Source organism: Brassica rapa, chromosome A04 (genome assembly GCF_000309985.2).
Source record: "Brassica rapa cultivar Chiifu-401-42 chromosome A04, CAAS_Brap_v3.01, whole genome shotgun sequence".
In the NCBI taxonomy this organism is placed as follows: Eukaryota; Viridiplantae; Streptophyta; class Magnoliopsida; order Brassicales; family Brassicaceae; genus Brassica; species Brassica rapa.
This window is the reverse complement of record NC_024798.2, coordinates 16,206,912-16,424,823: the sequence shown is the minus strand read 5'-3', so window position 1 is coordinate 16,424,823 and position 217,912 is coordinate 16,206,912. Positions and strand designations below refer to the sequence as shown.

The 217,912-nt window shown below is 34.5% G+C and overlaps 37 protein-coding genes, 6 long non-coding RNA genes and 1 other non-coding gene across 74 annotated transcripts; 24 read left to right on the top strand and 20 right to left on the bottom strand.

The window, feature by feature from the left end:
- Positions 1 to 2,957: 2,957 nt before the first annotated feature.
- Positions 2,958 to 5,754, top strand: LOC103865078 (probable 2-oxoacid dependent dioxygenase). The gene is made up of 3 exons (XM_009142859.3): positions 2,958 to 3,819; positions 3,916 to 4,237; positions 4,318 to 5,754. The coding sequence occupies exons 1-3, from the start codon at positions 3,317 to 3,319 to the stop codon at positions 4,567 to 4,569; spliced, it is 1,077 nt and encodes a 358-aa protein (XP_009141107.1). The 5' UTR covers positions 2,958 to 3,316; the 3' UTR covers positions 4,570 to 5,754.
- A 1,379-nt stretch (positions 5,755 to 7,133) lies between these two features.
- LOC103865077 (probable 2-oxoacid dependent dioxygenase) lies at positions 7,134 to 14,169 on the top strand. Its single transcript, XM_009142858.3, has 3 exons — positions 7,134 to 11,194; positions 11,291 to 11,612; positions 11,691 to 14,169. The coding sequence occupies exons 1-3, from the start codon at positions 10,692 to 10,694 to the stop codon at positions 11,940 to 11,942; spliced, it is 1,077 nt and encodes a 358-aa protein (XP_009141106.2). The 5' UTR covers positions 7,134 to 10,691; the 3' UTR covers positions 11,943 to 14,169.
- Positions 14,170 to 27,516: 13,347 nt separating this feature from the next.
- On the top strand, positions 27,517 to 29,634 carry LOC103865076 (probable 2-oxoacid dependent dioxygenase). The gene is made up of 3 exons (XM_009142857.2): positions 27,517 to 28,681; positions 28,780 to 29,101; positions 29,185 to 29,634. The coding sequence occupies exons 1-3, from the start codon at positions 28,179 to 28,181 to the stop codon at positions 29,434 to 29,436; spliced, it is 1,077 nt and encodes a 358-aa protein (XP_009141105.2). The 5' UTR covers positions 27,517 to 28,178; the 3' UTR covers positions 29,437 to 29,634.
- Positions 29,635 to 33,248: 3,614 nt separating this feature from the next.
- On the top strand, positions 33,249 to 46,248 carry LOC103865075 (probable 2-oxoacid dependent dioxygenase). Its single transcript, XM_009142856.3, has 3 exons — positions 33,249 to 34,128; positions 45,171 to 45,492; positions 45,588 to 46,248. Exons 1-3 carry the CDS (start codon positions 33,620 to 33,622, stop codon positions 45,837 to 45,839), a joined length of 1,083 nt encoding a protein of 360 aa, XP_009141104.1. The 5' UTR covers positions 33,249 to 33,619; the 3' UTR covers positions 45,840 to 46,248.
- Positions 46,249 to 46,930: 682 nt separating this feature from the next.
- Positions 46,931 to 49,729, bottom strand: LOC103865074 (protein JASON). Of its 2 annotated transcripts, XM_018658229.2 has the most exons (8): positions 49,401 to 49,729; positions 49,205 to 49,253; positions 49,037 to 49,113; positions 48,369 to 48,556; positions 47,996 to 48,225; positions 47,529 to 47,926; positions 47,361 to 47,452; positions 46,931 to 47,288 (listed from the first exon to the last, which is right to left on the bottom strand). In XM_018658229.2, the coding sequence occupies exons 1-8, from the start codon at positions 49,494 to 49,496 to the stop codon at positions 47,198 to 47,200; spliced, it is 1,221 nt and encodes a 406-aa protein (XP_018513745.1). In that variant the 5' UTR covers positions 49,497 to 49,729; the 3' UTR covers positions 46,931 to 47,197. The 2 variants fall into 2 exon arrangements, with proteins under 2 accessions (XP_018513745.1, XP_009141103.1); XM_009142855.3 differs by having other exon boundaries at positions 47,529 to 48,225.
- A 441-nt stretch (positions 49,730 to 50,170) lies between these two features.
- On the top strand, positions 50,171 to 51,396 carry LOC103865073 (peptidyl-prolyl cis-trans isomerase). 4 transcript variants are annotated; one of them, XM_018658207.2, is made up of 2 exons: positions 50,171 to 50,462; positions 50,553 to 51,396. In XM_018658207.2, exons 1-2 carry the CDS (start codon positions 50,410 to 50,412, stop codon positions 51,154 to 51,156), a joined length of 657 nt encoding a protein of 218 aa, XP_018513723.1. In that variant the 5' UTR covers positions 50,171 to 50,409; the 3' UTR covers positions 51,157 to 51,396. The 4 variants fall into 4 exon arrangements, with proteins under 4 accessions (XP_018513723.1, XP_009141102.1, XP_009141101.1 ...); XM_009142854.3 differs by having other exon boundaries at positions 50,171 to 50,584; positions 50,684 to 51,396; XM_009142853.3 differs by having other exon boundaries at positions 50,171 to 50,593; positions 50,684 to 51,396.
- A 1,772-nt stretch (positions 51,397 to 53,168) lies between these two features.
- LOC103865072 (DExH-box ATP-dependent RNA helicase DExH6) lies at positions 53,169 to 59,264 on the top strand. Its single transcript, XM_009142851.3, has 14 exons — positions 53,169 to 53,582; positions 53,653 to 53,743; positions 53,868 to 54,198; positions 54,281 to 54,355; positions 54,450 to 54,494; positions 54,754 to 54,847; positions 54,964 to 55,022; positions 55,128 to 55,253; positions 55,479 to 55,531; positions 55,747 to 55,780; positions 55,883 to 55,972; positions 56,053 to 57,060; positions 57,150 to 58,250; positions 58,351 to 59,264. The coding sequence occupies exons 1-14, from the start codon at positions 53,468 to 53,470 to the stop codon at positions 59,044 to 59,046; spliced, it is 3,918 nt and encodes a 1,305-aa protein (XP_009141099.2). The 5' UTR covers positions 53,169 to 53,467; the 3' UTR covers positions 59,047 to 59,264.
- A 281-nt stretch (positions 59,265 to 59,545) lies between these two features.
- LOC103865071 (pentatricopeptide repeat-containing protein At2g30780) lies at positions 59,546 to 64,945 on the bottom strand. 2 transcript variants are annotated; one of them, XM_009142850.3, is made up of 4 exons: positions 64,708 to 64,945; positions 61,779 to 62,109; positions 60,283 to 61,508; positions 59,546 to 60,197 (listed from the first exon to the last, which is right to left on the bottom strand). In XM_009142850.3, the coding sequence occupies exons 1-3, from the start codon at positions 64,746 to 64,748 to the stop codon at positions 60,354 to 60,356; spliced, it is 1,527 nt and encodes a 508-aa protein (XP_009141098.2). In that variant the 5' UTR covers positions 64,749 to 64,945; the 3' UTR covers positions 59,546 to 60,197; positions 60,283 to 60,353. The 2 variants fall into 2 exon arrangements, with proteins under 2 accessions (XP_009141098.2, XP_033145614.1); XM_033289723.1 differs by having other exon boundaries at positions 62,641 to 64,767.
- A 151-nt stretch (positions 64,946 to 65,096) lies between these two features.
- Positions 65,097 to 65,838, bottom strand: LOC103865070. The gene has a single exon (XM_009142849.3). It carries the CDS (start codon positions 65,529 to 65,531, stop codon positions 65,388 to 65,390), a length of 144 nt encoding a protein of 47 aa, XP_009141097.1. The 5' UTR covers positions 65,532 to 65,838; the 3' UTR covers positions 65,097 to 65,387.
- A 2,340-nt stretch (positions 65,839 to 68,178) lies between these two features.
- On the bottom strand, positions 68,179 to 71,109 carry LOC103865069 (PTI1-like tyrosine-protein kinase 2). 4 transcript variants are annotated; one of them, XM_009142848.3, is made up of 7 exons: positions 70,699 to 71,109; positions 69,933 to 70,057; positions 69,559 to 69,809; positions 69,078 to 69,478; positions 68,873 to 69,005; positions 68,712 to 68,798; positions 68,179 to 68,632 (listed from the first exon to the last, which is right to left on the bottom strand). In XM_009142848.3, the coding sequence occupies exons 2-7, from the start codon at positions 70,033 to 70,035 to the stop codon at positions 68,504 to 68,506; spliced, it is 1,104 nt and encodes a 367-aa protein (XP_009141096.2). In that variant the 5' UTR covers positions 70,036 to 70,057; positions 70,699 to 71,109; the 3' UTR covers positions 68,179 to 68,503. The 4 variants fall into 4 exon arrangements, with proteins under 4 accessions (XP_009141096.2, XP_009141095.2, XP_033145617.1 ...); XM_009142847.3 differs by having other exon boundaries at positions 69,559 to 69,812; positions 70,699 to 71,087; XM_033289726.1 differs by lacking the exon at positions 70,699 to 71,109 and having other exon boundaries at positions 69,559 to 69,812; positions 69,933 to 70,076.
- Positions 71,110 to 74,754: 3,645 nt separating this feature from the next.
- On the top strand, positions 74,755 to 76,778 carry LOC103865383 (B3 domain-containing protein At2g31720-like). The gene has a single exon (XM_033289731.1). The coding sequence runs from the start codon at positions 74,816 to 74,818 to the stop codon at positions 75,368 to 75,370; it is 555 nt and encodes a 184-aa protein (XP_033145622.1). The 5' UTR covers positions 74,755 to 74,815; the 3' UTR covers positions 75,371 to 76,778.
- Positions 76,779 to 77,246: 468 nt separating this feature from the next.
- Positions 77,247 to 81,197, top strand: LOC103865068 (acyl-coenzyme A thioesterase 9, mitochondrial). Of its 2 annotated transcripts, none has more exons than XM_009142846.3 (6): positions 77,247 to 77,755; positions 77,881 to 78,055; positions 78,923 to 79,395; positions 79,489 to 79,617; positions 79,701 to 79,974; positions 81,107 to 81,197. In XM_009142846.3, exons 1-5 carry the CDS (start codon positions 77,303 to 77,305, stop codon positions 79,842 to 79,844), a joined length of 1,374 nt encoding a protein of 457 aa, XP_009141094.2. In that variant the 5' UTR covers positions 77,247 to 77,302; the 3' UTR covers positions 79,845 to 79,974; positions 81,107 to 81,197. The 2 variants fall into 2 exon arrangements, with proteins under 2 accessions (XP_009141094.2, XP_033145616.1); XM_033289725.1 differs by having other exon boundaries at positions 79,701 to 79,978; positions 81,111 to 81,197.
- A 25-nt stretch (positions 81,198 to 81,222) lies between these two features.
- Positions 81,223 to 84,482, top strand: LOC103865067 (GTPase-activating protein GYP1). The gene is made up of 10 exons (XM_009142845.3): positions 81,223 to 81,473; positions 81,581 to 81,725; positions 81,797 to 81,980; positions 82,154 to 82,224; positions 82,486 to 82,623; positions 82,696 to 82,787; positions 82,997 to 83,268; positions 83,706 to 83,791; positions 83,898 to 83,999; positions 84,103 to 84,482. The coding sequence occupies exons 1-10, from the start codon at positions 81,400 to 81,402 to the stop codon at positions 84,262 to 84,264; spliced, it is 1,326 nt and encodes a 441-aa protein (XP_009141093.1). The 5' UTR covers positions 81,223 to 81,399; the 3' UTR covers positions 84,265 to 84,482.
- A 383-nt stretch (positions 84,483 to 84,865) lies between these two features.
- Positions 84,866 to 88,213, top strand: LOC103865065 (uncharacterized GPI-anchored protein At1g61900). 3 transcript variants are annotated; one of them, XM_033289724.1, is made up of 8 exons: positions 84,866 to 85,307; positions 85,746 to 85,888; positions 86,133 to 86,993; positions 87,081 to 87,326; positions 87,445 to 87,462; positions 87,554 to 87,694; positions 87,786 to 87,833; positions 87,941 to 88,213. In XM_033289724.1, the coding sequence occupies exons 2-8, from the start codon at positions 85,855 to 85,857 to the stop codon at positions 88,021 to 88,023; spliced, it is 1,431 nt and encodes a 476-aa protein (XP_033145615.1). In that variant the 5' UTR covers positions 84,866 to 85,307; positions 85,746 to 85,854; the 3' UTR covers positions 88,024 to 88,213. The 3 variants fall into 3 exon arrangements, with proteins under 3 accessions (XP_033145615.1, XP_018514118.1, XP_009141092.1); XM_018658602.2 differs by having other exon boundaries at positions 84,867 to 85,307; positions 85,843 to 85,888; XM_009142844.3 differs by lacking the exon at positions 85,746 to 85,888 and having other exon boundaries at positions 84,903 to 85,307.
- A 68-nt stretch (positions 88,214 to 88,281) lies between these two features.
- Positions 88,282 to 90,832, top strand: LOC103865064 (trigger factor). The gene is made up of 9 exons (XM_009142842.3): positions 88,282 to 88,440; positions 88,604 to 88,698; positions 88,770 to 88,855; positions 89,098 to 89,141; positions 89,227 to 89,300; positions 89,426 to 89,534; positions 89,900 to 89,913; positions 90,038 to 90,139; positions 90,560 to 90,832. Exons 2-9 carry the CDS (start codon positions 88,645 to 88,647, stop codon positions 90,680 to 90,682), a joined length of 606 nt encoding a protein of 201 aa, XP_009141090.1. The 5' UTR covers positions 88,282 to 88,440; positions 88,604 to 88,644; the 3' UTR covers positions 90,683 to 90,832.
- A 238-nt stretch (positions 90,833 to 91,070) lies between these two features.
- Positions 91,071 to 93,687, bottom strand: LOC103865063 (probable myosin-binding protein 4). The gene is made up of 2 exons (XM_009142841.3): positions 92,536 to 93,687; positions 91,071 to 92,464 (listed from the first exon to the last, which is right to left on the bottom strand). The coding sequence occupies exons 1-2, from the start codon at positions 93,524 to 93,526 to the stop codon at positions 91,227 to 91,229; spliced, it is 2,229 nt and encodes a 742-aa protein (XP_009141089.1). The 5' UTR covers positions 93,527 to 93,687; the 3' UTR covers positions 91,071 to 91,226.
- Positions 93,688 to 94,493: 806 nt separating this feature from the next.
- On the bottom strand, positions 94,494 to 95,508 carry LOC103865062. The gene is made up of 4 exons (XM_033289732.1): positions 95,368 to 95,508; positions 95,171 to 95,281; positions 94,838 to 95,005; positions 94,494 to 94,730 (listed from the first exon to the last, which is right to left on the bottom strand). Exons 1-4 carry the CDS (start codon positions 95,431 to 95,433, stop codon positions 94,647 to 94,649), a joined length of 429 nt encoding a protein of 142 aa, XP_033145623.1. The 5' UTR covers positions 95,434 to 95,508; the 3' UTR covers positions 94,494 to 94,646.
- Positions 95,509 to 96,695: 1,187 nt separating this feature from the next.
- LOC103865061 lies at positions 96,696 to 98,197 on the bottom strand. Of its 2 annotated transcripts, XR_004457293.1 has the most exons (3): positions 98,050 to 98,197; positions 97,900 to 97,969; positions 96,696 to 97,343 (listed from the first exon to the last, which is right to left on the bottom strand). It is a non-coding gene; the product is annotated as an uncharacterized LOC103865061 (long non-coding RNA). The 2 variants fall into 2 exon arrangements; XR_632351.3 differs by having other exon boundaries at positions 97,900 to 98,137.
- Positions 98,198 to 98,474: 277 nt separating this feature from the next.
- Positions 98,475 to 102,793, top strand: LOC103865060. 2 transcript variants are annotated; one of them, XM_009142840.3, is made up of 8 exons: positions 98,475 to 99,936; positions 100,051 to 100,274; positions 100,487 to 100,548; positions 100,634 to 100,855; positions 100,942 to 101,062; positions 101,315 to 101,637; positions 101,708 to 101,852; positions 101,932 to 102,793. In XM_009142840.3, the coding sequence occupies exons 1-8, from the start codon at positions 99,522 to 99,524 to the stop codon at positions 102,223 to 102,225; spliced, it is 1,806 nt and encodes a 601-aa protein (XP_009141088.2). In that variant the 5' UTR covers positions 98,475 to 99,521; the 3' UTR covers positions 102,226 to 102,793. The 2 variants fall into 2 exon arrangements, with proteins under 2 accessions (XP_009141088.2, XP_033145612.1); XM_033289721.1 differs by having other exon boundaries at positions 98,475 to 100,274.
- Positions 102,706 to 103,889, bottom strand: LOC103865059 (histone H1.2). The gene is made up of 2 exons (XM_009142839.3): positions 103,620 to 103,889; positions 102,706 to 103,529 (listed from the first exon to the last, which is right to left on the bottom strand). The coding sequence occupies exons 1-2, from the start codon at positions 103,815 to 103,817 to the stop codon at positions 102,915 to 102,917; spliced, it is 813 nt and encodes a 270-aa protein (XP_009141087.1). The 5' UTR covers positions 103,818 to 103,889; the 3' UTR covers positions 102,706 to 102,914.
- A 4,406-nt stretch (positions 103,890 to 108,295) lies between these two features.
- LOC103865058 (BTB/POZ domain-containing protein At2g30600) lies at positions 108,296 to 112,984 on the bottom strand. Of its 6 annotated transcripts, none has more exons than XM_033289720.1 (13): positions 112,752 to 112,984; positions 111,455 to 112,244; positions 110,999 to 111,328; positions 110,699 to 110,929; positions 110,206 to 110,367; positions 109,866 to 110,078; positions 109,715 to 109,762; positions 109,578 to 109,636; positions 109,359 to 109,491; positions 109,179 to 109,253; positions 108,998 to 109,078; positions 108,775 to 108,843; positions 108,296 to 108,677 (listed from the first exon to the last, which is right to left on the bottom strand). In XM_033289720.1, exons 2-13 carry the CDS (start codon positions 112,238 to 112,240, stop codon positions 108,459 to 108,461), a joined length of 2,406 nt encoding a protein of 801 aa, XP_033145611.1. In that variant the 5' UTR covers positions 112,241 to 112,244; positions 112,752 to 112,984; the 3' UTR covers positions 108,296 to 108,458. The 6 variants fall into 6 exon arrangements, with proteins under 6 accessions (XP_033145611.1, XP_009141084.1, XP_009141083.1 ...); XM_009142836.2 differs by having other exon boundaries at positions 111,455 to 112,247; positions 112,752 to 112,955; XM_009142835.2 differs by having other exon boundaries at positions 111,455 to 112,247; positions 112,578 to 112,869.
- Positions 112,985 to 113,882: 898 nt separating this feature from the next.
- On the bottom strand, positions 113,883 to 116,158 carry LOC103865057 (probable WRKY transcription factor 21). 4 transcript variants are annotated; one of them, XM_033289728.1, is made up of 5 exons: positions 115,509 to 116,149; positions 115,363 to 115,423; positions 114,554 to 115,256; positions 114,363 to 114,488; positions 113,883 to 114,265 (listed from the first exon to the last, which is right to left on the bottom strand). In XM_033289728.1, exons 2-5 carry the CDS (start codon positions 115,364 to 115,366, stop codon positions 114,121 to 114,123), a joined length of 978 nt encoding a protein of 325 aa, XP_033145619.1. In that variant the 5' UTR covers positions 115,367 to 115,423; positions 115,509 to 116,149; the 3' UTR covers positions 113,883 to 114,120. The 4 variants fall into 4 exon arrangements, with proteins under 4 accessions (XP_033145619.1, XP_033145620.1, XP_033145621.1 ...); XM_033289729.1 differs by having other exon boundaries at positions 115,363 to 116,158; XM_033289730.1 differs by lacking the exon at positions 115,363 to 115,423 and having other exon boundaries at positions 115,509 to 116,140.
- Positions 116,159 to 116,720: 562 nt separating this feature from the next.
- Positions 116,721 to 121,961, bottom strand: LOC103865055 (E3 ubiquitin protein ligase DRIP2). Its single transcript, XM_009142833.3, has 7 exons — positions 120,524 to 121,961; positions 119,197 to 119,296; positions 118,500 to 118,812; positions 117,974 to 118,398; positions 117,811 to 117,861; positions 117,592 to 117,664; positions 116,721 to 117,246 (listed from the first exon to the last, which is right to left on the bottom strand). The coding sequence occupies exons 1-7, from the start codon at positions 120,639 to 120,641 to the stop codon at positions 117,064 to 117,066; spliced, it is 1,263 nt and encodes a 420-aa protein (XP_009141081.1). The 5' UTR covers positions 120,642 to 121,961; the 3' UTR covers positions 116,721 to 117,063.
- Positions 121,962 to 122,629: 668 nt separating this feature from the next.
- Positions 122,630 to 126,891, top strand: LOC103865054 (probable galacturonosyltransferase 5). Of its 2 annotated transcripts, XM_009142831.3 has the most exons (9): positions 122,631 to 123,588; positions 123,886 to 123,920; positions 124,017 to 124,061; positions 124,144 to 124,291; positions 124,371 to 124,438; positions 124,621 to 124,892; positions 125,017 to 125,371; positions 125,810 to 126,331; positions 126,439 to 126,891. In XM_009142831.3, the coding sequence occupies exons 1-9, from the start codon at positions 123,477 to 123,479 to the stop codon at positions 126,712 to 126,714; spliced, it is 1,833 nt and encodes a 610-aa protein (XP_009141079.1). In that variant the 5' UTR covers positions 122,631 to 123,476; the 3' UTR covers positions 126,715 to 126,891. The 2 variants fall into 2 exon arrangements, with proteins under 2 accessions (XP_033145604.1, XP_009141079.1); XM_033289713.1 differs by lacking the exon at positions 124,017 to 124,061 and having other exon boundaries at positions 122,630 to 123,588.
- Positions 126,892 to 127,062: 171 nt separating this feature from the next.
- LOC103865053 (photosystem II reaction center W protein, chloroplastic) lies at positions 127,063 to 128,127 on the top strand. Its single transcript, XM_009142830.3, has 2 exons — positions 127,063 to 127,322; positions 127,654 to 128,127. Exons 1-2 carry the CDS (start codon positions 127,229 to 127,231, stop codon positions 127,959 to 127,961), a joined length of 402 nt encoding a protein of 133 aa, XP_009141078.1. The 5' UTR covers positions 127,063 to 127,228; the 3' UTR covers positions 127,962 to 128,127.
- LOC117133462 lies at positions 127,878 to 132,603 on the bottom strand. Its single transcript, XR_004457291.1, has 2 exons — positions 129,179 to 132,603; positions 127,878 to 128,910 (listed from the first exon to the last, which is right to left on the bottom strand). It is a non-coding gene; the product is annotated as an uncharacterized LOC117133462 (long non-coding RNA).
- Positions 132,604 to 132,760: 157 nt separating this feature from the next.
- Positions 132,761 to 141,072, top strand: LOC103848431 (nucleolin 1). The gene is made up of 7 exons (XM_033289716.1): positions 132,761 to 132,779; positions 134,818 to 134,940; positions 139,696 to 139,745; positions 139,833 to 139,967; positions 140,051 to 140,233; positions 140,317 to 140,609; positions 140,691 to 141,072. Exons 2-7 carry the CDS (start codon positions 134,905 to 134,907, stop codon positions 140,909 to 140,911), a joined length of 918 nt encoding a protein of 305 aa, XP_033145607.1. The 5' UTR covers positions 132,761 to 132,779; positions 134,818 to 134,904; the 3' UTR covers positions 140,912 to 141,072.
- A 3,119-nt stretch (positions 141,073 to 144,191) lies between these two features.
- Positions 144,192 to 161,650, top strand: LOC117133461 (nucleolin 1). Of its 2 annotated transcripts, none has more exons than XM_033289715.1 (6): positions 144,192 to 144,242; positions 160,273 to 160,322; positions 160,410 to 160,544; positions 160,628 to 160,810; positions 160,895 to 161,187; positions 161,269 to 161,650. In XM_033289715.1, exons 1-6 carry the CDS (start codon positions 144,207 to 144,209, stop codon positions 161,487 to 161,489), a joined length of 918 nt encoding a protein of 305 aa, XP_033145606.1. In that variant the 5' UTR covers positions 144,192 to 144,206; the 3' UTR covers positions 161,490 to 161,650. The 2 variants fall into 2 exon arrangements, with proteins under 2 accessions (XP_033145606.1, XP_033145605.1); XM_033289714.1 differs by lacking the exon at positions 144,192 to 144,242 and adding an exon at positions 160,047 to 160,187 and having other exon boundaries at positions 161,269 to 161,638.
- Positions 150,149 to 150,876, bottom strand: LOC103865051 (glycine-rich RNA-binding protein GRP1A). Its single transcript, XM_033289718.1, has one exon. It carries the CDS (start codon positions 150,874 to 150,876, stop codon positions 150,610 to 150,612), a length of 267 nt encoding a protein of 88 aa, XP_033145609.1. The 3' UTR covers positions 150,149 to 150,609.
- On the bottom strand, positions 161,481 to 164,719 carry LOC117133463. Its single transcript, XR_004457292.1, has 2 exons — positions 164,660 to 164,719; positions 161,481 to 162,940 (listed from the first exon to the last, which is right to left on the bottom strand). It is a non-coding gene; the product is annotated as an uncharacterized LOC117133463 (long non-coding RNA).
- Positions 163,688 to 166,301, top strand: LOC103865050 (nucleolin 1). The gene is made up of 6 exons (XM_033289717.1): positions 163,688 to 164,807; positions 164,903 to 164,958; positions 165,043 to 165,174; positions 165,255 to 165,437; positions 165,524 to 165,816; positions 165,902 to 166,301. The coding sequence occupies exons 1-5, from the start codon at positions 164,772 to 164,774 to the stop codon at positions 165,663 to 165,665; spliced, it is 549 nt and encodes a 182-aa protein (XP_033145608.1). The 5' UTR covers positions 163,688 to 164,771; the 3' UTR covers positions 165,666 to 165,816; positions 165,902 to 166,301.
- A 3,852-nt stretch (positions 166,302 to 170,153) lies between these two features.
- LOC103865047 (phospholipase A1-Igamma2, chloroplastic) lies at positions 170,154 to 173,033 on the bottom strand. The gene is made up of 2 exons (XM_009142824.3): positions 171,650 to 173,033; positions 170,154 to 170,521 (listed from the first exon to the last, which is right to left on the bottom strand). The coding sequence occupies exons 1-2, from the start codon at positions 172,975 to 172,977 to the stop codon at positions 170,278 to 170,280; spliced, it is 1,572 nt and encodes a 523-aa protein (XP_009141072.1). The 5' UTR covers positions 172,978 to 173,033; the 3' UTR covers positions 170,154 to 170,277.
- A 557-nt stretch (positions 173,034 to 173,590) lies between these two features.
- LOC117133635 lies at positions 173,591 to 175,474 on the bottom strand. Its single transcript, XR_004457575.1, has 3 exons — positions 174,630 to 175,474; positions 174,371 to 174,501; positions 173,591 to 174,281 (listed from the first exon to the last, which is right to left on the bottom strand). It is a non-coding gene; the product is annotated as an uncharacterized LOC117133635 (long non-coding RNA).
- Positions 175,475 to 175,545: 71 nt separating this feature from the next.
- LOC103865046 (monothiol glutaredoxin-S9) lies at positions 175,546 to 179,367 on the top strand. Its single transcript, XM_033290327.1, has one exon. It carries the CDS (start codon positions 178,832 to 178,834, stop codon positions 179,138 to 179,140), a length of 309 nt encoding a protein of 102 aa, XP_033146218.1. The 5' UTR covers positions 175,546 to 178,831; the 3' UTR covers positions 179,141 to 179,367.
- Positions 179,368 to 180,194: 827 nt separating this feature from the next.
- Positions 180,195 to 183,718, bottom strand: LOC103865382. Its single transcript, XM_009143180.3, is given in 7 exon segments — positions 180,195 to 182,827; positions 182,925 to 182,996; positions 182,998 to 183,093; positions 183,164 to 183,298; positions 183,376 to 183,477; positions 183,547 to 183,602; positions 183,676 to 183,718. Coding segments are annotated over 7 exon segments (741 nt in total). The 3' UTR covers positions 180,195 to 182,590.
- LOC103865045 lies at positions 183,275 to 185,701 on the top strand. Its single transcript, XM_009142822.3, has one exon. The coding sequence runs from the start codon at positions 184,691 to 184,693 to the stop codon at positions 185,654 to 185,656; it is 966 nt and encodes a 321-aa protein (XP_009141070.2). The 5' UTR covers positions 183,275 to 184,690; the 3' UTR covers positions 185,657 to 185,701.
- A 2,062-nt stretch (positions 185,702 to 187,763) lies between these two features.
- Positions 187,764 to 190,275, top strand: LOC103865044 (protein NETWORKED 4B). Of its 6 annotated transcripts, none has more exons than XM_033290194.1 (5): positions 187,828 to 187,948; positions 188,050 to 188,117; positions 188,439 to 188,485; positions 188,576 to 188,687; positions 188,775 to 190,275. In XM_033290194.1, the coding sequence occupies exons 3-5, from the start codon at positions 188,471 to 188,473 to the stop codon at positions 190,091 to 190,093; spliced, it is 1,446 nt and encodes a 481-aa protein (XP_033146085.1). In that variant the 5' UTR covers positions 187,828 to 187,948; positions 188,050 to 188,117; positions 188,439 to 188,470; the 3' UTR covers positions 190,094 to 190,275. The 6 variants fall into 6 exon arrangements, with proteins under 6 accessions (XP_033146087.1, XP_033146085.1, XP_009141069.1 ...); XM_009142821.3 differs by having other exon boundaries at positions 187,846 to 187,948; positions 188,030 to 188,117; XM_033290196.1 differs by lacking the exon at positions 188,050 to 188,117 and having other exon boundaries at positions 187,764 to 187,948.
- A 3,589-nt stretch (positions 190,276 to 193,864) lies between these two features.
- On the top strand, positions 193,865 to 196,260 carry LOC103865043 (trans-cinnamate 4-monooxygenase). Its single transcript, XM_009142820.3, has 3 exons — positions 193,865 to 194,873; positions 194,946 to 195,079; positions 195,409 to 196,260. The coding sequence occupies exons 1-3, from the start codon at positions 194,089 to 194,091 to the stop codon at positions 196,005 to 196,007; spliced, it is 1,518 nt and encodes a 505-aa protein (XP_009141068.2). The 5' UTR covers positions 193,865 to 194,088; the 3' UTR covers positions 196,008 to 196,260.
- A 604-nt stretch (positions 196,261 to 196,864) lies between these two features.
- Positions 196,865 to 203,582, top strand: LOC103865042 (trans-cinnamate 4-monooxygenase). Its single transcript, XM_009142819.3, has 3 exons — positions 196,865 to 198,034; positions 198,115 to 198,248; positions 202,803 to 203,582. The coding sequence occupies exons 1-3, from the start codon at positions 197,250 to 197,252 to the stop codon at positions 203,399 to 203,401; spliced, it is 1,518 nt and encodes a 505-aa protein (XP_009141067.1). The 5' UTR covers positions 196,865 to 197,249; the 3' UTR covers positions 203,402 to 203,582.
- On the bottom strand, positions 198,477 to 202,796 carry LOC103865041. 2 transcript variants are annotated; one of them, XR_004457756.1, is made up of 2 exons: positions 200,998 to 202,796; positions 198,477 to 200,918 (listed from the first exon to the last, which is right to left on the bottom strand). It is a non-coding gene; the product is annotated as an uncharacterized LOC103865041 (long non-coding RNA). The 2 variants fall into 2 exon arrangements; XR_004457755.1 differs by having other exon boundaries at positions 201,157 to 202,796.
- Positions 203,583 to 204,124: 542 nt separating the features above from the next.
- On the bottom strand, positions 204,125 to 207,872 carry LOC103865040. The gene is made up of 3 exons (XR_632345.3): positions 206,747 to 207,872; positions 206,007 to 206,647; positions 204,125 to 204,599 (listed from the first exon to the last, which is right to left on the bottom strand). It is a non-coding gene; the product is annotated as an uncharacterized LOC103865040 (long non-coding RNA).
- Positions 207,873 to 208,643: 771 nt separating this feature from the next.
- LOC103865039 (B3 domain-containing transcription repressor VAL1) lies at positions 208,644 to 212,547 on the top strand. The gene is made up of 12 exons (XM_009142817.3): positions 208,644 to 208,771; positions 208,989 to 209,070; positions 209,166 to 209,267; positions 209,353 to 209,897; positions 209,971 to 210,067; positions 210,146 to 210,320; positions 210,399 to 210,475; positions 210,560 to 210,922; positions 211,004 to 211,053; positions 211,133 to 211,246; positions 211,333 to 211,397; positions 211,636 to 212,547. The coding sequence occupies exons 1-12, from the start codon at positions 208,644 to 208,646 to the stop codon at positions 212,187 to 212,189; spliced, it is 2,352 nt and encodes a 783-aa protein (XP_009141065.1). The 3' UTR covers positions 212,190 to 212,547.
- A 515-nt stretch (positions 212,548 to 213,062) lies between these two features.
- Positions 213,063 to 213,133, top strand: TRNAG-GCC. Its single transcript has one exon. It is a non-coding gene; the product is annotated as a tRNA-Gly (tRNA).
- A 1,081-nt stretch (positions 213,134 to 214,214) lies between these two features.
- On the bottom strand, positions 214,215 to 216,736 carry LOC103865037 (thylakoidal processing peptidase 1, chloroplastic). 2 transcript variants are annotated; one of them, XM_033290691.1, is made up of 7 exons: positions 216,536 to 216,736; positions 215,844 to 216,474; positions 215,301 to 215,369; positions 215,156 to 215,224; positions 214,894 to 214,980; positions 214,744 to 214,811; positions 214,215 to 214,670 (listed from the first exon to the last, which is right to left on the bottom strand). In XM_033290691.1, exons 2-7 carry the CDS (start codon positions 216,372 to 216,374, stop codon positions 214,547 to 214,549), a joined length of 948 nt encoding a protein of 315 aa, XP_033146582.1. In that variant the 5' UTR covers positions 216,375 to 216,474; positions 216,536 to 216,736; the 3' UTR covers positions 214,215 to 214,546. The 2 variants fall into 2 exon arrangements, with proteins under 2 accessions (XP_033146582.1, XP_033146581.1); XM_033290690.1 differs by having other exon boundaries at positions 215,844 to 216,472; positions 216,531 to 216,720.
- Between the last annotated feature and the right edge of the window lie 1,176 nt (positions 216,737 to 217,912).

Here is a 217,912-nt window from a genome sequence, read left to right as displayed (position 1 = left end):
AATTTTAACTTTTTTATAACTGGAAAATATACCATTAAGTTCATATAGGTATTTTAACAAATGTTACTATTTTTCCAAATTTTTTTTGTTTGTAAAACTATTTATTAAAATTATTTTCATAAATATTAAAGGATATTATAGGAAAATATGACACAAAATATAGATTAGTCTAAAGGGACATAGTTACTATTTTTTTGCTCTAAAAAAACAGTTTTCCCAAAAAACAATACTATTTTTTTTTTGAATTTTACCATTATCTTTACAAAGAAAACTAACTGTTTTCTATGCCATATGCAGAAATAATAATTGTTTATTTTTTAAATTTTAATTTTATTTCATTTAGTTGTAAGTTTATTAATTATAAAGTAATATGTTATCAGTTATTGTTTTGATTTAATTTATTTTTCAAATCCGATTGTATTAATTTATTTTAATTTACTAAAACTAACTTTTATTTTTGAAGTAATAATTTTATACCATTTTCTTTCTTCTTAAAATAAAATTTAATACTTTTGTGGGTTTTAGTTCAAAATACTTAACTTATAAAGTTTTTTATTAAACCTAATGAGTCGAATGCCAACTACTAAATTAAATTTTTTTTTTTTTTTTTTTTTTTTTTTTTTTTTTGACAGCAAAGAATTTACAGACTCATGTTGACTCTGTAAACCAAATCGGTAACTCCGCATCCATGTGAACGACAAAGGACGATTGTTTCCTAGCACTGCGTGCTAGACTATCCGCCCGAAGATTCGCTGTCCGAGGTACATGAACGATATCTGAGTTGAGGAAACTTCCTTTGAGAAACTGTATGTCTTCCAAATAGCTTTCGAATGCTGGCCATTCTTCTGGTTCCGAAACCATCTTCACCAATTGAGAACAATCCGTTGCAAACGTTACCTGAAACTGTCTTAAATTCTTCATACATTCCATTGCCCAAATCAACGCCTCTATCTCCGAATGAAGGGGTGAAAGACATGCCCTTACATTCCTTGCCCCTAGCAGCCCATCAAACCCTGGTAAAGTACTATACCAGCCTTGTCCTGAGAATGTATCCTCATCCTTCCATGAACCATCTAGGAAACACCATCGACCTTGTGTCACTAGGGGAACATTGGTCTGTACCGAGAGCCCTCTCGTTGGGTCATTTCCCACCTGTGCTTCTGCCCAAAGTGATGATTCTATTTCAGCTAATTGAAGAGTATCCCTCGGATCAATATCCAAATTACTGAAAACTTTGTTATTTCGAGCTTTCCAAATATACCATAAAATCCATGCAAACTGATGATCATCCATCTTTGGCCGGACTCTCCAAAATAGATGATCCATATTAGCAAACAATGAAGAAATAGGAAAAAAATTCGGAGCTGACGGAATCTTGGATAATGCCCACACTTGGCGTGCCGGTGGACATTCAAAAAATACATGGTTAATTGATTCTTCAGGTTCTCCGCATCGAGCACAATATGTATCTCCATTTATCCCTCTTGCCTTGAGATTTTTCATGACCGATATACATCCTGAGAGAAGTTGCCATAAAAAATGCCTTATTTTTGGGGGACACCGAACTTTCCAACAGAAAGCTTTAAGTATATCCACTGTAGGGCCATAAAAAACTGGCGGTTTTTCCTTATCCGGATAGACCCGTTCCACTTGATAGCCTGATTGGACTGAATATTTTCCAGTTTTAGTAAAATGCCATCCATTCCTATCCTCAAACTGATTCCTACTTAAAGGAATACTTTCAATTATTTTCGCATCCGTAGGATCCACAAGAGTCCTAATTACCTGTAAATTCCATGAGCGAGATTCCGAATTTATGAGGGAATCCACTGTAAGATCCGGATAAAAGTTGGGAAAATTTTTGGTTGCTGGTCTCGGGCGAGTGGCTGGGATCCAAGGATCATTCCATACAGAGATAGACGAACCTGTTCCCACCCGTTTAATTAGTCCTTTACAAACCAGAGATCTAGCAGAAATAATACTCCTCCAGCCATATGACGGAGAAGAAGAACGAATCGGTTCCAGGGGTGAAGCATTCCTGTAATACCGTCCTTTGAAGACTCTTGAGAAGAGAGTATTTGGCTTTTCTATCAGTCTCCATAGTTGCTTTCCAAGCATTGCCGTATTAAAATCCATAAGATCCTTGAAACCTAACCCACCATTATCTTTGGTTTCACATAATTTATCCCATGATTTCCAATGCATACCTTTAGAACTAAATTAAATTATTTTATTGTAACTAAATTTTAAACACATTAAATAATTTAGAAATTTGATTAGGTTTATCTCTTAAATAAATAATTTATTTATTTAACTATCTACAAAAGGTATAAATATTTATATATAATTTTTATCTTTGATATGCCATAAAAATTATTAAAATGTATATCTTTTATGTTAAAATGTAAATATCAATAATAAATCGATCATGTTACAATAGTTTTAACATCGTGTAATAACCTTTGAATATACTATTATATTATTTATAAATAATATGATAATGAAACAATTTACTTAAATCAGTATCATATTGTTTGAAATATATTTTTCTAAAATAGATAAATTTTACAAATAAAAAGCACATATTATTTTTCAGAAAAGTTTATTTGCATATTTTAAAATACAATAAATGCTATAATATAAAACACTTTTTATTTACATATGATAATTTATATTATGGTATTTTATGTCTTAATTATAGTATCATGTATATACAATATTTTGAAAATAAAATTAAAAATATAAACTGTATACAAAATAATTTAATTGAGAAAATATCTATACTATAATGAAATATATTCTTAGAATTTTACCATATATATATGGATGATTTTACCAAAAAAAAAAATATATATATATATATATATGATTTCTCATTAGAAACATTAAAAATATATAAAATACAAATAAAACTAATGAATATATTTCATCCAATTTTTATTTTACATATATGGTATTTTTATTTTATTTTAACCGATTTTTTTGTCTGTAAGTTTATAATATTATTAATAATAATTACGATACTATTTAATAGTTTTCTGGAGAATGTTATTTAATAGTTATACGCTTGACGGTACCATTTTAAGATTCCTCCATTAATATTTAAGAAATTGCAAAATGAACCATTTAACTTCTAAAAGTTTCTATTTAAATTGATTAATTACACGGCAGTCCTTCTCTTTGGCCTGTATTTCATGCTTTCACCCGTATTCCTCCTTATATATAGTGACAGAGTTAGGTGACTCAAGACACAACACAAGTTTCTCTCTTTCCTCTAATTCATTAACACTCAAGAAAATAAAGAAGGAAGCATACAATGTCGGGAACATTTGACCGTGCCAATGAAGTAAAAGCATTCGACGAGATGAAAATCGGCGTGAAGGGTCTCGTCGACGCTGGAATAAAAAAAATCCCACTCATATTCCATAACCCGCAAGCCACGGTAACTAACCCTAAACCTCCTTCTACGTTGACTATCCCAACAATAGATATGGGAGGTGGCGTGTTCGAGTCCACGGTCGCAAGAAAGGAAGTGACTGAGAAGGTTAAAGACGCAATGGAGAAGTTCGGTTTTTTCCAAGCGATTAACCATGGGATTCCACTCGAGGTCATGGAGAAGATAAAAGAAGGGATCCGTGCGTTTCACGCGCAAGATCCAGAAGCGAGGAAAAGGTTCTATAGCCGTGAAAAAACCAAAGCGATTAAGTATAACTCTAACTCTGATCTCTATGACTCTCCTGCTGCGAGCTGGAGAGATACCTTAAGTTGTTTTATGTTCCCTGATGTTCCCAAAACCGATGACTTACCAGATATTTGTAGGTACGAACACGGCTTCTCTTAATTTTAATTAATACTAACTTCATTAGTTTTTGTTTGATGGGTTTTGAGAGTTTATTTTATGTTTGAGTGTTTTAGGGAGATCATGTTGGACTACTCAAAGAGAGTGATGATGTTTGGGGAGTTAATATTTGAGCTCATATCAGAATCCTTAGGGCTGAAGCCTAACCACCTCAAAAAAATGGATTGTGCAAAAGGTTTGTTGATGCTCTGTCATTGTTACCCGCCGTGTCCTGAGCCAGACCGAACGCTCGGCGCCACTCAGCATACAGACAGATCTTTCATCACTATACTTCTTCAAGACCACATTGGAGGACTTCAAGTTCTCCATGATGGATACTGGATCGATGTTCCTCCTAATCCTAATGCTCTTATCCTTAACGTTGGTGATCTACTACAGGCAAGTTGTTGTTTACACTTATAATCAAATGGTCTATATGGAAGAAAATATGGTCATCATTTTTTATCTTTTTTTTGCAGCTTATAACGAACGACAAGTTTGTGAGTGTGGAGCATAGAGTTTTGGCAAATGGAGGTGAAGAGCCGCGCACTTCGATTGCATCTTTCTTTGTGCATCCTCCTTCAACAAGTCCTAGAGTATATGGACCCATTAAAGAGCTTTTGTCAGAAGAAAACCCTCCCAAGTACAGGGAAACAACTCCGGAAGCCTCTAACCACTATGTGGCTAGAAAACGTGATGGGAACAATTCGTTGAGCCATTTAAGGATCTGAACAAAATGGGTGAACCTAAGCTGAATCTCTGTTGTTGTTTCCTTTGTGTTTCCAATAAAACATTAGTGCACACACATGCACAATATGGTTTCCGAAGTTACTGTATGTTTTGTTTTTACGTATGAAAAAAAGAATAAACTACATGTTGTACTTCCAATAAAGTGTTTATTTCACGTTTGATCTAATAAGATATGACCATCTATTATTTAATCCCCTCTATTACCATGTGAGAAGTTTTCAAAAAGAATATTGATATATCACTCTCTTGTTGTTCCTTCTTACGATGTATGCATAACATTTATTTTTGTTAGATATTACAAAGATTTTATTACTAAATTGATTAACATGTAATCATCTATATATTAATTGATGATCATTTAAAAAGTTGCAATCTTAAGTTTGTACTAATTAAAAAGAGATCATGCTCAGATGTCACTTAATTATGATATGCCAATTTAGCTAACGTGACAACTTAAGAATCAATTGAAAAAAATGTTTGTCAAAACTAATTACTAGGGAACATTTATATTAACCCAAAATATAAGAAGCGTGTATTTTTCCTTAAATAAAAGCTACGAAATTACCTAATATGATTAATATATATATGACAATTAATAATTATGAATAATACAGATTTGATAACAATTTTTGCATCATTTTTCCTTTTTTTTTTAAATTTTATATTATTAAAAATAGATTTTCTTATATGGTATATTTTGATTTTTTTAAAATGACAAAAAATGAGGAAACATTATATGTTATATTTAAAAGTTTTTAAAACGACTTTAAATTACAAAAATGAGGTAACCTTATATGTTATATTTTTCTTATATGTTATATTTTTTCTTATATGTTATATTTTGAATTTTTTAAAATAACTTTAAATTAAAAAAATGTAAGTTTTTCTTAAGCATACGACTAAAAGCATTAAAATGACATGTACCAGTTCGATGGTTGATCTGAAACCTTTCAAAACCATATGAAAGATAATTGTCAAAATAATTCAACTGTGGAAACAACATTGTTCACTTTTTTCAAGAATGACTTTGGTGAAAAAAATAAGGTTTTTGTGTCATAATTTGTTTAATGTCCAATCTGATCAACCTACGATATATTAATTATAGTTTAGTTCTACAATTTTTAATAAAAATTGACACGGTCCATCAGAAAGAAATTAGATAATAATGACAAAACATATACATATATGTATAAATAAAATAATTAAATATATAAGAAAAGTTTGTCGATAATATATACAAATTAACTCACTTTGCGCAAGGTCTTAACAGTTATTCTAGTTCAATAGAAAACTTAGAGCAACAACATTGGTACGTAGAATTTTCCCAACACAGTAATAATATACATTTATTGTTCTATTAATTTTAAAAAGAAAGAAAGCTAAGCAAGTTGATTTAGAGCTTTACTGGTTTCCCCGATACCACCGCAAACGCAGCTTTTGCGGTTGGTAGCGGTTGATAGCGTTTCGAAACAATCATACAAACCACTACAAATCGTTTCAAACTGCTCCAAACCTCTTAAAATCAAAAGCTCGTTCCATCTAGCGTTTGCGGTTGCGGGCGGTTGCGAGAGGATAATTTATTTTATTTTTTTAAAACTATATAAATACAAAAATAAAAATATTCAATAATTTTCTTAAAATGGAATTATAAAAATACGAAAATATATCTATTATATTTTAATTAATATTATAAAATTTAAAAATAAAAATATTTTTTATAATTTTAAAATTTTGAAACTATAACTTTCTAAATATAATTTTCATATTTATTATAATATTTTAATTTTTGATATTTTTATAATTATATAAAATGTAAATATTGTTAATTTATTATTTAACTGCTGCTGTATTTGGTAGTTAACCAGTCATAAGTATCCCGCAAAAGCAACAATTTATAACCGCATAACCAGTCATACAAATCTCTTAAAACTGCAATCACCGCATCCGTAAACGCCTGCAGCCGCAATCACAACCGCTGCGTTTGAACCAGTCAGACTCTTAAGATCTAGCAACATAGTTTTGTCTTCGATTTTGGTGAATTTCTTCTCGAGAGACGTCTTTTACCATATCTCTCACTTACTTACATTACTATACGCTAAGAGCATGTTTATAGGGGTTGCTTACCCTTGGTTTTATAACCAAAAAATTAATTAAAAATTTGTGGGCCCCACAGAAGACACAAAAGACGTTGCTTGTGTATGCAAAAGAAGGGACGTTTTCGTTCCGTTGCTTAGACTGTTTTGCGGGCCCCACAACACGTGGCGGCCCGCGATTGATCCTTTTTTTCTTTTTCTTTTTTTAATTTTTTTTTATCAGCAAAAAGAAATAAAAATAATTTTAAGAAACCTAAGCTAAGAGACAAACTGATAAACATGCTCTAAGATACTACATCAGATACCATTAATGCTAATGCTCTTAGAGCATCCACAACAATTAGAACTCCATTAAATATCAAAAAACACAAATCATTAATATTTTAGAGCAAATTAGCTCAATATATTAAAAAAAGTGGGATACTATAGAATAGGGAGAAAATGATGGAGAGAAAAAAATTGAGAGAAATAAAGTATAAAGTGCAAATAGGGTAGATTTTGTGTGTAGGGAGTAAAAATTCTCAATATTTTATTACAATTAATTTAAGTAATTATTTTTGTTTACCATTTTAAAATTAAACTAGGATAAAAGTGGCACATGGATGTGTGAAGTTTTATAAAGTTCTAAAAATATAGGAGTTTAGAACTCATTTGACACTTCTCTTACTTCTTTACATTTTTAATTATTTATAATTTTAAAAACTTGTCTTAAAAACCTTTATTGGAGGTTTTTATAGACCATCAGAATTGGTTAAAATGTTTTTTGTACATTAAATAATAAAAGAATATGAAAAAAAGAAAGAAAAATAGTAGAGAGGCACACGGATCGTCTCTTCGTGAAGAAACTGCTAGAATTGTAGCAAACTATGTGCCATTTCTCAGTTTAGTATTATACTATTAGTTACTGTTTTTTGCTTATAGTTAGTTTTGTGTGAGAGATTTTAGTGGGTCTTTGCTGGGCGCCCTTAGAGCATCATTTGTAGTCGATTTTTCAAAATTAATGAGATGATTGGTTGGACTATACATATAGATTGTAGATGTGTAATTTATGATGTAGTTTTTATGGTTGTAGCTTTATTTTTTCTGATGTAGATAAATATTACAATTTCTAAAACACTGTAATAGTTGTTTTAAGAAATAAAAATTAAAAGATAGAAAAAGGATGTAGACGTTATAGCAAGACATTAACTTTAAAAATAATGTTACATCATAACTGGTTATGATTAGTATTTTAAAAGTAAATAAAGCTAAAATCCTAAGTTAAAACCCAACCAATCATTATCTAAGCCTCTCATATTATTATATTAATAATTTGACTTATTAATTAATTTTAAAGTGTAAAATAAAGTTAGATAAATTAAAAGAAGACACATTGATACTATAGTTTCTTAAGAATTGTGTAGTCTTTTCCTGCACAGATTCTTTACCTTTTGATGTTTCTCTCTCCTACTCTTTAGTTGTTTGTTAATTTTTATAGCAACATACTCTTCAAAAAAACACTGATGCGAGTGCTTTTAGAATCTGATATTAAAAGGAAAATTTGGACTCATGTACATAATAGAAAAAAAAATTAACGCAATGCACACAACAATGAAGAGGGTACGATATGCTATATAATATCATGTAAAGTGCCAAAATTACCCTTACCTGCTGCGAGTGGAAATGAAAGACGTGTCTTAACTCATCTTTACCCTAGAAACTGAAGTTTTTTGCTGTTGCTTCTCCCTAAGAACACGATTTGGAGGGATCAAGTGTGCATCGAAGATGGAGAAGCACAAAACTTTTACTCTGTGACAACGTGTGCGTCATACCGACAGAAGTGGACTACGAAAAGTTAGGTTAATTTCACGGTAGCGCGAGTTTCTAACAAAAAACATCGAATCAAGGTACGCCCAGTTTGATTGATCTCGAAGCCATCCCGCCATGTATTAAACAAACTTAGGAACCTCTGTTAATTTTTCAGATCTGGTTGGAAGGGGTTCCCATCGGGCAACGAAAAAGGTAAAGTGACATGATTTTTTTTCTTTTCCAAACTCAGTTATGATTTTCCTATTTGGGTCCTTGGAGCTCTCCATGTCTATGTCTGTGTTGTCTTCGTCTGTTGTCCAACATGAGTTTCTGGGTTTGGGTGTGGGAGAAAGTGATGTATGAAGTAATATGACTAGAATATTCTAGAGATTATAATAGTTTAGTTACAAGGTTAAGATGAAATAGTTCAATCTACAAATATAGACCGCCCTATACAAATCCGCATGTATCCCTATGATTAACGTTAATTCTTCGCTTACAACATATGTAAACTGTTCGTATTATATTTTACACCATATGGTTGTGTCTTGTTTTGAAAGTATGTTGTATAGTAAATAGTCTTACTATATTCCATATGTGTTAATGGTATATTATATATTATATCACTCACCTGTCCTGCTTCAGTGTTTTTGTATAATATAGTGGTAAACAAATGTCTAGCGTTTTTACTTGTATATGCCTTTGTACTGACTTGAAATATTTTCTTTCCATGTCTATGATGGAGGAGTTAGGATTGCCAGAGTGTTTGTATACAGTGGAAGCGTTCTCAACCTTCAACTTTGCACAACTTGCACCGTTGGCATCTCAACCGCAATGGCTTCGAGAAATGTTGTAACCGTATTCTTTATGTTGTATTTTCTACTATGTCGCTTGACATTAACTGGTCTACTAAACTTTGTATGCCTCCCATATTTTTTTGCTTCACTTGCTTACACATTATTTTCTTTGTTCATCTTCACTTTAACCAACATTTACAAGTATGGAATCTTTATTTCATTGAGTCTTAAATTTTCCTTTCTTGCCCACTTTCTTTTACTCGCATTAGTAGGTAACGATTTAGATGGCGCTTTGGCATTAATATTTATTGTGTCTTTCTCAAAGACAACAAGTTCATCTCCTAAAACGCTTATATCCTTCATGCAGTCAAATTAAGCGACCATCACAACATATCACCACATTACTATATTAAAAACGATTATAGAATAAACTAATTAAGAGATTGACGATACATCTATATAGATGCACACATGGGCAGAGTTCATTGCCGCGTTTTATTAACACAAAACACACTCTAAAAAACAAAACGGTCTCATTTGTATGTAAATTGTCCTATCCACCAAAGCTACAGTTATATTCTTCATTTTAACTCTTCTTATGAATATCTAGCAAATTCACCCATGTTAAAATCTCATTGCTAAATATAAAAATGACATAAAATATATTACATATTTAAAGTCTGTTAATATCATAAAAATATTACAGTTATTATGTCTATTTGATTATTGTTCTGAAAATAAGTGTTAAAAATGAAAAAAACATAAAAATAAGTTAATAAGTTAATTGTTTTTATCTTTTAAGTTAACTAGTTTTGAATAGTTACATAACTGAAAATTATCATGTATGATTTTATCAAAAATCGAAATATTTATAAATTTAATAATATTTTATAGTTAATTATAAGTAAATACATATATACAGCACTGTACCACACTAACAAGTAATAGTGTGTGAAAGTTGCGTTATTCGGATGAAATAAACAGACAAAAATATTTTGTGACTGCATTACTTTGTAAAAAACATTCTTGAGATTGCATTTTTACTTGTTACTGCTGACATTTATAGTTTTAAAATCACATCAATTCCAAATATGCACCGCACTATGGTTGCTGACATTTATAACTTCAAAACGATATCAATTCCAAATATGCACCGCACTATGGTTTCCGTTCATAACCTAAAAGATACACATCTCGATGACATGATAATAATTTTAATAATATGATATAAAATTGATAATATTTTATGACATTAATAAATAATAATACTGACGGTATCTCAATATATCTCCTTCTCTTTGCCCTCTATTTCATGCCTTCACCAGTTTTCCCTCCTTATATATAGAGACAGAGCTACGTGACTCAAACACAATAGTTTCTCTGTTTCATTAAACACTCAAAAAAAAAAAAGTTGAAAAGTGTACAATGGTGGGAACATTCAACCGTGCGGGTGACGTAAGAGCATTCGACGAGATGAAAATCGGCGTGAAGGGTCTCGTCGACGCTGGAATAAAAAAAATCCCACTCATATTCCATAACCCGCAAGCCACGGTAACTAATCCTAAACCTCCTTCTACGTTGACTATCCCAACAATAGATATGGGAGGTGGCGTGTTCGAGTCCACGGTCGCAAGAAAGGAAGTGACTGAGAAGGTTAAAGACGCCATGGAGAAGTTTGGTTTTTTCCAAGCGATTAACCATGGGATTCCTCTCGAGGTCATGGAGAAGATAAAAGAAGGGATCCGTGCGTTTCACGCGCAAGATCCAGAAGCGAGGAAAAGGTTCTATAGCCGTGAAAAAACCAAAGCCATTAAGTATAACTCTAACTCTGATCTCTATGACTCTCCTGCTGCGAGCTGGAGAGATACCTTAAGTTGTTTTATGTTCCCTGATGTTCCCAAAACCGATGACTTACCAGATATTTGTAGGTACGAACACGGCTTCTCTTAATTTTAATTAATACTAACTTCATTAGTTTTTGTTTGATGGGTTTTGAGAGTTTATTTTATGTTTGAGTGTTTTAGGGAGATCATGTTGGACTACTCAAAGAGAGTGATGATGTTTGGGGAGTTAATATTTGAGCTCATATCAGAATCCTTAGGGCTGAAGCCTAACCACCTCAAAAAAATGGATTGTGCAAAAGGTTTGTTGATGCTCTGTCATTGTTACCCGCCGTGTCCTGAGCCAGACCGAACGCTCGGCGCCACTCAGCATACAGACAGATCTTTCATCACTATACTTCTTCAAGACCATATTGGAGGACTTCAAGTTCTCCATGATGGATACTGGATCGATGTTCCTCCTAATCCTAATGCTCTTATCCTTAACGTTGGTGATCTACTACAGGCAAGTTGTTGTTTACACTTATAATCAAATGGTCTATATGGAAGAAAATATGGTCATCATTTTTCTTTTTTTTTGCAGCTTATAACGAACGACAAGTTTGTGAGTGTGGAGCATAGAGTTTTGGCAAATGGAGGTGAAGAGCCGCGCACTTCGATTGCATCTTTCTTTGTGCATCCTCCTTCAACAAGTCCGAGAGTATATGGACCCATCAAAGAGCTTTTGTCAGAAGAAAACCCTCCCAAGTACAGGGAAACAACTTCAGAAGCCTCCAACCACTATGTGGCTAGAAAACGTGATGGGAACAATTCGTTGAGCCATTTAAGGATTTGAACAAAACGGGTGAACCTGATCAGAATCTCTGTTGTTGTTTCCAATAATATTTTAGTACACACATGCACAATATGGTTTCTGAAATTACTATGGTTTTTTTTACGTTTGAGAAAAATAATAAACTAGATGTTGTAGTTCCAATAAAATGTTTATCACGTTTGATCTAATAAAGATATTACCGTCTATTATTTAAGAATACTCTGAATTAAAGGAATTGAAGAAAATGGAATGTCAACAAATGGAATGACAGAAGTTATAAAATGGAATGAGAGAAGTTACAAAATGTCCATTATTGCAATGCTACCAGAAGACAAAGTAAACCATTATAGCAAGTGTCTGTTAAGTTGATGACAAAAAAAACCATTATAGCAAGTTCTAAACAATCTAAACACAAAAAAAAACAGTATTTTCATAATACGGTTAAGGTCATTGTTCAAAACTGATTATATATATTAGCAAACAATATAGATGGTGCAAATAAATCAGAAATGCCTCTAAGACGAGGTGGAACAAAATTGAATACATATATCAAAATAGATTTACTAATTCTCTTGAAAGTTATAAATTTAATGGTTTTAAACCCAAAATAAACTTTAGATAACCAAGATAAATTATTATCCAAATCATAACAAAGACTCAATTATTTTTATTCATTTTGCTTATCATGTTATAGTATTTTTAGATAACAAAGAAAAAGATCACACATTTGGTCTTGCTTTGATTTCATTCAGAAAAGAAGAAAATTTAGGAACTGAAAATTAAACAATTAATATGAATTATAGTTTTATAACAGATGTCAATATATAATATATCGAATATATACTTACAAAATTATAATTGAAATTATAAAAATTTAGGAAACAAAACCAAAATAATATGCATGTACACTGTAGGCATAGAGTTCTAGCCAGTATAAATCTCTCTTTCTAAAATGTAGAAGCACTATATCTAAGTATTACAAGTATACATATCTCTCTTTTTGAAAAATGTAGGAACATTATATTTAATTATTACAAATTATTTCAAAAAAAAATAATACAAAATGTTACAAAGTACTCGGATAAATTTTTTTAATATATTCTTATCCATATATTTGAATTTTATTTTATTTTAAATGTTGATCTTAATAAAAATATCACACATGAATAAATGTGAGTTTGTTAACCAATCCGGGTTTTTAGGAGTCGATGTTATATTATGAATGATATATTATTAATCTATATTATTAGTAATAAATGAATGATTACTGATTTTTAGTGAGGGTCCATTTTTAAAAAAATCACACATGAATCAAAATTGTGACTTCTGTTTTAATATATAAGATATATTGTTGATTATGAATCTTATATATCATCAACGTTAGACCATGAGTTTTTTATGTAACAGCCTAGCTAAATAATCAGAACAGAATAAGCTCAAATTAGTTTGATAATTTCATGTTATAGTTTGTTTTACGTTAGGTTTAGAGTTCAATAATAACTGCAGGGACTGCAATTTTATGAAGAAAGGTTAATAGCTATGCTATGCTGGTAGGGGGCTGATTAATTGTCCAAGAACGTCGGAGCACTCGATCCCTCACGCAAAGAATCTAAACACTAACTGATAAATCAAAATAATTGTTTTATTTAATTTTGCTAGAAAAGGGGAATTAAATATATTGTTAGGATTAGGTTATGCAAATAAAAAATAATGTAAATAATATTCTAGGAGAAGGTTCATTTTAAAATATCACATATGAAAAAAGTCATGACTTCTATTTTAATATATAAGATATTAACAACTCTACTATTTAACTACAGTACTGCACTAAATAAGTTAGATAATATCAAAATTTAATTAAAGTAATTTTTTTTTGCAACTTTAATTAAAGTAATTTTTAACGTAACTGTATTCCATTCCACATCATTCACGATGATTTTTTTATTCTGAATACCATACTACATTCCATTTGTTTCCACTTATTCCACAAGATTTAATGGAATGAATTCTTGTGGAATATGCCATATATATGTCAACAAGAATTATATATTGTTTCCACTTATGGTAAGCCATATATATGCGTGGACCTACATCAGTCGCGCAAACGAAGCGGTTGTGACAACCGTCGGAAAAGAGAAGAAAATGACGATTAACCTAACGAAAGAGGAGAAGGAAAAAAAAATTGAGGCACACGGTAGTTGTGTTCAACAACTCTCTAAGGAACGTTTTTATAAATTGTTATTCTTTTTGTGAATAAACTGAATATGCTTTCTTGTTTCTCTTTAACGTCACATACAAAGTATATATACATCATCGTATGATCTAATAACCGTCATACCTAACAGGCCTAATATACATCATATAGTTAGCCCAATACTCATAGCTCTAGCCCAATACTCTCCCTCAAGTTGGAGCATAGAGATTGAGAATGCTCAACTTGGACACTAAATATTCGAACTGTTGACGACCAAGGGCCTTGGTAAGCAAATCGGCCAGTTGATCGTGTGTGCTTACATGAGAAGTAGAGATAGTACCCTTCAAAACTGCATCTCGAACAGCATGACAATCCGATTCCACGTGTTTAGTTCGTTCATGAAAAACTGGATTTGCTGCAATATAAATAGCTGCCTGACTGTCACAGAATAAACGTACAGGCCCTTGTTGCGGGAAACCGATCTCCGTTAGTAACTCGAGGAACCAGAGAATCTCGTCCAAAGCATTTCTCATGGAATGATATTCTGCTTCAGCCGAAGACCGAGCAACCGTATCTTGTTTCTTTGTTTTCCAAGAAACCGGAGAGCCGCTGAGAAGCATGAAATAAGCACTTAAAGAACGCCTTGACACCGGACAGGAGTTCCAATCTGAATCACAGTAAGCTCTGATACCATGTTAGATTCGGGTTTTATAATGAGCTTCCAACTTAAAACCAATTGGTAATTAGTGGATTGGCCCTAACCCTTTATATATTACTTAATGTCCCATTGATTTTCCAATGTGGGATACATATCCCTTAATACCCCTCCTCGAGATGATGGCTCTTATCGGCCAGAAATCTCGGAAACTTTTTAAGACAGTTATACTCGGTCGAGCGAGTCAATTACGACCTATATACCCGGTAGGGTTAATATTAATTAGGGGTTTAACTTATTAGAATCTGGGCTCTGATACCATGTTAATAAACTGAATATGCTTTCTTGTTTCTCTTTAACGTCACATACAAAGTATATATACATCATCGTATGACCTAATAATCGTCATACCTAACAGGCCTAATATACATATATAGTTAGCCCAATACTCATAGCTCTAGCCCAATACTTTTGAAAAGGAAATATAATTCCACAACCAAATCAAAGACCTAATAGGTTATGAAATTGTATGATATTATTGATTGAACAGAGCTCTAAATATATACAAAGTATAATAATTACAAGAAAAAAAGTTAGTATATACAACATTGTGGGGAGAAAACGAACGTTAGGAAGACACGGAAGTGAAGAGAGGGTTTTATAGCAGAGACATCACCAAGAATGTTAAGTCTACACTAATTTGGATCTGTATATATAGCTCTCAAGCTGCGAACTGGAGAGATACTTTAACCACGGTTGTCGCTCCTGATGTTTCTAAAGCTTAGGAGTTAGGACTCACCAAAGATTTGTGGGTACGTAATAGGATCAAAGTCTGAAACGTTCTTACTGGCGAAAAAACATTTCCATATGCGCTCTTTTTGTCTATTTCTCATCATTTTTAATTAAACTGAAAAAATATATTAAAAAACCAAGAAACCAAAACAAACCTAACTAATTACAATTTTACCAACAGGAGTTATCCAATCCAACTGGAAAACAACTTATGCGTAGGTCCACGCATATATATGGCTTACAATTGGAAACTAGGCGTTTCTGCATTATGCGCGGAAATACAAGTTTTTAAATTTAAATTATATTTATTAATTTATTAATTTTATTATTTCAAAATATTTAATTTTAAATTTTAAATTTTAATTTAATTATATGTAAAATTAAGATAAAATAAAGACTTTTGTAATTTAAATTTAATAGTAGATATGTATATATGTAAAATTATAATATTGGAAAGATTTTTATCTATTTCTTTTAGTTAAAATATAAGAGATCAAATTCTACAAAATTAAGAGAATTTTTTGTTTAAGAGAATTTTTTGTAAGTTATATATAAATTAATAATGATGAAGTGTAGTGGTGGTTAATATTTCAGAGAGATCATGTTGGAGTACACAAAATGATAATCTTTGAAATTTATCACAAGTTCTTGGCTTAGAACCTAGCCACCTCAAAGAACTCGACACCGCAAAGCTTATCATTGCTCTCTTACTTCCCGCCTTGTCCTAAGCATGACCTAACATTTGGCATCAGTTCACACACATATATATCTTTTATCACTAGTCAATTCTTCAAGACTACATTGGATGTCTTCAAGTTCTCCATGATGGATGCTGGATCGATGTTCCTCCTAATCGAAAGATCTTACCGTTAACCTCGGAGATCTCTTACAGGCAAATATATTCTTGATTGTTTTTCTAAACATAACTTCTGAAAAATCCCAATATATGCTTGGATGATAGTTTTTTTGCAGCTTATAAGCAACTATAAGTTTGCTAGTGTGGAGCATCGGATTTCGGCGAACAGAGGCGAAGAACCGCACATTTCGATCACATCTCTCCTTAATTTGCGGACTTAAGGATCTGAATAGTAAAAGATGGACCATAATATAGAGGTTCACTAAGATTTATTGTGTAGAATAAATTCCCAAGATACATGTGGAATACTATGTCTACTAGGATAAGACCCGCGCCTTGCGCGGGATTAAGTTATTATTTTTATTATATTTTGGAGAATGAAACAATAGTTTGGCTTCATTTGGATTACGGGTGTTCAACCCGGATATCGGGTTGGTTTCGGTTCGGTTCGGTTTTTTTCGGTATTTGGTTAGTAAAATATAACTACTATTCTAAATCCATATTTGTTTTGACTTTAGTCTTTCACATACTTTTGAAAGATTTCAACTGGACGACTAAATTGATCAGTCAATCTTGTTGCTTTAAATCATTAGTGTTTATATATATATATATATATATATTATTTAGTTTGAATATTTATTAAATAAAAATTCATATGCGTTATATTTTATGATCATTTGTAACTTATTATAACAAAAAAATAATCTATTGATCACAAAATTTTCAGAGTGGGAATATTCAAATTTCTAATAATATATAGACGTTTTGAAAAATTCAAATATAACATATAAGAAAAAATATAAATGTTTTTATTATATATTTAATGTGTTTTTTTAATATCTTTCAATAATATAAAAAAAAAAAAAAGAACTAAGATACCAAAATTGTTATCAAATATTTATTATTCATAATAATTAATTTTCATATATACGTTAATCATATTAGGTAATTTCGTAGCTTCTAATTAAGGAAAGTGCAAAAACAATTTTGGTAGATTATTTATCAATTCGATAGTTAGTTTAATAAAAAATATAATGTAAGTCAAGATGGACCAACCTATTTTTCTAAGAATAGTATATTTTATATAGTCATTTATTAAATGAGAATTTATAATCATACAGTTCTATGATCATTCATATCATTTTATAACTGAATATTTAAATCATCGATAACAAAATTTTCAATGTGAAATCTTTAATAAGTTTCTAATTTATAAATGTTTTTGAAAATTCATTGAAAGTTTTAATATTAAAATATTTATGTAATCTTATGGTATATAGTATAATCTATATATATATATAAATATATATGTTTTATTATTAAATGATATTTTTTACTCATATGGTTTTAAAATCATGTGTATCTTCTTATAATAAAAATGTTAAACCATTGATCATTAATTTTTAACATAATAATTTTAATAGTTTTAGTCATTTATTGTCGTTTTTAAAAATTCAAAATATAACATATACGAAAAAATCTAAATTTTTTTTTATAGCTAATTTGATTGTTTAATTTATTTTAATAATATAAAATTAAACAAAAAATGATGGAGGAGATATACATTGTTATCAAATCTTTATTATTAAACTCATTAATTGTCATATATATATTAGTCATTTATGGTAATTCCGTAGGTTTTATTTAAGGAAAGAAAATATCATATCATATCATTATATCATATAGTTTGACCAACTTATGTATCTAACAACATATAAAAATCGAATGTGGACCTACTTATTTTTCAATTGAATGTAATTGACTACCTAATTGAGTGCCACCTATGCATTGGGGCCTCTTTTAATTAATACAAAATTGAGGTTACATCTTTTCAAATGTTCCTCAATTAATATATAAGGGATTTTTCACATTTGGTCATATATTAATGTTATCGTGTATCAAATAATCTTAGACTTAAAATGATCAGTATCTTCGGTTGAGATATATGACTAGGCATGGACGTTTTCCCAGAACTAAAACAACTAAACTTGTATCTAAATAATCTTAAAACAGTTCATGTATTTCTATATTCAAATACTCCGAACTAAACTATAATCTCACCAAAACTCAACGGAAAAACAAAAAGGCAATCAAATACATGAAATACTCCTTACATACCTAAAGTATTAGTTTTATTTGTTTTTACAACAATTAATATCTAAAAGACAATTTCGTAGCATTGTTTACAAAATTTAATCATTTTTATAGGTTTCTGTTGAATTTTGTTTTTTTTTCTACCATGAATTGTGCATTTTAATTTTACCATGTTTTATTAAATATGTCATGTTTTTAATAAAATAAAAAATAGAATATGTCACCCAAAAATACATGTAGAAACATATAACAAAATTTAATATAATGATGATATAAAATAAATCTTCAACCCTTGTATATTCAACGACTAACATATATACCTTTTTGGTGTATAATTAGAATACCACAAATTGAGACGCATCTGGCTGTGCTCAGATACTGGTGAGTATACTACAAAAACAGGTTACTACGCAGCTTTAAAGAGCAGAAAATTGCTACCGGATGATATCCAAATCGACAATGCCTTCGAGTGGAAGAAAGAAGTATGGAATATTGCAACAGCCCCAAAGATAAAACTGTTTCTCTGGAAAACTTTTAAGGGAGCAATCTCAGTAGGCACTAACCTGGCGGCTCGCAACATACCAGTTGACCCTCGGTGTAAAAGGTGTGGAGAACCCGAATCTAGCTATCATCTTCTCTTTCAATGCTCTTATGCCCAACAGGTCTGGAGTTTAGCTCCTTATATGAGAAGCGTTGAGGCAAGTGGATTGTTAGATTTGGAACAAGAGTGGCGTCATACCTGCACTATAATCACCTTACCGCCGGTGGGAATCCCTTCACCCCAACTCACCCCTTGGATCTTCTGGCACCTATGGATAGCAAGAAACAACTTGGTCTTTAACAACAAACCTGCAACCCCACAGGAAACACTAACCAAAGCAATGGTTGCAGCCCGTGAATGGGCCACCAATCAAGTTAAGGAGTCAACAACAAAGCGAAGCTTACCAAGACCTGAAGAAAATGCTGAACGGATCGCACTACTCCAAACGGATGCGGCTTGGAACTCAGACACACTAAATGCAGGGCTAGGATGGGTGATTAAGATGGAGGGCAGGACGTCAACAGCAGCCTCCTTTTCCACTTTTGTTGGATCCTCGCTAGTTGCAGAAGGCATGACGGTTCGTGCAGCTCTCCAACGATGCAAAGATGCAGGGATATCAAGGCTGAGATGTGAATCAGACTCCGCCAAACTTATCAAAGCGCTGACATCGATGTCGATGTACATGGAGATATATGGTGTGGTTGCTGATATCAGGAACTTAGCTCTGTCTTTTGATGTTATTTCTTTTCACTGGATTCCTAGGGAGAAGAATAGAGAGGCTGATTTGGTAGCCAAACAGATGTTATCTGATTCTCAAGCTTTGGCCTTAAACTCTGTTACCTAACTTTTTATGAGTAATGAATGTTGGTGTTCCAAAAAAAAAAATTATCATAAATAATTATTAGTTTTATTTTAGATGATACTGTTAAAAATAAAATTTCTTTTTGACATGATTTTCCAGGAACTCTCAAAGAAACAAACAACGAAGCATAAAGTGAGAATTGGAGCGGCGCTTGAAACCAAGCAGGTCGAGCCCCCTGGGATTCATCACCGTTGAAAACGGGAAAAAATGTTTATGCCTCGTGCCTATTCTTTACCCAACTTTGTACTAGTATGTTTTCTATATTGAACTAAATAAAAATTTAAAAATACTACATAAACTGTATTGACATGTCTTTTTATTCTCAAACTTTATATTAGTTTATATGAACTCTCATAATCATGTATATATATATATATATATATATATATATATATTAACCGTCAAAGATATTAGTCATCTGTTAATTTATTAAAATGACGTTATTTTGGATAAATTATGTAAAATTAAAAGTTTAAAAATACTAAATGAACTCTTAAAATTGTGCATATATATTAACTTTTAAAAATAAAAGTCATCCGTTAATTTATCAAAACAACGTCAATTTGGATAATCCTGTAAAGTTAAAAATTAATTTATGAGAGGTTCGAACTCTCGCACTGTGAACAAGTAAGAGCATATTAATTGATAGACCAAAATAATTCTCTTGTATTATTTTTTTAAACATTAACTTATTTATAAGTTTTAGCTTAATCAAATAAATCTTATCAAATTTTTATTGTTTTAGTTTTATCAAATAAATCTATAATTATTTACTTTTTAAAATTTAACTTTAAAATTCATTATTATATAAGTTTCAATTATTTATTATTAATTCAAATATTTATTTTATACTTGTCTACCAGTGTGAGAGTTCGAATCTCTCTAAAAGTAATTTTTCATTTTATAGAATTTATCTAAAATGACGTGTTTTGAAATTTAATGGATGACTAACAATTTTGGAGGATCATATATATATGCACGATTTTGAGAGTTCATGTAAAAATTTTAAATTTTAAATTTTACAGAATTTATTCAAAATGATGTCATGTTTATAAATTAACGGATGACAAACATCTTTGATGGTCAATATAAATAAGTACGATTTTGAGAGCTCGTATAGTATTTTTAAATTTTTGTTTAGTTTAGTATAAAATATGCACCATTACAAAGTTTGGAAATGAAAAGACTATGACATGTAAAGTTCATGTAGTATTTTTGGATTATTGTTTAGTTCATGCAATACTCATTACTACTACAAACTTCGGGAAAAAATAGACACGATAAGTAAAGTTCAGGTTGAAATATGCGCTTTTCGTTGGAGATGAGAGTAGATTCGAAGCAGAAACTAAAAGAACTGGACCAAAAGAATCGGCAAAGATGAAGAGAGCGAAAAGCGGGGACGAACAGCGACGCGTCGGCATACAACACCTCATGTTTTGTGTCATAGATAAACTCAAAGTTAGGATGAACTAACCTAATTAATGAATGATATACATTGTAATTATTCTAATAATTTTAACTTATTTTAAAAAAAAAGAAGATGCTCCCGTGAAGACATCTTCGTTCTCATCTTACTCTGGCCGTGATGGCGTGTGCGCCGGTTATGGCTCTGGTGGTCTTTGTTTCTTTGCCTCCTGCCAGCTCTCCTCTCCTTCGGTGATATGCTTGACGCCCTGGTGACCGAAGACGAAGGAGTCACTCAGATCTCGATTTGAGGCTTCTCTCTTTCGATTTGGGTTGTCTTGAAAAGAAGGCCGGTGGCTTGATCACCTTATAGGGTTGTTTGGAATGCCTCGCTAGTATCGAATTTGTTTTCTGGTGCGCGGTTGCAGGATTACACCGGCTTTGATGTGGGTTGTTACTTCTTCCATCGAATTTAGTGAGGCAGCTTCAGGCAGGTCTCCGGTGATTGTATGCTTTTGTCTTCTTATCCTTATCCTAGCATTTTCTTTGTCAAAAGTTCCCTAAGTTCTGGCAGGTCTTGGTGTAGCTTAGCTTGGCGTATTAATGGTTTGTGATTCAGAAATCTTTGATCTTTTGGAGCTTGTGTGGTCTCGAGGTTGTGGTGGTTTATTAGTGGTTTATTGGTGGTTGTGGTCTTTAGCCTTATATCTTGTCATCTTTGTGACAAATCGCTTATGGTGCTCTCTTCCGGTAAGGTCTAGTTGCTCGGCTTTCGCTTTCGGTGTTGAATCTCTCGGTACTAAGCTTCGGTAGGGGGAAGTTATGTTGTCTTTTGGTAAGAGACTGTGAAGTTATTGTTGGGATTGTACAGCCCATGTCCAACTCTGTATTATCCGATTAGTACGATATTGTCCACTTTGGGCCTAATTAGCAAGCCCGCATGGTTTTACTTTTGGTTTCCATCCCAAAAGGCCTCGTACTATTAGAGTTGGACATCTCTTTATATATTAGATATTCCTTGTCTAATTCTCCAATGTGAGACTTAGTTTGTCATCTCACATTCTCCCCCTCAAACTAAGGATCACATTCATCTCGTGTCCCACAACTGACTTACAAGATATTTTGACTTGATCTCTGCCACACACACCTCACATTCCTAACTCATAGGATACCATTCATCTCTCGAAGGGTATATTGGTCTTTTTGCAGATTTTTCGTCAACCGCTCTGATACCAATTGTTGGGATTGTACAGCCCATGTCCAACTCTGTATTATCCGATTAGTACGATATTGTCCACTTTGGGCCTAATTAGCAAGCCCGCATGGTTTTACTTTTGGTTTCCATCCCAAAAGGCCTCGTACTATTAGAGTTGGACATCTCTTTATATATTAGATATTCCTTGTCTAATTCTCCAATGTGAGACTTAGTTTGTCATCTCACAGTTATAGTTCAATTGCGATCGGTCTTTGAGTAATTGATTGTCAACGGTCTACTTCGTCGACTTCTCGAGGTGTTAGATACGTCTTCTCGTGGCTTCCTGTAGTTGAAGCTTGTTCTTGAGTGGTGTTGGCTTGTGGTTCCTGGTTTGGAACAGGTTTTAGAGATCTTATCTCATCTCAAATAAATTGAATCGTCATTGCTTTCTCGTTCATTTTGGCTTCTGTCATCGTTCAGCTTCGTATCAATGGTGATTATGAGTGTGCTCCAAAGAAGATTTCAGTGATCATATTTTCGTCTTGCTTATGTGAAATCATTTTTTTTTTTGTTTTTGTCTATTTAAATTTGGTTTCGAAAGGTTATGTTTATGGTTTACCTTGTCGGTTTATGGCTCTAGAAAAATCATGTTTCGAACGGTTAAAAGTTTATTAATCTAACAGATGACAAAAAAAAAACAAAATGATTCTAAAAATTATTATACTTCTATCATATCAACTTGATTAATATATTAAAATGCTTCTTGCTAAATATATAATTAGTTTTGTCCAAAGCCCTTTTATAGTAAGGAGCCAGCCCCGATAAGAAGTCACATGCTTTTTTATCTCCGACCAGATCTCATTTTGTTAGCATTACCTATTTAAACAATTTATGCATCATGGTTAACAAAATATAAATCAGTGAAATTTTATAATTGAAAATATATTATGTTTATATAATATTATTTAAATATGTTTATATATGTTGTTTTTACATTAGTTTTAGAATTGTTGATTATGATATATAACAAAAATATTACATGTTGACAAAAAATCTAAAATATTATATATATATATATATATATATATATATATATATATATAATGTTATTATAAAAATATTTTCATTTTACACAATAGATTTTCAATTAAAAATTTAGGTTTGGTTTCAATTTTTATTTTTCCCAAGTTAAATGTAATTAAAGTTGGAAATATTTATAGGAACATTCATGAATATTGCTGACATTTATAACTTTTAAATCACATCAATTCCAAAGATGCAGCTCTATCGTTTCCATTCAAAATATAAAAATGATTTTATTAATATGATATATTATTGATAATGATAAAATAATTCTAAATAGGCCTAAAAGATACGATCTCGATGATATGATAATAATTTTTTAATAGTATGATATAATATTGATGATCTCTTTTTGAATAATACTGACGATATCTCAATATATCTCCTTGATTCTCTGTCGTCCACGTTCAATCCTTATTAAAATAATTAGGTGTTCTGTCTGCACATGCGAACATAGTATTTTTATAAATATTTATCTGTTTATAAATATTAAATCAAAATCAACATAATAAATTATTAATTATATTTTTAAAAAGATAAATCAAACATTAAACTTTATAATAAAAATATTATTTCAGATAAAAACACAACATACTTAAAAATTATCTTATGTTTTAAAAATATATTTTATTTTTGAGAATTTTATAATATTTACTTATAGTCAATTATTAAATATAACATATAAATAAAATATTATTATTCATTAATTTTTATCAAAATATATATATGCTTATTTTTGTATTAAATTTTAAAAACATTCACATATATTTTAGAAAATATATTTATTTGTTTGATTAGTATTTAATTATAAATTATTTTATATCTAACTATAAATTTTATAATAAAATATTATTTTCAGATAATAACAGAATATATCTAAGAATTATCTTATGTTTCAAAACATGTTTTTATTTTTGAAAATTTTATTATATTTATTTATAGTCAATTATCTAATATAATATATAAATATAATAGTATTAATGGAAATTCGTTTTTAATTATTTATATTTTAGATAACTCTTATTATTATTAATTTTAATCACTTATTTAATCAGATATATTTAAAATTCCTTTTTATTTTTGATTTATTTTTGACTATTTATATAATTTATTAATTAAGGGTATAAACGATTTATTATTAATTTTAATCATTTTTTTAATCATATAGATTTGAAATTCATTTTTATATTTTTAATAATTTATATAATTATTCATTAAAAATATAAACGATATTAACCACTCTAACTTTTAACGTGAGAGCTCCATTGCAAAATTTACTTTTATTAAATTTATTTATAGTCAATTATCTAATATAATATATAAATATAATAGTATTTATAGAAATTCGTTTTTAATTATTTATATTTTAGATAATTTTTATTATTATTAATTTTAATCATTTATTTAGTCAGATATATTTTAGATTCGCTTTTATTTTTTATTTATTTTTGACTATTTATATAATTTATTCTTTAAGATTATAAACGATTTATTATTAATTTTAATTACTTTTTTAATCAGATAGATTTGAAATTCGTTTTTATATTTTAACTAATTTATATAACTATTCATTAAAAGTATAAACGATATCAACCGCTCTAACTTTTAACGTGAGAGCTCAATTGCAAAAATTTACTTATTATATTTATTTATAGTCAATTATCTAATATAATATATAAATATAATAGTATTAATGAAAATTCGTTTTTAATTATTTATATTAGATAATTTTTATTATTATTAATTTTAATCACTTATTTAATTAGATTTATTTTAAATTCGTTTTTATTTTTGATTCATTTTTGACTATTTATATAATTTATTCATTAAGGATATAAACGATTTATTATTAATTTTAGTTATTTTTTTAATCAGATAGATTTGTAATTCGTTTTTATATTTTGACTAATTTCTATAATTATTCATTAAAGATATAAACGATATTAACCGCTTTAACTTTTAACGTGAGAGTTTTGTTGCAAAAATTTATTTTTATTATATTTATTTATAGTCGATTATCTAATATAATATATAAATATAATAGTATTAATGAAAATATGTTTTTAATTATTTATATTTTAGATAATTTTTATTATTATTAATTTTAATCACTTATTTAATCAGATATATTTTAAATTCGTTTTTATTTTTGATTTATTTTTGACTATTTATATAATTTATTCACTAAGAGTATAAACGATTTATTATTAATTTTATTTATTTTTTAATCAGATAGATTTGAAATTCGTTTTTATATTTTAACTAATTTATATAATTATTTATTAAAGATATAAACGATATTAACCGCTTTAACTTTTAACGTGAGAGTTTGTTTTTAATTATTTATATTTTAAATAATTTTTATTATTATTAATTTTAATCACTTATTTAATCAGATATATTTTAAATTCGTTTTTGTTTTTTATTTATTTTTGATTATTTATATAATTTATTCATTATGTGTATAAACGATTTATTATTAATTTTAATTACTTTTTTAACCAGATAGATTTAAAATTCGTTTTTATATTTTAACTAATTTATATAATTATTCATTAAGGATATAAACAATATTAACCGCTCTAACTTTTAACGTGAGAACTCCATTGCAAAAATTTACTTCTCAAATAATAGTATAGATGTCAGCCTTTTTTTAATCCAATTAGTGGCTTCCGGTTAACTACTACGAAATGATGTCAGCAAATTACTATACTTGGAATATCAGAACATTTTTCAAGTTTCCAGTAGAAGAAGTTAAGTAAGGTTAATACACTAATAAATGAAAGAAAATATAAACATGTTGTAAATAAAAGGTGAGGTTGAAGATTTGTGTTTATTTCTTTTATACGTATATTCTGATCGATGGGAAAAAGGAAAAATGAGATGTTGACTTTAATATATATGTATTACGTGAGAGGAAGCTGAGGTGATCATAATATTTCTCTTGATTATTTATTCTTATACAAATGAACATGAGTGATCATTTATATAGGGAGAGAGGTCGGTGAAACCAACCGACGTAATAGGAAAATACAAAACAATAGAACTGACACGTGCAGTGATGATAATGCAAAACTATCAGGAGGATGAGACAAGTATTTGATGAATAATCATCTTCTTTAACAAAACACGATTTGATAAACAAAGATACAAATTTCATCCAGAAGAATTTACCTAGCTCTCCAAAGAAGAATAGCTATATGCTTGTGCCACCCAAATATAATAAAATAAAAGATAAATTGCTGAATTTGATGCAAAACAACGACAATACTTCGGAAAATCATGTTCGAGTAATTAGATAGTCGATTGTGCATTGTTATTAATTTGACTTAAGAAAAAAATTATCCTATTACAGCTTTGAGTGATAACAACGTTTGGAACTTAATACAATTGGTTAATACATTTTCAAGCTATACGTATATCCATTCTTTTAGCATAATATTTTTCTTGGGTAAGTATGCTTTATTTATAAGATATACAAATCGTCCTAGCGTTTACTCCAAATCTCACTTTTCTGAAGTTTAAATGACTGTTTTCTTAAGAGAAAAAGATCAAAATAGCACTAAATCAAATTTTTGTTCCCAAACTAGCATTCAAAGCCAAAAGTTACAAAAATAACATTCAAAGGATGAGGTTTAGTGTTTAGAATTTAGGGTTTAGGGTTTAGAGTTTAAGTTTTAGGGTTTAGAGTTGAGAAGTGAGGTTTTGGAGATAAGATTTTAAATTTTGAAAAATAAAAAATTTTAAACTTTTCAAAAGATAAAATGCTATTTTGGTCATTTTAGTTTTTGAGTGCTATTTTTGTGATATAAACTTAGAAATGTGCTATTTTGGAGATTTGCCATTTTCTTAATCTGAAAAAATATTCAAGACTCTTACTATTTTGAGAATTGAGAAATTTAATATTGATAGTAATATCGAATCATTGTCCTAAGAAAGTTACGTATTGATGTTTCTAAAATTGCATTGTGCGAATTTTTTTGATTGCCCCTAAGAACCAACGTCGCATTTCGGATGTTTATTCATCTTTTCACATCATTTTCTCAAATTTCAGATTGATGATGCGGCAAATGTATGCTAAAATTTATTTAAGCTTACCATGAAAACTGTATTGTCAGCCATGTTCGAATTGTTTGTTTCTTTTTAAGATGATATGTCAATTTCGATTTTTTATTGAAAAGGGGATTTATTAAGAACACATTGTGTTTCGCTTGGTTTTTATCAATGTTTAAAAAATCATTAGATGGTAATTAGATTTTTTATATGAAATTGGTGATTAGACGATCGCCAAAACCGATTTTTAAGACAATAGACTGTATTTTTTTTTAGTTGTTTAAAAATATTATTAGACAGACTTCTAAACCATTTTTTAGAGTATTATCTTTTTAGGTATTGGCACGCCGCTGAATGGATTAATTACACAACCCGTCCTTCTCTTTGGCATCTATTTCATGCCTTCGCCAGTTTTCCCTCCGTATATATAGAGACATAGCTAGGTCACTCGATCAAAACACAACACAAGTTTCTCCATTTCCTTTCATAAAACACTCAGAAAAAAAAAGGTTGGAGTCAAAGTGCACAATGGCGGGAACATTTGACCGTGCGGGTGAGGTAAAAGCATTCGACGAGATGAAAATCGGGGTGAAGGGTCTCGTCGACGCCGGAATCACAAAAATCCCACGCATATTCCATAACCCGCAAGCCACGGTAACTAACCCTAAACCTCCTTCTACGTTGACTATCCCAACAATAGATATGGGAGGTTGCGTGTTCGAGTCCACGGTCGCAAGAAAGGAAGTGACTGAGAAGGTTAAAGACGCCATGGAGAAGTTCGGTTTTTTCCAGGCGATAAACCATGGGATTCCTCTCGAGGTCATGGAGAAGATGAAAGATGGGATCCGTGCGTTTCACGCGCAAGATCCAGAAGCGAGGAAAAGGTTCTATAGCCGTGAAAAAACCAAAGCGATAAAGTATAACTCTAACTCTGATCTCTATGACTCTCCTGCTGCGAGCTGGAGAGATACCTTAAGTTGTTTTATGTTTCCTGATGTTCCAAAAACCGATGACTTACCGGACATTTGTAGGTACGAACACGGCTTCTCTTGATTTTAATTAATACTAACTTCATTAGTGTTTTTGTTTGATGGGTTTTGAGAGTTTATTTTATGTTTGAGTGTTTTAGGGAGATCATGTTGGACTACTCAAAGAGAGTGATGATGTTTGGGGAGTTAATATTTGAGCTCATATCAGAATCCTTAGGGCTGAAGCCTAACCACCTCAAAAAAATGGATTGTGCAAAAGGTTTGTTGATGCTCTGTCATTGTTACCCGCCGTGTCCTGAGCCAGACCTAACGCTGGGCGCCACTCAGCATACAGACAGATCTTTCATCACTATACTTCTTCAAGACCATATTGGAGGACTTCAAGTTCTCCATGATGGATACTGGATCGATGTTCCTCCTAATCCTAATGCTCTTATCCTTAACGTTGGTGATCTACTACAGGCAAGTTGTTGTTTACACTTATAATCAAACGGTCCATAATTAGTAAGAAAACAAGGTCTTAATAGTGTTTTTTTTTTTTGCAGCTTATAACGAATGACAAGTTTGTGAGTGTGGAGCATAGAGTTTTGGCAAATGGAGGTAAAGAGCCACGCACTTCGGTTGCATCTTTCTTTGTGCATCCTCCTTCAACAAGTCCGAGAGTATATGGACCCATTAAAGAGCTTTTGTCAGAAGAAAACCCTCCCAAGTACAGGGAAACCACTCCGGAAGCCTCCAACCACTATGTGGCTAGAAAACGTGATGTGAACAATTCGCTGAGCCATTTAAGGATCTGAACAAAATAAGTGAACCTGATCTGAATCTATATTGTTATTTCCTTTGTGTTTCCAATAAAATTTTAGTGCACACAGATGCACAATATGGTTTCTGAAGTTACTACACTTTTTTGTACGTTTGAGAAAAAGGATAACTACATGTTGTAGTCCCATTGAAATGTTTATTTCACGTTTGATCTAATAAGATATTGCCGTCTATTATTAAATTCCCTCTATTATCATGTGAGGAATTTTCAAAAAGAATATTGATAGATCACTTTCTTGTTGTTCCTGCTTACGCCTAAATAACATTTATTTTTGTTAGATATTACAAAGATTTTATTACTAAATTAATTATCATATAATTCAATAGAGAACTTAGAATCTGATGATAAAATCTCATTGCTAAATTTAAGAAATGACATAAATCTGAACCTCCATGACAATTTTTTTTCATGGAAATCTTCTATTCCATGGAGTAGATCTATGGAGGTTCATATTAACTAACCTGATATTTTGTATTTAACCAGAAAAATGACATAAATTTAGCGGTGAAGGGTGCACATGGACTGAAGAGATTTGAAATAACTATGCTATAGTAAAGACGAAAGAAATATGATGTAGATCATCATCCATCATTTGTCGCTTCTTGATATTGTTATATGGGAAGTTGTGATTAGACCTACGTGCTCCTTTTATATTTAGGGCATGTGCTAAGGTTAAACTAGTTGGCATTGGAAACGTCGATCAAGCTAGGGGTTCTAATTCCTCCCCTAAACTTATTATAATTGCTTTATTGATCATAACGTTTTTTGGTTTCGAATAGTTTTGATCCGTTACTTTTCTAAGTTAACACAAATCCGTATATATTGAACACGAAGCAATGTTAATAGAAAAATGTTTGACACCTACGTGTAGTATCGTCTGCCATATAATAGAAAAATGTTTGATACATACCATGTAGGTTCTACAACAATACATAACAAATTACTCAAATTGGTCAAAATAAGTTAAATCAAGATTTAAACTGAAACTAAAATCAAATTAAATGGAACCCAAATTACTTTAAATAAAATAATTTGGTCCAGTTATTTTCCGACTCAAAACAAATTACTCAAATTTTTTCTATAATTTAACTTTATTATAGTGTAATTTTTGCTCGAATGGTGTTATCCTATTATAAAGTAAAATATAGAATAACGTCATATTTTACTCTATAATAGATTAACTCTATTATAGGGTAACATCATTAGAGCAAAAGTTACACTATAATAGAGCTATTCTATTTTAGTGTAAATTATAGATGAAAAATAGAGTCTCACTGGAGATGCCCTAAACAGAGAATCTTCCAAACCTATATTGGGACTGACACAACAAGCCGAGCAGCTAACCACCAGCCTAGACAGAGATGGAACTTCCCATTTGCCGCAAAAGGAGCAACCTCAGTTAAACCGAAAGACATAACCCGGTAATATTCGCTTCCCCGATGATCCACTCTTTATGATCAGGTTAAGCCAAGAACAGCTCACGGGAAGCCTTCAAAGCTAAGACAGCACGATCAGGCAGCAAAAACCCTAGGCCAAGAGCACCGCAAGGCAAGGTCGAGCTTTATTCATGTAACAAAAACCTAGATGCTCGACCCCGTAGACTATTATACCAGACCGCGGACCCAAAGGCCACAGAACCAAAACGGCCGAGAAAGAGGCAAGCAACGACCGTAAACATCAGCATCAGCAGTAAGAAGAGAACAGACTACGCAGAGGTCCAAGTGAAACCACCACGCACTAGGATGACCGGTCTCAAGTAAGTCGCCACAACGACATTAGACCCTACTGACTCACCGGGATCTTGCACCGCACCCTTACTCCAAATACACAGAACATGTATCTAGTCTTTCATGCGCACCGTTTTGTAGCCACACGCAAGAGACGAAGACCAACAAACAATGCGATGCTAAAGGCTCAGACACTAGGACAGAGCAACACGAACCTGCAAATGACGCCGATAGAACAAGGAGAGAGCAATACCAGAGAAGAGGAAGAGCAGCCATAGACGACAGATCTTGAGACTCCTAACTTCGATTGCAAGCGCAAACCACAGAGACAGAATGACCACACAGCCGTGTTATCCACCGTGCACGCTTCGACAAGACCGAGTCGCCATCCCCCTTAGGCACAAGACGGACCTTTGACAGACAACGAGACACCAAGTCGCTATCTAGGGAGCGCTTGAAACCCCACTCCACAACGAAGTTAAACACTTCAGAGTACCACACTATAAGACCCGGAGCGAGACCGCCGCAAACACCACACGTCACGCCGCAATTTCCATTCAGAGCTGCAGATCTACGAAGGAAAAACTGAGATCTGGAAGTGAACACCAAAACGCCGACTTCGAGCCACCTCAAACTTCCACCGCCTCACTGATACTCCAATCAGAGCCCACAGACCTCGGATCTAATCCCCCTCCTCCCCGGAGCGGATCTAAATGAATCCTCGGTGGAGCCTCGACCACAACATCATGCATATCGACGGAAGGATAGGAAGAGGCAAAACGAAGCAAAAATTAAAGAGAGAGGAGGAGAGAGAGCTCCCGACGGCCACACACGTCAAAGGCGGCCGCCAGAGCCAGAAAACGCAGTCAAAGTGGTAGAGAGAAGTTGGAAGTTTTGAGGAGAGAGAGAAGATTTCTCCAATTTTGTGTGGGTTTATGTTCTTTCCTCCGCCTTTTCCCATAGTTTCTCAGTATAAAGTAAACAATATCAGTTTGCAAAATAAATAAACTTTAAATAAAAATATAAATTAACACTTACTATTACATCGCAAATGGTGGAAGAGAGTTTCTTATAATATTTGCAATCTCTCAACAAAGAAATGGTTTTCACCTCTCATGAGATACTGTGGAAGTGATCACTTTCTTTTGTTTTCTATTATTTCTCTTTTTAGAATGTTTAAATACTGTGTGAGAGACTTCCCCCAAATCACGCAACTATGATATTATACAACAAACATGATTAGGTTTGTCTTTAACTCCACTTCCGTAGGGAAATATATTTTGATTTAGACGTTTTGCGTAAAGTATTTTTTATTGTTGTTAAACTCTAGGTAAAGGAACTTGATGAAATCAATTATGTAACATCTGAACACGCTAAGAGTATATAGAGGAATACAATGTTGCGAGAGGACACATTCACACAGTAGAGTCGTTAACTACACTGTCAAGATGATAGAGTTGGCATCAAAGTTGGTATTGGACGGTGGAGGACGGCAACAAGAGAGTATAAGGAGAGAAATTTAGAGTTAAAATATCTGAGCTTGTGAACCAAAAAAAAAAGTGAGACCATGATTCTTGACAGTTCATACCAAAAAGACCTTGTAAAAAAAGTACGCATTATGAGAAAAATAAAAATCTTTGAAAACTACGACATTAAACACTTGCAATGGAATTTCAAGACTGGTCCTGAACAACAATGTTTTATGAATCGTTTTGCAGAAGGCCCTATATTAATTAAGGACCCATGTTAAATCAGATATACCTTTTTCGTTTCAAAATGATAAATGTTTTAATTTTTTCTATATATTAATCATATATTAAATTTTGGTATTAAATGCTTATTTTTGATTATCTAGTTTTCATAATTATAATCAAATAAGAATTTAGTAAATGTAATTTTTTTTGAAATTTACAATTAGTTATTATCAATACAAAAATGTATCTATTTAAAATATCATTTTGAAACATGTAAAACAAATAAAAAGATATACAATAAAATACGGTTTTCATTATGGTCTTTATTTATTTATAAAATTACTGTCATAAATAATTATACCCTACTAAAAAAAGAAAAAAAGGGAGAATTACGTAGTACAATAATTGTATCGACGACGAGAGGGGACCTCACCTCTACTCCTTTTTTTTTTTGGTACCAGGTACCTAATTTTTTTAGGACCGCACTAGCTGAGTTCAAGGAGTATATACCACATAATTCACATGGGCTATATATCACATAAACATCAACCAAAAAGTTGGACAAACAAGTGTAATTATTTCAACTTCTCTGTTCACACACCAAAACACATTTGTGTTGCTATATATACGGAGAGTGTCACCGAGCTCTGATACAACAAGAACACACAAGTCACAAGTCTGCCTCTTTCTTCAGTTCCTTGTTCTTGTATTAAAAGAAAATAGTAAGAAAGACACTATGGCGGGCTTATACGACCGTGACAGTGAGGTAAAAGCATTCGACGAGATGAAAATTGGAGTTAAGGGTCTCGTCGACGCCGGAATCACACATATCCCTCGCATTTTCCATCATTCACCACATGTCACCGTAGAAAACCCTATCAAACACTCCTCGACGGTGGTGATTCCAACGATCGATCTTGGAGGTGGCATGTTCGAGTCCACGGTAACACGAGAGAATGTGGTTGCGGAAGTGAGAGACGCGGTTGAGAAGTTCGGTTTTTTCCAGGTGATAAAACATGGGATTCCACTTGATGTAATGGAGAAGATGAAGGAGGGGACTCGTGGGTTTCATGAGCAAGACACGGAAGTGAAGAGAGGATTTTATAGCAGAGACATCACCAAGAAGGTTAAGTATAACACTAATTTTGATCTCTATAGCTCTCAAGCTGCTAACTGGAGAGATACTTTAACCACGGTTATGGCTCATGATGTTCCTAGAGCTGAGGACTTACCAAAGATTTGTGGGTACGTACTCATAACACCTATAGGTCCATGCATACATATGGCTTGTAATTGGAAAATGTCTATTTCAGTTTAACCAGTTGCTACTATAATTATGCTACAGTGCGGAACTGTTCAAGTTAAAAATATATATATCTTTACAAAAAAACAAATTTGGTTATTGTGGTGAATGGCCCACATATATACTTTGAATAAAACTAAAAAAAACTGGAGATAAATTTGATTGAGATTAAATACCAGTTTAGGGTTTTTATTAATAATATGAAAAATAATTTATAAATTCTTATATCTGTATTTATAATTTTTTAAAACATGACTTTTACGTGTTGAAACGCAGGATACTTTTTGTAGATTAAATTTAATAATTTTCTAATATAAAATCTAAATATAATAAAATTTATATGTTATTGACTTAAACATGTTAAATAAAAACTAATCGTCAGGTTTAATCATATCTTTATCGTATGACTTGTTATTATTTTTTAAAAAGTTTAAATAATGGAATCATAAATTGTGTATTGTATGACCCATAAACTTTGGTTTTATTAAACATATCGAGTTCGATTTTTTTTTTTTAAGTTCATAAACACTGGATTCTCTATATTATGTTAGAGTAAGCTCCGAAAAACTTGGAAGCATCAATGTAGTTTGCTTCTTAGGGCCTGACTGGTTCAAACGCAGCGGTTGCGGTTGCGGCTGCGGGCGTTTGCGGATGCGGGTGGTTGCGGTTTCTAGAGGTTTTAAGAGATTTGTACGACTGGTTCTGCGGTTAAAAATTGGTACGTTTGCGGGATACTTATGACTGGTTTAATACTAAATACAGCAGCGGTTAAATAATAAATTAACAATATTTACATTTTAGATAATTATAAAAATATCAAAAATCATAATATTATAATAAATATGTAAATTATATTTTCAAAGTTATAGTTTTAAATTTTAAAATTATAGAAAATATTTTTATTTTAAAATTTTATAATATTAATTAAAATATAATAGATATATTTTAGTATTTTTATAATTCCATTTTTAAAAATTTATTTTATTTTATTTTTGTATTTATATGGTTTTTAAAGAAAAAGAAAAAAAATTATCTTTCCGCAACCGCCCGCAACCGCAAACGCTAGCTGGAACCAGCTTTTGATTTTAAGAGGCTCGGAGCGGTTTGAAGCGATTTATAACGGTTTGTATGATTGTTTCGAAACGCTGTCAACCGCTACCAACCGCAAAAGCTGCGTTTGCGGGTGGTAGCGGGGAAACCAATCAAGCTCTTAATCAATTAAGAAGACTAACTGATGTATCACCTAGGTTAATTTCTTTTCTTTTTTTCATCCCATAGATGTGAAACCAGGATACTGCATGATAATCAATCAGATAATTTTGACACACACTGACACTCATAACATTCTCTATGAAACAAACCCTGAAAGGCAATCAAAACGACGCCAATTACGAAACTTTATTTTTCTCAATGTATACAAATTGGAATAAACAGAAGCAACACAAAACCAAAACTTTAAGCAGTCATACTTGCATATATAGAAGTATACAACGTCACTTATGCAAAGACTGGAAAAATTGTTGACCCAAATGTCACAATTTAAGTACTAATAAAGAAGAGGTTTAAACTATATAATCTTAGAACTCAAATGGAACATCAACGAAAACAAAAACAAAATAATTGATTTTGAGAGGAAGTTCGGGTATTATTCAGTTTTAGGGGTTGATAGATTATATAGAGTAGACATTAGGTCAGTAAAGGTCGAGATCCTTCGTTGGCGATGAAAAAATATCAAGTGATTAAGTTGTTAGACATTCTAAGTTCAAAGAATCTAATCGGATATATAGTTCTAAATGTATTTTCCATAAAACAAATATTGTTACTAAGGAAAAAAAATTGTCACAATATTAGTAAATAGTGGAAATCGGTGTGTTTAGTTGTTTTAACCATTACCTTAATATCTAAAAAATAAAATAAATATATTTTACCTTTAATAAAACATGATTTGAATATGGCTAATAGTTCTAGTGAGATGGAATAGGTCCAAAAATTAAATGAACATTTTTAAGTAGATAAAAATAGGACTTTAAATTAATAGAGTAAAGGGCAGAATTTATAAAATTATAATTTTGTACTTAATTTCTGTGTTTGTAAAATTTTGGATTTTATTGATATCACTTTAGCCTTAACAATTAATCCGAAATAAGGAATCAATGAAAAATGAGAAAAAGACTAGAATAGCACCAAACCAAGTTTTTGTTCACAAAGTAGCACTCAAGGCTCAAAGTCACAAAAATAGGTTTCATTAAAGAGATAATATACACTTATACCCCTTGGATTAATTAATCCAAACATTAGGGTTTAGAGTTAAGGGTGGGGTTTTGGAATTAGGGTTTCTAAAAAAATTAAAAAAAAAAGAAAAATTTTGAAAAAAAAAATTTTTGAAAGAAAAAAATTTCGAATCTGAAAACATATAATCTGAAACTATAAAAAAAAAATTTTTAAATTTATTTTTGTTTGTTTATTTAATTTTAAACCAAGGGTATTATAGATATTTTATCTTTTAATGAATGTCATTTTTGTGACTTTCTCCTTCTAGTGCTATTTTTGAGACATAAACTTCAAAAGGTGCTATTATTGACAATCACTACAAGAAAACATCGGGATACTGAGGGAAAAAATCGTCGGTATGTCGTCGGAATAACGTTATTCCGAGGACATACCGACGAAAAAAGTCCTCGGAAATAACTCCTCGGAAATTCATAATTCCTCGGAATTCCGTCGGAATTTTCCGACGGAATTCCGAGGAAACAAAATTCCGAGGAAACTCCGAGGACACAATGTTCGTCGGAAGGTTCCTCGGAAAATACCGAAGGAATTCCGATGGTCCAATCCTCGGAAGTTTCGACGAAATATTTCTCGGAATATTTATCGGAAAATTCCGAGGGAAGAAAGTTCCTCGGAAAATTCCGAGGAACATTTGTTCCTCGGAAAATTCCGAGGAACATTTGTTCCTCGGAAAATTCCGAGGAACATTTGTTCCTCGGAAATTTCCGAGGAACTTTCTTCCCTCGGAATTTTCCGAGGGAATTGAGTTTCTCGGAAAATTCCGAGGAATCCTTTCCCTCAGACAATTCCGAGGAACTTAATGTTCGTCGGAATTTACCGAGGGATAAAAGTTCCTCGGAATTATCCGAGGACCTCCATTCCCTCGGAATTTTGAAAAAAATTTATTTTTTTTTAAAATTATTTTTTTTTGGAAAAAAATTAAAATTTTTAAAATTTAAAATTAAAATTGAATAAAACATAAAATAAAACATAGTAGATAATATTCAAATTTAAATAAAACATTCAGAGTTTTTGGAAAAAAAAAAACTACGGGTCTTGAATGTTCGGGAACGTCTCGTTCGGGTACATCCTCTTCATCATGTCCATCATCTGCTCGTTCAGCCTCTTCTGGGTCTCATAGCCCGCCTGTTGAGCTGCCATCTGAGCCTCCAACGCAGATATCCGATCATCCTTGTCCTTCAGCTGAGCCGTAAGAACTTCTGGATCAACATACGCATGTGGTGCAGAAGAAGGAGCAGCCGACCGGGAGCGACGACCCAAACCGACCAAACGTCCCTTTTTCTTTGGAACCGACTGAAATATAAATAAAACGAAGTTAAGATAATTTAAATTGATGATAAAATAAAAATCAAGAAATAATTAAATTGAACTTTTAAAAAAAAAAACTTACCGATTCAACGATTTCGTTGATTCGAACCCGAGACAAGTTGGTCGAGGCCGTCGAATCGTCATCATCGGTTTGAAGCTGAGACACTTCGTCATACACCTGAGTCTGGACCAGGTCGACCACGTCCCTCACAAGACCATCATCAATCTGGCCGGTCTTCTTGTTGGTATACGCCCTTTTCATAAGGGCGAGATCATCAACTGGGTGGCCTTCATTTTCTTCCGCCTTGAAAAAAAATAAATTAGACAAACATTAGAGATTTGAAAATGCAAAAAAAATAAAATTCTGAAACTTAAATAATTGAAGAAAAAGCGGTTGAGCTTACCATGCGATCCGCCAGAGTGGCAATAGATTGAGCACCCAAGTTATGCTTGTAGATGCCCTTTCCTTTACGGTCGCTCCTGCGGTTGTTGGAGTTGGTGGAAGAAGTTTCTTTCGTCTCTTCTTTATCCCAATGCGCACACAACTCCTTCCAGACCGTGCCGTTCATCGACTTTGGGACCTTTTAATTTAAAAAAAAAAAGTTTAATAATTTTAAAAATAGTTTAATAAATTAAAAATTGTTAATAAATTAAAAACTACCTTGTTTACTTCCCACTTCTTCTTCCACTCGTACATCTGCTTCCCATAGTTGTCCATAACTTTATGGACAAAATGGTGATAGATAGAGAGCGTATCATCGGCATTCCAGTTGAATTCTTGCTGAAATAGTTTAAAAATAGTTTTTAAGCACAAAAATATAATAGTTTAAAAATTACAAAAATCGTCGTTTTAATAAATAAAAAATAGTTTAATAATTAAAAAAATAATTTAATAATTACAAAAATAAGTTTTAATAATATTTAAAATGTCTAATAAATATATAAATTAGTTTAATAATTACAAAAATAAGTTTTAATAATATTTAAAATGTCTAATAAATATAGAAAATAGTTTAATAATTACAAAAAATAGTTTTAATAATATAAAAAATATAATTTAAAAATTAGAATACTTACCGCAAACTGCTGAAACCACAGATGCTGCTTCTCGACAGGGAAGTGAGTGAAAGTCGGATGTCCGCTGTCGAGGGCCGAGTACATCATACGGTTGATCCATGCGCTGATCCCGTTCCCGGATCGGTTGAACCTAACAAAAAAAATAAATTATTAATAAAAAAATAGTTTAAAAATTAAAAATAGTTTAAAAAATAAAAGTTTAAATTACCATGTTTGACCATGTCCATGTGGATACTCAGTGAGATAGGGAAGATGGTCACGACCGGGCTGTCGAACCAACTCCGCAACCCTCATCACTCCCAGAGGACCAGGTGCAGCAGCGGGACCAGGAGCGGGTGCAAGGCCAACTCCACCTAAATCTTCTGCTGCACTTAAGTTGCCGGATGTGCTTGGTTGTAGTGGGTCTTCCAGCTCAGAACTTCCCTGAACTCGGCCTCTCGGGTTGAGTCTTGTAACAGTAACCCATGGATCATCTCTGTTCCTTACCCGGGGGTACTTGATATAACAAACCTGATCGGCCTGAGAAGCAAGAATGAAAGGATCATAATATTGCAGCTTCCGTCTTGAATTTACTGATGTAACACCAAATGCATCTGTTCTCACACCTCGATCTGGAGTGTTGTCGTGCCAGTCACAATAGAAAACAGTACAGCGCAATCCAACCATGCCCAAATACTTGATTTCCAAAATCTCATTTATGTGTCCGTAGTATACATCATCTCCTGATGCAGAACAAACACCAGCATCGTAAGTCGTACTCGAACGTCTCCTCTTCTGAGTTGTGAATGCATATCCTCGAGTACAAAATCTCGGATATGACTTCACAACAAAGTTTGGTCCAACGACCATCTCGCGTATCCAATCGTCAAATGTTTCACCTCTGGCCAAACCATCACTCACATAGGTAAACATCCATCCACCAAATTCTCTCTGCTTCATTTCTTCTAGTTCGTCCTCTGTGGCGTATCTATATTCTAACCGCTTTTCTGCCATGAAAATCCTTTCATATTGAAGAACATCTTCGCAGTTGGTGAGTAAATATGTTTGCAAATGACTGCGCTCCTGATCAGTAAGTCGACGGTCTTTTGGTTTTCCGCTAAGTCGTCCAACGTCTGTGAAAATGTCTGGAACCTTCCAATGATATGTTGCCCGTTCGCCTCTATCATCATGCCGAGCAGGTCTTCTGTTTTTGGTCTGAACTTCTGCTGGAAAGTAGTACTCGGCAAAGTTTGAAGTTTCTTCATTGATCATCTGTGCGACTATAGACCCTTCCACCCTACTTAAATTTTTCACCATCTTCTTCAAATGGAACATATACCGCTCATACAGATACATCCATCTATACTGCACAGGACCACCAAGCTCCAATTCTCTTACCAGGTGAATAACAAGATGCTCCATAACATCAAAAAATGAGGGAGGAAATATCTTCTCAAGGTTGCACTGAATCACAGCTATGTTAGTCTTCAAATTTTCAATACCTTCAAGAGTCACTGATCTTGTGCATAAATCGCGGAAGAAACCACTTATCCCTGCAATTGCTTCATGAACATTTCGTGGTAATAGTTCCTTGAAGGCAAACGGAAGGAGACGCTGCATCATTACATGGCAATCATGGCTTTTCAAGCCAGTAAACTTTCCTTCCTTTCTGTCGATACAGTTACGCAAATTAGATGCGTAACCGTCTGGAAATTCCACATCGTTTGAAATCCAATCAAAGAACGCATCCTTTCCCGCTGCATCAAGTCGGTATATGGGAAAAGGAGCCCTACCACTCTCATCAACATGAAGTTCTGAACGAGCACATATATCGACTAAATCCAGTCTTGACTTCAAATTATCCTTTGTTTTACCTTGAACATTAAGGATCGTGTTCATCAGGTTGTCAAAAAAGTTCTTCTCGATATGCATGACATCTAAATTATGCCTTAGTAGATGATCCTCCCAGTATGGCAGATCCCAAAAAATACTTTTTTTGTGCCAGTTATGTAGGTTTCCAACACCATCTACCGGAAAATGCTCATGTCCACCGACGTCTGGCGTTCTTTCTGCACCAAAATCTCTAAGTTGTGTCTTCAAATCTTTCCCACGAATTTCCGGAGGTGGACTGTCAAACACCCTCTTGTTCTTCGTAAACAAATTCCTACTTCTACGATATGGATGATCTGGTGGTAGAAATCTCCTGTGACAGTCAAACCAACACGTTTTCCTTCCGTGTTTTAGTTGGAAAGCATCAGTGTTATCTTGACAATATGGACATGATAGCCTTCCATGCGTTGTCCATCCAGATAACATACCATATGCTGGAAAATCACTTATTGTCCACATTAGTACTGCCCGCATTTGAAAGTTTTCTTTATACGAAACATCGTATGTTTCAGCACCTTGAGTCCATAGTTGTTGCAACTCATATATTAGTGGCTGAAGAAACACATCAAGTGATCTCTTAGGATGCTCTGGTCCGGGAACGAGAATCGAGAGGAACAAAAACTCTCGTCGCAAGCACAAGTTTGGGGGTAGGTTGTATGGTGTAAGAATGACTGGCCATAGAGAATACTGTCTTCCACTCTTGCCAAACGGGCTGAAACCATCAGTACATAATCCAAGGTAGACATTTCTTCTCTCATACGCAAAGTCGGGATACTTTGATTGGAAATGCTTCCACGCTTTTGCATCTGAAGGATGTCTGATCTCACCATCTGTTGAGTGCTCCGCATGCCATCTCATTGGTTGCGCTGTGCGTTCAGACAGATACAGCCTCTGCAACCTTTCCGTCAAAGGCAAATACCACATCCTTTTATATGGTACTGGAATTCTTCCACTCGTATCTTTATAACGAGGCTTCCCACAAAATTTGCATGAAACCCGCTGTTCATCCGCCCTCCAATAAATCATGCAGTTGTCTCTGCATACATCTATTACCTGATACGATAAACCAAGACCAGCTACGAGTTTCTGAACCTCGTAGTATGAGCCAGGAGCTACATTATCTTCAGGTAGAATACCTTTTACATAATCAGCAATCGCATCCACACAGTCTTCAGCCAAATTATAATCCGTCTTAATGCCCATCAATCTTGTAGCAGATGATAAAGCTGAATGACCATCTCTGCAACCTTCGTACAATGGTTGCTTTCCAGCATCCAACATATCATAAAATCTCCTAGCTTCGGCATTGGGTAAATCTTCCCCTCTAAAATGATCATTTACCATCTGCTCAGTACCTACACCGTAATCTACATCCGTTCTAATTGGATCTTCTAATCTAACCGGTGGCTGAGGTTCGCTAGTACTACCAAGTTCATAATCAGTTTCTCCATGATGATACCAAATTTTGTAACTTCGTGTAAACCCACTCAAATATAAATGAGTCCAAACATCCCATTCTTTAATAACTTTTTTATTTTTACAATTAGAGCAAGGACATCTTAACATACCTGTTTTTGCTTCCGGTTGTCGGTGAACTAACCCCATGAATTCGGTTATACCTTGTTGGTATTCTTCCGTAAGCAATCTCGTGTTCGGATCCAAATGAGGTCGATCGATCCAAGAACGAAAATAATTGGAAGAAGACATGTTTTTTATGAATCAAATTCGTGTGTAAAGAAAGTGAGAGGGAGGATGAAGATATGGTGTGAATGAAGAGGAAGAGGGGTGCTTGTATTTATAGGTGAAATCCTGCCGACGGTCCGAGGAAATTCCGACGGAATTCCGATGCAAACGGCTAGTTCGTCGGAATTTCCTCGGAATTTTTAAAATCCCCCAACGGCTCTCCAACGGCTCTCTAACGTCTATAATATTTCCTCGGAATTCATCGGTTTTTTCCGAGGAATACTAGTTTCCTCGGTATTCCGTCGGAATATTCCGACGAAATGTGTTTTCCTCGGAATTCCGTCGGAATATTCCGACGGAATTCCGAGGAAGCAAAATTTTGTATTTCCTCGGAATTGCCTCGGAAATGCCTCGGTATATTCCGAGGAATTCATTTTCCGTCGGATCGTCCGTCAGAATACCGCTGTTTTCTTGTAGTGAATTGCCCATGAAAAATCATTATTTTGTTAATATTTATTTGATTCAGTGGCCAATAATTCCACTTTAGACAATGGGTAACATTAGTGAACATTTTAATTTTTAAAATGTTAGATAAATATTACGAAATGTAAGATTAGTTCATCAGATTCCATCGTGATATTAGGATATTAATTAGCTCACGTAGTATTGTACAATATTTCTAATATTAGTTCCAAATAATAAATTTAGTAAAAAAACAAAAACAAAAATTTTAGGTTACATATGTTGCTATAAGTTAAGGAATGAAATCTACTAATAGTTAAAGCTATCGATTATGTTTTTAAGTGTGGCCCACCAAATCATGATTAGATAAAAAAAATCATTTGGTTAGATCAAATTAATAAGATTAATTTTTAAATTAAAAGGCAATAGCATTCCATGGTAAATATTTTAAAAAATTAGGATTAAGTAAAATTGTACTTCAGTTTTAATAAATTAGATATAAAATATTGTACAAACGAAAGTGACATTTTACCACTTGCACCAAAATTCAAATCATCTTTAATAGAAACTATATTTTGACCCGCACAACTGTGCGGGTATATATTTTCATGTTTATATATAGATATTTGTTTTACATAATCAATATACAATTTTAAAGTTACTAACATATTTAAATGTTTGTATAATTATTTTAAATACAATAATTTAATAGTTTTCATGGTGTAAATTTAAATCATCACATATATATATATGTTGCTTCTTATTATATATTTGTCATATTGAATTTGCATTTGATTATTAAACTAATTTTTATGCATGAAAAAATATATTTGAAAATTATTTTATATATAATATATTATGATCATAACCCGTAATTCAAATCGCTAGATTTTCTTTAGCAGTTTTTTTTATGTTTATTAATTTTATATAATAAATTACTATATATAAAAAGTTTAGATAAGGTAACTTTTTATACATGTATTATATATTTTACTAATTTTACTAATGGTAACCCGTTATGCCAACATATTTTATTTTTAGCATATATATTTTATATATATTTTAAAACTTAAAGTAGAAATAAATATTTATTTCTAACAAAATATTTTAAAATTATTAGTAGAATGTATTTTGAAATTAATCAATTTCATTTTTATTATGACTGAATATAATTAAAAATATTTTAATTTTTAGTTTTCGTTTATAAATCAAAACTAAATTCAATTTTAATTTCTAATTATATTTTTGATAATTTAAATTAAAACTAACTATTTTTTTTAAGTAAATTTAAAAAGATTGTAAAAAGATTTTTAAAAGATTTTGTTAGAACATTTTAAATATATTTATTTGTATTTCAAAAAAAAAGATAGGCCCCTAAAAATATAAATATATTAAAAGATATAATAATGAACTTATGTAAAATTTGATATTTTCTATGAATTGTCCAAATTCGTAGAAAATTGTATAGTTATCACCTTAGGTTTATAAAAATATCAAAATTGAATTTAAAAAAATATCAAAAATTAAAAATGTAAATAGGAAAAAAGGACAACTCGTATAATTCTTACTAACTAAACGTAGCTTCCTTATAAACCTTACTAACTAGATGTAGTTTCTTTTTCTATTAAGAAAATAACTAAAATAAGGAAATCGTTTAATGTATGAGGAAATATGTAAATTGTTTAAGGTCACCAGCATTATAATATGAGTAATTCTCTCATATAGATTTTTTTTTAAGTTTTTGTCACAAAAATAAGGTCTCTATAAAACTAAAATAACCACAATGGCATTTTTTTATTTTGAAAATTTTAAATTTTTTTTTTTAAGTTTGAAATCATATCCCCAAAATCCCACTACTCAACTCTAAACCCTAAACCTTAAACCCCAAAGCCCACTCCTTAACTCTAAACTCTAATGTCTAGATTAATTAACCCTATAGGTTTAAGTGTATATTTGATTCTTTTGATAAAACATTTAAGTCTATTTTAGTCATTTTTATTTTTAAAGTTTATATTTGTGACAAAAACGTTTTAAATCTATCCTAGGGAATTACTCTTATAATATAACTATGTTAATATGTAACTTACGTATGTTTTAATAATATTACCTTACTATATATAATTCTTTTTGATAACAATGTGGTTAAAAGAATTCATTAAGGATGTCATAGTAATCAAATCACTGTGAGGATTAACGTGAGAGCGTTATATAAGAAAGTTATTTTTTAAATAATATTATATTATATTATATATATATATAACTAATAATGAAATGTACGTGGTGGTTACTATTTCAGGAATATCATGTTGGAGTATTCAAAGCAAATGATGAAGTTAGGAGAACTAATCTTTGGACTTTTATCAGAAGCTCTTGGTTTAGAACCTAACCACCTCAAAGAACTGGACTGCGCAAAGAGCTTGTCATTGCTCTCTCATTACTACCCGCCTTGTCCAGAACCTGACCGAACCTTTGGGATAAGTTCACACACAGATATATCTTTCATCACTGTTCTTCTCCAAGACCACATTGGAGGACTTCAAGTTCTCCATGATGGATGCTGGATCGATGTCCCTCCTAATCCCAAAGCTCTTATCGTTAACCTCGGAGATCTCTTACATGCAAATATTTTAATTTCATTCTTGATTAGTTTTTGTAAACAGCAATCCATGTTCTGACAAATCCCAATATATGCATGTGTTATGGTTTCTTGCAGCTTATAAGCAACGATAAGTTTGTTAGTGTGGAGCATAGGGTTTGGGCGAACAGAAGTGAAGAACCGCGCATTTCGATAGCATCTTTCTTTATGCACACCATACCAAATGAGCAAGTATATGGCCCCATTAAAGAGCTTGTTTCTACACAAAACCCTCCCAAGTACAGAGACACCACCACGACCGAATTGGCGAGGCATTACTTGGCTAGAGGACTTGATGGAGCCTCTCCTTTGCTCCATTTCAGGATATGAATAGTAAGAGATCGACCCTAATGTCAGAGGTTTACCAAGATTTGTCGTGTACAATAAAATCACAAGAATACATGTGATATCGTATGCTTATTTTCACATTTGGTCTCATCATATTATCGTGTATCCAATAACCTATAGACTTAAAACGATCAGTATCTTAAAACGTTTTATTATGTTGTTGTTTTTTTTTTTTTTGCTAAAAAATGTTTATAATAATAAAACATGCGAAAATGCTTATCTCATCCTTCGAAATATATGTAGTTCTTCAGTTGAGAATTGAGATATATGACTAGGCAAGGACATACTGCCCAGAACTAAAAGAACTAAACTGAACTGAACTATGACTAGGCAACTGAACCGAACTAATAAGTATCCGAATAATCATAAATACTCGAACAGTTGATGTATTTATATATTCAAATTATCCGAATTAAACTGAAATCTCACCAAAACTGAACCGAAAAAAAAACAAAAAAATTATCAAATACATAAAATACTGTTTATATATCTAAAATATTAGTTATGTTTATATGTAAATGCATGCAGTTTATATATAAATCAGTTCAGAATCTTACTATATGAACCAATCCAAGCACCAAAATGACCAAACTAAAGCCGATCCAGATGTAATAAGTACGCAGATGGTTCTTATATATCTTTATATCCAAAATATCTAAAATCCAAAAATGAAAACGAATCAAATACTCAAGTGTCCATGCTTAAATAATGTGTTGCTGTCTTGCTATTCGGAGGCATAATTGGACTGCTATTTTCAGTCGTATCTATTTTCTCCGTCCATAAGGCCATCTTTAACCCTAACACCTCTAATGGGTTGCTTAATCAATTTTTTACTAATAAATGATTAAGCATTCCTCAAGCACCACTTCTTCAATAGCTTAATTAAGCACCTTTCAAGTAGCACTTCTTATTTTATTATGGTATTTTTCTTTTTTGTTAAATCCAAAAAATATTAAGCACCCACTTAAACACTCCGGTTAATGGTGCTCTAAACTTCTGGCTCCTAATAGAATTAGCTTAGAGTATATATAGTAGACAGAATCAATAGATAATGAAAACTTCTTTTTTTTTTTGGACAAATGATAATGAAAAATATAAGAACTTAAAACATCAAGCACTTGATAACCAATCATTCAGGACTTGCAATGAATGACACTGCATCTACTATCAGGTGATGTGATAGAAAGGATATACGAAATCATGAACCGTCGTGTAAAGTTTGCTATATAGATTCTTCTACGTATCATCACATATTGCTCATGAGTCATGAACTCATGATAACCATTCTGTACGAAAGCGCCCAATACTGTCTCAATACTCAATAATAGACTACACGATGTTCAAAAGGAAACGATTGATGTGGATTGCGCTGGATGATGCAGCTGTGATATAGCTGTGTCCCTTTCAGCCTCTTCCATTATTTCAAGCTTTCTGCACAGCAACAGGTTTATGAATCATCGGTTACTACTTGCTACTATCATTAAGAGAAGGAGAAGAATGTACCTTGATGGGGTGAAACCTTGACCGCCTTCTTCTGAAAGTGCTTTCTCCAATCTCTCCTCGAAAGATGTTACGTGCCAGCTCACTTTCTGATCCTGCATTAAGAAAAGTAACTCCCATGTGTATCATGAGTGAGAGGACTAGAGATTAAACAGGAGAGTAGGTACGTACCTCTTTGTACTTGTTTGTAGAGTTTGGTATCCCATTACCATCCCACCATTTGGGTGAGATTTGAGATTGTTCTTTCTCGTTCCAGTGAGCAGCAGCCGTTCCAATGATGGGTCTGTCCCCATAAGTAACAGTGGATATAGTAGCCGTCATTTTTTTATTACTCTTCTCTTCACTCTGCTTCACCCAAGGAGAAGGACTAGCTGAACTCTCTTCCAACTTTCCCTCACAAGTTACTGATAATGGAGATTCAGGTTCTTTTTTCTCTTTGCAAGCATGCTCTTTAGTCTCATCTGAGTCTTCAGGGAGCTTACATATGGAGGCGTTTTCAGTAAGACTGGAAGGTGAATGCAAACACTGCGACCTGATTCTTGGTCTCCCCCTTACTGCTGATTCCATAACTGCAGGAGTTTGAATCTCATCAGATAGCTTCAGTGAGGTAAGATTACGCGAGGTTGTTGAGAAATTACTTTTTCCAGCCTTCTCTGGTGTCTTTGAAGTGCTTTTCTTGGAAGAAGTAGAAGAGTAAGATTGATCAAAATCACATTCAAGCTTCACTGATTTCCTCTTTCCCGTAATGTTTCCAGCTGCGAACGACACCTTGCTGGATCTATACACCCCATCCCTGAACTCAGTACCAATGCTTTCTTGGCTTTCTTCACCAGCATCACTATATCCAGTGGAGATCCTCGTCACGCAACTGATGTTTGACAAAAGAAGAAAATTCTAGATCAAAAGAAACCTCTTGCGTGATGTAAAATAATGTTAGGATATATGCAGTCATGCCAGTTTTAGTTTTCAAAATGCTCTGCTTAAAGAGATATTTGCTAAGAAAAGTAGCACCTGCTAGGAGTTTGCTCTGAAACCTCTTCGCACGGTTCATCCAAGTGAAAGACTGCATCAGAGATCCATGAATGAAATTGGGAAGATGTAAGCTGTTGTCCACGTTGAGAAGTTTCAAGTTTTTCAGATGCTTTCCTAATTTCAACTGGTGTCGCTGTTGTTTTGTCGCAAGCTTTGAGAAGCTGAGCCTGTGGTTCCAGAGGTAAACAGGAGGATTACGTTATCATTTGAAGGAACCAAACAATCACATTCGATTTGATAGATGCAAAAACAAATAATTCTCGCCAGGTTCCATCAAGATTTTGTAACTTTAGGAGGGAAAGTTGCACAAAGTAACAGACAATTTCCTAAATAAAGATGAAGCCACTATTGCAAGTATGCATATATTCACACTGAAGCATGTATACATAAGCTACATTCATCTAAACAAGCATCGAATATTTTCTATACAAAAAATTGAGTCAACAGAATGTAGAGGACAAAGGGCCAAAGCTGTGAGAAGTACAACGCATTCCATTCCACAGGCCAGAGCTTGAGCTCCAATATCACAAAAGCAAACTAAGATCTCGAGCAACATAATCATATGATCTCCAAACTACAAAAGGCTTAATCCAGAATCCCAGGAAAGTGCTAACTGACAACACAATTCTATTGATAGGAAGAGATACCTCATCCTTGATGAGATCGTTGCGAATATGCAAACCAGATCCTTCTCTGTGATGACGTGGCGGAGAATCCGCTTTCTCTAGAGAAGGAAGGAAGAAACAAGTAAGACCTTCCTTCTTCTTCTTCTTCTTTCAAACCATACATTGAATAAGAAGAGATATAAATACTACCTTGAGAGAGAAACAGAGCTGATAAACGATTCTTCGAGTCATGGCCTCTCTGTAAAAGAAGATATGTTAACGCCGAGCTACCAAAAAAATCCAGCTCAAGTAGACTAACAAACCAACATTTACAATCGATTTCAACTTCTGAGAACTGTAATTCGAGACTGAAACCAAAGGAAGCGAGAGAGAGAGAGGGGATTACGATGGAGTTGACGCCGGGAGGTTGAGAGAGGGAATCGCCGACGGTAGATTGCTCCTTGGCTTTGGCGCGGAGGAAGCAACGGAAGAGACAACCCATGGCTCTCGCTCGATAGAATGAATCTGTGCGTTTCAGCTAGGAAGCGGCGGTATTCATATGATTTGAATTTCTCGGGAACCTTTTTTATTTTCCGAGAAAGTTTGAGAGAGAAAGAGTGGTGGGGCTGAGAGTCGTTTTGGTTTTTCGAATTTGAAATCTTACGAGGGAGTCCACATTACTCATAACTTCGTACGTTTTTCGTCACTCGACAGGCGCGTGTGATCGATCCAACGTGGTCCATCTTGTTCCTCCGTATAAATCGTTTGTTTTCTGTTATATGAATTCTCTAATGGAAATTTTGAACCAAGAAAATAAAACTTAGTATTTGGCAGAAAAAAAATTATTTCGATCGATTGATTTTTGGGCTTATTTAAAATACAGCCATATTTTAAACACAAATTGGGTAAATTGCAATGATTTTGATGTTAGACATTTGAATTCCAAATTAATCGGTTTTGTCCATGCACTTAACAAATTTTCAGTTGCAAATAAGAGAGTATATGACGTGGAAAAGAAATGAAAATTTGTTGATAGAGCCAACAAAAATGTGAGTGTTTTTAGTTAGCTTGATCCGAAAGGAAGGGAAAAGAAATGAAAATTTAAAATAAATTGCAATTAGATTTAAAGGTTATCGATAATACTCCCCCCCGGAGTATATTTTAATAATTAGAAAAGCATAAAAGTTTTTAAAAAAGGAGTGACATGGTTCTGTAAATATTTTCGAAATAGAAAAGCAGTCATATTAGATTTAACGCTAGTGAGATTCGATTTAACCACAGTTAACCTAAAATACAGTTTAAAAAATCTACATATACGGCCGACGATCTTCCTTCACTTTACTATTTATTTTCATTGGAACTATGTTCTCTCCTCCCAGGAAACCTATATAATTTCTTAGATCCAAACTCAGAGAATGGCCGGTGGATTTACCATCAACATAAACATTCCGGCTGGTGAAGGATTTACCATTAGCATTAACCCAAACTCTGCTCCAGCGGGATCCGCGGTAGGGGCTGCCTTTGGCCGAATTCAACCTCCGGCTGGTGAAGGATTAACCATTAGCATTAACCCAAACTCTGCTCCAGCTGGTAATCTATGTACGAATCCGTCCTCTCAAAAGCCCCTAGAATGCTCTCCAGGAAAGGCTAACCCTAAGGTTTTCTTTGATATGGCGGTGCGCGGCAAAGCTGTTGGTCGGATCGTGATGGAGCTCTTTGCCGACACGACCCCACGGACGGCAGAGAATTTCCGCGCCCTCTGTACAGGCGAGAAAGGCATGGGGAAGAAGGGTAAGCCACTCCATTACAAAGGATCAATCATCTACCATATGTGCCCCGATTATATCATTGGCGGAGGAGATTTCACTGACGAAAGGATAGGATGCGGAGGCGAATCAATCTACGCCGGAGGTTTTTTCGAGGATGAGAACTTCATCAAAAAGCACACCGGTCCGGGTATCCTCTCCATGAACAACAATGGTCCTGACACCAACTCATCTCAGTTTTTGATCTCCTTGACTGAGAACTGGGAATTCAACGATCTACACGTCGTCTTCGGCCAAGTTGTTGAAGGATTGGATGTGGTCAGGATCATATCAAACGAACCTCTTAAGGACAAGCTTTCCAAGCCCGTCGTGATCGACTGCGGTCAGATTAAATAGATATGACAGAGATATTTTCCAACTACAATGGTTGCTTGCTTGCTTTGTGTCCTTTTGATGTTTGGTGCGTTTTTAATTTTGTTACTCTTGTTTTTTTAATTTTTTTCTTGAATTTAGATTGGCTACCATTGAATAATGATAACAACCATTATCATGTTTGCTATTGCAGAAACATATTAAAAAAAAAAAGTCTGTGCAACCGTATTTTATAATGTATATTCTTATTAGAATTTGACATTAGTCATTGATTTCTAAGAGATTCTTGTTCTCATGTTCCGTTTGCCTAAAATAAAATAACTAGAGCCGGCTGCCATATGCAGATGATAGGATATTATAGTCCGTAATAGGTTTAGGAAAAAAAACAGAATCCGAGACCCAAACCCAAATGAATCTGAAATAGTCTAAAACGGGAACTCAACCAAAACCCTCAAATGAATGTATCTATACACTTCAAAACTCTATTAAAAGTATCCAAAAGTTTTTGATTTATTTTTTATTAAAAAGCATTTGAACCACCCGAATATTGAACAACATCTCCTCTTCCGAAGAAATTATCTTCAACAACCACAAAATGGATTGAAGAAATTTTATTTAGGCGATATTGTTTAGATAAATATCTCTAGTTCTTGTAATTGACGGGTTATTTATTCTTCTGGTTATTAATACGAAAAGCCACCGACCATTTAGACATTTTATACTCTCTTTGGTGACGACCGACTATGCAGTCCACAATTGGTGCTCACTATGGAGCTTGAGATTCTTCCCGCTACAATACAACTTGGCAATCACAAAACCTACAACACAACTAACGCTCATATAGCAGATTATGGATATTATAGTTCATAGATCTCTCTTATTTAAACATAAACATTCATTTGATCCTAACCTTTAGTCATATATTATACTATATTTAATATCATTTGTAATTAATAAAACTATTACAATTTCGTTAAGGAAAATTATGGAAAACAATATTATATTACTGAAAATGTATCTAAACAATACAATAATTAATCTTGTCTCCAACTAATATTAAAACTTAAGTCCTACCTTTTTAATAACTTCTATTTATATCTTTCTAAAGAGTCAGGATTCTCTTCAGCACGAACTAGTTCAACTAGTTCTTCGTATAGATGGAAATCCATTCAAGAGGGTAATAATCTTTTAAAGAAAGGTTTACTTATGCAAGTATGGAATGGATGTAATACACGAGTTTGGGAAGATTGTTGGATTTCGACTACGCGTCCTAGGAGATTGGTCTCCCTGTGTATTTATCCAAACATGAAGGTCTCAGGGTTCATGATAAAGCTACTGCAACTTGGAAAAAGGATAAGTTGAACTCGTTACTCCTACCCGAAGAGGTGGAGTTGATTAATGCTATCAGATTATCGAGGCATAATCAATGTGACAAGTATATTTGGCCATATAATCCAAATTTAGAATACACGGTTAAGTCAGGCTATTGGACGGCTACCCATGATTTTGTAGAAGAAGAAATTATAGTACCAGATGGATCTCTAGTACTTAAAGCTCAAACTTGGAAATTAGAAATCCTTCCTAAGATTCAACATTTCGTATGGAAAACTATTTCAGGCGCTCTGCCTACATATGTGCAACTTTGTTCAAGAGGAATCAATATGTATCCAACTTGCTAGACATATTGCGTGGAAGAGGAGACTATTAACCATGTTCTCTTTCTTTGTCCTCATGCGCAAGCAACTTGGAGATGTTCAGGTTTACCATTCTCAAATTTTCAATCTCGACTTAGAGGAAAATATATCAGCACTATTTGAACTTATGAATAGTTCAGATACAATATTTAGGATCGCCAAATTGTCTTTCTGGGTACTATGGTATATTTGAAAGTCTATGAATGAATTTCTTTTCGCTCAAAGAAATGTTCATCCAATGGAAGATATCTACAGAGCAGGTGAAGCCAATGATGAGCGGATATTACGAGATCAAAAGTTTGGAAGAGTCGTAGGGCCGTCTACATGGGAACCGGAATGATCTTTTCGATTAGTCAACCGTGAAAGAAACAAGGCAGCTCATGAATTGTCCAGACATACGACTGTTTTGGTGCAAGTGAATGGGCCCATTGGGCCTTAAGAAGAAGTCAGGCGAAGCATATTCCCTCAAGTTTCACAGCATCCCATCTCTGCCTGCCAATCAATTATTTCTTCTTTTACTTTGGCCAATTAAAATTGACAAGAGAGAGGAGAAGGAAAGGCGGTGGTTTATATATATAATAATGCAATCAAACTTCAGAAACTCATCGAACCATTACAACAACACTCAACCCTAATCATCCATGGGGAACAAGAGGTTCAGGTCTGAAAATGCAGCCGGCAAGCCAAGTTCCGTCGAAGCTACTAGGATCTGGGCTTCTAAGGTCATCGAAGACTTTCGAGCCTCCGGTAACGAAGGTAACATAGAGAGTTTCCCAAACTCTAATTGAATGTCGATTGAAATGCTCTTCTTCCTTTGTTGTTGTAGTTTACACGTTTGAGCATAACCTTTCGAACACCGAACGTGGCGTGATTCACCAGATGTGTCGGAAAATGGGTATTCAATCCAAAAGCTCTGGGTGAGTTAGTCTTCATTCTAACTTTAACCTCTTTTGGGTTTGATAAAGTTTTCACCTTTATGGTGAGACGTCTTCTGGGTTTGATAAAGTATTGATCTTTATCCATGTGGATATGGTTTTATAGGCAAGGGAATCAAAGGCGTCTTTCGATATTCAAAGACATGTATAGAAATGGGAAGAACAAAGGAGCTAAGGAGAAGTCTAACAAAGAGAAGCTTCGGTGCGTCTCGTTTCCGCCTGAGGCTGATGCTATTCTTCAGGAGTTGTTTACTTATTATCCACCTTGCGATGGAGATACTGCTGCGACGTCGTTTAACAAGTACGTAGGCAAGTCTGGTAAACAAGGGCAGTGGAAAGATGATTTTTTTAGGAAGCCGCAGATGAGCGGTGATGAGATCTTGGACAAGGTGGCGTCTTTGAGTTCTAGGCTGAGGAATGATAGAGCTCTTCAGGAGGTAAGGGATACTCAGCTTCTTTTGTTCAGGATATAGATTGAGAAGTAGAGGAAAGTGAAATGTTTTTTTTTTTATGTTACAGATCTCTAAGTTGCGGTCAAGGCTTCCCATCACATCGTTTAGAGACGCTATCACATCTGCTGTTGAATCTAATCAGGTTCTGTGAACTCCTTCAGTATGTTAATTGTTCAGAATTTGTTTCAGCTTGTGCATGAAATGAATCACTATAAAATTCTTAATTCTAAATGCAGGTTATTCTTATTTCTGGTGAAACTGGTTGCGGGAAAACTACTCAGGTATTTGTTGCTCCTTCAGTAGAATCATCTCCTTAATGAATTAGTTATTCATCCCTTGGATTCGAGGGTCAAACTGTCAGTTTTCTAGTCCATAGCTGTATGCAACTTGAATCTTTTAGAGAAAGTATGTTATGTTATAAGAGTTTTCTGAATGTGAGCCTGGGGTGTGATTTAGGCCATGTAAAGAGTTTTCTATCTGAAACTCTGCCCTCGATATTTTAACTCTGGAGGATTCTCACTCCTTTTGGTGATGTTTTAGGTGCCTCAATATCTTTTAGACCATATGTGGTCAAGCAAAAGAGAAACCTGCAAAATTGTATGCACCCAACCACGGCGTATCTCCGCTATGTCAGGTTGATATTCTTCCTTATTCAGCTACGTATGATCTTTTTAAATTTCGGGTTTAATTCACATTTATGTTTTGTACTGCAAACCCCTTGCTGAATGTTTTTCCATCTCTGTTTTGAAGTTTCTGAAAGAATATCCTGTGAAAGAGGTGAAAGCATTGGAGACAACATTGGTTACAAGGTTAGTAATCTTTGTAGGTAGTAAACACTTGCGTTTGTACATGAAAGGTGGACGTGTTTTAATAATGTAATGAAGTGCCTCATTGACTTTATGTTGCAATTTCAGGTTCGACTGCAGAGCAAAGGTGGAAGACACTCATCAGTTGTTTTCTGCACCAATGGCATTCTCCTGAGAGTGCTTGTAGGAAAAGGCTCTGGCAGCTATGTTTCCGACATTACTCACATCATTGTGGTAATTGACATATTTTTCATCCATTATCATGTGTTTCATATCTATATGCTGCTGTTCCTCGGACAATTAAATTGCTTGAAGATATAATGAAATTGTGAACCGTCACTGTGGCATGCCTTCTTGTTATATTGTTTCTCATCTCAGATTTTTTAATTTTTCCCAAGGCTGTAGAATTTTATTATGTGGCTGTCTACATTAATCAGTGACCTGAATGTTACTTTGTAGGATGAAATCCATGAAAGGGATTGCTACTCTGATTTCATGTTGGCAATTATAAGGTAGTTTCTCAAACCATCAAGGTGTTTATCAAATAAACCAATTCTACGTGACTTACGGAACTGTTGTTAAGGCTATTGTTCAGTTGTTTCGCTTCAATATGCCATATTGGTGCACATGTATTTCTGAAGCTCCAAGCGATGATATAAGATACTATTTCTTTTCTTTTCAGTGTTTTTTTTCTAATTTGCAATGCTTTTTTTTTTCCAATTTGCAGGGACTTGCTTCCATCAAATCCTCATCTCCGTCTGGTTAGTTAAGCTCTATGTTCTTTTCACTAATATGCTGGACTTGTGATAATGTCTTTGAGTATGACCTGACTACAAGATTTTTTGAAAATTCTGAGCCAACAGATCTTAATGAGTGCTACGCTTGATGCTGAGAGATTTTCGGGATATTTTGGAGGTTGCCCGGTTGTCCGTGTCCCTGGATTCACTTATCCAGTTAATTTCTCTTCTTTACTCTTTCTCAAACCTGGAAATTCTGTTTTCCCAAGTTTAATCTCCATGCTTTGTCTCTACAGGTGAGAACTTTATATTTGGAGGATGTGCTCTCTATTTTGAAGTCAGGTGGAGATAATCATCTAAGCTCTGCCAACTTGAGTATACCAGACCAGAAGCTTGATTTAACAGATGAAGATAAACTTGCTTTAGATGAAGCAATCATCTTGGCTTGGACAAATGATGAGTTCGATGCCCTCTTAGATCTAGTTTCTTCTCAGGGAAGTCCCGAGATCTACAATTATCAGCACCAATCAACCTTACTAACACCACTTATGGTATTTGCTGGAAAAGGAAGGATCAGCGATGTATGCATGCTCCTCTCATTCGGCGCAGACTGGAACTTAAAGTCCAAAGATGGAATGACAGCCTTAGAATTGGCCGAAACAGAGAATCAGCTAGAAGCTGCTCAAATCATCAGGGAGCATGCAGAAAGCTCTCAGTCTAATTCTCAGCAAGGACAGCAGTTACTCGATAAGTACATGGCGACAATCAACCCGGAGCAGGTCGATGTGAGTCTTATACAGCAGCTAATGAGGAAGATATGTGGCGACTCAGAAGATGGTGGTGCCATTCTCGTTTTTCTACCTGGATGGGATGATATAAATAAAACAAGACAGAGGTTACTTGACAGCCCTATTTTCTCGGATGGTAGTAAATTCAACATTATATGTCTTCACTCAATGGTTCCAGCAGGGGAGCAGAAGAAAGTTTTTAGTCGCCCTCCTCGAGGTTGTCGCAAGATTGTGCTTGCCACGAATATTGCTGAGTCAGCAGTGACCATTGATGATGTGGTTTACGTGATAGATAGCGGCCGGATGAAGGAAAAGAGCTATGATCCTTACAGTAATGTTTCAACTCTTCAATCTTCATGGGTGTCGAAAGCAAATGCCAAACAGCGTGAGGGTCGTGCAGGCCGTTGCCAGCCTGGCATTTGTTATCATCTCTATTCTAGACTTCGTGCAGCCTCTATGCCGGATTTTAAAGTTCCTGAGATTAAGAGGATGCCTGTAGAAGAACTCTGCCTACAGGTACTGCTCATTTCATTTAAATAGCATTTGCCTCTATGAGGTGAACCATTCGTGCAATACTCATTATCACCCTTCAATGTTATTTTCAGGTTAAGATCCTCGATCCAAATTGTAAGACAAATGATTTCCTTCAGAAACTGTTGGACCCGCCTGTTGATCAAAGTATTGCAAACGCCTTGAGCATCCTACAAGACATCGGAGCCCTGACACCTGAGGAAGAGCTGACAGAACTTGGAGAGAAGTTTGGTCATCTCCCAGTTCATCCTCTGATAAGCAAAATGCTTTTCTTCGCTGTATTAGTAAACTGTCTGGATCCAGCACTTACTCTGGCATGTGCAGCAGACTACAAGGAACCGTTTACCATGCCCATGTCGCCAGTTGAAAGACAGAAAGCTGCTACTGCAAAGCTTGAACTTGCGTCGCTCTGTGGTGGCGACAGTGATCACCTAGCGGTTGTTGCCGCCTTTGACTGCTGGAAAAACGCAAAAGAAAGAGGTCTTGCGGCTGAGTTTTGCTCTCAGTATTTTGTATCCCCAAGTGCTATGAAGATGTTGGATCAGATGCGTAGCCAACTTGAGTCAGAACTTAAAAGACATGGGATCATTCCTAATGACATATCGAGTTGTAGCCAGAACTCGCGTGACCCTGGTATACTCCGTGCCGTCCTAGCTGTGGGATTGTATCCAATGGTGGGGAGATTGTGCCCATCTTTTGGTAATAATCGAAGATCTTTGGTAGAGACTGCTAGTGGTGCCAAAGTTCGTGTGCATTCGCTCTCAAACAACTTCAACTTGTCTTCAAAGAAGTATGATGAGTCTTTAGTTGTGTTCGATGAGATCACACGTGGAGATGGAGGCATGCACATACGAAACTGTACCGTTGCTCGCGATCTCCCTTTGTTACTGGTCTCAACAGAGATAGCTGTAGCTCCTACAGAGAGGAGTGATGCTGATGATAGTGATGGCGAGGAAGAAGAAGAAGAAGATGAAGAAACAGGAGAAGAAGAAGATGAAGAAGAGGGGATGAATATACATAAAGCAGAGAGTAGGCGTGAAGAGAACATGATGTCTTCACCTGAAAATTCAGTTAAGTTAGTAGTTGATCGGTGGCTGCCTTTCAAAACCACAGCCCTTGAAGTTGCTCAAATGTACATTCTGCGGGAGAGATTAACAGCATCCATTTTGTTCAAGGTGAGTTTATAATCCGTTGTGCTTAAGTTTACTCCATACTTGAAGTGTTTTTGTTATCTGATTTGATTTGATTTTTCATCCGTTCATTGGTATGTTCTAGGTAAGACATCCACGGGAAAATCTACCGCCTCATCTTGGAGCTTCTATGTATGCAATAGCTCGTATTCTCTCATATGATGGTCATGCGGGACTTTCATCTCCATCGGAGTCTATGAGGCCAAAACATTCGAGGACTGAGATGTATGAAACTGGAGGATGGGAGGAAAAGCCGAACTCTTTCCTCAACTCACTCTTTTGGTCTCTGAGTCTGAAAGAGAGCAAGCCTTCTTCTTCTGGTCACGTGAATAGGAATCGACAGCATGGTTTCAACACGGTTCCAACAGAAGTTGCATCAATGCATACGCAGCAAAACATCAAGCAAAGAAACCCCAAATCAGCTATCAATGGTGATCCGGGTAAGAAAAAGGAGAAAATGTATGTTAATCACACCAATGGGATTCACCAGCCTGAAGCTGCATCTATTGCTAAGCAATCAAAGCACAGATCAGGCAACGGTTCGGGTTCAGGTAACAAGAAAGAGAACATGCCTTCGGATCAGGTCTATGGTAATCAGCAACCAAACTCAGCTCCAAGAGAAGGTGCCTCACCGGTGGCTAATCATCAGATCAGTAAGAAAACAAAGAACAGGCCAGCCAACATCTCGGATTTTGGCAAGAAGAAAACACAGTATGTTCCAAAGATAGATCTCCATAAAAAGGAACGCGAAGACAAAGTAGAACAAAGGGGAAATGCATGAAGAACCAAATGGGTTTTGGTTTTGGGTCTCATGTAGGCACAGACAAATTAATGCATATCAAACAATGTGGTGTATGGTACGTAGGTGGATGGTTCCTATCTATTACGGTGGTTTTTGTTGATCAAAAAAAAAAAATCAAGAGCCCAATTTTAACCGGCTTCATGTTGTGACAGTTTCTACTTTCTAGAGTATGGTTGCTATGTTACTCATAAAGACTATTCTTGCAGCTTTATTACCTCAAATGAGATCAATTGGTTTACAACCTTATGGCAACATCAAAACTGAAGATGCCTCAAATTCAAAATCCACTGGAACAACCTTCATTTCAACACTACACTTCAAAAGCACTCTGATCACTTTGGTCTCCAGGTTAAAACAAGAAAGAAAGAAAAAAGAGTGCCTCTCTAGTTGATTGTTATTCTTTTGTGATGAGGGTTGCTTTTATAACCATTTTACATAAAGTTATTGCTGGTAGATCTTATTCATTTGTATGATAACATACATGAAAAAAATGCATTTAAACAAAGAACTCTAATGAAATGGTTTGACACAGCTCATAACGACAAAAGGCTCCATGGCTTATTAGAATTTCTGAATAAGGTTCCCACTATACCGACATTGATGTAACTGAGCTATCTCTTCCTCAAAATTACAAACAGAGCTCAACGCAAAACAACAGAGCAGATGTGGATGATGTAAGAGTGCTAATAACCTAACAACAAAAAGTTTGACTTGGGGATATCGGTAACTGGACCCACAGAGAGCTGGTAGGACGAGAAACACACTGCAAACGGTCAGGTCTCTCAAGATAACTAATAAATTCACTTGGCAGAGCCTGTTCTCATTTTCTTACGAGAGAAGAATCTGTCAGCTGTTACACAAGTAAAAAAATGCAGACCCTGTCCTCATGACTCACAGAGATTTTGTTTTACTAAGGTTCTCTCATCCACCAATATATTCAAAAATCTGCCATGGAAGCTTCAAACTCTTGCCGTTAACATGTACAACTGTGGCTACATAATGATGACTGAGTTCACTCATGACGGGAGACAAAGGGTGCTCTACCTCATCTCAAACAAAACTCCGGTTACGGATTATGGAAGCCTAGCCAGCATCTTTTTATCAAGGCTCATGGGGCACAGCTCTACATCCTGATATACCAAATAAAAGAAACCAAACGGTAAGCACAACACCGCCGTAAGTAACCATCAAAGCAAAGACAGAAACAACACTAACCTTTTGATCTTCTGTATGTCCAATGCCCACGCTTGATAAAAACACTGAACAACTCAAAATAACAGGACTCTTTACGCAACTTGAGTTGCATCTGAAGCCGATTTAGTTAGATGCGTTCTTGGAATATGTAGACACCCATGTTTCAGCATCTTTCCTATAACTCTCTCAGCATTCAACTCCATTCCGTGACTTTTATAAGCCTTAACCATAATCGCAAACGTCTTAGTAACCAGCCCATAATTAGTCTCCCCCATCTCATTTACAACCCCTTCCATTTCTTCAAAGCGTCTTTGTGAGCCATACATCACTATCTTACAGTGGTAGAGAGACCTGCATAGCTTCCATCCAGCAGACTCCGCACGCTTGACGAAACTAACAAGACTGTCTACTTCATTACTTCTGAAGTAAGCCGCAGTGATTGCCCTCATAATACTCGATTTATTAACACACGTGTTGTGCTCAAACGCCTCGTCGATTCTCCTCTCCATTGATTCAAGAATGTCTTCTTGAGCATACAGACGAATCAAAAGCACATTCAACCAAGGGTAATATTCCTCCCCAGAGAGAAGACTCAATAGATTCTCAATCTTTTGGACTCTACCCTCAACAGCTTTCTTACAATACGCACAGATCATGGCTCTGACCAAAGCACCCCTGTTTACACCAACCTGATCTTTAACCGATTCGTACATCTCCTCCATCTTATTCAAATCCCCTGAGTTTGCATACCCACGAAGCATCAGCAGACACGTCTCCGTATCAGGATGAACCAGACCTGTCTTCATCTCTCGAAAAGTTGCTTCCAACTTATCCCAGTTCCAGGCAGTCACATAACCAGCAATCAGACAGTTATAAGTACTGGCATTTGGAGAAATCTTCAATTTCTGCATCTCTTCAAAAGCTGCTTCCATATTCTTCACCATCAGAAGCCGACCGTACACAGATATAAGAATATTATAGGTCACGACGGTCGGAGCACAATGCGTTTGCCTCCTGAAGTCTCTGAAAACCGACTGGCATTCCTCGGCGAGGCCGTTGTACATGTAAGCACTCATCAACGCATTGTAAACTGAAGTCGTCTGGCTTCGTTTCTTAGCAGCCTCATTGAATAGAAACACCGCAAAGCTGATGTCCCTAGCTCGACCCGCGATCTTGATCCCTTTTGCATACTCCTCAGTTGTCAGAGGGATACAACAATCGAATTGTCTTCTTCTCCACTCCAAAACCTGAAACACACTCAAAGACTTAATGCCCTGGACCAAATCTTTTGACACATTGATGTCTTGTCCTTACACACCAAATCAATCTAATAACGAAACAGGGCAGATGCAAGATTCGAACTTTTAGACAATGACATAAAAATCAAAACCTAATCTCTAACATTATGGTTTCAACTCATTGATGTTTTGTTCTTACACACCAAATCAAACACAGGGCAGGTTGCAAGATTCGAACTTTCAATCAAAAACAACACACAAAAGATGAAAATGTTAAACCTGAAGAGCTAAGTAAGGAAGCGTAAAGAGTTGGTCCATAAGCTCGACGATCCCAGCTCCATCACGATAGCTTCTAAACAGCCACTGCCCTTTCTGATCCAGAACGCTCTCGAACCTCTCCTTACTGTTACCCGTCGCTAAAAGCTCGTTTTTTAAGATCGAAACCCTTTGGACCATATCAGTGTGATGGGCAGGCAAGGCGGTGACACGGGTGAATTTGCCGATGAATTGGCCGCTGAGTTTCGTAAACTTCGATGTCATGGGTAAAAAGACTTCGCCTTTGGAGCGGAAAGCTCCGGTCGGATTGATAGGAAGGATCGGATCTGAGGATCTGCAGAAATGGGCAGAAACCCCCAAAAATTAGGGTTTAGGGTAGGCGAAGAAGACGATGGATTCTCGCACGTGGGAACTAAAAGGATATATTGTGTTTGGGCCTTGTATTTGGGCCTTAGGCCGTTGACTTTAGACAATGACTTGCAAATGGTAATTCTTAGGCCTGGGCGAACATACTTAACTTATTTCGAATTCTGGTTCGGTTACCAAACTTTTAATCACATTCGTATATTTTGTATAACGGTTGGGATCAGATTTCAGTTTTTCGGTTCACATTATAAAGAGTTCGATTTAGGGTAAAAACGCCTAGGCCTAGTAATTCTTCCTTGCAATCAACTCCCAGTTTGAAATATTTTTTCAACCATTAGCATACATATCACTTCCAAATGCAAATTTAATACACAACAAATAAGAGCTTACAAAAAATTTATAACCTAAATAAATCCCATGCAAAGAGTGGACCAACCACTAAAAACTTTACTAATTATTGGTTCTAATTTCTAAACGAAACACAGCCAACAACACAAACCTCTTTGAAAACACTTGAGTTTTTGAAATATGTGAGCCGGACACTTCTTCTCTTAGTTCATACTGTTCTCACAAATCAAATTCACCAGTATTGTATACTATAAATCAGCTTCGAAGCATATAAAATCAATCATAGCACATCTAACTTCTTCTCCAGTTCACTTCCTTACAATCAACTCCTCATGCAAAACATTTTTAAAAAGAAAACATCACTATCATACACAGATAACTGGTTGTATCAGCTATATATGAGAAAAACGATGCAATCAATGTATGACGAGATGGAACCATGGAAAAAAATTATGACATGAATGCCAAAATAACTGGTTGCAATAAGCTACATATATGGGAAAAAATCGTGGAAGGTACTTGGACCATGAAAATTTAGATGAATTGTGTTCGATCAGGACAAAGGTGGAACCAATCTAGGACATAAGCGTCCTGATCTATACGATATATAGACACATGTCGATAAGGTGGACATATGAAATATACTATTACTTTCGCTCTGAAATTATATATCTAACTTGATGTAATTTATCATGATTTAATATATTTGACCAATAACAAATATTTTTCTGCCCTCTCTAACTTCAACACTAGTCATAGGTAAAAAATGTGTAATTTAGAAATTATTTCTCGTAAACGAAATTGAATCAATATTATAACTACTATCATATGCCAGCTAAAACGATGTCCATGATCATGATCATAATGAAAGTTCCAACAATAAATAACACAATAAGTAATTTTCCATTCTTTTTTACTGTGTACACTTTTTGGCGGGGGGTACGGGAGGGGGTCTCAGTTATAGTTATTACCGTGTATGTATAATTCATGACTATCATGAGCATAATTTTAGCTATCCGCAGTAAATGAGACCCACAAATTAAGCAAGAGAAGAGCTAAGAGGGTCTCACAATCTCATTCATATATCATACACTTCTAATTCTATTCTATATTAATCAGAATATACTTATTTGTTAACACGCTAATCGATTAAGAAAATAGAACATAAAGAAACATCACATGATTGGGTTTTCTAGAAAAGACAATGTTTGTCGGAATTACTGGAAAAGTTACTAAATACGCGCTTCTATAGCGATTCTTAGGCGATAAGGTTTTCTTCTTCTCGAAAAATTCTTTCATCAGTGATCATCAGTGGTCATTGTTGGCTAACAGGTAACAGTTTTCAGGAAATAAACAATGTTCTACACTTTTATGTTCTTTTAACAGCTTATTTCTTAATGTACCTCACAATTGACTCATATATATTAAGTAAGTTAAATTTGCTGTAAGTGGTCCTAATAGGTGGGGAGATGACAAGAGGCTGAAAGGAAGATGAAAATTGTATTAAATAAATAAACAATTCATTCAAAAAAATAAATAAATAAACAATGTATATATATATATATTATAAATATTAAATGTTTTTCATGTAGATATTATCAAATTGCAGATGTGATATTTAGCTATATAATGGTTATTACTTATTATTGTGATAACCTAAATTATGAATCGCAATTTAAAATATATAGACATTATTGTTTTATAAATATGTTCACTTAAGTTCATAAACATAACACTATTTGAAGGAAAAAAATTAGAAGATTATGGACTAAAAATTGCTCTATATAAATTAATATCGATTAACTAATATTCCTATATTCACCAAAAAACAAATATTCCTATAAATTAATTAACCTCTTTCAAAGCAAATGCACCAAATGTTCTTTCACCTTAGCACACAATGGTTATTTTACAATGGTTATTTTATCATAAATCAGAATTGTAACTCCCTCTGAGTTTCCATACTTTGTGCTTGATGGATTCAATTAATGAAAAAACCATAATCTAAGGAAACCTAATTTATTCATTTCCAAGTGTTATCAATCCAACGACGTCAGTTTCTCGATATTTTGTGTCTGTATACGTATAAATTGTCAGTCATACATATACGTTTAGTCTATTACGACTTGAGAAGTTGGTTCATCGTATGTTCTAATAAATATATGTGCCCATCATACGTACATACATTGTAACATGTATACATACATAAATGACTTACCCACTGGGAAAAACATTGTGGTGCTGAATGCTTCTCATCATTTGAGGCTAACACGTTTCAAGCACTGCGCCAATAGATCAATTGATTGATGAGCCAAAGTCTGCACGACAAAACTATATATATCCTCATTGTTCGCTAATAGCCATTCAAGAAATTAACAATGTTCTACACTTTTAGATTTATATCATCAATTGTTTTTCTTAATTTCTCAAATCCTAAATCCAGTACTTTTTGCACATATAAGTCATATTTTTTTGCTGTAAGTGGTCCTATTAAGAGGTAAAGAGACGACAAAAAGCTGAGCAAAGGAAGATAAGAATTCCATTACATATAAATACACAATAATATATATCATTGTATGTATGTAATTGACACAAATATGGTGTATATATTGTAATATTATTTCATCATTCATAACTGACACACAATACATTATATTATTACTTAAAGCTAGCTAAATCTCTCAACACTGCAGAGTCAGAAATGGTTTTTTACGTAATACATACTATAAAGGCCCGCTTGCGACATGGATATACAGGCGCAATCTAGTGCTTCAGCTAAATAGATATGTGTTGTTCATGTGTGTGTGGTTCTATGACAAGAAGCACAATTACTACTGAAATATATAAATGGTTGCTATAAAGTTTATATATAGCATATATACGGCAAAATGCACATGATCAAGCCGCCGGAGCCACGTCAGAGTCGTCGTCATCATCGTCTCCTCCGCTCTCTTGGCCAAGAGTTTGTATGTAAGGAACTAGCCGAGTCTGAGTTGACTCGTATAGCCTGCCTTCTGCTTTGTTGTGACTCATCACTGCCATTTTTAAATAAGGATTTTGTGAGTTTCTGGTTTTTTAGTGTATTTTAGTATTGGTTGTAGTATATTGAGCTCATGAACTGCCCTCAATTTATAGCATTTCTAGGTTAACCTTTGGGTTTTCATCTTTCATATATTCTTCTCAAGAATAATCAATACAGCGACACTGGGGCATTTTGTGGGGTTATATTTGAACGATTTATATTCACACGTGATTACGAGATTCTAGTAATGCCAATTTCATATCAAGAAGATAAGATTTAATCAACTGTATAAATTACAATTAGCTAGACAATAGTATATATCTGGTCATTGTCAAATTAGCATTGAGATGAAAACGTTTCACGGTTTTAAGGAAATATGATCTGACGAGATCTAAAAACTTTGAAAATGTAAAAGTGGTGAAAAGCATTTTATCATAAAATTAGGGCTATGGACCCAATTCTTTTACATATTTTTTTTTCTTACTCACACTGGGTTAATTCTTGATATGACGTCAACGTGCGTATTTAATCATAGACAAACGTGTTTTACAGAAGATGACATGCTTAGACACATAAGACAACAAGTGAAGTACCAAGAAAAAAAACATATTCTAGTGGTAACTTTATTTTTCTCCATTTAGGACATCTTTTGGTTTCTTTGCCCTCTGTGAAAAGCCAAAGGAGTGCAAGTGTGACATGGCCACGGTTATGACCACAAATTAGTACAACGTGGCACGTGATGGCCCACAGATGAGCCAACCTCATGCAAGTTAGTCGCAGCTCACGTTCTACACGTGGAGGGAACAGTTCATGCACACTCTCACGTTGCCTCGCCATACGCCTCCGCATAACTTGGTATATGTATACAATATCTACATATATATGTGGGTGGATAATATTGTGACCTCATATATACTCTCTACATATAGCTTTTGCTACTGCTTTTAAAGCATAAAACCCTAAAGCTGGTCATAGTCTTTCTTCTATGTTGGATGCTTTAATTGGAATACTATCTTACGGAGAACTGAGTCAATGTTTATTCAATTATATATGGAGCCTTCTGTTTTGTGTTTTTCATAACCAATAAATGTCTAACGAACTAATGTTGTGTTTTAAACCGGAAGAATAATGATCTAAGTATGAAAATATCGAAACGGGTTCTTAAATTTTAAAAACACTTGAGAGCTAGAGTTTATGATTATAAAGCATTCTTCTTCTTATTTCAGTTCTAGTTTTACTACTTGGTTAAAAATAGGATAAAAATTAAAAACTATTCATAGGCTTTCAAAACTACAACAATATTACAAATGTGTATCCTTATTGGTGAAAAATCCTAACCTTGTCTTTGGATTTTATATTATATATTGTTATCTAGATTTTTTTGTCAGTCTCTAAATTATGGTAGTATCATGATATTTATCAGAATTTTTCCATTGTGTTTTAAGTTATTTCTTAAGAACACTATAAAAATGGAGCGATAAGTTTTAGCTTTTCTTTGGGTTTCATATGAGTGTGAACAATTGGATCACTGAGACCTAATCATCTACACTGCAACGAAGTTTCTCCCGTGAGGGCTCCACACCACATCTTTATATAACTAATTAATTATTCAATTGTTTAATTTCATAAATGAGAAATAAAAACAAATGATATATATACATCATCATAGCACCTTGGCAATATGATAAAATATCATTACTTGACTCGTACGAAGAAAATAAAAGAAGGAAAACGTGCGCACTTTGTTTTTTTGAGCCAATAATAGTCTGATAAAGAAAAATCATACATGAGACGGTCATGTGTTAATATAAGAAAAGAACACAACAACCACTGTTTTTGTTTTCCGGTTAACCGGAATGTTCTAGTTTCTTTCGGGATGCCCATTTAAGGGATTTTAAGGGATGATTAATGAAAGGGCTTATTTGCCAAATAACCCCAAAAAAAATGAAAATTAGATTTTGGGAGAGAGAGTAGAGAGAGATAAGAAGAGAAAATAGGAAAGAGGGGGAGATTTTGGTTAGTTAGTGTATTTAAGTTTTTTTCATGTATATAGGGTGCAATTTCTCTTAATGAAATATATATATTTTAAAAAAATTATTAAAAATTATTGTTTTCGGGCAGCGGTAATTGTTTTACAAAACAAAACGGTAGATGTTTTACAGTAAAAATATAATAGTTCTCCCTTCTAGATCATTATTTTTCCGTAATTGTAAAGAGAAAACCTCACACGTAGTATTAGTTTTCTCTCTAGCTAGCTAAAACAATGGTTGGGAACCACCGTGTATCCCTGTGTATTATCTTTACCTAATCCCAGAAAAGGGTAGGGAAAGATCCCACCATACATAGAGGTTTCTTCTGAATATTTTCAAGTCAGACTCAGACCGTTGTAGTCTGAATTGTTGTCGATATATATAGCAGATCATGTGTTGTATCTATTTTACTAAACCACCTAATCTTCCAATCTAAATGGTTTATCTTCTCTCCAGCTAGCACAACATCGTCTTCATGAGAGAAGACAATAAGAATATTTTTTTAGGGCAGTTGTGAAGTTCAAATTTGTATAGATTATCGGTTGTGTAATGATGCATCGAGGAACATGCATAATAGAATTAGAATCAGAACATGAACTCAACACAACTTGTTAGCCACTGTGTTGACTCTGCAAAGGAAATAATTTACACGGTAGAATCAGAAAAGCTTGAAAGAGTTGTCAATATAGTCAGACCAAATACATTGAAACGATTCCCTCGTATAGTGGTTCTCCACCACCACAAGCAAAGCAAAGCAAAACAGCCTGTTTCCAATTCAGACAAACAAATGCAAACTATTAAGTACTCTTCTGTCACCACCAAAATGCCAACTAGTAAAATCCCACCCCCATAAAGAAAAACAACATAGATATGAAATATTATATTTTTTGTTTTCTCTTCTCCAAACCAGAGAAATTTTCTAACTTCGTATGAACAAAGGTATCCAACTCTGTAACACAAACTCAGGCTTCAGGTACTGGGGCTGCTGGAGCTGGAGGTTTGAGAAGCGGCTGCAAAGCTTTCACAACTATACTCATATTCGGTCTAAACTCAGATTCGTATTGCACACACAACGCTGCCACCGCTGCTAGCTGCATTTGCCACACATTATACTTCAGATAAAAGCTTGAGATTAAAAAAATGGAAACAGCATTGTAATTTAAGTGTTACCTTAGCAACTGATTTAGGAGGATACTCTCCTTTTAGCTTTGGATCAACACACTGCTTCACTTTGTCTTCACTAAGTCTCGGTGTAGCCTGAACAATAAAGGGATAGGAGATCAACACAGAGCAGTATACCAATTCAGACATCACACAGATAACTAACATACCCATGTTACAAGACTCTGCTGGCCACGTGGCATCGTGTGATCTACAGGCTTCCTCCCAGTCAAAAGCTCAAGCAGCACAACCCCAAAGCTATACACGTCACTCTTCTGCGTCAACTGTCCAGTCATGGCATATCTGCCAACAAAAACACACACGTTTACACTTTCATCTGCAGAGAGCTTTCAAGGTTTTCAAAAGAAACATTACTCTGGAGCGTGATAGCCAAAGGTTCCCAACACTCTAGTAGAGTGAAGACGAGCAGCATTATCAGGAGCCTGATTCGAGAGATTAAAATCAGCGATTTTCGCTTGATAGTCTTCAAAGAGAAGCACGTTGCTAGATCTCACGTCTCTGTGTATCACAGGAGGCTGAACCTTCTCGTGAAGGTACTCTAATCCCCTAGCCGCCTCCACGGCTATCTTCACCCTCGTTATCCAGTCGAGCGTCGGACCTGGCTGCGCGCCTTGCACTCCTTTCCTACCGTGTAGAACGTCGTGAAGTGATCCCATCGTTGCGAACTCGTAAGCAAGAACACGGAGGTCCTCGTCGACGCAGTAACCGACTAGTTGGATGAGGTTATCATGTTTCAGTCTCGAAACCATAGAAACCTAAGGGAGAAGCAAGCATCAATAGGATGTAAAGATAATACAAAGGAGGGTAAAAGGGGGTTTAAAGAAAGAGTTGCAACCTGACTCAAGAACTCAGCGTTTGTTTCAGCTTCAGGTGCAACGTCGAGTTTCTTCAAAGCCACTGCTTTACCATCGTTTAGCGTTGCGTAATACACCCTTCCGTAAGATCCCTCGCCAATCAGTGACTTTGATCCAAAATTGTCTGTCTTCTCTTTAACCTCTTCTACAGACAAGGGAGGGACTTCAATGGGAAGAGCTTCTTTGGGGACGTCAGGTTTTGTAGCAGGCTGTGGTTTTAGCTTTTGGTTTGCTGCTGCATGTGTGTGACGAGAAAGAACAACCAAACGTATTACAATAAACTCCTAATCCTTACAAAGCCTTAAAGCTAAAGCTTATTCTAGCACACAAACAATAGCACTATACATATACATACCATCAGGTTGTTGTTGTTGTTGCCATTGAGTTTTGAGATGTTGCTCATCATTTGATAAATCTGAATCACCTGATATACGCCCACAACAGATCCACCTGCGCATCCTGATTTTCAGCTCTTGGCTTCTGCAAACCGTTTCAAACAAAGTCAATACTAGCTCGCCATCGAAGCAGCAAATCACTTGAAACCTTTAACGTGTTACAATATAACAGGGAACTAGTTCATTATCTCAAGTTAAGAGCGCTTTCATCTCACTACCTCCCAAAATTGAAAACAGGTAAAAAGCAACCACTTCTTACAAGTGGTTAAGTAGATATACCATTCATGTTTACAATAAACTAACAATCTAACAGAACACACAGAAACGTTTCTCAATGGTCTTCACGAAAGGTAGGCGTACCAGAACAATGCGTTGTTAATCTCTCAATTCATTAAAAAATGTAGTTATCGATCAACAAAACATTACTTACTACAGCGACCAGAAACCTAACTTACAATCAGACAGAGACAAAAACACTTTGCCGGCCAGATAATGTCGGCAATAGTCAACTAATTAGCGAAATTGGATTTTAAAAAAAAAAAACAAAAGGAAATCAAAGATGAAGAATTTCAAAATCAGATGCGTTACCCCAGAAGATAAATCTACTCGAAATTGAATCAGAAAACTGAAATTTGAATTATAAGGAAATAAAAAGATGGGGTCAACTTTGAAACGATCCAAGAAGCCTTTAAACAGTAGAAAAAACCGAGAGAATTTTGAGCTTACCTTTACCGTCAGTCAAATCTGTGTGTTTTGCCCAAAACGTGGTTAAGCTGAGAATTGCCGAGGGTTCGATTGTCTCTTCTATGTAGAGATGAGAGAGTGGAAAAGGAGGAGCCTTTTGCTTTGCTTGATGAAGACGGCGAGAGGAAGACAAGAGGGAAGGGAAGATATTAACCGGCCAAACCGAAAGAGAAGCCGACTTTTTTTCTTTTCGTTTTTAATTATTTTTCTCTAGTAATGTTTTTTTTAATTTCTAATTCGTTTCCAATTATAATTGAACCCAATCACTCGCTCGTTTCTTTTTTTATTTGTTGTGTTTTAATCATTCAGAAGTTGATTGTCTTTCAAGGACATACTTATCCAGAGTAAGAATTTTATTTTAGAATTTCAAATATGCGACCTAATCTCTAATTCAATCCGGTTTGATTATAATCATAAAATCATAAAACCAATTATATAAGATAAGATAAAAAAAACTCTTTAAATATAATAATTTTTAAAATATCTAATTTATATCAATATTATTACTCTTTAAAAACATTTACCTATTATTTTTTTAATATTATAATAATATTGTTTCTTATAAGAAGATATTATACCTAATTTCACTTTTTTTATCAACACCTAATACCACTTATATATTCATTTTTACATAATAATAATTTTTCAAATAATAAGATACGAATGAAAATTTTAGTTTAACAGAGATGAGGAACATATCGAAATAGGCAACTAGTTAATTTTTTTAAAGAAGAAATTGAAGTATTTGCGCCTAGTTTTAGTATATATGTCACCATTTTTTACTAATAATTTGAAAAAAACTATTAAATCTAAGATCTTGATCTACTTATTTTTTTAAAAAAAATGAATATAAAACAATAATACCAAATTGTATTAAGTAATTTTCAAGTATTTTTTTTAAATACTTAATTACTTACTAAATAAAATACAAGTGAAACTTAATATCTTTTTTTTATATGGGACATGTCAAATCTCGAGTAAATGAATAAATAATTAGATAAATATACAACTTGTGGCTAAAACTAATTGTATAGGTTCACAGTCACATTCAGTCATATAATATTTTAAAATGTCTATCAATATTAAGAAAAAATCATTATACACTCATTCTTAACAAGTATATATTTATAATAGATTTATCCCATATATTATAATCTTTAACATTATAAAATTATAAGCAACATATAAAATCGTTTCATGATTTGTTTTAGTAAAAAAAATTATGTTTCTAGTATAGCATCAAACATTTTTACAAAATATTGATTACTTGATTCCATTTTTATAAACCGTTTTAGAATAGTATAGTGTTTAAACTAACTTGTAATGTTCATGACATTTTATATGGTGAATTTCTAATTTATCACAAGTTTAATATCACTTTTTACATTTATTTTTAAAAGATAATCATTTTAATAAATATTTTAAATTTGTGATAAAATTAGAGTAAACTAACCTTTTAACTAAATTATTTATAAATCTTTAATAGCCATTTATAAATCTAACCTACTTTTTAAATATTTAATCATAAATAATAATCAATAAACCGTAAACTCAGATATTAAACTATTTTTGATTAAATGTATTTCTGAAAATGAAACCTACTAATATACGTAGACAGAGAAAGTGAGACATAACGGTGTCTTGATTAAATCAAACAAAATGAAAAAAAATATTAAATCCACATGCCACAAAACTATATTTTCTTTGTTTGATCAGTAAGTTGATCAACAGAGTAGTTATTAAATTGGACCATTAATATAAAACAATGAAAATAGTTACCATGTTTATTTCTATAGTTAGTGAATTGTATTTTCATCTGTATAGCATTGTATAAATTAATAAATTTTGTATAATAGCAAATAGTATTTTGATAAAAAAATAATTTTGTGTTCTTGTTGACTAAAGTATCAAATATAATTTACTAAAGTATCAAATATAATTTTATTTTAACTACCAAATATTTTTATTAATATAAAATAGAGATTACAAATATTAAACATAAAATAAATTATATATAAATATATACAATATAAAATTTTTTTAAAAATAATATTTATTTAATATTTTAAAACATTTTAAAATTGAAATTAATTTGGTAAAACTAATTTTTGGATCCATCACCAGTGATCACATGTTCAAATGTTTTCAGTATTCGCGTGTTATCAAAGTCAGACATGCAACGTGGAAGCTGGGTTTCCAAAATCAATTTCTCTCATTGTAACTAAACTGATTACTTTCTAGCATCAAAGTTTTTATTTATGTTTTATCGGTTGATTCGGCCATTTTCGAAAATAAGGTATTTAGTGCTATATAATGGATTGTAACATATTATTTCACCTGAGTTTAGAATATTTTCTGACTGATCAGAGAAATTAGATCTAATGTTACTAAACTACCAAGTAAGCTACTTGAGTCTGAACCCAAGCCCAAATTTCCTACATTGTGAAGGTTTTTAAACAAAAATGATGAAACTATTGTTCTTTCTTTTTTTAAAAGATACCATCTCATTAGGCGATGTTTCTTTTCATTGAATGTTGACTAAAATATTTTTTAACAATCCAAATCATTCTTAAGGGGTGTGGTGTCTATTCAATTATGAGTCTGAATTGATTTGTATTAAAATAATAAATTTACTGTTATTAAATGTAAATTTTAAACATTTCATAATCTAGTGTTATAGGACTTTTCATTTTATAAAATACTTTCAAATCTTCTGTTATTGATTTTTTTCTTTGTAGATTTTACGGTGTTGAAATTGTTATACAGTATGTGTATGGAGTTTTATAGTTAGAAAACTAGAAATTCAAATCTTGTGATTTTAGATGAGATTCTAAAATAGTTTAACAAAATCATATCAAATTCTCAAATTCACCTAAATAATCTAAAAATTCATTATAACACTTAGTTGATTATACCCTCAATATGTTAGTGAAATCCTTATTTTCTAATAAAGAGAAATTTTACAAAATTTGTATAAATGGCTAATCCAATGACATTGGATTTGTAAGAACTTTTATAAATATCCAATCCAGTAAAAGAAAATTTAGAAAAAAATGAAATCGTATCAAATCCCTTATCCAATAAGCTTCCATTGATCTTGAATGAAAATAAATATATTACATTAAAATTTTAGAAAACAAATTAAATCAGATATTAAAACTAAAAAATAATTTCTAATGAATATATATTTTATGTTTACTTGCTCGTATATAAAAAGTTAATATTAGGTTTTTACATTTGCGCTGGATTGAAAGTTGTTGTTTTTTTTCTTGGGGGGGGGGCTCTCCCAGCGAAAACTTAAAGCCCAAGTTTTGGTCTTAATGAAAAGTGGAATCAATAAGAAAAACGCTAATAGAATCGTCTAATAGAGTTGTCAGATAAGTATACAAACTAATCGTCCGCTTGGAGTTAAGCTGAATAGAGGATTTCTCAAATTTACTTTTAATCACGTTTAAACTTATATTTTCTAATTGCCGATAATTAAAACTAACCAATAATAATAGGAAGATAAATATCGTTTTTTAGAAATGTTTAATTTTTTTGGAAAATTAATACGAATATAAAAGAAAATTCTAACGGATATCAGACTGTCTTTCACTAATCAAAAATTAAAAAAAATAGGTGTCCGAATGAAAAGGCCTATATAATAAGCAGGAGTCCCGAGTCTCCTCCCACTCTAAACCCTTACTCAGCCTCCTCACCACTCTCTTCTTATTGTTGTTTACATATCCCGAGAGATTTGATTCGAGATTCTACTTTTCTGAGGAAGATGGTGACCCATGATGATGACAAACTCAGCGAGGGAGAGAAGAAATGCTTTGATCTTTTTGCGACGTTGCTTCTCGCTTTCGGAGACGATGAACTCAGAGCTAGACAACAAGGTCAAGACAGAAACTTGCTCATGATCCACACTGCTGCCACCACTCTCTTGTCGGGTAAACGAAAGATTGATGATGCTCAAGAAAACACTTTGGTACCCATCAGAGCACAACCAATTAGAGAAATCAAGACTCCGGTTAGAGAAATAAACCGGCCGGTTAAAAGAAAGGCACCGGTTAGAAGAGAACCGGTGGTGACCCCCGGATGGGTGATTAAACTGATGAAGACATTCAAAGGTCGTGAGGGGGATGCGAAGATGATATTTGAGAAGGCGATGACGAAGACCGACCTCGCAACAAACCAAGGACGTCTCTTGATGCCCTTTAACCAAATGGCTGAGATGGATTTCTTGAACGAGGCGGAGTTGAAGATCCTAGAGGAGCATCACAAAGGAGATTATGTTAAAAAAGGAGTTGATGTGGTCTTGTTGGATCGTAGTGGTAAGAAGAGATGGAATCTTAACATGAGGATATGGAAGATGAGTACTTGTTTCAACTACGCCTTGTGTGCTGGTTGGAACCAGGTCGTCCTCGATAACGACTTTCAGAGAAACCAGACTATTACGCTCTGGTCCTTCCACTCACTAGATGGCACGCTCTACTTTGCTTTCGATCCTCCCACTCCAGCTCTATCTCTGGTTGTGATCTCAGAGTCAGAGGATCCGTTTGTGTGTGAAGAGGCAAACAGGAGACTTTATCCATTTCCAAAGAGAAGGACAACTCTTCGAGTTTGTGTTCCACCTCCAACAAGTGACTCCAGCAACCTCCGGTTGTGATTAGAGATTCCTGGGAAAAGACTTGATCTTTGTTTTATTCTGAACCCTAGCTCTCTCCCTATTGACTTGTCACGCAAGTAGTTTCTTTCTTAGGCACTCAAAAAAGGATTTTTTTGGTACACTGACTCTCGAGTGTTGTAGTTTCCTTAATCGAATGAATAGATGATATCAATGGTTCATTTTGGTCATTTGCATTTCAATCTTGTTTGACTATGTCGTTGAGTAAATGTTTTAACCGGGATAAACCAATTAATTACGCAAGGAAAGATAATACATGCAAAGAAACAACACTTGATGGGTGACAAATAAATGGACTAACAGATAGAGAAATGTGAGATCTCATAGTATTCAGAAAATAAGCTTTTACTCAACTGGTAGCAGAGTCTGAGGATCTGAGCCAAGAAAAAAAAAGCCAAGCCTTGTTCTTCTGCTAAGCCTCTGCAGAATACTCCACTAGCTTATTCCACAGCTCTCCTACATTCATTTCCTGCAAACCAATCCTTTTAATCAATCACCTGATTAAGATTTTGTAGGGCTTGGAGGCCAAATGTGAAGTATAACATGTAGGGTCTTCCCAATTTTTTTTTTTAATTATCTTGACATTCATACTTTTGTGTATTGTGTAGATGTTTTGGAAAATAACTTGAACAAGTGCAATTCTCTCAGAAAGTATATTACGAGTTTCATGTTAAGCTACTACACATTTGTGTGTCGTTTAGTATAATATAAGTGCCCCACATGCAGTTCATAATAAAGCTCAAATTAACTCCAAAAGTAGAACCTCATTTAGTATAAGTGTCCCGCAGTTAGTCCATAACAAAGGTTTACTTTAAAACCAAAAGTAGTACCCAACCAAAGTGTATTGCGTCTCTTACTAATATTGAACTAGATCATGTATCGCGCAGATATTCTTTTAAATTAAACAAGTTTTATAAGTTAATTGAATTTTTTAATTAATTGAATATTGTTTAATTTTACGAAATATTTTAACTGCATAATATTTATTTTATGTGAATTAATTAACATTATCATATCTTGATAATAATTCGACTCATATTATAATCAGTTTAAGTTTGTTGCTTATAATTGGTGTTAAACATTCATCTTCATTTTATTTTAAACATTTACATAACTATTTCTGTTATTATATTTATTGCACAACATAGTCATTTTCAATGTATCTTCAGATAATAATATGTATAGATATTATTTATTTATTTTTCCAACTCTTTTTGTTATGATTTTTTTAATAAATCTCCGTAATATATGTATTAGATATTATTTAGATAAATTTTTAAGAGAAAAAGACCAAAATAGCACTAAATCAAGTTTTTGTTCCTAAACTAGCACTCAAGGTCAAAAGTCACAAAAATAGCACTCAAGGGGTGGGGTTTAGGGTTTAGAGTTTAGGTTTTAGGGTTTAGAGTTTAGGTTTTAGGGTTTAGAGTTGAGAAGTAAAGTTTTGGGGATAAGATTTCAAATTTTGAAAAATAAAAAATTTAAATTTTTCAAAAGATAAAATAATATTTTAGTCATTTTAGTTTTTGAGTGCTATTTTTGTGATATAAACTTAGAAATGTAAAAATTTCGAATCTGAAAACATATAATTTGAAACTATATGAAAAAAAATCTTTTTTTCATTTTTTTAATTTTAATTTTATTTATTTTTTGTTTGTTTATTTAATTTTAAACCAAAGATATTAGGGATATTTTACCCTTTAATGAATGTCATTTTTGTGACTTTCTCCTTCTAGTGCTATTTTTGAGACATAAACTTCAAAAGATGCTATTATTGACAATTGACCTATAAATTACTTTGCTTACATTTTTTTATAACTGTGATAATGATTATATATTTATTATCTAATATTTCATTTATTCTCAAAAAAGCTCTTCCCCTCGAATCCTTTAGCATCCCATCACCGTAGATCCATGAGATCGTCAGCCGGAAAGCTCCTCTCTCATTCCCAATGGATGAGAAACCGCGGCGCTCGATTTCACGTTCCGGCGCCGTCGTGCGACTCTCAGAAGATGTGGAATTCCACGGCGGCGCCGCCGCCAGACGAAAACTCCGATCAGAACTCGATCGACGCAGGATCCTCCATGCGGAGACCAATCAGCTTGTGGCCTGGAATGTACCATTCTCCGGTGACCAACGCGCTCTGGGAAGCGAGGCGCAACATGTTCGAGACCCCAACCGGAGGAGAGGACGCTTCGCGATCGGAGTTAGCCGCCAAGACTCCGTCGCGGAGCAGGACCTCGATTCTCTACAAGTTCTCGTCGGACTTCGTGCTCCGGGAGCAGTACAGGAACCCGTGGAACGAGATTCGTACTGGTAAACTGGTTGAAGATCTTGACGCTCTTGCTGGAACCATCTCCTTCAAGGTGATCGTTTATGGATTGTGAATTTGATTTAGGCTTTGATGAGATAGATAGATAGATAGTGATGAGCTTCTTGAGTTGTGTTTAGTAACGTCTCTTTGTGTGTGTGTTTGCGAATCAATGAGCAGCATTGTAGCAGCGGTGATGGGAGTGCAAGGTCGATGATTCTGGTGACGGCTTCTGTGGATAGGATTATTATGAAAAGACCTATTCGTGTTGATGCTGATCTTAGTATTGTTGGCGCTGTTACATGGGTTGGGAGATCGTCCATGGAGATGCAGTTACAAGTAATCCAATGTCAAGGTATTTCAGTTTCTCTCTACTTGACATTCAGGTTCCTCTAAAGTTTTTTTCTTTTGTCACTAAGAAAAACTTTGTCTTTGTAGATTTATGTATTTTATTTCCATTTGAATCAGTGGACATGGTAAGATACATAGATGATAGAGACTCGGATTGTTTGTATTTCATTTTTCTAGCAAGATAAGTAAAAAAAAAAACAAATAGATTGAATTCGAATTTAGAAGGGTTATGCTGTGTTTCATGCTTATAGTGATAGAATTCGAAGTTGGAAGGGTTACGTTGTGTTTTATGCTTGAACTGGTAAATGAGGTGGTAGAAATTGCACATAGTCAAAACTTAAAAAAAAACTAGTTGAAGTAAGTAATGAGATTTTGTTGAATTTGAACTACATGTATCTGTTTTTGTAGCCAGTTTATTGGTCTTCAGTCCGTTATTCTTTGATCTTTCATAATAGACATTCTGTATAAACTGTCCTCAATGGACAAAATATGACTTTCATGGTACCTTTAATTCGGTAATATCTCTGTATTTATGCTATGATATTGAAACTGCACATAGTTGAAACTTGAAATAACCAATTGAAGTAAGTTGTGAGATTTTGTTGGATTTGAATTATATTTTCTGTTTTGGTAGCCAGGTTTTTTGGCGCTTTCTTAGAGCTTTCATTGATAGACATTCTGTAATAAACTGTCCTCATTGGCACAAAATATGGCTTTCATGGTAACTTTTCATTCAATGAATTTGACATCTCATGTTGAGTAATGTTTTTTAATTCCTTACAAACTTGGACAATCTCCTCCAATTATAATTTTTTCATCACATTAAATGACCTGTTACTTTGCTGAATATTCTAACAGCAAGATTTTGCAGATGCCAACCACCCCTCTGAGTCAGTCGCTCTTGAAGCAAACTTTACATTCGTGGCTCGGGATGCCAAGACAGGCAAGTCAACTCCGATTAACCCAGTCATGCCAGAAACCGAACATGAAAAATTCCTCTGGAAAGAAGCAGAAGAGAGGAACAAACTACGGAAACAAAAGAGAGCACAAGGTAAAGAAGAGCAGGAGAAGCTGAAGGACTTAGAGAGGCTAAATGATTTACTAGCAGAAGGACGAGTATTCCTGGACATGCCAGCTCTTGCAGATAGGGACAGCATCCTAATTAAAGACACTTCCCATGAGAACTCGTTGATTTGTCAGCCACAGCAACGGAATATTCATGGTAGGATATTTGGAGGCTTCTTGATGCGCAAGGCTTTTGAGCTGGCCTTCTCCAATGCTTACACCTTCGCTGGGGTTTCACCACGTTTTCTTGAAGTAGACCGTGTCGATTTTATCAAACCTGTAGGTGTCCCATTTCTTTCTGTGAAAAGAAAAAAAAACAGTGATTATGGTAGTCATCTATTGAGGGAGGTGTTTTTATCTATGGTGGTGCAGGTGGATGTTGGAAACTTCCTTCGTTTGAAATCACGCATACTGTACACGGAAGCAACTAGTTCAGCAGAACCGCTAATAAACATAGAGGTTGTAGCTCATGTGACAAGTCCAGAGCTCAGGTCTAGCGAAGTAAGTTGAGATATGCACATTATAAGTTAAGGTTGTGAAGGGGTTTATATAACATGTGAATCTGATTTGTGTGTGTGTGGTAGGTCTCGAACAGATTCTACTTCACATTCAGTGTGAGACCTGAAGCGATGAAAGATGGAATGAAGATAAGGAACGTGGTACCAGGAACGGAAGAAGAAGCAAGAAGGGTGATTGAGCGGATGGACGCAGAGAGACCAATCTCATAGCTAGCCTTGAGCTCCTCCCCTCATTGATCTGAATAAAAGAAGCTTACCTCCTTTGATTTCAGCTTGCACTTACTTAAGTCTATGAAAATGATTGATTGAGAAAGATATTTATTCAAACTCAACTATGTCACTCAGAGCATCTCCAAAAAGGAACTCTATTTTGAAGTTTCCAAAACTCTATATTTGAAGTTTCAATGTATTCTTCTCCAAAAGTAAAACTTCAAACCTAACTTCAAAATTATTTATATTTTACACTATAGTCCTTATATTTGTCATAGTTGATGTAAATTAATAAAACTTCTATAAATAACTAGTACATATATATAAATATTACAGAAATATTAATTAAAAAAATCTTACACTAAAATATAAAACTATAAATAAAAGTACATAATTAAATATTAAACTGCAAGCAAATACTACATTATTCCATAAATTATTTTCGTAATGCTCCCATATATGATCAACTAGTGCATTTCTTATACCCGCTGATAGTTTGATATCATCACATGAAAAAATCCTTGATCTTTTAAACGAAAGTACAACAACCAGGAAAAAAGGTCATGAGATGATTGAATTACGACTGCAAAATGAAGCAAAAAAATTGGTTTTCAAGAAGTAAAAGAGGAAAATAAAATATTTCTAAAAAATTTAGCTTCTGTCGATGATGTTAATATTCATGAATACATTCGATCTGAACAAGAAAGAATCGTACAAAAAAGGCGTCAGGAGCAACAACAACAATCATCTTCGGTTACACAAAATTTGTTTGGGCAATATTTTAGAGATTTGGGAGGTTTTGGAGCAAATTTACCAGACTATTAGTGTTGTTATAATATTTAAATTTGAGTAATAGTTATATCTTCATGTGTCTTTTTAATAAGTTTTTATCATGATTTTTTGTAATATTCTTGTTGTTTAATTCTAGTTTTAAAATATTATAAATCTGGTTTTAAAATTTTTATTTAATTTCATGTGTAAAACTTAAATTTATAAAACAAATTTAAAATATTTATGAGATATAAAATTTTTAAGGATTAAAACAATAAACAAAAAAATATTTAAGAATTATAAATATGATCTATAATTGTAAGGATCAAAATGCAAATAAAAAGATGAAACTTCAAATTTGAAGTTTTGAAAAGTGAAACTCTATATTTGAAGTTTCACTCTTCAAAACTTCAAATTTGAAGTTTTGAAGTTTCTTTTTGGAGAGCAAAAAACTCTATATTTAGAGTTATAGAGTTTCTTTTGGAGATGCTCTCATGTAATGTTTATATTGATACTTTCTGTAAGAAAAAGCTTCCCATCCCCTTTTTTTTTTCTGAATAAACCAAAAAGTTTTTTATTTTATTTTTAGTTCATCAAATAAACTTAATCCCCGTCATCAGTTTGTAATAATCAGTCACACCACCTTGTTCCCCCGATGGCTTTTTAGAAGTTGAGATCGATGGAAAGCAATGGATCCCAAAGCCTCACACTTCTCAATCAGAACCATCTTCCTTCTTCACTTCTGTGAACATCAGAATCAGAACTGAGTTAAAAAAAAAAAAACATGGAGCGGAGAGAAGAGGAGCAACAAAAGCGAGACGATTCCAGATTCAATCAAACTCTCAAGAACGTCCAAGGGTAATCAATCTATCGACTTTCAATGTTTTTTCCGCCCGGATCTTGCATTTCCTTTTGCCCATCTTCTTATTTAGATCTGCTGATCTTTGTGTTCTGTTTCGTTTCAGATTTCTGAAAGGAAGGAGTATTCCAGGCAAGGTGTTGTTGACTAGGAGACCGGATCCTACTCCCGAACCAATCTCTCCAACTTATCACCGAAGCTTGTCGGAGAATGACGCCGGTAGAAACGAGCGTTCGGACAATCCCGTCGAGGTAAAATGATTTTGAGTTTTTCTCTTCTTCTTGTTGGAAAAGTTCAACAATTTGTGAGAGCTTTATGGCAGGTGGAAGATAACAATTCAAGCAAGAAACAAGATAATACATATGCAGGTAAGCTACGATCAAACTCCTCTAGTGGGGAGCAGCTTGCGAAACAAGTCCAAAACCTCAAGATTGGTGGTAGATCAAGTGACCATGCAAGAGTTATGAAGTTCAACAAAGTGCTTTCCGAAACTACTGTCATTTTAGGTGTGTGTTAGTGTTGCTTACTATTCTCTGTGGATGATAATCTTGTCAGTGTTTACGTTACCACTTGACAGACCATGCCACTTCTGTTCAAGCTACGTATAGCTCAATGAAAGCCTCCGTTTTGTTATCTTTTGTCATTTGGTTGATTCTAATTCAACCTTCTTTACCTGTAGAGAAGCTGCGTGAACTAGCGTGGAGTGGTGTCCCTCACTATATGCGCCCTGATGTCTGGCGCCTTCTCTTGGTACTACGCTCTACCACTTCACCTTTAACCATACTAAATTATTAAACTTTTGGTCGTTCTCCTTCTATTTACGTTGCAATATCTTGTTCCTTTTTTTTTCTTGATAACAGTTTCAAATTACTATAACCGATCATAATAATATCTTTTTCTAAATATGTGGTTCAGTCACTTGTCAGATCATTATGTTATCCTATCAGTATTATGTGGCAACAAATTTTGGTTTATTTTTACCATTTGAATTTAAATATTAACTGACAACAGGGATATGCACCACCTAATTCAGATAGAAGGGAGGCTGTTCTGAGGAGAAAACGTCTTGAATATCTTGAATCTGTTGGCCAATTTTATGACCTTCCAGATTCCGAACGTTCTGATGATGAGATCAATATGCTTCGTCAGGTTTTTTCTTCGTTGTCTCAGTGCTTCTGTATGAAAATTTTCAAGTCTCTTAGCGATTGTATTCTTTCTCAGATTGCTGTTGACTGTCCAAGGACTGTACCAGACGTCAGTTTCTTTCAGCAAGCACAGGTGCAGAAATCATTAGAGCGTATTCTCTACACATGGTGAGTTATATATGGCTGTGATTAAAATTGTTGTTCTCTCAACTAAACAATGAGATTGAAAAATACATTGAAAGCTAAATCTGAAATTTTAATTTACTGAATTATAGAATGCAGGATGTGCTTAAAATTGCTGCTTCTGTCCACTTAACAATCAGTTAGAAAAATACGTTGAGAGATAAATCTAAAATTTCAATTTGCTGAGTTTGCAGGGCGATTAGGCATCCAGCGAGTGGATATGTTCAGGGGATAAATGATCTGGTCACTCCCTTTCTAGTTATATTCTTGTCAGAATATTTAGAAGGTGACGTAGACAGTTGGTCAATGTCCGATCTATCTGCTGCAAAAGTCTCAGATGTAGAGGCGGATTGTTACTGGTGCTTAACGAAGCTACTTGATGGTATGCAAGATCATTACACATTTGCGCAACCTGGAATCCAGAGACTTGTGTTTAAGCTGAAGGAATTAGTCAGGCGTATTGATGGTAAGGTTCCTGCTCTGTTTAATCTTAAAATTGGATGTCTTTGGTGATTTTAGCAGAACAACTTATGACATGCATATGACCCCTCCTTAAAAAAATCTTGTCATTGGGTCAATTTTGATCTTGTTTAACCCTGAGGTCCTTAATCTATATTATCTGCGTTTTGCTGGAATTTTGAAGTTTGTGTACTTAACAATGGCTTTTTGGAGTTTAGCTTGGCATTGTCTCGGTTCTGCATATCTACATGCATGTCATCTTTTGATAAGTTGATGTCGTTGAGTGATAAGATCTAGTTTCTGCTAATTGGCTTGTCATGATACTCTGCATTTGCTAGTGCATTAATTCATACCCACATAGCTTACAGTTTAGGCCTGATATTTTTTTTGATAGGATGTAGAGCTAACATTTTCTCATTTCGCATTGCATTGGTTATGTACTAGAACCTGTTGCAAGACACATGGAAGAGCAAGGACTAGAGTTTCTTCAGTTTGCTTTTCGGTGGTATAACTGTCTTCTCATACGTGAGGTTAGACACCATTTTACCTCCTATTGATATAACACCATCGTTTCTCAGACCCCACAAAGTTTTTTTTTTGGTTATGGAACCTGACAAAATCCTTTGAGCTTTGTAGATCCCGTTCAGTCTCATCAACCGGCTATGGGACACTTATCTTGCCGAAGGAGATGCATTGCCGGACTTCCTAGTGTATATATATGCTAGCTTTCTCTTGACGGTAAGAAAGTCTTCACGGTCAATTTTGGAACCGTTTCTTTAACCGTTTCTTTTTGCAACCATGGGAAGAATTGAATGCAAGTTTTGTGGTGTGAACAATGCAGTGGTCAGATGAGCTGAAGAAGCTGGACTTTCAAGAGATGGTGATGTTCCTGCAACACCTGCCGACACAAACGTGGACAGACCAAGAGCTGGAGATGGTACTGTCAAGAGCATACATGTGGCACAGTATGTTCAACAATTCCCCAAACCATCTGGCTAGCTGAGTGACTTTTTCCCTCGATTATGATGTTGTTCTTTCTTGGTTTATATTTTACTTATGTCCTTGTCGAAATCAGCTTTAGTCTTTTTATTTATTTTCGTTTAAAATGGTAAATGCTAAAAAACATTCGTGTTCCTGTTGAATCTGTCACCAGTTTGTGTTTTGTAATATTTGTAACCTGCCTTTTTTTTAACCTCCTCAGTAACTTCTGTTTGATTTTCATGTAAAATCCAACTTAGCTCTGGACACAGGGTATATCTTACTTAGTATCCATGCTTATCCAGCCCACCTGGTCCGATTGTTTCCGGGCTAGTAACTTTTGCTTTTATATTATTGATAAAGATAAGCTTTATCTTATAGTATGATTATTAATCAAACCTAAAACAGAGAATGTGGACATAAGCAACGTTTTGAACAACAAAAATCAACTACTAGCTAGTTAGTTATAGAAGAAGGATGATGGTCTCTTTGTCTTTGGATTCCTAAGCATTAATAATACAAATCTTAAAGTCAACATCAATCAGATTTATGTCCATTATTTCCAATCTTTTTTATCATCAAACTCTGTTGGATATTTATTTTATATATACACATCAACACAAATCATTAACTTTTTTTAAGTTATAGAAAAACTTTAGCAGTATTTCTAGTAAAAAAAGAAAAAAAAAAGACAATAGATTAATGATGGATTTTGATAATGATGAGTCATCACTTTTTAAGACCATGCCTAATTACGGTAAAATGAAAAAATAAAATAAAAAAAACAGGAGTGAAGAGGTTAAGAAGAGAGAAAGGTAAAGTAAAGTTTCTTTTGCTTTCCCTTTTGTGTGTGTGTGTGGTTTCATTCTCTTCATCTCTCTTTCTCAGTCTTCCCCTTCTGCTAACGAACGCTCTTCTTCATCTCCGTAATCGATTCGTCTCTCCGAAGAAGAAGAAGAATCTGAACGTGTTTTCAATCTCAAGCTCCCTTAGCTCCTCCACCACCTTTCTTTTATAGTCCGAAACAATGGTTTGATTTTGCGAGAGGGAGGATGGTGAAGTTCTCAGGTATCTTCTTGTAGCTATCCATTTCTCTTATTAGGGACTGTAATCATTTTCCAATTCGAGATATTTTGATTATTTAATTGGGGAACTTGGAGTGTTGAATGATTCTACTTTATTGTTATTTGCAGAACATAAAGTTGTAACCTTTATTGTTCTTTATGGTGGATCCGAATAACTAAGAGGATCTATGTATGCTCTTGATTGAATACAAAAAAGTATATGGTTGTTAGATGCTAACATTAGTTTAGTTGGTTGATGAACACTAGTTTTATAGTCTTTTTAAATGTAGGGGGCTTTGATTCTTTATGTCAAGTAGAATTTAGTTGTAATGGAGCTTATAGATAAGACAATATTCACAAACCTTCCTGTGTAGAAGATGTCTATTTCTCTCAGAATGGGTTTGTTGAAAGCTACTAACTTTCTTCTTGGGTTCTTCTTAAGGTTGTTGTAGGAGTTTTTTTTTGCCAGCAGCCTTGGTACTGTTCATAGCTTCTGACTAACTTGTGCCTGGCTTTGTTGAAATTGAATAACTCTCCAGGGCTAGTTAGCTATGGGCTCTTTACAGACTGTTTCTTGGCTTAAGGGTAAGTTTAGTTATGCTTTTTTCTTCCATGGTGAGGTTTAGCTCTAGTTTATGTCGTTGTGTATACCAAAAATATGCAGTTTTTTCTTTTTTTTTCTCTGTCTCATCTTCATCTATGGCTAACAAGAATCATTAGACAGTTAGTTCTTCAAGTTCATAAGAAAAGTTCTGATTGTGATTTATTTCCTTGAGTGCATGCAAAAGACACTGTTGTTTGTTAACCGGTTACTTGCTTCTCTTATCAGGCTGTTTGGTTCATCGCTTCTTGCTATTTATTATCTGGCTATCAAGCTTCCAAGATGTAGCCGCTGCACATTATGAGACTAACGAGCATACTAGCAAATCCACTACCGCTGAGTTAGCAAACCCACCTGGTATCGGAGTCTCCGGTCCCATTCAAGTATCCCCATCCGTCATCCCCAAATACACATCCCCTGCTCTCCCTTGGACACCACCAATGTACCCTACTTTCCCTGACACATACGAACCAAAGCTAACCGGAAAATGCACCGCAGACTTTCAAGCAATCTCAAGCATTATCAACACAGCAGCCTCAGATTGTTCCCAACCGTTCGCCGCACTCGTTGGAAACGTGATTTGCTGTCCACAGTTCGTTAGCTTGCTACATATCTTCCAAGGACAGCATGACGTGAAGTCGGATAAGCTGGTTCTCCCTGATGCGGTTGCTGCAGATTGTTTTTCAGATATCGTTAGCATCCTCGTCAGCAAGAGAGCCAACATGACGATACCTGAACTTTGCTCTGTGACTTCCTCGAATCTAACTGGAGGTTCTTGTCCGGTGCAAGATATCGCAACGTTCGAGAAAGCTGTCAACAGTAGCAAGTTGCTGGATGCCTGTCGCACCGTTGATCCTCTTAAGGAGTGTTGCAGACCGGTTTGCCAAGGTGCTATTATGGAAGCTTCGCTTATCATCTCGGGACACCAAACGACAGGGGGTGGTGATAAGATCCCTTTGGGAGGATCAAACAACGTCAACGCTCTTAACGACTGCAAAAATGTGGTGTTTTCGTATATTTCAAGGAAGCTGGAAGCAGACAAAGCCAACACAGCGTTTAGGATATTATCTTCCTGCAAAGTTAACAAAGGTAATGACTGTATCTAATCACCTTCCCCATCTCTCTCTCTCTTTGTATGTATGGGTTTTGACGTGTGCGTTGTGGGGTTGCATACAGCTTGCCCTTTGGAGTTTAAGGAGCCAACAGAAGTGATCAAGGCTTGCCGTAATGTGGCTGCTCCAAGCCCTTCTTGCTGTAGCTCGTTGAATGCGTATATCTCTGGGATACGGAACCAAATGCTGATAACAAACAAGCAGGCCATAGTGTGTGCAACGGTCATAGGTTCTATGTTAAGGAAAGGTGGTGTGATGACGAATATATATGAGCTTTGTGATGTCGATCTCAAAGATTTCAGTGTCCAAGGTAAGTAGCTTGTTTTTAGACTCTCCAATTAACTGTATTTGTCTTTTCTTCCCTCTCCCCTGACATTATCTCTTTCTGTTACTGTTTCCTGGGTATGCTTTTGATGGGGGATAAGCAGCATATGGAATGCAACAAGGTTTGCATCTGATAATCCAAAAGGCTGTTTGTTTTGCTAGATAGAGTTAAAAAGTGTCTAACGAGATCAATATGAATACATATATGTATAGGATGTCTTCTGAGAAGCTATCCAGCAGACTTGATATTTGACAACACGACAGGGTACAGTTTTACATGTGATTTGACGGATAACATAGCTGCGCCATGGCCATCTTCATCGTCAATGTCTTCTTTGTCGCTCTGTGCTCCTGGTAAACACTTAACCTTCTTCTTAGTTAGCTCATTGTCTTGAGGTTCCAGAAACCTATAGATTTAATATATTACTTTAAAATGAATGTGCAGAGATGTCATTACCGGCCTTGCCAACATCTCAGACTCTTAGGAATCACGGTAAGCTTTATAGTTTCCTTGGCAATATAAAAACATTTATTGAGTGGAAATCATTAAGAAGAGGGCACGCAGAGGACTCAAATGACCCCGCATGTGTTTGCTTGCAGGGTTTCGCGGAGGTGGTGCGTTTGGAGCGTTGCGTCTCATTATCATTTTGGTGTTTATGTTGTATGGTGTTGTTAGACATTAAGAATGAGATTTTTTTTCTTTTTCTTTTAAATTTGTTTGGTAGGAGGACTCTATGGATGGATGGATGGGGAAGGCTCATATTTGTATTTTCTTCTTGTGTATATGTTTTTGTTGGTAACAACAGAGTGTAATGTAGTAATTAATATGTCTTCTCATTCTCTCTCTCTCATGTATATTATCATTTTTCTCCATAATTATGAGTTTTGTTAATTTCTTTGATCAAAAACTACACCTGAGGTCAAGATGACAGTGTCCGAAGCCAAAACTGATAAAACCAAACCGAAACTAAACCGAGAAACAGACCGGACGGTCCTCAAATAATCGAACCACACGAGTTATCCTTTAGTCCCCGGAATAGTCCCCTCTGCTTCTTCCGAGTCTCAACCTCTGCGTTACTCTCTCTCTCTCTCTACACCAGGTAATCTCTCTCTCTCTCTCTTCTCCCTCTCTCCTATATATTTAACGGGCGATGCAAAGTCTGTTCTGTACTAAATTCCAGCGAACTCATTTTCAGAAGAGAAGCAAAATTTTCTCTTTTTATTTTGGAATATCAAGTAATGTGTTGTTGTTATTCCTATTAGAGTAAAAGGGCGTCAAAGAGGCAACGTCTAGCTTCTTGTGAATGATAATGCAGACAATCATCCATAACCTCCCGTTCTGTAGCTTCAACTCTATTGTAAGACCCCTTCTTCTTTACTTTTTCTTGCTTTCAAAATGTGTTCCAAACATTGTCCGTTTGATTTGCAGATAATAGAACGGAAACAAAGATCTCATCTTCCTTCTTTTGTAACGCTTCCTCCAACTTTTTCAGTGCAACCAAGATTCTGTGCAAGGTGAAGTTTCTGCCTTTCTTTTGTGTCCATTATAACGTAGAGTTGAAGCATGAGCTTGTTCAAGAACAAAACGATATTAGACCAAATGCTAGTCTTATTGAGTATTTGGAAAGGCAATAATGAGTGAGAGTGAGACCATTGATGTGTTTACTTGAGTGTTTGGACCATATTTTTATTATTGTTTGCTCTCTAACTCTATTTTCTTCCTTGGTTAATTGATGTTTATACTTTACTCTTCACAGAGCAACCAATAAACAGTTCGTAGCAGTTTGTGCAGCACCTTCAGGTTCAAACTTTTAAAAGTATTTTCTCTCCTTTTTGTTGTTGTTTTAGCTTCTTCTTTCCTCATGTATATGTTTTTCTCTCTGCAGATGTTGAGACTTCTTCCAAGGATGAATCAGTTTTGATTACGACAGTGGAGACCGGAAACAGCAACGAGGTTAAGGTATGCTATTGTTTCTGCGGCAAATACGCATATGGTACTGGTGTCAAGAATGAGTTATGACATTTAATCAGTGTCTTGAGACTTTTGTTGCTTTCCATCTTATGGTTCTTACTGGCTGAGTGCAGGTGCATGTTGAAGTATCCGGAGAGAAGACTCAAACAGTATTCAATACTGTATTTGAGAAAATGGTGGCTGCAGCTCAGCCCATCCCGGGCTTTCGAAGAGTTAAAGGAGGTATAAGCTATGGCAAGATCATCATACGCTTAGGAACATGTATTGTTATTTTGTAGCTTACTCTCAGAGAGAAAATTGTTTGATTCCTTTTTAGTGTTAGAGTTCATGTTTCTTTCATCTCTCCCTCTCTCTGCAACTTTGTAATTTCGTTATTGGATTTAGAAAGATTAGACTAAATAGGGTGGACATTTAAGTTACTCTCTTAAACAATGCTCATAGATTACATAAGGTTCTGGAAATCTCTCTTGTATTTGTAGTTAATATGATTTGCTGCTGATCATTTGATGGCTTCTCTAATGTTTTTCCCATTCCTGTTTTCTTTTTTTTTTTTTCTTCTCTCGTCTACATCAACCTTGGAACTCCAGGAAAGACCCCAAATGTAAGTTTTTTTTTTTACTTCAGTGTATTTTAGAGAGTCCATTATTTTAGGATTAAGGTAAAATATATTCATTGAGCTGTTCTTTGGCCTGTGCGTAAGTGTCCCTTGCCTTATATTTTTGCAGATACCCAGAGAAATTTTGTTAGAGATCCTTGGATATTCTAAAGTCTACAGACAGGTGATAAAGAAGTTGATCAATTCTTCTATCGAAGACTATGTTAAACAGGTATAGTATTAGCTCAAACTTCTCTTTAGATTTTGTTTCAGATGGCAACTTTGTATATTCAATAAACAGAATCATTTTTTTTTAAACAGAATCTTTGTCTAAATGTTATCAAATAGGTGCTTAATGTTGGAGCTTGCTTTTAGTTAAATGTGTAAGATGATCCTAAAGAATTTTTCATACTTAAAAATACTCTAGATCGAGTTCTTTCTGAGAGTTGATTTGAACCTGTTAAGTAAGGTCTTAGTTAGAATGTACATATGTGAATAGATCACCCTTTTAGTCAGATTTAGCTACTTGAGTTGGAATCAACGTGAACACTCTTAGTTTGATTGTGTAATACCACTTGGAATCAATGAGTAAATGATATTGTTGTGGTTGGTGTTCAAACTGGTTTGCTTTTGGTTGTTGATGCTTTCGTAGGAAGACCTAAAGGTTGGCAAAGAGTTGTCTGTTGAACAAAGCTATGAAGATCTTGAAGAAACATTTGAACCAGGTGAAAGTTTCAGCTTTGATGCTACTATTAAGCTTCAAGAATCGAGTTGAAAGAATGTGTTGAACCCTAGGTACTTATCACTATGATTTGTCTTTCTACCTTGTATGGTAACAGTTCTTGTTGAGTAGGAAAGGATAATCTCATTTTGGTTGAGCTTGTGGCAATAAAGATTGAAATTTCAGTTATATATAGTCTCTGAACTCTTCTAGTTTCAGTGGGATGATGATTGGTATGTTCTCCATAAAAAGATAGATATAACTAAAAATGAATACTAAATGTCTTTAACTTACTCCTAACATTTCCCTATTATTACAAACGCAAGCTCTCTCTTTGTGTCTCTAAAATGTTTCTCTACCATTGAAATCTCATTCTCTAAGGTAATCTACTCGTTCTTGCCCTTCCTGTGTGCTTGAAAGAATCACTTTCTTCACCATATGGTTCTGCATTGAATGCTGGTACAGTATCTGTATGCCTCTGCAGATTATTCTGTTGTGTGTCTCCTGTGACCATCACTAGTCTCAGGCCTGTGAGCTTCCAGCACTATCGAGTATTCTTCTTCCATTGATGCAGCTTCCGGAAATGTTTACTCTTTTCTCAAATGTCTGTTGGAACTTTCTCACTGGTCTCATCAGTTGTTGAGTTGCCGCTGGTTTCTATACTCTCAAGAACTCCCATGCTAGCGAGGATCTCTTCTCTTGGCTCATCTGGATACTTAACTCTATAGTACTCTAACTCCATCTCAAGATCTTGTATTTCCTTCTCCCTATCAGCCAAGACATCGTTTGCTCTCTCAAGTGCATCGACGTCGTGCTCAGCTTGCTCGTCCATCATCCGCAGGTACTGTAAAGCTTCCATATGGAGAGCTGCTTTCTCCTCCTGCAACCGTGTGATCATCGCCATTGCTTGATTTGCAGCTATAGCTGAGGCGTTTCGTTCTTCCTCTAATTCTTTACTCAACTCCTTTAGGGAGTTCCTGTCTTGCTCTAGCTGTTGCTTCAACAGATCAACTAGACGTTCGCCTTCAATGTCACTGCTAATGCTTACAAATGACTCCACAGAAGCTGATTGTTTTAGCTCCGGTACTGTTTCATCTGAAGTATTTAGAGTCTCTGTTACCTTGGAGGAATCTTTATCATCGCTATGTTCTAATGAGGATCCTTCGTTGGAGTTTTTTGGTGATGTCAAAGGCTCAGTCTCTCCATGCTCTTCTTTACCGTAGTGTTCTTCTGTGGCAGAACCAGTCACATTATCCACATCCTCTTCTTCATTGCTGGAATGTTCTCCAGTCATATTGTTTGATGTCAAAGGTTGAGAGTCTCCATTATCCACATTCTCTTCTTCATGACTGCAATGGGATTGTTCTAAAGCGAATGAACCAGTTACATCTTTTGATGTTGAAGGCTCAGAAGGTGCATTAACCTCAGCTTCTTCTTCTTCTTCATTACTGAAATATTCTTCTGCAACATTGTTTTCACTAACCTCATTTGACTCTTCATCATTGGTCGTCAAAGGCTTGAGATCTCCTTCAACACCATTCTCCGCATCACTAGAAGGTTCATCTGCCAGAGAAACTGGCATATCATTGGTCGTCAAATCTCCTTCAACTACATTCTCCTCATCACTAGAAGGTTCATCTGCAACAGAACCAGGCACGTCTGTGTGATCACAGACTTTTTGATCCACAGCTGCTTCTGTCTCTACAGCTGAATGGGATATGTTCTGATCAAAGTCTGATTGAATCTGGACTTCATTAGAGGTACTATTGTCTCCAGAAGGGCTCAAGAATTCGCCACCAGAAGGAGATGAGCTGCCACTTACCTCAGCTTCATTCTCTGCAAGAAATAAACTTCAAATCAAGGAAAATGCATAGATTTTGATACAAGTTCTCATGACTTAAACGTACCACTTTGTGCTACTCCTCCTCCTGCTCTTTCCTCTTTAGGTAAGTCCAATGAGAAGGGACGAGCTTCACTCATAGTTATAAGCTCAGAGATTACATCTTCATCCTCCCTTGCTTCAATAGGCTGATGCTGAGTCTTATCCACAAGCTTACCCTCACGCGGTTTAATGTTATCTCGCAAATAAGGCTGTTTACGCTTCAACACCTTCTTGTCTTTCAAAGATTCCCGAGACCGAGACTTGTGAACAACACGTCTCTCAGACGTCTCACCACTGAAGTCTATCGTCTGGAAGAACGCATCATCATCCGTAAACAAGAACTCTGATTCAGACTCCGAGTGAATCTTCAGCTCTGCGTACCCCACGTGAGCCATACCATCGCTGCGGCTTCCAGCGTCTACAGCCTTAAGGTTGTTCCTCATCTTCTTCAAACTCCCACCGCTTCCTCTTCGAGTAAGATGATGATGCCTTGGAGCAGCAGGAATGTTAGGCTTAGCAGCACCCCTAGAGCCTAGCCTAATCAGTCTCTGCGTATGGTGCCTTGTCCTCCACGGTTTATCGCAACAAGAACATGATCTAGGAGGATGAGCGAAATGGCTTGTGGAGAGAAGATCGTACCCTAGCTTCCCTAGAAGCAACCTGTTCATGTCCGGATCCGGACCGGTCGTTTTGGTGAATGACAAGAGACAATCGTCGCACATTCCTCGACAGTCTGCGAGGTTGTTGTCGTGGTTGAGACATGATATGTAAGATGAAACCTCTGATCTGTGGCTTCTGCAGAGGAGGAGTCTCCAGTGGAGAGGGTGAAGGAGCTTGGAGCAGAGGAAACACGGCAGAGGGAGGCTGCAGTAGCGTGCGAACCAGACGAGGAGGTAGGAGAGAAGAGCGTCGAGGAGCATGAGGAATATGAGGAACCATTCGCAGGCTGCGTATGTTAGGACAGGCGCCAGGCCTAGTATGACGTTTTGGTGATCATATATGATATTTGAATCCATGTTTTAGAGTGGTGGTGATTGATGGTGAATCCTGAAGAGCATTGAAACTCATTATCTCATAATCTTGTGCATGGAAAGCAAAAAAAAACGAGAAGGATCTTGAAAGTGAAAACTTGGCCTTACCTTGGGGATGGAGAATGATTTGGTCAAAGAGAGAAGAGGTGAATCCTGAAAAATTTGAGGACTTTGCCTAGTTCTGCGCTAAAATCAAACAAAACTTGTTCAACGATTTGTTTTTGGGGTTTTCCTAAATTAGTGTAACTCTAACGTTCTTGTTTTTGTATGATATAATGGTCGACCCGATTTTATAGAATTACCATAAACTTACGAAAAAGAACTTTTAATGTCTTTTTCTTAATTTGACGAAAAAAAGGAATAGTATTTTAAAAATTTTAGCTACAATATTTTTTTTTTTGATAACCGAAAGTGTCTGGCGGACCGAGACCCAACCGACTAATTCCTTGGAGGTCTGTTCACCGGTGTCAAACAGACCCGGTTGCTCGCGATGAAAATTAGATACCTATGTTGACTGGTCACACAAACGGATAAATTTGAGTTTGGTAGGTTTCAAACCCGGGGTGCTTAGCACTTTTCCAAGTTCGCCGTTACCACTCGATCACGCTTCTGTGGTTAGCTAGAATGTTTAGGAATCAGTCTCTGTGTATGTGTTTATTATTCTACATCAATTTGATCGAGACACTGAAATGCAAAATTTGTGAAAACTTTTCTCAGATAGCTGCTTCTGTTAGAATCTTTTACTATTCTCCCTAAGTAAACTGAGATGTATATATTTTTGTGTGTGTAAATGACGAGGATTTATTTATAGAGGTTTAAAATTTATTGGTCTTCACTATTTATTTGAAAAACTACACAAATAAACAAACAGATTATCAAAAGGTAAAACCAGTCTGTTAAAACCACAAGTGCAAAATTAAGCCTTTGGGACATAGAGCACAATACTAGTACGTAAAGCAATAGATTAAGATTTGGTATTATTGTAAAACAGCTTGTATCAAAATATAGTGCTTCCCAAATTTTATAAAATATAAAAAAATATAAATGTCGACAACATCGATAGTCATTTAGAAGCAAACGTTCAAATATAAAACCGATCACGAGTTCATAGCCCCAAGCCTGCGTCCTCCCCATGACCAGAGCGGCAGAGCCCTAACCATTGACTTAAAGGCTTCCAAGCTCGTACAATCTGCAGTGAGGGGGGAGACACATAGGTAAATGGATGGTAAAATAAAGACATGATATGACAAAGATATCTCAAATCCAGAATAAGACTAGTGGAACAAGATAACTTACAAGATGTAAAACTACACATCCGAATGAGATGAATGCTAGCATGCAAAGTAACATGTATTTGATTGTCACAACATCAAAAGTTATGATGATAACGAGGCTTGCCAGAACCAGAAGTGCGAGGAACACAATAGCCTTGACGCTTCTCACGAGACATTGGGACTTGGGATACTGAATTAGATTAACACATAAACTCGTATGAGTTCTCATTATAAATATTTTTGAATAACTAGACTGAACCGAGAACTGAGCATAAACCTTTTGGCTGAATGCTCAGGCCTATCACACCAAGAGCTAGAAAAGACATAATATTTATAACTAAATTCAACAACATACATTAGTCTCGTATGGCGATGGTTCAACGGGTGGTTTTTCATTTCTCGACTTTCGACGCTGGATATTGTCAAGTAACATACTCTTCAAGTGCTCTCTTTGAAGTGAACCTTCCTACAATTTCACAATTAATCAGGACACTTCAATTTAATTTGCGATCAACTTAACAAAAACAGAAAAATTGTGCTTGCTTATATTACCTGAAAACCAAACATAGTTTCAAGCATAGAAAAAGGGTCCTCGTTTGCTGGAATAGCCCGGGGCATCTTCGCATTCGTTGATATTCACTATTAGGAAATAATGTTCATAAACTGTTTTTTAGAGCAAAAAAATGGTAATTATGTCCCTTTAGACTAATCTATATTTTGTGTCATATTTTCCTATAACACCCTTTAATATTTTTGAAAATAATTTTAATAAATAGTTTAACAAACAAAAAAATTTTGGAAAAATAGTAATATTTGTTAAAATACCTATATGAACTTAATGGTATTTTTTCCAGTTATAAAAAAGTTAAAATTATAAATTTCAGATTATGTTCTAAAAAAAGTAGAAATGACATTCTACGAAGTATAAAACAAAATCTATTTTTTTCATTGAATCTACAATGTTTAGAATATGTTATCTACGTAAATAGGAGTATTCTAAAAATATTTAGAATACACATTCCGCGCTTAACCTATCATTCTAAAAATTTTAGAAATCAAAATCTACACATTAATCTAATTCTAAAACATGTAGAAACCGACTTCTACAGATTTACTATAAATCTAAAACATGTAGAAATCAAATTCTAAACATTACTATAATTCTAAAAAACTGTAGAAACCGATTTCTACAGATTAGCTGTAATCTACGGATAAGAAATCAGTTCCTAAAGATATGGAAACAAAATATTTGGGAATATTCACTTTTATATTTTGAAAAAAAAAAATCGATTTAAAAAAAAAAACGAAAAAGGAACAAAAAAAAAACGACAAAAAAACCTTGGCAACCTTCTTAGCCGTCTTCTATATTCCATTGATTGTTTACAATATTTTCACAAAATTTTTACATTATTTCTATCATGATTCATGTCTATGCTTCATGTGGTGTTTGGGAATTGGTTGTATCTTCAGGTTGGAGTTTTAATGTTGATAAAAAAAAATGGGGAAGGTTTCTTGCTTTGGAATTGAAGTCCTCTCTGACAGAGTTACAGAAAAACGTTATAGAGGATTTTGGTTTTGAAGAAACAGATGCTGATTTGAAGTTGAGTTACCTTCCTATTGGATTGATCAATTCATCAAAATGTCCATCAGTGATCATTGGAAACTCAAGGCAAGTTCACAATGTTTTTACCATGATTCATAGTCGATTACAAGAATGATTTATATTAACTATGTTTCATGTTTTTCAAAACTACAAGAATGATTTATATTAACTATGTTTCATGTTTTTCAAAACTTTGTTTAAGTTTCATGTTGATCTTGTTTGTTGCAAAGGATATCTTGTGGTTTAGAGTTTCGTTTAGGGTATATGTTCTCATTTGTGGTTTAAAAATTCGTCAAACAATCACTTATAAAAAAAATCATGTCTAAACATTACGTTAAACTGTCACGCATAAAAATCCAGTCTAAAAATCATTGCAAAATCATAGTTAAAAATCATGTTAATATGAATGCTACTGATCCGTGGTGGTCATCAGGACTGCAACTCCTGCTCTGCCCCAGTCCTCGCCTTTGCCTAGGAAGGCGTGTATCACGCTCTGCATCTGCTGCTCCTTCGGCTGTCTCCTCTGCAGCTGCAGTGTCTGCGTCCCTGTGTCTAGCAACGTCGGGAACGTCTGTAGTAGTCTCAGTAGACATGTTATAGATGGGACTGAAGCTGGAGGTGGTGGGCCTCTGGTACTTGCGAAAACTCCCTACAGCTGCTGCATCATCATCGTCAATAGCTTCATTTGTGAGTGTGCGGTCCATGCAAACTGCTCATTTGGTGTACCCTCAAGTGGTGGTGGTGGGAAGTCAAACTGGCCGGTGTAAGCTGGGAGAAGGTACTCCATGGTAGAAGCATGATTTTAAACAGAAGAACCACCTCGGTGTTGCTTAGGTCCTGGAGCTGAAGCTAGGAAATGGTAGCGTAGCTCAGGAGGTGGTAAGAATGTCATGTTCTCATGAGATGTCAAAGCGGTGATATCCGGCTGTGAAAATAACAAAGCAATAAAAGCTATGACATTAAACAATAAGGTCTCAGAAGCTCTAAAGACTTGCAATTACAAAGCACTCATATGCTAAGCAAATCAATACAATGAAGCGTTCAAGTTCAGAACCAAACAAGCAAAGCACAAAACATGGACCCCCATATCAAAAACGTAAGTGATTCTGAACATGAAGGAGTTCAAAAAAAGGAGCACAAGAACAACAAAAGAACAACAAAAGGAGATTCAACAAACTGACCTAAGCTACAACGACTCACAACATGCAAAGAACAAAACAAACTGTCCTAAGCTACACGACTCACAACATGCAAAGAACCCAGCAAGAGCTTATAACATATGAGAAATCAAAAGAACAAAACAAAGAACAATGAGATTATCAAACAAATTTTCGATTTTTGTTAACAAAAAAAGGAGATTATCAAACACTGGTTTTGAAAGCATGAAACTATTTTAGGCCTTAAAAGAACCGGGGAAGATCTTATCACACATGAGAAATCAAAAGAACAAAACGAAATACCAAGGAGAAGAAATGACTTACCTTCAATTTCGACAGGAGAAGAATAGATTCACGCCGGAGATGGAGAGATTCACGCCAGAGATGAAGATAGCTTCTCCCACACATGAAAGTAAACACGAGATTAAAACAAAAAAAAAAACGAAATCGAAGAAGAAGAAATGAAGAACACACCGTGAGAGGAAAACCGGAGAACACACTACGCCGGAGAAGAATAGCCGTCGTGGGTGGTGGGAGAGATTCAGTCTTCGTTGTCGCAGAGAGGAAGGGAGAAGGTGGAGACTTCGTCGGGGGTGGGGGGATTGGTTTAGATTGAGATTTTTTTTTATGTTATTTAAATTATAATATATTTAATTATAAATTTAAAATTAAAATTTTGATTTATTAATTTTAATTACAAATTAAAATTTATAATTTAAGGGTATTGTTGCCATTTTGAAAATTATTAGTCTAATAGGACATAAAACATACTAGATTAGTCTAAAGGGACAATGTTAGTGTTTTTTTGAACTAAAAAAACAATTTTCTCTTATTTATATAGGGTAGATCTTAATAATTTTGTCGAGAGAAATAATTTAAAATAGCACTTAAAATTGACATTTTCCAAAAAAGAATTATGAGAAATTATTTCTCTTTAAAAAGTTTAAGGAAACATTTATGAATGTGTATGATATCTTCCTAAATTTGAGTTATATGCATATTTTAGGAAAATATTACTGAATAAGTATAATATTTTTTAAAGCCTTTCTTCAAAAAAAAAAGAAATATCTCTTAAAATTTAGAAATATATTGATAAATATGTATAATATCTTTATAAATTGTAAGAAAGCTTTATTAATGTGTATTTAAAAATTTAGATTGTTTATTTTATTTTTTGCTGTATATCTAGGTTTTAGCGTTCATAAAATAAATAGCATATTTTCTCATGACACCACATCATCATTTCATATTTTCAAAGTGTGATACATTATTACTTTATACTGTTTTTAATTGTTCACTTGATTAATTATGTGGAGTTATCTAGATTTTAACACTTATAATAACTATCATCCATTATTATTTTGATAATTAAAAATTGAAAATATATTTATTTATTAAACATATATTATTCATTAATTTAAACAAAAAAATAATTTACTATAATTTAGACTTACCAAATATATTTATATAGTCTAAGGGAATATTTATGTTTAAATAATGATACATTTATATTTTTAATTATTAATGAAAATAACATATTATTATTTAGTTTTAAATAATGATACATTTATCTTTTGAATTATTAGATCAACATATATTTGGTAGTCCAGAACTGAAATATCGCACATAAAATCCAAAACAAAAGTCTAATTAAATAGATTATATAACCTCACAGTTTTTTAAAACACATGATCAAAAAGATAAAGGGCATATTAATAACATAGTAACCAAATCTATTCTTTCAAACTTTTTCTCATACATTGACATTCTTTGCAAAACCGCCAATATGTTCCAATAACAATGACAAACAACTAATCAACTTAACTTAAGAGTCAGTTTACATATCTTATGTTATATAATAGCCTTGGGTAAAAGAGTTTCTAAAACCTTTCAAAAACACAACATACATGGAGAATAAGATTCTTGGCTACACAAAACAAAATTAAATGGTCAAAACCACAAGAACATCCGGAGTAATAGGGCTCAAAAGCTATTTTAGTACAGTACAGCAACACGTGGAGAAAGCAGATACATTGTCTCCAAACACAAAACAAACTCAAACACCACTAGTCCCAATCTTAAGAGTTTTACCAATCTTGAATCTCATGTCTCTTGATGATCCCCAAACCGAATCCATTCATATGCTTAACAGATCATCAATGTGTGTTCCAGAGTTTAAAAGCAACAATGACAAGACGACCTTCTCGCAGATTTTGTTAATCACATCCATTGGCTTGCTCTTAGCCCTTGCATTGCATTACCGTCTCAGGAAGATACGTCACTCCAAGAACATCCCTCGTCTCAGACGGTCTCACAAACACAAAGGCCATGAGAAGCTCGAGAGATTCTCTCACTACGTTGGTAAAATCAATCTACATATTATCCTCTTCGAATTCTCCATGATCATATACATTTTGATGCATCACCATAAGGACATGTTGTTTTGTGTTTTTTATTTCTTTCTATTTGTTGCAGTGCGTCAAATGGGATTCAAGGACAGGAGAGAATGTCCTCATCTCTGCAAATTAGCCAATGAGTACATAAGGAAATCAGGTTGCTGCGAGGAAGACATCTACAGTTTCTTCTCTGAAGAGCCTGATGCTGATTCCCTCTTCATTAAACTCGTTGAGGAGTTTGAAAGGTGTATTCTCAGTTACTTTGCTTACCACTGGAGCCATGCAGATCTCATGATCAGTCAGGTAACATTAGACACAAACAAAACTTTTAAGATCCGAGATTTTGGAGGCTGGCCATTTAGTGAAAGTTTTAATAAAAATAAATTTTACAAATTTGAGAACTTATTTCTATGAAATTTTTTTCAAAACAAATTGTGGGTTATAGGCCGATGTTTCACTTGGCAATGCCGAGGACCGGCCTTGATCCTTAGTTGTTAACATGGATTTTGTTACAGATACTCAGCGCTGATGTTGAGCCTAAAAAGAAGCTCAAGCACATTGTCATGGCTGCAACAAGGTGATCTTAAACCAAAAAAATATATCCAGATTGTGTTCTTCTTTGGTAATTTTCCTAAATGATTGTTCCTTGGTTGGTATAATAGGGATCAGAGGTTTGAGAGGGTGACTAAGAATCTAAAAGTGGCAAGAGTGTTCAACACATTGGTAGAGGAAATGAAAGCAATGGGGATAGCATCTGTTGATGACTCGGAATGTACAGAAGTAATGGCTCCAGTTGCACACAAGGACAGAAGCCCTGTTCTACTCCTTATGGGTGGTGGTATGGGTGCAGGAAAGAGCACTGTTCTTAAAGAAATTCTTAAAGAGTAAGTAAAAAAGATCTAATATATAAAGTTCATTTAGATCTATTCATTTGCCTGTAAACATGGTTGTGTGTGTGGTTTGGGATCAGACCATTTTGGGCAGGAGCAGATGCTGTGGTGATCGAAGCTGATGCTTTCAAAGAATCTGATGTGATATACAGAGCTCTAAGCTCCAGAGGCCATGCTGATATGATCAAGACTGCTGAATTCGTAAGGTTCTTTGTTTCCAATAGTTCTCTATGACCGTCTCTATTCTGCGGTGCGGTTCTAATAGTAATAAAAAAGTACAGATATATGTATATATGTAGAAATTTTTGTTACTATTAACTGCGGTGCGGAGATACAAGGGATCACTTTTAGTAACTCTTCCAATAAATATATATATATAAGAACAAAAAACAAGAAACATATTACCTTATGATATTATTCAATATCCACAAAAATGTTTGAAACTCTTGACAGGTTCACCAATCATCAACAGATGCAGCATCATCACTACTCGTTACAGCTCTCAACGAAGGGAGGGATGTGATAATGGATGGAACACTCTCGTGGGTACCGTTTGTGGTACAGACCATAACCATGACAAGGAATGTGCATCGCCACCGTTACAGAATGGGAGCTGGCTACAAGGTTGGTGAAAACGGAGACGTGATAGAGAACTATTGGGAACGCATAGGGGAAAGACAACAGCTGCAAGAGGATGGGAAGGAGAGAAAGCCATACAGGATAGAGCTGGTTGGAGTTGTGTGCGATGCGTACTTAGCAGTGATTCGAGGCATTAGGTGAGAGCTGTTGGTTTAACTAGTTCTCAAACAAGTGTGTGTGTCTGTTCCTAACATAAGGTTTATGCAGGAGAGCAATAATGTGTAGAAGAGCGGTGAGGGTGAGATCTCAGCTGACATCTCACAAGAGGTTTGCAGATGCGTTTCTTACGTATTGCAACATAGTTGACAATGCGAGGCTTTACTGCACCAATGCTCTTGAAGGTTCACCAAAGGTTAGAACTCTGACAATGTTATATGTAAATGAAGTGTGAGAATCCATGGTGAGACAATTGTGATTTTTTTTGTGTGCAGATGATAGCGTGGAAAGAGAAGGAGAAGACATTGCTAGTGGATCCAGAGGAGATAGACTGTTTGAAGAATGTAGGGAGGTTAAACGAGAATGCAGAATCAATTTACGAGCTGTACAGAAGACCAAACCCTGCCTGTGAAGCTGGATCAATATGGAAAGACATTGTGCTGTCTCCTTCCAGGTTCAACATTCAGCAGGAGCTCAAATACTCAATTCAGAAAGTGGAAAGATTCAAACAGTGTCTCCAAGATACACCAAAGTCAGAAACAGAGCAAAGTGATGTACTTTCTTCCTAGCTTTGTTTCATTCTATGTAAGAGATGTGTTAAAGGCACCAAATGCATCATATGATTCAGACAAAAGGTACTAATCTCACCTTAAAACTTTCCCAAGTTTGTTGTTCTTAAAGTAGACCAGTTCCTTCAAAGCATAGTATGTTGTCTGCATTATAATATTCAACAAGAAATAAGCATGAACACATTGAGACAATGCTCTAGATTCATACAAGAATCAGTTCAGGCAGAAAGAACTGATTCCTTCAAAGCATAGTATGTTGTCTGCATTAAAACATTCAACAAGAAATAAGCATGAACACATTGAGACAATGTTCTAGATTCATACAAGAATCAGTTCAGACAGAACTAGACGAGCATTAACCATGTAAGAAGCTTAAAGCAGACCAGTTTCTTCAAAGCAGCAATGAAACAAGAACTTTCAACAAGGAAGAAGCTAAACACGTTGAGACAATGTACAAGAATCAATTTAGACAGAAGTAGATGAACATTAACCATGTAAGAAGCTTCATTAAAACAAACCAACAATTACAAAACAAAGGGTTTCAAGAAGAAACCAGAAACAACGAAAAGGTAAAAAAAGCTTCTTCAAGGATGATTCAAATTATACAAGACTACCCTAAAGAAGCTAACCACCATCACAACCATGTATTCAATCTCCCCCCTCATTCACTACCCTAAACCCCATCTCCTTCACTTCTTCACCTTCCTCGTCGAAGCCCTTTTCGCCGGAGACTTCGCCTTCACGCTCTTAGCAGCCGGAGCCTTCGCCTTTGCCTTCTTAGTCACAGCCGCTGCCGCTTTCTTAGCAGGAGCAGCAGCCTTCTTCCCTGGAGACGTTCTACTCGAAGTCCTCGCCGCTTTAGCAGGTCTCTCCTTAGCCTTAGGCTTAGCCGCAACAGCTTTGGTCTTTGAAACAGCCGCCACCGTCTTTGTCTTCGTCTTTGGTTTAGCCTTCGCAGCGACTTTAGCCTTTGGCTTCACAGCTGCTACTACAGCTTTTGTCTTCTTGGTTCCTTTAGCTGCCGGTTTAGCAACTTTAGCCTTCGGTTTAGTAGATACGGTTGCCTTCTTAACCGGAGCCGGTTTAGGAGCAGCAGAAACGGCGGTTGATTTAGCAGAAGGGAGCTTGAAGGAGCCTTTGACTTTGACTAGCTTCCCTGAAGCGACTAGTCTCTTGAGATTGACGAGGAGAAGCTTCCTGAAGGTAGGGGGAAGCGACTTCTGCTTCTCCTCTATGAACTTCTGAATCGCGTATTGGCTAGATCCGGTTCTCTCCTTCAACGTCGTGATCGCATCCTTAATCATCTGCAAAATCGATTCAATTCAAATTAAACCAAATTCAAAAAACCTAATCTCAAATCATAAAATTAGATCGAACCGAATCGAATCTGATACCTCTTCGTAGGTAGGGTGAGATGAAGAAGCTCTCTTCCTCGGAGACTTAGCTGCAGGCTTCTTCTTCGGAGCTGCTGCTGCTTTAACTTCCTTCGTCTTCTTCGCTTTACCTCCCTTAGCCGCCGGTTTCTTCTCACTCGCCGGCGCCGTCACCGTCTCTTCGACGTTGGTTGGAACGGTTTCTTCCTCTGCAGACATTTTTTTTTGCTATCTCTCTATTTGAAGAAGTTTAAGCGATTGGATGATGAAGACGAGAGCTTCGGAAATGTTTATATAGTCAGATGTGTAGTTCCTATCTCTTCTCTGATTGGTTGTTACGATGAGTACTCGGATCGGTGTTGCTGCTCAGGTTTGAATTTTAGCCGTTGGATATGAAGATATCGACGGTGTGGAGATGAGGAGTGTGGGTGTGAGGATGTGGAGGTTAATGAATGTGGGATAGGTGCTTTTGGTGTGCTTTTAGGTTCGATTGAATTTGTCATAACTTGAGTTATACTTTATGAAATTTAATTTTTCTTTTTAGAGCTTGTAGATAATTCTGTAAGGTTTCGTTTGAATGTTTACTCGTGTTAAACGGATTAGTATTAGGTGAGAAAATCTGTTTTGAAGCAAGGTTGGTCGAAACTGTGGTTTGTTTTGATAGTATTCAGGTATATTTGGTTTTATGGAGAATGCTTGTGGGGAGATTATGAGTGTTTGTATTCATTGGAAACTAGACTAGTCAAGGAATGTAACGAACCAAGAATTGTTGAAATCGGATCTTGTTTTGGTGGAAAATCAGGGTATTGGAGTCGACCGAAGATGACCATCTTCTAGTATATGGTGGTGCCACACACAACTTTGTTGCATGTGTGATGTGTCTACCTTTTAAAGAGTCTCAGCTAAATAAACCAGAGATTTATGTATTGGATTCATTTTCATAAATTAATTACATCGTGTAATGATTCGCTATAATATATTTGTTATCAAGTTATATTTACAAGACTTAGTTTCACAATAATGATGATGTCTGCAACTATGCATCTACCTTCTAATAGCATAGAAGTCGTTTTATTATCGGTAACAATATATATGATTCTCATTAGCAAACACATATCTTTGTAATGAATACAAAATTTCAGACCTTACGTTGCTTTACCTTTTTATCTAACACATAGTGATCTAACCCAATTAAAATCAAAAACGAATAAATTGACCTGAACTATATATTTCATTCACTAACGATAAAGAATTTGTCTATAGACAACCATAGTTGAATAATTCCAGATTTACATTTATTTTTATAAACAGGGGTACTCTTAAGAAAAAAGCTTCAATTAATATATACAATACTAAGCCGCTAAGCAAGATAAGAACCTTTAATTAATCTCCTTTTCGTGAAAGTAAACGTGTTAGACATTCCACCAGTCTTTCATCCGATTATTAACTGCGTTCTAATGGTTTGCTTTCGGATGTCATGCAGCTCCATTTTACGAATACCAATAGAAGCTAATGTTGGTTTCAAGATACTCTCAAGTCCTAATTAACAATATAACAATAACCAGCCATTAACAAACATGCAAATTAATAACAAATGAACTTCTTTCGCTGTGGATCTAGTAACGAGCTAGTATATGGTTGATACAAATGTCAATTTGTTTTCAGTTTATCGATATACTGGACATGCTAAGTTGCTAACAAATTAGAGTTATGCTCCTGATATCCTTCCATAACTATAAATCTATATATGATAACTTTTTAGTATCATCTACGTACATATGTTTTAAGAATATTATGACTAGCTTGATTACTTGGATTACTTGTCAGTTGTCACCGCCCCTTATCTATATAGAATGAATAGATGATTATCCACTGTCCACACATGTCATATATTCCTAGTGCACACGCCAAAGTATTTACAGAATATTCAAAAGATTTATGCAATTAAGTTTGCACGGCGCTATAACTGTTGTTCGGACTTTAGGACTTGTGATAGATTAGACTAACAAAACATGAGATACGGAGACATATATAAGTCAGGTAAGAAGGAAATCATGGCAAAAAAAGGAAATTAGTACTATTCATGCCTTAGCAAGGCTCCGGATATAAATTTTCAACAAAATTGAAGGAAATCATGGCAAAAAAAAAAGAAAGAAAGGGAGAAGTAGACCATTAATTATCTGTATTCCTCGAATTTAGACTAATGGGATTCAAGTAGTGTTGACTCTCTGTATGTAAATGGACTTCTCTAGATTTAGGCAGATTAATCAAAATTTTGTTGCAGTGCTTGCATGTTTAGAGCCATGAGAAATGATAGGTTCAATCTTTTGTCTCCATGCACAATGTCAAATACCTACGACTAATGGGCTCGGACCACTAGTCCATTATTTTCATGTCTTTTCCAATCGGTTTTTGGACACAAACAAGTTCGTTATGCACATAGTAGTATTAGTTATATATATGCACTAGTGATATCAGTTAAAACCCCGTGTTTTGATGGAGCCATCAGTGCTTGGATAGAAGTAGAACCATGAGAAATGAGGATGATTAGTTTAATTTTCGTTCGCACATACGTAAAAGGTACTTTCAACTTAATGTCACCTACCCATGTTTGTTACTATATCAATAAGTATTTAATTGTTATTATGAATATTATTGTTCATATTCATCTAAAAATGATTATCAAAAAGAATGAAGTAACTACTGATAATATATGTTTTATTTACCAAAATTAATGAATTTGATCATTTCCACGGTGTACACACAAAAAACAATTATTCGTTCCCTCGAACAACATTGATTTAGTGGGAGAAAATAAAAATAATCAAAATGCAGGTTATAGAATAGTACTCTAGAGGCGTATAATAAGAGTAGTGATGGAAATGTTCTTGAAATGATATTGGTCGACGAGCAGGTTTGTCCTTAACCAAAAAAGGATCCTTAATATGGTGTTTTAAATATTAAAGCATGTAGATTTTTTTCAAAATATTCTAAAACCATTAACTAAACTTCGATGTCATCTTGTTTTTTTTAACTGTAGTAATTTGTGTGTTTACATGGAAATTATATATATGCTCAAGTTGAAGAATATCTTATTAATAAACACTAAAATGTTCTCAAAGAAAGTCAAACTTTCATCATCAATGCTTTTCAATTGATGGATTATCTTGAAGAATCTAGGACCAATCTTCATCCTTTTAAAAGTTTTGAATTATAGTGAATAAAAAAATTATACTTTAATTATTACCATTTATATTTGCAGATGTGATTGGTCATGTACTCATGTATATAGTGAATGTTAGACCAACGCAGAAACTTAAAACGAAGATCTTGTTTTACAACTAGATTTAGAAATAAACAGTGACAAGAATGTAATAATTTTCATTTGACATGTACATTATGGACCAACTTTGCCTAAAGGTGATCGACTCCACTGAAGAAAACAATGCACCAACTGTAATATATGTTGTTAAGTTTGCATGCATCAAAAATTATAAATGTAAATTTATAGTTTTTATGTTTTGATACATTATTTTCCACAGAGATAAGCCATGAAATTCTAATATTTTGATATACTTATATCCAAAAATTAATGACAATAAGAAATTTCTAGAACACTTCCATAAAGCCTATGACAGCATAATCACAACCAAACTATCAATATAAGTCTAGCTCAATTATCTACCATGATTTGTAAATCACAATACCAATTTTATATCAATCACATGGGTTGTTTATTTAAAGAGAACACTAACATGTTAGCTGTTATAAGGCATTACTTGCGTCTCTCAACTCCATCTCAAATCAGCTCATTTGCAATTTATTAACTTTCAAAAGACATCCTTAAAGAAAATCAGATTCTAGAGTCTCATTTGGTTGAAAGGAGATACCATAACTATCAGAATCAGCTTATAAATGTAAATTATCGTTTAACTATTACTTAACAGCATCTCTAAAATAAAACTTACTTTTCTTTGAAAATGGGATAACTTCGTAATTGAGCTGAATTTTACTCAAATTTTATCCTATTTTAGAGTAAAAATAGAGTAATGAACAAAAGATAAAAATATTGTTCTATTTATTGAGTAAACCTTTTGTTTATTTTGTTATAAAATAGAAAATTTATTGATGTTGGAATATTTTTTACTCTAAATTCTATTTTGGAATCAAATATATAGTATGCTTGGAAAATTCTATGAGTTAAGTCACATTGTGTTGATAACTATTCCCACAACTCAAGACACGCAGTTTTCAAGAAACTGTCGAACAATACACAAGTACATTTCAACAAATCAATCAATAACCTAATTATTCCACTAACAAGACTCAAACACACCGTATCAAAAATAAACACATTCCGAAGGCTTAAAAAAAAAATACATACTTCGAATTCTTGGTCTTTCCTTCCAAATTCACAATTAATAAATAAATAGATAGTTTACAAAACTTTGATAGAAAAATTTACCAAAAAAAAACTTTGATAGAATAATTAGGGTGCGCAGTTTAAGATATGTAAGACGCAATAGATGTTACATTCTATAATAAACAGACACAAAGTAGACCTCATTTGGCATCGAGCCATCCACACAAAGACCCCAATAGACGTTACTACTTACTACATCGTCAGGATGTTTCCAATTTTATTTTATTTTTACCACCAGGAGACATCTCTTGCAAGAAAACCACAACAACCCAAATGGAATTAGCTTCACGTTTCTTGAGAAACACTTTTCCTGGCCACTTAAATTTTATTCTCTCAGTAGTTTTTCCAAGATTCAAAGATACAACAAAAAGTAAAACAAAAAGCACACGTGTGTAGTGGAGAGTAGTTAACAGGCCATTTCATTACAAGTGTAGTTTTCAACGGAAGTAACCGTAGAGTTCCAAGTAGCAAATGCAAAAGTTCCACGGAGTTGATGTGTCTGCCGTTGGACCGGTCAGAACCAGCCTGAAAAATCTGAAGGGAAGTAACGCATTTGCTGCTGTGATTGGCCACGATGCAAACTGACCAGCCTTGCACATCGTTTGGTCGTTCTCGTGGACTCTCAAGTCCGTCCATGTGTTCCCATCCATTGATCCCTTCATACCCCATCAAGAAGACACACATAATCTTCCTTAAGCAGCTTGTCTTAACAAAGACATCAAGTCTTATGCTGAAAGATTTAGATTAAGATACCTGAAACTTCCAAGACCTTGCGTATGCTCTTGACCCGTCTTGTCTGAACGTGTAGTAGTTGCACATAAGCTGCATCCCCACAATCCTCAGCCATGTTAGTTTCTTATATATGGAACTAAAAAACACAAACTATTTTGCTTCTAGTCTGTGAGAGCATGGTTTATGAAGTTCTTAAACTGCATCAAACAGAGGAAGTGATAGAAAGAGAAGTTATGGAGGAGACCTGGTGATCTTCGCCTAAGTCCACCATCCACCAGGAAGATATACGTCCGTCTTCCATCCTAGGCCCTGCAAAGGAAGTACCCTGTTGCCCAAAAAAAGAGTCAAAATCATATGATTTAAAATTGGATAGTTCAAGCCAAGTTCCAATCATATAAGAAGAACAAGCCTTGGTGGACCCATACCACATATGTTTTTGAAGCTAAAGCCTTCGGATCAGTAAATCTGGAAGTGGGGCTGCTTGATGTAATGCTGATTTTCTGGAAACATCGAGAAATTCAAAACATAAGTAACTCTTGCTCCAGTAAAATTCATTGTTCTTGTTAAATGACTACAACAAAAGTGAGATGAAATTGAGTTTAAACCTTTGCGAGAACAGGGTTGACCCATTGATGACTCCCATAAGATGTACCAACAAAGTGAAGCACACCATTGCTATCCCCATCACGTATGTACTGAAGCTCCTTGAAACTCGATCTCCGGTGTTGGAGCCTTGAACTAGAGATGAAAGCTTTAGTAACTGACTATTCTTACGTCGCTGGAGATGTTTATAATCAAAAGATACATGACTATTTAATTCTTACGTCGCTTCATTTCCTGGGCATGTCAATCTAGAAGCCAAAAAACTAGCAGCTTCCTTTACCTGTACACAACAACACACAATAAGAAAGGGCATGGAGAGAAGAAAAGTCTTGAAAGAAACAAAATGTTACAAACTTACAAGACGATTGAATACTGGGATTTGTCTGCTTAAGTTGCTGTTTCCTAACTGCAATATCATTAAAGCATAGATGACATCAGTATAATCAATTTAACAGAAAATGTTATAAGTTCATCTAGCACAAAGGGTCAGGACTCAGGATCTGCTTTACCTTCTCAAGCAACTCGTATGGCAACAAAGAGAAGCGTACATGAGGCAACAAGTCATCAAGTGACTGAAGTCTTTCTTTGAACAAAGTTTCTGGATTAGAATAGTTCATTAGCTCATCTATTTCTTCCCAACGCTGTGGCTCCTCAGCTTTCATGCACCACATTAGAACAGCATCAAGAATCTTCTCCTCAGATGTCACTGTTAGATCTACAGACTGCAAATTCAGGAATTATTACATGTTGCAATCTTTTTTACATGCCATAAAAGGTTGAGACATCATTCATCATTCTTCTTGAGAGGTTATAATAAGATTAAGAAGGTTGGTGCAAGAGAAAACACACCTCAAGAATATCACTGAAAGTGGCCTGATCTAACAAGACAAAGTCCAAACTCGCTGTGGTACAGTAGTCAAAGTGCATGGAGAACTTCCTCTTGCACATCTCCTCAATGAGTTTACATGATGAGATAGACGAAACCACTTGTAGAACTGAGCATACAGAATCCTGCAACAAAAGTTCTGAGGTTAGCTTTCACAAAACGCCCAAAATTGTCTGCTTCCACGCCCAAAATTGCATAAAAGAGTTATTCTTGTTGTATGATCTTCTTCCAAAAAGAGAACACCCTCCCTGCATGTAATATATACATGGAACAATATTAATATTTCGTTTCTTTTTCTTTATTTTTTCAGAAGGCTGAAGCCACAACTCCACGGCTCGTTAAACTCTCTACCATACAGAACCCATATTGTAACAGATATAACTGGAAAAGAAGAGCAACATGATAGCAAAAGAGAGAAGCATCATTTACTGAAGAGGATTGTGAAGAAAAAATCACCTCGGAGAGGCACTCTAAGAGCATTTTGCAGCATTCTTGATGAAGTGGAACAACTCCAAACCGGTCAGCTAGAAAGAGAAGATGGATCAAATCGGTTCCAAAGTTCACAGTGTCTTCCATGTTCAACTCTCCGCTATACATGAAGTTAAGCATAGCCTTGAACGCTTCTGGCGACACATCGGTTAAGTAGATCGTCGACGAGTGGCTTTCACTCATCCCATTTGTAAACATCTGTATGTTCATTGAGAATGAGAATCAAAATTTTCATCAACATCAAAACTGTAAGAGATAGTTTCTCACCTTTGCAAATGCAACACTCCAGAGACTAAGAATGACTTTGTGAGATTGGAAAGTGAGGCCATGGTCACTGAGACATATCTTTACGTCACTATACTCGCCGCTTGAGTAGAACTTCTTCAGCTTAGCCACATCAGCAGGGAAAGCAGTTGGGAACATAAAGCCAGACAAGGGCTGAGAAATTGGACATGATAGTTCAACTCTTTTGCAGGGTTCAGACGCTCTGTCGCTTAGTTTTAAGCGGTTTATATATTCTTCACACTGTCTCACCAATGGCATCACTTCAAAACTAGAACTTAGATCCCTCAATGGAGCAAGTTCTGATTCCAAAATCTACATAAACAAAAAGTTGAAGAATAGCATGAGGAAGATGAAGAATCTCCAAGCTTCATAACAACGGAGAATTCTAATTTTACCACAAATTTTGATACCACTTTTCAAATTTAGCTTCGAAGTTACCTGAGTTCGTCCTGTATAGATATACTGAAGAAGAGCATGAAGAATCGGATACGAGACACCACGAAGTTGAATGACATCTCCACTCAAAGGAAAGCTACCTGAGGCTTGTAAGATAGCCTTGTGAGCAGGTACATCCACTTCCTCATCACCAACAAGAAAGACCGTATCCGATAACTCCCAGCTCTCTAGAAAGTTACCAAGCCCCCATTGTTCATAATCATAACCATTCCCTTCCTCTTCCACCTCATCTCCTTTAACTTCACGGTAATCCACTTGCTTCCACAGAGAGATACGATCACGCGTCACAGGAAACACACTCACATTCCTATACCCAACGTGCTTATCCCAGCTGCTCAACCCAACGTACTGAACACTACAATTAGGCTTGGAGTCCTGCCACTGAAACACCAGGTTCTGAAACGGGTACCGACCTTTCCCAATACTCACCAACCCATCATAGATACTGATCCAGTAACTCTCAAACTCCAAGGAACAGCGACAGAGATCAGAAGACTCCTCGTCCACCACAGACTCCCCATCGACCTGAATCTTCAGCCTCCGGTTCCTGTTGCTGCCGATGATGACAATGTAATGAGGACTGTTGTCTTTCTTGTAATGGTAATGCTGGCTCCCAACGTTCTCTCTGAACACCACGGTGACATCGTTGTGAGCGAAGGCGTCAAAGGCAACGCAGCCTCGGCCCGGTTCACGGAACTTGAGATCGTCGCTCCAAGCGCACTCGAAAGGTGCCACGGTTAGGAACTTGTTCTCCTTTGCAGCAACCATGTTTCTTCTACATAAAGAAGACACAGAAGCAATCATCAACCTCTATTTATATATTTTTTAAAAAAAAATCAAAAAAGGAAAGAATAGGATCCACTCATTCAGACATTTCGACGAACACATAGACCAAACTCAACCCAGATCACACAAAGTAAGATTTTTTTCAGACAAGCTGTGTTTTAAGACAAGATCATAGCTTTTTTATTTTAAATTTTAATTTGTGAAGAAAGAAAGGTCTTTTTCAAAAAAGATTAAAGAGAGCCAGAAACTACTAGAAAACCAACAACTTGGCGGAAAATATCTGAAACCCATTTATATCATCATACAACTGGCGACATACCCCACCATGAGCTTCCCTCCGCCGTCAAATCTCCACCACAACACAAAGGTTGTAATTATAAATTAAAAAAAAAAACGAGAAAAACGACGGTGGAGAGAAAAGGAAGAAGAAAAATATCAACAGACAAAGATTAAATAAAATATTTTTAAGAGGTGGAGGAGGATAAGGGTTTACCTTGTAATCAATCAGGGGTGAGTCATGATCGTGTAAGAGATCTAATCCTTTAAGATTTATAATAAGAAAGTGCCAAAACTGGAAAGTAAAGAACCGTAAACGATGAAGAAGAAGACGACATTTGATGATTGATTTGATGAGATATTTTGTTTTTTAAAATATGCTATCTTTGTGAAGATTAATGGGCCATAAACATCAGAGTATAAGGCCCCATCATAACTCGAGGGTTATACCATGTTAAGTGAGCTTTTGATTGTTCCGACAAAACCTTTGTTAAGAAGCATATATTATGATCAGAACCGTTTTTAAGTGTTGAAAGAACATTCTATTTTGTAACTTTAATCAAAAAGTAGTAATCTAATTTAGAGGTGGACATTTCGATTCAATTTCCGGTTTGGTTCAGTTTGATTAACCCAGTTCGGCTGGGCTTATGATGAAGTTGGTTTTTATTTATGTTTAAAAATGTAACTCGGTTAAAATAAATTTACAAAATATAAAATAAACCAATGATCATTAATATTTCAAAAGTAAAAAAAAAATCATGAAATTTTTGTGGTAAAAACATAGGTTTAAATCAGAAAGTAACAGATACTACATAAATCGTTGATATATTCAGTTACACTGATTAAATTAATACATTGGTTTCTTCTTAGTTTAGTTTTAAACAAAACCGAACCGAATCGTTCGGGTTGTTACAAACGTCAACTTAAATGATTTTGAATATATTTTGGTTTGGTTTACTTCAATTTGATTTGGTTCGGTTCTGTGTGCCACCTCTAGTATCCATAAAAAGATGTATCTTATAAACTTTTTGTAGTTTATAAGACTAGATTCCTCAAATGAAGAAAACTTAGAATCACTACGAGACATAAACTTGAGAGAAACAAAAAGAGTCTTGACAAATCCTATGTTTCTTAATCCTTAAACCAAACCCAACAACCGCGGTAAACTCTCTCGCAACCAAATCCACACCCCAACTAAAAACCACTGCTCCCATCATCACACAAGGTCCATCTATCATCATCCCGCACATAGGAGAGAACACACATAATCAATGAATGTTACATCTTTCGTTCGGTTTTCTAGCATCCATTAAAATTAGTTTTATGATTTTTTGTACTTTGTAAGACATTCTCAAATGGAAGCTGAGATTAAGAAAAATTGCGAAGCATTAAGAGCATTACACTTGATAGAAATAACAAGAAGAAAAAAAAGTCTTGACAAATCCTACGTTTACCCCTTAAAACCAAACCCTCTCACAAGCAAATCCACACCCCAACCAACTACAAGCCCATCATTTTATCACACACAATATTAGAGCAGATTCAACGTCCATCTATCATCATTGCGCACACAGGATCAACGAAAGTTATGTTGTTACGGCTTGAGATGGCAACTTTGGGTGGCTATGCTCTGCTTCATAAGTAACAATAAGCATCGCCGGATCTTCCACGCATCTCTCTACGTGCTTCCTCGCTGGACAACCTCTCATGCTACTGCACTTGTAATATCCCCTGCAATTTTCAACACACCACTTTTCAAAAAAAGACTCATAGTTTACACACCAACTAAAAAGAGAGTGATCAAGCAAGAAGAGTATTATTATTATACCTGGGATAAGGAGAGCCCTTGATTGGTTTCTGACCATACTTTCTCCACGAGTAATCATCAGGAGGGATATCAGCAACCTTGTTGCTTATAGCAGGCACTCTTATCGATCTCCTAACCCTATGTTTCCTGTCAATTTTCCAACAATGTTTTAGTACACCTTTCTTGATTAAATAGAAATATATGCAACTGACCTCTTCTTAGAGCAGTGGCATCGGCTAGAGCTTCCATGTTCGTCTCCTTTCAAGAGGCATTTTCTCTTGGAGTGTGGTAATAAACTCTGATCACCTACCACATGAAAGGAGTTTCTCCCTTCTGCATTGGCCACGCTACCATCTATGCTAAGCGATGAAACAAAGGACCTAGTTGATGACATGGTTGGTGTACAGCTCGAGTTATCGAAGCTCAGACTTATCCCTCCACTGCACTTCCTTAGCATAATCTCAGCTTGATGATGTCTTTGTTGCTGCTGATGTAGATGGTGAGCCTGCAACTGTTGCTGCTGCTGTTGTTGGTTAAGCTGAAGGAGAGGAGGGGCTTTTAAACTGAAAGACCGGGTCCCTAAAGTGAGAGAATCATTGGGTCTCAAGCTCAGTTCATGGAAACCAGACCGGAGTTTCTGAGATGATTCTGGAAGTTGAGTTGTTTGGAGAAGACAAGGATCAAGGAAGATGGTTTGAGACAAATGGGTCAGAGGCTTCTTATTGGCTCTTCTAAACCTGGCATGACCCACACTTTTGCTTAACAGACTCCCAACTCTCTTGAACCTAGACACAGCTTCTCTAGTTTCAGACACTAAACTCCTCCCATGATCTAGTTGATGTAAGAGGTTAAGAACTCTATGACAACTCTCTACAGCTGCTCTGTTGGTTCCTTCTATCTCCTCCATGTCGAGCCCTAATTTTTTTTTCCAAAGAGTGAAGAACAAAAAAGAAACACTAATCTATCTTAGAAACCGAAATGGGAAAGACCCAGATAGTAAAGTTTCCATTTTTACACAAACCCATTCTACAAAAAAGAAGTTGGCTTTCTTAAGCTTGAAGACGAAAAGGTTGCTTCTTTAACTACAAGATCAAAGTAAAAATCAAACTTGATACACCAAAAGGAGAAGGAATTGAGAGAGAGAGAGAGAGAGAGAGTGATGAGGACCTTGGTGGATGCTTGGAGGAAGGAAGCTTAAAAGAGAGAGAGAGAGTAGGGCTGGTGATGAGTTGTCAAACCCAAGATTCCACCACCATCTTCTTTAAAGAGGTTTCGAGAAAACGAAAGGTGTGAAAGAGAAGACTTTTCTTTGACACACGCAGACACACACACACACTCTCTCTCTAGCTTCTGCAATAAACTCAAGGCATCCCCTCCGACTGTTTCAAGAAATCATTTTTTTAAGGAGAAAAGAAAAGAAACTTTATTTTGGACAAAAGCAAAGAGAGAGAAGGGACGAAACCGGCGTCTTACAGAGGTGGGTCCCATTCGAAGACCTTAATTTAGGTAAGATTCGGATTTTTTTTTTTTTAAATTAATTAAAGTTGTCGTAAAGAAGCAATTAGTCTTCTCTGTAATAATCAAACTCCTGACATAAACTTTTGTATTATTTAATTAAAATATAGTTTCATTAAAGAAAATTTAGCAGCTTCATAATAACAGCTGTGGCTTATCTGCCTCATCGTTATATACGAAGTTAAATGAAAATTAATAACGTTTAATTCAAAGTTTACTTTTTGTGAGTAAAACCAAAAGCAAAAGTAGAAGCAAAAGCTTTTTTCTTTGTAACGGTTACTTATTTTACCACAACGTGTCTTTCTCTATGTGTTTAGCATAAAGTTAAGCTTACATGAAGACAAAAGATATAGTTGTAGTAATAAAACTTTTCAACTGTTCCCTTTGATAGGTAAATATTTTCAGCATCCAAAGCTAGTTTTGAAGTTATAAAATATATAAATATAAAGTTTGAAAATATATCGCAAAGAAGAATTAGTCTCCCTGTTCGTAAGTAGTACCAAAAATAGAAGTTACAAGTAAAAACCTTTTTGGTTCTAACGGTTACTTGTTTTACCACAGCGTCTCTTTCTCTTCTACGGATTCTTAGTAAGAATCTAATGATGTGTTTAGCAAAAAGTTAAGCTTACAGGAAGACAAAAAAATATTTATAGTACTAATAAAACTTTTCCACGGTTCCCTTTGCTTAGGTAAAAAACAATCCAGTATTCCAAGCTTTTCCCCATATTATCAATCTTAACATTTTTAGCATCCAAAGCTAATCATGTTCTATTTCATGTTAATACAATAAATAAATAAAAAGTTTGAAAACTGAAATGGCAAAACTCGTTTCAAAGTTTTTTTTGGGGGTTGACTTCAATAAAATTGTTATAAGTCACTCGGTTCACAATAATTGAAACAAATATTCATAGAAATGACAACTAACATTATCCTCCTATCTAATCAATACATTCAAACGTCCAAAAAGGACACAATCTCCTTTGTAACACTATTTGAATATTCTTAGACAAACAAAGTCTGTCTCACCAATCATTCATTTTAAGATTACAAAGGAAAAAGAAAAAAAACTTATAATTTTATTACTAAACTAGACAACACATTCGACTGCTCCTGCACTTAACTTCTTCCTCTCTCGGTCTTGAACTGAATCAATTAAGAAGGTGACTAATCTTGTTTTCTTCTGCATAAGAGTCTTGAACAGTTCTTTTTAGTTGTTGCATTCAGGGAGCTTCCGAGCATAAACTAGCACCATTACAAACTCCTTTGCAGAGGAACCTATCGATGCAGTGACTCTTTCATGTTTAGAAGTTGTTGTTTGCAACCATAGCTCCACTAAGCTGTGAAGCTGCAACGTTGGGATCACCGGTTCTCCCATACATCTTATCTCTACCTGTTAAAAATAAATAAAAAGTGAACAAAACGGAGAGTTGGTTTTAGCTCAAACATTAAATAAAGGATCTTAGTTAATCAACATGTAAGGTCATTGTCGAGTTTAGCTGCTTTACACACCGGTGAGACCCATTAGCTTTATATTTGTGGTTCACTGGCTCGTGATTCATAAAAGTTTCAATATAATACACTAACAATTATGGACCTTATAACCACTCTATTTAATGTAAGAATTGACTCTGATCTATACAAGTACGGCCTATACGATTCCACATTAGACCTGAGTGCTAGTGGATACAAGCTAGAAACAGCAAAGTAGCAACTGCAGAGAAAAAAGGTTGATTACCTCAGTTTCACTCTTGAGATCAAGCTTCCTCATGAGGTACTTTTGGATAAAAGAAACTGGAATGTTTCCATCCCTAATCATATAATGAAACACTAAATCAACTCTTGTTCAATATAACTCTTCCAAACTAGAAATTTAGACTCTCTCAAACCAGAACTAAGTAATGAGATATCGCCCAACAAAAGAGAAGACTCTACTGAGAATAAGAAGAAAAATTACCTTATTCTCAAGTAGTTTGCTGGAATCTGAGGCAGTGATGTTTCTCCTTCCCTGAAACCAGGAAGCCTTGTCAAGATACCACCAAGTCATAGAAATGAAAAGATAAGAAAATTTTTGAACACTGGTTAAAAGAAAACTCAGATACAAAGCAAGAATCTCTCACTGATTATTTGAAGCCACAAGTGAGAACCAAACCGGACCATTTCTCCTCTCCTGTTTCAGACTCTCTGCATCTGGTAGTGGTGGAGTTCTTGGATCACCAAAAGCGGATGACCTTTTACGGCGAGTCCTTCGTGTTCTTTTAACCGTAGCAGTCTCCGTTGTTGTAGGATCACCATTAGTGGTGTTCTCTTCCTCAAGCTTCCACTTTCGTTTATGATCCTTTGTTTTGGTTTTGTTCCCCTGAACATCAATGTGAGATGCGTTTCCATGCTCAGACTTTGGGTCCAACCCTTGAGAACTAGAAGAAGGCTTTGTGCCGTTTGCCACATCCACAAGAAAATTTATAAGATGTAACGAATCCCAAGGTTCAGCAACATCCTTGTTTCTTCGATTAGATACGGACTGATTAGCCTCTGCATATGAAGACTGCAAAAAAGAAAAGAAAAGAATAAATAAATGCAGAAACTACTTTCCATAGTGTACCAAAATAAAAGAGAAAGAGAGTAAGTAATCAGTATCTTCTTTACCTGCCTTTTCTTCTGAGTGAACTTTTTAAGTGTTTCAGGGGAGCTTCCGCTCTCTGTATGATGATCTTCTTCCTTCTTCACACCTCTCTTAGTGAATGAACCACTACTACCCCTTGCATCTTTTCTCATGAGAGACTTTGCTGTTCTTTTTCCTGTTGTGCCAGTTTGTGCTGAAAGCCTAGGTGTGTTCACCACCAAAGACGAGATAGACCTTTCTTTCCTCCTTGCAGGTAATGTGATTTCAAGATCCTTGTCTCTTTTTCGTTTTAGAGGAAATATTTTAGCTCTCAGGTCTTGCAAAATGTGGTCGGGCCTGAAATATTATGAATAAAAGTGGTTCCTTAATTAGCGAATGCATAATTTCACCACCACCAACAAAGGTTCGTACTAGTATAATAACTAGTAGTCTATTTTGAGAGAGATAGAGTACAAAAGTGAATCAATTCTGGTTCTAACCAAAAATAGTTCATGTCAGCAAAAAGCTAATGAACACATTCAGGTTGTAACTGCTTCTAAATCAAATAACTATACATGATTAACATCCTGCATAATGCTAAAGTTATTTGTTTCATCAACAACAAAAGCCAAAAGGGCTTCTAACAGTGGAGGATTAAACTATAAGATAGAATGAAGGAACCACTGCTTAACTAAGACTCATAAGTAAATTGTGTAGCAGTAAGAGAGGAGGAGAACTAACCTTAGTTTCTCCAGCGGGGTACCCCCGAGGTCAATATCACATACCGGACAGCACTCTATCTCATCCTCTGTGATTTTCTCATATATGCATTTTCTACAAACTGCATTCCAAAAGTGGTCTAATAAATTATCTCATCTCAATAGGTAGTAACTAACAAGTAAGAACAAAATGTTTTATATCAAATACGGATCAGATTACTTGAAAGATAAAACAAACAATTTCTGGGATCAAAAGTTGAACTAAAAAGGAGTAGGCAATATGTTTAGAGGTTTAAAGTAAGATTGCTGCTGACTGCCAAGTTTGGAAATTTATCCCAAATTAATTAGATACAAGTACAGATTTTCCTACTCCTAGATAGCAATGCTGGCAACTAGTATGGCTTTTACTGCGTCATGTAATAGCAGTTGCCAAAGCAGGAGCTTGTAGATAAGTGGTTGATAGATATATCATCTAGTTTCATGTAAAATCGTGCTCTTAGATAGTTAACAGCCTAAAGAATGGTCAAATGAGAGGACCTAGTTATGGTACTGCAGTAAAGAGATTGTGCTACAACTGAGGAAAGGCAGCTAAAATCTCAGAAACTTCCGGTGTTTGAAGGGAAATTTGATCAATCATGCTATGGAAAATCGTTACTGCTAACATTTACTTTTTTCTTGGATCAGATCTAATGAGCATAGCAATAAGATTTACCTAGTTTAACTTCACAATTACAGAACGACAGACTGCATTATATTTATTTAACTGGTTTTGCAATCACAGTAAACATGGTAACAGAGAGAGAGGTGGTTGTGTATAGTTTGGAATTGTGCATTGATTGATGCTGTGTCTTAAAAGGAAAATGTAGTACATAGTTGGGCATGCAGAAAGAGCACTCACACCATAGACTATACACACCACAAAACTAACGTACAAAAACAGAAAGATATATCTAAAATCTGCTTTAATGGTATAGCAACTTGAAGAGTGATTGGGTGATGAAAAAAAGATAGTAGTAATGGTCAGTTGCAAACACAAAACTTACATGCTTGGATATAAACAAAGCAGCTAACTAACAACATGCAGGTATAATGAATGACATGATTAGCCAAAACCCAAATTCGACGACCCATATAATACCATCGTTGACTAAGATAAAAAAACCCACCAAAAAATTCCAAAACATACCTAAACAGAGGAACAAAGGAAGATTCATGTAAGAAAAGGTTAAAGCTTTTGGTCAACAAACAAACTATTCATAAACATACACACGCACAGAAAGTCAATCAAACAACGAGAAAGGCAAGCAATTAGGAAACTTTCACGAAATCAAACGGAAGAAGTAACTAACAGGTGTGAAGGCACTCGGAGATAGTGGTGGCGTCACGGAGGAGGTTGTCGCAGAGAGAACAAGTCATGCATGCCACCACCTTCTCCCTCTTCACCTTACCCATCAACTCTCCTTCCATCGAGACCAAGAGAGTGTTGGTTGGATTAATCTCTCGCACGTACACTATCCCCAAAACTGCATGTAGACGAAAACCACGACGACGACGACCACCACCTTGGTCTCTTCAAATCCGAATCAGACTGAATCTGCACTCTCTATTTGACGAGAACAGGCCAGAGTACAATCGGACGAAACAGAGGTGATGAAGAAGACGGAGAGAGGAGGAGGCGGTTGGTGATTTGGAGGAAGATAAATAGAGGGTTTGTTGATGGTGAGAGATTCGGAGGAGAGGAGACGATCTGATGAATCGAAAGAAGCTTAAGGCTCATCAAGGGGTCTTGTTGAGAAGAAGAGAGACCATCCCGGTAATGAAGAAGAGTAAAAAGACGTTTGTTTCCTCGTGTTTTGTTTATTTTTCACCTTTTTAAAATTACTTTTATTTCCAGTTTCGTTTTTTTTTGGGTGGGTGTGAAGTGTGAACGGAAGGCCGGAGAAATGTGTTTAGGGTTTACAAAGTCAAGCAGCGACTTTTCTTTTTCTTACTCCTCTTTTTCGCCACTCTCTCCGATTTTTACTTGCGTTTATTTACCGTTTACAATTGAAATGGTAAACTTTGATTAACATAGAGAAAAGTGAATCATCTGGTTAACATTTTCTTAAATAAATTATAGAGGAAACAAATGAGTTGACAGAGTATTTGGCTCTCTCAATGATTGGATGCAATAATTATAAAAATTCATACAAAATGATTACTATAAAATAGCAAATATTTTTTTTGTAAAATAAATTGTACTAATACATTGGGGTAAATCTGGACATCAAGCATTGGGATTTTTTGCTGGTTTTCAAAAACTTGGTAAAGATTATGAGACAAAATTTATGTTGAATTATATCCAAAATATATGTAAGTCATTTTAGATGTTCTGTAATTCAAATATTATAATCAACGGATCTAACAGATGTGGTTACAAACATTAACCGTGCTTAGATCATCTTTATTTTCACTTTTTATTATTTTAAAATAGAATTTTAAGTAAAAATGTTTCAATACTATTCCATTTTTATTCTATAACAAACATAGTTACTCTTAAATAGAGTATTATTAGAACTCAATTACATTATAGAGTTATTTTTATTTGAAAAAAAAAGAATATTCCATTGAAGATAATCTTAGTTGTAAACTTCTCATCATATTATGTATATTAGATACAAATTGTTTAGGTTCTAAATCATAGAACGTGTGGAGTGTTGTTGTTTATGTCATTGTTTTGAATCAAAGTTGATTTCAGCCAGGCCCGTTACACGTCAAGCTGACTAAGCTTGAAAAGTCTGTTACAAAAGGCCTAATAGCTAAAACAGAGTAGTCATCGTCTTTAATAGATCTAGAGACAAGATATTTACAGAAAAGAGAAAGCAAGCATATACAGAGAGATCAGGGTACAATCACAGCTCTTGCGGTTTCACACTTTCCTCAGGTGTCAAATGCGTGTCATCGAGGTCTAACGAGGGATCGATGGCTGAAAGATCCTCTTCTTCTTCATAGTCTATGTAATACTATTCTTCTGCGAGCTCTTTGTGAATGTTCTTGTAATACCTGCACAAAGAAGACATCGTAAGCTGTTGAATCGCATTAATCAGTAGTGAAAGCATGAAAGTTTTGTTCACTTCCCATACATGTTGGCAATGAAGCCTGGATAAACATTTCTAGTGTGTTCTTACTTACTTTCGCGTGATAGATTGGTCGATAATCCTAATTTAGATCAAGTGAATAACCGGTCTGAATTGATTAAGAACTTGAATCGAAACCTTAACAGAACAATACAATCAATCATTTTTGTGCTTAATTTCGAGCATTACTAAACTATATTACACATATTTAAAAAAAATTATCAACAAACTGTTTCTGTTTTAAAACCGACTTTTAATTTTAATATTTTTGTAAGATAAATTAGATAGATGTTGTTTAAGATTCTTTGGTGATGTCATACTACAAATCATACAGTTTTTAGAGAAATTATAAAAATCAAATAAGAATATGAACCATAAATAAACAAGTGCATATATATATTTTTAACAAAAACAAATATTATTATTAAGAAAAACTATAGTTCCAGCAGATCTCTAAAATGTTCTACTCAAAATAAAGTGGTAATTCAATCAAATATTAAACTTTGTTGATATTTTAAATCAAAAATATAAGATCAACAATACCACACTATGTAATAGCAACACATAACATTTGTTATCATTAACTTATTTTCCCTTTTGCTTAATTTCAGTCCTCTTCATTCTGAGTAAACTCCGGCATCTTCAGTCAAATGGTTCCTCCAAAGTACAAGCTGCGAACTTCCACCATTGAATATGTTGTGGGCCATAGACTCAGTCAACGTGTCCACACATAAATGGCTGCTTGGGAGAACTTCCCGAAGAACCAATCAGAAGAAAGACGACCGTAGTAAATTTGCGCCTCCATCAACGGTATGATTGTCACATGCTTCCACATGTACACCGCCCCGCACCTGATCCCGAGCGCCACTTCATCAATCCATTTCCCAAACAGAAATAATAAATACAAATTATAATTATTTATTTTTCTTTATTAAGTAAGCAAAAAAAAGAAAGAAGAAGAAGAAGAGCAGAAGTCCCCCCCCTAACATGCACGAGATGAAAGCGTAAATAGAATTTGAAGACTCTCGCATCGCACTTAAGGATCTTGAAACCCTAATCTTTTACATCGTGTACTCGATTGCTTGTTAATCAAGCAAGGAATCTCCGCGAGATCTGTGTGGGATGCGCTGTGCTTCGTCTTAGTGGAAACGAGGAGATAATATATGAAGAGAAGTTTCGCACATTGATGAATCAAATCCGTCGCTGGCGGAGGATTTTGATCCTCTCTCTGCTACTGCTATCCGTCGTTACTCCGATTGTCTTCCTCTCGAATCGGATCAAGAGCATCACTTCCGTCGGTGAGCTTCTTCTTGATTCGCTCTCTTCTTTTCTCTCGCGGACGTTAGATTGATTGATTTGGAAATAGTATCACCTGTAGAACTGTTGCTTGAATCTCTGGAATCGCTAAGCCATTGCGTTGATTGAATCTCTGGAATCGCTATAGGCTTGCTCAATTGCTTTGATTGAATCTCTGGAATCGCTATAGGCTTGCTCAGTTGCGATGATTGAATCTCTGGAATCTCTATAGGCTTTGATGTGATCTCAGCTTCTGGATTGCGCATCTGAAAGTTGTTTTGATTTTGTTTTCTTGGCAGATAGAGGAGAGTTCATTGAAGAAGTGTCTGACATTGTACGTGTATTCTAGTTTTCTTCTCTTTTGATCCTCTTCAGGATCTCTTCAGTATCTATTGTTTGATTTTGCTTTATGCTTACCTCTCTTATGCAGAGGTATAAGACGAATGATGATCTTAGACTCACCGCCTTTGAACAGGTATTGCTCGCTTCCCATCGTAGTCTTAGACCTTGTTGGAGCATTCATTTTGTTGAATTTTTTTTTTTGCTTTGTAACTCAGGATGGAGAAGGCTTCAAGGAGCCTAAACGAATTCTGAAGGATGATGAGTTGAATCCTGTGGTTAGGTCTAGTGTTTCTAATAAAAGTCATGATGGTTCGCAGTCTAGTGAGCGAGACAAAACACTTGGTCTCTCAGAAATTAGTGGGGGTAATATATTTGCAATCTTTGTGTTGTTTGTTGCCATTACTGTGCAAGCTTTCTTATCTGGAGATGCCACGGGTTTCAGGAAACAGTAACAAAACAAAGGAGGAGCAGTCATTAGTTTCACAGCAAACCAATAGCTCTGATACAGCGGTGCGTATTTCAGTTCAGTACTTGAGTAGTGATTGTCTTGAAGCAGTTCACAATGATAATCTTTTAAATAAAAATGACATTGCCATCACTTGTGAATAGGAATGGAAAATTAGACTTTGAATCAAGATAGTCAGACCTCTGCTTTGTTTATGTATTTCGTTTTCCTTTTTACTTTGTCTCAGGAGAAAATTTCAGCAAAAGATATTCAAGCTAGTCCTAAAACCAAGTTCCAGCGCCCTTTGGCTAAGAGTGAAAAGAATTCAAGGGCTCAGCTTGGACGAGCAACAGATGATAGGATAAAGGAGATCAGAGACAAAATCATCCAAGCTAAAGCCTATCTGAATTTGGCCCTGCCTGGGAATAACTCCCAAATAGTGAAGGAGTTGAGAGTTCGAACAAAAGAGCTGGAACGGGCTGTCGGTGATGCCACCAAAGACAAACATTTGTCAAAGAGGTAAGCACATGTTTATTGATTCAAAGGACTTCCTGTTCCATAGCTTTGGCATCTAATTCAAAGCAAAAAAAACCTTATTATGCTGATTTACAAGAGTCTTACAGAAATGTTTTGTTTCTTTCAGCTCTCCTCAAAGATTGAAAGCCATGGAACTTGCATTATACAAAGTCAGTCGGGTCTTTCACAACTGCCCTGCCATTGCTACCAAACTCCATGCCATGACTTATAAATCCGAAGAACAAGCTCGGGCGCAGAAGAAGCAAGCAGCACATTTAATGCACCTTGCAGCAAGGACTACCCCAAAAGGACTTCACTGCCTCTCAATGCGTTTGACAACAGAATACTTTACCCTGGATCATGAAAGAGCAAAGCCTTTTCAGCAAAGTTATATCAATCCTGATCTCTACCATTACGTTGTCTTCTCTGACAATGTTTTGGCCTGTGCGGTTGTTGTTAACTCTACAATTTCCTCGTCAAAGGTAAGATGCTTCACTTTTGTTCTCTTTCTCTCAACAGGTTCTGTTTTAATTCCTTTATACTTGTGGATTTGATATCTAGAGAAATGCCTTAGGCTTCTACCGTGGTTAATATCATAGGATTTTGTGCAGTAATGGAACTAGGAAACGAAGTTACATAGTGTGTGCTCTTTGCTAAATAAACAACTTCGTTCTTTCGGATTAATGTTCGAACACCTTGTCATGTTCTATGTTTTCATGTTTCAGAACTAATAACTCATATTGTTACTCAGTTATCATTGTCAAGCACACTATCTCGTATCATTACTTGAGCCACTTATTTAATGTAGGATCCGTTTTTGATCAAAAACTTGTGGTTTGGTCTATGCAGCACGTAAGAGAATATTTCCAAGTTTCTGCTGAAGCCACACATATACTAACGTTTTATATTGCTGCTTGCAGGACCCGGGAAAGATAGTATTCCATGTGGTGACGGATTCACTCAATTACCCATCAATCTCAATGTGGTTTATTTTAAACCCAGTTAGCAGAGCAACAATCCAAATCCTAAACATTGATGATATGAATGTCCTGCCTCTAGACCATGCTCAATTGCTGATGAAGCAAAACTCAAGTGATCCGCGAGTCATTTCAGCGCTCAACCATGCACGCTTCTATCTCCCGGATATTTTTCCAGGTCTGAACAAGATCATATTATTTGACCATGATGTAGCAGTTCAGAGAGATCTAAGTAGCCTGTGGAGCCTCAAAATGAATGGGAAAGTTATTGGAGCTGTAGAGACTTGTCACGAAGGTGAACCTTCATATATTGCTATGGACACACTCATAAACTTCTCAGATGCATGGGTTGCCGAGAAATTTGACTCTAAGGCTTGCACTTGGGCGTTTGGGATGAATCTGTTTGATCTCAAAGAATGGAGAAGACAGAATCTGACATCTGTGTACCTGAACTACTTCAACCAGGTATAACATTTCATTCCTTTCAAACTTGTTGAAGTGTGTTGTGTAGCTTTAAACCTGAAAGGAATCGTAATTACATGTATGCGTGTGTGATTTGTTTTTGGGTGCAGGGAGTAAAAAGACATCTCTGGAAAGCGGGGAGCTTGCCACTAGGTTGGTTGACATTCTTTGGGCAAGCGATACCATTGGAGAAGAGATGGAATGTGGTTGGGTTAGGACACGAATCAGGAGTCAAAGCAGGAGACATCGAAGAAGCAGCGGTTATACACTACGACGGGATCATGAAGCCATGGCTGGACATCAGGATAGACAAATACAAGCGGTACTGGAACATACATGTAGCTTACCATCACCCATACTTGCAACGGTGCAACATTCACGATTGATTTTTCTAAACAGAGTTTCCCACAAAACTTAGGATTCGATTCAATTCATTTCTTTGTTGATGTTATAATTAGCTTCATTCTTTTTACAATATCTCATGTAAATTTTGGTACTTTTTGATACAATACAACACAATTATTTTTTGAGAGCTTAATGACAAGATTTGGTTAATAGCAGCGGAGTGTTGCTTTGTATGATTTGGATGCAGTTTAAATGTTTATTATGTTTTTATATATATAATCCACAACCAGTAGAGAAGAAAGAAAAAGATTGTGTTGGGAGGAGGGAAAGAGATGAAATATGACACGTGGAGAGAGGCTATTGGTGGAATATGGATAGAATCATATCCGAGTAGGTTCTTTAGAGATTGTTTCCACCACTGATTGAGTCGTTAAGTTCGATTCAAAAAGCCAACACAAGCAAAGAAATCAAAGGTTGTCTTGTTGCTATAGAAACACAAACACAGAAACCAAAATCTCAGACTGAAGATAGTTTGTATTTGTGTTAGAAAAGAAAATGGCTAGCTTCACTGCCTCTGCTTCCACCGTCTCTGTCGCTCGTCCTGCTCTCCTTCTCAAGCCCACCCTCGCCATCTCCGCTCCTGTTCTTGGTAAATCTTCTTCTTACATTCTTTTTAAGATCTCATCTTATTACTTGGAACTTGATCCAGTCATGTGCAAAGAGAATATCTTTTGGTTGATTTTATATTCGTTGAGTGAGTGAACTTTAGTAGTTTGGTGTAGAGTCAACAAAAAGTCAAGAAACATTTTGATCTAAAAGGTTCTAGCATGGTCAGAACAAACCAGAAGAGTATTTGGAATTTTCCTGTTGACTGTTGTGTGATTTTAAAAATGTATAGACCAGAGCTTGCAAGAACCATACTGGATTTGTAAGTAACTGGTCTGGTTTTAGAGTTGCGAATTTTGATTATTGCTGCTCAGGTTTGCCTCCAATGGGGAAGAGGAAGGGAGGGGTGAGATGCTCAATGGAGCCAAAGCAAGGAAACGTCTCAGCCGTGGGGGCTGGAGTTTCCGCGGCGGCTACAGCAGCTTTGACGGCTGTGATGAGCAACCCGGCCATGGCGTTGGTGGATGACAGGATGTCCACGGAAGGAACCGGACTACCATTTGGACTGAGCAACAACCTCTTGGGGTGGATTCTTTTGGGAGTGTTTGGTTTGATCTGGACGTTCTACTTTACCTACACTTCATCTCTGGACGAGGATGAAGAATCTGGTCTTTCTCTCTGAACATGAACATGTACTACTATTATATATGTCTCTTTTAGTCTTCATCAGTGTTCATCTCTCTCATTTTCCATTTCATGTCAGGACTTGAATCAACAATGATCTTCTGGTTTCTTGTTGTTAAATGAACACAAAAATTTAATGTGTATTTTATATGAATGTTTCACAATCTGTCCGATGAAACGAAACGATCAAAAGGATGATTTAAAGAGCCCGTAAGAGCAGGGCCGGGCCTGACAATTTCGGGTCCAGAAGCAAAAAAAAATTTTTGGTCCATGATCTAAATAAAACAGGAAAATATTAAAAGGTGTTCCCATGTTATTCGAATCTATAACTTCCTGCTGTTATACATCTAGCTTTTGCCACCAGAACTAGAGAGAAACTTAATTTATTCAGCCCCTAAAATAAATATTTTCTTGTTGGCTCCAAAGTCAATTCTTGATCTGCTTGGTATCAGGCACGCGGTAGCACCTAGTGTGGTCAGCACCAATCGTGTTCGGGCAACGAAGCTTACACTCATTCACATTGCGTAAGAGTTAATGTTAATCAACCACTACCACTACGCCAGAGAATTATTTAGATTATAGAGTCTTCTGATGAACTTATTTTAATGATTATATTTGATGAGATCTTTGTTTATACACGAGGAATGAAGAAGGATGAAATTGAAAAACATCATTTTATTTGATCATTAGATAATTTATTTGGTTCCTAGAACTTCGGAGGACGAAATCGAAGGAGGAGGAAGAAGACGGCTTGAAGATTGCTTTGAGAGCTGAGGTGGTTTTCTGGAAGAAGAAGAAGAAGACGCGACGGTCTCTGTTCGTTTGAACGTCACAGCGACCCGCGACCAGCGATCTGAGACTGCGACTCTATGTCGCAAGTTATGTTCGTTTCATAGTCGTGCGATTAGTAGTTGCGTCATTGTTCTTGTTGTTGTTCACTTCCAAACCTAAAAAGAAAATCAAAAATCATCATAATGATATCATAGTTGTAAAATTTATCACTTTATTTATCATTTATAGCCAGAAACAATATACATATCAAATCCACATAACACTTTGTACAAAGATCAAATTGAAATATAAATTTTCATATGAATAGAAACTGATCTTTTTCATAAGAATCATCATCTTTATAAGCACAAAAGTAAACTCAGAGACAATCATCATAGCTATTCTCAAAACTCAGAGACAGAGAAAGAAGGGTAGAGAGCAAACCTTCGGAAAGCAATGGATCCGACGGAAACGGTTCGATTAGAGAATGAGCTGCTAGGTGTTACTCAAGAACGGTGAATGGAAGTTTTCAGAAAAGAGCTACTAGATGCAGATTTTTTTGCCGACTGTGAATAAAATCAGAAGAGGAGAAAGAGTTAATTTATGGTTGGGTTATTTGTGATTCTTACAAACAGAAAGGGTATTTCTGTAATTTACGATGTATGGTCGCAGGGTATTTACCATAATCGCTAAAAATTACAGTCTGCGGGCCGCGGGTCGCTGAGACCCAGAAACGAACATGCCCAGAGTTGAATTAAAGAAACGAGCATGAATTTGTAATAAAGAGAAAATACGAGGATGATGTTCGTAGCTTTTAGCAGGCGTATCTAGAACGCTACTGCAGCAAAAAAGAAAAAAAAGTGTTTGTAAAATGACGGCTGTGCCCTTGTCAATTCGAAAAATGGTTACTTTTTATAATCTCAACAGATTTATCTTTCTTCGAGTAAATAGTATTGCTTTTATTTTTATTGAACACAAAGAGTGTTGCCTTTTGTGATAGAAACGTTGAGACAAAAAACATATTTTAAGAAAATCAAGTTTTTTGTCTTTTTCCAACGAAAACAAACAAAAAGGAATGTAGGGTTTCAGTTGATATCCCATAAAGAGAGGACTTCTTCCATGTAGGGTTTTTGTCTTTGCCGCCGGTCGTTTGCACATCTGTCTTCTCTCTCTCTCCGCCTTCACCAAGCAAACTCACTCTTCTCTCATCTCTACACTGAAGATCAAGAGACAACCGAACCCTCGATAAGTCTCAGCTTAACCACCACTTAGGCCAAAACACACAGATTTGACCGCTGGTATAGGTAAAGATCAAACTCTCTCGATTTTCTACTGCTTCTTGGATCTTTTCAAGTTGACCCCATCTTTTGATTTCAGTTTTTTTGCCATTCTCAGCTTAACCACCCAAACTCGGCGTCCCTCTGCCGCCGGTCGTTTGCACATTTGTCTTCTCTCTCTCCGCCTTCACCAAGCAAATTCACTATTCTCTCATTTCTACACAAAAAAGTCTCAGCTTAACCATTACTTTGGCCAAAACACACATATTTGACCGCTGGTAAAGATAAAAGATCAAACTCTCTCGATTTTCTACTGCTTCTATGTACAGAAAGTGTACAGAGGATGTACGTGGAATCGGCGGCATATAACCCTAGCTTGGGGCCATAACAAGTGGTGCTGGTTGATTACGTTGGCGAAGGAGTCTAGAGGTGGTGAAGAAGATGATGGTTGTGGGATACGCGTAGGATATAGGGGTATTAAAGTCATTAAATTTTAAGCACATTGTCGAATGGTAGATCCTTAAATAGGCAATATTTTTTGTGTATACAATGCAAATCGAGAGATTTCCAACGCATTGTTCTGGTACGCCTACTTTTTGTGAAGACCATTTGATAAAACGTTTCTGTGTTCTGTTTGATTGTTTTATTATATACATGAATCCTATCTACTTAACCACTTGTAAGAAGTGGTTGCTTTTTACTTGTTTTCAATTTTGGGAGGTAGTGAGATGAAAGCGCTCTTAACTTGAAAATGAACTAGTAGTTTCCTTCCCTGTGATATTATTCTAACTCGTTAAATGTTTCAAGTGATACAAGATAGTTTCTCTTTTATGTATATACATACCGAGTTGGTTTGGTTTGAACGGTTTGCAGGAGCTACAAAGGTGTGAGGAGTATCTGTGTATTTGAAGAAGAATATGCGCAGGTGGATCTGTTGTGGGCGTATATCAAGAGGAGATTCAGATTTATCAAATGATGAGCAACATCTCAAAACTCAATGGCAACAACAACCTGATGGTTTATCATTCGGAGCACAATACACTTTAGAAGTGACTATCCAAGTAAGTAAGTTAATACTGGTAAAAATCATTATCAGCTATCGCTCATTGATTTGTTGTTGTTAGGTCTAACTCATTATCAGCTATCAAACCCTTCCTAACTCATTGATTTGTTGTTGTCAGGTTTAGCCCTATTTGAAGAGGATTGTTCCGTGCTTATATGGTGTTTATTTGTCTTCTCCTTCCTCAACTCATCTTGAAAAATTCTGTGAGAGTTTCCATGCGTTTCCTGATTTTTATGTAACCCACATCTCCTTGTTTTGTACCATTAGAATCCTGAAATAGCCAATGGCCATCCATGGATCCACACAGCACCATTACATGTTGGCCAAGCCTATGTACATCAATTAATTTGATATATTAGGTCTGTAGGTAAAATTGGAAATTTTCGAATAAAATATATCTCTCACAAGCAAAGACTATGAGTCATATGAATTGACTTTCAAGTAAGTCAAATATGCAAATCACAAAGCATATGACATTCACCACTGTGAACATAATGCGAAAGTGATTGAGAAAAAGAACTATGAAAGCCTAATATTCATATGAAATTATAAATTAGCTTCAGCAAGCAACATGCTTAAAAGAAGTTCAGTGGATAGTTCCAAAAGCTGACACACATCGTAGCAGGCCTGGCGAATGTTGTAGCAATATTGGTTTACGTAGAGACAATATGAAATCTCAAACCAATTTGATAAAAACTAACACATGAAGTGTTGTAGTTTTGAGTCAGCATTCCATAACATAATGGAATGTGTATGTGGTAACTTAAACGAGATTAAATGTGTTAGAATTAACATTATTCCTCGTAAGAATTGCTCCTTGTTCAGTATAATCCATTGCGGAACAAAAATTCTAAACTCTAATACAGATGAATACAAGCATACATGATCCTGAGTTATCTAAAAAAATGTGGGGAGGGGCATCGCATACCACATATAATAAATGGCATAAAGCCATATACACTTAGGTAACAAACATTCGTACAAATACCGAAAAATGTAGGGGTGCTTAGAAAAGTTGAAAAACTACTTCCAAAAAGGTCAAAATTAAGCCTAAAAACTGTGATATCAAAAGTTTCAACTGGCGACCTTATGGATATGTACCAAATTAAGGTTCATTATGAGATTAAATTTGAGTTTCTTGACTATTATTAAGAAGATGTTTGATGGAAACCCCACCACCTCGATTGGAGATCCCAAAAGGTTGGTTCAAAGAAACAATTAAATCAAACAGAATCTGATAAAAGCACTAAAACTTACCCATTTCCTAAATGATAATCAGTGCTCCTGTAAATCTAAGGTCAAACATTAGGTTTTAATGAGATAAGATCGTAGCTTTCATATAGCTTTCATATACCAAATTAAGGTTTATTATGAGATTAAATTTGAGTTTCTTGACTATTATTAAGAAGATGTTTGATGGAAACCCCACCACCTCGATTGGAGATCCCAAAAGGTTGGTTCAAAGAAACAATTAAATCAAACAGAATCTGATAAAAGCACTAAAACTTACCCATTTCCTAAATGATAATCAGTGCTCCTGTAAATTTAAGGTCAAACATTAGGTTTTAATGAGATAAGATCATAGTTTTCATATAGCTTCACAGCCTCTGCTCCCCCCCCCCCCCCCCCCCCCCCCCCCCCATCTCTGTCGCTCCTCCTGCTCTCCATCCCAAGCCCATCGTCTCTGTCTCTGCTCCTGTTCTTGGTAAAGTTTTTTTCCTTTTATCTTCTTCTAAACATTCTTTATTAGATGTTATCTATTCTATTAAAACAGCAGTATGACCAGTTGATAAAGGTTGTGTCCAACATATTTTATAACCATCTTCTAAATATCAATTATAACTGACTTTTATGCGTTTATACAAATATTGTAACTACTAATTCAATTAGCAAAATATTCCGGACTCATTTATCTCTCTCTCTCAAACTGTCGACTAACTTTAACTTCAAATCGTACAATTTCATATAACTAACAATTTGTGTAAGTATGATACAAACACAAATTTTCGTAGGTTGAATCACAAAAACAGACATATTTTTAGGTTCAGAAACGCGGGCGTGGTGATCGATTGCTCGGTGATGGAGCGCTCGGCGGAGAGTTACCGTGGCAATTTTGCCAAATTCGGTTAATAAATTGGTTTTGTAAAAATAATCCATTTTCCTGGGTTTTAAATGTTTGGAATGGAATTTATATACCAGATCTACAAAATTGATGAAGGATCTAAAAGAAAACCGCAATATTGCAGCCTATAATGATAACTTTTTTTATGACGGCCATGGAAATGTTTTTGCAGAAACCTAGAAGCTATCATAAGGAAGATGAAGATATATTTACAATAGTGCCATTCATAAAAGAAATTATTTAGAAAAAAAAAACAAAAAGTGTTGTAATTCGATTGAACACGTGACATTCTGTAAAAATAACATCATCTCAATGCACTAAGACAAAGTAAATCATTAGTACATGAACTGCAACGCATCATATGTAATACCAGTTTCAAAGCTTATGTTTGTCTAGGTTTTAAATTAATCAAATTGATGTGTAAAAAAATGTTATTCAAATATTTAATATTGAAAAGTAATTATCTATTGCTCAATGTTTTGAAAACAGGACCGGGCATTGGCATCGGATCAATGGTCAGACCAGTCCAATCAAGTTTCAAATTTTAATTTAATTTTAAATTAAGTAATTATATATATACACATATATGTGTATATATAAAATTATTATTATAAATTTTTATTTCAGAATCTAAAAACTATATGAAAATATAATGAAAATTTTAAAAATAATAAATAAATGTAATGAAAACTAATATATTTATATAGATATTAAAATAATATTATTTTTATGATTTTTTTAAAAACAATTGTATTTTTTTACTTGAATTTCATAAAACCATGTTTAAATATAAACCGGATCATCGGTTTTAGCAAATTTTCATGGTTTTTAACCGTTTTTTACCAGATTTATCGGTTTAACTCAAATCCGATTTAAGCACAATCTGGAACCTGTTAGAAGTGCGAGTCACAGTCTAGCCGGTTTAGGTTTCAAAACACTGCTATTGTTTTATATCATTGTGCTCAAATTTATTTTTTATGCACAAAAACTATCGACTTTTTATGTTCATACAAAAATGATATACAAGATATGTTATCATATTTAACCTGTTTAGCAAAATATAAAGTCTTCCACATGTACAAAATTTATCATTGCCAAAAATATTTAACATATTTAAAAAACATAAAAATTTGTAAAAAAATCCATGTCCTGATTTTGCAAAACTGTAAAATTTTAATGTTTCAAATAATCATGTTGTATCCTATAAAAATAATTAACACTATTCAAATTTTGTAAAAATAATAAATCAAAACATATCCGCGTTTTTAAAGCGCGGGTCAAAATCTAGATTATTATTTGATTACTAAATAAAATTATAACTAGACTTTGTTATTTAAAAAATTAATAACTGTTTAGGAATAAAGTATAAGATTAATGTGTGAAATCGCTATGGCACAAATGTATAGTAATACAACATCACAAATTCAATGCAATTGTCAAAACCTCTTACGAATAATTAAAAAGATAGTTTACACAAATATTATTATAAAAAAAACATAAATATGATTATTACAAAAGAAAACAAAATTAAACTTCTAAAAATATAAAACAAAACATATACCCGCCTTTTTAAGGGCGGGTCAGAATCTAGTTTTATATTAAAAAAAAAAGAATGGGAAAGACGGACCTATGGGCTATGGGCCAGACCAGAAGAATAAGCCGACTATAAGTACCTTCCTACTCCTTCTCTAAAACCCTAATCATATCGATGGACACGTACTCTAGCAGGGTAATTGCCCCCAAGGTAATCTTCTTCTCATTATGAACTAGGGATTAACCCGGGCTACGCCCGGGATTTTTATTTTTTTCTAATTTAAGTTGTTAAATTATTTATATTTAGGTTATGATATATATTTATATAAATGTTAAGATGCATGTCATAATTAAAATTTATTTTTAAATTTTAACACGTTAAAGTAACATATTTTTTACTGTTTAAATATTTTTTTGTAATTTTGTTGGCTATCTAGTTATCATATTTAGCAAAACTATTTGTTGAGTATTTGAATAAATGTTTTAGATATTTAATTAAACTGCAGAGTATTTTCGGTTCGACCACATACTCAACAATCTATCGATCCGTAAAAAGATGGAAGATCTCCTTGGCCAGGTAAGTAAAATTTTAGCAAAAATATCTTTGATTTTCAAATATTAAGTATATAACTATTCTTTTGAATATTGTTTTTTTTAATTGTATTTTTGATTAAATTATTGTATTATAATGTTTATGTAAATATTTTTTGTTATGTTTGAATTTGTGTTGTTCATATACTTAACCTAGATGATATTGATGTTTAACAATTTATTGTTTTCTGGAAATAGAAAATAATGATATATCAAAAAGTATCTAATACTTGTTAAATGATAGTATAATGTAAATTACATCCATTATTTGAAAATAACCATTTGTTGTTTTTATTTTTTAAATCAGAAATTATTTTTATTTAAAAACATTATTCATATATAATATATTAGTTTAAGTTTGGAAGATTAATTTATATATATAAATTATGTATATTTAAAAAACAAATTAAGATATTATATATTGAGTAACTGAATAAAAGCTGAATTTCTTATCTTGAAAATCAAATATTTATATTTTTGTCTTCATGTTGTACTCATATTTATAACTCAGTATGTTTTTAAAAAACTTAGTTTTAAGTAATAAACGAATTTAATAAATTAAATTCATCACCTATAATGTTCTGTAAACTATATTTGAAAGCTCTCTAAAATTATATTTTAAGCATAATATTACTATTATTTAATTTAAGTTATTTTAAGCATAATATATGCTAAACCAACTTAAATTATATTTACAATAGGACCATCCTAAACTGGTTAATAAACCAAAAACAATACTAAACCAACATGAACCAATACCTGATTTGGCGAGGAAGGAAGTGTTTCGGGATAAACGCTTGAATGATTATTAACTGTAATGGTTTGATCATGAAAGAGTTAGTACGGATATTAACAATAAAATTATGGATTTGATTAATTTAAATTTGTAAGAATACCTTTGAGTCTATGAAAAGCAATTCAATTCCCATGAATAAGTTTGGTTTTTGAAAGTTGCGGGTTTCCCAACAATGAATCCACCTAACAAAAAGTTCGTTGTTATAAAAAATCTCTTTCAAGGCCATTAAAGGTTTTTGGGACGGCAAGAGTTGATGGTGGAACCATTTCTTTGCTCGAGTGCTTTGAAGTTTTCCTTGATAGTGTGAGGTTGATGTTGATGGAATAATGAGTTTTATAGGGACTTTCTTGATGTAAAACTATACATTTTTATTTTTTTTTGTTAAATGTGGTATTTCCATTTTTATATAATTTACTACCATTTTAAGATAGATGTACATTTTAAGATCGATGTTTAAATCTTAATGTACTTTTTCCATTTTTTAAAATGTTTATTTCCATTTCTTATATTTTTTATTTACGTAATATCCATATTTTATATTTTAAAATAGATATTTAAATCTTAATGTACTTTTTCCATTTTTTTAAATTGTGTATTTACTTTTATCATATATTTTATATTTTAAGATAGATGTTTAATGCTTAATGAACTTTTTCCATTTTTTTAAAAAATTATGTATTTACTTATTATTATATATATAATTCATATATTATATATTTATATTATTTACTTATTATTTATTTTCCTGTATATGTATTTCTATTTCTTGTACTTTTTATTTACTTAATATCTCTATTTTACATTTTAAGATAGATGTTTAAATCTTAATATACGTTTTCCTTTTTTTTTAAATTGTATATTTCCATTTGTTATACTTTCTATTTACGTAATATCTATATTATAAATTTTAAGATATATTTTTAAATCATAATGTAATTTTCCATTTTTTAAATTGGGTATTTTCTTATAATATATATTTACTTATTATTTATTTTTCTTTATATTGTATATTTCTATTTCTTATACTTTCTATATTACTAATAATTTTATAATTTAAGATAGATTTACATTTTAAGATAGATGTTTAAATACTAATGTACTTTTTCCATTTTTTAAATTGTGTATTTCCTTTTCTTATACTTTCTATTTGCGTAATATCTATAATTTATATTTTAAGATAGATGTTTAAATCTTAATATACTTTTTCCATTGTTTTTAAGTTGTGTATTTCTTTTTCTTATACTTTTTATTTACTTAATATCTATATTTTACATTTTAAGATATATGTTTAATATTTAATGTACTCTTTCCATTTTTTAAAAATTGTGCATGTACTTATTATTGTATATATAATTCGTATATTTATATATTTATAATATTTACTTATTATTTATTTTTATATATATTGAGTATTTCTCTTTCTTATACTTTATATTTAGTTAATATCTATATTTTATATTTTTAGATAGATGTTTAAATCTTAATGTATTTTTACATTTTTAATGTAAAACGGCAATGTTTAATAGAAGAACTTGGACAAATAGTCAAATAGTTATATTTATGTTTCTTTTCTTTTTTTATAAAATGGTAATGTTACATTATGGAGATAAGCCGCTTTTTTTTAGTAAAAAATGGAAATCTTACATATGTTTAATGTAGTTTTTCCATTTTTTTTATGTTGTATGTTTACATATTATTGTTATTTTTAAATATAAAATGGTAATCTTACATATGTTTAATGTAGTATTTCCATTTTTTATGTTGTATGTTTACATATATTTATTATTTTCGAAATTATATATAATGTTTTTTGTTTTTTTTATAAAATGGTAATGTTACATTATGGAGATAAGCCGTCTTTTTTTCAAGTGAAAAATGGTAATCTTACATATGTTTAATGTAGTTTTTCTATTTTTTATGCTGTATGTTTACATATTATTTATAATTTGCAAAAATTAGTAATATTAAAGTGTAAAACTATATTTTATGCCACGTGTCATCTTTTGGGAGAAGTTTTTTTTGCTGATGTGGACGCTCTATGGGCCTCAAAAGGTCCCTTTTATTAGTAAGAATATTTAATGCTTAATGAACTTTTTCCATTTTTTAAAAAAATTGTGTATTTACTTATTATTATATATATAATTCATATATTATATATTTGTATTATTTACTTATTATTTTATTTCCTGTATATGTATTTCTATTTCTTGTACTTTTTATTTACTTAATATCTCTATTTTACATTTTAAGATAGATGTTTAAATCTTAATATACGTTTTCCTTTTTTTTTTAAATTGTATATTTCCATTTGTTATACTTTCTATTTACGTAATATCTATATTTTAAATTTTAAGATATATTTTTAAATCATAATGTAATTTTCCATTTTTTAAATTGGGTATTTTCTTATAATATATATTTACTTATTATTTATTTTTCTTTATATTGTGTATTTCTATTTCTTATACTTTCTATATTACTAATAATTTTATAATTTAAGATAGATTTACATTTTAAGATAGATGTTTAAATACTAATGTACTTTTTCCATTTTTTAAATTGTGTATTTCCTTTTCTTATACTTTCTATTTGCGTAATATCTATATTTTATATTTTAAGATAGATGTTTAAATCTTAATATACTTTTTCCATTGTTTTTAAGTTGTGTATTTCTTTTTCTTATACTTTTTATTTACTTAATATCTATATTTTACATTTTAAGATATATGTTTAATATTTAATGTACTCTTTCCATTTTTTAAAAATTGTGCATGTACTTATTATTGTATATATAATTCGTATATTTATATATTTATAATATTTACTTATTATTTATTTTTATATATATTGAGTATTTCTCTTTCTTATACTTTATATTTAGTTAATATCTATATTTTATATTTTTAGATAGATGTTTAAATCTTAATGTATTTTTACATTTTTAATGTAAAACGGCAATGTTTAATAGAAGAACTTGGACAAATAGTCAAATAGTTATATTTATGTTTCTTTTCTTTTTTTATAAAATGGTAATGTTACATTATGGAGATAAGCCGCTTTTTTTTAGTAAAAAATGGAAATCTTACATATGTTTAATGTAGTTTTTCCATTTTTTTTATGTTGTATGTTTACATATTATTGTTATTTTTAAATATAAAATGGTAATCTTACATATGTTTAATGTAGTATTTCCATTTTTTATGTTGTATGTTTACATATATTTATTATTTTCGAAATTATATATAATGTTTTTTGTTTTTTTTTATAAAATGGTAATGTTACATTATGGAGATAAGCCGTCTTTTTTTCAAGTGAAAAATGGTAATCTTACATATGTTTAATGTAGTTTTTCTATTTTTTATGCTGTATGTTTACATATTATTTATAATTTGCAAAAATTAGTAATATTAAAGTGTAAAACTATATTTTATGCCACGTGTCATCTTTTGGGAGAAGTTTTTTTTGCTGATGTGGACGCTCTATGGAGCCTCAAAAGGTCCCTTTTATTAGTAAGGATTCTTCTTACTCAGATCTCTTTTGTTAATCAGAAATTAAGAAAAATTGTATGTTGTATTTTAGGCACCGTTCGATAGTGAGGCTGCTGCTAAGGATAAAGCCATCGATCCGTGGTAATTGATTGATGCTTTATTTATTTATTTTGTGAGAAGATATTTGTATGTGTTGATATTTTTTTCATTGCATCTCCTGCGAATTAGGGTTAGGATATCTGTTGAAGGATACAGATTTAATAAGGACACTGAGAATGAAATGAGGATTAAATTGGTTAATCTCTTCAAATCATGTGGCCATGTTAGTAGAGTTGATTTCCCCACAGAGCTTCTTTTGGACAGGTTTGTGTCTCTTAATATTTGTGACATAATAATATAATATTTGTGTTGTGTGCTAATTGAAAATTAATTGTTCTTTGTTGCAGTCGTGCTTTTGTTACTATTTTTGGAGAGGGCGCAAAAGAGAAAGCGCTGCAACTTAATGGAAGTGACATGGGAGGTTGGAATGCCCTTGTTAAGTTTGCACCCGAGGAAGAAGATGAGGAATACCAGGCGGAATCAGAATATAAATATTTTGTTATAAATGAGCTACTAAATGACAAAAGATTGTAAGTTGATACCATTTTTTTGTTTTCTTTTGCATCCTGTAAAAATGTTGTGCATGTTGATAACATGCAACAAATTACTGCAGTAGGTTTGGCATTTGCGTTGTGGGGTATGACCCCTCCCTTCTTGAAGATGAAGTCGAGGAGGCTTTGACTGCACATTTCTCTTCTTGTGGAGTTATAATACATGTTGACGTTGATCTCCTCGACAAGATGACTAGTATCTATTTTTCCGAAGAAGAAGGAGAAGCTAGTGCCATGAATCTTGATGGAAGTGAAGTCGACGGATTCAAAATAAATACTATGCTCGTACCCACAACAGCCAGAAGTAACCCTCCCCGTCCCCCCGGTGAAACTCATTGTGGCTATTGTGCCCCAGGTGCATAACACGTTTTTCTTGATTCTTTACTTTCAAGGTTCATTAATCTTCTCATGAATTCGTCTTTTATTGTTTCTGTAGCTCAAATGCTTGAGTTTGCCGACGAGATCCAGGAGAAGATGGATTTTTATATGACTGAGTGGAGGCTCAATGCGATGACAAAGAAGCTCAGTGCTCTTAAGAAGCAGAGGGCCAGGGCTCTTAAGAAGCAGAAGGCCAGGGCTCTTAAGAAGCAGAAGGCCTGGGCTCTTATGACGCAGAAGGCCAGGGCCAAGGAGGGAGAGGGGTCACAGTCCTTTTGAGAAGGAGCGGATGTTGATGTAATGAATTTCTCTCTCAAGAGACTAATTAGAAGCTCTTTGGTGTTTATCAATCATGTGATAATACTATGCAACCTTCTGTTTGTTTTGTGGATGATAAACTTAAAACTTATCTTACTATTATTTACCTATTTGGTTTGCTAGACAGAAAGCATAATCGTATCCTTCGAAACTCGCAAATAGACTCATTAATAGTGTGTTTGTCTGTGTAATTAATTCATAATGAAGAAATACAGATGTTTTACTAATTAGACATATACTAGTGTTCGAGTCTGTACGGGAAAATAATTCTAGAAATTGTGGATAGTAAATCTAGAAAAACTAACAGCAATAATAAGCTACACTACCTCTATTTACCATATTACCTTAATCTCGTCACACACAACATCACAATATGCCATCTTCACGTTTATCAATGGCAAGGTTAGTTAGTTTTACTTTGTCATATATCCATGATAAACTGAAAAGTTCACCCAACTTAATAACATTAAAAAAATTAACAATAAGGTTAGAACTTTCCATGTAAACAAAAAGAGATGTGTTAAATATTTACCTTTAGTATTCTGTAGTCTGATTTTTAGATATATTTGTGCAGTGTTGTTGCTCAAACACTAGTATATACTTCCGGCCGCCAATTAATAAGAATAAAATCGGCCACATTTTTACTAAAGTTGTTTTAGCTAAGTTGGTTAATGCATAGCTATAGACAGTAAATGGTGTCAGGTTCGAAAGCTGTCCCCTATTAGTTTTTACAATCTTTTTTCATTTATAATTAATAAGCCAAATTTTTTTGTCTTTGCTTCTAGCACACTTCTTTCTAAGACCGGCTCTGAATCCATAAGAAACACTTCAAACAGAATAAAACCCTTTTTTTTAACGACCAAACCAAACACAATCATACAAAAATAATAGTAGCATTACTCTGAGAAGTAGAGAAAGATAACTTTGACTGAGAAAAGAAAGCATAAAGCTATGTCGAGTCTTGATGCTACACTCAACCAAAAAAAAAACGAAACAATTGGAGATTAAGATAAAGATTACAAAAGAGGATGAAAACAGAGAAATTCGGAGAATATAGAAAAAGAAAGAAAGTTAATTATTTGTTCTTTTCTAAGGATAATTAGTTTGAAATCATGCCATGAGAATAGGGAACGTGGAATTCCTTATAGAGATGGTTATTTTATACAGTTATTTGATTTTGTAATCGATTTAAATTTTAATTATTATGTTGATGATTAATTAACTTTATTGAATTAAAAGAAATATTTTCCATGTGTCACAATAGAATTGGTTGACTGACTTGTGATTTAGTATATAGAGTATATCAAGCCCACCTTCTCCGTCTCTGCTCCTGTTCTTGGAAAGTTCTCTCCCTTTTTTATCTTCTTCTAAACATTCTTTATTTGATGTTATCTTGTACTAGAAACTCAATCCTGTCATGTGCAAATCGAACATCTTTGGTTGCTTTATATTCGTTAATGAATAAAAGATCTTTAGTAGTTTGGTGGAGAATAAACAAGAAGTCAAAAACTATTTTGATCTAAGAGTTCGGCTGTGGTCAGAACCAATCAGACGAGTATATGAATTTTGCTGACTGATTGTTGTGTGGAATGAGATTTAAAAATGAGCTAGAACCAACTTTAATTTGCTTCACTAAATTTGGAAGTCATTAGTGTTAGAGTTGTGAATCTTGATTATTGTTGTCCTCAGGTTTACCTCCAATGAATAAGAGGAAGGGAGGAGTGAGATGCTCAATGGAGTCAAAGCAAGGAAACGTCTCAGCTATGGGAGGATGAAGAATCTGGTCTTTCTCTCTGAACATGTACTACTATTATGTCTCTTTTAGCCTTCATCAGTGTTCGTCTCTCTCCTTTTCCGTTTCCATGTCAGGCAGGACATGAATCAACAATATGATCTTCTGGTTTATTGTAATTTAAATTAAACACCAAAAAATTTCATGTTTCATGATCAATAGGATGACTTGGGAGCAATAAGAGTAAATGTTAATCAACCACAACCACTTGCTTGAATTAGAATCACTGAATTGTACACTAGAAAATTATTTAGATTTTAGAGTCTCCTAATGAACTTATTGCTTGATTATAGCATGTATAGTTGATAATCTTTGTTAATACATGAGGTATGAAGAAGGATGAAATAGAAAAACACCAGGACAAAGGTTTGATCTGGACTTTCTACTTTACCTACACTTCATCTCTCGACGAGGATGAAGAATCTGGTCTTTCTCTCTGAACATGTACTATTATGTCTCTTTTGGCCTTCATCACTGTTCATCTCTCTCCTTTTTCGTTTCCATGTCAGGACATGAATCAACAATGATCTTCTGGTTTCTTGTAATTTTGAAGTAAACTCCAAAGAAAACCTTTTTTCATGTGTATATCTTATTTGATTATTTCACTCTGTTTAAATGTCCCATGAACGATTAAGAGTTCAGAAAGTCAAACGATCAGAAGGCTGAATTAGAGACAGAGAGAACCATAAGAGTTAATTAATTAATCAACCACTTATTTGAATTAGAGTCTCCTAATGAACTTATTGCATGATTATAGCGATATATATATGATCATCATTGTGAATACATGAGGAATGAAGAAGTATGAAATAGAAAAACATGATTATATTTGATCACTAGATAATTATTTGGTAATAACAACCAACCATAAGCATGTTCACTGCATAAAGAGTGAATTACAAAGACCAAAGTTACTTGCTGTCCTGTCCACTACCATGCAGTTTGTCAAAGTAACCTTTAGGGTCACTCTCAAAGTTATCTCTTGAAATGTCGGAAGATCCGTTGCTCCCCGGAGCAACCATGTAGCCACCTCCTCTACTTGATGTTATCTTGTACTAGAAACTCAATCCTGTCATGTGCAAATCGAACATCTTTGGTTGCTTTATATTCGTTAATGAGTAAAAGATCTTTAGTAGTTTGGTGGAGAATAAACAAGAAGTCAAGAAACTATTTTGATCTAAGAGTTCGGTTGTGGTCAGAACCAATCAGACGAGTATATGAAATTTTGTTGACTGATTGTTGTGTGGAATGAGATTTAAAAATGAGCTAGAACCAACTTTAATTTGCTTCACTAAATTTGGAATCCCAATCAGTAGATATATTAGAAAAAAGGAAATGGGAAAGACCGACCTATGGCCCAAACCAGACGACTATAACTACCTTCCTCCTTCGCCTTCTTGTCTTAATCCCTAAAATCTGAAAAGATATCGCAAAGCGGCAGCCTAGGGTTATAACAACATCTCGATGGACACGTACTCTTGCAAGGGATCCGCCCCCAAGGTAATCTTCTTCTTACTCGGATCTCTTTTCTCTATTAAAGGTTTGTTATATTCGGAAATTAAGAAAAATATCTGATTATATATGTTGTATTTTAGGAACCGTTCGATAGTGAGCCTGCTGCTAAGGAAAAATTCAATTACATCAGTTCCAGGTAATTGATGCTTTATTTATTTTGTAAGAAGATATTTGTATGTGTTAATAATTTTTATTTCTTTTTGTATCTCCTGTGAATTAGGGTTAGGATATCTGTTGAAGGATTCAGCCATGGCCGACCTACGGATGAAATCAAGAGTGAACTGATTAATCACTTCAAATCATGTGACGACCTCATTAGACATCTCCAATGCTACACTATAATTTTTTCTATATTTCACTCTAAGATAGAATAACTCTATTTTAGTGTAAATTATAGAGAAAAAAATAGAATCTTTTTGAAGATGCTCTTTAGCGTTGAGGTTCCCACAGATCCTATTTTAAAAAGGTTAGTGTCTTAATATTTGTGACATAATATATTATTTTGTTTTATGAGCTAAAAATAAAAATAATTGTTCTTTGTTACAGTCGTGCTTTTGTTAATTATCATGGACACCACGCAAAAAGAGAGAGCGTTGCAACTTAATGGAAGTGACATTGGAAATTGGAAGGCCGTTGTTAAGTTTGCACCCCCGGGAAGAAGATGAGGATTACCAGGTGGCATTACGTTATCATAGATCTCTTAATGGAAGTTGATACTCTTTTTGTTCTCATTTTGTTAAAAATGTTTGTTTTGTGTTGTTGATTATTAACATGCAACAAATTACTGCAGTTGGTATGGCATTGCCGTTTTGGGGTATGACACTTCCCTTCCTGAAGATGAAGTCAAGAGCACTTTGACAGAACATTTCTCTTCTTGTGGAGTGATAACACATGTTTACGTTTGTACTCTCGACGAGTGTACTAATATCTATTTTTCCAAAAAAGAAGGTGAAGCTAGTGCTATGGATCTTAATGCAAGTAAAGTGGGCGGATTCAAAATAACTACTATGCGCGTAGCCACAGTCAGAAGTAACCGTCACTCTGGCCCCGGTACTGTTGGCTTTTGTATCCCAGGTAATACATCAAATGTTTTTTCTTGATTCTTTATTTCCTAACGTTTCTTAAATCATCTCCTGAATTCAACTTTATTGTTTATGCAGCTCATTTTCTTGAGTTTTCCCGCGAGAACACTAAGAGGTTGATTGTTTCTAGTTTTTCAACTAGTTTTTGGTTTTTGTTTTTCCAAAAACTACTTTTTAGCCAATCAAGATTTTTGAGAAATTGATTCCCTATAAGTTAGGGAAACTAGTTTTTAAACTAACTACCCTATTCTAAACAAAAACCAAAATCTAAGTTTTTCTAGCTTTTCAAAATAAAAGAACTGGTAGTTGATCCACGTTTGATTGTTTTCCATATTACTACAAATATTTTATTTAATAATAATTAATGAACCTTGTAGTTTTCTAGTATTGTTACCATTATTTATTATGAGTTATGATAGTGTCTACTATTTACAGAATGCCTAGGTAAAATAAATTTGAAATTTAGTTAATTTAAAATAAAATAGATATATATTTATATAAATTTCAAACTAAGATTAAATTTACAAAAGCTAGTGCAGTATGTGAATCAAAATTTACCTAACAATAAATTGATCTATATAATTTTTTTTGCTTTACTATAGTGAACTACAAAATAACTCATAGGAGTTTATGTTTATCTATAAAAAAAAATATTATTTAAAAATTAACTATTAAATAATATGTGTATATTGATGTTGATAAATTTTGGTATTAGTTAGGAAAACTTTTTCATGCCTATAAACTGTAAGACCGAACCAATATAATACCTTTTTAACTATTTTAAAATTAATGATTTTATTATTAATATTTTTATTAGTTAAAAACCAAAATATAAAATAACCATCCTATCATTTTTTTTAAAAAATATTTTGTTTTAAAATATAGGCAATAAGGTTAAATAAAAATAATGTTTAACATATATAATATGAAACTATTATATAAGAACATTTTTAAAAAGAAATTGTCAGTTAAAACTATTATATGTGTTAATAATTTTTATTTCTTTTTGCATCTCCTGCGAATTAGGGTTAGGATATCTGTTGAAGGATTCAGCCATGGCCGACCTACGGATGAAATCAAGAGCGAACTGATTAATCACTTCAAATCATGTGGCGACCTCATTAGCGTTGAGGTTCCCACAGACCCTATTTTAGAAAGGTTAGTGTCTTAATATTTGTGACATAATATATTATTTTGTTTTATGAGCTAAAAATAATAATAATTGTTCTTTGTTACAGTCGTGCTTTTGTTAATTATCATGGACATCTCGCAAAAGAGAGAGCGTTGCAACTTAATGGAAGTGACATTGGAAATTGGAAGGCCCTTGTTAAGTTTGCACCCCGGGAAGAAGACCTGGATTACCAGGTGTCATTACGTTATCATAGATCTCTGTATTCTGACCTAGCCAATGACGAAAGATTGTAAGTTGATACTCTTTTTGTTTTCATTTTGTTAAAAAATGTTTGTTTTGTGTTGTTGATTATTAACATGCAACAAATTACTGCAGTTGGTATGGCATTGCCGTTTTGGGGTATGACACTTCCCTTCCTGAAGATCAAGTCAAGAGCATTTTGACAGAACATTTCTCTTCTTGTGGAGTGATAACACGTGTTTACGTTTGTACTCCCGACGAGTGTACTAATATCTATTTTTCCAAAAAAGAAGATGAAGCTAGTGCTATGGATCTTAATGGAAGTAAAGTGGGCGGATTCAAAATAACTACTATGCTCTTAGCCACCGCCATAAGTAACCCTCGCCTTGCCCCCGGTGATGAACCTACGGTTGGCTATTCTATCCCAGGTACATCAAATGTTTTTCTTGATTCTTTATTTTCTAAGGTTACTTAATCTTCTCATTAATTCGCCTTTATTGTTTATATATGAAGCTCCTTTTCTTGAGTTCGCCCGCGAGATCAATAAGAAGCTCGAAGATTACATGACTGAGTGGAGGGCCAAGGCGAGGAGGGAGAGGGTCATCAAGGCGAGGAGGGAGCAGAAGTTCATGGCCTCGTAATAAGGAGATCACCACGGCCATGATCAGGATGGAGAGGAGAAGGGCTCTTTTGAGAAGGAGAGGATGTTGATGTAATAAATTTCTCTCTCAAGAAACTAAGAAGCTCTTCGGGTGTTTATCAATCCTGGGATAATATGCAACCTTCTTTATCAGCCGTTTGTTTTTTTTGTGTGTGTGTGTGTGTGTGTGTGTGTGTTGTGGATGATAAACTTAGAACTTATTTATCTTAGTTTTATTAGCCTTTGGTAGACAGAAGCATAATCCCCTCATCATTGCCTACAATAGTATTCTTCGAGACTCGCAAATTTAACACATTAATTGTGTGTTTGTTTGTATAATTCATTATGAAGAAAAAAACGCGCATTATAATTTCAGAAATTAGGCTCCATGCCCACCAAAAAAAATACAATAATCAAGAAACTAGGTAGACACTGATGAGGATACTATTCAACTTTCAATAATCTGTTTGTACCTCTATATCCTATTCTCTTTATTTGTTTCTTCTCTCCCGCTCATTCATTCTTCCTTTTTGAGCTATTCTTTTAACAACTTCTATCAAATTTGACCTAACGAGTCGAAAGCGAATAACTAATCAAAATTGTATATATTTGAGCATAACCGACCGAGTCAACTCTGTTATCTAGGTTCGATCTCACCCACACTAAACAATACAATAACTTAGTAACAACAATACTAATATACTAGGTTAAGAGCCGCGCCTCGCGCGGGATGAACATTATATATAAATTATTTTTAAGTATTATATATTTTTTACATATTATTAAATAATAAATATATATTGAATAATTAAAAATTTAGTAACTATTACGTATATAATTAAATTAGTACAAATACTTAAATAAATTTTATTAATCGAGACAAACATTTTTTTTCTATTTTATATGGTATAAAATTAAGTTTAAATGATATTAACATAGGTATATAGTATATTTTTAATATTGACATCTATTAAAAAATATTTTATACTCATATTTTTTTTGATCATTTGTATTTATTTATAACAATTTTTTTAAATCAATGATAACAATAAAAAATTTGTGGGATGTTTAATAGTTTTAGTAATTTATAATTTTAAAAACATTCAATGCAAAGTTTAAAATCTAAATATTAAGTTGTTAATAATTGTTCAAAATGTTTATCAAAAAAATTCAAAGCAAATTCAAAATACTTATGTAGTTTATATGGTATATAATTTATTTTTAAAAAAAATATTAATATACATATATATAATATTTATTAAATGAGATTTCCTACTTATGTAATTTCTTAATCATTTGTATCTTGTTATAACATAAATTTTAAACCATGGATCAAAAAAATTTCAATGTGAGATTTTTAACAACTTTAGTCATTTATATTCGTTTTTAAAAATTCAAAATATAACATATAGGAAAAAAATCTAAATTTTTATTATATAGTTAATGTGGTTGTTTAATTTATTTTAATAAGTTAAAATTTTAAAAATTGATAGAGAATAGACTAATTTTTATCAAATCTTTATTATTCAAAATCATTAATTATCATATATACTTTAGCCACATTAGGTAATTCTGTGATTTTTATTTAAGGAAACAATGAAAAACATTTATGATTAATTTATGGTTAGTTTAATAAAAAGCTTATTATATATTTATATGGACCAACATATTTTTCTAAGGATTCTAAGAATGATTGTGGTGATGACATGTGGCTACAAAAATATGTTGTAATGCTTCTCTTTTAATATATAGGGGATAATGATTTGTTTTATACATTTTACCTTGTTATTAACTATTATTGCTTACAATACATGTTTAATATTAAACAAAATAAATACATTTTAACTATTATTTGCAAAAATAATAACCAATTTTGAGTTTTTTCATACTTTTAGAGGTTGGCTTGTATTGGTTCTTTAGAGATTGTTTCCACCACTGATTGAGTCATTAAGTTCGATTCAAAAAGCCAACACAAGCAAAGGTTGTGTTGTTGCTAACAGAAACCAAAATCTGAGATTGAAGAGAGTTTGTACTTGTGTTGGAGCAAAACAAAATGGCTAGCTTCACTGCCTCTGCTCCCCCCATCTCTGTCGCTCGTCCTGCTCTCCATCTCAAGCCCACCGTCTCTGTCTCTGCTCCTGTTCTTGGTAAAGTTCTTTTCCTTTTATCTTCTTCTAAACATTCTTTATTCGATGTTATCTTATACTAGAAACTCAATCCTGTCATGTGCAAATCGAAGATCTTTGGTTGCTTTATATTCGTTGATGAGTAAAGGATCTTTAGTAGTTTGGTGGAGAATAAACAAGAAGTCAAGAAACCATTTTGATCTAAAAGTTCGGTTGTGGTCAGAACCAATCAGAAGAGTATTTAAAATTTTGCTGACTGATTGTTGTGTGAATGAGATTTAAAAATGAGCTAGAACAAACTTTAATTTGCTTCACTAAATTTGGAAGTCACTGGAGTTAGAGTTGTGACTTTTGATTATTATTGCTCAGGTTTGCCTCCAATAAAGAAGAGGAAGGGAGGAGTGAGATGCTCAATGGAGCCAAAGCAAGGAAACGTCTCATCCGTAGGAGGATGAAGAATCTGGCCTTTCCCTCCGAACATGTACTATTATGTCTCTTTTAGCCTTCATCAGTGTTCGTCTCTCTTTTCCGTTTCCATGTCAGGACATGAATCAACAATATGATATTCTGGTTTATTGAAATTTAAATTAAACACCAAAAAATTCGGGTCTAACTGGTGATCATTATAGGAACATTATAAATGTGAAAAAAAATGCAGAGGAATAAAAAAGAAAATTATTCCTTATCAATTTTGGAAGTAACAAATTTGTTCTATATTACTCTAGAATAAAAAAAATGAGAAGGAATAAAAGGAAAAAGTATTCTTTATAAATGATAAAATACAAAAAAAAAAAATAAGGAATGCATAATTCTTTTTCATTCCTTGGTAACGTGTTTCATGATCAAAAGGATGATTAGGAGCAATAAAAGTTAATGTTAATCAAACACAACCACTTGCTTAAATTAGAATCACTGAATTGTGCACACCACAAAATTTATTTAGAATTTTAGAGTTTCCTAATGAACTTATTGCATGATTATATCCATATAGAGTTGCTAATTTCTGTTAATATGAGGATTGAAGAAGGATGAAATAGAAAAACATCATTTTATTTGATCATTAGGTAATTTATTTGGTAATAACAACCATAATCCTGATCACTGCATAGATAGTTAAATACATAGACCAAAGTTACTTGCTGCCCTGTCCACTACCATGCAGATTATCAAAGTAACCTTTAGGGTCATTCTCAAAGTTATCTCTTGAAATGTAGGAAGATCCGTTGCTCCCTGGTGCCACCATGTAGCCACCTCCTCCACCACCACCACTTTTTCCTCCTCCTCCATGACCACCACCAACGCCGCTCCTACCTCCTCCACTGCTACCACCACCGCCGCCTTTCCCTCCTCCACCACCACCTCCCTTCCCTCCTCCACCGCTACCGCCTTTACCTCCCATTCTTTACTTGGTCGATTTTAAAGAGGTTCTAAGATTTGAGTGAATGAAAGAAAAAGGATCGATGGGGGTATTTATAATAGGGAAAATTTTCAAATGGATGGTCAAAATCTGTCGTTCCCAATAATACATTATAGTCGTTGCTGCATAGTTAATTGATCCAAACCCAGCCTCGTAACAGACGTGTCATTATGGTGGTAAACCATACTTTGACAAAGAGAATAAATCTTCAACTACTAGAACATCCAGCATGGTTTTTTTGTTTGTTTGTTACAAAGAACATCGTAGATTGTTATTGCACATGATTATAGTTGCGTTATGATAAAGAATGAGGAATTGAGGATCGCTGTTGAATTAAAAATGAAAATAGTAATAACAGTAGTTTTCATGTATTGTAACAACTCCTGATTGTAAGTAAGTGCATATAAGCATATTGCTAATTTGTTCGTCTCTCTTTTCCGTTTCAATGTCAGCTCTTGCCGCAAACGTTTCTCGTCTTCTTCTACTTCGTCGAAGTCTAAGATCTGTCGTAGTCTTTTTTTGTCATATCCTTTAAAGCGTTGATTCATCTCTTCTGCTGCGTTTAAAAAATTTCCCAGCGTCGTGACTTCATTGCTTTCGCCGTCACGGCACTGTAGAAGCTCGAGAACTTCAATGGCCAGTTTTGGGTTTTTTGCATTTTTGGTTCTTAACAATTTGTATAATTTCGTTTTTAATCCAAAACTTATTAATTGTGCATATGTCTACTCAAATTAATCCATAAATTTCTTGATTGTTTATTCCAGTACATTATCAAATACAAATATACACCAATATGAAATTATTCATTCCAAACACTATCAAATTCAAATAAACATACATATGCAATATATACACCTATATGCAATCTATATGACTAAAATGAATTACAAATAGGTGTTAAAACTCATTAAAATAGTAAGATATCACTAATCAAAAAAACATTGTTAGGGGTGTACACAAAATAAACATGTACATGTGTACAACACGAGCGAACTTCGATGTTATTCGCTAAACTATGTGAGAGATCAACACTAACTATCACATGATTAGGACATGTAACCAAATAATTTATTTTTAAAAATAATTAGATAGACATTATAATAAAAAATTTATAATTGGTCTTTCACATGTACTTATGTACATGGGTACATGTTTATATGTGTACATATGTATATGTGTATATGTATATATACATATATGTGCACATCTTCATTTTACATTGTATATCATTAAATCAATGTACCGCAAAATCATGTTTTTCCACTAAAACTGAAAATCACATTGTCGGATAAAAACCCAAAAATCCAAAATCACATTTTGTGGTCAAAATAAAAAATACATTTTAATGTTTACTTACATATATTTCTAGCTAAAGACTGAAATCAGTTCGAGATGATGCAAAGGGTGGTAGCAAAAGGGACTAATTTAAATTCTTATAATTCAAATTTGCCAAATTTTTTTATTAGAAATTTTAATAGATTAATTTATTTTTAAAAATAATAATTAGATAGACATTATATAAAGATTTATGCTTGGTCGTGCATATGTACATGTGTACATATTTATATGTGTATAGGTAAATTTTAAAAAATAATTTTACTTGACATGGGCTAAAATGCAAATTTAAAATTTTGGGGACGGAAATGAAGAGCAATCTGCACATCTAAATAATATTGGAGTCAAAATCAAAATGATTCAAAAGTTGAGGGACGACATATGCAAAAACGACAAAATTAGCCATTTTTTTCTCTCAAGTTTATGAAGACAGTTGGAGGGTGTGTAGGAAAGGAACGAAGGTCATGACGGCGATGGATCACCAAGAGAAAGCTTGAGTTGAGACATGGTGCAGAGGATAAAACCGAATTGAGAATGCGACGAACTGGTTTCAATCAAAGCGAGTCACCACGAAGAGGACAAATGTGGCGACTCAAAAATCAAGCTTGGCTGAGGTTTGCCAGCGTTTTCGGAGCAGAAGCAGAGGACAGTAAGCCAAAGTCGCTATGGTTGAAGCGATCTTCTTCGTTAACGACGGTAACGTATACATCACCATTACACCAATATCTCAAAAGATAGAAAAAATAATGTATATAATGAATAAACATAAGTTTTTTGGAAAGTATAAACTGAAACAACAAATTTCATTTCACAAAGAAAATGCAAAGCTTAGGAAAACGAAGAAGAAGACGAAGAGAGATACAAGGGCCACTTTGTTGAATAAAATAATGTTTTTCTTCTTCCATGTTACGTTAAAACTGAGTTAGTTAGAATGAAAAGAAAGAAAATGGCTTAGTTTAGAAAAAGTGTCTTGGGAATTAAAACTGACCCATTATGAAATAAAAATCTTAAAACTGACTCTCTCTCCATGTAATTCTTTCTTTAATAAATGACCTAAATGCATATGAATAGTTGACCCCGACCATTTCTCTACAACAAAAAGACAGCTCAATCTCATCACATTTTCCGGAATGAGGTGTTCGCCCTTTTTCACCACTTTCATCATAAAATATTTGGACATATGATTTAATAAGTTAGTTACTAATAACAAATGCTAGATTTGATCTGCGTTTAAAAACCCGGGTTATTTTTCTGATAAAAATATATGATATGAATTAGTATTTTAGTCTTGTTATCCATTATTATGTGACAAAATTGTATTATATCAAAAAAAAAAATTATTATTTTTATTTAGTTAGTTAATGTAATTATATTTTTAATCGTTTGTTTTTTTTTTAAACATTATAAGGTTTGATCAGACTCAATGTCTATTATTTTAAAATAAATTATTTTAAATTAGATGAAAACAATACTTTTATATCGAGTTTGGATCCGTGGTCGAACCGGTATACATGATGACTTGTACATAAACTGGTTTAGATTAATGAAAACTGGTTAATTTAAAGCATGTAAACTTCAAAAAAAACCGCAATCAAATGTGATCCGATATTTCGTTGACCTGGTAGAAAAATAAATAATCTTCAATAATATTTTAAGAGATGAATGAAACTTCTAATATATTTTTAAATTTATGATTTTTTATTTACTCAAATGTTTAAAATTTATATATAATTAGTTGTTTTATATGAAATATTTGGTTTGATATAAATATAGGATATTTTGCAATTCTAGTAAGATTATATATAAATTGTATAAAAGTCAGTTAAAATTATATATACATTGTATATACATTATTTAAATTTCACCATCAATTTTCATTAATAATAATTGGGTTTACATGATATGAATTTGTAGCTGGTAAAATAGGTTAGCACTTATCAATAATGCATTCTTTTAGAATATTACTGAATCTATATGTAAAAAAGAATGACTATATATTCATGTAAGTTTGTATAAAAAGAATATTTCAGATGTTATAAATCGTGCTCAAACACTTGTCTACAAACTTATACATATATATATATATATGTTATGATAAAGGTTCTCTTAAAAACCTATGTTTTATACAACATCATAGAATTCAATAATAACATTTCTATTATTATGTAGTACTATATTAGAATGCAATATTGGTTTGTGTAATTTTCATATTTAAAGAATACGATAAAAAAAATTTACGGAAAGTTAATTTGATAAAATATTACCAAATTCATAGAGTCTATTTTTATATTCATAAATATCATTTTATATTCAGTTTTTTAAACAATGAGAAGTAATAAATGATTTCATTAAAAATATTGTATAGTTAGAGAAAAATAAGGTGAGACCAAAAAAATAGTTAAATCTAATGAAAAGGTCCAACAACTTTTCATAGGTAGATTTTTTAAAACTATTTCCCTTTTAATAGTATAGATATTGAGAGAAAATTCCGTGGAAAGGTACAACTCAACGTGTATATGGTGGTGGCTGAGAACCCAACCCTCTAATCACACAGATCATTACTAATTTTGTAAAGTAATACAAATCATAATGATTAGCTAGGAACCTACTGGAATTTTAAGATTGATAAAAGATCTCAAATCAGAAAATAGTAATACTAAGAATCGTGAATCCATATACATTATTCAGATAATTACTAATTTTGTAAACTAATACAGCTCAGAATGATTAGCTGCAGCTTCCTACACGAATTTTAAGATTGATAAAAGATCTCAAATAATAAAATAATTCTAGGTTAATCATGAATGCATATACATTAATATTCCATACAGCTAGTATACGTTTTTGTCACTTGGTCCAACTCTCATGTATCCAAAAAATTGGACAGGATCTTGTGTAACGAAGAATGGATGGATAAATACCCGGAGTCTATTGGAGTCTTTGGTGATCCCGGAATTTCAGACCATAGCTCTTGCTGTGTTTTCTTAGACCAGCACAAACCTCCTCAGAAAAGACCATTCAAGTTCTTTGCTCACTTAAACAGTCACCCTGATTTCGAGAAACTCATATCCTCTTCCTGGAATGCTCTGCCATTTCATGGGTCGAGACAGCTATGCGTCTCAAAGAAGATGAAAGAACTGAAGGGTATTATTCGCTCATTCAGCAAAGAAAATTTTTCTGGCATTGAAACTCGAGTGCAAGAAGCTTTTGATGATCTTACAAGATGCCAGCAAGTAACCTTATCAGCCCCATCTACTGTCTCCTCAGAAGCTGAGCGCAAAGCACACTTTAAATGGCTTTCTTTGGCAAAAGTCGATGATAAATTCTTGAGGCAATGGTCCAGGATTCAGTGGAATGTTGAGGGAGATGCACCCACAGCTTTCTATCATAGAGTCATAAAGACAAGACAAGCTCAGAACCATATTGCTTTCCTTCTGGATGATAGTGATTACGTCATTGACTCTCTGCCGGAAATAAAACAGCATGCTGTAAATTACTTCAAGGAACTCCTAGGCGGCATGAATACTCCAACTACTTCTTCGCCATCTGCTATTGCATCGGTGATACAAGCAAGATGTTCCATAGATGCTATCGCTTCTCTCTCAGCTCCTTTCTCAGACCAAGAAATTCAAGGGGCGTTCTTATCCCTACCAAAGAACAAATCATCGGGCTCTGATGGGTATCCAGCGAAGTTCTTCACAGGTAACTGGAAATCAGTGGGGCGTGATATGATTGAAGCTGTAAAGGAATTTCTAACCACAGGTGAACTCCTTCAACAGTGGAATGCAACTATCCTAACTCTTGTTCCAAAAAAGGCAAATGCCAATCGTCTGAAAGAGTTTAGGCCAATATCATGTTGCAATACAGTCTACAAAGTGGGATCAAAGCTCCTTGCAAACAGACTAAAGGCTCTTCTCCCGTCTCTGGTCTCCAACTCCCATCTGCTGATACCCATCTGCTGATTCACTTTGGGCAGAATGGACCCGTGAATACCGTCTGAAAGGAAAAAACTTCTGGGCCATTGACGAAAGCAAGACTACTTCCTCAACATGGAAATCAATTCTTTCTCTACGAGGTCTTGCTTCCCGTTTTCTCAGACCGAAGTTGGGAAACGGCAGGATCATAAGCTTCTGGTATGATTGTTGGACTCCATTAGGGCCACTCTTTCACAGATTTGGGGATCGGGGTCCAAGAGAGCTCCAAATCCCAGTAACTGCAACTGTATCTGATGCTTGCAACAGAGCAGGATGGATTATCCGAGGTGCCCGTTCTGAGGCAGCTGAGGAACTTCACATCTACTTGACTTCCCTGCAACTACCTTCGCTATCTACAACAGAAGACGCATACGTTTGGGTTGTTGACGGTAAAGAACTCACAGATTTTTCCTCTAGCAAGACATGGAACGAGGTCAGAAATAGAGGACAATTCCAACAATGGACAAATAATATCTGGTTCAAGGGCCATGTACCGAAGCATGCTTTCACTTCTTGGATAGCACATCAGGATCGCCTCCCTACCAGGTCTTGCTTGGCCAGATGGGGTATGAACGTATCGCACCTTTGCTGTCTCTGCAACTTGCAAGAGGAAAACAGAGATCATCTCTTCCTGCGCTGTGAGATCAGTGAAGAAATATGGGATTTGGTGATGCAGAGACTCGGGTATCATCCTCTAGCATTCCACACGTGGACTGCTCTCTCTGATTGGTTATCTATGCGAGATGCTGTCACAAGCCGAACGCTCAAGAGACTCGTCGCTCAAGCAACAATATCAAGCATCTGGACTGAGAGGAATAGACGTCTACATGATGGTGAAACTCGAAGTCCAGCAGCTATTTTCAAAATCCTTGATCGCTTCATAAGGGATACAATCCTGGGAAAAAGGAAACTAAAGCCCTTTATCCCACTTATGCAGCAATGGCTACGGTTTGAATAACATGCCAGTTTTTTAAATGCTTATGTTGACTCAGCTTTGTTTTATTTTTTTGTCCAAGGCTGACTCAAGCTTTTATCTAAAACTTTTTGTAAGCAATTACAAACTCTTCTCATATTAATATGAAATTCACATTTTGGCAAAAAAAAGTATACGTTTTTGTAAAGATTATGTTTCGCGATATCCAAACTCATACATTTTTTTTCGAATTAGAAGAAGTATTATATGTCATAAGTAAAAGTTCCAACATCGTTACTTTGTGTTTATCAGTATTAATTTATAATCTTTATCAACCATATGGTTGTATTAGTCACTAGAATGAATTTTGTACAGATTTAAGTCATTAGTATATCAGTAGCTAGAAAAGTACACGTTCATTTTTAGTTTGATCATAACTGAGACAATGCCTTTCATTTAATCGTTAGAACATTACATTGTTTTTTGCACTCCATTATGATAGAAATTCCATTAATCGAAACCATCCGGTGATAATGAATATTAGGTTCAAGGTTACGATAAGCAGCTTGCTGTGTGTCTTTCGTTAGAGTTGGATCCGGAATTTGCGAAGTAACTCGTATGTCTGTCCATAAGACGTGTAGCGGAGCAGTTTTAAGTCGTATGGATTTTAATCGAGTCACTGTTGTATGTCTATGATCATCTAGTTGATAATGAAATTTGTAATTAAAACAAAATAGAGTTGGTGGGTAAGCAGTAGCAAGAGAGAAATGTGAAAGGATAACATACATCAATAGTCAATGGAAGAGACATATATATATATAGTCAAATAAAGATTTTACCTTAGAATCGACTGTTCACACCATCATAAGTTCATATGTACGAGTACATATCATCATGGTTTCGTGGCTTGTGATCACATTAGCATAAGCATATATTGGCCCTTGTCTTTACTATCATTTGGATGTGAAAATTTTAACAAATTCATCATTAATCCACGTCTAATTAAATCACTCAAGAGGGAAAGAATCTTGGCAAATTTGCTGAAAAAGAATTGGCGCGCAAGAGAAACCCATAAGGAATTTTTATTCCTTATTCATTATATGACTACTGAAGTGAGATTGAGAGAATCTCACAAAGAGACAAATCATATCTTATTGTACAGTGACATGTTCCAAGAATTGGGTTGACACACACGATCTGATCTATCAAGAGTCGGTCAAGACGAGACTGATCTCTTTTGGTGTCTGCGAAAATAACACGATCAATCCAGAGAAGAATATAAGCATATCTGTTTCGCCTATTCGCTACCACTTTGGGCTATCACACACCCTTCAACTGAGCATGATTCTTTAAACACAACAATATTCTTAACTAGAGATAAAAAGTGGAAACGTGGTCCTCATAAAATATATAATTCTAATTCTCACTCATGCATAAAACAACCAGTAAAATAAATATAAACATGTGTTATATACTTTGGCATATCTGTAACAAAAAAGCATATGATCCGATCTTGTTTAATTAAAATGCTTATCTTGGTATCTAGAAGGATAAACAACTTTTGTTTGGTCCTTCCTTAATTGTATAATAAAAAATATTAATTTGGTTCAAAAATAAAGTGTTTTTTGCTAAAAATAAAGTTACTTTGATGAACTTGGGGAACCTTTCAAAAGATCGATCTTTTTAAATCTTTTTTGGTCTCAATATTCTTTTCTTCTTCCTCGGTGTTGTTATAAATAGTCTATGATTGAAGAAACTCAAGTCCCAGTCAACAATCAGCTCAATATTGTAGTTACACACTAAAAGAAAAAAAAAAGAAGAAAATTAAAAAAATATATCTATTATATTTTAATTAATATTATAAAATTTTAAAATAAACATATTTTCTATAATTTAAAAAAAAAATTAAAACTATAACTTTCTAAATATATTTTTTATATTTATTATAATATTATGATTTTTGATATTTTTATAATTATATAAAATATAAATATTGTTAATTTATTATTTAACTGCTGCTGCATTTGGTAGTTAACCAATCATAAGTATCCCGCAAACGCACCAATTTCTAACCGAAGAAACAGTCGTAGAAATCTCTTAAAACCGTTGGGAACACAACCGCAAACTCGCACAACCGCAACCGCTGCGTTTGAACCAGCCAGACCCGTATTCTCTAAATCATCACCTCAGCTTCATTAGCCTTGGACTCTTTGATTCTTTGAACTTTCACCTTGATTTTTAAGCAAGTTCTTCCATCTTCAGCTTTAAACGTCTCTGGTTCTTCAGCTTCAATCATGGATTCAGCCTTCATTGGCTTCATTGTTCGGTTGTGGTTTGTCCCTCCATATCTCTGGTGGATTAGAACCCCTATAGCTTCCTTGATCTTCGTTGATGTCCACCATAGTTTTTTTCTTTCTTCTTTGTTCATGTCTCCCTCTTGGAGACAATTCTTCTTTATCAATGCCTCAGGTTCTTTTCCTGCAGGCTTCTTCTTCTTCTTCCAGCTTCTGGTGGGAAACGCCCAACAATTCTCGCAGCTTCCTTGACATTGTAGAACAAAGATCCAGAATTTTCCTTTCACAATACTATCTCCGTACCATGTTCTGAGGAGTGAGGTAATAAACCTTGTCAACATAACTATTGTCGTCGTCATCGATCATAGTCACAGAAACTACTACGTCGGAGATTGCAATGGCGAATTGGGAAAAAGAAAGTTTACCCGACAATCCAACAAGAGAGAAGAACAAAAGATAGAAAAGCATGCAAAGATTGATCATGTCCGATCAGATAAGAGTTTTGAGTGATGGAAATCGAAACTGTAGAACGGTTTCGTGTTTCGATTGTGTCTTTCTGTTTAATGGCAGGCCCGTATGAATCCCAATCAGTAGATATATTAGAAAAAAGGAAATGGGAAAGACCGACCTATGGCCCAAACCAGACGACTATAACTACCTTCCTCCTTCCTCTTCTCTAAATCCCTAATCTGAAAATATATCGCAAAGCGGCAGCCTAGGGGTTGTAACAACATCTCGATGGACACGTACTCTTCTTGCAAGCGATCCTCCCCCAAGGTAATCTTCTTCTCGTTATGAATTCTTCTTACTCAGATCTCTTTTGTTAATCGGAAATTAAGAAACGTTGTATGTTGTATTTTAGGCACCTTTCGATAGTGAGGCTGCTGCTAAGGATGAAGCCATCGATCCGTGGTAATTGATTGATGCTTTATTTATTTATTTTGTGAGAAGAGATTTGTATGTGTTGATATTTTTTTCTTTGCATCTCCTGCGAATTAGGGTTAGGATATCTGTTGAAGGATACAGATTTAATAAGGACACTGAGAATGAAATGAGGATTAAATTGGTTAATCTCTTCAAATCATGTGGCCATGTTAGTAGAGTTGATTTCCCCACAGAGCTTCTTTTGGACAGGTTTGTGTCTCTTAATATTTGTGACATAATAATATAATATTTGTGTTGTGTGCTAATTGAAAATTAATTGTTCTTTGTTGCAGTCGTGCTTTTGTTACTATTTTTGGAGAGGGCGCAAAAGAGAAAGCGCTGCAACTTAATGGAAGTGACATGGGAGGTTGGAATGCCCTTGTTAAGTTTGCACCCAAGGAAGAAGATGAGGAATACCAGGCGGAATCAGAATATAAACATTCTGTTATAAATGAGCTACTAAATGACAAAAGATTGTAAGTTAATACTCTTTTTTTTGTTTTCTTTTGCATCCTGTAAAAATGTTGTGCATGTTGATAACATGCAACAAATTACTGCAGTAGGTTTGGCATTTGCGTTGTGGGGTATGACCCCTCCCTTCTTGAAGATGAAGTCGAGGAGGCTTTGACTGCACATTTCTCTTCTTGTGGAGTTATAATACATGTTGACGTTGATCTCCTCGACAAGATGACTAGTATCTATTTTTCCGAAGAAGAAGGAGAAGCTAGTGCCATGAATCTTGATGGAAGTGAAGTCGACGGATTCAAAATAAATACTATGCTCGTACCCACAACAGCCAGAAGTAACCCTCCCCGTCCCCCCGGTGAAACTCATTGTGGCTATTGTGCCCCAGGTGCATAACACGTTTTTCTTGATTCTTTACTTTCAAGGTTCATTAATCTTCTCATGAATTCGTCTTTTATTGTTTCTGTAGCTCAAATGCTTGAGTTTGCCGACGAGATCCAGGAGAAGATGGATTTTTATATGACTGAGTGGAGGCTCAATGCGATGACAAAGAAGCTCAGTGCTCTTAAGAAGCAGAGGGCCAGGGCTCTTAAGAAGCAGAAGGCCAGGGCTCTTAAGAAGCAGAAGGCCTGGGCTCTTATGACGCAGAAGGCCAGGGCCAAGGAGGGAGAGGGGTCACAGTCCTTTTGAGAAGGAGCGGATGTTGATGTAATGAATTTCTCTCTCAAGAGACTAATTAGAAGCTCTTTGGTGTTTATCAATCATGTGATAATACTATGCAACCTTCTGTTTGTTTTGTGGATGATAAACTTAAAACTTATCTTACTATTATTTACCTATTTGGTTTGCTAGACAGAAAGCATAATCGTATCCTTCGAAACTCGCAAATAGACTCATTAATAGTGTGTTTGTCTGTGTAATTAATTCATAATGAAGAAATACAGATGTTTTACTAATTAGACATATACTAGTGTTCGAGTCTGTACGGGAAAATAATTCTAGAAATTGTGGATAGTAAATCTAGAAAAACTAACAGCAATAATAAGCTACACTACCTCTATTTACCATATTACCTTAATCTCGTCACACACAACATCACAATATGCCATCTTCACGTTTATCAATGGCAAGGTTAGTTAGTTTTACTTTGTCATATATCCATGATAAACTGAAAAGTTCACCCAACTTAATAACATTAAAAAATTAACAATAAGGTTAGAACTTTCCATGTAAACAAAAAGAGATGTGTTAAATATTTACCTTTAGTATTCTGTAGTCTGATTTTTAGATATATTTGTGCAGTGTTGTTGCTCAAACACTAGTATATACTTCCGGCCGCCAATTAATAAGAATAAAATCGGCCACATTTTTACTAAAGTTGTTTTAGCTAAGTTGGTTAATGCATAGCTATAGACAGTAAATGGTGTCAGGTTCGAAAGCTGTCCCCTATTAGTTTTTACAATCTTTTTTCATTTATAATTAATAAGCCAAAATTTTATGTCTTTGCTTCTAGCACACTTCTTTCTAAGACCGGCTCTGAATCCATAAGAAACACTTCAAACAGAATAAAACCCTTTTTTTTAACGACCAAACCAAACACAATCATACAAAAATAATAGTAGTATTACTCTGAGAAGTAGAGAAAGATAACTTTGACTGAGAAAAGAAAGCATAAAGCTATGTCGAGTCTTGATGCTACACTCAACCAAAAAAAAAACGAAACAATTGGAGATTAAGATAAAGATTACAAAAGAGGATGAAAACAGAGAAATTCGGAGAATATAGAAAAAGAAAGAAAGTTAATTATTTGTTCTTTTCTAAGGATAATTAGTTTGAAATCATGCCATGAGAATAGGGAACGTGGAATTCCTTATAGAGATGGTTATTTTATACAGTTATTTGATTTTGTAATCGATTTAAATTTTAATTATTATGTTGATGATTAATTAACTTTATTGAATTAAAAGAAATATTTTCCATGTGTCACAATAGAATTGGTTGACTGACTTGTGATTTAGTATATAGAGTATACCAAGCCCACCTTCTCCGTCTCTGCTCCTGTTCTTGGGAAAGTTCTCTCCCTTTTTTATCTTCTTCTAAACATTCTTTATTTGATGTTATCTTGTACTAGAAACTCAATCCTGTCATGTGCAAATCGAACATCTTTGGTTGCTTTATATTCGTTAATGAATAAAAGATCTTTAGTAGTTTGGTGGAGAATAAACAAGAAGTCAAAAACTATTTTGATCTAAGAGTTCGGTTGTGGTCAGAACCAATCAGACGAGTATATGAATTTTGCTGACTGATTGTTGTGTGGAATGAGATTTAAAAATGAGCTAGAACCAACTTTAATTTGCTTCACTAAATTTGGAAGTCATTAGTGTTAGAGTTGTGAATCTTGATTATTGTTGTCCTCAGGTTTACCTCCAATGAATAAGAGGAAGGGAGGAGTGAGATGCTCAATGGAGTCAAAGCAAGGAAACGTCTCAGCTATGGGAGGATGAAGAATCTGGTCTTTCTCTCTGAACATGTACTACTATTATGTCTCTTTTAGCCTTCATCAGTGTTCGTCTCTCTCCTTTTCCGTTTCCATGTCAGGCAGGACATGAATCAACAATATGATCTTCTGGTTTATTGTAATTTAAATTAAACACCAAGAAATTTCATGTTTCATGATCAATAGGATGACTTGGGAGCAATAAGAGTAAATGTTAATCAACCACAACCACATGCTTGAATTAGAATCACTGAATTGTACACTAGAAAATTATTTAGATTTTAGAGTCTCCTAATGAACTTATTGCTTGATTATAGCATGTATAGTTGATAATCTTTGTTAATACATGAGGTATGAAGAAGGATGAAATAGAAAAACACCAGGACAAAGGTTTGATCTGGACTTTCTACTTTACCTACACTTCATCTCTCGACGAGGATGAAGAATCTGGTCTTTCTCTCTGAACATGTACTATTATGTCTCTTTTGGCCTTCATCACTGTTCATCTCTCTCCTTTTTCGTTTCCATGTCAGGACATGAATCAACAATGATCTTCTGGTTTCTTGTAATTTTGAAGTAAACTCCAAAGAAAACCTTTTTTCATGTGTATATCTTATTTGATTATTTCACTCTGTTTAAATGTCCCATGAACGATTAAGAGTTCAGAAAGTCAAACGATCAGAAGGCTGAATTAGAGACAGAGAGAACCATAAGAGTTAATTAATTAATCAACCACTTATTTGAATTAGAGTCTCCTAATGAACTTATTGCATGATTATAGCGATATATATATGATCATCATTGTGAATACATGAGGAATGAAGAAGTATGAAATAGAAAAACATGATTATATTTGATCACTAGATAATTATTTGGTAATAACAACCAACCATAAGCATGTTCACTGCATAAAGAGTGAATTACAAAGACCAAAGTTACTTGCTGTCCTGTCCACTACCATGCAGTTTGTCAAAGTAACCTTTAGGGTCACTCTCAAAGTTATCTCTTGAAATGTCGGAAGATCCGTTGCTCCCCGGAGCAACCATGTAGCCACCTCCTCTACTTGATGTTATCTTGTACTAGAAACTCAATCCTGTCATGTGCAAATCGAACATCTTTGGTTGCTTTATGAGTAAAAGATCTTTAGTAGTCTGGTGGAGAATAAACAAGAAGTCAAGAAACCATTTTGATCTAAAAGTTCGGTTGTGGTCAGAACCAATCAGACGAGTATATGAAATTTTGCTGACTGATTGTTGTGTGAATGAGATTTAAAAATGAGCTAGAACCAACTTTAATTTGCTTCACTAAATTTGGAATCCCAATCAGTAGATATATTAGAAAAAAGGAAATGTGAAAAACCGACCTATGGCCCAAACCAGACGACTATAAGTACGTTCCTCCTTCTTCTTCTTCTCTAAATCCGTAATCTGAAAAGATATCGCAAAGCGGCAGCCTAGGGTTATAACAACATCTCGATGGACACGTACTCTCGCAAGCGATCCGCCCCCAAGGTAATCTTCTTCTTACTCGGATCTCTTTTCTCCATTAAAGGTTTGTTATATTCGGAAATTAAAAAAAATATCTGATTACATATGTTGTATTTTAGGAACCGTTCGATAGTGAGCCTGCTGCTAAGGAAAAATTCAATTACATCAGTTCCAGGTAATTGATGCTTTATTTATTTTGTAAGAAGATATTTGTATGTGTTAATAATTTTTATTTCTTTTTGTATCTCCTGCGAATTAGGGTTAGGATATCTGTTGAAGGATTCAGCCATGGCCGACCTACGGATGAAATCAAGAGCGAACTGATTAATCACTTCAAATCATGTGGCGACCTCATTAGCGTTGAGGTTCCCACAGACCCTATTTTAGAAAGGTTAGTGTCTTAATATTTGTGACATAATATATTATTTTGTTTTATGAGCTAAAAATAATAATAATTGTTCTTTGTTACAGTCGTGCTTTTGTTAATTATCATGGACATCTCGCAAAAGAGAGAGCGTTGCAACTTAATGGATGTGACATTGGAAATTGGAAGGCCCTTGTTAAGTTTGCACCCCGGGAAGAAGACCTGGATTACCAGGTGTCATTACGTTATCATAGATCTCTGTATTCTGACCTAGCCAATGACAAAAGATTGTAAGTTGATACTCTTTTTGTTTTCATTTTGTTGAAAAATGTTTGTTTTGTGTTGTTGATTATTAACATGCAACAAACTACTGCAGTTGGTATGGCATTGCCGTTTTGGGGTATGACACTTCCCTTCCTGAAGATCAAGTCAAGAGCATTTTGACAGAACATTTCTCTTCTTGTGGATTGATAACACATGTTTTCGTTTGTACTCCCGACGAGTGTACTAATATCTAGTTTTCCAAAAAAGAAGATGAAGCTAGTGCTATGGATCTTAATGGAAGTAAAGTGGGCGGATTCAAAATAACTACTATGCTCTTAGCCACCGCCATAAGTAACCCTCGCCTTGCCCCCGGTGATGAACCTACGGTTGGCTATTCTATCCCAGGTACATCAAATGTTTTTCTTGATTCTTTATTTTCTAAGGTTACTTAATCTTCTCATTAATTCGCCTTTATTGTTTATATATGCAGCTCCTTTTCTTGAGTTCGCCCGCGAGATCAATAAGAAGCGCGATGATTATATGACTGAGTGGAGGGTCAAGGCGAGGAGGGAGAGGGTCATCAAGGCGAGGAGGGAGCAGGCTTTCAAGGCCTCGTAATAAGGAGATCACCACGGCCATGATCAGGATGGAGAGGAGAAGGGCTCCTTTGAGAAGGAGAGGATGTTGATGTAATAAATTTCTCTCTCAAGAAACTAAGAAGCTCTTCGGGTGTTTATCAATCCTGTGATAATAATATGCAACCTTCTTTATCAGCCGTTTGTTTTGTGTGTGTGTGTGTGTATGTGTGTGTGTGTGTTGTGGATGATAAACTTAGAACTTATTTATCTTAGTTTTATTAGCCTTTGGTAGACAGAAGCATAATCTCCTCATCATTGCCTACAATAGTATATTTGGAGACTCGCAAATAGACACATTAATTGTGTGTTTGTTTGTGTAATTCATTATGAAAAAAAAAACGCGCACAGTACAGATTATAATTTCAGAATTCTCCATGCCCACGAAAAAAAAACACAATAATCAAGAAACTAGGTAGACACTGATGAGGATACTATTCAACTTTCAATAATTTGTTTGTACTTCTATAATCCTATTCTCTTTATTTGTTTCTTCTCTTCCGCTCATTCATTCTTCCTTTTTGAGCTATTCTTTTAACAACTTCTATCAAATTTGACCTAACGAGTCGAAAGCAAATACCTAATCAAAATTGTATATTATATTTGAGCATAACCGACCGAGTCAACTCTGTTATCTAGGTTCGATCTCACCCACACTGAAAAAGGACGGAACAGCACTCGGTACACAACATACAGTAGCAGCAGGAACTAATATGGAACCATAGTCACACGGTCAAGCATACAATAACTTAGTAACAACAATATATTAATATATAATGATTTGTTTTATATATTTTACCTTGTTATTAACTATTATTGCTTACAATACATGTTTAATATTAAACAAAATAAATACATGTTAACTACTTATTTGCAAAAACAATAACCAATTTGAGTTTTTTCATACTTTTAGAGGTTGGCTTGTATTGGTTCTTTAGATATTGTTTCCACCACTGATTGAGTCGTTAAGTTCAATTCAAAAAGCCAACACAAGCAAAGGTTGTGTTGTTACTAACAGAAACCAAAATCTCAGATTGAAGAGAGTTTGTACTTGTGTTGGAGCAAAAGAAAATGGCTAGCTTCACTGCCTGCTTCCACCGTCTCTGTCGCTCGTCCTGCTCTCCTTATCAAGCCCACCGTCTCTGTCTCTGCTCCTGTTCTTGGTAAAGTCTTTCCCTTTTTTATCTTCTTCTAAACATTCTTTATTTGATGTTATCTCATACTAGAAACTCAATCTTGTCAAGTGCAAATCGAAGATCTTTGGTTGCTTTATATTCGTTGATGAGTAAAATATCTTTAGTAGTTTGGTGGAGAATAAAAGAGAAGTCAAGAAACCATTTTGATCTAAAAGTTCGGTTGTGGTCAGAACCAATCAGAAGAGTATTTAAAATTTTGCTGACTGATTGTTGTGTGACTGAGATTTAAAAATGAGCTAGAACAAACTTTAATTTGCTTCACTAAATTTGGAAGTCACTGGAGTTAGAGTTGAGACTTTTGATTATTATTGCTCAGGTTTGCCTCCAATAAAGAAGAGGAAGGGAGGAGTGAGATGCTCAATGGAGCCAAAGCAAGGAAACGTCTCATCCGTAGGAGGATGAAGAATCTGGTCTTTCCCTCTGAACATGTACTATGATGTCTCTTTTAGCCTTCATCAGTGTTCGTCTCTCTTTTCCGTTTCCATGTCAGGACATGAATCAACAATATGATATTCTGGTTTATTGAAATTTAAATTAAACACCAAAAAAATCCAGGTCTAACTGGTGACCATTATAAGAACATTATGAATGAGTAAGGAAAAAATGTAGAGGAATAAAATTATAGAATAAAAAAAAAAATTTATCAATTTTGGGAAGGAACAAATTTGTTCTATATTACTCTAGAATAAAAGGAATGAATAGGAAAAAATATTCCTTGTAAATGATAAAAGAAAAAAAAAGAATAATAAAGAATGTATGATTCCCTTTCATTCTTTCGTCACACCATTCATGTTTCATGATCAAAAGGATGATTAGGAGCAATAAAAGTTAATGTTAATCAAACACAACCACTTGCTTAAATTAGAATCACTGAATTGCACACCACAAAATTATTTAGAATTTTAGAGTTTCCTAATGAACTTATTGCATGATTATATCCATATAGAGTTGCTAATTTCTGTTAATACGAGGATTGAAGAAGGATGAATTTTATTTGATCATTAGATAATTTATTTGGTAATAAAAACCATAATCCTGATCACTGCATAGATAGTGAAATACATAGACCAAAGTTACTTGCTGCCCTGTCCACTACCATGCAAATTATCAAAGTAACCTTTAGGGTCACTCTCAAAGTTATCTCTTGAGATGTAGGAAGATCCGTTGCTCCCTGGTGCCACCATGTAGCCACCTCCTCCACCACCACCACTTTTTCCTCCTCCTCCATGACCACCACCAATGCCGCTCCTACCTCCTCCACTGCCACCACCACCGCCGCCTTTCCCTCCTCCACCACCACCTCCCTTCCCTCCTCCACCGGTACCGCCTTTCCCTCCCATTCTTTACTTAGTCGATTTTAAAGAGGTTTTAAGATTTGAGTGAATGAAAGTGAAAGGATCGATGGGGGTATTTATAATAGGGAAAATTTTCAAATGGATGGTCAAAATCTGTCGTTCCCAATAATACGATTATAGTCGTTGCTGCATAGTTAATTGATCCAAACCCGGCCTCGTAACAGACGTGTCATTATGGTGGTAAAACATACTTTGATAAAGAGAATAAATCTTCAACTACTAGAACATCCAGCATGGTTTTTTTTGTTTGTTTGTTACAAAGAACATCGTAGATTGTTATTGCACATGATTATAGTTGCGTTATGATAAAGAATGAGGAATTGAGGATCGCTGTTGAATTAAAAATGAAAATAGTAATAACAGTAGTTTTCATGTATTGTAAGTTTGTAACAACTCCTGATTGTAAGTAAGAGCATATAAGCATATTGCTAATTTGCTCGTCTGGCATTTGTATAAAATTAAGCACATTCGGTATGCAATTCGTGATGAAAGTTTATTAAATACTAGGTTAAGATCCGCGCCTTGCGCGGACTGAACATTATATATGTAAATTATTTTAGATATTATATGTTTATAGCATATTATGAAATAATAAATATATATTGAATAATTAAAAAGTCATTATCTACTACTTATATAATTAAATTGGTGCGAACATATAAATAAATTTAATAAATCAAAAAAATATTTTTTCTATTTGATATGATATATAATTAAATTTAAATGATAGTAACATATATATGATATATGTTAATATTAATATTTATTAGATGATGTTTTTTGCTCATATTTTTTTTATCATTTGTATCTGTTATAGCAAAAAGTCTAAATTAGTGATAACAAAATTTTCACTGTGGGAATAATGGTTTAAGTAATTTATAATATTTTTAAAAATTAAGTTGTCAATATTTTTTCAATTTTTTTTATCAAAAACATGTTCAAAGTAAATTTTAAAATTAAGATATTTATGAATTTTTATACGGCACAGAGTTTAATTTAAAATGATACATATTTTATATATGTTTTATTTTTGATACTTATTAAATGAGACTTTCAACTTATATTATTTTTCAATTATTTGTATCATGTCATAACAAAAGTTTTAAATCATAGATTACAAAATTTGAATGTGAAACTTTTAACAGTTTTAGTAATTTATACTCGTTTTTAAAAATTCAAAATATAATATATAAATAATATTTTTAATTTTTATTATATGGTTACTATGATTTTTTAATTTATTTTAATAGTTTAAAATTAAACAAATATAATTATAATACACACTTATTTTTATCAAATCTTCATTATTCAAAATCATTAATTGTCATATATACTTTAGCCACATTAGACAATTCCGTAATCTTATTTAAGGAAATAATGAATCACATTAATAATGTATTTATTGTGGTTTAATAAAAAGCTTATTATATATTTAAATGGACCAACCTATTTCTCTAAGGATTCTAAGAATCATTCTAATGATGACACGTGGCTACAAAAAAATGTTGCAATGCTTCTCAAATAATATATAGGGGATATGTGTGTATGTATGTATGTATTCAAACATGGAAATATGATATATGCTTATGCATGCAAAGTGGAAGTGATTGTGATCATTTTTATTCGTGACATTTACAAAGGAAAACACGTATATATAATATAACATATCAAAATGTGTAATTACGAAGGGAGAAGACGGAGCTGGGAGAGGTGGTGGTGGATGTCAGGAGAATGATGATCCTCAGACCGGAGACGCTCGGCTTGAATCCAACGACCTTCACTGTTCCTCACCATTCCTTTGTTAGCATCTTGTCGCCAAAACGGTGGAACCATGAAGTGTTCTTTCAGAAAATCCGATGCTTTGTTCACTAACGCTGGATCTCTCCCACTCGACAGCACAAATCTCTCCCCTTTTCCATGATACCTGCCACCAAAAGAGTTGATACATCTTAATTAACAGCAAAAGCAAACATTAATAATTAATACTAGTGTATAGTTTCATATCACTAAATCAGACATTCACGTGATACTCGGGTCAATCATATCGCATATAAATTTATTTAAATAGACGTAATCCAGAAGATCCCAATTCTAAACTTTTTGTATTATCAAATATTTATCTTCGAATAATAGAATTGGTTATCTTGTCCATTCTATATTTCCCACGGCTTAAATTTTGTCGTTTTTAACTTCTGGAGATAATAAAACAAAATTTCTATACGACGACTTTTATTCAACTCACCAGTTTATTTTACTAGTGTTGTAAAGTCTCACCATCTAAATCATATCAATTTTTAATTTTGTTGGCCTTTAAATCATATTATCTAATCAGTCACTATCATATGTTTCAGTCTAGGTCTCTCCTGCCTGGCTGCAAGTTTGCTACTAATAATGCCTTTTTAATTTATTTCAAATTTTTCTCACAAAAGCCTGTAAATTTGGAACATTTAGTTAACTTTCTAATTATTTTTTTGCTTTCCAAAATAAACGATTCCAACTTTATTTGATCTTTTAAATTTATGCAAATTTTGGAGCAAGAAAAAGATATGAATATATTCAGAAATTTGTTTCAACAATAATTTTTCCTATATACATATTATAGTTAGTTAATACTGTTAAAATTAATTAAAATACTACTGGTTTAAAGTTGATAAAAATTGGTAATCAATAAACGTATTTATAATCAGTTTCGAATTTCGTTACAAAAAAAATAATTCTAGGATAGCTATTTTTAGCTATTTTTATGTTTTTGTCGCAGAAATAGTTTTCAATGAAAAAATGACAAAAATTTTTTTTATTAAAGAATAAAATATATATTTTTTACCTTAGAGGGTTTATAGTTAATGGATGGTGTTTTGGAATAGAGTTTCAAATTAAAAAAAAATATATTAAAAATTTTAAAATAAAAATAGACCATTTGGTCATTTTTTTAAAGCTGTGACAAAAAAAAAAGCTATTTGAGAGAATTATCCAAAAAAAAAAAGTTTTGAATTTTTTTTTTATTCAGTTTTGAATTTATTCTCTAATATGTGTAATTTTTTTTAAGACTCACCCGTCAAGGAGATGGAGTAGAGCCTCGAGGTTATGAGCATTAGAAGGATCAACGGAGGACTTAAGGAACGGCGAGTTCTGGTGATCCAGCGCCAGCTCCTCCCCCACGTGGCAGTAACACCACGGCAACCCCTCGGCTATTTTCATCACCGCGTGCGGAGCACGCTCGTTCAGAAACAGTCCCGGCGATTTCGGAACGACGTCATGCACGTTCACAACTCTCATCACCTTCACTCCCAGCTCCTTCAACCTCTCCTTGAACCTCACGTTGCCCACGCGCGGCCCACCGTAAGTCAAAACCGTCACCGGAATCACCTTCCCGCTCCGACTCCGATTCAACCCCATCTCCGCCACGTCGTACGCGCTCAGTATCGCCAACGCGCCGCCGAGGCTGTGTCCCGTTACGGTGATGCTCAGCTCCTCTTCTTCATCGTCGCCGTACCTCTCCACCAGACGCTTCACCTCCGCTAAGACCTGCTCACGCGCCGAGAATCTCGAGAACTTGCATGACGTGTCTTTATCCGTGTAAAGATCCAGAAACCCGGATTCGACCTTAACGGCCGGGTCGGGGCACCGGAGGTTGTTTCGGTATACCGGTTTTAAATAGTCCTTGAGATCCGCGATCCATTCCAATCGCGTAACGGTTCCTCTCCACGCGATCGCGATATCGCGTCGTCCGAGACGGTGACGCGTGGCGGCTTCGTCGTCCGAAACGGCGACGTATCCCATCCAGTTAGCGTTTTTGCTCCACACCTTAGACCACCTCGATTTCGAGAAGAAGTTGGGGAGGTTGATGTTCGACGTCGCGTAGAGGTAACGCGCCACCTCGTACCCCGATCCCTTCATCCCAAGGGAATCGAAAAACTCGTGGCGGGAGAATCTGGAGCTGCCGCAGTACCTCGAGGAAGGATCGAAGTCGAAGGCGTCGTAACAGGCCTGGGCCATTTCGCCGTAACGGATCAGCTCCGATCTTAGAACCGGGTCCATTGGATCAGTTAGCCCGGCCCAATCGTCTTCTCCTTGGATCTTACGCCACGTGTCTCTAAGCCTCCTCTCTTCCTCGGTTTTCTTATCGCGCAGGCGAAAATCCTCCGCCGTACGCCACTGTTCTCCGCCGCCGTCGGTTAATCCTTGCCTTTCGCGCTCGAGCCTGGAGATGACGGCGGATAAAGAAGCCTCGTTGGTTCTGGAGAGAGAAGCTTTTGCAGCTACTCGGGATCTTTTCTCCGGGAGATGAATGAACGAAGGTTCAGAGGAGCTGGTGGTTTTGAAAGACGGAGAAGAGTGATAGTTCTTCGTGAGAACGTTGTGAGAAGGGATGGTCGCCATTGTTGAGAAGCTTGAAAGCTTCGTTTCCAAATGGTATAGGGCCACCAGGCTTCTTATATAGAGGCCATACGCATCAATGGTATTGCTACTAACATTCAATAAAGAAATTGCACTCGATTACGTGCATACACACTTGATATTGTTTTTTCTTATAAGTCATGATCAGCATTACTAAAATAATTAGTTCACATTTCTAATACTAATAATTTATTTACTGAAGGGAGTTATGAAGTGGCATAGGAGTTATGAAGTGGCATAATAATGATTAAAGAGCAATGAGCAGGCATTGCGATAGGATTCAGGTTGTAAAATAATTTTGACTTTGCGAGGGTAGATTTACTTCACAAACTATTGTTTGAAACTTTCATGTCTCAACAACAAAAAATGTATTCTCACGTGAAACACGAGATAATAAGTTCATAGTGGTGATTTGAAGAATGATTTCAAATATTGTAGGTGGACACTGCACAGCTGGTTAGCTTGGTGGGTGGGGGGGACGTGGCTTAATCTACTAGGTACTACCATTAAGTAGTCTGCTTTGTTTTAAGATTTGGAACACTGTCCAAGAATTACTTGAGAAAACTAGGGTTAACGCCCATCGGTAATATAGACAGAGTTCCTATTGACTGACAGATGCTAGTTGGATTTTAATTTCATAAAATGATATATACCAACTTGCTTAATAAACTATCACTTCTTAATTCTACTGAGTCAAATGGTATATATAAAATTTCCATAGTATATATCACTTTTTCTTACATGTTCCACTATTTGATGTATACATTAGACAACAAAGTTATAGCTAGTTATTATAACATGTCCTACAAACTTAATATTACAAAATTGTCATTTAGTAAAAAACATTAATACTCATATTCTGAAAAAGATTAGTCTCTATTGTGATTTCCATAATATAATTTTGTAAGGAAAAATGTTAAAACTTCTCAGATAATGATTTTATTCTTCATTTTATAGTCTTGATTTAAAACATTCACAAGTTAACTATCCAAGTACAATCAATAGGTTTCATTTTATAGTCTTGATTTATGGTTCTACTAGGATAGTACCCGCGCTTTGAAAGCGCGGAATTATTTTTGTTAACAAATTTATTAATATGTTTAATTTGTTCAAAAATATGTTTAAGTGCAGTCATCATTTTTGTATTCGCTTCCAAACTATTTTTTTGGTTTTCAATTTGGTTTCGGTTTGGTTGTGGTTTTTGATTTTTATATCAAAAAATATAGGAACATATAGGAACCTGTATAATAATAGAGTATTGTGGTGCTTGACACTGATATCCTAACCTGCAACATTGGAAACCAATACAATCATATATATATATATATATACTCGTTCTATAAACTCACAGATGATAGTGTTGCATATAGCATACCTGATGATTTTCTTTCGAGCTTGGGAAGAAACTTGTTCCCAGTAGCTGAAAGAGAAGGTCCCCCATCTCATTGTTTGTCACCAATAAACACTTGCAACTTTGAAACATATTCATGGGAATTTCCTCATCCTCTGAATCAAAGTCAGCAAGAACATAGAAAAAAGATTGGCTTCGATAAAACAAAATCATATTATCAAAACATTGACTCAAGAACTGGAACTCAATTCCAAAAAAAAGAAAGATCATAACCGGAACTCACCAGAGTTAAACTGCCCATCCATAGACACCGGTGGTTTAGCACTCGTAGGAGATCTAAAATTCTTGCTCGAACATGAGATTAAGAGAAACTCGAGGAATATTCTTAGAGAGGTTTCCGAGGAGAAGCTTTTGCTTATTATCACCACCAACCTTCACAAAAATCTGAACAATCTTATTCTCCCACTTTTATTCTCCCACTTTCTCGCCTCATCAAGTATAATCTGAGACAGAACACGCCACACCGATCAACACATATCATTGATACATAACACACTACTCAGTACCTACATAAGCACATATGTTAAACAAAAGTTCACAGACTATAATGTTTTGAAACTGAACACGCTATTCAGTATTCACTTATCACCAAACCCAAAGCCCAATTCTAACAAAAGACAATGCTTAGAGAGAGGTTTCAATACAGAAAAAAGCAATACATGGATGAGCAATAAGGAAAAGTAAAGTTGTACCTACATTTAAATCTCAGAACAAAAAGAATTATAAAACGATACTCATGGCAGGAACAGTCAAAAGAAGAGGCCACACAGATGTTGGATAGAAGTTATAAAAGGTTATTTCCAGAAAGACATCTCAAACTTCCACAGGTGGCGGCTTGAAGATGAAGAATACATTAGGGTTTAGGAATTGTTTGAAAATAAGTTAGGAAGAATCCAATTATTATTTTTAGATTATATGTTAATTTAAATATAAATCTAAATACATTGGTGATCATATAAGATAGTTAAGTAGCGTGTCTTTTAATTATATTAAGTCACAACATTTTCAATAGGTCTAAAAAAAAATATGCCATGGTAAATTTCAAATAGGACTCTAATTTAATAGATTAGATATTAGCTAAGACGTATTATTTTATACAGTATATTAATTTGTTTAATACTGATGTTGTACTTCTCCTTATAAGAAAATAGTCAAAATACAGTATTGTTCAATTTTTAAATGCACTTCTTACAACGTAGCGATGACAATTTAATTCAGAATTCTATAAGTTTGGTTAAATTTATCACAAATCAATCAGCGGTAACCAACAAGAAGAATTTGAATTACTCAACTTGCCGTCAAAAGAAAAGAACAAGGTTTCAACTCATATTACAAGTAAATGATGGTTTGTAGAAAAGGTCATGCACCAATGGCAACATAGCACAAAGTCGTTTAACATTCACATAACATTTTGGCATAGAAATGTACGTAATTTCGCTGCAAAAATACTCTAACTACAAATGTGAATCCATATACAGATATAGATATATGTGTGTATATATATGCATTTGATCCATTAATATATATCGATGCTTCTAGTTTTAAAACTAAAAAATTGTTGAGTTATTGTAGACTTTTCAATGGCCTTTGATAAATGACCTAAAATGCATATGAATAGCTGACCCCGACCATATCTTTACAACAAAAAGACAGCTCAATCTCATCACATTTACGGAATGAGGTGTCCACCCTTCTTCACTACTTTCATCATAAAATATTTGGACATGTGATTTAATATATTAGTTACTAATAAAAAATACTATTGAGAGAAAAATCCGTGGAAAGGTACAACTCAACATGTCTATGTTGGTGGTTCATCTGAGAACCCAGCCCTCTACAGATCATTACAAATTTTGTAAAGTAATACAAATCATAATGATTAGCTAGGTCCCTACTGGAATTTTAAGATTGATAAAAGATCTCAAATCAGAAAATAATACTAAGAATCGTGAATGCATATACATTATTCAGATCATAACTAATTTTTATAAACTAATACAGCTCAGAATGATCATCTATAGGTTCCTACTAGAATTTTAAGATTGATAAAATATCTCAAATCAGAAAATAATACTAGGTATATATACATTATTCCATACAGCTAGTGTCCGTTTTTTTAAAGATTTTGTATCCTGATATCCAAACTCACATATTTTTTATTCATTTTGGAATTCGTTAATTCTACGTAATAAATAAAGCAGACTGTAAAAGTTCCTATATCGTGACTTTGTGTTTGTCAGGATCAATTTATAAATTTTATCAATAATATGGTTGTAACAAACGTAACTAAGAATATAGTTGGTGGGTAAGCAGTAATAAGAGAGATATGTGAAAGGATAACATACATCAATAGTCAATGGAAAAGAGACAAAAATTGTCAAAAAAAAAATGTTTACCTTAGAATCGACTATTCACACCATCATGAATTTATATGTACGGTTACATTTCTTCATGGTTGCGTGACTTTCGTCGTGTGAGTGATCACACTGACAACCATTTCGCCTATTGGAAATTAGAAAAGCCTTATACCAAATCCAACTAAATCTTCTGGTTAAGTCTCCGATCGTTCAGTTAACCTCTAGTAGTAGTGGTAGATAGACTAGACATGTGTATGTGAATAATATACATTGCCGCTCTTGTCTAATGGATCCATATCTTATTAAATGATCCATGTCTAGATGTTTTTCTTACTTCTTGATTACTTTTGTTTTTATCACATCGCAGCAGAAAGCTTACATACAGTCTTCGGACAAAACCCCCCCACCTTTTAGCGCAACATAAAAAGCGTGAAAATCCTATATAGCTGAGAAAAGCTGAAAATCAAAATTACTATTTGATCCATTAATATGTCCAAGGACTTAAAAAGCCCAAACGTTTTGTAGCTGGAAAATACCTAGCTGTTTGGGCTCGTACGTAATGTGGTTAATTAATAGCTTCCTCAGAGCATGTGCATTGCAAGCAACCTTATTTGTTGCTTAAGTGGGGCATAATTAATTTTTAATTATTAAAACTAAGAGAAGCAATTTTGTTAAGCAACACTTGGTTATATGGGTTTATTGGTAGTTGCTTAATTAAGGATTTTAGAGAAGAATGATGCCATGAGACAAATTTTTTTAGATTTTTGGTTGGGTGGAGTTACATTTGGTTGAGAGACTCATCGATGCAATAGTATCAAAGTTACTAATAATGACAAAATATACCGTTCACTTGATGGTGAGAGGGTTAATGGAGAACTTGAGATATTCAGATGACCATATTAGAAATCAAGAGAGAAAGTAAAAAATATTGTTTGTTGAATTACATGAGATTCTAACTCAAGGTTAATTCCACTCTAGGTATACAATCTCTACTCTTCTTGGACCAAATTTCACTGGTTTTCAACTCAAAAGCAAATAGCAATTAAGCACATATTGGTCCATGTCTTTTATATAACTGTAGCTCTTATCTCTTTTAGAAATTTTAACAAATTCCTCATTAATCCACGTCTAGTTAAATCACTCAAGAGGGAAAGAATCTTGGCAACTTGCTCAACAAGAAGTGTCGCGCAAGAGAAACCCTTAGGGAATTTTTATTCCTTCATTATACCACTACTGAAGTGAGATTGAGAGAATCTCACAAAGAGACAAATCATATCTTACTGTACAGTGACATGTTTCAAGAATTGGGTTGACACACACGATCAGATCCATCAAGAGTCAAGACCGGACTGATCTACTTTCGTGTATGCGAAAAATACCGTCAATCCAGACAAGATAAGCATATGTCTTTCGCCTATTCGCTACCACTTTGGGCTATCACACACCCTTCATATATCTGAGCATGATTCTTTAAACAAAATAATATTCTTAGATTAAAAACATTTGGAAGCTTGGTCCACATAAAATACATAATTCTAATTCTCAGGCATATACAGAACTTGTAAAATAAATATTACGCATGTGCTATATTCTTTAGCATATCTGCAACAAAGAAGCATATGATCCTGTTCAATAAAAAATGCTCATCTTGGTATCTTGGAGGATAAAAGGGTAGGTGAATTAACACTATGCAACTTTTGTTGGTCCTTCCTTAATAGTTAAATAAGAAAATATTAATTTGGTTCAAAATAAAGTTACTTTGATGAACTTGAGGAACCTTTCAAAAGATCGATCTCTATTTCTTTTTTGGTCTCAATATTCTTTTCTTCTTCCTCTGTTCTGTTATAAATAGCCTATGATTCAAGAAACTCAAGTCTCATACAACATTAAGCGTAATTACAGTACACACACCAACAAAAAACTATTTTCTTCACCCAAAGGAGAGGTTTAATCCATGGGCTTTCAGTTTTAATTATCTTTCAATCTACTAGAAAGAAACAAAAGAAGATTTTGTTTCTTCACCATCAAGAAACAAGCCCTAAATTGATAACACTTCCTTCACGAAACCATGGACAAAGTTGTGAGGATGTCTTCGGAGAAAGGAGTGGTTATATTCAGCAAGAGCTCGTGTTGCATGTCCTATGCAGTCCAAGTCCTCTTCCAAGACCTCGGGGTTCACCCAACCGTCCATGAGATCGATAAGGACCCTGATTGTCGTGAGATTGAGAAAGCCATAATGAGGCTCGGGTGTTCCACACCGGTCCCAGCCATCTTTGTGGGTGGAAAGCTCGTGGGTTCGACCAATGAAGTCATGTCGATGCACCTAAGTGGCTCGCTGGTTCCACTGGTTAAGCCATTTCAGGCTAACCTATGTTAAAACAAGGTTTCTAACTTTCTAAACTATCAAAATGTATTTCAATAAGAAAACACACAATCGCATATATAGCCTATGCAACCTCTGTAATGTAGCTTTTATAAATATTGTTTCTGTAATTTTATAAAAGTCATCCTGTAATAACTAATTAACTAGAGCTTGACCCGCACCCCGTGCGGGTGTTAATTTTTACTTTTTTTTTATAAATTATTTAATGATATTTTTAAACACATAAGTTGTTTGGATATTTTAGCTTCATACAAACCTATCCGGATCCAGAAAGATCCAAGTACTAATCTCGTCCGAAAATTTGTAATATCCGAACAAAGTTTAATTTTAAATCCAAAAATCCGATATCCAGAAAACTGGTCCGTACCCTAACGGGTACTTGGTTTCCAATGTCTAACTGATTTTATAAACAAATTAAAAAAAATTAACATTTTGAATTCTTGTTATGAATGAATTAATTTCATTCAAACTTGTGAAATTATTTTGGTTAACATATAAAATAAAGAGTAATTCTTGGGTTCACCCCCTAAGGTGAACCTCTAGGTTCACCAACCAATAGGATTTCATTATTTCAAATTCGATATCTTCTAAAAAAGGAAACAAAATATTGTCAAGTTATATTATGTTTTTAAAATAAAAAGGTAAAAAAATAATAGTTACAAAAAAAAAGTTTTTTTTTTAAAATATTGTTAACGTCGTCAGCAAAACACTAAACCCTAAATCTTAATCTCTAAACCCTAAATCCTAATCTCTAAACCCTAAATCCGAAACTCTAAACCCTTGGATAAATCCTAAACCCTTGGGTAAATCCTAAACCCTTGGATAAATCATAAACTCTAAATCAAAAACACTGAACACAAAAATCCTAAACCCTTGAATGTTTTAGTGTTTAGTATTTTTGATTTAGTGTTTATGATTTATCCAAGGGTTTAGGGTTTATCCAAGGGTTTAGGGTTTCGAATTTAGGGTTTAGGAATTAGGATTTAGGGTTTAGTTTTTTCATGACGACGTTAAAAATATTTTTTGTAATTACTACAATTTTTTAAAAAATTTTTATCTTTTTATTTTAAAAACATAATATAACTTGACAATATTTCGTTTCCTTTTATAAAAGATATCAAATTTGAAATAACATAATCTTATTGGTTGGTGAACCTGTAGGTTCACCTTAGGGGGTGAACCCAAGAATTACTCCTAAAATAAATGTTGTCGAATTATTATCATAAATATAATTAATGAAGTAATTAGGAAGAGTAAAAAAGGAATGTAATAGGGTAATAAATGAAGTTGGATTATTTGGTAAATACAATAAAATAAGGGGTTTAAATTAGTTAAAAAGAATGAAGGAAAGGTAAAAAAACACTTTAAAGTAGGCAAGTATTGGTTATTACTTCAGGTTTAATATAATAAATATATATTGTTAGCTTGTGCCAAGGCTATAAAAATTTAAACATAATAATATCAAAAACATGTTTTCAAGACTTTGGAATAAGAATATACTAATATAAAAACGTGTTTTGAATGATTTATGAATTTTCTATAATATCTCTAATATATAAGTGTTTTTAAAATTTCAACACAATAATAAGCATATTGTTTTATAGATAAAAAACCTTTTTTATATATAAATAATTTCATGTTTAATTTGAAATTTTAAAGAGAATAAATAATAACATATCATACTGATATTTTTTGTATTAATAAGACATAAACTAATAAGTATTTATAATAACAAACATATATTTTTGATAAATAGTTTGTTATTTAATAATTTTATATTGAGTTTAAAATTTTGAAAATATAAACAATTTTTATCATAATTATCTTTGAATTTGTAATGCATGTGTTTATAAATAAGAATAAAATGATTATGCCGGCATTAGCGGGCAAAACACATTGTTTCGAAAGTATATCATATTGTACATATGGTCTAACTGGTGACCAAAGAATGAAAATGAATAATGCATTCCTTGTTATTCCTTTTTTATTTTACCATTTATAAAGAATAGTTTTTCCTTTTATTCTAGAGTAATATAGAACAAATTTGTTCCTCCCCAAAATTGATGAGGAAAAATTTTCCTTTTCATTCCTATAATTTTGTTCCTCTTCATTTTTTCCCTACTCATTTCTAATGTTCTTTTAATGATCACCGGTTAGACCATAGTTAAACTTAGATATTTACATTTTGTCACAATAGTTTACAATCGTTTAAACTATATAATATTCATATATTTTTATTTCCATATACGACTTAGTTCCTAATAAACTAATATTTGGAATATTGTTGTTGATGGAAATTGGAACTAACTAAAAGTTTTCCTTAGTTTCGTTTTTATTGTGATAGTAGTTTAGGGAATGAATATTCCATTAATTGGTTAAGTTTAGATTTTATTTGACCAATTGATATCATTTTAGGGTTAATTCAAATTTGTTTATAATTTTGTTTGTTTCTTCAAATTACACGTTTATGATTTTCAATAAACAGGAATATTTTTTGTAACAATAGAATCGTTGCTTTTAATAAGAGAGATATGTGGAGGGATGTTTTTAATAAATAAAATAATTATTTAGGTAAAGAGTAATTAAATTAGGAAAACTCATTAATAACTTAAATTTATGGTTATTTAATATTTCAGTGGCATGTTATAGTAAATATTGTGCAAGTGTAAGGATAAGTTTAATTTTGTACTCCTGTTTTAATAGATTAGATTTCTACAAGTTATTTGTTTTCTTTGTAATGTAGTTTTTTTTATAAATATTGTTGTTATTGTAATTTCATAAGATGGATCCTATAACAATTGACTAATTTCTACAATAAGGGGGTGTTATTGGTTTATATATTTTTATTGATTTAGAAATCCATATAGTATTTATAAATCCAAGTAAAATATACAAATTTTTAAATTTTCTCGGATTAGTATTTACAAATCCGGAGGTTTTCCTTCGGATTTGGGCCTTTGTATTTTTCACAAAGAAATCCATGCAAATCCATTCAAATACATTATGAAATCAAATCTATTAGTAAATCCGTATGATTGAATAACACTTTATTTGAATTAAAATTTATGAATCATTAAACGTATAACACTTGATTTGAATTAGAATTTATGAATCATTAAACGAATAACACATGATTTCAATACATATTTTAAAATCATAGAACCAATAACACTAGATTTAGTTTGGATTTTAAAATCCATCAAAATACACCAACCAATAACCTCCACTAAGTAATCTTGCATATCTGAATTATAGAACATTCTTTTATTATTTTTATCTTTTTAATAATTAAGGGTATAAATTAAATAACATTCATAGTTAAATAATTCTTAAGACCCCCACCCCAACAAGAAGAGAATACAAAGTACATATATTTCTACAACGGAGCAATTACGGACAACAAATTGTTGTCTGATTCAGTACAAGAACAGAGTAAATAGTGTCTCACTTGAACTCCAAGACTTGTGGGTTTGATGAAGAAGAAGAAGACACTGAAGTGACATTAACAGGATAAACCTCAGTTACTTCTTCAGTCTTCTCATCAAAATGGACTACATCTTGCATCGTTAACTGGTGGTATTCGACTACTCCTCTCAGACAGAAATTTTCGCGTGTGTATATCGAGTTCTCGTGAGCTAACCGAGCCTTCTCAGCTAATAGCGTCTCAAGTTGAAGTCGCACCTATAGATTGAGAGACAAAAAAAAAAGATACAAGTAAAGATTCAGAAATGTAGAATTTTTGAAGGGTTTGTAAAAGAGTAAAAGAAACTGATGATACCAGATCATCGTTATCCGTTTGGGTGTTGTCGCCGTTATGATTCTCTCTCAGAACCTTGTTTTCTTCTTCAAGGCTGAGCGCATCGTTGCTTTGCGAAGGCTAGATCGGATTTCACCATCTTCAGCTCCCTAAGAAGAAGCTTTGCCTTTGCAGCCATTGCCATTGCAACCTGTTGTGGTAAATTGTTGAGTATAATAAAATCTGCAACCAATACAAATGATACAGAGCAGGCACCTTACGTCGCGAGAAACCTTTAGCTGAATCTCCAAATCAGCTTGAATCTCAGGGTTCTGAAGACTAGGCTTTTTCTTAATCTTTTTACGTGTTTCTTGAATGATGCCAGCAGTACGATTCTCCACACTTGTAATGCCCTCCTATGCAAATTCACAGACACATAAACAATCTCTCGTTTAGACTAAAACTAAAACACACAAGAATGTATGCAACTAACCTCAACAGCAGTGCCAATGTAGTTTAGGGAAGAAGTGATGGCATCTAAGCTTCTCTGTAACGAAGGGTTCTCTGTTTTCCTCCTACCGGTATGACCAGCTTCCTGAAAACATGAAAAATGAATCTCAAACTTTAAAATGCAAACTGCATAGACGAAACTTGGACTTCAAACCTTAGTTCCTGAAGAAGGAACGTTGTGGTCCTCCAAAACTTGTTGACATTCTTTGTCTAAATGCTCCAAAATCAAAAACCAAAGAAACGTGAATAAGAGAAAGCTAAGAAATGTACTTATAGTAGTTACCTGATGAAGGCAAGGTCAGTGTTCCACTGATATTGTTGCACATATAATCTTATAACCCAATAGATCAAAATCTCCTCAGATGCACAAACTAAAGCTTTTTTTCTGAGAACTACACTAACTGAAATAGATCAGTACAAATTGAACGAAATGTTCATCTATTCATTCAGTTTAGTGATTTCTTTTCCATGCCAAGTGTAATTTGATTATATAATATATACACGTTGCAATTTTTTTACAAGTCCATATATATAAACTATATTTCTGCCATGAATAATCAACACTTTAATGAGTTGAATCAAACTCAAAGGAAATTTTTGGAGATTATATACAATTTAATAAATGTATAAATATATATATATATATATATATATATATTACAAAATTGAGATCCTATATTTATTAAATAATTTCTTAAAACTTGGGGAGACATTGTCTATGCCCATGACAGTCTTTTGATCAAACTATATCGCCAACACAAAATCCCTGATGATGGATGCTGCTAATTAATACATATGGCTGGCCATTAAAAACAGTTTACATGCGACTGACTATATATCTTCGAATTTGTCACCTTGGTGAACACTAAAAAGAGCAACAAAAAGAACTTCTTCTCATCTGTTTCAAAGAAGCTTGGGAAGCTGAATCTGTTTAGACATGGGTCAAAAAGTTAGTACTTAGTAGTGTCCTTTTTATGTAACTTCCTGATGTTTAATATTATAACTTTATTATTGTTTAATAATGACTTTTGGAAATTCGAACTACGAAAAAGAAAACTAAAACCATTTAGTTTTAGTTTTCATTTTTCATGCATGCAACAGTGGATTTCTAATTTTAGGTCATTGGTTTAGTTTTCTTTTTCTAATAATAAGCCAACAACAGATTTGTTGGGCAGAGCCAGCCTTGATCTACCGTTAAGAGATTTACAACCCTTGAAGTTATCTTCCAAGCAAGCCATCCTTGGATTTGAGTAGAGAGACCATAATCTAATTTAGATGAAATCCAAAACAAAGCTCCAATGTCGGAGCTTCTTCCTCCTCCTCCTCCCCCACCGAAGAGGGCTTCTTCTTCTTCAGGATTCGCTGATCCCGCATTAGCCTTCCCTGAGTTTGCAGCAAAGCAATGCGTGCTCGAGAAAGTTCAAGAGGAAGAAGGAGAGGGGGAAGACAGCAGCTACGGGAAAGGTTCTTTCGACCTAAGCTCTAGATTCTCAAGCCCTTCCGTCTCTCGAAACGATTATGATTACGTTGATACCCCTACAAAGGCTCCATCCTTCAAGCGGCCTCCTTCAGGTTTGAGGGCCTCGTCGTCGTCTGGTTTCAGACATGAACAAGAGACAGACCGCAGTTTAAACTCAGGTTCCTTTGTGGAACGTATTGGTGAAGAGGATGAGAAGAGAGATTGGTCTGGCTGTTTCAGAAAATGTTGTGCATGCACGTGCATGTTCCTTTCCATCGTACTTATAATCGTCTTGTTGACGGGTTTGTCTGTGAACTCTTCACTCCATTCAAAACTGCCTCAGGTTTATGTCACCAACCTCAAGTTCTCGAGGTTGGATTTAGCCAATACGACGACGGATCTTCTGTTGAATGCGAACGTGAAGACGGTTCTTGAGCTGTCTAACAAGAACGACCAACCAACGCTGTATTACAGCCCCATGAAGGCTTCTGTCTCTTCCGAGAACATAAACCTCGGACAGAAGAAGCTTCTTGGATTCACGCAAAGCCCTGGAAACGTTACATACTTGAATATTGCCACGAGGATCAGAAAATCAAAGGTGTATGATGTTGATGTTACGTTGCTGAGGAACAAAGAGAAGAATCATGAAGCTGTGGTTAAAGTGTTGGTGAGTGGGAAACTGGGGTTTGATTGGTTGGGATTTAGGGTTCGTTTACCTGTTGTTATTGCGTGTGAAGATGTGAAGCAGAGTGATGTGATAAATGGACTCAAGCCTATGTGTGATGTTCGAATCTTTTCCCAATGAAACCGACTAATACACAAAGACCATTTCATCTTTGTTTTGTTTTCTCAAATTTGTGTTTTTTCTTCTTTTTTCTTGTTGTAGATGGAATAATATAGAAAAAAGAGAAGTGAGTAAACTTTTGTTTCTATAAAATTTAACATCAAGAATCCACAAAGTTATTATTTTCTTTTAACTTTGCAACACCTTAGTAGTTTATGAATATTTTATTCTCTAGATTATGAGTGTTTATTTTACTATCGATTAGCTTGCAAATTTTTTTTTTGTTAATTAATGTGTTTGGATTGAAGTCCAACTGCTCAAGTGGAGTGGAGGGTTGGTTCTTTTTGTTTTAGATTCTCTTATGTTAGACCATCCGCAATGGTTCTACAAATTCAACATCCTCTATACTATTTTTAACATTCATTTCAATCTGAACATGTACAATAGTTTTGTTTAATAAAATTCAACATTCTACTCCAACATTTTAATATATATTTTTATTTTATATAATATAATAATAATAATTTTTAATGTAACTAAATAAAATGAGATACTTTTTAATAATTTTTTATATACTTACTAAAAAATATACTGAAATTAATATTATTAAAACAAATAAACTTATCAAATTTGAAATACACAAAATATAAACACATAATACTAAAGTTTGTTTTTTAAACTGATAATTGTTAGATTTTAAATAGTCAAATAGAAAATTAAAAAAAAAGATGGTAAAAAGATTAAATAAGTATTTTTAGAAAAAATAATAAACTGTGGAAAATGTTATTTTTCATGAGTCCAAATCAAATGAACTAAGATTCTATTTATAGATTATGAATTTTGGTATAATTTATTTTTTGAAAATTTTAATTACGTATAAGATGACTGGTTTGAAATAATTTGGATCAAAACAAAATCTTAACAATTCTACCAAACAATTAGATACTGACATTTGTACCAATCATCTTTTTTTTTCTTTTTTAAGAAGTTAACAGCCCAACTTTTCTCATTTTTTCATCGGGTGAAAAGCAACATATTTATCTGATTGGTTTATCTTGCAACACATCTCATGCGTGGACCCTCATTTTTTTCTTCTTTCAGTTGAATTTATTCAATAGAATGTTAAACCACGTTCTTTTGTTAAAAAATTCAACACCCTCATTAAACCGGTTCAACAGTTGAAATAAGATTTCAACTGGTCCATTGTAGATAGTCTTATAATAAATTTAGACCCATATAGATATACATATAAAATTTTGGTTCGACTCCTGATTTTGGATCGATTTAGTTCTTTAAGTTTAATACCTTTTAAGAGCTGGAATTTTTCAGTTGCCATTCGGTTTTTTATTTCCATTACATTTGATACTCCAAACTCTTAAATTTATATCCAAAATCGCGTATTTGTACCTAAAATCATTGAAAATAACCTAAATTAAAAAGGGAAAACAAGCTCATCTAGTTGATAAACGACTACAATAAAATCATACTGAATATAATTGGTTAACAGGTTACCAGATTTTCATGTATTATCCAATAAGGTAAAAGGTTATATCTGTACTGATCTGAACCGATTTTTTGGTCGGTTTCGGTTTGAAGTTTTGGATGTGAGTAAAAGGTCCAGGACCAGTAACATTGTAACAACAACTAGTGTTACCAGGGGCAGAGGGCAAGTCAGGGTGTGACTTATGCCCCACACTGATTTATGTTTAATTCCCATTATAATTAGTGCTAAATTTAGCCCTTTATTTAAAGACACCTAAACTAAACATTAGTTACAAGGAAATGGTTATATGCCCCATGCCAAAAACATGCATGTTACCTAATTAAGTTTTCTAACGAATTTCGATCATATTTTATTTTCGTCCGTTTAAACTTCAAGTTACTTTTAACGCGAATAAAATTCAAAATTGACAAGTATAAGCTTTACCCCAAACCAGTCATTACCACTGTTTAGTTATTTAGTTTGTAAGTTAATGATTGTGTTTCTAAGTTTGTTGAAGGTTTGGTTTGATGCCAGAAAAAATGGGTATTCTATCTCTAGACTCTAGAGAGATGGATTAAAAACTCCACTCCAATCACGATGAAGCCACATGCAAAATCTTTGGGTTGCAGATCCGCCGTTAATGCTCTCCCATATCATAACACAATGACTCACAATTATTGAATTTTTTTTTTCTCTGGAAAAAGAAAGACTTCAGGAACATTAAAATAAGCAGGTGAGTCGTGATGAGTAGTTGTGGAGTAACGAGTAAAGACGTGTAAAGAAAGCGTATTCACATTTCCAGTGCCGTGTTTCCAATTTTCAAGATTCATGTGAGAAACTAAACTCTTGATTATTTTTTTAAATATTTTTTCTTTAGACAACGTGAAACAAAGATAATTTGTTTTTATTAGACTAATCATCTTCAAAGCAGAGAAGATATAATAAGGGAGTTAGAAGACTATTCTGTGTAGCTCTTTGTTCTTTCTGCATCTGGGTAAAGTAAGCCTTGTTCTCTCCTACTCTTTTTGTCTCTTCTTCTTTCTGTAATAATATATGATTATATTATCTAGTTTCATCGATTTCTCTGCTATACATAAAAATAGTATAAGCTGAAACTTTATCTTTGGATTATCTTGATATTTGTGGTAAATGCCAAATGGGTTGTTAGAGCTTCACGTGGCTCCTTTTCCACATGCGGAATCCTCTCTTCTTCCTCTTATCTCATCTTGTTTGTTTCGTTACTTGTGCCCAATCAGTTAGTTACATGAGTTTTTAGTGTATGAACCACCCTTGTTGACCTCCTTTTGAACATTCTTGTAGGGGTTTCTGAGTTTCTCTGCACCATCAAAGTCATGGCCTCGTCCGCGGTAAGAAAAACCGTCATGAATATTAGATCCTTGTGTTTGGTCTCTTGGTCCTAACACTTAAGATTTTACGCACTTTGTCATCATTTTTAGGCTCTTAGCAAGAAGCAGTTTAAGAGATCAATGACCAAGAAATCACACTCGTGGTGGTGGGACAGTCACAATTGTCCCAAGAACTCAAAATGGCTTGCAGAGAATCTAGAGAGTATGTATTGACATCCTTCTGCACTTAAATGTATACTATTACAAAAGAATTAAAACATGAACTTTGTTCTTGTTCTTGTCTTGTCAGAGATGGATGACCGTGTGAACCACATGTTAAAACTAATTGAAGAAGACGCAGACTCTTTTGCCAAGAAAGCTCAGATGTATTACCAGAAGCGTCCCGAGTTAATCCACCTTGTTGAAGAATTTTACCGCATGTACCGTGCACTGGCTGAGCGTTATGATCAAGCTAGTGGTGAACTTCAGAAAAACGTTTCCTCAGGGATCCAGTCACAGGCCTCTCTTGAGCAATCATCTCCTACCTCCCAAGACAAGTCTAGTCGCGGTCATAAAGAAGAGGAAGACTCATCATCTTTGACTGATGATTCTGGCTCTGATTCTGATTCTAAGTCTGTTCCTGATGATGAAGATGGTGACGAGGCATTGATCCGCAGGATGGCTGATCTAGAGCTTGAGCTTCAAGAAACGAAACAGAAGCTCCTTCTCCAGCAAGAAAATGTCAACAACAACACTGATCTCCTTCACAAGATTACTGTATATGAAGGAGAGCTTAGAGAAGCTAATGAAAAGATTCGCATGCATGAAGAAGAGATCTCTAATCTGAAGATTGAGCTTCAGACCTGCATGTCCTCTGGAACTGAAGATGCATCAGCAGCTAAAAAAGTGCAGGACCTGGAGGAAGAGCTGAGTATGGCGAAAGAGAAGCTTAAGCACTTTGAGAAAGAGATTGCTTGTCTGAAAAGCGAGCTTGAGATCAGTAAAGCTGCAGAGGAGAAGCTTCAGAGCTTACAGCATGAGCTCAAGTTGACTCAAAATGATGCTGATGCTGAGAAGAAAGAAGTGTTGAGGTTGCAAGAGAGGATGATAATGGTGGAATCCAGTTTACAGCACAAAGATAAAGAGATAAGGGAACTGAAAGCTGCAGTCTCTGACGCTGAAGAGAAGGTTATTACAGAGAAAGAACATATGAAGGAAGAAATGTCAAAGCTACTTGAAGAACGAAGCCAACTTGAAGAGCAACTTAGACTGATCACAGAAGAGAAAGCTGAAATGGAGGAGATGCTTAGAGGAGAGTCCGAGAAGATAAGTGTGATGAGAGATGAGAGTAATGTGCTAAGAGAAGATATTGGGAAGAGAGGGGAGAAGATAAAGGAAATGGAAAAACATATGAAGGAGCTTCACATGGAGCATGTGAGGCTGAGAAAACGATCGAGTGAGCTTTCAGAAGAAGTGGAGAGGACAAGAGTGGCTGCATCAGAAGTGGCTGAGCAGAAAAGAGAAGCTATAAGGCAATTGTGTGTGTCTCTTGACTATTACAAAGATGGGTATGAGAGGCTTTGGAAGGTTGTTGCAGGACCTAAGAGAAGAGTGGTCTTAGCTAATTAAGAGTAGTGCAAGGACAATGATTATGTGTTTTTGTCTTTGATCCAGTGACTGTCGTGTGTTCTTTTGAACCTAAGTGTTGTTTTAAGGTACTTGTTGAAATAAGGATGAAAATGAATAATGTATGTTGATATCACTATATCAGTATATATCAATGGTAATATTATCTCACATTTTAAAAGTCATGAGATTGATCACAAAAACTTTATTTATCTACAAATCATACATGTTTTATCGTGTCTATTGTTCAACAGTTGCGTTGTGATCGTACAGTTATAATTATGTAGATGTATCTCCATCAATCATTTTTTTATTTAACTGAGGCTATGACTGGTTTTCCCGCTACCACCCGCAAACGCAGCTTTTGCAGTTAGTAGCGGTTGCTGGCGTTTTGCAACAATCGCTCAAACCGCTGTAAACCGCTCCAAATCGCTCTGAACCTCATAAATTCAAAAGCTGGTTCCAGCTAGCGTTTGCGGTTGCGGGCGTTTGCGGGAGGATAAAATTTTTTTTTTTTCCAAAACAATATAAATACAAAAATAAAAAAATTCAATAAAAAAAATTAAAGTGAAATTATAAAAATGCTAAAATATATCAATTAAATTTTAATTAATATTATAAAACTTTAAAATAAAAATATTTTCTATATTTTTAAAAAATTTAAACTATAACTTTCTAAATATAAATTTTATATTTATTATAATATTATTATTTTTGATATTTTATAATTGTATAAAATGTAAATATTATTAATTTATTATTTAACAGCTGCTGCATTTGGTAGTTAACCAGTCATAAGTATCCCGCAAACGCACAAATTTCTAACCGCAGAACCAGTCGTACAAATCTCTTAAAACCGCTAGAAACCGCAACCACCCGCATCCGCAAAATCCCGCAACCGCAACCGCAACCGCTGCGGTTAAACCAGTCAGGCCCTGAGTCTAACGTGAATGATTGATTGATCAGTTAGTTGAGTTTCTAACAATGTTGACTTCAAACTTAGGAAAACAACAATCATATTTTTACAAAGTGATTTAGATTAGTTAAAACATCTCTAGTGTGGAGACTTCTCAGAACATTATAAATTATATTGTATCTCAAAATCGCAAAGTGATGTAAAATTCTATTATTTTTGAGATATTCATAGTAAATTAAGCTAAGAAACCTTCATGGTGGTTGCTTTTTCTCTACATGCTAGCATACAGACTCGGTTAGTCTGATTTATTCAAGTTGTGTAGGTTTTTATTTGGGTGACTCATAAACTGATAAATATTTCGATTTTAGTTATTTTTGAAAAAAAATAGTTCAAGTCAAAATATTTGTATAAACTGATTTGCTTTAAGAATTAGAAAATTAGAAAACCAAACTAGCCAACTAGGTAACAGCGATAATATAAATAGTTATTGGAATCCATAATTAAACATGAACTGAAAACCAAAATTTTTAGTTCGGTTTTAGTCTGGTTCAGAATCACACAGGCCCGGCCCTGAGGGAAAGCTAAGGAAGCATGGGCTTCCGGCCCTCAAATAATATAAACAAAATGCGGCCATTTTTTCCAAAAGTCTTCTTAGTCTAGTGGTGTAAATCATCTATCTTTACACTTAGCAGCCTGAGTTTGAACCTTGTATATGCCAATCTCAGCCTTTTTTTTTAGTTAGCTTGTGGTCTTGAAATAGTCAGGACCGCTATACCTACTATGAGCTAGTTTCTAAAATTATGGCCACGCTGTGACACAATTAATACGACACAAATATGAATTCTGATGCTGACAATAATTTTCATCTTGATGTCAGAGATATTGTTTTCATTGATACAGTAAACAAGGTGTTGTGTTTCACCGAAATTCTATTTGATTAACATGGCAAATAATATGATTTCCTTATCAAGTGTTATTTCATATGATAAATGTATGTGATATGATGAACATGTTTCATTAATTAATATTATAACAAAGGTTTATTTTTTTTTGTTCAATTTTTTTTTGTTCAAATAAAGGTTTATTTATGTACATGACAATATAACATTTTTCATAACGAGCGATAGAAGGATACAATGATTTTTTTTGGTTATGGATGATATAGGCCCGGTCTGCAATGTGTCGATGGGACCAAATAAAAATGCCCATGTGAGATTGTGGTTGCAAACGAGATAGGCTGATGTGGAATAATTTGGTCAACTCGACTTGAGGAGAAGTATGGTGAAAATTTTGGGCAGTGGTGGATTTGGAGAGAGATAGGTGACACCATTTCTCCATGTCGCTGTCTTTCGTGGTAGTGGTATGTGTGTACCACCCTCTATTATCATTTTATTATATCTTAAAATTATAATATAGTATTTCGTTATCCTAAACCTAAATACGCCACAAACAAATTACATTAAAACTGACGTAAATTAGATTTGGCTAAAACAAATAATTTTGGATTGCATTTTTAGATTTGGCTAAAACAAATAATTTTTTTTTTAAAATCATTAAAGAATCAAATAATAATTTTTAATTAGATTTTACAAATAATTGACACTTAAGAAAAAGTTAATCAAATCACTTCTCATTTAACATATAATAGGAAATATAGTTGGATTGATTCTACGATCTATTTATACTTGACGAAAATAATAAAATTTTAAAATCATCGACCGGTCAAATTATAATAATTTTTTAAACTTTACATATGAATGACACTTAAGAAAAATCTAATTTGAATGACTTCTCATTTAATATATAGTAGAACTAGCTCTAGGTTTGCCTTTTTTAAGATTTAACTAAAATAAATAAAAATTAATAATCATCAACCAGTCAAATTATAACAATTTTCCTATGATTGACACCAAAACATTTATTATTTAAATGACTTCTTGTTTAATATATATGTAGGATTGGCTCTAAGATTGCATTTTTATACTTGACTAAAATAAATAATAATTAAAAATCATCAACCAATTAAGTTATAAAAAAATTCTTAAATGAATTCTTATTTTATATACAGTAAGAATAACTCTAGGGATGTAACTGGTAAATTAATATGGAATTAATAGAATAAAAATAAATGAAATGATAGTAATATAATACAACAAAAATTCCATTAAATAAATGAAATGATAGTAATATAATACAACAAAAATGGAATAGATTCATTCCATTCATTTATGAACAAATTTGTTATGTAATAATTCTTTTTGTATTTTATCTACTTATTTATGGAATTGATGGGATGAATATTTCATTCTATTTATAATGAATGATAAAGAATATGTGGAATTAATGAAATCAATCATTCCACATCATTCTATTATAAACAAATACATTCTATGCAACTTAGAATTGATTTTTTCAGACTTGATTAAAATAAAAATTAAAAATCATCAACAAATCAAATTCTAATAAATCTTATTAAAATTCACCTATGATTGATACTTAAGTAAATTATTTACTTAAATGACTTCTAATTTAACATATAGTAGGATTAACTCTTGCATTGCCTTTTTATACTTGTCTAAAATAAATAAAAGTTAAAAATTATCAACCAATCAACTTTTAATATTTTTTCTTAAAATTCACATATGATTGACATGTAAACAAAAGTCACCCAAGTGACTCCTAATTGTATGGTAGGATGTTTGAAACCATTAAATTTATTTCTATCTAGATTTTTTTTTATCAGACTTCCATAAAAACTTTTGTCAAAAAGATTACTAGTGGTTTCTTAATTGCAGTCAAATACTAGAAGGACAGTATGAATATAAAGTTGATCTTCTTTCACCAACCCTTCTCACTTTACGGTTCTCTTACCTACCCCCATCAACAACACCAAGCCCACCACCCACACACATCCATCCCGTTAAATCTAACGCCGTTCGATATTTGAAAGGTTCACCAACCCCCACGCACCTAACGCCGTCCTCTTTCTGCCGTTAGCCTCACTTCTCAAAACCAAACCAACATCCACTTCCCTCTTATATAAAATCATCTTTCCCTAACCACCATTTCTTCCTAAGCAGCAATGGATCTTCTCTTGTTGGAAAAGTCTCTCATCGCCGTCTTCGCGGCGGTGGTTCTCGCCACCGTGATCTCCAAGCTCCGCGGCAAGAAACTAAACCTACCTCCTGGTCCTATCCCCATTCCCATCTTCGGAAACTGGCTCCAAGTCGGAGATGATCTCAACCACCGTAACCTCGTCGACTACGCCAAGAAGTTCGGAGACCTCTTCCTCCTCCGTATGGGCCAGAGAAACCTAGTCGTCGTCTCTTCACCAAACCTAACCAAAGAAGTGCTCCACACGCAAGGCGTGGAGTTCGGATCTCGAACGAGAAACGTCGTCTTCGACATCTTCACAGGCAAAGGACAGGACATGGTGTTCACCGTGTACGGCGAACACTGGCGTAAGATGCGTCGGATCATGACGGTTCCGTTTTTCACCAACAAGGTTGTGCAGCGGAACAGGGAAGGGTGGGAGTTCGAAGCCGCGAGTGTCGTGGAGGACGTGAAGAAGAATCTTGATTCCGCCACGAAAGGGATTGTATTGAGGAAACGCTTGCAGTTGATGATGTACAACAACATGTTCCGTATCATGTTCGATAGAAGGTTCGAGAGTGAGGATGATCCTCTGTTTCTAAGGCTTAAAGCCTTGAACGGAGAGAGAAGCAGGTTGGCTCAGAGCTTTGAGTATAACTATGGTGACTTCATCCCTATCCTCAGGCCGTTCTTGAGAGGTTACTTGAAGATCTGTCAAGATGTGAAGGATAGGAGACTGTCGCTTTTCAAGAAGTACTTCGTTGAGGAGAGGAAGTGAGTAGTTTATGTCATCTTTGTTCTTGATTTTAGGGTTTTTGTTAAACTGACATTGTGAGATCACTGCAGGCAGATTGCGCGCTCTAAGGCTACGGGTAGCGAAGGGTTGAAATGCGCCATTGATCATATCCTTGATGCTCAACAGAAGGGGGAGATTAATGAGGACAACGTTCTTTACATTGTTGAGAACATTAATGTCGCTGGTAAGCATCATTTTCGGTTACTTGTAGGATACGTAACCATCCTTTAGACTTCTCTTGCTTGCTTGCGTAAGAAATGGACACTACTCTTTTGGGTGAATCCCGGTCTGAAAGTTTTGAGATAGTTATGTGTCTCGCTTAAAAGGAGCTGGTGATTATTAAGTTAGATGAACTTCCAACTTACAAGTTAATAGTGATAAATGGATCTAACCCATTTTCTTTATATATTAATTAAGATCTCTTCCAATGTCCGATGTGCAACTTTGCGGGTAATAGTAATATCTATTATGTTTTTTGTCTGATCCTTATATCGTTATTTTGTTCTAAAACAGCGATTGAGACAACATTGTGGTCCATCGAATGGGGAGTTGCGGAGCTAGTGAACCATCCGGAGATCCAAACCAAGCTAAGGAACGAAATCGACACGGTTCTTGGACCAGGCGTGCAAGTCACGGAGCCTGAGCTTCACAAGCTTCCATACCTCCAAGCCGTGATCAAAGAGACGCTTCGACTAAGAATGGCTATTCCCCTCCTAGTCCCTCACATGAACCTCAACGACGCTAAGCTCGCCGGCTACGATATCCCAGCGGAAAGCAAGATCCTTGTCAATGCCTGGTGGCTAGCAAACAACCCTAACAGCTGGAAGAAGCCTGAAGAGTTTAGACCGGAGAGGTTCTTTGAAGAAGAGGCTCACGTGGAAGCCAATGGTAACGACTTTAGGTATGTGCCGTTTGGTGTTGGACGTAGAAGCTGTCCAGGGATTATATTGGCGTTGCCCATTTTGGGAATCACTATTGGTAGGTTGGTTCAAAACTTCGAGCTACTTCCTCCTCCGGGACAGTCTAAAGTGGATACTTCTGAGAAAGGTGGACAGTTCAGCTTGCACATCCTAAACCACTCCACAATCGTAATGAAGCCAAGGACCTTTTGAATTTTCTAAATAATAAAGACAAGAAAATATAAATTCTGCAAAAATGACTTTTGTAATGGATGGTTGTGAGATATGTTTGAATATTCAATGTGTTGTTTCTTCGGAAGGGGTTGTGAATGTCGGTAAAGGGTTGTTTCCATGATTGCAATAACTAGTGGTTCCCATTGTTTTGAATGTACGTCATTTGTTATAAATTTTCAGGATCCTTAGTGTTGTATGATTGTTGAACCATAGTGTTATCAATTTGGTGCTTTTTTCTAACTTTAACTAACGTTCGTGAGATCGCTTTCATTACCTACTAAACCTCATTACACAAATTCTTTTAAAACAAAAATTCAGAAATAGGTGTGGTCCGTGTGGAGTCATTTCCTTCCTTGTAACTAGCCCTGTCCATTTCGTTGGGTTTCCCATCCCGACCATGTATGTCTGAAAATTTTGTCCCATTCTTGATCGTGTCCAAATAAATATCCGTTTAGACCTGTTTATATCATTCAAACATGCACAGTAAGGGTACACGAATGGGTTATATTATGTAAAAATTATCTGCAATAACATATAATTTCCTGAGCTTTCTTGAAATGACCAGAAGGCATATATATATATACATATATATTTTGAAGATAACTCCTGCTAAAATTATTCAAAGTTTAGGAAGAAAATTTAGGTAGGAAATTTCGAACCCAGTCGCAAGAATAATTGATAATGTCTTAATCCAGGTTTGAAAATAGCGCATGTAATAAGACTTAAATAATAGAACACAATCACTAATTTCTTATGCCTTCTAAATATTTGATATATTTTTTTTGATGTCTAAACACCAATGAGATTTAACCTAGGGCCGGCCCAGCCTACAATTCTTGAATAGACATGCCTAGTTTCACCACTTAAGATGATCAAAGCTCGTGTGAAATATAGAACAACATATGAAGCTCGATATTTTGATGTCGACCAAAATCATAGAAAAGGGCTGGATTACATCGAACTAAAAGTCTAAAAGTCTAAACGTGAGAAAATGGATAAGAAATTATTATATTAGTTGTTTCTTTTAAAATAGGAGGACAAAGCGAACTTGAGTTTGAAAAGCACGACAAACGTGTAAAAGGTGACATCGAGGAAAATTATGTTTTAAATATAAACACCATCCTGCTTTCACCACACACATCCATATCTCTTTTTGCCAGGAAAGTAAATAATCACTGTGATTCTAATAAACAAAAATTAATAACCTCGAGTGATGTTGTAATGGACCTACTCTTAGTGGAGAAGTCTCTCATCGCCGTCTTCTTGGCGGTGGTTCTAGCCACAGTGGTTTCCAAGCTCCGCGGCAAGAAGCTGAAGCTACCTCCTGGTCCTATACCTATTCCTATCTTCGGAAACTGGCTCCAGGTCGGAGATGATCTCAACCACCGTAAACTCGTGGACTACGCTAAAAAGTTCGGAGACCTCTTCCTTTTCAAGATGGGTCAGCGAAACATAGTGGTCGTCTCTTCCCCCGATCTAACCAAGGAAGTACTCCACACACAAGGCGTAGAGTTTGGTTCCCGACACAGAAACATGGTGTACGATATCTTCACCGGGAAGGGACAAGACATGGTGTTCACCGTGTATGGTGAGCACTGGAGGAAGATGCGACGTATCATGACGGTTCCCTTCTTCACCAACAAAGTGGTTCAGCAGAATCATGAAGGGTGGGAGTTCGAAGCCGCGAGCGTTGTGGAGGATGTGAAGAAGAATCCTGACGCAGCTACGAAAGGGATCGTGGTGAGGAAGCGTTTGCAGTTGATGGTGTATAACAACATGTTCGGTATCATGTTCGGTAAGAGGTTTGAGAGTGAAGATGATCCTCTCTTCCTTAGGCTCAAGTTCTTGAACGGAGAGAGAGGCAGGTTGACTCAGAGCTTTGAGTACAACTATGGAGATTTCATCCCTATCCTCAGGCCGTTCTTGAGAGGGTATTTGAAGATCTGCCAGGATGTGAAGGATCGAAGATTTGCGCTCTTCAAGAAGTACTTTGTTGACGACAGGAAGTGAGTTTGGTCTCTTTGTGTTAACTTTTGTTTTTTTTTATTTATGGATTTTTGAAACTGATATTTGAGAAAGCAAACAGGCAAGTTCCGAGCGCTAAGCCTACAGGAGGTGGAGGATTGAAATGCGCCATTGATCACATCCTTGAAGCTCAAAAGAAGGGAGAAATCAACGAGGATAACGTTCTTTACATCGTTGAGAACATCAATGTCGCTGGTAACTTCCTTAGCATTATTATATTTGGTTCTCTGGTTCAGTATCCAGTTTATTATATTTGAGACTAGGGTCGGCCCGGGCTACGCCCGGGTTTTTGTTTAAATTTTAATTTTGATTATATATTTAGTATGTTTATTTTAATATATAAATTTTAGAATATAGTATAAAAATATAAGTAGCTATAGTCACCTTAATCTTTTGTTTATATCATGAAAATAAGTTTTTTTTTTTTTCATTTTTATGTTATATTTTGTTTTTTTAAAGATTATTTTTGGAAATATATATTCTGATTATGTACTTTTCGTGGTTTTCTTCAATATTTTATAAGTTTCTTCAGCTTGAGTTTAATGATCGAAAATAATTAAATTCACTCTTTTAAAAATTTTGGTGACTTTTCTTTAATGAAATGTAAAATAAGTAATAAGTTGTTGGATTAATTTTTTTTATTTAGCTTATTTCTATGTATATGTTTTGTTATATTAAGTATTTTTGGCTATGTTATGTATTTCACTAAATTTTAATTATTTTATGTGTTAATAATTTATTTATGTAGATTTTGAAAACATTTAGCTTTAACTATAAACTCTTTTATCTTTGTGGGTTTTCATAAAATTTCAATTACTCTTTGTTTGATTTTTTGATTAAAAAAACTAAATTATATTAATTGATCTAAAATGGAGAGTATTTCAAGACTATTTCTTGAAATATATATTATGATTATGTAATTTTGCGGATTTCTCTCAATATTTTATAGTTTCTTCAGCTTGAGTTTAGTGATCGAAAATAGTTAAATTCACTCTTTTAAAAATTTTGGTGACTTTTTAAATGTAAAATAAGCAATAAGTTGTTGGATTAAATTTCTTATTATTATTTTTTTGTCTGCAAATTTGTTTTTTATTTTTAGGTTATTTTTATGTATATATTTTGTTATATTAAGTCTTTTTGGTTATGTTATGTATTTCACTAAATTTAATTATTTTAGGTGTTAATAATTTATTTATGTAGAAATTAAAAAAATTTATCTTTAACTATAAGCTCTTTTATCTTTGTTGGTTTTCATAAAATTTCAACTACTCTTTGTTTGATTTTTTGATTAAAGAAACTAAATTATATTAATTGATCTGAAATGGAGAGTATTTCAAAATTATTTCTTGAAATATATATTCTGATTATGTACTTTTTGTGGTTTTCCTATAGTTTCTTCAGCTTGAGCTAAATGATCGAAAATAGTTAAATTCACTCTTTTAAAATTTTTGGTTACTTTAATTTAATGAAATGTAAAATAAGCAATAAGTTGTTGGATTAATTTTTTTATTTTTTAATCTGTAAATTATTTTTATTTTTTAGCTTATTTTTATGTATATATTTTGTTATATTAAGTATTTTTGGCTATGTTATGTATTTCACTACATTTTCATTATATTATGTGTTAATAATTTATTTATGTAGATTTTAAAACATTTAGCTTTAACTATAAACTCTTTTATCTTTGTGGGTTTTCATAAAATTTCAATTACTCTTTGTTTGATTTTTTTGATTCAAAAAACTTAATTATATTAATTGATCTAAAATGGAGAGTAGCATGCTTCTTGCTCGTCTCCTCATAATGCAGTACTACAATCTATTTATTAGACGGTAGCTCCGTTTCTATTTAATTTTAAAAACTCAATTTTTCTTAATATTTTTAAATTTTAACTAATTATTAGGTTATATTACATATTTTAACTAATTTTTTGTTTGAAATATTCTGCACCAAACTCAGGAAAATATAATTATAAATATGCTTAATCTGTTCGAATCAATCATGCAAATACGTTTTGACTTTGCTGATTATATCGATAGTAATCGGTTGCAACATGTTTACACAACGACTTTAACTCCGCCAACTCAATATCTCTTCACCTCATAATCAGAACCATCCTTTCCATTTCAAGCCTTCCTCGCAAGTTCTCTAGCTTAACGGTTAACCTTATCCATTTGCTTTCTCTTTCTTGCTACTCTATCTCATCCACCTCACTCTCTGCTTCTCCATCTCCACCGCCTCCACTCGTACCCAATTTTCCTCTCCTTCAGCTCCAATGCCTTCCTCCTCATCAACTCCTTATTCTCACACATGATCTTCACCGGATCATCCTACACTTGCTTCCTCTCTCATCTTCTTCACCTCCGCCGATACTCCTTCCACTCTCATCTGCTTCTTGCTCGTCTCCTCTGTCTCAGACTCTGAACCCTCCGCCATTTCCGACTCTTCCTCTTCCTCACTCCCTGCGATTCTCTCCAGTTTCCTGACTCCGCCACGTAAAACAGTGATGCTGCTCCAGACGATGCTGACTCGTAACCTGATGCAGTTGTCGAGATGGCTGCAGCGGTTGTGATAAGCATACATCTCCTCTCCTTAAAGAAGAGATGTTTAGAGTTGAGCAGCTTCTTGACCTCGTAGAATGATGATTTGATTGTGTCTGGACCAAAAAGAAACAATGTCAGTAATCACAAGAAGCCTAGAAATCTGCAGTACTAAAACAGAGAACTAAAGAAGCTAAAACATCCTTAAAGATGATCACCAAGTGAATAGAAGAGGCTCTTCCAAACAATTCAATATGCGAGCTTCAACATTGTAGTTTGCGGTAGCTTAATTACATGGACTCAGAATTTTCCACTGACTAATATAACCTGCAAGAAACAAAAACAATCAAATTGCTTAAAAAACATTTAAAGATAATAAAAGTTTGTTGAGTTGGATTGAACTAACAACTTAATACGACAAAGATCAACACTTCCGATGATTTAAATCCAAAGGAACAACTCTGATATATGAGTGAGAAAAATTCAGGACGTGAGAGTTACTACATGAACGCTTTAAAATATCAGATTACAGAAAAAAAAAAGATTCCAAAGATTGAAACAAAACCTGTTGAGGGACAGAAAGAGGAGAAGCCAATCTCTAGACCATGCTGGTCATCTTCAAATGCTGTTGGAGTTGTGAGGATGATATCTTTTTATAGGTAGAGACCCACCGCTTGGAAAGGGATAATAATCATTAATTGAATGATCGTGGTTGCAGTGGCTCAGAAGAGTTAAGATCTCATTAATGACGCTGAATCAATGGAACTTGTAACGCCAGTAAAGAGATGAATCGAGAACGATACGATACAACACGAACCAACATAGACGCAACGATTAATGAAGAAGACTCATCTCTCTGAAACTTTGAGAATCTCCATTGATGTTATACCTAATCAGCTTTCTGAGACGACAATGAAACTTAGAAACTAAAGTCGGCTTCACGTCGACAAAGCGAAGGCGTCTAACGGGCTTAAGTGTCTGATGATTTTCCGGCCCAATACTAAGATAGCTCACTTGTGTAAAAGCCCTTCCGCAACCCAAACGAAGATCGAGTTTTTGTAGTGTGAGGAGGACACGTGGCAAGCTGTGGTTTACTTATTTGATGACGTGTCCTCAGCAGGAGAGACTCCAACATTTTTTTATATAATTAGATTCCGTTTTCTTGAACAAACCGATTAGTTTGCATTGCATCATCATCTAGGCCTAGGCAAAAAAAATAAAAAGAAGCGATACCCGAGATATCCAAACCGAACTCAAACAAAAAGAAAAAACTGAATCCATATCTTATCTGAGCTATAAAGAATACTGAATAGATTTTCTAGAATGGTATACTCCCTCAGTTCCTAAAAGATGTATGTTCTGAAAAAAAAAATTGTTTTAAAAATATATATTTTTTACTTTTTCAATGTATGATTTTATGAAAAATTGTAAGTTTCAAAAAAATTAATGGTGTTTATTAAATTTCTATTGGCTTAAAGTTATGGAAAATTGTTATTCACAAAAAAACAATGCATATTTAATGAGTTTTTTTAATATATGTGAAAAATCTAGAATATGCATCTTTTAAAAACAGAGAGAGTAATATAACATACAGTTATACCTTAAGTGTTAATAGCTGAACCATAACAGATAACTCAAAACTAAAAAATCCAAGTAACCTGGAAAAAACTGAATCCATATCTTATCCTGAGCTATAAAAAATACTGAATAGATTTTCTAGAGTGGTATAATTTATACCATATAAAATACAGTTATACCTGAAGTGTTATTAATAGCTGAACCATAACAGATAATTCAAAACTAAAATCCAAATAACCTGGAAAACCATACCCAGAGATCCAAAGTAGTATCTTCAACCCTAAATAAATTTTTCAAATACCAAAAATCATACTTATTTTTATATTGTATCTAAGAATATCTGATCCCATAATATTATAAACTAGTCCGTATTCGAATGGGTACCCACCAAACGCCAAAGCATAGCATCATTCTTTTTCATCCTTTTTTTCTTTGCCGATTTCTTCCATGTAGGATACGTAATCAAAACCTCTAGGCTTTTTTGCTTGCATACGAAATTGAACACTACTATTTTGGATGAAACAGCAAACTAGGCCAACTTAGCCATTTGTCTCTCTGATAAAGGCTGAATTGTAATGGATACATATCCAGTTTATGTGATAGTTATTTCTTACGTCATTTGTGCTGAAACAGCGATTGAGACAACACTAACGTCTATGGAGTGGGGAATAGCAGAGCTAGTGAACCATCCTGAAATCCAGAGCAAGCTAAGGAACGAAATCGACACGGTTCTTGGACCAGGCGTGCATGTCACGGAGCCTGCGCTTCACAAGCTTCCGTACCTCCAAGCTGTGATAAAAGAGACCATCCGTAGAAGAATGGCTGTTCCTCTCCTCGTGCCTCACATGAACCTCAAAGACGCTAAACTCGCTGGCTACGACATTCCAGCAGAAAGCAGAATCTTGATCAATGCCTGGTGGCTAGCAAACAACCCTGACAGCTGGAATTCGCCTGAAGAGTTTAGACCCGAGAGGTTCCTCGAAGAAGAGGCGCATGTGGAAGCAAACGGTAATGACTTCAGGTATGTACCGTTTGGTGTTGGACGTAGAAGCTGTCCTGGGATTATATTGGCCTTGCCCATTTTAGGAATCACCATTGGTAGGTTGGTTCAGAACTTCGAGCTCCTTCCTCCTCCCGGACAGTCTAAAATCGATACCTCTGAGAAAAGTGGACAGTTCAGCTTGCAGATCCTTAACCAATCCACAATAGTAATGAAACCAAGGGCCTTCTGAGAAAAGTAATTTCTGCCAAATGACTTCTTGTTATGTGAATGGCATTATAACTATGTTTTTTGTATAACCTGTTGAATATTGTGTAAAATGTTGAAGGGTTCGTTCCATGGTTGCAAGAATAAGTGGTGTACATTGTTTTGAATAAACATTGTTGTTATATCATTTTAAATTCTTAAGATTGTTGAACCATAGTTAGTAGGAGATGTCTCTTCCAGACAACGTTAACGGAATCCTTTCTGAACCTTCTAATCCTCGATACAGAACTTGTGTTAAAACTAAATAAAAAAACATTAACATTATAAAAAATCAGTGGTTCGTGTAAAGTAAATATATGACAATATATTATTGTGTTGTGTTTTAATGACTTGCGAGAGATTTGTATCCAACGACGAGTATAGGTTATCTGAATCTTATGATATATATCTAAATTAGTGAATCCTTATCACAATAGGATTTTCATAATATTCTTCTGTTTGTGATTTATAGACTTCACAGGCTTCACCATAACTGGACTGGGTTTTAACGTCCTTTAATAGTTGATCCGTAAAATACATATCTTGCTTCCCAATATATCTCTAATATCGAGCAGTTTGTAGCATTTCATCCTTTCTTAGGAAGGTCATGGAAGTATGGTTGGTACTCCAATAGCATCATAGATCGGATGGGTTACACAAGATTAGTCTAATTTAGAATTTCTAATGGGTTTTTTTAAGGCCTATTGAGTTTTTATACATTTGCCATCTTTATTATGTACAAAGTCCAAAATTACAAAGATGAAGTCTGACCGGCCCAGCTAAAAATTAGAACAAACTAAAAACAAAGAGGCCGAAAAAGAACCCATACCAAAATAGCACAAAAGAAGACAACTGCCAACAAATACACGTTAAGGACACTTGTGAAGACACTCAGCAAAGGAGGAACACGTGTGTTCAGATCGGTCACCGTCTTCACAGAAAAAATCGTCACCGGACCGACTTCTCGACGATCCACCGGACACAACGGAAACAAGTCGTCGAAGAAAAAGAGACCGTTGAACGACTTTAGCAATACAACGAGCAAGATGTCGAAGCCAAAACGGTGGAGCACCAAAATCCGGAGAACATCAAATCGACTAAAGTCAAAAGAAGATCCTTCCATCAGAGCCATGAAAATGCCTAAGCTCAAGCCAAAAGATCTCCCCTTATAATCAAAGCTTCAACTGAAAGAAAGCGACTAGAAAGAACTGATTCTCCTAGAGATCACCTCATCTTATATATTAAAAGAGAAGTCACAACTTTGACTCATGTGTGATTTTTTTAAAAATAGATTTAATAGACCTATTACTAGAAAGTCATATTACATTTAATTTCTAATATTATCATTATTATTGATCTAAATAACTCACTTTCTAAATTATAGGAACTAAATAATATGTCTGCTATATTATAGGAATTAAATAATTATCAATCTTTTTTTTAAAAAAAAAGTGATTTGGAAATAGGGCTGTCCAATATGGTAAAACCGAACCGTACCGAACCGAACCGAACCGAAATAGACAATATGGTTTGGTTTTGGTATATACCATATAAACCGAATGGATATAATTTTATAAAAACCGTAGGATTTGGATATGGTTTGGTATATAACCGATTAAACCGAATAAACCGAACAAAACCGATTAAAAGTAGAAACATGTAAATATGTATCTATTTTATAACAATACATTAAAATCTATTTGTTACATAAGTTAAATTTGTGTTAATAACTATTATAATTTTATAGTAATAAAAAACCTTAATTTGTAAAATACTTGAAATATAACTAAATAACAATACATTACAATTCAGACATGTTATTTTCTAAGTCTTTTTTTTGATATTTTTGTTTTATTTTAGTGTTTACTAAATTAATACGAAGATTATAAATTTGAGGGACAATAAATAATGGAAAATTTTCAATTGAAAAAGCATGAATTTAATGAACACTAAATATAGAAGAGTGAAAAAACTTTTCTTACATGTTTCTGTTTTGTTTCATATTTTTATTTTCAAAATTTCAAATTTTGATTTTAGTTATAGATTTGATTATTTTATTTGATGGTAGAAGCATTTTTACTTTTTTTGTTCATTTATTTGAACATGTAATATATTTTTAATAAATGATTGTGTTGAGACTATGACTCTAAAATTCATATAATATGATTTCAAACAAAATAATTATGTTTTTTGGTATAAAACCGAATAAACCGAAAACCGACGGTATATATACCGAACCGAACCGAAGTAAATATGGATTTAGAATGGTAGTCATATTTTACTAACCGAAATACCGAAAACCGAAAAAAACCGAACCGAAACCGAACCGATATCCGGATTGAACACCCCTATTTGGAAACAACCAATTCAATAAAAAAATATACGATAAAATTATTATGTTTTAAAAATATACGATAAAATTATATTAATATATACCAATGTAAAATTGAAAACAAAATGTTTATATAAAAATAAATAAAAATAAAAACCCGCGCGGTTGCGCGGGTCGAGATCTAGTACATCTTAAAAGAGATGATAATGAAGATGCAAAAACCGTAACCAAGGGGGGAGGAGAGAACCATAAGACTTACGTCGAAGCTCAGCTGAAACATAGGCTAACCAAAGTAGAGAAGAGGACAATCCACATAAATCCGGAGAGAAAGCCACCGTCTTTGCCGGAGAAAAATGTGAAGACGACGAAGCCGAGAGTCGGTGTCCTACCAGAGAGAAAGATGGGACACCAGAGCCAAAAACTGGCCATGCAGTGCTAAGGGAGCCACCGATGCCAGAGAGGGGGCCCAGCCAAGGGCTGACATCGCCAGAAAGGAGCAGCGGAGGTCTTCTCTCGAAAAGATACATGGAAAGATAAGAGAGAGAAACCTCACTTCTTTTTTCTTTCTAATTTAATGTTTACTTTATTTTGGAACAATAATCGCATTTCATCTTGGAAAAATAATTTAGTTGTTATTATAAAGCAAAAAATTTCATATCAAATTTAATGTTTCTATTACGTTTCGGAACAATAATTGTTATACACAAAAGTACTTACAATGAAATTGTGAGTTACAATGTTGTTCAACATCATTGCAATTATCAGTCCAAGTAAATTCCCAAGACCATCCAGAAATGTAATCTTTAGGTTGTTGTTTGAATGTTTCACTATGTAAGATGTTATTGACACTAAGCTGCCCATGACCATTTGGCGAATCAGCAAGGTGTTCATGTAAAGCACCTAAAATCAAGTTCTAAAACAAAAGATGAAACACACATCACATAAGTAAATTCAGTTGCTTATATATAAATGCACCATTTAGGTGTTCATGTAAAGCACCTAAAATCAAGTTCTAAAACAAAAGATGAAACACACATCACATAAGTAAATTCAGTTGCTTATATATAAATGCACCATTTAACAAGCATCAGATCGTTAGACAGAGCATGGCTAGATCATGATAGAACAAATTACATGCTTATCCATTTGTAGCTTTTCCAAAGCCATATTTTGATCATGATAACCTTCTTATCCATGTGTTTCCGAAGGCATTTGAAATATTTACTGTGAACATGGAAAATCCTCATTGAAGGAAAACAAAGCTAGTCCCAACTTCAACAATTTCCGTCCTGCTTTTTCTTATACGAATTTTGTTATTGTGCCTATTTTATCCTAAAAAAAAATATTTCTTTCAAATAACATATTTGAATTATTAAATTTAAGCTGAAATTAAGAGTCAAATATCATATAATATCTGCTGAATCAATATTACATGTTTAATTCCTGCTTAGTCAAATATTACATGTTTAATTTCTGATGAGTTAGCTGCCAAATGTACATTTTGGAGTTTTGACTATCCAGGTTCATCAATTAATTGTGGACGAAAACAATTTAATTATACAATAAAAAAAAGAAGAAATATCGGTTTAGTCATAATTTGTATACTCTTTCCGCTTCGCAAAGAACGTTACGGATTAAGAAAATGATAAAATATTTAATGTACATTTAAAAATGAATAATTATTTAAATGAAAAAGATTTAAATAAAATCTATTGATATTTTTTCTTGCAGTGACAAAAAAATGACATTTTTGAAACAAAAAATAATGGTAGAATGACATTTTTTTGTGAAAGACAAGAAATATTCGACTTAGTGCGTGACTCAAAATATCATGAGTCAATGAATATGTTAAAATACATAATCGTTCATAACTAAAATTCTTGATTTTTATTGTATACGCCTATACAAGAAGGTCAATAGGAAAATGAAAAAAAAAAGCACTGAGCATTCCGTTTGTGATGTATGTGTGTATTATTCTTGAGTGTCAAGCATGCATTCTACATTAATTATGATTAGCCAAAAAAAACTTATAAAGCATAAGAATAATATTTTCCAAAGAGATTAATATTCCAGTAGAGTTGAATACAAATAACCAAGAAAAAGCTCAAAGCCTTCTGTTTCTGATGTATGTATTCTTCAAGTGTCATGCATGCATTCTAAATAAATATTCTAATTTTACACCAAAAAATACCGAACATATTAGAATTGAATACATATAATCAAATATCAAAATTCACGTCACCATACCCATTAATTTTGAATATATAATAGGGAAAAACACATATATTTCCCCCAAAATATGATTCCTACCAATCCTAATCCATGCCTATAAAATAAATGCAAAAAAAAAACCCCAAACTAAAAAAAAAAAAAAAAAAAAAAGTCAAAAAGGGAAGAAAAAAACAAAAGTCGTTCACTTTGTGTATCTTCTAATCTCTCTGTTTAGTTTGGTCTTAAGCGGCGTGTGTGTTTGTATGGACTCAAGTGTCGTGCATGCATTTCATGCGTTTCTTTCCTCTCTATCCCCCCCCCCCCCTTGCATGCTCCTTCTCTTTATCCTCTCCTCTCTATTTATCTTACCCATAATTTTAATTTTACATCCAAACATTAAAAAAAAAATCACCCAATAAACCTCTTAGCCTCCTTCTCCTCGCCGTTACAGTCCCCCCCCTCTTATACTCTCCGCCGCGACTCTCATTGATTGAACCTCCTCTGATCTCTAACGCGACTTTGATTTGACCCACGTCGATGCATGCTCATGCCTAGTCCCTTCTCCAATTCACGTCGATTTCATCTCAGATTTGTCTCTCCATCTCTTCCCTTAGGGTTCTAAGATTTTCGATTGGGATTTGGAGAAAATCTGGTGGTGGGTTCGTGGAAAGGTTCAGACTTTACGATGTTCCAAGTCAAAACGGGGTCAAAGATGTGCATGAACGCATCGTGCGGCTCGACTTCTACTGTTGAATGGAAGAAAGGTTGGCCTCTTCGATCCGGTGCTCTCGCTGACCTCTGCTTTCGTTGCGGGTATGTCTTAATCTCTCTCATTAGCCTCAAAGTCTCGATCTTTTTGTTCTTGTTATGGTGTGTTTGTGTTTGACTACGTAGATGGTTTATTGATTCGTTCACCAATCCTTTGACTCTATTTTTGATCTATAAATAGCACGGAATTTAATAAATAAATTTAATTGGAGAAAAAGGGGATACGATGATGATTAATGTTTGATTTTGTTGTCTTTTATAGATCGGCTTATGAGACTTCTCTTTTCTGTGAGACATTCCATTTAGACCAATCTGGTTGGAGGGAATGCTATTTATGCAACAAGGTTTGGTTTTTTGAAAAAACTTCTCTTTCTAGTTTTTGTTTTTGTTTTTGTTTTCTCTGTAATGTTGGTTTGATTGAGATTTTCTGTAATGACAGAGACTTCATTGTGGATGCATTGCCTCTAAGCTCGTTGTGGAGTTTATGGACTTCGGTGGTGTTGGTTGTACTACCTGTACTAACTGCCATCAACCCAACTTGGTGAGCTTGACTCTGTTTTTTTTGTTTGATGTTGTTCTAGTGAGTCTGTGTTGGGCTGTCTTAACGTTTCTTTTTTACTTTGCAGAATAATAGAGGTGAGAATCCAGGTCTGTTTAGCAGATTGCCAATGAACAGGCAACATACTAATGGAGAAAGTGGAATGAATGTTGGCAAAGCTGATCTCTTTTCTCAGCCACTAGTCCAGGGAGATGATAAAAGAGAAGAGTTCATGCCTCACCGTGGGTTTAGTAATCTCATGAAACCAGATAATGCCACCACCACTGGGTATAGGCACGACGCTAACGGAACGCATGAATCGTCACCAACACCTTCACAGCCACCGTCTTTGAATATGCCTATGGCAGCACTTCCTTATAGCCTTAATTTTGCAACTGCAACAAAGAAACTCATGGATGCTGCTTCTCAATCCCACACTGTCCAATCATCTGCCTCTGGTATACTGCAAACACCTTCAAAATCAGTTCCTGGAACTCCTTCTGGTCCTGGGACTAGCAAATCTGCTCAGGCCCGCATCGGTAGGCCTCCTAATGAAGGGCGTGGGAGAAGCCATCTACTTCCTCGGTATTGGCCAAAGTATACTGATAAAGAGCTTCAGCAAATCTCCGGAAAGTATCCTTTTTTTGCTTTATAAACATTTTACTTTGGACACAGTTCTGATCTTTCCTTAACAGTTTTCTTTTAGTTTGAATTTGAACATTGTGCCTCTGTTTGAGAAAACTCTTAGTGCAAGTGATGCTGGTCGCATTGGTCGTCTAGTTCTTCCAAAAGCATGTGCAGAGGTAAGTTCTCATCTCTATTGTACTTTTTACCCCCTTGTTCTTGAGATCTCTTTAGTGAGCTAAGACTCTTTTGTGTAGGCATACTTTCCTCCCATTAGCCAATCAGAAGGCATTCCATTGAAGATCCAAGACGTGAGGGGTAAGGAGTGGACGTTCCAGTTCAGATTCTGGCCTAATAACAACAGTAGAATGTATGTCTTAGAAGGTGTCACTCCCTGCATACAGTCCATGATGCTACAGGCTGGTGATACAGGTACCTTTTTTGTTTTTGTTTTTTTTTTTCTTAACACAGATTCTCTGAGTATATTGATGTTTTGTTTTTTTGTAACAGTAACTTTCAGTAGGGTTGATCCTGGTGGCAAACTAATCATGGGCTTCAGGAAGGCAGCTCATACTGGAGTCATACAGGTTCTTGTCTCTTATGAACTGTTTTTTTTTTCTTTTTTTTTCTGCTTAGCTCCATTCTTTTTCTGATCCAATCTTTATTAACAGGGGTGTGGTCTTACCAACGGTACTTCAAACGAGGACACATCATCGTCTGGTGTTACAGAGACTCCAACCTCCGTAAACGCTTCCTCATGTCCCGCACAAACCCCTGAAGAACTGAAAGGTTTGCCTGAGCATTTAAACTCAAATCATGGTGGTAGTAGCTTGAAGAAGAGTGAGGTGAATGGAGTTAAAGACAAGAAGAGGACTCGAACTGTGGGAGCAAAACATAAGAGAATGCTTTGGCGTAGTGAAGAAGCTATGGAGGTGAGAATCACATGGGAAGAAACTCAGGAGTTGATTCGTCCTTCTCCTAGTGAAAAGCCTACCGTTGTAGTCATTGAGGAGCATGAGTTTGAAGAGTTTAACGTAAGTGGTGGAACTTCTTGATTCTTTTATACGAACAATTGAGTGTCATGTAGTTAAGTTTGTTGTTTATCGTATGAACAGGAACCTCCTGTGTTTGGAAAGAGGACGATAGTTACTTCAAGACCGTCAGGGTAAGTTAAACAGCAACATGTCTTCTCACTCTTAGTTTACTTTCAAGAAATTTACTCATGAATATATTTGTGATCTTAGTGAACAAGAACGATGGGGATCTTGTGACGACTGCTCTAAATGGAGAAGGTTACCTGTAGACGCTCTTCTCCCTGCAAAGTGGACATGCTCAGACAATGTTTGGGACGAGAGCAGGTAAGACTGTTCAAAAGATTTTTTTATCCTTGTGGTAACTTGAATCGAAGATATGTTTGCTGTAATTTGATAAAACCATTTGATAGGTGTTCGTGTTCTGCACCTGAGGAGAGTCTTAAGGAGCTTGAGAATGTTCTTAGAATGAGCAAAGGTATGGATTCTGTTATACTAATTGATATTTTTTAGGTATATAATCTCTATTTTAAAAATTCGGGTACCCATTCAGTTCTGGTTCGGTTGTAGAAATATAAGAACCATCCGGCTATTTATGAAATTCGGTTTGGTTTTCGTTATTTCGATTCGGTTCCGGATAAATGTGCCCATACCTATACTCAGTTTTTTTGAGATTTCAAGTCTCAGGACACTAACTGTCTTGTGTTTCTATATAGAGTACAAGAAGAGAAGAAGTGGGGTGAGCCAGACAGTAAGAACTGAGGAAGAACTGACGGGTCTGGATGCACTAGCGAGTGCAGCAGCCTTGGGAGACACTTTAGGGGAAGAAGAGGAGCCTGCGACAACGACCAGACATCCAAGGCACCGGGTTGGATGCTCATGCATTGTGTGTATTCAGCCGCCGAGTGGAAAAGGCAGGCACAACTCGAGCTGCTTGTGCACGGTGTGCAGCACAGTGAAGAGGAGGTTCAAGACGCTGATGATGAGGAGGAAGAAGAAGCAGTTAGAGCGGGAGGAAATAGAAGCAGCAGTAGCAGCGGCGGCGGATCAGGAGAACAAGGAGGATGGGAAAACAGGGAGGATAGATCTGAACAGTGATCCTTGTAATAGAGGAGATGTTGAAGCTGTGGGTGTGGAGGAGAAAGACGAGAGTGAAAAAGGAGAAGCAGGGGGGTGTTTGGGGGTGGCACAAGCGGATGATGTTGTAGGAGTAACGGAGTTAGAAGGAGAGGGTGAGAAAATCGGTGAAGAGTCGAAAGGTTCAAGCTGATATAGAAGAAGACAAAGAAGCTAAACTCATAGCTATTTTATATAAATATATATGTACTTTAAGAAACCAAGAGAAGAAGAGTGAGAGGTACAGTTTTGTGTTTGGTTTTTTCATAGTTTTAAGCAAACATAAGCTTGTGGTTCAGAAGAACAACAATGACCATCTTCTGCTTTTGCATTTTTTACCTTTTTAATGGTCTGTGGTGAGTTTTGGGTTTAGGGTTTTAGTGTTGTCTCCGTTAATATTGCAGAACGCAGAAATGGTGCTTCCGTGTTTGGTGATGATACAGTTGAATTATTTTAGTTTGTGTTGTAGTTTTAAACCTCATTATGTTAAGATCCTTCTTTTTTTTTATGAAGATCAGAATCCATGAATGTTCAGCAAAAATAGCTTCATCAACTTAGTTGGGAACAGCCCACGCTTTGAGTTTTGGCCGTTGTGTCGTCTGTAACAAGACCTGTACCCTTGGCTTCACATTTGGTAAGTAAGATCCAAATGTGGCTTTGAGTGACACTTCTCGTTAATGAGTGAGGAAACCTTTTTGATGGACCTTTTACATTACTTCTTCATTTCCATGGGAGACTCCAGTAATCACTCATGACAACACTTCTGCATTTGATCTCTATGATTTATTTGTACTTACAGCAACCACTCTGACAAGCTTAGCATCATCTTCTGGTCACGTTTTTGTATTCAAACGTTCTGGGAAATTTATATTCAAATGCCTTTTTCTATGGCCAACATTAAGAAACCAAAAATATGTGAATTTTTTAGACTCGTTTGTTGTATGGTTTCTACTATCTACTGTCTTACTTGTTGAAATTTGGTTGTTTATAGATAAAATAATATATGTTTAATTATTTGTTCATCAAAGCACCAGTGGTCTAGTGGTAGAATAGTATCCTGCCACGGTACAGACCCGGGTTCGATTCCCGGCTGGTGCATTAGTTGTTGAAGAGCTGTGATGATTATTGGCTTTAGCGATGGTTCGCATTCTTCTGATAACTCGGATGTCATCGCCATGTTGCTGAGCTCTTTTTTTTTTTTTTTTTAAAAGCTTTTTGTGATTATATATAAGTTCGAAAGAAATTTTCATCAGAGGCCCGTGTTTTGAAAGTTGATTACACTATAGGCCACATTCTTAGTTTATTTTACGTTCAGAGGCACATTCAACATGTATGACACTTTTCTTTGTCGTGTAGTACGTAGATGGACAACAATATCCTTGTTAAAAGCTTTGTCAGTTTGTGATTCCAAACCGGTTTGGTTTGGTCCTTATTTTCTAAAATACATTAATGTGTTATATTTATTAATAGAAATGCTTTATTATTCACCGTTAGATAGTATATGGATACTTACAATCTGAAGGCCAAAATTAAAATTGAATATGGGGGAACTGAGCATACGACATCAGTTTAAGGGTTCTTAGACATTACTGTTTAAGGGATTGGTTTGAAGAGAAGAAAAATGGATCTTTTGTTCTTTTATGCGAGATTAAGATATGACAATGACGATGTGATTCAGAAGGTTGAGAACAGAGGTGTGTTACGGAGGTAAAATCAAAAGGGAAAAAAGTGTGAAAAAAATTAGTGAAAGAAAATTTAGGATTTTGAGTATTAGTGGGAGAGATCTAGGAATTTTGAAAATCACCGTGAGAATTATTTAGAGAGAAGCTGCTACTATCGTAAATAATTAAGATTGAGAAACTGTTTTAAAATGAGTTTGGTTCAAAAAGTAAATTGAAAAAGGTGTTTGACCGGTTTGATGGATTGGTTTAGTTTCTGGGTTTTCTATTAGAAAAGGACATAAATGACATTCACTATAAAAAAGATTGTCACATGTTGAAAGTGTCTTTGGATACAATTCTAAAGTGATAAAGTGTCTCTGTAAAAAATTCGTGTTTTGGACAAGTGTTTCGCCTTGTAACCTCTAGAGAGATGAAGAAGCGCTTGGGAGTTGGGAGAGGACATTTCTAATCACATTAAATTAAAGCCATATTGGGTTTTATTCCTTAACACACAGAAATACAACAACAACAACAAAACCTTACTTTTGACAACAACACAGGTCTACAGGATTGTTATACATACAACAACAAAACCTTGCTTGTGACAATAAATTGCCTCAACTTTAAAACACACAACAATTATTAGGAAAAATTCATTCTACAGTTTGCATCTCCCATTCCTTTTTCTACACAAATCCTCTAGCTTCCAAGGCGGGAACCAGATGATACGATCCATACCGAACATTATGTAGCCGTAGGTATCATAATGTTTTTGAGTTTTCAATTCCTGACCAGACTGGTTTGCACAATCATGTGCTTAATCTTAAGACATCATCCAGCTTTTATTTTGTCATGAAACAGCAACAGATCCCTTTGCCACAGCCTGGTCGTGGTATATGGTGTCTGATACTTTGCTCGGTGGCCAGTACCTGAACACAGATCTTCCAACAATGTTCTCTATCGGGAGTGGACCCCTGCCATTTACAATCGGTAAACATTAAACCATGTATCATCACGATTAAAGACTGATTCCAAACTGAGAGTTACCAGTTATGAGAATCAAAGCTTTTGTTGCGGTTGTCTCCTAGGACAAAGACATAGCCTTTGGGGACAAACTGCAAATAACAAGTAAACCTTATTAACATATCTGATACTTAAACAAGGATGAAGAAAAAGTGGTAAGTAAGATTAGCTCACCATTGTTTCCATTTCATAGGACATTGGCTCCAGGACAAAATCTTCTTCCTGGACATTGTCATTCACAAGGAGCTTCCCACCACGAACCTGCATAATAAATCATCCATAGGTTAGAAAACAACAATTTGACAAAATGATGAAAAGAACAAAAGGTTGATTCCATTTCTGAGAAAAAATTATCCGATAAAAAGCCTCTACAAGAGTAATACCGACCGGTGTGAACAAGGATCAATCAACAAGTGGATTGGATTAAAGGGCTTACTTCAACCCAGTCACCTTCACTTGCCACTATCCTCTTAATGTAAACATCATTGGGATTGCAACCATCTTCCTGCAAAATTCAAAAGGGCATCATCAATACTTACTCACAATAGAAGTAAAGCAAGAGTCTCAATCTTTTGACTTACCACCAAGATCGGAGGAGTCTTGAAGATAACTATATCCGAAACCTCCGGCTTCCTGAAAATGTACGAGACCTGACCAAAACCAATCCAAACACAAAAAAGAGACAAGCTTGAGAGTCTCATTCAACACAATGCCATCAAGCTTAGCTAAAGGGCTGTTCGTTTGGTTGCCGCAGATACCGGCGGCAGCGGCAGCGTCAACATTCTGCGTCATTCGTTTCGTTGACGCAGGAAGAATGTGGTTGACGCTGATAAAACCTGCGGTCGCGACATAAAACTTGCGGCCAATAACGTAATTTACTATTTTACCCTTAACCTAATTCATTATTTACAAAAATCTGCTTCCTGCGGCAGCCTCGATCTCAACTTCCTGAGTCTTCTAAACGAACAATAATTTGCGGCAGCGTCGGCGTCGGCGTCTGCGAAACGAACAACAACGGTCCTCATTGACGCTGTGGCCGACGCAGATGCTGCCGCTGACACCGAAACCTGCGGCAACCAAACGAACAGAACTATTGTACTCATTCACTAACTAACTATCGGTACCTTCTCGGCCATAACACGGTCACCGACGTCAAGAGTAGGGTACATAGACGCGGAAGGTATAGACTTGGGCTCAGCAAGAGCAGACCTGAAAAGGAGAGACACCGTAACCGCCGTGAAAGCAGCCTTAGCATCCTCCGAGCACATACTCAAAAGCCTATTAACCCATCCGCTTCTTCCACCACTAGACTCCTCCTTCCCATCATCATCCTCATCAAACGCCGTTCCTCCCCTGTCCACGTCATCAATCTCCATCCGATTCATCCATTTAAACGGAATCAGAGAGGAAGACTTCAAGAGGAGCGTTGACTCAGGACCCGAGGACGTTGACTTGAGAACCGAGATAAGGCCCATCACGAGCGGGCTCTGCCTCCCTTCCCTGGCGATGCTGGTGCACATCGACCCGGGTCGGGTCTTGTCGAAGAATCTGGGGCGGGGGAACCCGCCGGAGCCGAGACGGATGGCTCCGGCGGAGGAGGAGGAGAGGTTGCGAGCGACATAGGAGGAGTAGGTGAAGGTGATTCGAATCGCCATGAGTACGAGTTTGAAGAAGAGCTTGTAGAGGTGAGGGTAAATCGAGGCGTCGAAGAGATGCCAAGATTGAGAGAAGCTCAGCACGAGGAGGAGGAGAAAGCCATTTCTAATCAATCCAGTTGCTGATTTGAAACGGGATCGGTTTATTGGAAGGTCGGACTAGATGATCGGAAGGTTAGTTTGCGCCGGAGGGATCGGAGGAAGAAGATCTGGGAATCCCTGAAGGGCAGATCTTGAGGTGGTTGTGATCAGAGAAGTTTCTTTGTTGCTTCTGAGAAAGAGAGGAAGATGAAATGGAAACTAATATCTGAAAAAAAACTATTTATATTTTAATTCTAATATTCAAGTGGAAAAGTCAAACTGTTAGAAAAGAGAAGTTGTTGAGTCAACTTCGGCTGCGGGGCTTTGTGAGCCACACGATGTCGTCGTTAGTGATGATGTGCTGTCGTTTGTATTAAAAATCTGTTACTGTTATAGTTTGTATAAGAAATCAGTTAGCTATAATACATTTTAGACTGAATAATAAGTTAGGTAGTTAATAAAATAAATCTTTGTTTTACGTGTTAGGTAGTGTAATATGTTTTTTATATTTTAATAAAATCATAAATATTTTTTTATTCTATAAAACTAATATTAATAGTTAATTTAGATTTTTTTTTTATAAAAATTTAATATAAGTTACAAAGAATTTTTTTTTTGAAACACAAACTTTCATTCATAAATTAAACCTCAGAGTCAATTTGAGGGGTTACAAGGCAGGCATTATACAAAGCCTGTTTTGCTAAAGCATCAGCCACATTGTTTTGTGCTCTAGGCAACCATTCAAAAGAGATAGAGTCAAAAGACGAAGCTAAAACCAGGGTATCTGAGACTATTCTATAAATCTCAGGATTCGGATCCTTTGTTGTTAGGGCTTTAACCAGTTGTTGAGAGTCAGTCTGACATCGGAGCCGCAGGATTCCCAGCGCTCTGCAGTGAGCCAAAGCTTCCCGTACAGCGAGAGCTTCTGCTACTAAAGGTGAGCTTACAAAATAGCAGTGAGACAGGTGAGTAGTGCTCTGATCTTTCTCTATGATCGTCCAACCGAAGCCTGCACATTGGAGATCAGCTCGCCAGGCTGCGTCCGTTTGTAGTCTGCTAGAGTCCATCTCCCTCGGGGGTCCTAATACCCGTGTGTCCTTTGTGTTGGGGGGTTCGGTGCGTTGCTCTTTTAGCCATTCCTGAGCAGCTGCAGTGGCTCGAGAAACAATTTCTTCCGGGGTAGAAATCTTGTTATTGAACAGTCTGTTGTTTCTTGCGAGCCATAGAGACCATAGAATACATGGAGCTAGAGGCCCTGTTGAGATTCCGGTTGGTGGGAGGCATACAAGCTTGGAGAGTCCTTGCCAGGCAGTATTCAAATCTAGCAATCGTCTAGAGTCAATACAAGAAGAGAAAGGGGCTAGCTTCCACACCTTGTATGCGATATCGCAATGAAGAAAAAGATGATTGATAGATTCCACATTATTGCAGGTCTTGCAACTTGTTCCTGTGCTGAT

What these genes read in the sequence shown, in the direction of transcription:
- LOC103865078 (XM_009142859.3), top strand. Translation starts at nt 3,317, where the DNA reads ATGTCGGGAACATTTGACCGTGCCAATGAAGTAAAAGCATTCGACGAG. An exon ending in GACTTACCAGATATTTGTAG is followed by an intron (nt 3,820 to 3,915) that starts GTACGAACACGG and finishes TGAGTGTTTTAG; the next exon opens with GGAGATCATGTTGGACTACT. An exon ending in ACGTTGGTGATCTACTACAG is followed by an intron (nt 4,238 to 4,317) that starts GCAAGTTGTTGT and finishes TTTTTTTTGCAG; the next exon opens with CTTATAACGAACGACAAGTT.
- LOC103865077 (XM_009142858.3), top strand. Translation starts at nt 10,692, where the DNA reads ATGGTGGGAACATTCAACCGTGCGGGTGACGTAAGAGCATTCGACGAG. An exon ending in GACTTACCAGATATTTGTAG is followed by an intron (nt 11,195 to 11,290) that starts GTACGAACACGG and finishes TGAGTGTTTTAG; the next exon opens with GGAGATCATGTTGGACTACT. An exon ending in ACGTTGGTGATCTACTACAG is followed by an intron (nt 11,613 to 11,690) that starts GCAAGTTGTTGT and finishes TTTTTTTTGCAG; the next exon opens with CTTATAACGAACGACAAGTT.
- LOC103865076 (XM_009142857.2), top strand. Translation starts at nt 28,179, where the DNA reads ATGGCGGGAACATTTGACCGTGCGGGTGAGGTAAAAGCATTCGACGAG. An exon ending in GACTTACCGGACATTTGTAG is followed by an intron (nt 28,682 to 28,779) that starts GTACGAACACGG and finishes TGAGTGTTTTAG; the next exon opens with GGAGATCATGTTGGACTACT. An exon ending in ACGTTGGTGATCTACTACAG is followed by an intron (nt 29,102 to 29,184) that starts GCAAGTTGTTGT and finishes TTTTTTTTGCAG; the next exon opens with CTTATAACGAATGACAAGTT.
- LOC103865075 (XM_009142856.3), top strand. Translation starts at nt 33,620, where the DNA reads ATGGCGGGCTTATACGACCGTGACAGTGAGGTAAAAGCATTCGACGAG. An exon ending in GACTTACCAAAGATTTGTGG is followed by an intron (nt 34,129 to 45,170) that starts GTACGTACTCAT and finishes TTACTATTTCAG; the next exon opens with GAATATCATGTTGGAGTATT. An exon ending in ACCTCGGAGATCTCTTACAT is followed by an intron (nt 45,493 to 45,587) that starts GCAAATATTTTA and finishes GGTTTCTTGCAG; the next exon opens with CTTATAAGCAACGATAAGTT.
- LOC103865074 (XM_009142855.3), bottom strand. Translation starts at nt 49,496, where the DNA reads ATGGGTTGTCTCTTCCGTTGCTTCCTCCGCGCCAAAGCCAAGGAGCAA. An exon ending in CTCCCGGCGTCAACTCCATC is followed by an intron (nt 49,254 to 49,400) that starts GTAATCCCCTCT and finishes CTTCTTTTACAG; the next exon opens with AGAGGCCATGACTCGAAGAA. An exon ending in ACGATCTCATCAAGGATGAG is followed by an intron (nt 48,557 to 49,036) that starts GTATCTCTTCCT and finishes CTGGAACCACAG; the next exon opens with GCTCAGCTTCTCAAAGCTTG.
- LOC103865073 (XM_009142852.3), top strand. Translation starts at nt 50,410, where the DNA reads ATGGCCGGTGGATTTACCATCAACATAAACATTCCGGCTGGTGAAGGA.
- LOC103865072 (XM_009142851.3), top strand. Translation starts at nt 53,468, where the DNA reads ATGGGGAACAAGAGGTTCAGGTCTGAAAATGCAGCCGGCAAGCCAAGT. An exon ending in ATGATAGAGCTCTTCAGGAG is followed by an intron (nt 54,199 to 54,280) that starts GTAAGGGATACT and finishes TTTATGTTACAG; the next exon opens with ATCTCTAAGTTGCGGTCAAG. An exon ending in CAAATCCTCATCTCCGTCTG is followed by an intron (nt 55,781 to 55,882) that starts GTTAGTTAAGCT and finishes CTGAGCCAACAG; the next exon opens with ATCTTAATGAGTGCTACGCT.
- LOC103865071 (XM_009142850.3), bottom strand. Translation starts at nt 64,748, where the DNA reads ATGATGAGAAGCATTCAGCACCACAATGTTTTTCCCAGTGG. An exon ending in CACAATGTTTTTCCCAGTGG is followed by an intron (nt 62,110 to 64,707) that starts GTAAGTCATTTA and finishes CCATTTCTGCAG; the next exon opens with ATCCTCAGATCCGATCCTTC. An exon ending in TTCCTTACTTAGCTCTTCAG is followed by an intron (nt 61,509 to 61,778) that starts GTTTAACATTTT and finishes AGTGTGTTTCAG; the next exon opens with GTTTTGGAGTGGAGAAGAAG.
- LOC103865070 (XM_009142849.3), bottom strand. Translation starts at nt 65,531, where the DNA reads ATGGCAGTGATGAGTCACAACAAAGCAGAAGGCAGGCTATACGAGTCA.
- LOC103865069 (XM_009142847.3), bottom strand. Translation starts at nt 70,035, where the DNA reads ATGCGCAGGTGGATCTGTTGTGGGCGTATATCAGGTGATTCAGATTTA. An exon ending in TTTGGCTATCACGCTCCAGA is followed by an intron (nt 69,006 to 69,077) that starts GTAATGTTTCTT and finishes TTTTGTTGGCAG; the next exon opens with ATATGCCATGACTGGACAGT. An exon ending in CTCCTAAATCAGTTGCTAAG is followed by an intron (nt 68,633 to 68,711) that starts GTAACACTTAAA and finishes TGGCAAATGCAG; the next exon opens with CTAGCAGCGGTGGCAGCGTT.
- LOC103865383 (XM_033289731.1), top strand. Translation starts at nt 74,816, where the DNA reads ATGAAGACATTCAAAGGTCGTGAGGGGGATGCGAAGATGATATTTGAG.
- LOC103865068 (XM_009142846.3), top strand. Translation starts at nt 77,303, where the DNA reads ATGAGATCGTCAGCCGGAAAGCTCCTCTCTCATTCCCAATGGATGAGA. An exon ending in CTGGAACCATCTCCTTCAAG is followed by an intron (nt 77,756 to 77,880) that starts GTGATCGTTTAT and finishes ATCAATGAGCAG; the next exon opens with CATTGTAGCAGCGGTGATGG. An exon ending in GTGTCGATTTTATCAAACCT is followed by an intron (nt 79,396 to 79,488) that starts GTAGGTGTCCCA and finishes ATGGTGGTGCAG; the next exon opens with GTGGATGTTGGAAACTTCCT.
- LOC103865067 (XM_009142845.3), top strand. Translation starts at nt 81,400, where the DNA reads ATGGAGCGGAGAGAAGAGGAGCAACAAAAGCGAGACGATTCCAGATTC. An exon ending in ACTCTCAAGAACGTCCAAGG is followed by an intron (nt 81,474 to 81,580) that starts GTAATCAATCTA and finishes GTTTCGTTTCAG; the next exon opens with ATTTCTGAAAGGAAGGAGTA. An exon ending in GTTCGGACAATCCCGTCGAG is followed by an intron (nt 81,726 to 81,796) that starts GTAAAATGATTT and finishes GCTTTATGGCAG; the next exon opens with GTGGAAGATAACAATTCAAG.
- LOC103865065 (XM_033289724.1), top strand. Translation starts at nt 85,855, where the DNA reads ATGGGCTCTTTACAGACTGTTTCTTGGCTTAAGG. An exon ending in GACTGTTTCTTGGCTTAAGG is followed by an intron (nt 85,889 to 86,132) that starts GTAAGTTTAGTT and finishes TTCTCTTATCAG; the next exon opens with GCTGTTTGGTTCATCGCTTC. An exon ending in TTTGTCGCTCTGTGCTCCTG is followed by an intron (nt 87,695 to 87,785) that starts GTAAACACTTAA and finishes ATGAATGTGCAG; the next exon opens with AGATGTCATTACCGGCCTTG.
- LOC103865064 (XM_009142842.3), top strand. Translation starts at nt 88,645, where the DNA reads ATGATAATGCAGACAATCATCCATAACCTCCCGTTCTGTAGCTTCAAC. An exon ending in GAAACAGCAACGAGGTTAAG is followed by an intron (nt 89,301 to 89,425) that starts GTATGCTATTGT and finishes GGCTGAGTGCAG; the next exon opens with GTGCATGTTGAAGTATCCGG. An exon ending in TCGAAGACTATGTTAAACAG is followed by an intron (nt 90,140 to 90,559) that starts GTATAGTATTAG and finishes ATGCTTTCGTAG; the next exon opens with GAAGACCTAAAGGTTGGCAA.
- LOC103865063 (XM_009142841.3), bottom strand. Translation starts at nt 93,526, where the DNA reads ATGGATTCAAATATCATATATGATCACCAAAACGTCATACTAGGCCTG. An exon ending in AGGAGGAGTAGCACAAAGTG is followed by an intron (nt 92,465 to 92,535) that starts GTACGTTTAAGT and finishes TATTTCTTGCAG; the next exon opens with AGAATGAAGCTGAGGTAAGT.
- LOC103865062 (XM_033289732.1), bottom strand. Translation starts at nt 95,433, where the DNA reads ATGCCCCGGGCTATTCCAGCAAACGAGGACCCTTTTTCTATGCTTGAA. An exon ending in AAACTATGTTTGGTTTTCAG is followed by an intron (nt 95,282 to 95,367) that starts GTAATATAAGCA and finishes GTGAAATTGTAG; the next exon opens with GAAGGTTCACTTCAAAGAGA. An exon ending in CATCGCCATACGAGACTAAT is followed by an intron (nt 95,006 to 95,170) that starts GTATGTTGTTGA and finishes AATCTAATTCAG; the next exon opens with TATCCCAAGTCCCAATGTCT.
- LOC103865060 (XM_033289721.1), top strand. Translation starts at nt 99,522, where the DNA reads ATGGTCAAAACCACAAGAACATCCGGAGTAATAGGGCTCAAAAGCTAT. An exon ending in CAGATCTCATGATCAGTCAG is followed by an intron (nt 100,275 to 100,486) that starts GTAACATTAGAC and finishes ATTTTGTTACAG; the next exon opens with ATACTCAGCGCTGATGTTGA. An exon ending in ATTGTCATGGCTGCAACAAG is followed by an intron (nt 100,549 to 100,633) that starts GTGATCTTAAAC and finishes TTGGTATAATAG; the next exon opens with GGATCAGAGGTTTGAGAGGG.
- LOC103865059 (XM_009142839.3), bottom strand. Translation starts at nt 103,817, where the DNA reads ATGTCTGCAGAGGAAGAAACCGTTCCAACCAACGTCGAAGAGACGGTG. An exon ending in CTCACCCTACCTACGAAGAG is followed by an intron (nt 103,530 to 103,619) that starts GTATCAGATTCG and finishes TCGATTTTGCAG; the next exon opens with ATGATTAAGGATGCGATCAC.
- LOC103865058 (XM_018658596.2), bottom strand. Translation starts at nt 112,276, where the DNA reads ATGATTGCTTCTGTGTCTTCTTTATGTAGAAGAAACATGGTTGCTGCA. An exon ending in GGAGTGTTGCATTTGCAAAG is followed by an intron (nt 110,930 to 110,998) that starts GTGAGAAACTAT and finishes ATGAACATACAG; the next exon opens with ATGTTTACAAATGGGATGAG. An exon ending in CATACGAGTTGCTTGAGAAG is followed by an intron (nt 109,763 to 109,865) that starts GTAAAGCAGATC and finishes ATGATATTGCAG; the next exon opens with TTAGGAAACAGCAACTTAAG.
- LOC103865057 (XM_033289729.1), bottom strand. An exon ending in TGCCACTGCTCTAAGAAGAG is followed by an intron (nt 114,489 to 114,553) that starts GTCAGTTGCATA and finishes GAAAATTGACAG; the next exon opens with GAAACATAGGGTTAGGAGAT. An exon ending in AAGGGCTCTCCTTATCCCAG is followed by an intron (nt 114,266 to 114,362) that starts GTATAATAATAA and finishes TGAAAATTGCAG; the next exon opens with GGGATATTACAAGTGCAGTA.
- LOC103865055 (XM_009142833.3), bottom strand. Translation starts at nt 120,641, where the DNA reads ATGGAAGGAGAGTTGATGGGTAAGGTGAAGAGGGAGAAGGTGGTGGCA. An exon ending in CTCCGAGTGCCTTCACACCT is followed by an intron (nt 119,297 to 120,523) that starts GTTAGTTACTTC and finishes TTTGGAATGCAG; the next exon opens with TTTGTAGAAAATGCATATAT. An exon ending in ACCCCGCTGGAGAAACTAAG is followed by an intron (nt 118,813 to 119,196) that starts GTTAGTTCTCCT and finishes ATAATATTTCAG; the next exon opens with GCCCGACCACATTTTGCAAG.
- LOC103865054 (XM_009142831.3), top strand. Translation starts at nt 123,477, where the DNA reads ATGAATCAAATCCGTCGCTGGCGGAGGATTTTGATCCTCTCTCTGCTA. An exon ending in TCTCTCAGAAATTAGTGGGG is followed by an intron (nt 124,292 to 124,370) that starts GTAATATATTTG and finishes CACGGGTTTCAG; the next exon opens with GAAACAGTAACAAAACAAAG. An exon ending in GACAAACATTTGTCAAAGAG is followed by an intron (nt 124,893 to 125,016) that starts GTAAGCACATGT and finishes TGTTTCTTTCAG; the next exon opens with CTCTCCTCAAAGATTGAAAG.
- LOC103865053 (XM_009142830.3), top strand. Translation starts at nt 127,229, where the DNA reads ATGGCTAGCTTCACTGCCTCTGCTTCCACCGTCTCTGTCGCTCGTCCT. An exon ending in CATCTCCGCTCCTGTTCTTG is followed by an intron (nt 127,323 to 127,653) that starts GTAAATCTTCTT and finishes ATTGCTGCTCAG; the next exon opens with GTTTGCCTCCAATGGGGAAG.
- LOC103848431 (XM_033289716.1), top strand. Translation starts at nt 134,905, where the DNA reads ATGGACACGTACTCTAGCAGGGTAATTGCCCCCAAG. An exon ending in ACAGAGCTTCTTTTGGACAG is followed by an intron (nt 139,968 to 140,050) that starts GTTTGTGTCTCT and finishes TCTTTGTTGCAG; the next exon opens with TCGTGCTTTTGTTACTATTT. An exon ending in TTGTGGCTATTGTGCCCCAG is followed by an intron (nt 140,610 to 140,690) that starts GTGCATAACACG and finishes TTGTTTCTGTAG; the next exon opens with CTCAAATGCTTGAGTTTGCC.
- LOC103865051 (XM_033289718.1), bottom strand. Translation starts at nt 150,876, where the DNA reads ATGGGAGGTAAAGGCGGTAGCGGTGGAGGAGGGAAGGGAGGTGGTGGT.
- LOC117133461 (XM_033289714.1), top strand. Translation starts at nt 160,149, where the DNA reads ATGGACACGTACTCTTCTTGCAAGCGATCCTCCCCCAAG. An exon ending in GCAAGCGATCCTCCCCCAAG is followed by an intron (nt 160,188 to 160,272) that starts GTAATCTTCTTC and finishes GTTGTATTTTAG; the next exon opens with GCACCTTTCGATAGTGAGGC. An exon ending in ACAGAGCTTCTTTTGGACAG is followed by an intron (nt 160,545 to 160,627) that starts GTTTGTGTCTCT and finishes TCTTTGTTGCAG; the next exon opens with TCGTGCTTTTGTTACTATTT.
- LOC103865050 (XM_033289717.1), top strand. Translation starts at nt 164,772, where the DNA reads ATGGACACGTACTCTCGCAAGCGATCCGCCCCCAAG. An exon ending in GCAAGCGATCCGCCCCCAAG is followed by an intron (nt 164,808 to 164,902) that starts GTAATCTTCTTC and finishes GTTGTATTTTAG; the next exon opens with GAACCGTTCGATAGTGAGCC. An exon ending in ACAGACCCTATTTTAGAAAG is followed by an intron (nt 165,175 to 165,254) that starts GTTAGTGTCTTA and finishes TCTTTGTTACAG; the next exon opens with TCGTGCTTTTGTTAATTATC.
- LOC103865047 (XM_009142824.3), bottom strand. Translation starts at nt 172,977, where the DNA reads ATGGCGACCATCCCTTCTCACAACGTTCTCACGAAGAACTATCACTCT. An exon ending in CTACTCCATCTCCTTGACGG is followed by an intron (nt 170,522 to 171,649) that starts GTGAGTCTTAAA and finishes TTTTGGTGGCAG; the next exon opens with GTATCATGGAAAAGGGGAGA.
- LOC103865046 (XM_033290327.1), top strand. Translation starts at nt 178,832, where the DNA reads ATGGACAAAGTTGTGAGGATGTCTTCGGAGAAAGGAGTGGTTATATTC.
- LOC103865045 (XM_009142822.3), top strand. Translation starts at nt 184,691, where the DNA reads ATGTCGGAGCTTCTTCCTCCTCCTCCTCCCCCACCGAAGAGGGCTTCT.
- LOC103865044 (XM_018658145.2), top strand. Translation starts at nt 188,268, where the DNA reads ATGCCAAATGGGTTGTTAGAGCTTCACGTGGCTCCTTTTCCACATGCG. An exon ending in TCTTCCTCTTATCTCATCTT is followed by an intron (nt 188,347 to 188,438) that starts GTTTGTTTCGTT and finishes ACATTCTTGTAG; the next exon opens with GGGTTTCTGAGTTTCTCTGC. An exon ending in AAGTCATGGCCTCGTCCGCG is followed by an intron (nt 188,486 to 188,575) that starts GTAAGAAAAACC and finishes CATCATTTTTAG; the next exon opens with GCTCTTAGCAAGAAGCAGTT.
- LOC103865043 (XM_009142820.3), top strand. Translation starts at nt 194,089, where the DNA reads ATGGATCTTCTCTTGTTGGAAAAGTCTCTCATCGCCGTCTTCGCGGCG. An exon ending in TACTTCGTTGAGGAGAGGAA is followed by an intron (nt 194,874 to 194,945) that starts GTGAGTAGTTTA and finishes AGATCACTGCAG; the next exon opens with GCAGATTGCGCGCTCTAAGG. An exon ending in TGAGAACATTAATGTCGCTG is followed by an intron (nt 195,080 to 195,408) that starts GTAAGCATCATT and finishes GTTCTAAAACAG; the next exon opens with CGATTGAGACAACATTGTGG.
- LOC103865042 (XM_009142819.3), top strand. Translation starts at nt 197,250, where the DNA reads ATGGACCTACTCTTAGTGGAGAAGTCTCTCATCGCCGTCTTCTTGGCG. An exon ending in TACTTTGTTGACGACAGGAA is followed by an intron (nt 198,035 to 198,114) that starts GTGAGTTTGGTC and finishes GAAAGCAAACAG; the next exon opens with GCAAGTTCCGAGCGCTAAGC. An exon ending in TGAGAACATCAATGTCGCTG is followed by an intron (nt 198,249 to 202,802) that starts GTAACTTCCTTA and finishes GTGCTGAAACAG; the next exon opens with CGATTGAGACAACACTAACG.
- LOC103865039 (XM_009142817.3), top strand. Translation starts at nt 208,644, where the DNA reads ATGTTCCAAGTCAAAACGGGGTCAAAGATGTGCATGAACGCATCGTGC. An exon ending in TTCCAAAAGCATGTGCAGAG is followed by an intron (nt 210,068 to 210,145) that starts GTAAGTTCTCAT and finishes TCTTTTGTGTAG; the next exon opens with GCATACTTTCCTCCCATTAG. An exon ending in ATGAGTTTGAAGAGTTTAAC is followed by an intron (nt 210,923 to 211,003) that starts GTAAGTGGTGGA and finishes TCGTATGAACAG; the next exon opens with GAACCTCCTGTGTTTGGAAA.
- LOC103865037 (XM_033290691.1), bottom strand. Translation starts at nt 216,374, where the DNA reads ATGGCGATTCGAATCACCTTCACCTACTCCTCCTATGTCGCTCGCAAC. An exon ending in ACCGTGTTATGGCCGAGAAG is followed by an intron (nt 215,370 to 215,843) that starts GTACCGATAGTT and finishes GGTTTTGGTCAG; the next exon opens with GTCTCGTACATTTTCAGGAA. An exon ending in GTGAAGGTGACTGGGTTGAA is followed by an intron (nt 214,981 to 215,155) that starts GTAAGCCCTTTA and finishes TTTATTATGCAG; the next exon opens with GTTCGTGGTGGGAAGCTCCT.